The 260181-nt window shown below is 43.4% G+C and overlaps 2 protein-coding genes, 1 long non-coding RNA gene and 1 pseudogene across 21 annotated transcripts; 1 reads left to right on the forward strand and 3 right to left on the reverse strand.

Moving 5' to 3' along the window:
* Positions 1-8726: 8726 nt before the first annotated feature.
* Positions 8727-10150, reverse strand: LOC105485769 (high mobility group protein B3 pseudogene; annotated as a pseudogene).
* Positions 10151-41500: 31350 nt separating this feature from the next.
* LOC105485770 (ring finger protein 38) lies at positions 41501-183539 on the reverse strand. Of its 19 annotated transcripts, none has more exons than XM_011748259.3 (13): positions 183410-183531; positions 124903-124973; positions 91630-91677; positions 75760-75953; positions 71589-71802; positions 61193-61360; positions 59740-59910; positions 56032-56193; positions 55606-55712; positions 53662-53746; positions 46722-46843; positions 44227-44326; positions 41501-41737 (listed from the first exon to the last, which is right to left on the reverse strand). In XM_011748259.3, the coding sequence occupies exons 4-13, from the start codon at positions 75864-75866 to the stop codon at positions 41675-41677; spliced, it is 1299 nt and encodes a 432-aa protein (XP_011746561.1). In that variant the 5' UTR covers positions 75867-75953; positions 91630-91677; positions 124903-124973; positions 183410-183531; the 3' UTR covers positions 41501-41674. The 19 variants fall into 19 exon arrangements, with proteins under 19 accessions (XP_011746561.1, XP_011746560.1, XP_011746559.1 ...); XM_011748258.3 differs by having other exon boundaries at positions 91615-91677; XM_011748257.3 differs by having other exon boundaries at positions 91528-91677.
* LOC139358164 (uncharacterized) lies at positions 75850-85898 on the forward strand. Its single transcript, XR_011612704.1, has 2 exons — positions 75850-75982; positions 85302-85898. It is a non-coding gene; the product is annotated as an uncharacterized lncRNA (long non-coding RNA).
* A 39091-nt stretch (positions 183540-222630) lies between the features above and the next one.
* On the reverse strand, positions 222631-223150 carry LOC139358165 (large ribosomal subunit protein uL23). Its single transcript, XM_071078008.1, has one exon. It carries the CDS (start codon positions 223143-223145, stop codon positions 222675-222677), a length of 471 nt encoding a protein of 156 aa, XP_070934109.1. The 5' UTR covers positions 223146-223150; the 3' UTR covers positions 222631-222674.
* Positions 223151-260181: the final 37031 nt, after the last annotated feature.

Consider the following 260181-nt stretch of genomic DNA (forward strand, 5'->3'; position numbering starts at 1 on the left):
ACTAAAAATACAAAAAAAAAAAACTAGCCGGGCGTGGTGGCGGGCGCCTGTAGTCTCAGCTACTTGGGAGGCTGAGGCGGGAGAATGGCGTGAACCCGGGAGGCGGAGCTTGCAGTGAGCCGAGATCACGCCACTGCACTCCAGCCTGGGAGACACAGCGAGACTCCATCTCAAAAAAAATAAAAAAAATAAAAAAAATTAAAAATAAATAAAAATACAAAAAAATTAGCCAGGCGTGGTGGCAGGCGCCTGTGGTCCCAGCTACTCAGGAGGCTGAGGTAGGAGAATGGTGTGAACCCAGGAGGCGGAGCTTGCAGTGAGCTGAGATTGCACCACTGCACTCTAGCCTGGGCGACAGAGCGAGACTGCGTCTCAAACAAACAAACAAAAATTAGCTGGTGCCCCAAGTCTCAGCTACTTGGTGGGCTGAGGCAAGAGGATCCCTTGAGTCCATGAGGCCAAGGCTGCAGTAAGCTGAGATTGTGCCCCTGCACTCTAGCCTGGGGGACAAAGTGAGACCCTGTTTTTTAAAAAAAAAAAAAAAAAAAAAAAAGGCAGCCCGCACCTTGCTACTTTCCCATCTCTCTTCTGTTGTCGGGTGGGGGTTCAAAATCAAGACAAATAATTTAAATAGTTTTTTCCTCCAGATTTTCTTTCTTTTTCTTGACAGTAAACTTATTTTTCATAAAATATATCAAGTATAGAGGCAAAAATAGAGAAAAATATAACGACCAAGCTTTTAAATATTAGCATTATGCTGGCCGAGCATGGCGGCTCACAGCTTTAATCTCAGCACTTTAGGAGGCCAAGGCAGGAGGATCACTTGAGGCCAAGAGTTTAAGACCAGCCTGAGCAACATAGTGAGACCCCCATCTCTACAAAAAATAAAAAATTAGGTGTGGTGGCACATACCTGTGGTCCCAGCTAATCAGGAGGCTGAGGTGGGAGAATTGCTTTAGTCCAGGAGGTTGAGGCTTCAGTGAGCTGTGATCACACTACCACACTCCAGCCTGAACAACAGAGCCAGATCCGTCTCAAAAAATAAAAAAGTTAGCATTATTCCGTTTTGCATCAGATATTATTTATTTATTATTATTTTTTAAGATGGAGTGGCCGGGCGCGGTGGCTCAAGCCTGTAATCCCAGCACTTTGGGAGGCCGAGATGGGTGGATCACGAGGTCAGGAGATCCAGACCATCCTGGCTAACCCGGTGAAACCCCGTCTCTACTAAAAAAAATACAAAAAACTAGATCCGGCCACTGCACTCCAGCCTGGGGGACAGAGCGAGACTCCGTCTCAAAAAAAAAAAAAAGAAAAGACGGAGTATCACTCTCTTGCCCAGGGTGGAGTACAGTGGCGCAATCTCAGCTCACTGCAACCTCTACCTCCCAGGTTCAAGTGATGCTCCTGTCTCAGCCTCCCGAGTAGCTGGGATTACAGGTGCATGTCACCATGCCTGGCTAATTTGTATATTTTTAATAGACACAGGGCTTCACCATGTTGGCCAGGGTGGTCTTGAACTCCTGACCTCAAGTGATCTGCCTACCTTAGCCTCCCAAATGCTGGGATTACAGGGGTGAGCCACCAGGCCCAGCCAAATCTTGTGTTTTAGATAGTCAATATCACAGATACAGTGGAGGGACCTACTCTCTGTTTCTTTTTTCTTTTTTTTTTTTTTTTTGAGACAGAGTCTTGCTCTGTCGCCCAGGCTGGAGTGCAGTGGCCGGATCTCAGCTCACTGCAAGCTCCGCCTCCTGGGTTTATGCCATTATCCTGCCTCAGCCTCCCAAGTAGCTGGGACTACAGGCGCCCGCCACCTCGCCCGGCTAGGTTTTTGTATTTTTTAGTAGAGACAGGGTTTCACCGGGTTAGCCAGGATGGTCTTGATCTCCTGACCTCGTGATCCGCCTGTCTCGGCCTCCCAAAGTGCTGGGATTACAGGCTTGAGGCACCGCGCCCGGCCTACTCTCTGTTTCTAAGAGGCTACCTCAGTTCTGTCAGCCTCTGGTCATTCTTGTGCCTTCTGGCCATGGAGTACAAATCCTTTTGAGAATCACAGTACATAGGTATTTTTTCTTCTATACTTAAAGAGTTCATTTTGCCTGGTATGTACATAGGTCTTGATGTAGGAAGGCAGGTACTGAAGTGAACACTAAATTCCCTCTCTTGCTCACGAAGGGAGGCAGAGGCGGAAGGTGGGTGTGTGAGGGAAGATCTGTTGCTACCTGAGGTCTAAAGAAACAAAGACGCCTTCAAGCTGTCGCTATGTAATTAAGAGCACCCACCCAAGCACTGGCCCAGTTTTTCTTGTTTATGACTTTAATCTTGCTGGTTGTCCTTTCATTCACATGTTTACTGAATTGTCCACCCTTTTTATGGTATGCCCTTTTAACCACCAGGGTTCATGAACCATTATTGTAATTTTCCGCTTATGTGACTTGATCTGCAGATGGGTGTTACCATACTTACTCAAATATTTCCTGCTTATTCCTGCAAAATTAGGACAAAGATCTCAAAGATTTTTCTGACGAATAAGTGAGATAACGTCTGTGTATTTAGCACAGTAATTGGCAATATACAGTGCCTAGTAAATGCTTTTCCCCCTCTTTTCTAATTTCTCATAAAATGTCTGTTTAAAACTCCATTAGAATTATCAGAGTTGTCAACAAGCACTGCAGATAAAGTTTCTGGAAACTACTTTTGGTCCATTTGTGAAAATTGTGGCATTTACTTTCTTCTGATTAGCCTAGCAATTGGAAAACCTGGAGGAATTAACAGTGTTAAAGTGTAATATTTTAAGATGTAAAAACAAGGGCCAGTCGCAGTGGCTCACACCTTTAATCCCAGCACTTTGGGAGGCTGAGGTGGGCTGATCTCTTAAGACCAGGAGTTTGAGACCAGCCTGGGCAACATAGTGAAATCTCATCACTACAAAAACATACAAAGGCCGGGCGCGGTGGCTCAAGCCTGTAATCCCAGCACTTTGGGAGGCCGAGATGGGCGGATCACAAGGTCAGGAGATCGAGACCATCCTGGCTAACACGGCGAAACCTCGTCTCTACTAAAAACACAAAAAATTAGCCGGGCGAGGTGGCGGCGCCTGTGGTCCCAGCTACTCGGGAAGCTGAGGCAGGAGAATGGCGGGAACCCGGGAGGCGGAGCTTGCAGTGAGCTGAGATCTGGCCACTGCACTCCAGCCTGGGCGACAGAGCGAGACTCCGTCTCAAAAAAAAAAAAAAAAAAAAAAAAATACAAAAAAATTAGCCAGGTGTGGTGGCATGAGCCTATGGTCCCAGCTACCAGGGAGGCTGAGGTGGAATTGCTTAAGCCTGGGAATTGCTTGAGGCTGCAGTGAGCCATGATCGTGCTACTGCATTCCAGCCTGGGTGACAGAGTGAGACCCTGTCTCAAAAAAAAAAAAAAAAAAAGATTCAAAAACATGGTTTTGTGCAAATATAGAATGAACACAGGTCAAAGATTTTATTCAATTCAATTAATGAGGGCACTGGTAAGATGTTAAGATTATTTCAAAGGGAATTTGAGGAACAGAGAGGCAAAGAGAAAAGACAAAACTGGTTAATATCCTACAGTGCAATAAAATGTAATGTTTGGTGTTCTCTCTTCTGCAGAGGAGACATCAATATCTTTATCAGGCAAAATTTATTTGCATTGCTATGGATAAGAATTTGCCTTACCATCAGATCTTTTTTTTTACAATTTTACTTCAATTCCTACAAAATTATAAAATAACCTAGTCAATAAGAAATCAGTTAAATTGTACAACCCTATAAAATCCAAAAATTCCAGAAATTCCAATAGGCAGTAATAACAATTCCATTGAAAGGAAACCTAGTAATCTCCTTTGCCCATTTCCATATCTTGGATAATTTTCTCTGGCAATTCTTATGCATTAAGGATGTGGTCTAGGAGGAAGCCTTGGAATTTTCTCACTCTGGATTGTGGAACCACAAAGTCAGCCTGGAGCTGCCTATATCTGGACACCTAAGCTCCTGTCAGAGCCAGTTTGTTATTTCCAGTCACTCATTACTGGGATTCTCCTCTCCCTGGGGCGTTATGAAGGTAAAGAGAGGGTTCTTGGGCAGTCAGTTTCAGCATTAACCGTTTTATTCCCACATTTGGCAATAGGGCTTGCCGTCCATTATTTATGGCCTCTGTCTTAGTCTGTTTTGTGTTGCTATAACATGATACCACAGACTGGGAAATTTATGAAGAAAATCAGTTTATTTCTCACAGTTCTGGAGTCTGGGAAGTTCAATATCAAAGTGTCAGCATCTGACAAGGGCCTTCTTGCTGAGTCATCCCATGGCAGAAGCCAAAAGAGCAAGAGAGAGCGAGACAAGTGAGCAAAAGGAAGCCAAACTCACTTTTAAAACAGCCCACTCTCGAGATAACTAACCCACTCCCTCAAAAATGACATTAATCCTCTCACGAGAGCAGAGCACTTATGACCTAATCACCTTATTAGGCCCCACCTCCTAACACTGTTGCATTGGGGATTAAGTTTCCAACACACGAGTTTTGGGGGACACATTCAAACCATAGCAGCTTCCTTCCAAAACCTGTCTCAACTGCCCAAAGCCGTTTCCAGACTCTTCTTCTACTTGCAAACCCTCCATTCAAACCAAAGAAACAGTTAATATAACCTTAAATTTGCAAAAACCATGTGGTTTGTTAAACAACTAATCATGCACAAAGTTGAAACATCTCTTGTATCACATTTTTAAACTTGTCTATCATTTTTTTGAGTGTTCTTATGTCTTGTGTTTTCAATGAAGTTGCACTTCTAGAATAGATACCAGAAATTTTTCTCCTCTACCACCACCCCATATTAGGTGTTAGTTTTTTTCTTTTTTTTTTCTTTTTTTTTTTCTTAGACGGATTCTTACTCTGTCACCAGGCTGGAGTGCGGTGGTGCAATCTTGGCTCACTGCAACCTCTGCCTCCCAGGTTCAAGCAATTCTCCTGCCTTGGCCTCCTGAGTAGCTGGGACTACAGGTGCCCACCACCATGCCCAGCTAATTTTTGTATTTTTAGTAGAGACAGGGTATCACCATAGTGGGCAGGCTGGTCTCGAACTTCTGACCTTGTGATTCGCCCACCTTGGCCTCCCAAAGTGCTGGGATTACAGGCATGAGCACCATGCCCAGCCCTGATTTTTTTTTTTTTTTTTTTTTTTTTAATATACAGATGGGGGTCTCATTATGTTGGCAAGGGTGGTCTTGAACTCCTGGCTTCAAGCAATGCTCCTGCCTTGGCCTCTCAAAGTGCTGAGATTACAGGCTTGAGCCACCATGCCTGGCATAGGTGTTAGCTATTTTGTATTAAAGGGCTAGAAAAAAGGGCTCAGAAAAAATCTTTGACTTCTCAATACCTTCACAATAGTGTGCCAACACTTACCAGAGAGTCCAAGTTCCCCCTCAATATTTTCCACCTTCTTGTGCCAGGCCAAATGCTTACCCCCACATATTTCTTTTTGCATCTCTGTATCTACACTCCCAACTTGGAATGCTCTTTTACTTTACTTTCAGGGCTTAATTCAAATGCTGCCTCTTCCGTGAAGTCTTCCTTCATCCCTCTAATTAGAAGTTACCAGGCCGGGCGCGGTGGCTCAAGCCTGTAATCCCAGCACTTTGGGAGGCCGAGACGGGCGGATCACGAGGTCAGGAGATCGAGAGACGATCCCGGCTAACACGGTGAAACCCCGTCTCTACTAAAAAATACAAAAAAAATAGCCGGGCGAGGTGGCGGGCGCCTGTAGTCCCAGCTACTCGGGAGGCTGAGGCAGGAGAATGGCGTAAACCCGGGAGGCGGAGCTTGCAGTGAGCTGAGATCCGGCCACTGCACTCCAGCCTGGGTGACAGAGCAAGACTCCGTCTCAAAAAAAAAAAAAAAAAAAAAAAGAAGTTACCACATGACTTGCCTTGTCCTGTAAAAGATCTCCAGTGAGATGACGCAGGACACAGGCGTGGAGCCAGACTGCCTGAATTCACTTATTAGTTTTGTGATCTTTGGCGAGTCATTGTAGGAGACCAGCATATGCCAACATGAAATATGCCTCCTTAGCATAAGGACTATTTTGAGCTGATGATTTTGAGAAGTTACAGATACAGGAGAAGCTCTGAGAACAGTAGAAATTACCCTTTTGTAAGGGAAATTTAATCTATAAGGGAAGTCTTCATTTGTTTTTTTTGTTTTTGTTTTTGTTTTGTTTTGTTTTGAGACAGAGTCTCGCTCTGTCACATGGCTGGAGTGCAGTGGCATGATCTCAACTCACTGCAATCTCCGCCTCCCAGGTTCAAGCAATTCTGCTGCCTCGGCCTCCTGAGTAGCTGGGACTATAGGTGCATGACACCATACCCAGCTAATTTTTGTGTTTTTTGCAGAAACGGAATTTCACCATGTTGACCAGGCTGGTCTCAAACTAGTGACCTCAGGTGATCCACCCGCCTCGGCCTCCCAAATTGCTGGGATTACAGGCATGAGCCACCACGCCTGGCCGGAAGTCTCCATTTGTAAGGGTGCCTTCCTTTCTGTACCAGGAAAAGCAGGATGATTCTAAATCACTAGGAACTCATCAGTATAGATGGCTCTGGCTTAAATCTGTGCAGCAAACCTCACTCTTGTTTACTCTGCTTTTCCTGGCAGCTCCCTCATTATCAGCCTTCCCCACATCCTTCTTTCTCTGTCTGGCAAACGATGGTATTGAAACCTGAATTCAAAGCCACCTCTTTGAGGTTTACTCCTTTCTCTGTTTATCTCCTATGGATACATAAGAGGAATACCTGTTGTTAAACTTCTGGAGTTTTGTTTTGTTTCGATACAGGATCTTGCTTTGTTGCCCAGCCTGGAGTGTGGTGACACAATCTCAGCTCACTGCAGCCTCAACCTCCTGGGCTCGGGTGATCCTATTACCTCAGCCTCCCAAGTAGCTAAGACTACAGGCACCTGCCACTGCCCAATTAATTTTATTTTGTATTCTTGGTAGAGACAGTGTCTCAGCCATGTTGCCAAGGCTGGTCTCAAACTTCTGAGCTCAAGCAATCCTCCCACCTAGGCCTCCCAAAGTACTGGGATTACAAACGTGAGCCACTGTGCCCGGCCTGTTTTTCTCTTGTTATCTGTCCTGTGTTACAGAGGTTCATACTGTCTAAGAACCATGAAAGGCAGAAGAAAAAGTTATTTTTCCTCCCCTTCAATATTAAAACACTCTGCGCCTGAGTTTTCTAAAAAAGAGTGCTACCCACTCACATCATAGGATTTTTGTGCAGATTAAATAAATTAATACATATAAAGCATTTAGAAGATGCCTAGAACATAATGAGTGCCCAATAAGAGTTAGTTATTATTGTGGCCGGGCGTGGTGGCTCACGCCTGTAATCCCAGCACTTTGGGAGGCCAAGTCAGTTGGATTACCTAAGGTCGGGAGTTCAAGACCAGCCTGACCAACATGGAGAAACCCCGTCTCTACTAAAAATACAAAAGATTAGCCAGGAGTGGTGGCACATGCCTGTAATCCCAGCTACTCGGGAAGCTGAGGCAGGAGAATCACTTGAACTCGGGAGGCAGAGGTTGCGGTGAGCTGAGATCGCGCCATTGCAACTCCAGCCTGGGCAACAAGGGCGAAATTCTGTCTCAAAAAAAAAAAAAAAAAAAGAGTTATTATTATTCCTTTTGGATGCTCCCATAATTCTTTGCTAGTGCTTCTTTCAGAGTTTTTTGTTTGTTTGCTTGCTTGTTTTTGAGACAGTGTCTCATTCTATCAACTAGGCTGGAGTACAGTTGGCATGATCTTGGCTCACTACAGCCTCGATTTCCTGGGCTCAAGCAATCCTCCCACCTCAGCCTCCTGAGTAGCTGGGATTACAGGCACCCACCACCATGCCTGGCTAATTTTTTTTTAATGTAATACTGTTCATTTAACTTCAAAACCATTTCAGTGTTCTAAACATACGAAAAAAACCCAGAATGTTGCAAATCGTGTTTAAGTACAGGAGGTTCTTGAACTTTCACTGATGCAGTGGCTCTTCACTTTGCTGACAATGAAGAGTTCTACAGTTTGTTTAAAAACTACCGCGCTTAACTAAAAAAAAATATATATATATCATGCCAGCTGACCCCGCTTTGTCCACAGCTAAGATGGCAGCAGAATGCCATGTCACAGAAACAAGACAACCTGAAGCGAAATGGATGCCCACTGCATAGTCAACAGGTCCAGCCTCACAGAGCACACACCCTGAGCTACAGCCCCTCCAAAAAGCATCTTCTCCACAGCTCAACGCCAAGCAAGGAGCATCCAGACTTTATCTCAGTCGTTTTGTTCTTTTTACAAACTATAGAGATATACAGTTGTTAACTCAGGATTTCTAGCCAATAACCATATAGTTAACACCACCTTACAAATAAAAAGAAAATGCCAGAAACCTCTTTAAATGCCTTGTCACACCCACAGCAAAGTGCACAGAGTGGGGAGAACACAAGAGTGCCTTTTCATTTTAAAAATGTTTGGAAATATGTACACCTTTGATGCAGTTTCAGGGTGCTCCAGACACCCATGGCCGCTTCATGTAAACCACTGACAATTTCTAAAGCACTTTGAGGAACTACAATACGATCATGATCAAATTTTGTAATTAAACCTAATGAGGGCAACAGATACTTCTCAAATAAGAGATATGTTGAGTATGGCGCTCCCCTGCTCTAAGTATTCACAAGGAGACAGATAAACAGTTTGTTTGTTCATCCTCCTCCTCCTCCTTCTCTTCTTCCTCCTCGTCTTCATCTTCCTCTTCCACCTTTTTCCGCACAACTTTAGCTGAACCCTTTGTGCCATCAAACTTTCCTTTCAACTTACAGTCAGCAACATCCTTCTCATACTTCTCCTTCAGTTTTGCCGCCTTAGTGATGTAAGGCTGCTTTTCACTGTCATTTAAGTTCTTCCACATTTCACCCAGCTTTTTTGCCACGTCTCCAATAGAGATGCCGGGGTTTGTGGATTTGATCCTGGGGCAGAATTCTGAAGAGAACAGGAAGAATCCAGACGGTGGCCTTTTGGGGGCATTAGGGTCCTTCTTCCTCTTGCCTCCCTTGGCTGGTCCATGATCCTTCATTTCCCGATCATAGAGCACTTTATCTGCCTTTGCCATTTCATCAAATTTAAATTTCTCTTTCCTGGACATTGTCTTCCACCTCCCAGAGTACTTCTTGGAAAATTCTGCAAAATTGACAGGGACCTCTGGGTTTTTCTTCTTATATTCTTCTTTGTATTGGAACAGAAATTAAAAGAAATTAAAGAGGCTGGGCGTGGTGGCTCATGCCTGTAATCCCAGCACTTTGGGAAGCCGAGGTGGGTGGATCACCTGAGGTCCAGGGTTCGAGACCAGCCTGAACAACATGGAGAAACCCTGTCTCTACTAAAAATACAAAAAATTAGCTGGGCGTGGTGGCACATGCCTGTAATCCCAACTACTCCAGAGGCTGAGGCAGGAGAATGGCTTGAACCCGGGAGGCGGAGGTTGCTGTGAGCTGAGATCATGCCATTGCACTCCAGCCTAGGCAACAAGAGGGAAACTCCGTCTCAAAAAAAAAAAGGAAAGAAATTAAAGAATATGTGAGCAAAAACTCAGTTGTATGTAAGAAAACCCAATCCTCCCTGAGAAAGAAAAAAAGCTGAAGTCCTTTAAAAATTAACTGCCTGTTTTTCTGTGGCTAGTGAGCCTTATCTCTCCCTTTCCCAGGAATTGTGAAGACTCTGTTTCTCTAGCTATGCAGCTGCAAGGTCACTAGGCAGATAATCGCAAGTCGTAAAACATGTTGTTCCTTGAAAAGTAAGAAATGATGTAATGCATGTCTTAATTAAATAACTGTCTTTATTTCTTGCTTCTGTAATATGCTTTACCCTGCACAGATCTCCCCCGACCCCACAAAATGCGTAAAAGGTAGCTTGACTCTTTGTTCGGGCTCAGTCCTGTGGATGTTAATCCAACTGGGCTGGTGCACCTAAATAATAAATACTTCCTCCTCCACCCCTCGGTCTCTCTGAGTCCTTCATTATCCCGCTGCAGCATGTCTGCACAGAGAAAGCATAAGCAGACACCTTGCCCTTTGGTTTCTTGGGGTCACCTTTAGCCATCCTGACTGTATTGTTCACTAGTCTGGGTAGCGCAGGGCATGAGGCGTGGCTCAGCGCTCCCTAGCCTCACACTAGCTGCCTCCACGAGAGCCACCTCCATGCCTGGCTAATTTTTTTTTTTTTTTTTTTTGAGACGGAGTCTCACTGTGTCACCCAGGCTAGAATGCAGTAGCACGATCTGGGCTCACTGCAACCTCTACCTCCCAGGTTCAAGCGATTCTCCTCCTCAGCCTGCTCAGTAGCTGGGATTACAGGTGCCTGCCACCATGCCCGGCTAATTTTTGTATTTTTAGTAGAGATGGGGTTTTACCATGTTGATCAGGCTGGTCTTGAACTCCTGACCTCGTGATCCACCCGCCTCAGCTTCCCAAAGTGCTGGGATTACAGGCGTGAGCCACTGTGCCTGGTCTGGCTAATTTTTATATTTTCAGTAGAGACGAGATTTCACCATGTTGGCCAGGCTGATCTCAAACTCCTGACCTCAAATGATCCGGCCGCCTTGGCCTCCCAAAGAGCTGGGATTACAGGCATAAGTCACTGTGCCTTGTCACGTTTTACTTTTTCTTTTGTTGTAGAGACAAGGTTTTCCAGGCTGGTCTCGAACTCCTGAACTTAAGTGATCCTCCTGCCTCAGCCTCCCAAAGTGCTGGGTGCTGGGATTACAGACAGGAGCTACTGTGCCCAGCCCTGTTATATTTATAATTAATCAGTTTACATATATTTGTACTCTTATACTAAGTTTATCAGTCTCATATATATTTTATCCACTTTTTTTTTTTTTTTTTTTTTTGAGATGGTGTTTTGCTTTTTTTGCCCAGACTGGAGTGCAATGGCACGATCTTGGCTCACGACAACCTCTGCCTCCCAGGTTCAAGCGATTCTCCTGCCTCAGCCTCCCAAGTAGCTTGGATTACAGGCATGTGCCACCATGCCCAGCTAATTTTGTATTTTTAGTAGAGATGCGTTTTCTCCATGTTGGTCAGGCTGGTCTTGAACTCCTGACCTCAGGTAATCCACCTGCCTCAGCCTCCCAAAGTGTTGGGATTACAGGCGTGAGCCACCACGCCTGGCTTTATTTTATTCACTTTTTACATTTCTGTCTCCTTCACTGAAGAAAGCCCCTTAAGGGATGTTTGGGGAATATTTGCTGAATGAATGAACAAATTTAAGAATGAGTGAATGGGTAATTGGAGCCCTGGTTCTCAGTAAGCAAATCTTAATAAAAAATCAGACTAGCCAGGTGTGGTGGCTCATGCCTGTAATCCCAGCACTTTGGGAGGCTGAGGCGGGCAGATCATGAAGGTCAGGAGTTCGAGACCAGCCTGGCCAACATAGTGAAACCCTGTCTCTACTAAAAATACAAAAAAATTTAGCCAGGCATGGTGGCATGAACCTGTAGTCCCAGCTACTCAGGAAGCTGAGGCAGAAGAATCACTTGAACCAGGGAGGCGGAGGTTGTGGTGAGCCAAGATCACTCCACTCCAGCCTGGGCAACAGAACAAGGCTCCATCTCAAAAAAAAAAAAAAAGAAAAAAATTCAGGCTGGGCTTGGTGGTTCATGCCTGTTATCCCAGCTCTTTGGGAGGCCAAAGTGGGTGGATCACCTGAGGTCAGGAGTTTGAGACCAGCCTGACCAACATGGAGAAACCCCATCTCTACTAAAAATACAAAATTAGCTGGGTGTGGTGACACATGCCTGTGATCCCAGCTACCAGGGAGGCTGAGGCAGGAGAATCGCTTGAATCTGGGAGGCAGAGGTTGCGGTGAGCCGAGATTGCGCCATTGCACTTCAGCCTGGGCAACAAGAGCGAAACTCCGCTCAGACTTTTTGCTCATGATATGTGGAATTTTTTGTGTGTGCGCGAAAATATCCTATTGAAGGATTTTTTGACAAACCACCAAACCTATGAAATGAGCTTTTGTTTTGCAGTATCAGGCATTTGTTTGAAGTGTAATGTTTGGACAGGCCTGAAATCTACAGCACCAGGATTTTTCCTACACAAACCATCTTTGGTATCTTTGTTTTCTGGGTGTTAAATCAGAATAGTAACTTGATAGTCCGTTTATTATGCCTCCTAAAATTCACACAGATGGTTTTTGTACCTGCCTCCCCCCAACCCGCCAACGAAAGCCCTCAGCTGAACAGTACGTACATTATCACTAGCAAGTGATGTGACCTTGAGCAAATTACTTCTACGATCTCGGGTTCAATGTCCTCATTTTAAACAGAAGGTGAGTTCACTTCCTGCTCTGTGTGGCTGCTCAGTGCCGCTCCCACTTCCTCCTGTGTTCTCCCCGGTATCACAGGAGCTGGCATCTGGGACATGACGGTTCCTGTACCTGCTCATCTTCAGGGCTCCAGTGCAGGTTCTGCCAATAAATGGTGTATCTGCAAGATTGAGAGAGTGAGAGGAGTAGAGAGGATTGTTGCTTCTGGCAGCGGCAGGCAGGTGAGCAGACCTCAGGCTTCGGAAAGGTTTCAGCCACATGTTCCTGGTGTCTTCTTGCAAGGTGTTCACCTCAGTGCTGCAGGGAGCTGAATTCATTGGTAGTTCCTAAACAGCTTGATTTTCTTAACACTAGCAGCAGTCTTCTGCCCTTCCAACAGTTTGTTTGTTTGTTTGTTTATGTAAAAGTTAGGCCTGGTGCGGTGGCTCATGCCTGTAATCCCAGCACTTTGGGAGGCCGAGGCGAGAGGATCACCTGAGGTCAGGAGTTCAAGACCAGCCTGGCCAACATGGTGAAACCCCGTCTCTACAAAAGTACAAAAAAATTAGCCAGGCATGATGATGGGTGCCTGTAATCCCAGCTAATCTGGAGGCTGAGGCAGAAGAATCACTCCAGCCTGGGCAAGACAGCGAGACTCCATCTCAAGAAAAAAAAAAGAAGGCTGGGTGCAGTGGCTCATGCCTGTAATCCCAGCACTTTGGGAGGCTGAGGCGGGCAGATCACTTGAGGCCAGGAGTTTGAGACCAGCTCCCCTGTCTCTACTAAAAATACAAAAATTAGCCAGGCATGGTGGTGCATGTCTGTAATCCCAGCTACTCAGGAGGCTGAGGCAGGAGACTCACTTGAACCCGGGAGGTGGAAGTTGCAATGAGCCGAGATCGCGCCACTGCACTCCAGCCTGGTGACAGCAAGACTCCATCTAAAAAAAAAAAAAAGTTGGTTTTAGTTTTTATTTTAAAAATAACTACAGATTCCTCATTTACACAGAAAGACTACCAACTTTTTTTTAAGTAACAGCTTTATTGAAATATAATATTGAAAAGCCACTTAAAGTTTACAGTTCAATGGGTTTTTGTTGTTGTTTTTTTTTTTTTTTTTTTTGAGACGGAGTCTCGCTCTGTCCCCCAGGCTGGAGTGCAGTGGCCGGATCTCAGCTCACTGCAAGCTCCACCTCCCGGGTTCACGCCATTCTCCTGCCTCAGCCTCCCGAGTAGCTGGGACTACAGGCGCCCGCCACCGCTCCCAGCTAATTTTTGTATTTTTTTAGTAGAGACGGGGTTTCACGTGTTAGCCAGGATGGTCTCGATCTCCTGACCTCGTGATCCACCCACCTCGGCCTCCCAAAGTGCTGGGATTACAGGCTTGAGCCACTGCGCCCGGCCCAATGGGTTTTTAAAAATATATTCAAGGTGTTGTGCAGTCATCACAATGAATTTTAGAACATTTTTATCACCCTTAAAAGAAACTGCAAACCCATAAGTAGCAGTCTCTCCCCATTCCACCCCAACTCTGCCTATCCTCCGCTCTCCCTACCTAGCCCTAGGCAACCACAATCCACTTTCTGTCTCTATGGATTTGTCTGTTCCCAACGTTTCACATAAATGGAAACATGATATGTGGCCTTTTGTGTGAGGGTTCTTTCACTTAGCATAAGGTGTTTAAGATTCCTCCACATTGTAGCTCGTTAGAAGTACTTTGTTTCTCTGTATTACCCAATAAAGTCTCACTGTATCACATTTTATGTATCTACTCACCATTGGAGGGATATCTGGAGGGTGTCCACATTTGGGCTATTGGAATAATGCTGCAGTGAATATTTGTTGCTTTGTTTTGTTTGTTTTTGTTTTGAGATGGAGTCTCGCTCTGTGGCCCAGGCTGGAGTGCAGTGGCACGATCTCGGCTCACTGCAACCTCTGTCTCCTGGGTTTAAGTGGTTTTCATGCCTCAACCTCCCAAGTAGCTGGGACTACAGGCGCCCCTCACCAATCTCAGCTAATTTTTGTATTTTTAGTAGAGATGGGGTTTCACTGTGTTGCCCAGGCTGGTCTCAAACTCCTGACCTCAGATGATCCACCCGACTTGGCCTCCCAAAATGCTGGGATTAAAGGTGTGAGCCACCGCACCCAGCAAATGCTGCTATGAATATTCACATACAAGTTTTTGTATAGATGTATGTTTTTATTTCTCTTGGATATTCACCTAGAAGTGGAATTGCTGTGTCATATGGTAACTCTGTTTAACCTTTTGAGGTGCCTCCGGGCTGTTTTCTAAAGTCGCTGCACCATTTTACAGTTCTACTAGCAGTGTATGAAGATTCTATTTCTCTGTGTTCTCACCAATACTTGTTATTGTCTGTCTTCTAAATTATCCTAGTGGGTGTGAAGTGGTATCTCTCTGAGGTTTTGATTTGCATTTTCCTGATGGTTAAACATGTCAAGCACTTTTCATGTGCTTATTGGTCATTTGTGTGTGTCTGTGTATCTATCTATATATATTTGTTGTTGTTGTTGTTGTTGTTGTTGTTAAGACAGGGTCTGTTGCCCAGGCTGGAGTGCAGTGGCATGATCTTGGCTCACTGCAGACTCGACCTCCTGGGCTCAAGCAATCCTCCCACCTCAGCCTCCCAAGTAGCTGGGACTACAGATACATGCCACCATGCACAGTTAATTTTGTTCATTTTTTGTAGAGATGAGATCTCACTATGTTGCCCAGAGTTGGTCTCAAACTCCTGGGTTCAAGCACTCCTCCCACCTCGGCCTCCCAAAGTGCTGGGATTACAGGCATGAGCCACCGTGCCTGGGCAGCCATTTGTAGATCTTATTTGGAGAGTTATCCATTCAAATCCTCTGCATTTAGCTGGGCTAACTTTTTTTTATTGAGTTGTAGATTTTTTTTTTTTTTTTTTTTTTTTTTTTTTTTGAGACGGAGTCTCGCTCTGCCGCCCAGGCTGGAGTGCAGTGGCCAGATCTCGGCTCACTGCAAGCTCCACATCCCGGGTTCACGCCATTCTCCTGCCTCAGCCTCCCGAGTAGCTGGGACTACAGGCACCCGCCACCTCGCCCGGCTAGTTTTTTGTACTTTTTAGTAGAGACGGGGTTTCACCGTGTCAGCCAGGATGGTCTCGATCTCCTGACCTCATGATCCGCCCGTCTCGGCCTCCCAAAGTGCTGGGATTACAGGCTTGAGCCACCGCGCCCGGCCGAGTTGTAGATTTTTTTTTAAATCACATATATGACTTGCAAACATGTTTTTCCATTTTGTGGGTTGTCTTTTCACTTTCTTGATGGTTTCATTTGAAAAATGAAAGTTTTGCCGGGCGCGGTGGCTCACGCCTGTAATCCCAGCACTTTGGGAGGCCGAGGCGGGCGGATCACAAGGTCAGGAGATCGAGACCACGGTGAAACCCCGTCTCTACTAAAAATACAAAAAATTAGCCGGGCGCGGTGGCGGGCGCCTGTAGTCCCAGCTACTCAGGAGGCTGAGGCAGGAGAATGGCGTAAACCCAGGAGGCGGAGCTTGCAGTGAGCCGAGATCGCGCCACTGCACTCCAGCCTGGGTGACAGAGCGAGACTCCGTCTCAAAAAAAAAAAAAGAAAAATGAAAGTTTTAACTTTTAGGTGGGCACGGTGGCTCATGCCACCGTGCCAATCCTAGCACTTTGGGAGGCTGAGGCAGGTGGATTGCCTGAACTCAGGAGTTCAAGACCACTCTGGGCAATATGGTGAAACACCAACTCTACTAAAATACAAAAAATTAGCTGGGCGTGGTGATGTGCGCCTGTAGTCCCAGCTACTCAGGAGGTTGAGGTATGAGAATCACTTGAACCTGAGAGGCGGAGGTTGCAGTGAGCCGAGATTGCCATACTGCACTCCAGCCTGGGTGACAGAGCAACACTCTGTCTCAAAAAATATGTATTTAAATATAAAAATTTAAAATAAAAATAAAAGTTTTAACTTTTGATAATGTGTAATTTGTCTATTTTGTTGTTGCATGTACTTTTGATGTCATAACTAAGAAAACATTGCCTAATCCAAAGTCACAAAGATTTATGCCTGTTTTTTTTCCTAAGAGTTTTATAGTTTTAGCTCTTACACTTATGTATATGATCCGTTTTAAGTTAATTTTTACATATATGTATGGTATGGTATTTTGCACCCAAATACATAAAGCAAAAATTAACAGAATGGAGGGGAGAAACAGAATTGAATAATGATACTTGGAGATTGTCATGCACATTTCCACAGATGTATGTTTCCCAAATTTCTTTGTTATTGATTTCTCATTTCATTCCATTGTGGTCAGAAAACATGCTTTAAATTGTTTTTTATACTTTTAAATGTATTAACATTTGTTCAATGGCCTACCATATGGTCTATCTTAAAGAATCATCTATGTGTATTTGAGAAGAATATGTATTCTGCTATTGCTGAGTATTCTAGAAATGTCTATTAGGTCTAGTTGCTTTATAGTATTTTTTTGTTTTTTTTTTTTGTTTTTTTTTTTTTGAGATGAAGTCTCGCTGTTGTCACCCAGGCTGGAGTGTGATAGCGTGATCCTGGCTCACTGCAACCTCTGCCTCCCAGATTCGAGCGATTCTCCTGCCTCAGCAACCCTGAGTAGCTGGGATTACAGGTGCACGCCACCACGCCCGTTAATTTTTGTATTTTTAGTAGAGACAGGGTTTCGCCGTGTGTCTGGTCAAAGAGGCTTTCTGGTTAATGTTTGTAGGACACAGAGACAACAAATATAAACAAGTGCCTGGCCTGGGCAAGGAGAAGTTTTGGTTTGGGTCTTTTTTTCCAGTTTTAGCAGGGTCTGTGATGGGGCCGGGCATTATTCAATCTTTACCAAATGATGTTCTGAAACCCCTTCCCGTTGGAGGGCACAAGGGCAGAGCCCTGTGAAGAAAAGACAGGCATGGCCAAGGCACCTGTGTACCCGACAGCGTTGGGAAGTCCCCTTCCCTAGGCCGAAGGCTGTCCTTTTTTTAGGTGAGCCCTCTCTAGAGCCAGACTGAGCAAAGGACAGTCATTGGCTTTTTGGAGGCAAGGACAGTGCCTGGCGTTCTGGGAGAAATACACATTGACGAGTGGGAAAGTTCCAGACCTGCTGGGAAGACAGGATTCTGGAAAAAGACAGACAGAGGTTTGAAGTCTGACTGAGGAAAGAGAGAGACCCTCTCATATTGTTTTGTATTGTTTTATACTCGGTACCTGTTTTAAGAAAAAAACAAGGAAGTAAAACCAAAGACAGGCAGCCAGGCGCCAGGCCCGAAACCAGGCCTGGGTCTGCCTGGCCTAAACCCAGTGGTTAAAAATCAACTCATAACTTAGAAACCGATGTTATTCATAGATTCCAGACATCGTATAGAAGAACACTGTGAAACTCCCTGCCCTGTTCTGTTTCTCTCTGACCACCGGTGCGTGCAGCCCCTGTCACGTACCCCCTGCTTGCTCAAATCAATCAGGACGCTTTCATGTGAAATATTTAGTGTTGTGAGCCCTTAAAAAGGACAGAAATTGTGCACTCAAAGAGCTCAGATTTTAAGGCAACAACTTGCCGATGCTCCCAGCTGAATAAAGCCCTTCCTTCTACAACTTGGTGTCTGAGAGGTTTTGTCTGCGGCTCATCCTGCTACATGACCACCTACCTGTCTACTGGCTGAGAGAGTCATATCTAATTCCTGCTTCTTCCCAACTTACTCTAAATCTGAAAATGTTTAAATCTCAGCCCTGAGTGAGGAGACCCCAGGAGAAGCCAAAGGAGGGGTGGGAGGGAGGGACAGAGGGAAGAGAGATGGAGGAGAAAGGGGGAGAAGAGGGGAAAGGGAGAGGCAGAGGAGGAGGGAGAGGGAGAGAGGGAGAAAGGTAGACAGGTGAGGGAATAAAAGTGGGAGCCTGGCTGCAGGGCCCAGACCAGCCCTACCAGCTAGTAAATGATGTCCTCCAGGCAAAGAGAACATTGTACTGCTGGCAGGAGCCGAGCTGACCTGGACACTCAAAGTCAGGGGCCCACAGACAGAACTGAGAGGGCTGTACATTCAGTAAAGAAAAAATTACACACTTATTTTCATTAACCCCTAACTAAACTTTAGCTATTCCTTCAGTTAATGTATGCAACAAAGTAGGGTGTATCAGAGGCACCTGTGACTCTGGCGCAATTTGAATCTGAAATATTTTCACTTTCCACTGCATTTGTTGCAGATACCTTGAAATTTCTTACATTCGTCACTTCTTCAAAATCGTCATTGTTATTAGAACGACTGCCAGATCTTATCATGCAATGCATTAATAAAGTAGTGTTTATCTTGCCTGAGTTTGTTTACATTTTAATAACTGTATTTCAATACAGCAGGTTCTGTCTGGAGTCCTTTGTGCTTGTTTTAGGCATGAAGAACATGACTCCAAGAACCCATCCATCTGCCTCCCCGGGCTGCTGAGCCCGGCACATGAGGGTGAGAACTGAGGAGGGCAGCTGGCAGGGGGAGGCTCTGAAAGCACAGCTGTGTGAAGGTCCGGTTCAATATCCGCTTCAGAAGACACACAGCCCTTTGTTGCTCACGTCTGTTGCGGTCTAAAGTTGATCAAGGGCCAACTTAGAGAACAGGATGGAGCTGTGGAGAGGAATGGGTAGAACGCCATGGAGATATTGAGGAAAAAAGGCCATGGCTAATACTCCCACCCCAGCCCCAGCATCCAGGCACAGGGAATCTGAGCCCCTCCACCTGCATCTGTGAGCCCCTGACAGACTCGGCAGATGTCAGCTTTTTTGAAAAGACAGTGTCTCGCTCTGTTGCCCAGGCTGGAGTGCAGTGGTGCGATCACAGCTCACTGCAGCCTGGATCTCGGCTTTCAAGTGCTCCTCCCACCTCAGCCTCCTGAGTAGCTGGGACTACAGGCATGTACCACCATGCAGAGCTCATTTTTTTTTTTTTTTTTTTGAGATGGAGTTCCCTCTTGTTGCCCAGGCTGGAGTGCAATGGTGCCATCTCAGTTCACTGCAACCTCTGCTTCCTGGGTCCAAGCAATTCTCCTGCCTCAGCCTCCCGAGTAGCTGGGATTACAGGTATGTGCCACCATGGCCAGCTTATTTTGTATTTTTAGTAAAGACAGGGTTTCTCCATGTTGGTCAGGCTGGTCTCGAACTCCCGACCTCAGGTGATCCGTCGGGATCACTCAGGCCTCCCAAAGTGCTGGAATTACAGGTGTGAGCCACCATGCCCAGCCACGCAAAGCTACTTTTTTACAGAGGTGGGAATCTCACTGTGTTGCCTAGGCTGGTCTCAAACTCCTGGCCTCAAGCGATCCTCCGGCCTGTAATCCCAAAGTGCTAGGATGACGGGCATGAGCCACCATATCCGGCCACTGTCTGCCTTCTAACTCCTAGCCTGCTTCTATCATGTGCCGGGGAGCTACCCTGTCTGCTGAAGAAAGCTGAGACCCTAAACGTCTTTTCCTCAGGAAGGTGAAGGTGAACTTGGTGGCCTTTACCCAATGACTCTGCTGATATTTGATCCGTGAGGGAATGAGCCAAGGCTTAGCACCCAACACCCACTTCAACTCTGCAGTTTCCCGGTTTCATTAAGAAGCCTATTGTTGAGTCTGGCCATGCGTTAAGGACACGTGGACTCTTGGAGCAACCCCATTTCTCTAGCATCCTCCCAGGCGATGGGTTGGTGTGGCCAGGAGCCAACAGGAAGGGTGTGGGCCAGAGGGGACAGGCTTCTTGGCAGCTGGCTGCCCTGGAGCTCTGGGAGGTTTGACCATCAGGTTTATTTCATTCAGTTTCCCCCAGCCAATCTGTAGATTAAGGAGAAATGGAGATTCTAGGAAGATAATCGCAGTGTGGACACAGCCTCAGGTTTCTTTTTTGGTAAAGTTGATGTTTATTACACAGGGGCCCAGTAAGTAAAGCATGCACTTCATTTTTCAATTTTCCTAGAATCCAGTGCTGTTTAAAACAACAACAACAACAACAACAACTGTTTACTCACTTAAGAGCAAATATATACGTTGTTGGATGAGGAAGAAAAAGTTCCGTTGGGACTGGGTGTGGTGGTTCACACCTGTAATCCCAGCACTTTGGGAGGCTGAGACAGGAGGATTGCTTAAGCCCAAAAGTTCAAGACCAGCCTGGGCAAGATGGCGAAACCCCGTCTCTACAAAAAATACAAATATTAGCTGGGCGTGGTGGTGTGCGCCTAGTCCCAGCTACATGGGAGGCTGAGGTGGGAGGATCATTTGAGCCTGGGAGGTGGAGGCTACAGGGAGCGGGAGGTGACAGGGAGCGGGAGGTGACAGGGAGATGAGATTGCATCACTGCACTCCAGCCTGGGCGACAGCAAGACCCTGTCTCAGAAAAAAGAAAGAGTTCCATTGCTCCCCACCACCCAGATGAATGCCACCCAAAATAGGTCTTGAGAGGCTGGGGCCCGAGTGGCCGGTTTTGGGAGAAACAAACCACAGCTGCCAGCTATGGGGCACCAGCCTCACCACATCGTTCCATTAGATCCCCGCAATGCCGCGAGGCAGGAACTAATCAACTCACTTTCCACAGGAGGAAAATAAGGTTTAGGGAAGTTAAGAAGCTTGTTTCTGCCACACACATCTTACCTTCTGGTTTGATTTTGTGAGAAAAGCCTGGTTTGTTTGTTTGTTTGTTTGTTTGTTTTTTTGTTTGTTTTTGCCGGAGCATGGTGCACATTTCAACCTGGAATGAGGGAGTGTAGTGAGGGGAGGCGCGGGCGCCTCAGCTGTTCAGGTGTGTGGTGTTATTTAAAGCGCACCGCAGCGGCTCGGGGAAGCCTGGGTCCCAGCCCTGTCGCTGAGCTGCTGCTCGACCTGAAGTAGCTCCCTTTTCCCAGCGTGCCTCAGTTTCCTCTTGGGAAAGCTCACTACCGGCTGAAGGTGAGTGGACTGGGGAGGCAGAAGGGGACAGAGCTGGGGTGCAGGCCGGCAGACGGTGGAGTGGGAGAGGCTGAGGCGGGGGGAGTCCGGGAGCAATGGGGTTCCAAAGAGGGGGGTGAGTCCTGGCCTGGGAAGTCAGGTTCAAGGCGCTGGTGTCCCAGCTGATCCCTGGACCGGAACAGGGACGTGTTCCCTGTCCTGCTTGGAAGTCCCGTCCTGAGCGTGGGCAGCCGGAAAGGAAGCGTTCTCCCAGGGCTGCAGGCCCACCCTGCTGGGCTGAGTTCTGTGTTTAACGGAGAGAGGAGGAGGAGAGGGGTGAAAAGCTGGGTCTCTGGTAGCTTTTTATAATTATTTCTAAAATGCTATATTTGGATATTTTCTGCTTCTACAAATAAAACATGCTTATTGTAAAAAATTCAAACAACAAAAATCTGAAATTGCTGGAAATGTTTTCCCAGGGATGCTCCTAGAACAAACTATTACTTATTAGGTGCTTACTGTACATGCTTTTTTACTCCTTTATTTTCCTTTTTTTTTTTTTGGTAACATATAAACATGTTTATGTTAGACAATATAGAAGTATTTGAATCCAAATATCACAGTTCCTCTTCCACTCCTTTCAATCCCGTGGTGTGGCAGGCGAGGCCTCAGGCTTGCGGGCCTCCGTAACAACTGTTTCAGCACCCTGCGGTGAAGTTAAATGTTAAAAGCTGATAGAGCCAGTGTCCTTATACGAAGGCGGGAAGGTAACAAAACCCCACCCAGAGTTTCGCCTAGGCCTTTCCTGGGCCTTAAAGCATGACAAAATAACGAAGGCATTCTTAACAGGATCTGTTTAGGATTAAACAAGTTTTACAAGTTTAGGATTAAACAAATTTTTCTGAAGAAGCTCCCCAGCCCTCCACAAACAAATTTATTGGAGGTGGAAAGGAACTCCCCAAACCTCCGTGATTTAGCAGGAGACAAGATAAGGGTAATCACCGCAGCACCTGGACCCATTTAGATGAAGTAAATTCACTGAGGCTCCAGAGGAAGGTCTTCAGGGCTGAGACCTTAGTTATAGATTAGAAGTGAATCACTTACGTCTTTAGATAAATGCACACTTACTCGTACACATAGAGCTTAGAAGGTATATAAGCTCTGGAAAACTTCGAAATTTTGAGTTGGTCTGGCGATAATTTCCAGGCCTTTTCCCCGTACCTGGTTACAGAAATAAAAACTCTTTTCTTTCCCAGTTTATCTGCATCTCAGTATTGGGCCATGAAAATAAGCAGCTCGCCCCTCGGTGTGATCTGGGAGCACCGGCACTAAGCACTGGGCAGTGGGAGGGTAGCTTCTGGGCAGTGCCCCCCAGCCTGCTCCCTCCTGCCTCTCCACCTCCCAGGCAGGTCCTCCCACCTCCCCAGGGCTGTGGTAGGGAGGGCTGGGGAGGCCTCAGCACTCCACTGACTCATCAACCCTTCTGTCCTTTGGTGGGTAGGATGGGGTAGGATGCCAGCAGACCTGATTTCATAATATCTTAGTGTGTTCTGCATGTGTGATCCAGCCCCTCCCTTGGGATGCAGGGGAACTATGCATCTTTTATGTATTCTCAGACTTTGAGGTCTTAGCTGAATTGGAGACAATAATCCCATCGTAATGTCCAGTCACATAACTATACCATCATTTATTTAACTGGCTTTCACTGATGGACATTGGGTTGTTTATGTGTGTGTGTGCAATACAGGTCACATCTGTGTGTGAGCTCCTGTGCTAGTATTAATATTATAAACAATGCCTCTCATCATGCCACCTGACTTCAAACTATACTATGGAGCAGCAGTAACCAAAATGGCATGGTACTAGTACAAAAACAGACACGTAGACCAATGGCATAGGATAGAGAGCCTAGAAATAAGGCTATACACCTACAACCATCTGATCTTTGACAAACCTGACAAAAACAAGAAATGGAGAAAGGATTCCCTATTCAAAATGGTGCTGGGATAACTGGCTAGGCATATGCAGAAGATTGAAACCAGACCCCTTCCTTATGCCATATACAAAAATTAAGATGGATTAAAAACCTAAACATAAAACCCAAAACTATAAAACCCCTAGAACACAATCTAGGCAATACCATTCCGGACATAGAAACTGGCAAATATTTCATGACGAAGAAGCCAAAAGCAATTGCAACAAAAGCAAAAATTGACAAATGGAATCTAAAGAGCTTCCGCCCAGCAAAAGAAACTATCAACAGAGTAAACAGGCAGCCTACAGAATGGGAGAAAAATTTTACAAACTATGCATCTGACAAAGGTCTAATATCCAGCATCTATAAGGAACTTAAATTTACAAGAAAAAGACAACCCCATTAAAAAGTGGGCAAAGGATATGAACAGACACTTTTCAAAAGAAGACATACATGTGGCCAAAAACCACATGAAGAAAAAATCAACATCACTGATCATTAAAGAAATTGAAGTCAAAACCATGATGAGACACCATCCAACACCAGTCAGAATGGCTATTAAAAAGCCAAAAAAGAACAGATGCTGGCCAGGTTGCAGAGAAAAGTGAATGCCTTTACACTGTTGGTGGGAGTGTAAATTAGTTCAACCATTGTGGAAGACAGTATGGTGAGTCCTCAAAGACCTAAAAACAGAAATACAATTTGACCCAGCAATCGCATTACTGGGTATATACTCAAAGGAATACAAATTATTCTATTATGAAGACACATGCACACATTTTCATTGCAGCACTATTCACAATAGGAAAGACATGGAATCAACCTAAATGCTCATCAGTGGTAGACTGGATAGAGAAAATGTGGTACATATACACCATGGAATACTATGCAGCCATCAAAAAGAATGAGCTCATGTCCTTTGTGGGAACATGGATGGAACTGAAGGCCATTATCTTTAGCAAACTAATGCAGGAACAGAAAATCAAATACCTCATGTTCTCACTTATAAGTGGGAGCTAAATGATGAGAACACACAGACACATAGAGGGGAACAACACACACTGGGGCCTGTCAGGAGGTGGAGGGTGAGAGGAGGGAGAGGGTCAAGAAAAATAATTAGTGGATACAAGGCTTAATGACTGGGTGACAAAATAATCTGTGCAACAAACCACCATGATACAAGTTTACCTATATAACACACCTACACATGTACCCCTGAACTTAAAATAAGTTAAAAAAACAATGCCTCGGGCATTGTAGCTGCCAATTCTTGTAAGCGACTGTCACTTGGCCTCCCTAGACCTCTAACCAGTCTCCAAACAGGTTCCCCTGCCCTGCTCTGTCAACTGGGAGGAGTTTAGCACTGGGCCTACCCAGTGTATGTCACAGGGCTCTGAAAGCATCACATTTGCTTAAACATTCTGGTATAAAAGGGGATGTAATGTAATTACTATGTACTTAAGAGAGATAAATTGGCTGTCTGGACATTTCTCCATTATAGTGAGCTATTTGCTGTTGGTGCCAAACCTCCAGGCCTGGCAGAGTCCATTCACAGTCATTCTCTTCTGCCCTCAGGGATATTTTGATAGGAAATCTTGAAATGTACTCTCTGTAGTAACCAGCATCCAAGATGGCCCCAGGGATCCCAGCCTCCTGATATCCACACCCTTAGGCAGTCCCTTCCCACAGGGCACCAGGGTTGGCCTGTGCGACCAAAGAATATGGCAAAGGGATGGCAAGTCAATTCTACAATTTAGGTTATAAGGTTACTATAGGTTATAAAAGGCTTGAAAGCTGAGTGCCATGGCATGTGCCTGTAATCCCAGCTACTTGGGAGGATGAGCTGGGAGGATCCGTTAGCCCAGGAGTTTGAGACCAGCCTGGACAACATAGTGAGACCCTCATCTTAAAAAAAAAAAAAAATCCGCTGGGTATGGTGGCTCACGCCTGTAATCCCAGCACATCGGGAGGCCAAGGCAGGCAGATCACCTGAGGTCAGGAGTTCGAGACCAGCCTGGCCCACATGGTGAAACCCCGTCTCTACTAAAAATACAAAAATTAGCTGGGCATGATGGTGCACACTTGTAATCCCAGCTACTCGGGAGGCTGAGGCAGGAGAATTGCTTGAACCCAGGAGGCAGAGGTTGCAGTGAGCTGAGATTGCGCCACTGCACTGCTGCCTGGGTGACAAGAGTGAAACTTGGTCTCAAAAAAAAAAAAAAAAAAGACTAGAGCTCTCTATCTTTCTTGCATAATTTGCCTCGAGGAATGGTGATGGATACTGGTAGGCAATGAAAAATGTTCATTAGACAAAATGTCTAGATCTGTAAACCCAAGAACTTAGTCAAGAAGACAAGATTACATCTCTTGATTTAGAAGAAACTGAATGCTCTCGAGGGCAAAATAATCGATTTTTCATTCAGTGCTAAGTTTCAGCCACATATCATTAATATGTGAATGATTTCAGGACCTTCTCTCCAGACCGTTGGAAAGTCATCGGTTAATGAGCCTGCATGTGGATATGCCATAGCTGGCACTTTCATTCTCACTTAGTTATTTGCATCCCTTTGATCCTGTGAAGTATCTTCTTATCCCCACTTGCTAGACGAGGAAATGATGCCTGAAGAGGTTATACGAATGACCCACGGACATGTTGCTAGTTAGTGGCACATCCCTGGTGTTAATTAGGATTCTCAACGAATTGGAGTTATGTTAGCCAAGTCAAAACATGGGGAACTGGCTGGGCACGGTGGCTCACCCCTGTAATCCTAGCGCTTTGGAAGGATGAGGCAGGCAGATTGCTAGAGCTCAGGCGTTTGAGGCCAACCTGAGCAATGTAATGAGACCTCTTGTCTCTACAAAAAATTTTAAAAATTAGCTGGGAGTAGTGGCACAAACCTGTGGTCCCAACTACTTTTGGAGGCTGAGATGGGAGCCTAGGAGCGAGACCCTGTCTCAAAAATAAAAACCAAAACATGAGGAATTTGTCCTAAGGATCCATGGGTGTCTCATGGAGCTTGAGAGCTGAGGTCCAGGTAGGACACGATCAGGGACTGAAGCACCATCGGGATGCTCTGTTTCCCCTTCTGCTCCTCTCTGTCTCTGCTCTGTTCTTCTCTCTTCCTGCAGTCAGGTTCTCTCTGCTCCTCTAGGCCTTGCAGCAGGAAAAGGTGGCCACTACGGTCACTGTTTTTTTTTTTTTGTTTTTGTTTTTGAGATAGAGTCTCGCTCTGTTACCAGGCTGGAATACAGTAGCGCAATCTCGGCTCACTGCAACCTCTGCCTCCCGGGTTCAAGCGATTCTCCTGCCTCAGTGTCCTGAGTAGCTAGGACTACAGGTGCCTGCCACCACGCCCAGCTAATTTTTGTATTTTTAGTAGAGGCAGGGTTTTGCCATGTTGGCCAGGCTGGACTCGATCTCCTGGCCTCAGCCTCCCAAAGTGCTGTGATTACAGACCTGAGCCACCACTCCTGGCCATCACTGTTTTCATCCTCCCTCAGTTCCAAAATGCTAGAGAAGGCACACCCCATGGCACAGAGGGCAGGTCATATCATACAAAATGGACGCTGACCTGGCCCCGCTCCCAGGGGCCTCAGCAGATACTGTCATTATGAGCTGCGCTGATAGCCCAGAAGCAGAACTTGCAACTTGCGTTGCAGATCAGCAGCAGGGAGCGAGCCCCTGTGAGCTCGGCCAGGGGCTTCCCACAGGTGGATTGCTGTGAAAGGAGCTTTGTGCCTATGACTTCTGCCAGCTTCCTGCTTTTTCTCTCCTCATGGGCATTTTGTCCAAGCAGCCCCTGTGGCTACTTATTGTGCAATTCACAGAGCGCACTGAGGAGCCTTAAAGAAATAGCTGCCTGGGGCCGGGCACAGTGGCTCACGCCTGTAATCCCAGCACTTTGGGAGGCCGAGGCAGGTGGATCACGAGGTCAGGAGATTGAGACCATCCTGATTAACACAGTGAAACCCCGTTTCTACTAAAACTACAAAAAAATTAGCCGGGCGTGGTGGTGGGCGCCTGTAGTCCCAGCTATTCAGGAGGCTGAGGCAGGAGAATGGCCTGAACCCGGGAGGTGGAGGGTGCAGTGAGCCAAGATCGTGCCACTGCACTCCAGCCTGGGCAACAGAGCAAGACTCCATCTCAAAAAAAAAAAAAAAAAAAAAGAAATAGCCGCCTGGGCCTGAGTTTCTGTCCACATCTTTGTGAGCTGAAACTCTGGGGCATTTCCCTCCAGCATGGCCTTTGGTTCCAAGTCAGGTTTGCGTGGTGAATTCCTAGGAAGAGTCACGATGAGCCAGTCCCTGTGGGACAGGCGATGCCCTCTCTGGACAATGGGCCCCGCGGATGCGGGACAGTCGAGGAGCTGATAGCATCTGAGTTCTGTGCACGGGCCAGGGCTTGTTGCTGGTTGCAGTTTGTGTGTGCGTGTGGTATGTGGGGGCGGCTCTCACTCTGCCTGGCTTAGTAATGACTGACTTGAACCTAATTCATTAGATACACAAGTCCAGGAAGGCGGTTCACCCAGAATTGGGCGAGTCACGGGAGCCATGGCAGCCTTCCTCTGGCCTGTCTCTGCCAGGTCTCCACAGTGCATCCCTCAGCTGAGAGGAGCCCTGCCCAGCTCAGCAGGCCCAGGGTCCTGAAGAAGGTGGAGTTGGCCCAAGGCCCCCAGGCAGCCCTGGGATGGCAGAGGTGGCGTGGCTCCCACCTGTCTGGAGGCTCTCTACAGCCCCTGAGGCCTTTCGCAAGAAGGTCTTCACCCTGGATCTAACCTGGAAGGGAGGAATCTTCCTCTAGTAGTGAAAGGGGTAGTCCTCTCCTAAAAAGGAGGTTTCCTTCTGAGGCCTCCTGAAGTCAGCCTTGTCTTAGCTGCCACAATTACACGCTAACACCCAATGGCCCAGGTTTCTCTCGAGAGCCCTGGGTGTGATCATCCAGCTTGTCTACTGGACATCTGCCCTTGGCACCTCCCAGCATGGGAGGCCCGGTCCTCGTCACTCATGGGTACTCTGCTCTCCTTCCTTACTCTTCCCAAAACCTGCTCCTCCTCTAACATTCACTCCTTACTGGGCCGTTCCCACCAACCCCCTAACCAGTTTGAGCCCAAGTGTTACTCTCCACTCCTTCATTCAAGAAACATTTATTTGGCCTGCAGTGGCTCAAGCCCGTAATCCCAGCACTTTGGAAGGCTGAGGTAGGCAGATCGCTTGAGGTCAGGAGTTTGAGACCAGCCTGGCCAACATGGTGAAAACCCATCTCTACTAAAAATACAAAAATTAGCCAGGTGGTGGTGGTGTGCGCCTGTAATCCCAGCTACTTGGGAGGCTGAAGCAGGAGAATTGCTTGAGCCTGGGAGGCAGAGGTTACAGTGAGCCGAGATTGTGTCACTGAACTTCAGCCTGGGTGACACAGCGAGACTCCGTCACACACACACACACATATTTATTCAACCCCTGCTATGTGCCAGGCCCTGTGCTGGACCCTAGAGGTAAAGACATGAGTCAGTGCCAGCACAAGATGCTCACAGGCCAGCGGAAAGCACACCATTCCACCTGGGAAAAGATGAGAACTCGGCAAGCTCACAACAGGAGGAGGGGGTGCAGCGTCTTGCTCCCTCGCTTATAAAATTCAGGAAAGGTTTCCTGGAGGAGGGGATACCAGAATTGAGTCAGGGGAGAAGATAGAGGAGGGAGGAAAAGGACTTCCAGGCAGAGGGGAATCTGGGGCCCAGTGTGTCTGGGGGAACTGGAAGCAGGTTGATGCTGCCGGAGTATAATATGCCGGGCAAGGGAGTTCTGGGAGCCAAGGCTGGAGCCATTATCAGGAGCAGGTTAAGAAGGCTCTTGTTGGGAAGGGGAGCATCTAATAAGACTGGACTTTGTCCTGTGGCAGGGGAGAGCCACCTAAGGGTTTGGAGCTGTGGGTGAGAGTCGGCGGTAAAGGGGCCATGATCAGTTTGTATTTGAGTGATCCCCTCTGGAGGCTGTGCAGAGGTCTGAATATGAAAGTGGGGGGTACAAAGCAGGAAGCGAGATCATGATGGAAAGGCAGGAGATGATGGGGTCTGAACTAGGGCTGTGGAGGAAAGGGAAAGAAAAGGACCATTCACTAGGTGTGGGGGAGGCAGAAGATGAAAGAGTCAAGGATGACCCTCCCGTTTCTGGCTAGGGTATCGGGGGAATGGTAGGCCAGCAGTGGAGCCAAACAGTACAGGAGAAGAAATATGTTTGTGGGGAAGTTTGAAGAGTCCATATTTGGATATGCTGAGTTTGAGTGCCTACCGCTGGGGTGTCCAATCTTTTGACTTCTCTGGGCCACATTGGAAGAAGAATTGTCTTGAGCTACACATAAAACTCTATAACTAATGATAGCTGATGAGCTGAAAAAAAATTGCCAAAAAATCTCATGTTTTAGGAAAGTTTACGAATTTGTGTTGGGCCACATTCAAAGCTGTCCTGGGCTGCATGTGGGCCCGCAGGCCATGGGTTAGACAACTTGGCCTACAGGATCTTCAGGAGGATAACTTCAGGAGGAGATGTTTAGCAGGAAACACAAGGAGAAGTGGGACTGCAGATAGGAATTCCTGTGCTAGGGGAACTATAAAATGTTGCTGATGCAAGCAGAAGAGGATGCAGTAGCTCCAGGAAGAGTACACAGAATGGGATAATGGTGAGGGTCATATCCTAGCGAGCCCTGATGGGAATGGGCGGGCCAGAGAAAAAGAAACTCAGGAGAGAGAACTCAGCCACACGGAGGACTTAGTGAGAGGAGTGTCATGACAGCCAAAGGGCGAGTCATGGGAGCTGCGGCAGCCTTCCTCTGGCCTGTCCTTGCCAGGCCTCCGCACCCAGAAATGCAGAGTCACACAGCATAGAGCGGTCCAGCAGCACAAAGACGGGAATGTGTTCATTAGACCTGACATTTAAGAAGCCACTGGCAACCTGTGGTTGGGAGAGGCAGGCTTCAGCCAGCATGGTAGCTCCAGTCTCAACGGTACCTATGTCTATGTGGAAGGAGCCTGGGAGTGGAATTCATATGCAGGAATCAGTCTTGTTCAGCACAGAGGAGGCTTGACTTTAAAGCTAAACAAATTTGCATTTTAGAATACAACCAAGGCTGGGCACGGTGCCTCACACCTGTAATCCCAGCACTTTTGGAGGCTGAGGTGGGCGGATCACTTGAGGTCAGGAGTTCGAGACCAGCCTGTCCAACATGGTGCAATTGTAGCGGGTGCCTGTAGTCCCAGCTACTCGGGAGGCTGAGGCAGGAGAATCACTTGAACCCAGGAGGCGGAGGTTGCAGTGAGCCGATATCACGCCACTGCACTCCAGCCTGGGCGACAGAATGAGACTCTGTCTCAAAAGAAAAAAAGAATACAACCAGAAAAAAAAAAATCCATTATTAAATATTCAAAAACCATTTAAACTTTTAGAAGCCCCCTGCTGTAGGGAATAAATACAACATTGCTCAAGAAGGAACGAGGCTGTAAGCTGTAGTGATTCTGGACTCTTCTGGCAGGCAGATTTCTAATGTATGCTTTCCACGAATAAAAGCAATATGAAAGCACATTGGCTGCTTATAACCGCGTCAATCCTGACCTGCGCATTAAGAAGCTTGTACTGTATTTAGAACTTGGTTTTGAACAACAGTGCCTCCTGGTGTAAATGTCATATATAAATACTTTACTAGCATAGTGGCAATATTCTAATAGAAATATTGCTGCTCTGATTTTTTTTTTTTTTAACTTAAAATCAAGTTAAAAACATGTTTTGGGATGAGGAAAGTGATTTGGGGGACTTGTTTAGGTTTTATGTAATACAGCATTAGGGATATTGATAAAGCTATCTGGATGATAAAAATTCACCTGCCCTTGCATTGTACAGCTGTGCCTCTATAAAGTGTCACAGAGTGGGGTCTACCACTTATTTTTTTTTAAATAAAAGGTATGGCCAGGTGTGGTGGCTCACGCTTGTAATCCCAGCACTTTGGGAGGCTGAGGCGGGCAGATCACCTGAGGTCAGGAGTTCAAGACCAGCCTGACCAACCAACATGGAGAAACCTTGTCTCTACTAAAAAGAAAAAAAAAGCCAGGCATAGTGGCGCAGGCCTGTAGTCCCAGCTACTTGGGAGGCTGAGGCAGGAGAATGGCTTGAACCTGGAAGGCAGACATTGCTGTGAGCCAAGATCGCGCCACTGCACTTCAGCCTGGGCAACAAGAGCAAAACTCAAAAAAAAAAAAAAGTTTATAAAATTATACGGAAGATTGAACAATGAATTTCTCAAATTGAACCTTTTGTGCAACCAAACATGCAGATCAACAAATAAAAAATGATTGACAGCCCAGATGCCTCCTCATGCCCTGAGCTCCTGTAGGTCACAACCGCCTGGCTAGGGTAATTATGATCACATCTTCTCACATCACAGATCAATTCTGCTTGTTGATCTTCCTACAGTTGGAACAGTTTGTAAGAACATTCTCACAAGTATATTGAATGAGGCACGGGAGTGTGCTCTTCTGGGTCTTTTCAGTGCATTAGCAAGATTCACCCATGTTGCTTGGTGTAGTTGGTTTTCTCTTTGCTGTATAAAGACCATTGTAAAGCTCAACCATAATTTATTATCAGCCCTGTGGTTGATAAACATTTGGATTGTTTCCAGTTTTGGGCTTTTATAGTCTGCTGTGAACATTATTGTACATGGCTTTTGGTGCCCATACGCATGCATCTTATTAGGAATATACCTAGAAGAAGAGTGACTGGGTTATAGCACATGAACTTTAGTAGACAATGCCAACCAGTTTTCTAAATTGGTTGTTCCAGTTTATGTTACCATCAACAGCGGATGGGAATTTGTTTGCTTCACATCCTCACCAACATATGGTATTGTTAATCTTTCTAATTACAGATATTTTCTGGTGGGTATATGTCATTGTGCTTTTTAAAACCAGCTTTATTAATATATAGTTCAATTAGAGATAATTGTACCATACAATTGATCCACTTTGTACAATTCAATGGCTTTCAATATACTTGGAGTTGTCATCCATCACCATAATCAATTTTAGAACATTTTCATTACCTCCCAAAGAAACCTTATAGCCTTTCATTATCACCCTCAACCCCACTATCCCCTTAGCTCTAGTCTACCACTCATCTATTAATACTTTCTCTGTAGAGTTGTCAATTCTTAACATTTCATATAAACAGGATCATACTATAAGTGGCCTTTTGTGTCTGGCTGCTTTCACTTCGCAGGATGTCTTCAAGGTTCATTAGATTTTGATTCTCCACGTGGGACACAGGTTGTAGGCTTCCTATCTATTCCCTTTAAGCTCATCTATCTGATGATGCATTTCATAGTGAATTTATTTTCATGGACCTACCAGAAAGTAGTGCTACTTTAAATCAGTCTGTGAGAGCATGACTGAGGTTTATCTTTGACTGCAGGAATGAGTGAGCTTTGTTAACATTTTCTAGGCCAAATTATTTTGGCCATCCTTTATGATGAGACATTCTGAAGTCTCAAGTTCCTTTGTTAGAACAGATCCAAAATGATTTATTGAGTTGAAACAAATCTGGCTTTTTTGTTTGTTTGTTCGTTTGGTTTTTTAGACAGGGTTTTGCTCTTGTTGCCCAGGCTGGAGTGCAATGGTACGACCTCCGCCTCCTGGGCTCAAGTGATTCTCCTGCCTCAGGATCCCGAGTAGCTGGGATTACAGGCATGTGCCACCACGCCCGGCTAATTTTGTATTTTTAGTAGATGGGATTTCTCCATGTTGGTCAGGCTGGTCTCGAACTCCCAACCTCAGGTGATCTGCCTGCCTCGGCCTCCCAAAATGCTGGGATTACAGGGATGAGCCACCACACCCAGCCTGGATTGGGCTTTTCTTACAAGTATCCCTACAGCCGATCTCATTGCTGACATCTGTGCAGAGGCATGGGCCCTTCCACCCAGCTGAAGAAGATAGACACGTGGGAGGTGGCCATGTAAAGACAGAGGCAGAGATTGGAGTTATGTCTACAAGCCAAGATATGCCGAGGGTTGCTAGCAGCCATCAGAAGCTAGGAGAGAGGCATGGAACAAATTCTCCCCCAGAGCCGCCAGAGAAAACCGACTCTGCCAACATCTTGACTTCTAACTTGTAGCCTCAACCATGAGAGAGTAACTTTGCTTTAAGCCATCACATTTGTGGTAACTTGTTATGGCAGCACTAAGAAATCAATACACTAAAGACCTGATTTCAAAGCTGCCTGGCATAAGCTGGTGCTCAATAAAAGCTCATGGAGCCGAGTTAGGTTGTGAATATTCCTTAGCAAGGACCTGGACCTCTGTGTGTGTGTGTTGAACAATAACTCAACATGAGTTCTTTTTCCTGATTTGTTTCCCTAACTAAAATTTGTAGCTTCGATCAGAGAGATGGTCTCAGTTTCCTGTAGATCTTCTGGAATTAGAGTAAATGTGACCTATTTTCCTCTTTAATGGCATCAAGGATGGGGCATTCTAAGCATGAATCACCATGGACAGTGACACATTTTTTATTGGCAAGGGGACCGGCCTTATTTTGGTAGATGAGTCGTTATTTTCCTCTGATTCAGCTGAAGTTTAGTACTAACGTCCAAAAGCAGAAAAGGAGAAAAAGAGCCAATTAGGATGTCTGGATACAATACTGCTTACACTGACTACAGAAATGTCTATCATACTAGGATTAAGTTTGAACTATCAGAAATCCACGTCAGCACACATTTGGAGGGTCTTTTTTTTTTTTTTTTTTTTTTTTAAAAGACAGGGCCTCACTCTGTCATCCAGGCTGGAGTGCAGTGGCATGATCAGAGTTCACTGCAGCCTCTACCTCCTGGGCTCAGGCAATCCTCCTGCTTCAGTCTCCCTAGTAGCTGGGACTACAGGTGTGCACCACCACGTGCGGCCTTGTTTTTTGTTGTTGTATTTTTTTGTAGAGATGAGGTTTCACCATGTTGACCAGCCTGGTCTCAACTCCTGAGCTCAAGCCATCAGCCAGATGCAGCCTCTCAAAGTGAGATTACAGGTGTGAGCGACCATACCCAACTGGAGAAATCTTCACCAGAAGATATGCAATAACCACCTGACTTAGCCAGACTACTGGGTCCTGGCAGACTGCTAGGTGTGGCTCACTGGTTATTAACCAGTCACCATGCATTGTTCCCATGTGTAGACCAAGAACTAGACGTTTGAAGGGGAGGTGAATTTCTTCTTCCTGAACAATTCACTTCTTTTCTATGGTGGGGAAATATCCAAACTAATTCTACCACATATTTTCAGATGATAAGGTAACATAATATTCCTGGCTGTCACTATGTTGATGTTTTGTCCTTGTTTTTTTTTTTTTTTTTTTTTTTGAAACGGAGTCTCGCTCTGCCGCCCAGGCTGGAGTGCAGTGGTGGGATCTCAGCTCACTGCAAGCTCCGCCTCCCAGGTTCATGCCATTCTCCTGCCTCAGCCTCCAGAGTAGCTGGGACTACTACAGGCACCCGCCACCTCGCCTGGCTAGTTTTTTGCATTTTTTAGTAGAGACGGGGTTTCACCGTGTTAGCCAGGATGGTCTCGATCTCCTGACCTCGTGATCTGCCCGTCTTGGCCTCCCAAAGTGCTGGGATTACAGGCTTGAGCCACCACGCCTGGCCTTTTCCTTGTTTCTTTTCCTGTATTTCCTGCCAAATTAGGAGACAGAGATACATGAAAAGGTCAAGAGTATGTGTGCTGTAGAGAATCTCAAGAGGAATCCACTCCATCTCAAAGTGAGGCTCAAGTTTCCTACCCCCAATTCTTCGGAATGCTGAATTTTATGAGGATCAAATTATTTAAAAAAAAATTTTTTGAGACAAGAGTCTCACTCTGTTGCCCAGACTGGAGTGCAGTGACATGATCTTGGCTCACTGCAACCTCTGCCTCCCAGGTTCAAGTGATTCTCCTGCCTCAGCCTCCCAAGTAGCTGGGATTACAGTAGGCATCTGCTACCTCGCCCAGCTTTTCTTTTTTTGAGACGGAGTCTCGGTGGGTTGCCGGGCTGAAGTCCAGGGGTGCAATCTCAGCTCACTGCAACCTCTGCCTCCTGGGTTCAAGCGATTCTCTTGCCTCAGCCTCCATAGTAGCTGGGACTACAGACATGTGCCACCATACCCAGCAAATTTTTGTATTTTTAGTAGAGACGGGGTTTCACCATGTTGGCTAGGATGGTCTCCATCTCTTGACCTCATGATCTGCCTGCCTCAGCCTCGCAAAGTGTTGGGATTACAGGTGTGAGCCACCATGCCCGACCCTTTTTTTTTTTTTTTTTGTATTTTTAGTAGAGATGCGGTTTCACCATGTTGGCTAGGCTGGTCTTGAACTCCTGACCTCAAGTGATCCACCCACCTTGGCCTCCAAAGTGCTGGGATTATAGGTGGGAGCCACTGTGCCTGGCCCAATTTAAATAGCTGTGAATTCAAGCAAATATATCTGAAAATTTACTGACAAACAAGGAGCTTTGTTCTTGAATATTATCTATGGCAGCTTCAGAGAAATTCAGACTGCTTTAAAAATGAGTATTTTCTAATGTATTATAGCAACGAAAGTTACATTCAACTATATACAGAATGTTTTAAAATCATACTATAGTTTGTTAAGGCATGCAATAATAGCAAATTATCTTGGGATTATCACGAGTAACGTTCAGTTCTTTAGAAACCAGGTAGCTTTGCATAGTTCTGGTCTAGACCTATGCCATCTAACTTGGTGGCCACTATGCAGATGTGGCTACTGAGTATTTGAAATGTGGCTCGTCCAAATTGAGATACGCTGTCAATGTAACATACACACTGGATTTCAAAGACTTGGTAGGAGAAAATGTAAAGGATCTTAATATTACAGTAGAAATATTTTGGTATATTTGACTGAATATTAAAAATAATTTCAAGTTTTCTTTCTAATGTGGCTACTAACAAAATTTAAAATCATGTGGCTAATTACACTTTATTGAACGGCCTTGTTCATCCAGTTCATTGAAGTGTACAAGAGAGCTGAAACATTTAGCTGTGATGTGATCCTCCCATTCATAAGAATCTCATCCTCTCGGCTGGGCATGGTGGCTCATGCCTGTAATCCCAGCACTTTGGGAGCCTGAGGCGGGTGATGAGGTCAGTAGTTGAGACCAGCCTGGCCAACATGGCATAAACCCTGTCTCTACTAAAAATGCAAAAATTAGCTGAGTGTCATGGCACACATCTTTAATCCCAGCTACTTGGAAGGCGGAAGCAGGAGAATCACTTGAACCCGGGAGACGGAGGTTGCTGTGAGCCGAGATCACATCGCTGCACTCCAGCCTGGAGGAAAGAGCAGGGGAAAAAAAACAACACAAAAACCACAACTCTTTTCTAGGGAGTGACACAGGATGCGACTACCCAAGCAGAGGAAGAAAGCTGGCTTTTATGTATGCTTCTGCATGGAAAGGCCACATAGCCTATGCTTACAGGCCCTTGGCCAGAACCATGCCCCTCCATGACTTATTTAAGTAGGGTGACTTGGGTAGTCATGGGTACTTAGCAGTAAATGCCTCTGTCATAAGACATGGCATAAGTTTTGGGTTTCTTGAAACATTCAAAGTTAAACACAAGTACTCTTCTACGTATGTTGGAAAAAGGAGGGAAAAAAAATCAGGATGTGGTCACTTCTGTCAGATGAGTACTGGAGCCAGTCAAGAGGGTAAAATCTTAACATAGCATATGCATAAGTATATTGTTTTTATTTTCTTCCTTTTTTAGTCAAAGGAAAACTATACAAACATATATGGAAAATGACAAGCAGAGGCTCCTCTTTCCATATTACGTTGACAGGAAGTTGTACATAAACTGTAGCTAATGTGGACGAATCTGACTAGTTGTCTATTGCTGTCTTCTTTCCCGCCTCTTATGGTTAACATATATAGAAAGAACTAGTTGAATTCTAGTTACCTACATCTCCCCCCGCCCCCCAAGATGGAGTCTTGCTGTCACCCAGGCTGGAGTGCAGTGGCACGATCTCGGCTCATTGCAACCTACGCCTTCTGGGTTCAAGCGATTTTCCTGCCTCAGCCTCCCGAATAGCTGGTATTACAGACATGTGCCACCATGCCTGGCTAATTTTTGTATTTTTAGTAGAGACGGGGTTTCACCAGGTTGGCCAGGCTGGTCTTGAACTCCTGACCTCGTGATCTGCCCAACTTGGCCTCCCAAAGTGCCAGGATTACAGGTGTGAGCCACCGTACCCAGCTTTTTTTTTTCCTTCCCTTTAGAGACAGGGTCTTCTTGCTATTGCCCAGGCTGGAGTGCAGTGGCACAAATATAGCTCACCGTAACCTCAAATTCCTGGGCTTAAGTGATCCTCCAACCTCAGACTTCTAAGTAGCTAGGACTATAGGTGTGTGCCACGAGGCCCAGCTAATTTTTTTTTTTTTTTTTTTTTTTTTTTTTTTTTTTGAGACGGAGTCTCGCTCTGTAGCCTAGGCTGGGGTGCAGTGGCCGAATCTCAGCTCACTGCAAGCTCCGCCTCCCGGGTTTACGCCATTCTCCGGCCTCAGCCTCCCGAGTAGCTGGGACTACAGGCGCCCGCCACCTCGCCCGGCTAGTTTTTTTTTTTATTTCTTAGTAGAGACGGGGTCTCACCGTGTTATCCAGGATGGTCTCGATCTCCTGACCTCGTGATCCACCCGTCTCGGCCTCCCAAAGTGCTGGGATTACAGGCTTGAGCCACCGCGCCCGGCCCAGCTAATTTTTAAAACAAACATTTTTGTAGAGATAGGGGTCTCACTATGTTGCTTATATATCTCTACTGTTCAAATGCATACACCACATATTTGGCTGTACTCTTTCTGCTATCTTCTTGGCCTTTATAAATATGTACCATATGTTACAATGCTAGTTACTTTTGCATTTCTAAGTTGTTTACACAAACGCAGAAATACAGAATCTGGCAGCCAGTAATTCAACCTGGCTCTATCTTCCTGCTGCTATCTCTCCATCCCCATGCATATACAACCCTTCCCCATCCCTAACACAGTGACATGAAACAACAAATGTTTTAAGTGTACATCATACATTTATTACCAACAACCCTCTCAACTCCAAAATTGGGCACAGGGATTAAAAATAAAAATTCATTGCACTACTTAGTAAAGCATTACTAGTAACTTTCATAAAAAATGTACAAACTTTGTTAAAAATTTATCAAGCCTTCAAATGATTTGGTTACAGATATTTATAATACATACATTTAAAACTATATGTTAACTGATACAATGGAATATGATTTGAGAAAATGACTCAGCAAATGATTCCGAAAAACACCCCTGTGAGCTTTCACAATCGGAAACAAACGGCAAAATGAGGTAACCAAATGTACCAACAGGGGGATAAACAGCTTTCTAATGAAAAGGCCCAAAGATTTCTGCGAAAAATATTCTCACAAGTGAGTCGGTAGATCTCATTCAAAATTATTCTAAGAGGCCCAAATTTAAGAATCTTAACAAATCACATTTCAGATAGTATATAAAATCTAAATATGCTTTCACATTTTCCAGATTTTGCTCAAAAAGTTAAGGACAGAAAATCCTAATATGAGATCTTGATACCTGGAGGCCTTTTTTGAGGGGTGGGAGTTAAAAAAAAAAAACACCAAAGATGACAATTCATGCCAAAAAACAAGCAAGAACCCACAAAAAACCCACAGCTGAGTTAAGATGGTAAAGCCAATATTATTTTAGGAGGAAAGAGGACGAAGGCCATGAACCAACATCTGCCTGCTATCTGGTGCATCACCCAAGGTGACAATGGCTGGGCACAAATAAACTGTTCTCTTTTGCTAGCCACAAAGCTGCTCACTGTGGCAAGCCTGAGCTGGTCAGAATACGTGTGTGTGTGTGTGTGTGTGTGTGTATTCCTGATACACACTAACCACAATAAGCAAGTCTGCACACATCTCTATGAGCCCCATGCAAAGACAAGACATTCCCACAGAGAGATCAGTCACAAGAGTGCAACAATGAAATTCAAGACTTTACCAAAACAGACCCTGCTGCCTCCGAAATTGCCAACTGCCTCTCAAAAATTTACAGAAAAAGGGACATTATAAGAATTCATAGAGGGAGGGAAGAAAAAGCTGCTACTCCTAGTCATTAGTACAATGTGCCGTGTTAATTAGGTATCTCTATATAAATTAGAAAAAGTGCTTTACTTGCATGCTTCAATAAAATGAATACTGAGTGTAGTAGTGTTATGTTAGATCTGTACAGATATAAATTTTTTGCAGCTATATAAAAGTGTATAAGATGGGCTTTTGCCATTTTAAACATGATTTTTTTTTCTTTAAAAAAAGATTAAACTATACGTGATTTGTATGTAGCTGATTATTATGCCAAGAATTTTGGTCTTTAACACACTTTTTATTCATCAGGAACAGGTGAGGGATATCCTAATGATTTAAAAGTAACATGTGCATTTTTACCACTGTTTAGATGTATTTCTGATGCACTGACAACCTAAGGGCAAACAGAGTGTGCAAAACCCTACGTGTACGACTAGATAGAGGCAACAGTGTCTCAAAAAGGGCAAAATTGTGCTTCTGTGAATTGACTTTACTTAACTCTAGGCTGTGATGAGCTTATAGACACTTCAAGGGAGGGCAAGCAGCATGGCAGTAACAAGTAGTTAACACTGAGTGGAAAACTGACACAGAACCAACTGAAAGTTGAGTGGGGCTGGCAGCAAGTTATCACAGTCCTGACTGGAATAATGCAGCTTGTGCTATTGCAAACAAAGCAATTACATCAACTGCAGGAAGAGGCAGACAATGTTGAAGACACTAAAAGAATGAGAAAGTAATTTAAACACTGCTGGAAAAATGACTTTAAACAATCTGAATTATGCTCAAAGAACCTACTAAAAAAAACCCCACACAGCTATGTGTTAGATCAACTAAATGAAGGTCAATTCCTGTTTAACAGCATTATTTTTTATACAAAAATCAAATCTTCATTTATACTGCAAGTATTCTGGACACCTGTTGTATTAAACTTTTCTCATTCAAACAAAAATTAAAAGGAAAAGCGATAAAACATCAAAACAAATCAGGTCTAAGGAACATGAGCTGTAACAGCACTTGATCCATCCTGAAACAGGGGTTTCGATGAGAAGCACATGTGATGAAGGAAGAACTAGACAACTTTCAGAACTGGAGTCTGGCAAGTGAATTAATATGGACAGAAATATAGCTTTCTTAAAACAATTTAGTTGCCCACAGGAGCTTGAACACAGAATACATATCAGAAGTCAAGCTGAATTAACAGATTTTGTTCTGGTGGAAGTCAACGAGGTGAGACTTCATGGAACTAGTGGTCTTCTTAGAAATATATTAATCAAATATCTTCAGAATAGACTACAAATCTAAACATTAAAAAAAAAAATCACAGGTACTTTCTGTAAGAAACTGGAAATGTAAAGGAAAAAAAGTATCAACATTCAAATCATTGATTGAAATGCTAATATTGCTAACTGATAATGTATGATATTGCACCTTCTTTTTGGAAACAGCAAGTTGGAGATTTTAAAATTTCCACAACAGAATCAAAAAAATCAGGTTCATGGAGTGAGAATTTTGTTACACTTTTTTTTTTCCTTAAGTGACCTACTTAGGACCACCAATAAAGAGAAGGTGACAGCTGCCTGAAGCAAAGGAAGAAGGCTTTTCTCATTCCATTCGTTGGGAGGGAAGGGCATGGAGTATTCAATGCTTGTAATTGATGCACCCTCAGCAATCAGTGTGCAACAGCAAACACAAGGGGGAAAAAACCAGTGTACAGTACTAGTGCTGTTTAAATAACACACCAGATTATACATTGCAGCATAATTAAAACTACACACACATTCTTGGTACATGCTGGTATATAGGATCTCATACACACGTTAGCTACCATGCCCTCTCACAAGTAGTTGTGCACACTCTCACACAGATACACTTATCACCAACAGTCATACGCTGCATTCATTTCCACTCACAGTTTCTGAAGGCTCTATATAAGGTAGATTGCTATATCATCTGTAGCTACCACTTTTTATAAAAGCACATGCTAAAAGATCACGTCCACTGTAATCTTGCAGCAACACTCGGAATGATCACACAAAAACCAGGGAATGTTAGTGCACACACAAAATTAAGCTAAAGAAAAAGTCTTTGGAGTTCCAATCACACGGTTAGTATAACAATCCCATAACTGTGAAGACTAATTGTAAGCTTTTATAGTTGATTAAGTCACACAGTGCAAAGAAAGGTCCATTGACCCTTTTGGTAAAGGGAGGGCTGGAAGCCACACAGATTAAGTTCAATGGATAGTCCGTATATACATGTGATGAGGAACACCCAAACTAAATTTGTGCTTCTTAGGTTGGTCATTCTGAATCCCGATGCACTTCTGAAGCATCAGCTCGGCAAATTGGGCAAGTACGATTTGCCTACAAAACAAAAGGGAAAACTTGTTTAAATTGTGACATATACAATGAAACACATTAAAAGCAATGGAACTACTTTTACTTCCCACAGTTTTTACATTCTTTGTTCCTCTGAAGAGGTACAAAGCAATTTGTGTCTTTTTTTAACCCACAAACCTCCGAATTAGCCCATGAATATTTTTTTTTTGAGATGGAGTTTCGCTCTTGCTGCCCAGGCTGGAGTGCAATGGCATGATCTTGGCTGACTGCAACCATCGCCTCCTGGGTTCAAGCGATTCTCCTGCCTCAGTCTCCCGAGGAGCTGAGATTACAGTGCCCACCACTATGCCGGGCTAATTTTTGTATTTTAGTAGAGACAGGGTTTCACCATGTTGGTCAGGCTGGTCTCAAACTCCTGACCCTCGGGTGATCCACCCACCTCGGCCTCCCAAAGTGCTGGGATTACAGGTGTGAGCCACCACACCTGGCCGCCATGAATGATTTTTAGTAGGTCTGTTAAAATATACAAACAAGATTACATTCACCAGTTTGGACCAAGTTAACAACTGACATTAAAACACCTTGGTTAGTCTTTTTTTTCTTTTTTTTTTTTTTTTCTTTTTTGAGACAGGGTTAAACCCTGTTGTCCACAGGAGCACAGTGGCATGATTACAGCTCATTACAGACTTGAACTCCTGGGCCTAAGTGATCCTCCTGCCTCAGCTTCCTGAGAACCTAGGATTAACAGGTGTGTGCCACCACACCCAGCCAATTTAAAAGACAAGGGTTTCACTAAGTTGCCCAGGCTGGTCTCCAACTCCAGGCCTCAAACGATCCTCCTGCTTTTGCCTCCCAAAATGCTGGGATTACATGCCTGAGCCACCATTCCTGGCCCCTTGGCTATTCTTAATGGAATGAAGTCACAGAAAACATTTAGCGGTACTGAGGAAAGCCTGACTGTAAAATAGGTGACTGGATCTATACCATAGCTCTACTTACTCACCTGGTTCCCTGGCTCCTAAATTTGCTTTCTCCATTTCAACAAATGGGACCATAATTTGTGGAGTTGCTAATGCCAGAAACATAAGCATCACCTGTTCTCCTACTTCCTACAACCCATTCAGCACATAATCTTATTTCTGCATTATGGTAATGCTCAAATCAGTCCCTCTTTTCATCCAGTTGCCACTATCCATTCTCTGGCCCACCATGTCTTTATTCTATCTCCCTGTCTCTCAGAAATTACCTCTTCTACTCTATCCTCCAACAGTGGCCAGAAATCCTTCTAAAATAGTCTGTTATATCCTTCCCAAATGCTTTCAGGATTACATCTAAACTTCACGCTTCAGAGTGGCTTCACAACAAGCTGGTCATTGATTTTCTCTCTGAACACCTTTTCTTTTCCCACTCTTCCTCACATTCCAACTATCAGCCACATGGAACTTGTGGTTTTGATTGTTCTCTGTTTGCACATGTCAGGGATTTGCACATATAATGCTTTCCTTTTAAAATACTTTAAGACTCTTTGTTTTCAGGATTGAGTTTGGGCTAAGTTAGATACTATGGAACTGTGCTCCCTCAGAACTGACTTTTAACTCTATCTTCCTCTCCAAATTGTGAGGTTACCTAGTTTTATCCAAATCAGAACACTTCATTTAAAAAATACCAAATTTGACTATATAAATTTTTTTTATAGTCATGGAGCCACTGCAACCCAGCCTATTAAAGTTCTTTTACTGTATCACGTTTTCATTCTACTGTTACAATTTGAGACTATGAAACTATTAAGAGTAAAAAAGCAGATTTTGTAAACCTTTTTTTTTTAAACATTAAATAGTCAGGTGCAGTGTATAATCCCAATACTTTGGGAGGCTGAGGTGGGAGGACTGCTTGTGCCCAAGAGTTCAAGACCAGTCTGGGCAACATAGTGACACCCCGTCTCGCTTGAGCCTGGGACGTCGAGGCTACATTGAGCCATGACTGTACCACTGCACTCCAGACTGGGCGACACATCGAGACCCTGTTTCAAAAAATATATATATAAAAAAGAAGCCCCTGCAATAATTTCACCCTGGCATAGCCACTCTTATGGATTTGTGTCCTTTGTGCTTTTGTTCATATATACAAAGGAGAAAATGGTCAGAATTAAATAAAAACACTAGATGTACTATTCTCCATGCAAACCTCTGACAACAGAGCTATAATTAGGTAGCCTTCTAAATTCTCAAAGCAAACTGTGGCCTAGCAAGTTCGGGCTTTGTCCCTGTATGCCATGAGAAAGGACATACTGATTGTCGAGAGGTCATCCATTTGAGTTTTGTATAATCACTCCTATGTTGTTGACTGCAGTTAATTTTTACTGGCCTTTTCTCCTCATTTAAAGAGATCATACTCAAAGCTGTGTTTCCATTTTGTCTTCCTGTCCACTGAGTTACGAACTTACTCTAATTAACCTATGGTCAATAAAATAGAAAAATTCAATGTCATTTCCTTTAAAGATGTTATCACTTTACCTTAAGCCATTTGTCAACACACTTGGCATGGAACTCGTGGTTACAGGGTAAGACTCTAAGTAGCTGCCTTGACTCAAAATCACACATGCATACTACACACCTAAAAAAAGCAAAAAGATCATTTAACCATAAAACCAGATGGTTTTCTATTGTTATGACTATTGAAACCTACAAGATAATTTATTCTGTTATCAAAATATCACTTAAATTTTTAAACAAAATTAACCAATACCCTGAAAAAATTGTGATGTTTTGCAGTAAGAGGGTTTTGCTTTACTAACAGATTATCACAAAAATTTCTAGTTAACATGAAGTCAAATCTTAATACCAAAGATTCTATACTATTTTTTTAAAAAAAGGTGTTGGAACAACTATGTCCACATACAAAAGAATAAAGGTGGACCCCTACCTCATACCATATAAAAACTGACTCAAACTGATCAAAAGCTTAAGTGTTAAGAGCTAAACTATTAACCTCTCAGAAGAAAACACAGTAAATCTTCATGACCTTGGATTATACAATGGTTTCTTGGAGATGACATTAAAAGCATAAGAATTAACAAAAAAAGAAATGCAGTTGTTCTTCAGTATCTGAGGGGGGACTGATTTCTAGGACCCACAATGGACACCAAAATCTGCAGATGTTCAAATCCTTTATATACAACGGTATAGTGTTTGTGACCTATGCACACCCTCCCATATACTTTAAAATCATTAATATACTGTAATACCTAATACAATGTAAGTGCTATGTAAATAGTTGTTATACTGTATTGTTCTTTATTTGTACTACATATTGCTCTATTTTCTATTTTTATTTTTTCCTGAATATTTTCTATCTTTGGTTGGCTGAATACAGAGGGCTGAGTGTAGGCTGAAATAAATCAAAATCAAAATTTAAACATTTTGTGCTGCAAAGGACATCACTGAAAAACTCAACAATCCACAGAATGGCAACACATTTTTTTACACTTTTTATTATTCTATTCCTCAGAGATCCCTGTTCTGAGGGAAGACATTTTAAGATAATTTATCTGATGAGATCTATATATGTATAGAACTTCTACAACTCAATAATACAAAGACAAACCAACTTATGGAAAATGAAGCAAGGATCCAAATAGACATTTCTGAAAAAAAGGTATACAAATGGCTAGTAGCACATGAAACATTCAAGATCATCAGCTATCAGGGAAATGCAAATCAAATCTGCAGGAAATACCACTTCACAACCACTAGGCTGGCTATAATAATAATAAAAAAAAACAGACAATATAGCATGATTCAAAGCCATTATTTACCTTTGGCATTATTCAATGCCAAAAGTGGAAACCCAAATGTCCATCCACTGGTAAAAATAATATGATCTATACAGTAGAATATTATTTGGCCATAAAAAGAAATGACTTACTAGTAAAAGCTACAATATAGAAAAAGTTATGCTAAGTGAAAGATGCTAAACACAAAAAGATCATATATGACCTCATTTATGTATAATCTATATAGACACAGCGTAGACTGAGGATGGGGAGGAGGCACCAAGGTGAGGTAGAAATACGAAGAGTGTTGCTAGTGGGTGAAGTGGGTGAGGGGTTTCGTTTTAGGGTGATGCAACGGGTCTAAATTTGATTGTCATGATAGTTACACAGCTCTGAATATATGAAAAACCACTGAGTTGTACTTTTTAAATTATTATTATTATTTTTTTGAGACAGTCTCGCTCTGTCGCCCAGGCTGGAATGCAGTGGTGTCATCTCGGCTCACTGCAACCTCCGCCTCCCGGGCTCAAGCAATTCGCCCTGCCTCAGCCTTGCGAGTAGCTGGGATTATAGGCGCCTGCCACCATGCCCAGCTAATTTTTGTATTTTTAGTAGGGACAGGGTTTCGCCATGTTGGCCAGGCTGGTCTGAAGCTCCTGACCAGAGGCGATCCACCTGCCTCAGCCTCCCAAAGTGCTGGGATTACAGGTGTGAGCTACCGTGCCCGGCCTCAACTGTACATTTTAAATGGAATTTTACGGTATGTAAATTATATATCAATAAAGCTATAAAAGATCCCATACTAAGCAGAAATTTTTGGTAAGAACCTCAAACTTTATGTGCATGAAGTTTCTATCTTGTGTGAAAACATTCTAGAATGTCAATTAGAAACAGAATTGCTAAGCAACATTAAAATCCAAAACAGCCCTAACAGACCTTTCTAAGATGACAGAAATGTTCTAGATCCACACCACCCAACACAGCAGCCATTAGCTAGAATGACTAAGACATTTAATTTTTCATTTAATTAGCTCTATATTGACTTATTGGACAAGTGTTGGCTTAGACTATGAAATAGAGAGAACTCATCTTTATCAAAGTTATCTCTGACTCTTAAGCATTTTCTTTTAACTTTTTGTTTCCTCTCCCAACTTCTACCTTAATGACTCTTATGTTTTTATTTCATAAAGGTAGAAAAGGAAATTTAGCAGAGTGATGTCAAAAAAATGTACTTACAAAGTCTGTTCTGACTGGTGGTTGTTAGGATTGAACCGATAAGAAGGAAGTTGTTCAATATCTGCTTTAGTCAGTCCACGAGGCTTTGCCTCTCCCAGTCGCTCTGCCAGGTTTAACAGGGCCTGTAGCGGTAAAAGATGACATATTTTCATCTGTCTTTATGTTTTGCATTCCATTTTTTTTTTTTTTTTTTTTTTAAAAGAGATGGAGTCCTGCTATGTTGCCCAGGCTGGAGTATATATAGTGGCTGTTCACAGGCATGATCATTGTGCACTGTGGCCTCAAACTCCTGTGAACTCAAACAATACTCTTGCCGCAGCCTTCTGAGTATCTGGAACTACAATTGCGTACCACCGTAGCCCTATTAAAATAATTTTTAAAATGTTTCTTATCAAAAAATCTAAACACATACCAAAGTAGAAAAGCAACGTTAATGAACCTTGATCTATCCATTACGGAGGTCAGTAGTCCATGGCTAATCTTTTATCTATTACCATCTATCCTAAAGCTCACATTATTTTAAAACAAAACTGAAAGATGGTATCATTTCATTAGTATCAAGTGCATCTGTAAAACAAAGTAACTTTGACCCTGTGAGCTAGATAATTCTTTGTTATGGGAGCTGGCCTGGGTACTATAGGATGTTTTGCAGCATCCCTGGCCTCCCTCTGCTCTCTTAGTGCCAGTTAACAACCCCCCAGCTGTAACAATCAAAAATGTCTCCACACATTCCCAAATATCTTCGGGAGACAAACTGTCCCCAGGTTGAGAATCGCTGCTCTAAAAAGATAGACTTTTTAGAATATAACCACAATGACATCATCACACCTAACATATTAACACTAATTCTTTAACATCAAATGGACCAATTAACGTTCAAATGTCTTTGTTTCAATTCAAAGCTTTAAAAAGTAGTTTGTTCAAGTAAGGATCCAAACAAATCCATAACTTACCATGGCTTAATATGTCTCAAGTCTCTTTTTCACTCTTAAATTTGAAGAAACCAGGTTAATGAGCTGTAGAAATTCCCAGTTTGAAATGTGCTAAATGAACCTCCCATCCCTGACCCACTGGGTTTAACAAATTTCTTGTCCCCTTGTCCTATAAATAGGTAGATGTGAAAACTTTTACCATAAGGCCCATCATGTCTAGTGGTTATGTTAGCAGCCAATGATGGAATACTGTCTAGATCCATTAATTCATTAAGAATGGGTAAAATGGTAATATTCTAATTTTATCATTCTTCATTTATTAGAATGCCTAATATTAAACAATACTCAGAATTTAGGTAGAATAGGATGAGACCACCTAATTTCTTTTTTTTTTTTTTGAAGTATCCACTATCAACTCATGAACTTTAATATATTTGATGTGTTTCAATATTGTAATTATTATGCCTCTTTTTTTTTTTTTTTTGAGTCAGAGTCTTGCTTTATCCTCAGGCTGGAGTGCAATGGTATGATCTCGGTTCACTGCAACCTCCGCCTCCTAGGTTCAGGAGATTCTCTTGCCTCCTCCTCCCGAGTAGCCGCCACCCAGCTAATTTTTTGTATTTTTTATTTTTTAGTAGAGAAAGGGTTTTGCCATGTTGGCCAGGCTGGGCTTAAACTCCTGACCTCAAGTGATCCACCTGCCTTGGCCTCCCAAAGTGCTGGAACTACAGGAGTGAGCTACTATGCCCAGTCAATTATTATGCTTATTGATTTTACATCAGTACCTCCTTTCCTTAATGACTCTAATAACTCATTTGGTTTATCCCACAATTAGTCTGCCTTTTGTGGACTGCTTTTCTCCATTTTTCAGGTTGCCCCAGTGTTAACAGAATGGGTAACAAATAATGATAGATGAGAGAAACAGAATTAACTTCCCCAAATGTCAATAATTAATGTGGTAATAACTGTGTGTGTTTTATTATGATACCAGAACTCTGCTTCTGTGTCAACATTATTTAGATAATTGCATCATCTAAATAATTTGTTCCCCTTTCACTAGCTCCCTAGCCCTTCTAAATGCTGGAATAGAAAGTAAATTGCCAGGCTGCACATGGTGGCTCAAGCCTGTAATCCAAGCACTTTGGGAGGCTGAGGCAGGCAGATCACTTGAGGTCAGGAGTTTGAGACCCACCTGGTCAACACAGTGAAACCCCATCTCTACTAAAATTACAAAAAAATTAGCTGGGCATGGTGGCGTGCACCTGTAAGCTCAGCTACATGGGAAGCTGAGGGAGGAGAATCACTTGAACCCAGGAGGCAGAGGTTGCAGTGAGCCGAGACTGCGCCATTGCACTCCCAGCCTGGGTGACAAAGCGAGACTCCATCTTAAAAAAAAAAAAAAAAAAGTAAATTGCCAAATCGATGGTGATTACAATATATAAAATTTAGATAAAACTTATTGTATCGGCCGGGCGCGGTGGCTCAAGCCTGTAATCCCAGCACTTTGGGAGGCTGAGACGGGCGGATCACGAGGTCAGGAGATCGAGACCATCCTGGCTAACACGGTGAAACCCCGTCTCTACTAAAAATACAAAAAACTAGCCGGGCGAGGTGGCGGGCACCTGTAGTCCCAGCTACTCAGGAGGCTGAGGCAGGAGAATGGCGTGAACCCGGGAGGCGGAGCTTGCAGTGAGCTGAGATCCGGCCACTGCACTCCAGCCTGGGTGACAGAGCGAGACTCCGTCTCAAAAAAAAACAAAAACAAAAACAAAACAAACTTATTGTATCATTGATAATGATCTTTTATATCTCATATATACCATGGTACACAAAGGTCAACAAATACAATTTATGACAATAAAGTATGTTAAGTTCTTACAGTATAAAGACTACACAGGCATATTTCATTTTACTGCACTTTGCTTTACTGCATGCCACAGATACTACCTTTTTAAAACAAAAACAAAAAATTAAAGGTGTGTGGCCACCCCATGTTGAGCAAATCTATTAATTCAACTTTTCCAACAGTCATGTCATTTCATATCTTGGTGCTACATTTTGGTAATTCTCACAGCATTTCAAACTTTTTCATTATTTTATATCTGCTAAAATGTTCTCTGATCTTTGACGTTACTATTGTACTTGCTTTGTGGTACCACAAACTGCACTTGTATAAGACAGAAAGAACACTTAATTGATAAATGTTGGGTATTCTGACTACTCCACTGACCAACTGGCTATTCACCCATCTCTCCCTCTCCTGGGGTATTCCTAGTCTTTGAGACACAACAATATTGAAGTTATGCCAATTAATAACCCCACAATGGCCTCTAATTGTTCAAGTGAAAGAGTCACATGTATCCCACTTTAAAAACTAGGAATGATTGGCTGGGCATCCTGGCTCACTCCTGTAATCCCAGCACTTTGGGGAGGCCGAGCGGCCAGGTCACGAGGTCAGGAGATCGAGAACATCCTGGCTAATACGGTGAAACTCTGTCTCTACTGAAAATACAAAAAATTAGCCGGGCGAGGTGGTGGGCACCTGTAGTCCCACCTACTCGGGAGGCTGAGGCAGGAGAATGGCGTGAACCCAGGAGGCGGAGCTTGCAGTGAGCCGAGATCGTGCCACTGCACTCCAGCCTGGGCGACAGAGCAAGACTCTGTCTCAAAAAGCAAAACAAAAACTAGAAATGATTAAGCTTGGTAAGAAAGGCATGTCAAAGCCAAGACAGGCCAAAATGTAGGCCTCTTGTGCCAAACCAGTAACCAAGTTCTAAACGCAAAGGCAAAGTTGGAACAGAAAAAGTGCCATTCTCACTGGGCACAGTGGCCCATGCCTGTAATCCCAACACTCGGACTAGCCTTGGGCAAAATGGCAAAACCTTTCTCTGCAAAAGAGAAAAAAAAAACACAAAAATTAGCCAAGTGTGGTGGCGTGCGTCTACTGTCCCAGCTACTTAGCAGGCTGAGGTGGGAGAATCGCTTGAGCCTGGGAGGTCAAGGCTGTAGTGAGCTGAGATGGTGGCACTGCACTCCAGCCCGGGTGACAGAGTGAGACCCTGTCTCCAAAAAAAAAAAAAAAAAGAAAAAGAAAAAGAAAAAACAGAAAAGCCACTCCAGTGAATGCACGAGTAAGAAAGCAAAGCAGCTATACTGCTGATATGGAAAGTCTGAGTGATAGGGATAGAAAATCCAACCAGCCACAACATTCTCTTTAGCCAAAGCCTAATCCAGAACAAGGCCCTGTCTTTAATTCTATCAAGGTTGAGAGAGAGGTGAGGAAGCTGCAGAGGAAAAGTTGGAAGCTAGCAGAGGCTGGTTCATCAAGTTTAAGGAAAGAAGCCATCTTTATAACAACAAAGTGCAAGGTGAAGCAGGAAATGCTGATATAGAAGCTGTAGTAAGTTATCCAGAAGCTCTATCTAAGATCACTGATGAAAGTGAATACACTAAACAATAGATTTTCAATGTAGATAGAACAGCCCCATATTGGAAGAGAATGCCATCTAAGATTTTCATAGCTAGAAAGGCAATGCCTGGCTTCAAAAAACAGGCTGACTCTTTTGTTGGGGCTAATACAGCTGGTGACTGCAGGTTGAAGCCAAAGCTCATTTGCCATTCTCTGGGCCCTTAAGAAATTATGCTAAATCTACTCTGCCCAGTAATAAAGCCTGGATGACAGAACGTCTGTTTACAGTATGATTTACAGAATATTTTAAGACCACTTTTGAGACCCGTTCAAGAAAAAAAGATTCCTTTCAAAATACTACCGCTCAAGTGCTCTGATTAAGATGTACAAAGAGATGCATGCTGTTTTCCTGCCAACAAAACACTCACTCTGCAGCCCATGGAAAAAGGGTTCTTTTCTCTACATTCTTGCCAATACTTACTTTTTGATAACAGCCATCCTAACAGGTGTGTGAAGTGGTATTTTATTGTGGTTTTGATTTACATTTCCCTGATTGCAATGTTGAGCACCTTTTCATATCCCTGGTTGGACATTTTGTGTCTTCTTTGAAAAATGTCGGCCAGGCGCGGTGGCTCACGCCTGTAATCCCTGCACTTTGGGAGGCCGAAGCGGGTGGATCACGAGGTCAGTAGATCGAGACCATCCTGGCTAACACGGTGAAACCCCGTCTCTACTAAAATACAAAAAATTAGCCGGGCGCGGTGGCGGGCGCCTGTAGTCCCAGCTACTCTGGAGGCTGAGGCAGGAGAATGGCGCGAACCCGGGAGGCGGAGCTTGCAGTGAGCCGAGATGGTGCCACTGCACTCCAGCCTGGGCGACAGAGTGAAGACTCCGCCTCAAAAAAAAAAAAAAAAAAATGTCGATTCAGGTCCTCCACCCATTTTTTTTAAATTGGGTTATTCATTTTTTTTTGCTACTGAGTTGTGTAAGTTCCTTGTATATTTTAAATATTAACCCCTTTATCGGATGTTTACTTTTCATATTTTCTCCTAACCTGTAGATTGCCTTTCATTTTGTTTCTTTCTTTTGCGGTACAGAAGCCTTTTAGTTCAATGTAGTCCTAGTTATTTATTTTAGCTTTTGTTGCCTGTGCTTGTGGTGTGATGGCCAAAAAACCAATGCCATGGCCGATATCAAGGAGCTTTTCCCCTGTTTTCTGTAAGCACTTTTATCATTTCAGATATTAAGTTTAGGTCTTTAATCCATTTTGAGTTAACTTTCATGTATGGTGTAAAGGTCCAGTTTCATTCTTTTGCAGGTGGATATCCAGTTTTCCCAACACCATTTCTTTTTGTTTTTTTTTTTTCTCTTTTTCAGACAGAGTCTTGCTCTGTCACTCAGCCTGGCGTGCAATGGTGTGATCTTGGCTCACTGTAGCCTCCGCTTCCCAAGTTCAAGTGATTCTCCTGTCTCAACCTCTCGAGTAGCTGGGATTACAGGCGCCCACCACCACGTCTGGCTAATTTTTGTATTTTTATAGAAACGGGGTTTCACCATGTTGGCCAGGCTCGCCTCGAACTCCTGACCTCAGGTGATTTGCCCGCCTTGGACTCCCAAAATGCTGGGATTACAGGGTGAGCCACTGCGCTCAGCCTCCCAACACCATTTCTTAAAGAGGCTATCCTTTCCCCATTGTGTCTTCTTGGTGGCCTTGTCAAAAATTGGCCGACTGTTGTACTCCTTTCTATTCACAGTTCCTAAAGTTCAGAACATGCATGGTTTTATAATTTATCGCCTGACCTATTACAACACCTAAATAGGTTTCCTTGTCACCATTTTTTAACTTCACAGTACTGGCAGAGTTTGGACTCTTAACGAGTACTGATGACATAAAGCACCAAAAACACTTAGTGGCTCCTTCCTCCCCCATAATATTCAAAATTATGTCCCCTCTGTAGCAAGCACTGAAGGACAACCAATTAAGTTTCCAATCAAATGCCGATTTTCTCCCTTTTACTTTAACCACAGACCATCTGTTGATTCTCAAGAATGTCCAGCACTTCTCTGCCTCAATCTTAAAGATGAAAAAGCTTCTACATTATTTAAGATCTAGCTCAAACGTTTTGGCTTCCACAAAATCTTTTCAGCACATCTCATCAAAATTCAGTTTTCTCATTTGCATTCTCATTGGAATTGTACGTAATTCTAATAGAGCACCAATCTACCTGTTATCATAGCTATGTGGTAGTACATATTCAAATATCCTTAAAGATGTTAAATCATTTTTATGACATGTTTGTATCTTGAAATGCACAAAGAGTTTACCTAATAAATGTTTAGATCAAGCTTGTCGAACACATGGCCTGCATGCAGCCCAGGATGGCTTTGAATGTGGCCCAACACAAATTGATAAACTTTCACAAAATATTATGAGATTTATTTTTTGCAATGTTTTAAAAGGTTACTGGCTACTATTAGTGTATCTTACGTGTGGCCCAGGAAGTGAAAAGATTGGCCGCCTGTGGTTTAAAGAGTTAAGTAGAATAATACTTTCATGCACACAATACTCCCCAAATTAATTCACAATTCGTCTACTAACCTCGTAATTTTCTACTTCTCCATCTTCTACATCTAATTCAAAGCTGAAAGTTGGGCCCACTGCAGGTGGCACTGGAAGCATTGATCTGCAGTGAAAACAATCACACTAGCATTGAATATGTTAGTACATTAATTCAATGAACAGGACAGGGAGGACAAAGGCCAGTGCTATAAGGATGAAGAATGGTCAGTGTTAATCTGAAAAATTTAACAAAACATATGCAAGAACTGTAAAATAAAAACTGCAAACATATTGCTACGATAACTTAAAGGTGAATAAACAGACATACACCACATAAGACGACGACTCAGTATCATTAATATGTCACTTTCTCCTTAAAATAACCTATAAATTCCATGCAATACCTACCAAGATTGCAGCAAGCACTTAAGTAAAAACTCACATGCTGATTTAAAAATTTATAAGGAACTGCAAAAGACCTTAAACTAAAACATTTTGAGAACAAAATCGGGAGACAAACTAGATCTGACATTAAGATAGAAAGAGAGAGAAAATGGGGAGAGAGAGGAAGGAAGGAAGGAAAAACTATGACAACAGTGTGGTAACATAGGCACGTGGCCTTCTGGTATAAAAACCGTATTTCCTAGCTTTCCTTAGAAAGTAATTATAGACATGTGACTAAGTTACGGCCAATGTGATACAGAGGCAGGGGTTATACGTGCAACTTCTGGGACATATCCTTGAGAGGAGCAGGTAGGCAGAGGAATCTATTTTTATTTTTGCTAGGTGGAATGTCATATGACTAGAGCCTGAGAGGCCACCTTAGATCTTGTACAGGAAGCCATTAACATTGTTCATAGTCACAGGGCTAACAAATCATCGTTGAGCTGCCTACTTCTAGACTTTATTACATGAGAGAGAAATAAAGAATTACTCGCAGGGCGCGGTGGCTCACACCTGTAATCCCAGCACTTTGGGAGGGCAAGACAGGCAGATTACCTGAGATCAGGAGTTCGTGACCAGCCTGGCCAACATGGTGAAACCCCATCTCTACTGAAAGTACATAAATTAGCTGGGCATGGTGGTGCCCGCCTGTAATCCCAGCTACTTGGGAGGCTGAGACAGGAAAATCACTGGAACCTGGGGGCCAGAGGTTGCAATGAGCCAAAACTGCACCACTGCACTCCAGCCTGGGCAACAGAGTGAGACTCTGTCTAAAGAAACAAACAAAGAAAACCCTACCATGTGTACCACCCATGGGAATTTCTTTTGTTTTTTTTTTTTTTTTGAGACGGAGTCTCGCGCTGTCGCCCAGGCTGGAGTGCAGTGGCCGGATCTCAGCTCACTGTAAGCTCCACCTCCCGGGTTTACGCCATTCTCCTGCCTCAGCCTCCCGAGTAGCTGGGACTACAGGCGCCCACCACCTCGCCCGGCTAGTTTTTTCTATTTTTTTTTTAGTAGAGACGAGGTTTCACTGGGTTAGCCAGGATGGTCTCGATCTCCTGACCTCGTGATCCGCCCGTCTCGGCCTCCCAAAGTGCTGGGATTACAAGCTTGAGCCACCGCGCCTGGCCCACCCATGGGAATTTCTGTTACAGACCAACTTAACCCAAACAGAGTAGTTCTAAGACATAGAAATAATTTTTCTCCTTTCCCCCTAAGAAAAACAGCACTAAAAGCTGAATAATCAAGGCTGGTGGTAAGTGTTATCAGTTGTAAAAGAGGCAAAAATCTTAACCTTTTCTGCTTCTTGATTTGTTAAACCTATTTTCTGGCTCACAGATTTCTTCCTTCCCCACTTCTCCTATGTTACCGTTCTTCTCTTTCTTTCAGCCTTAACTGGCTCCTCCCACTCCACCTTTTAACGTTAAGTAAAAACAAATAACTACCACACTGAAAGCTATAGACCACAGAGAAGACATTCATAAAGGAAACAGAATCTTAAGAGTTTCAAAATTCAGAAATCATTAAGAAAGAACTTACAACACATATGGCAGTAAGCTGGGATGATAAGGGGGAGGTGGTATTGGCTGCTGGGATCGGTATCTACTACGTCCTGTGAGCCTCCGAGGCATAAATGGAGGATAAGGCTGCAGGGGGAAAAAATGTTAAAAAGATTTAGGATCACTCTACATTTACAAATAATCTGTCAAAATAATTAAAAAAAGACTTAAACAGTAAAGTTTTTTTATTGTTCAAGGTTTTTAATATTCCTTAAATACTAACTTATTAATGGATGCAGCAACCATTTTAAACCATACACTCAGGTGTATTTCTAAATATAACTTTCCAACTGAATGCTGTCAAGAATACATATAATTCTAAATATGGTGAATTATACTAAAACATAACTCAGAACCAATCAGTTGCCAAAGCAAGTAATTAACATAGTACTGTATGAAAACTTACTACTCCAAAGGACACCTCCTGATGCAAAGGATCATGTGTTAAGAACTGCAAAGGAGCTGATGGAGGTAATGTTGGGGGGTGGGCTGATGGAGGGTAAGTAAAACCTCCTACTGGAAGATGTTCTCCTAAGAGTTCCACTTCATTTTCTATCCTTTGCAGAGGCTGAGGAGAGAGAGAGAAAAAAAAACAACTTCCTGTGTTTAGATTATGCTTTATAATAACCACAGATTTAAAATCTCAATGTCTCTAAGGCCATGCATCTCTTGATGTTCACATTAATCTAAAATTCATACAAGTAAACATACAGACTACAGTAAAATACTCCTAATTTTAATTTCAACAAGGTTTAAAACATGTTATTAAACATTTCCATTATCCTCTATTAATTTTACTATGTGAACCTTCTCTTAAAATGAGAAGGCAAAAAGTCATCAAGTAACCCAATTATTGGAAAATTAAAATTATTTTTTCAGTCATAGCACCTTGACCTAAAGGATTTTCAGACACTTAACCTTTCACAGATGAAACAAAATAGAATGTGCATTTATAAATCAGAAACAGGGCTAAATGAGATATTGTACAGAGGCATTATGCTGTGCAGAAAGATTATGGGCTTCTGGACATTAGAATCTTGGTACTGTCACCAATCAGCCATGTAACTTTTAGATAAATTACTTAATCCGAACCTCAGTACTGTCAACTATAAAACGGGCATGTTCACAGACTACTTCAAGTGTGTGGCGAACACTGAAGCAATGCAGTGCTATGCAAAGCACACAGAAGATATGTATTCTTTTTTTTTTTTGAAATAACAGCTCGGCTGGGGGCGGTGGCTCATGCCTGTAATCCCAGCACTTTGGGAGGCCGAGGCCAGTGGATCACCTGAAGTCAGGAGTTTGAGACCAGCCTGGTCAACAATGTAAAACCCTGTCTATACTAAAACTACAAAAATTAGCTGGCTGTGGTGGTGGACGCCTGTAATCCCAGCTACTGGGGAGGCTGAGGCAGGAGAATCGCTTGAACCCGGCAGACAGAGGTTGCAGTGAGCTGAGATCACACCATTGCACTTCAGCCTGGGCAACGAGAGGGAGACTCCGTCTCAAACAAAAACAAAAAAGCCCCAACACGAAAACAAAAAACAGTTCATTGAGATATAACTGACATATGATAAAAGGAATTCAACTGAATGGATTTTTGGTATATTCACAGTTACGTAACCATCACCACTATCTAATTCCAGAACATTTTCATCACCCCTAAAAGAAACTGTATACCCATTATCATTCAATCCCCATTTCCCCAAGTCTTCAGCTTTCCTTTATTTATTTTTGAGACAGAGTCTTGCTCTTCTTGCCCAGGCTGGAGTGCAGTGGCGCCATCTTGGCTCACTGCAACCTCTGCCTCCTGGGTTCAAGCAATTCTCCTGCCTCAGCCTCCTAAGTAGCTGGGACTAGGGGCGCTCGCCACTACACCTGGCTAATTTTTTGTATTTTTAGTGGAGACAGGGTTTCACCGTGTTAGCCGGGATGGTCTCAATCTCCTGACTTCGTAATCCACCGCGCATGGCCCAGCTTTCCATTTTTATGTATTTGCTTATTCTACACATTTCATGTAAATGGAACCAGTTCATTTAAATAAGCAAGAAGCTGTGTCTACCTTCTCTGCTTAGCATAATGCTTTCAAGGCTCACCTGTTTTGTGGATTTTATCAATGCTTCACTCCTTTTTATAGTATTACATTGCATGGATGTACCACTCTTTCCTCATCTGTTTATCAGTTGATGGACATTTGGGTTGTCCACTCTTTGACTATTAGGAATACCGCTATTACCACATTGTGTACACATTTTCGTGCTGATGTTTTCAATTGAATTCTCTTAGGCACATTTTTTTTTTTTTTTTTTTTTGAGACGGAGTCTCGCGCTGTCGCCCAGGCTGGAGTGCAGTGGCCGGATCTCAGCTCACTGCAAGCTCCGCCTCCCGGGTTCACGCCATTCTCCTGCCTCAGCCTCCCGAGCAGCTGGGACTACAGGCGCCCGCCACCTCGCCCGGCTAGTTTTTTTTTGTATTTTTTAGTAGAGACGGGGTTTCACCGTGTTAGCTAGGATGGTCTCAATCTCCTGACCTCGTGATCCGCCCGCCTCGGCCTCCCAAAGTGCTGGGATTACAGGCTTGAGCCACTGCGCCCGGCCAGGCACATTTATTTTTAAACACTAGTCTGACTTCTTCCCTTAGTTACAGAATAGCAACATGTTATTCAAATGTAAGTAAATACTAAGCTTTAATCTGGAAGCCTATGCAGGCTTGAGAGAAATCACAATTGCTTACACTATGACATCACTAGTGAAAACTAAGTCTTGATATGGCTATGTGACTGGACCTTTAAAACAACTGCAAATTTAAATACAAGTGATAGCTAAATTTTGCTTTAGCGTTGAATTCCCAGATACAGGAAGCTGAGAAGGAGACTATCCTGGCACAAATCCTATCCTAATTCCAAGAAAAGATTATCTTGCGGAAGCAATTCTACCTTTTCTGATGAGCCAAACTTGTGTCATAATTGCTTCTAGAGTTTTCAGGACAACAGCCTCTTTGGTACCCAGCATAGTATAGAAATCCTTAGTAAACAAACTCTGCTATAATAAACTGTCAAGTTCTTTCCACAGAACTGACACTTGAGTCTTCCACTTGAGTCATTTCTATAGGTTATCTCTCCTGTTTCTCCTTAATGTCTGATGGTTCTGATGCTGAACCTGGCCTATCAAAACAACTGGACCTTTTTTCCTGTGCCCTTCTTTGTACTTATGTAGTACTTACATCTATCTCCCAGTGTCCCAAAATGATATGCCTCTCAACTATATCCCAGTCCCAAGACAGAATTAACTATGTTAATAGACTACCTCATCTGCTTTTCATCACAACATAGTGAAAAAAAAGTAACTGAAGTTCAGAAAGGTTAATTTCCTTGCCTAAATGAATACAAATATTATTCTAACAAGTATTAACAATTTAATATTTTCATTTTCCAATTTAGAACCACATAAAAAGAAAAAAAAAAAACAACTAAAAACTTTTCTTCAGATTTACTTCCTGAAGGACTGCAGATGCAATAGAACACAAATTTAGACAAGTGACATTAAAATAACTAGAAAAATTTAAGAAACCAGAAATTTAAGGTAAATGTTTATACTAATTTGTATATGTTTGGATTCCTTTAATTTTTTTAAGAACCAGAAGAATGCCTAAGTTATTATGTTTGTTTGTTTGTTTATTTTGGAGACAGAGTCTCACTCTGTTGCCCAGGCTGGAGTGCAGTGGCATGATCTTGGCTCACTGCAACCCTGCCTCCTGGGTTCAAGCGATTCTCATGCCTCATCCTCCTGAGTAGCTGGAATTATAGGCATGTGCCACAATGCCCGGCCAATTTTTGTATTTTTAGTAGAAACAGGGTTTCACCATGTTGGCCAGGCTGGTCTTGAACTATAGATCCTAGGTGATCTGCCTGCCTCAACCTCCCTGTTGGGATCACAGGCGTGAGTCTCTGCACCTGGCCAAGTTACTATGTTTAAGTGTGCCATTTAAACATAGTAACTTAGGCATTCTTCTGGTTCTTAAATCCACTAAGGTTATATGCCTGGCCTAAACACTTTGAAAAAATTAAAAATTAGTTAAAAACTAAACATTCTGACGTAATAGTAGAGATACCTACCGATCGTGATTGCTGTGTTTGGAAAGGGACAAACTGGCCTGGTGGTGGCAAATGAGGAGGATGATGGGGAGAAAGGTGAGGAGGATGTATAAGAAATGGATCACTAGAAATAAGGGGTGGGAATGCAGCATATGGTACTGGTAAGTGCTGAACTGAACATGCCTGAAGCATCTGTAAGAGAAACCGTTACAGTTTGGTTAAAAATATCAGAATATATAATTAATTTAAAAGGATTGTGAGATTAAAATCTGTCATTGTCACACCTCTCCCAAAATCATGAAAATGTTTTTAATAGCTAATATTAACAATGAAATACTAGTGTATTTTTATCTACTAGTAAAGTAATGCTACTAATAATTATTCTGTATTTTATATAATTTTCACAAATTGGTTGAAATACTTTAGCCTTTTAAACATCTATGAAACAGGGTGCGGGGGGAGAGGGGGAAGTGCTGCATAGAAGAGGAAACTCTAGTTGGTTTAAGATGTAGCAAACACTACTGATATTTCAAGAAACTCCCCTTTTCAATCCTGTAGAAATCTTTTTCTTCCTACGATTTTCATAAGAGCACAACTCTCAACTAATTGTCCTATAATCTCTCAGTATTTTAGTTAGCAAATTTGGTACAATGTTTCTATTACTGAGAAACCAAGCTTGAGTAAATTAATCTGTTAAGTTAGTATTGGTGTAAGTGTGCGTTTTAATCTCACATTCAGAGCAAGGTATTAAGAGTTATATTTAAATTTTGCTAAGTGATCTCCTTTGAAGACATTATTGACCTTGGATACATCATTTAAATACAGCGCCCCCATTTCTGAAAGGAGGCTGAACTGAGATTAAAGATTAAAGGACAAAGCATAAGCTTCAGAGGCAAGAAAAAAAAAAGTCAGTGTGAATCTCTACTCTCTTATACTAGCTGTCTCTATGACACTAAGCAAGTCATTTAACTTTCCAGATTCAGCGACTAGAAAATGGGGGATGATGCTACTTTCATCATAGGTTTCATATAGTAAGGAATAAGACAAAGCACTCAAACTGCCCATTAAAACTCAGTAAGTGCTGAGACTCTTAAGTGTTGAACAATAAGATCTCTGAGACTTAGGCTGACCTTCATTGGCTTTAATTATAAACGGTGCTGACATATGAGAAAACATGGTTTGACCCTCAGGATATTAAAATATGTATAAGTTAATTAATGTAAAAATACATCAGGTTATAAAGTTAATTTTATTAAATGGTTACTATAAGGATACTATAGAGATTTTTATTGCAATAAAATTGACCTTTTTACTTGAAAGTAAAACTACAAAGATAGTCTCTTAAATTTTGTTTGCTTATATAATGCAGTTAGCCCCTCTAAAGAGGGTTTCCAGAGTCAGTTAAGTTACAAAACCAAATTCAGGGTGGTGTGCTTAATAGTAGTATCTAATGAGAACAAAGATACAGACTTACTGGAGGAGGCACACTACAGACAGGGAGGTGCTGTCCGCTGAAAACCACAGAGCATCCTGGGACCTGCTGTGTACTACAAGCAGGGATGTGCTGGCCTGTGCAGAGTGGAATCCCATGTGGTGCCACTGTTGTTACTGTGTAAGAAACAGGGACTGTTCCTTGATGGAGCTTTAAAGGAAAAAACAAATGAACAAACTTTAGCTGTTTAGATAAAATATTAACTATTCAAAATCAACATTTGGTCATTTATTGGCTCCTCTCTCAGCTACACAGATTTTCACAACGTACTCTCCAATAGTTTCGACCAGAATATTCATTGTCTTTGTATGAGAGAGTTGACTATTTCAAGAGTATATACTATTCTCACAAAACTGGGGCTAAACTCCTCCCTCAAATGACTTGAAAAGCCCAGGGAAATAATGGATTACTATATTAACTCTTCTAGCCTGCCGTATAAGGCAGAATAAAAAGAACTGGAATCATGAAAGCTTGTATATTCCATTATTTGGTCACACTCAAAAACGAATTTTAATTACAACTAGTGAAACAATGCAAAGTATATTTAAAAACAAGAAATCTCGTTTCCTGCCTAGCCAATCTTACTCCCAATCCTACCTGCCACCCAGAGGCAAACAATGCTGATATCCTTCTTCTCTTTCTCCATGAACATACGAAAGCACAATTACACATAAATTGTCATGTTTGTTTTCATTTTCTTAACAGAAATGAGATCATACTACCCTGCAACTTTGTTTTTCCATTTAATACTACATTGCAGGTATGTATGCAAGGGAGTTAAAGGTAACTTGTTCTTTTTGGTACTAGCCAGATATTTTAAGAAACACTCGCTTAACGGTCCTATCATATGGTGTATCAATACATGTTCAAGTTGTTTTCAACTCTTTTGCCAATATAAACAAAACTGAAAAAAATATATTAGTTTGGCCGGGAACAGTGGCTCATGCCTGTAATTCCAGCATTTTGGGAGGCCGAGGTGGGCAGATCACCGGAGGTCAGGAGAATGAGACCAGCCTGGCCAACATGGTGAAACCCCATCTCTACTAAAAATACAAAAAATTAGCTGGGAGTGGTGGCGGGTGCCTATAATTCCAGCTACTTGGGAGGCTGAGGCAGGAGAATCACTTGAACCTGGGAGGTGGAGGTTGCAGTGAGCTGAGATCACGCCACTGCACTCCAGCCTGGGCAACAGAGTGAGACGAAGTTTAAAATATAAATAAATAAATAAATTTATATGAATGTATTAATTTTTATCTCAGAAGGATTACTAGGTAAAGGGGTGAACATTTTTTAAACTTTTAAAGATACTGCCAAATCATCTGCAAAAGGCTGGATGGAAAAAGCCACACCCCCGACAGTAACATATGAGGGCCCATTTCCCAGGCTCTTTACTCAAAAGTAGATGTATTTGCATTACAAGTATGCTTACCTAAGTGAAAAAATGGTATCACAGCAGGTTTGTGTTAAGTTTGCATTTCTCTGACTAAAAAGGTTGACCATCCTTTAACATTTTATTAAGCATTTAGATTTTCTTTTCTGTCAATAATCTCTATCCTTTGATCACTGCCCCTTAAAGAGGGTTTTGCTCTGTCACCCAGGCTAGAGTGCAGTGAGTGCAGTGGCACCATCATGGCTCAATGCAACCTCCATCTCCTAGGCTCAAGCAATCCTTCCACCTCAGCCTCCGTGGTAGCTGGGACTACAGGCGCATACCACCACATCTGGGTTGTTTTTTGTTTTTTGTTTTTTTTTTTGAGAGGGAGCCTCGCTCTCTCTCGCCCAGGCTGGAGTGCAGTGGCATGATCTCAGCTCACTGCAACCTCCGCCTCCCAGGTTCAAGCGATTCTCCTGCCTCAGCCTCTCAAGTAGCTGGGATTACAGGTGCCTGCAACCACGTGCAGCTGCAGCTAATTTTTGTATTTGTAGTAGAGACGAGGTTTCACCATGTTGGCCAGGCTGGTCTTGAACTCCTGACCTCAGGTGATCCCATCTGGGTAATTTTTAAACTTTTTTGAAGAGACTCACTTTGAATGTAGAGTCTCACTTTGTTTTCCTGGCCGGTCTCAAATTCCTTGGCTCAAGCGATCCTTCTGCCTTGGCCTCCCATAAGTGCTGGGATTACAGGTGTGAGCCGCTGAACCTGGCCCCATCCATCTTCTACTAGGTTGTCATAATCATTTGTAATTTTCTTATTTAAGAGGTATGTGTAATGAAATGTGCTTGTAATGTGCTTGTTGTGTGTAATGAAAATATTTTCCTAGTCTATGTTTTATCTTTTGATGAGATCCTTTATTTAATGGCATATTTTTGTCTTTTGTGATCCTTTTTTTTCTTTTTAATGTAGCCAGAGTGTAACTTTAGGGTTTCCTTTATTGATGAGGTTTAAACATATATTCCTATATTTCCTAATTCTTTAGTTTTTTATATTCCATTAGACTTATTTTTGTTTATAAAGTAGGGCTCTAATTTTGCTTGCACATGGACAATTGTATTTGCTCCATTTATTAAACCATCTTCTTGCCTCTACAGTGAAATATCATCTTTTTAAAAATTCATTAAGTACTCACATATTCCTGGATTTCATGCCAATTTCATGCTGCTTTAATTACAGTATCTTACTAGAAGAGTTAGCATCTGGTAAGAAATTCTTCTCACCATACATCTTTTCATTTTTTGGCATTTTCACAGTTATTCTTACGTATAAACTCAATTTTATTCGCTTCCAAAACGCATTAGTGTTATGATTGTACTAAATGTTATGTTATTTTACAAAGGACTGAATTTTATATTAAGATTTTTTCTTTTTTTTTTTTTTTGAGATGGAGTTTCGCTTTTGTCGCCCAGGCTGGAGTACAATGGCACAATCTTGACTCACTGCAACCACTGCCTCCTGGATTCAAGCAATTCTCCTATCTCAGCCCCCTGAGTAGCTGGGACTACAGGCATGTGCCACTACACCTGTTTTTTTTTTTTTTTTTTTTTTTCCGGTTTTGTTTTGTTTTGTTTTTTTAATTAGAGACAGGGTTTCACCATTTTGGCCAGTTTGGTCTTGAACTCCTGAACTCAGGTGATCTGCCTGCCTCAGCCTCCCAAAGTGTTAGGATTACAGGCGTGAGCCACTGTGCCTGACCTATATTAAGACTTTTTATATCCAGAAACATTATGCCATTACATTGAATATCACGGTTCTTTCAAGAAGAAATTAAGTTTTCCTTCAGCACCATAAGACAGGACTGAAAAAACAAAATTAGTTTTCTTCTTCAAAGATTATTATTAAATTGATTTCTCAGTTTATTATTAGATTTGTTCCTCAAACTGTGAAGGTTTTGTTATATTTACAAGAGGTTACTTTTCTTGATTTGCATGTCAAAGCGGTTCGTGTTAGTATGAAGATAATTTTTATTTATATTATCTTGAATATATCAACCTTACCAACTTTTAAATTCTAGTATTTTTTAAAAATTTAGAATCTCCTTTCCTTGGTATACAACTACAGGATGAGCATCCCTTATCTGAAATGCATGGGACCAGAAGCTTTTTGGATTTTTTTGAATTTTAGAAAATCTGCATTATATTTACCAATTCAGCATCTCTAATCCCAAAATCTGAAATCCAAAATGCTTAAACATTTCCTTTGAGTGTTGAGCCAGTGCTCAAAAAGTTAAAGATTTTTAGAGCATTTCAGATATTCAAATTAGGGGTATCCAACTTGAATAAGGTTCAACCCAACTATTATCTTTTTGTGTCAGCAAACTAGAACCTTCAAAAATGTGTGTATGTACCTATATCCTATATCTGATTTTGATGGAAATGTATGATGAATTTTACAAATAAAACTTGATTTCTGATAAACAGCCTTTATCATAAATACCACCCCCCGACCCCGACCAATTGCACACACATTTTCTTGAGAGAGAGTCTTGATATACTGCCAACAGTGGAGTGCAGTGGTGCCATCACAGCTCACTGTAGCCTCAATCTCCTGGGCTCAGGTGATCCTCCCACCACAGCCTCCCGAGTAGCTGGGACTACAGGTGCATGAGACCACACCCGGTTAATTTTTGTATTATTTTTTGTAGAGACAGGGTTTCACTGTGTTGCCCAGGCTGTTCTCCAACTCTTGAGCTCATGTGATCCGCCCACTTCAGCCTCCCAAAGTGCAGGGATTACAGGCGTGAACCACCACGCTTGGCCAAGTATCATATTTTGCTGATTCCAAGACATCAGATTGTATAGTCATTTTTCCCCATACTGAGAAAAATACTTCTATTTAAACTAACATAACAAACACTTGGTCACTTAAGAGGTTTTTTTTTTTTGAGACAGTGTCTCGCTCTGTTGCCCAGGCTGGAGTGCAGTGGTGCGATCTCAGCTCACTGCAACCTCCACCTCCCGGGTTCACACCATTCTCCTGCCTCAGCCTCCCGAGTAGCTGGGACTACAGGCACCCCACCACGTCTAGCTAAATTTTTTTATTTTTTAGTAGAGACGGGGTTTCACCGTGTTAGCCAGGATGGTCTCGATCTCCTGACCTTGTGAGATGCCCCTCCTCTGCCTCCCAAAGTACTGGGATTATAGGCGTGAGCCACCACGCCCAGTCAGATTGTATAGTCATTTTTTCCCCCTACTAAGAAAAATACTTCTATTTAACTAACAGAACACTTGGTCACTTGTGAATTTTATATATTTATTAGAAGCACTTTAAATGAGATCATACAACACTTGAGCATTCATAAAAAGGAAAATATAAGTGAAATAAAGTAGTTAGTTCTAATAGTTCTTCACTTTCAGAGTCTGACTCTGGTGAATCACTTTTAATTTCAGTGTCATTGTCTGGTTTTCCCACAAAAGGTTCAGTGCCATCAAGGGAGTTGGTGATGCAGCATTTCTTAAAACTATCCATAAAAGAAACAAAGGCTACTTGATGCTAGATTCCTAAGTCAGGGATGTAATTATACAGAGCTTGTCTACTTTTGACTCCTGCTTGGAGGTTTATGTTAAACTCACCTCCAGCCTCACCCCCTAAACACTACCACTTAATCCCATATATGAGTTAACTGCAAGCCATCTGATGCATAGCACAAGCAGTGAAGACTGTGTTACAACTGCTGCTTGGATGACACCAAGATTAGTGTGCCATCAATTTTGAGAAGCATCCATCCCAAATTCGGAGATGTTAAAATATGGAAATAGCACATTTTAAAATCAATGAAATAGGGCCGGGCGCAGTGGCTCATGCTTGTAATCCCATTACTTTGGGAGGCCGAGGTGGGTGGATCACCTGAGGTCAGGAGTTTGAGACCAGCCTGGCCAACATAGTGAAACCCTGTCTCTACTAAAAATACAAACAATTAGCTGGGCATGGTGGCGAGCACCTGTGATCCCAGCTACTCGGGAGGCTGAGGCAGGAGAATGGCTTGAATCCAGGAGGTGGAGGTTTCAGTGAGCCAAGATCGCACCACTGCACTCCAGCCTAGGCAACAAGAGCAAAACTCTGTCTCGGGGGTGGGGGAAGTAGTTTCATATTTCTTTTTAAAAACTTCATTGTAAAATACAAGCAAAGTACCAAAGTACATAAACCATGACCATCAAGACTACCAAAAAAAAAAAAAAAAATCATCAGATGAACACTCATGTAACCATCACCTAGGTCAATGGTCAATAAACAGAACAGGTGTGGTGGCTCACACCTGTAATCCCAGCACTTTGGGAGGCCGAGGTGGGCAGAACACCTGAGGTCAGGAGTTTGAGACTAGCCTGGCCAATATGGTGAAACCCCATCTCTACGAAAAATACAAAAAATTAGCCAGGCATGGTGGTGGATGCCTGTAATCTCAGCTACTTGGGCAGCTGAGGCAGGAGAATCGCCTGAACTGGAGAGGTGGAAGTTGCAGTGAGCCAAGATCTCGCCATTGCACTCCAGCCTGGCCAAGAGCAAAACTCTGTCTCAAAAAATAAATTTTCTTTAAACTCTCTCAACAATGCTTTGGTATTCCACACAGTGGTTTTAAACTACTTTTGTTAAGACTGATACTGTTCTTTTTTTTTTTTGAGATGGAGCCTTGGTCTGTGGCCTAGACTGGAGGGCGGTGGCGCAATCTTGGCTCACTGCAACCTCCACCTCCTGGGTTCAAGCAATTCTCCTGCTTTAGCCTCTTGAACAGCTGGGACTACAGGTGCACACAACATGCCCAGCTAATTTTTGTATTTTTAGTAGAGACGGGGTTTCACCATATTGACCAGGCTGGTCTCAAACTCCTGACCTTGTGATCCACCCGCCTTCAGCCTCCCAAAGTGCTGGCATTACAGGCATGACCCACTGCACCTGGTCAACACTTTAATTCTTTAGTATTACTATGATTTTTTCAGTTGTACTTTTTCTTTGAATTTTTATTATGGAGAATTTCAAACATGTTCAAAAACAGTAGAATAAACCCCGTATCCACCACCCAGCCCTCAAACCATTAAGCCATAGCCAATCCACCTGAATATACTGCTCTGTTTCATGTATTTTGTTGAGGCAAATTCCAGGACCCTATCATTTAAAAAAAATTTCAGTATGCATTTCTAAAAAATAAGAACACTTAACCACAATAGCATTATATTTTTAAAAGAAAGTTATTTAAAATTAAGCATGCAATCACGTTCAAAATTCCAATTATGTCATCAAATAATAAATGATTTTATTAGAACTTTTTCCCTTTCCTCTCAAACAGAATCAAAAAAAAGCTTTACATACTGCAAATGATTAGTATATCTGGGTTGTTCAGTGTTAATGTATCTTTTAAAAAATTGTTCATGTTCTGTTTGATTCTGGTACTAACAAAACATACTGATTATTGTATATTCATTTTTGTAACATTTTAATCTATTCAATTCTTAATTCTAACAATTATCTAAGATGCTTTGAGATTTTCTATCAATATAATCAGTTTGACTGCAAACTGATTGATGGGGTTACTGGTTCTTTTCCTATTCTTACACATTTTTCTTCTTGTCTTTTCTGCTGGCTTAGCCTATAGAACAATACTGAATAGATATAGTAATAGTCATCATCCTGGTTTATTCCAGGTAGCAGGAAAGTGTTCAAAGTTTTACCTTTAAGCATGTTTGAAGTAGGTGAATTCACTGTAGGTCTGTTTCTATTGGTTTTCAATTATAGCCCTTTTTTAAGTCATGTACTGAGTTAATTCTCTTTATTGCTCGCTGTTCTGGAAAAATTATTGGGGGAATTATTTGAGAATCGGAATGAAGGTTCCTTCTTTCAGGGAGAAATTGCCTCTGTTTTCTAGGCCCCTGAGGTACCCATTACTTTAAATGAATTTTCACTAATTTCAGAGTGATGTGAATTTGGGCTGCAAATTTACTTCTGTTCAGTCTTGTCCTAGTGACCAGATATCCCTTTATTCCAGGTATATAGTGATTTGAGGTACCTGGCATTTTATGTAGGAAGGGTCTCCTATACAGGAAGTGACTCCTTAAACTTAAATAGTCTTTGATTTTTGTCCCCTTTGCCTCCTGACAGACTCAAAATTAAAATTCAGGTTTGCTCAAATGAACAAATGCCTTAAGGACAGAACTAGCACCCCATTTTCCCTTAGTTTGGGGTCTGGCAATTTCTTCTAATCTATTAGCCCTTTTGATGCTTTCAGGATACTTATAGTATTTTATCTAGCACACTCAGTTGTTCTCAAGCAAAAGGAATGCTATCAATAAGCCTTCCTACCACGTATGGAAAATTAAAGTCCTTTTTACACTTTAAGACCTTCTAATAAGAAATGATGGTTAGTTTTTATATTTCTTGCACCTATTAATATTTTTCCTTTATATTGTTGATATAATAAATTATCTTGAAAGAGTTCCTAATACTGAACCCATGCAGGATGGGTTCACTATTACGTTATTCTTTTAATACATCACAAGGTATATTAAAATAGGTTATTCCAACAGGTTATTCTTTTTTGACTTTTATTTTTTGTAAAAAATTGCTCTCATACCTTCCTGCTGAAAACAGCCTATTCTTTTCTTTTTTTTTTTTTTTTTTTTGAGATGGAGTCTCGCTCTGTCACCCAGGCTGGAGTGCAGTGGCCGGATTTCAGCTCACTGCAAGCTCCGCCTCCCGGGTTCACGCCATTCTCCTGCCTCAGCCTCCGGAGTAGCTGGGACTACAGGCGCCCGCCACCTCGACCGGCTAGTTTTTGTATTTTTTAGTAGAGACGGGGTTTCACCGGGTTAGCCAGGATGGTCTCGATCTCCTGACCTTGTGATCCGCCCGTCTCGGCCTCCCAAAGTGCTGGGATTACAGGCTTGAGCCACCGCGCCCGGCCCCGCCTATTCTTTTCATATACCACTAGCTATGGTTTATTATTTAAAACTTTTTCATCTGTATTCATGAGGGAAACTAGTCAACAGCTTTCTTTTGTTGTAATGTCTATGAAGTTTCATTGTTAAGGTTGTGCTAGTTTCATAAAATATATTTGGAAGCTATCTTTTTCTATGATCTAGAAAAGTTTAAATTGGAATTAGCAGTCCTTTAAAGGTTAGACAAGAATTCAGATCTTTTTATTTTTTTGAGACGAAGTCTCGCTCTGTCGCCCAGGCTGGAGTGCAGTGGCACGATCTTGGCTCACTGAACCTCCAACTCACAGGTTCAAGCGATTCTCCTGCCTCAGCCTCCCTAGTAGCTGGGATTACACGTGCCTGCCATCACGTCCGGCTAATTTTTTTGTATTTTTAGTAGAGACAGGGTTTCACCATGTTGGCCATGCTGGTCTCAAACTCCTGGGCCTCAGGTGATCCACCTGCTTCAGACTCCCAAAGTGCTGGGATTACAGGTGTGGGCCACTGCGTCCAGCCCAAGATGTAATTTTAATTTTAAAGACAGATTTTGTTATGCTTTTATAATTTCTGCCATGGCTACTAGTCTGCTCAGGATTTCTAATTCTTGTGTTGTTCTGGTTTTTACATATGTAATGTTTTCATATTCCAATATACACATTCAACACGTAACACTACTACATAAATGAGACCTTGCCTTTTCTGAAATGCAGTCTTTTGTTTCTTTGGCTCCATCACTAACCACCACCCCTCCTTCACTTTAGCCCTTACCTCATAAGCCTAGTATATATTTCTCTATATTTTTCTCTGTGTTCACAGAGTCCTATATACAGTCATATACATACGATGTTTTACAAAATGGGACTCTGTAAACACTTTCCTCCATTTTTTTCAACTGTTTTTTTTTTTCCCCAGTATTTTATATCCACACTTTTATCAGGTTACAGCCACAAATAATGTAAGTTTCCTATGTGATCAATTTTTAAGTGTTTCATGAACATAATAAAAATGCCTGGCATAAGAAGAGTATCTAGATATTTTCTCAATTTGCCACTATGTGTTTTGGTTTATTATTATCTAGTGCAGATGAAAAATGAGATCCTATTCTCATTAGCTTTCTCTGGTAATTTTTTTGGTTTATAAACTCACAAGATTTCCCCCTTATCCTTAAAATCCAGCAATTTTCATAAGGACATGCTTAGACACATGTCTTTTTTTTTTTTTTGACCTCAGAAACTCCACAGAAAAGACCACCATGCAATTGTGGTCTTCATCCTCAGGCTCTGAAGATAGGCAACCCCTCCCCTCAGCTAGTCCCTCAGTTCTTGGCAGGAAGAAAAGGGAAAAATGAATTGTAGCCTTGTACCTGTCATCTCCTTAGAGACCTATGGAAACCTATAAGCAAAGATGTACCCAACTGTCTTGCTTATTGAATTATTCCAGAAGAAACTAGAAGAGGAGGAAACAGGGATATATACTCAACCCACCAGCTGTCTGCTATTGCCTATTAATCTTAAATCAGTAATTTCAAATCAACCATACATGAATTCATTCTAAGCTTTCATAACCTTGTTTTTTTTTTTTAATTTTTTGAGACGAAGTCTCGTTCTGTCACTCAGTGCAATGGTGCGATCTCAACTCACTGCAACCTCCACCTCCTGAGTTCAAGTGATTCTTCTGCATCAGCTGGGATCACAAACATGTGCCACCACGTCCAGCTAATTTTCGTATTTTTGGTAGAGACGGGGTTTCACTGTGTTAGGCTGGTCTCGAATGCCTAAGCTCAAGTGATGCGCCTGCCTCAGCCTCCCAAAGTGCTGGGATTACAGGCATGAGCCAGCTTGCTGGGCTGATACTAATTCAACTTTCTTCTATGGAAGCTGTGTAGAATTTAAATCTCAATTCTTAAAAGGAACAAGGAACTTAAATAACTTAATTTTAGGTAAAACTAAAAGAAATTTGCAACAAAAAGTCAAAAAAAAAATCTGAAACTGCCACAAAATTTCAGCTTCTGTATTTGCAAGACATTCTGTTACTGTACCTGATCATGTATGTCAACCATGACTGCATTCTGCTGGGGTGGATGAGCAGCAGGATGTAACAGACGGGGAGATACATTCGGAGGGTGGAAGGCTCGAGGCTCCTCTATTGCTTGCTGCTGTGCATAAGGGAGATGGTGATAGTTTTCATCTTGACTAATGGAATTATGTCGAGACAGACGATCCCTTCTTCCTCTCTGGCGCCTGACAGGAGGACTGTAATAAACGTCAAAAAGAAAGTCATTATGTTTACTGTTGTGATCCATCAAGATTCTATACTGTCTTTCTTTGATATCAATAGTATATGCTAAGGTAAGCTTTAGTATTAAATAACTGCTAAAATTCCCCATCAGCTCTAAAAACTTACAAATTTAAACATAAGGTATATGTTTTATAAAATAATGAAAGCAAACAATATTGGTATTCATCTCTGAAAGTATTTAGAAATCACCAGCTACAATTTTTTCTTGAATCCTATGAAATTGCCCTTTTTATAAGTAAAAAATAATCTAATATCAACAATTTCATATAATTTAACCTACCATTTTCTCCCTTTTTAAACACTATAATAAAACGAACTTTAATCTATAGATATCTTGTCGGTGTTCCTCATATACCTAATAGGCACTTTTTTGTCTATTTAGCTAAAACATACATAAGACATAATTCCTACATGGCCAAAATGACACTTTTAAAAAATGAGAAGAGAAAACATGAAATAACCAAAGAACATATAATTTGCTGACAACTGCAAATAGAAACTGGGTAAACACGCAATGAATATGATTGAGAATATGATTGATCGTATCAACATAAATATTCCAAGAATATATAAAACTTTTAATTGTTAGGGGTACACACAAGGTATATACATTTATATAGAATTTTAAATTAGAATTTGTTTGTTGATCCCATTGCAGTGGCTCATGCCTGTAATCCTAGCACTTTGGGAAGCCGAGGCAGGTGGATCCCTTGAGCCCAGGAGTTCGAGACCAGACTGCGAAACACAGTGAAACCCTGTTTCTACCCCAAAACACAAAAAATTAGCCGGGCATGGTGGTGCGCACCTGTAGTCCCAGCTACCTGGGTGGCTGAAGTGGGAAAATCACCTAAAGCCTGGAAAGCTGAGGCTGTAGTGAGCTGAGATCACACCACTACACTCCAGCCTGGGCGACAGAGTGAGACCATGTCTTAAAAAAAAAAAGACAGAGGGAGGGAGAGAATTTGCTTACTGAAGTAAGCCACATTTACTCTCCATGTACGAGTCATCTACATAGTTTAATAAAAATTTTATTATGACTAAACTTTCATTTTGTACTTCTCTAAACACAGTTCACCTCCACTGCTTTTTACAATGGCTCAGCACAAAAACAACTTGAAAAAGTACCCTACCTCATTAAAATTGTACTCTACATTGGGCAAAGGAGGTCAAACATCTCCCCTTCTAGGAAGAGCTCCAAGTGTCATTTCAGCAACTTTCTTTACTGAGATTGGTCACTTTTTCCTTAATCTTCCCACTCTGTTCCTCTAAATCTGTTTCTTCTTACTCCTAATTCTCCAATCTTAAGAGAACAAGGGACACTCCTTTATGAGATTAACTCACAAAGGTGCTCTTGATATTGCCCCTCCAGCTTCTTGCTCCATTAATTGTTTCTTCTAACTTTATTTTAAATATAATGCTTTTTGCATTTTTGCTTCAAACTCTACTTACTGTATTATATTGAATTCAAGATGCCCTCCACCTTAGGACTAAAAACTTTTTTTTTTTTTGAGACGTTGTTTCACTCTTGTCACCCAGGCTGGAGTGCAATGGCACGATCTCTTCGCTCACTACGACCTCCGCCTCCCAGGTTCAAGCAATTCTCCTGCCTCAAACTCCCAAGTAGCTGGGATTACAGATGTCTGCCACCAAGTTCAGCTAATTTTTTTTTGTATTTTTAGTAAAGACAGTTTCACCATGTTGGCCAAGCTGGTCTCGAACTCCTGACCTCAGGTGATCCACCTGCCTTGGCCTCCCCAAACGCTGGGATTACACGCATCAGCCACCACACCTGGCCTTGTTAGCCTTTTGTTGTTTCTGTTTTGTTTGAGATGGAGTTTTGCTCTTGTTGCCTAGGCTGGAGTGCAATGCACATCCGGCTAATTTTGTATTTAGGGTACAGACAGGTCTCAAACTCCTGATCTCAGGTGATCCGCCCACCTCGGCCTCCCAAAGTGCTGGGATTACAGGTGTGAGCCACCACGCCCGGCTTGCCTTTTAACTGTACGTTTGTTTTATTCACCATAAAATAGGTAAAGACTAACAGCAGGTACTCAGGCCTTAACTTCGAAACAACTATACTTCCTCATGCTTATTATATTTAATAGCTATGAAATAATTTACCTGATAGCCATATACTATCTTAAAAAATATTCCCATGTAATTGGTTAATAAGGTACTGGGTAATGTAAAAGTCTTAATGTCTCACCAGAATATGGCTCAGAGACAGGTTTATGTTGTCTCAGCTGGAACACAGAATGGTGGTTTTAAGATCCCTTCCGTATTAGCCCGCTCAGGCTGCCATAATGAAACATTGCAGACTGGGTGGCTTAAACAGATACTTAATTTCTCAAAGTTTTAAAGCCTAGAAGTTTGAAATCAAGGTACCAACATAGTCGGTTTTTGGAGAGGGATCTTTTCCCTGGCTCTTGCAGACAACTACATCTCACTGTCTCCTCACATGATGGAGGACGAGTTTCCTGACATCTCTTTTTGAGACGGAGTCTTGCTCTGTCACCAGGCTAGAGTGCAGTGGCACGATCTTGGCTCACTGCAAGCTCCGCTTCCTGGGTTCAAGCGATTCCCCTGCCTCAGCCACCCCCTCCCGAGTAGCTGGGACTACAGGTGTGTGCCACCACACCTGGCTAATTTTTTGTATTTTAGTAGAGACGAGGCTTCACCATGTTGGCCAGGATGGTCTCCTGACCTCGTGATTCGCCCACCTTGACCTCCCAAAGTACTGGGATAACAGGCGTGAGCCGCCACCCCGCCTTCGGCCCCATGCATCCCTTCTTAAAGGACATTAATCCTGCTGGGTAAGGGTCCTAACCTTATGACCTCATTTAACGTTAATTACACTTCCTTAGAGGTCATATCTCCAAATACAAACACACTGAGAGTTACAGCTTCAACACGTTAATTGGGGAGGGGGGGTTACAAACATTTGGTCCATAACACCTTCCTAACTCAAGATCCTGGACATGCAAACAGGTATCTCACAATGCACTATTTCCTTGGGATAAGAAATACATGACCTCCGGCAACAACTAATGAGGAAGAAACTCAGGACGAAATGCACTCCTCTAGAATGAAAAGACAAGGGCCAAATCCCATTGCCTAAAAGTTGAACTAAACTTCAGTCATCTTTTCATACCACAGGCTCCACAGTTGTTTTTTGTTTTTTTAAATAAAAACAGTGTCTCATTCTGTCACCAAGGCTAGAATGCAATGAACAATCATAGCTAAGGCTCACTGCAGCCTCACACTCCTGGGCTCAAGAAATCCTCCTGTCTCAGTCTCAGCTTGGACTACAGACGTGCGCCAACATCCTCAGCTAAATTTTTTTTTTTTTGGTAGAGACAATGTCTTGCTACGTTGCCCAGGCTGGTCTTGAACTCCTGGCCTCAAGGGATCCTCCCACCTTGGCTTCCCAAACTGTTGGGATTATAGGCATGAGCTAATACTGTGCCGAGTCTCCATGGTTATATAAGAAACATAATTAAGCTCCTAATTGCCTTACAGGATACAGAAGGAAAAGGAATGGAGTAGGAAAGGGGTAGCTCATTTCTAAGATTTCCATGTATCCTTACAGTTATGAACAACAAAATATGTCTTCTAGTAGTCAAGATTGCAGGCTAGTCCACAAAAATCTGTACCATAAGGTAGCTGATTTCACATATAACAGCATGGATGATTTTAGCCTCTTTCCATTTCTTCATCTGTCAATGATAAGCTAAATAAACTCTTCCATCCTACTGGAAATCTAAGCAACTTTATTTTTCATAAGTGAATATACGTGTATGTGTGGTGATGTGTTTATGAAATGCCTACAGAAAAAATGTTTTCTGATGTTAAATATACTCACAAATCTACCAATGGAAGAAAACTTAAGAAATAAATTGTAATCAACTAACCTTCTTCTGTTGCGTGCAGGTGTGTTGCATCGTTCCCCTGAGAAGTGATGTTGGCTTGGTCGAACTGAAGGGGGCTGCCTATTTGATGTCATCTCCCATGGTCGCATTGGTGGTGAGGGAGCTGGTGATGCTGATGTATAATCAAAGACTGAATGAGAGAGGCGCTGTCTCTTGGGACTTGGACTATCTTCACTCTGCCAATGCAACAAAATGGATCAACTGAGTAAGACCTTTTCAGGATTTCACATTACTGCATATGTACAGGTTAAGATGTACTTAACCTGAAATCTAAAAATGTAAAGCAGGGCAAAAATATATGCTATCAATTAAAATTTAAAACCTTTTTAAAATGCTGGGATGGGGTGGAACAGGGGAGGGAGATGCACAGTAAATGGTATCAAGTGAAAAATGAACTTTGTTTTTGAAAACTCATTCTAAGGCAAATGAGGTAACCACATATAGGGTATATAACAGGATAATAAAACTTTTGTGAAGTACTTAACCTTCTCTTTAAATTCTCAAATCACCTGAAAAATTACACTACACTACACTACAATCTCCCATCAATAAGGCATCAATTTTCAGCTGTGAGTTCAGCTTAGTAGGAGATATAATTTGAGTAGGTCCTCGATTTGATTCTAAATCACACTCCTCTCCCTCCTTATACCTGTTTAGGCCACTATACTTATTTTCTTTAAAGAGAGCTACATGGGGCCGGACACGGTGGCTTGCACCTGTAATCCCAGCACTTTGGGAGGCTGAGGCGGGTAATCACTGGAGGTCAGGAATTTGAGACCAGCCTGGCCAACATGGTGAAACCCCATCTCTACTAAAAATACAAAAATTAGCTGGGTGTGGTTGTGCATGCCTGTAATCCCAGCTACTTGGGAAATTGAAGCAGGAGAATTGCTTGAACCCAGGAGGCGGAGGTTGTTGTGAGCTGAGATCAGGCCATTGCACTCCAGCCTGGGCAACAAGAGACTATCTCAAAAAAAACAAAAAAAGGGGGGGGGGAGTTACACGGATAAAGTAAGATTTATATTAGACAGATAAAGTAATAGCAGATTTACATCATCGGTTCTTAACTAGAATATCACAGCAGTTCAGAAGTACTTCAAAGTTTTCAAGGGTCCCAGCATGGGCTTACTAGCTACAAAACTGATATGGATCACTTAATTGCATTAATAGTCCAGGGTTCTCCAGAACCTGACTCAATTTCCCAAATGAGTCTACCCAAAACTATCAAAGTTACAAATTAACTGAAAATTTGATAAGGCTGTGTTTTCTAATAGAACGTCTACCTCCAATCTATTACTGCAAGTTCTAATTAGTTGGGCATTACAGTACTTTTGGTTACAAAATAATTAGTACCTGCAGCTACCATAAAAATCATCTTAAAACATTGTAAAAGTATATGGGATTACAAATTAGTGTTAAATTTTAGATAAGCATATAAATCAGAACTGATTATTTAAGCTGAAAGGAATGAAGCTTAAATTGGTAAATGGCTACATTTGATCATTCCAAATTACTTAGCAGAGGTATTCCAAAAACCATGTCATTTCCCTTCTACATTTAGGAGACATTATAATCAATTTTATTATCATTATAATTAAAATACAAAATACAAAAGCGTGCTGTTCTAACTTTCCTACCACCATACTAACCTTATTTTCTCCCTAAATTTAATTGTACAGTCGTCCCTCAGTATCCTAGGGAGGTGGTTCCAGAGAACCACTCCCCCATACCAAAATCTTAAGACGCTCAAGTCCCTGATATAAAATGGTGTTGTATTTGCATATAACGTACACACATTCTCCCATATACTTTAAATCTCTATATCACTTAACAATATCAACACAATACAATGTAAATGTTTTATAAATAGCTGTTATACTGTATTTTAAAATTTGTATTATTCTGTATTGTTGTATTGTTACTTTTATTTCACTTTTTCTGAATACTTCCCACCCGTGGTTGGTTCAATCTTTGGGTAAGGAACCACCAACTAATCTAGTAAAAGTACACTTATTTTCATCCTTTGATTTTAGTGAGAAAGTTAGTTCTTATGTTCTGATAATCCTAAAACTTAAAAAAATGGTAAATTAACCACTGAAATTTAAATATTCCGATTTTTTTAAAAAAGGTAGAACAATCAAGACCTGACAAACCTGCACATGAACTACATGAGCCCCAGAAACAGGCTGGCTCCACAACTGGTGAAAACAGATTTGATTAACACTGACTTTTTTTTTTTTTTTAGACAGAGTCTCGCTCTGTTGCCCAGGTTGGAGTTCAGTGATCTCAGCTCACTGCAAGCTCCGCCTCCTGGGGTTCAAGTGGTTCTCCTGCCTCAGCCTCCCAAGTAGCTGGGACCACAGGCGCATGCCACCATGCCCAGCTAATTTTTTGTATTTTTAGTAGAGACAGGGTTTCAACTTGTTAGCCAGGATGGTCTTGATCTCCTGACCTCATGATCCACCCACCTCGGCTTCCTAAAGTCCTGGGATTACAGGCGTGAGCCACCATGCCCAGCTTAACACTGACTTTTTAAAAACAAAATGCTAGTAACCAATCATGATCATTAGCTTTTCATACATATCCCACATTGCATATCCTACCCTGAAAAGCCTAATGTAAGCTAAGACACAGAACTTTGAATTCTAAAAATTCACTACCTAAAATGGAGGAGAATGCTACAGATCCTCATGATAAATGTCAAATGACCAGAGAAAGCCCTTAGGTTATAAACCTTTATGTATTTTCAGTGATGTTCAAATTGTGGGCTAAAAATGTTATTTTACAAGACATGCAAAGCTTTTAAAAGTAGAGGTAAGGAAAAGTGACTGTGAAAAGTTACCATCACTTCTCTTTGTGCTGGATGGTGAAAGACAAAGAATGGGAAGTGAAGGGAGCTATTCATTAGAGTACTACTTTTCTTTTTCTTTTTCCTTTCCTTTTTTTTTTTTTTCTTTTTGAGAGGGAGTTTCGCTCTTGTTGTCCAGGCTAGAGTGCAGTGGCCTGATCTCGGCTCACCGCAACCTCTGCTTCCCGGTTCAAGTGATTCTCCTGCCTCAGCCTCCCGAGTAGCTGGGATTACAAGCATGCACCACCATGCCTGGCAAATTTTCTATTTTTAGTAGAGACAGGGTTTCTCCGTGTTGGTCAGGATGGTCTTGACTCTCGACTTCAGGTGATCTGACTGCCTTGGCCTCCCAAAGTGTTGGGATTACAAGCGTGAGCCATTGCGCCGGGCCAGTAAGTTTACTTTCTAACTCAAAGTCATAGGAAACCACAATGACTAAAGACAGGAAAACATTAAAAAGTAGTTTGCTATATGCAATATGATTTCATCACTTCCCTTATCAATTTTAGCACTCTAAGGAACTTCAAAGAAATTCTCACAGTTTCCAGAAAAGGGAAGGGGTAGTAACCTACAAATAACTAAGAATTAGATTAACATCAGACTTCCCATAGCAAAAACAGATGCTAAAAGTTCTCTGAGGGAAACGAACATTGAACCTAGAATTTCATACTCCAATCACACTATTAATCTAGCGTGGAAGCATAAAACACAACTTTTGTCAGATATATCAAGACCCAAAGGTGCTCCTCGCATAGCAGAAAATCACTTGATGTGTGCTCACAACATTCCCTCTCTCTCTTATTTGAAGCTATTACACAACATCCAATAAATGACAGAAGCCAAAGAGTACACTGAAATGAAATTCCAGGAATGGTAGCAAGTTTGGAAATTCATCATTCCACATTAGAACAAGAAGTCAGAGGGCTCTGAGAAAAATGCCCTAAATAGAATCAAAATGTATGACTGAGAACTTGGAAGTTATTAATAAAATTTAAGCAGATGGCTCTTTGTAATAAAAAAATATACAAAAGACAATCAGTCCAGGAAAGTCAATGAGGAATGCAAATTCATCTGACCTTGTCATCTAAAGCATTCTTTGAATGAAATGGGTAGTCAGAAGATTACATTCACTTCTCCATGGGCCAAACATGCTCTTGGTTCTGCAATGAGTAAATACATGGATGTTCCTAACATGATGCGAAGTGTTTACTGGTTTTTGATAGTTAAAATCAATCGAGGATAAGGCATGAAAGATCACTACTGTAGTCACAGAATAGAATGTAAATATAAACTTTGTTAACGTAAACTCTAAAAGTTTCTTGGTGATAAAATCATGGACATTTAGTGAAAATCAAAATACAAAAATCTAAAAATAATGGCTTAAACATAACAAACATACTTTTTTGTTTTTTGAGACGGAGTTTTGCTTTTGTTGCCCAGGCTGGAGTGCAATGGCAGGATCTCGGCTCACTGCAACCTCCCCCTCCCGGGTTCAAGCGATTCTCTTGCCTCAGCCTCCTGAGTAGCTGAGATTACAGGTATGCACCACCACACCCTGCTAATTTTGCATTTTTAGTAGAGATGGGGTTTCTCCACCTTGGTCAGGCTGGTCTCGAACTCCCGACCTCAGGTGATCCACCCGCCTTGGCCTCCCAAAGTGCTGGAATTACAGGCGTGAGCCACTGCACTCGGCTTTTTTTTTTTTTTTTTTTTTTTTTTTTTTAAGACAGTCTCGCTCTGTCACTGAGGCTGGAGTGCAGTAGCACAATCTTAGCTCACTGCAACCTCCACATCCCAGGCTAGAGAGATCCTCTCACCTAAGCCTCCCAAGAAGCTGGGACTACAGGTGCACACCACCATGACCAGCTAATTAAAAAAATTTTTTGGAGATACGAGGTCTCACTATATTGCCCAGTTTGGTCTCAAACTGCTGGGCTCAAGAAATCCTTCCACCTTGGCCTCCCACAATGCTGGGATTACAGGTGTGAGTCACTACGCCTGGCTAACAAACATACTTTTATTTTTTTATTTTTTATTTTTTATTATTTTTTTTTTGAGACGGAGTCTGGCTCTGTCGCCCAGGCTGGAGTGCAGTGGCTGGATCTCAGCTCACTGCAAGCTCCGCCTCCCGGGTTCACGCCATTCTCCTGCCTCAGCCTCCCGAGTAGCTGGGACTACAGGCGCCCGCCACCGCGCCCGGCTAGTTTTTTGTATGTTTTAGTAGAGACGGGGTTTCACCATGTTAGCCAGGATGGTCTCGATCTCCTGACCTTGTGATCCGCCCGTCTCGGCCTCCCAAAGTGCTGGGATTACAGGCTTGAGCCACTGCGCCCGGCCAAACATACTTTTAAATGCATTGCTAAATGCAGGGGGAAAAAGGGAAATCATCCATGACTCACAAACTGAGGAAAACTGAAAACCAAATTTGTATTTTTGATGCTCTCAGGAGGAACAGAAGATAAGGCCTTATGACTGAGACCCCTACATGAAGTAGTCAAAACTTCCTAAGTAGTACACTTAAAATAAAAAGGAAGACAAGAAAGAGTCATCCCAGTGGAAAAGAGAAGGAAACGTTAACAAGGAAATGTCTGCTCTGTGTTGACTTTGAGTGGAAGTGGGTTTCTCTCGTGAGAACTCAAACTCTGGTTCACTCCTCACACCATATTTGGGGTTCAGATTTTCACAATCTATGCTGTCTGTGAACCTCTAAACGTAAAAATATAAAAACTCATCCAGAACTATGCTACCACAAGGACTCTTTACATGAGTAAATACAAAGCTGATTCTGGAAGGATATTCCCACTGCTTTTGTAAACTAAAAATAAAATCCCCCCAAATGACTGAACTGATTCTCTCTTGATTACAGAGACCCCAGAGAAACTAGAAAAATTGAGTTCTTGGCCTTGACAGAAAGGCAGGCTAGATACACCTCATTGTCTCTCTCCATCCCCTGCTTTTGGAGTTCGGGCAAAACTGACCAGCATTAATGTTAAAATAGAAATTATAGGACCTAACAGAATGGACTCTTTGTGACAATAAAATACCAAATTAAAAACAGGACCTAAGACCAAGCCAGACAAGGCTTAACTCACACACCCCTACAGGTCACTCTAACCCAGTGTACTGGTTAACAGACTTTCTTATAAGATTCCCTTCTGCTGAATCCAAATTTTTAGACAAAGCTTTACTCTTTCAACCAACTGCAAATTAAAGAATCTCATCTCTGAATCCACCTAAAATCTTTAAGACCCCACTTCAAGATATTCCGTGTCTTTTCAGTCTGAAACAATGTATACCTTCTATGTATTGATTTATGACTTTGTAACTCCTGCCTCCCTAAAACTGTAATTCAACTTTAGTGGGCACATTTCCTTGGGACCTCTTGAGACTGTTTCCCAGGCCATGGCCACTCATATTGTTTCAGAATAAACCTCTTTAAAACATTTTTACAGAGTTGGGTTTTTCCATTAATACCTACGCCAGTAGTTCTCAAACCTTTACATGCTTCAGAAACACCAGATTGCTGGCCCCACTCCCCAGTCTCTAAGTCAGAAAGTCTGGACCAGGGGTCCATCAACTGTCATTTCTACTATTATCCCAAGTGATGATGCTTGGATAATTTAGATTTTGAATTATCAGGCAGAGAAGTTCTTTCCCTCCTCTCCTTGCTGCTTCTGGGCCAGCACACCAACTTTTCAAAGTACCAAGTATTGACAACTTAAAATTCATAAGATGTTGATTCAAATCTGGTACAAGTACTGTCTCTATTATTTAATAATATAGAACGTTGTACAGATATTACAATATAGAACACTGCTACAGATTTAGGGATCAAGGGAGGTAAAAGAGGTCACAATGGGAGGAAGGAAGGAAAGGCAGGTTTTATGCTTAGCATTAAATCTGATAAAAATGAGTCTTGGAGTACACCTCTATTAACACCAAACCATTTTTATTACCAAAACATCAACAGAAGTGAAATGAACCTGAGGCAGGCATAAGAATGCATTCCATAATTCCAGATGAACAAGTCAGAAGTCATAAAAGGCTAAAGAAAAACAATTTTATATGTAACATATATCTTGGGTTTATATATATCAGCAAGTCTTAAGAGACAATAGGAGATGCTGAGCCAGACAAACTTTTCCCAAACAGAAACAGGTTCCAAGTTCTACTCAGTGACTACAATGTGCCTCTAACGGCAACCACTAGGGAGCCCTAAGGACTTCCTTCCCAAAGCAGCAAAGAGGAAACCTGTGTAGGGGAATGGAATTTCTCAAGAACCTGGTCCTCTTTCTAATCAGTCAGAAGGACTACTCTTCACCTTAAATTTACAAATAAGCACAGCATTAGTTAAGAATCTTCAATTCTCCTTTAAACTCCCAGACTTTCTCTACTTGCCTTAATTATCTTTAACAAAAATGAAGTTTCTTATTCCACAACTAAGGAAAAACAGTTAAATGCAAAGGGCCCAGGAAGAGCAAACTCTCACTAAATTTTATTCATTTTAAATAAATGTGAAAACACTTAGAAATCAACACTCTATATAAGCAACTTGTTACTAAAAAATTAAGACAAGATCCTTTTTTGTTTTGCAGAAGATGGATATAAGCTGGGGAAAGCAGAAAATTAATAATTTTATATTTGGATCACATAATAGTTTACAAAATGACTTCTAACATTACCTCATTTTATTCTCCACAAGCTGAGGATTTTATTTTTAAACTATGTCCAGATAATATGTACAACGTGTTGTTTTGTTGTTGAGACAGTCTCACTCTGTTGCCAGGCTGGAGTGCAGTGGCGCGATCTTGGCTCACTGCAACCTCCGCCTCCTGGGTTCAGGCAATTCTCCTGCCTCAGCCTCCCGAGTAGCTGGGACTACAGGCGTGTGCCAGCCAATTTTTGTATTTTTAGTAGAGACAGGGTTTCATCATGTCAGACAAGATGGTCTCTTATCTCTTCACCTCATGATCTGCCTACCTCAGCCTCCCAAAGTGCTGAGATTATAGGCATGAGCCACCGCGTCCGGCCTAAAATGTGTTTCTATTAGTGAAACTGAAACTTTTTTTTTTTTTTTTTTTTTTTTTTTTTTTTTTGAGACGGAGTCTGGCTCTGTCACCCAGGCTGGAGTGCAGTGGCGCGATCTCGGCTCACTGCAAGCTCCGCCTCCCGGGTTTACGCCATTCTCCTGTCTCAGCCTCCCGAGTAGCTGGGACTACAGGCGCCCGCCACCTCGCCCGGCTAGTTTTTTGTATTTTTTAGTAGAGACGGGGTTTCACCGTGTTAGCCAGGATGGTCTCGATCTCCTGACCTCGTGATCCGCCCGTCTCGGCCTCCCAAAGTGCTGGGATTACAGGCTTGAGCCACCGCGCCCGGCGAAACTGAAACTTTTTAAGGCAGTTCAGTAAACATACTGCCTTGAACTACATAATGTACCGTCTTATCTCACATAGGACTTTCATTTGATGTATAACTCTTATACTCCTCAGATCACAATTTTGCAATGAAATCCAATCTCTCAACCAGACAACTAATATATTCTCCTGAAATGTTATTTTACTTGCAGACATAGAAGAAAAAAAGAGGGTTTGAATGTTGTTTTCAAAAGTTACCATAAACATGCAGAAACAAACAAATTTTGCTCTTTGATATGATCCAAGTTTGTGTTTTTTTTTTTTTAATGGAAGCCCAAAGAAAATAACAGTCTGATATGCAGTGACTGCTCAGAAAAGCACTCAAGTAGTATAACATATTGCAATCATATCATAATGAATAGCAATGCGGTATTTTCCTATCATTGGCTATAACTGCTAGTACACCAAAACACAGGAACTGTAAATAAAGCGGTTTCCTAAGTCGAAGGAGGCCTACATGGCTAGTATTTGAGTAACAAGACTGGTGATGTTATATACTGTATTTTTCACAATTCCTAATTACACAAAACATCATTGGTTCACAAAAACTAATTTAGCTTGATGCTACAATTGTAGTTATCACTATATTTCTACCAGAGTACTAGATTCTACTCATGTGTCTGTAACTATAATAATTTTAAGCTATAATTGTAGATAAGAGGCTAAAATAAAAAATCTAAAGTATAAACATTAAACCATTGAAAACAGGAAAGATACTATCACAACCTGAAATCAACAGATCCTTTGAGAGATACCCCACCTGGAGGTGTTCTGTAAACAGCTGAAGCTCAGAGGATAGGAATATAAATTTAGGAGTGTTGGTATATAGACAGATCATAGTTCATGAAACTGCAGACAGAGACAAAATTGCCCCTCAAAAGTTTATGTAATGAAAACAAGGCCCAATACTGAACCCTAAGAATCACCAACATTTAATGCTGGGTACTTGATTAGGAAAGGAGGGTGGAGTGTGATGGAAGCCAGTGGAAGGGGGTTTCAAGGTGCAGGATAAGGGGCTGAAAAATATCCACCAGATGTATTAGGTGAGTGCAAAAATAATTGCAGTTTATGCATTGTTGGAATGTGCCATTTGGTATCGGAATACATTCTAAAATAAATGTGGCTATGTTACATATCATTTTAATGGGAATGTCTCACTTTATGTTCTTTATTAATGACTTATTACTTGCTGTTTATGTTTATTTTAGACTAGGGAAATGATGTTAGACAAAAAGCAAACTCAAGCAATTTTCTTATTTTAGTTCAAGGTGGGTCATAAACCAGCAGAGACAACTGGCAACATCGACAATGCATTTGGCCCAGGAACTGCTAACGAATATATGGTGCAGTGGTGGTTCCATAAGTTTTGCAAAGGAGGCGAGAGCCTTGAAGATGAGGAGTGTGGCCCGCCATCAGAAGTTGACAATGACCAATTGAGAGCAATCATCGAACTAGCTGATCCTCTTACAACTACATGCGAAGTTGCCGAAGAACTCAATGTGAACTGTTCTATGGTATGGCCGGTTGGCATTTGAATCAAATTGGAAAAGTGAAAAAGCTCGGTAAGTGGGCGCCACGTGAGCTAACTGAAAATTTAAATTAAAAAAAAAAAAATCGTTTTGAAGTGTCATCTTCCCTTATTCTACACAAGACCAAGGTACCATTTCTTGATCAGGTTTTGATAGGAGACAAAAAGTGGATTTTATACGACAACCAGTGATAACCACCTCAGTGGTTGGACCAAGAAGCAGCTCCAAATCACTTCCCAAAGCCAAACTTGCACCAAAAAGAGGTCACGGTCACTGTTTGGTGGTCTGCTGCTGGTCTGATCAACTACATTTTTTTTTTTTTTTTTTTTTTTGAGACAAGAATTTCGCTCTTGTCATTCAGGCTGGAGTGCAATGGCGTGATCTCAGCTCACTGTGACCTCTGCCTCCCGAGTTCAAGCGATTCTCCTGCCTCAGCCTCCTGAGCCACTGTACTGTGCCCAGTCACTACAGCTTTCCGAATCTCTGTAAAATCATTACATCTGAGAAGTATGCTCAGCAAATCGATGACGTGCACCAAAAACTACAATGCCTGCAGCCAGCATTGGTCAACAGAAAGGGCCCAATTCTTCTTGCCCAATTCATGCACATTGCACAATCAACGCTTCAAAAATTGAACAAATTGGGTTACAAAGTTTTGCCTCATCTGCCACATTTAGCTGACCTCTCGCCAACCAACTACCACTTCTTCAAGCATCTCAACAACCAACTTTTTGCTGAGAAAAGGCTTCTACAACCAGCAGGATGCAGAAAATACTTTCCAAGAATTCGTCCAATCCTGAAGCAGTGATTTTTATGCTATCAGAATAAACAAACTTATTTATCGTTGGTAAAAATGTGTTGATTGTAATGGTTCCCATAATAAAGATGTGTTTGAGCCTAACTATGATGATTTAAAATTCACGGTCTGAAACCAGAATTACTTTTGCACCAATCTAATACCAACACAGAGGTCTGTGACAGAGCTAATTCTTTCTAATATGATTTGCTATCTCTTATGGCATATTCTCCCCTTATGACAATTTTCACAAAAAATTTTCCCCCTTTTCTTCAATAATCTTCCATATGAATTTAAAAGTAATTCTGAAAGTTCTAGAAACAAAATTCTGCTGATATTTTGGGTGGAAATTTCATTAAGTCTACAAATTTGCCAGAATATAGATATTTTCATTATAATTTGTTTTCTCTTTCAGAAACCTGGCATATTTCTCTATGTGTACAGCTTTTCAAATTTTAATTCACCTAATTTAACTTTAGCAAATTTGTTGAGGTGTTTGAACCAGAGTGCCTCCATATTGAACAGGGGCGAGGTAAAATAAGACTGAGATCTGCTGGGCTGCAGTCCCAGAAAGTTAGGCATTCTGAGTCACAGGATGAGATAGGAGGTCAGCACAAGATACAAGACCTTGCTGACATTAACAGGCTGCAGTAAAGAAGCCGGCTAAAACCCACCAAAACCAAGATGGCGATGAGAGTGACCTCTGGTCTTCCTCACTGCTACACTCCCAGCAGCACCATGACAGTTTACAAATGTCATGACAATGTCGGGAAGTTACCCGATATGGTCTATTTTTATTTTTTGAGAGGTAGTCTTGCTCTGTTGCACAGGCTGGAGTGCAGTGGCACAATCTCAGCTCACTGCAACCTCTGCCTCCCGGATTCAAGCAATTCTTGTGCCTCAGCCTCTTGAGTAACTGGGACCACGGGTAAGAACCACCATGCCTGGTTAATTTTTGTATTTTTAGTAGAGACGGGTTTTCACCATGTTGGCCAGGCTGGTCTCAAATTGCTGACCTCAAGTGATCCACCCACCTTGGCCTCCCAAATTGCTGGGATTACAGGTGTGAGCCATGGCATGGGAACCCCTATGTGGTCTAAAAACGAGGCATGAATAATCCACCCCATGTTTAACACATAATCAAGAAATAACCGTAAAAATGGGAAACCAGCAGGCCTCAAGGCTGCTCTGCCTAGGGCGTAGCTATTCTTTATTCCTTTACTTTCTTAATAAACTTGCTTTCACTTTATTCTATGGAATTCACCTCAAATTCTTTCTAGCACGAGATCTAATAACCCTCTCCTGGGGTCTGGATCGGGACCCCTTTCTTTTTCTTTTTCTTTTTTTTTTTTTTTGAGACAGAGTCTCGCTCTGTCACCCAGGCTGGAGTGCAGTGGCGCGATCTCGGCTCACTGCAAGCTCCGCCTCCCGAGTTTACGCCATTCTCCTGCCTCAGCCTCCCGAGTAGCTGGGATTACAGGCGCCAGGCACCTCGCCCGGCTAGTTTTTCGTATTTTTTTAGTAGAGACGGGGTTTCACCGTGTTAGCCAGGATGGTCTCAATCTCCTGACCTCGTGATCCGCCCGTCTCGGCCTCCCAAAGTGCTGGGATTACAGGCTTGAGCCACCATGCCCGGCCGGGACCCCTTTCTATTAACAAATTTACAAAATAAAAGCAGTCATTAAGACACCACAAAATAGCAGTCATTAAGATACCACAAACACCCCTGAAATTAATGGTTGTGCCAGATATAAAATTATCTCACCATGTACTTAATTACCTTTTGAAAACTTACTATCTTCAATCACAACCATTGAATCCATTGATAGTAAAGACATGGCTAATTTTAAAACTTTAAGATAGGGGTTGACAGCAGAGACATGATTGAATTTTGGGGGGTGATGAAACTATTTTATTATTCATTGTGGTGGTGACTCCGTATCTGTATGCATTTGTCAAAATTCACAAACCTATATGCTAAAAAGGTAAATTTTGTGTTAAGTATACATTAATTTTAAAATGTTTAAAATATTGTATGAAGCACTTTAAGATTCTAATTTTAAATATGGGTTTTTATAGAGATGCAAATGAGCCTACACTTATACCTCTTCTGTGGGCAATGAGTACACAAAGCCATCACTTTCACAGAAACCTTAAAACACCAACCAAATGTGCACCGGGAAGCACATACAAAATACTCCTGGAAGCACTACTTGAAATAACAGTAAAAACAAACAAACAAACAAACCAGGAAACTACCCAAATGTCAAGCAAAAAGAAAGGAGATGAGCTGCAGTATATTCATATAATAGACAACTAAAAACAATAAAATAAATCAAGTATACAGGCAGATGCACTAGTAGGGACGAATTTTTTTCAAAGTATACAAAGTGTGACATCATTTATACTAAGTTCAGAAACAAGCAAAATTAAACAGTATAATATCAAGGGATATTTTATATGGTAAAACCATACAGAAAAGCAAAAGGATACTGAAGAGAGATGTACCTGAGGCACAAGTATGGGATGTAACACGGAGGGTCATATGGGGGCTTCAAAAGTATTGGTAATGACTGGTTTCTTACACTAGATAGTCTTATTATTATATAGGTGTCTGCTTTATATTTTCTAAAATGCATATATGAAATATTTCACAAATATTTACTTATTTCACAAATAAAGCATGTAAAATTTAAAAGAAAACCCAGAATTTTTGGCAATTAAAAAGAAGTCTTGACTAGAAGGAATAGAAAGCAAGCAAATATGAGAAGCAAAATGTAAAAATTTGTAATACACAAGGACAATGACAACTGATAAATAATAGATATGACTGACCAAAAAAGGCTCAAAAACAGGGTAACTTTTTTTGTTCAAAAAGACTGGAGGTTAAAACAACAGTAAGAATCCAGGAAGAGTAGCAACACATTTCTTCTCCCATATGGCCACTTTACTAGCCACACACCCAACTCCTCATGCGGCAGGGGGAGGGGATCAATTCACTTCTTTACTCCTAGAGAAGGCTGATGTCCTCAGAAAAGACAGGAGTTTGAAGGAAGCAGAGATGATGCCTTAAGAAAAAAATGAAAACACAGGTAAATCTGTTTAAAACAGATGATTCTAAAAAGAAGGAAAAGTAAAAGGATTGGGAGAGAAGGTACTTGAGGAGAAAGCCAAGAAGAAGAAAGCATAACACATTAAGGCAATAATTTTGTGACATTAGATGGCTGGGTAGGTTTTCCTTTGCATGTGGTTAACTAAGTTTTTAAGGATAAGAAGCATAACTGGAACTAACAAATTACACCCTATTTAAAAGGTATCAACTAGCTGAAGGTATCAGTATCTCAAAGGGGTCGTGAGAAAGATCTAATTTGCTTCATGTTGAACAGTGGTAGGGCAGTTTCTGGGCAAAAAAAAAAAAAAGTCTAGTTCCCCCCACACCCCCACCCCAAAGTTCATTGAGGGCTTTTTTCTAAGGTTCAAGGAAAATAAGGCTTAAGTTAAATTAAGACTATTTAAATTAAAATTTAACAACAATACATTTCATCTTTCTGCAACACTCAAATGCAACTGGCTCTAACTTTATTGTTTTGTTTTCACAACATGAGTTTAAATCTACATTTGGCAGTAGATTTCTCTGAAATTAAAGTTTATATTGGGCCGGGCGCAGTGGCTCAAGCCTGTAATCCCAGCACTTTGGGAGGCCGAGACGGGTGGATCACGAGGTCAGGAGATCGAGACCATCCTGGCTAACACGGTGAAACCCCGTCTCTACTAAAAAATACAAAAAAACTAGCCGGGCGAGGTGGCAGGCGCCTGTAGTCCCAGCTACTCGGGAGGCTGAGGCAGGAGAATGGCGTGAACCCGGGAGGCAGAGCTTGCAGTGAGCTGAGATCCGGCCACTACACTCCAGCCTGGGCGACAGAGCGAGACTCCGTCTCAAAAATAAAATAAAATAAAATAAAGTTTATACTGAATTATTGTTTGAAGACACAAAGGGAATATGGAGAAAAGCACCCCAAAAAACAAAACAAAACAAAAAACCCTTTTTATTGGCGGCAGTAGTAAGGGTATTAAGTCAATTTCTTTCACAAATACATAGTAGACAAGATACAGCTAAAGTTAGATTTGAGCCCCTTCTCTGGCAAATAACTACGTATGTGATTAGGCACCTCACTTAGCTTTTCTTAGCCTGTTTCCACATCTTAAAAACCATCAATGACTAGTTTATTCTGAGGGCTAAAAACAAAAAGAGTTAATACACGCAAAGCAGAGAACCTGGAACAAATTCCAAGAAGCAATACCAGACTGAAGAGCCCTAGATCACCTATCCCTCCAAATTTTATATCTCCAGCTTTATATGTCACAAGCATTTCACTTTCACACCAACAGAAAACGAGCTGGCTCTTATCCAAAAGTCCCAGCCTTGATGATCAATTATTTCACTACCTCAGGTTTATACACACTGGCCCGCAATGCTACCACTCAGAGGCAATTGTGTAACCTGACTTTTGTGGTAATAGCGATACTGACTTCCATTACTAGAACATGCTTCTCTAGGAATATGGATTGAAAGTTTGGTAGCCAATGATTTCTATGGGCAGATTCCAGTAACCTTGTTAATAACCTAATGAGTTTCAATCCATTTACACACCTTACTTTCGAGTTTTCATTTTATATTAAAAAAAATTTTTTTTTAATTTTTTTAACTCACAAGTTTACCCACAGGTAAAAGAAGACAAATAACCATGTTTTCTCTCAGAAATATATGTTACTATCAAACTCTGGGTGCCAAGCAAGTAACTAGTGAACATCTTACATGCTTTCATTTTTCCTTTCATACACAACTTCATATATTTTATACTATCTTCTACTTTCCTACAGAACTTGACCTATTAGGACAAGTGATTTAAGACCAAAAGATCAAAACATAAGAATATTAAGTAGTCAAATAATTAACAGTAGCTGAGTAGCTCAAGACGACAAACATTCATCAGAAAGGCTGGCTGAAAAAATATTAAAGTCCTCTAAGAAGAATACTTATTTCCACATACAACAGAAAACAAGGAGACGATATTGCGCATTTTGTTTCAAGCCTTCCTAGAAACACCGTACGTAGAATGTGACTTTCAGCCCTATTTAGGGAAAGGGTAAATATATAAGAACCTGGAAGAAAGCTTTGAAGTGAGCATCCTCTTGAACGGTAGTGTTCTGATCACTTGGGAGGAGAGGGAACAGGCTCTGAAGTCTCACCCTTTCACAAATCACCTTGTTAGGATGGCCAGGTAGAGATGCTGAATTGGCCCCGGGAGATATCTGGGAAAAAGAGGAAGAAAAGGATAGTTCATGGCTAGCTGCACCAATGTGGAGAATCATGCCTATGAAGGATAGTCTGGATTTTCTAGGTATTTGATGATTCTGCTAGCAAAGACAGGAAAGAAATTAAAAATTAATTTTAAACATCAAAACACAAAGATGGCAAAGGTTGCCTCTGGCAATGGATCTCTCTTGCGAAAACTATTGGAGGCAGAACAGCACAGCCCAAGAACACCACATCCTTCCTGTTTCCCAAATACCTACTGGTAACTTTTTCTGTTGGTGTTAATTCTGAAATCCTAAAGGACAGACTTCATGCTAAGAAAACCCAAGGTAAAATTACATATCTTAAGTACAGAAAGGTTAAGTGTTTGCCTGGACCAAGATTAATACTTTTTCTCATTCTGTTCTTTAGTTAACCTTCCAAAATAATCATGTAAAGGAAGATGACAGATTTAACAGTATTTGTGGCAAATTTTCTATAGCAATCATATGTTTGACCGCGGAAATCTCAGCTCTATTTAACACAAACCTAATGACCTTCCTAAGGAATAAAGGACATAATCATAAGCACAAAAGTAAATGACTGCCACGTTTCAAAAGCTTGATTTGGCCAATGTGGTGGTCACACCTGTAATCAGCACTTTGGTATGCCAAGGTGGGAGGATCGCCCCAGTGTCTACAAAAATTAAAAAACAAAAATAAATGTTTGACTTGATCATGGGTAAATCCCCTTAAATTCATATGTAAATACACTTACTCTGTAACATTAAAAAAATCATGAACATAATGTGTTTCACTGTGCTGTAACAGTGAATTCTTCTTGGGGGGTTAAGGCTAGTGGTCCCTCTTGTCCCTACACTAAAAGTTATATACTTTAACATAGTCTTCTTTTTAGTGTTTCGTTGCCTCATTCGTTCACTCAACCCTACATTTAAGCGTCTATTTGGTGACAGGCACTAAACCAAAAACAATGGCATCGTTTCCTACTTTCAAAAAGTATATGCTATAAAAAAGAAACAGAAGTAAATCACTGCATGATTTAAGTATTATGGTAACAGTAGGCACTAGGTGCTATGAAATAGCAGCTGCCAAGAGACAGCATTGTAGCCAGGGAACTGCAAAACATTCAGCATGGCTAGACAGTAAGGAAGCAGCCAGAAACTGATCATAAAATGAAATGCTAATTATACTAATATCCCTGCTGTTAATATATTAATATCCCTACCTTCCTTAGCTTTTTTATAGTATTTTGTTTCTGGTTTGCTATGGACTTGGTAAACAGATAACTGTGCCCACTGGTAAGAGTAAAAATACTTCCAAAGACTCACCTAGAAGTAAAAAACAAAGCACTTGAAAACAGGAACTTTAGAATTCATCAGTTTTCTGTATAGAATGTTCTGATCTCTATACTGCAAACATGAATGTGCTATCCTTTACCATTATGCAGAAGCATGCATTGCTGAATCAAGGCGTATTTACTGATTGATTCCTACAAGCCAAGAATTACATTAGGAAGAATATAGAGACAGGCCAAATGCAGTGGCTCATACTTGTAATCTCAACCCTTTGGGAGGCCCCAATGGGAGAAGCGCTCGAGTACAAGAGCTCAAAACTAGCCTGGGCAATGTAGAGAGAATCCCATCTCTACCAAAATAAATAAATAAATAAAAATTTTAAAAAGTTAAGTTAGCGTGGCATGGTGGCACACTCCTGTAGTCTTAGCTACTCAGGAGGCTAAGGCAGGAGGTTCACTTGAGCCCAGTAGTTTGAGGTTACAGTGAGCTATGACTGCAATACTATACTCCAGCCTGGTCAACACAGTGAGACAGTTTCTAAAAATAAGTATTTGTTCATCTAATAAGATATAAAGATAAAACATGGGCCCTACCCTGAAGCAGCTTATTCTAACAATTTTTGAAACCCAGATGCAAGCAGCCAACCATAATATATTTAAAAGCCATAAAATAGGGGAAAATTATGAGTAAGAGTTCTGAGTTAATATGAAGGTAAGAGTTAAGATTTCATAGAAAAAGGAATATTTCATATTCCTGACTCAATCTAAGGAGGGCTTTTGCCACTCTCTCAAAATGGTTGGTTTCTTTATGCATCCTCTTGAGCTTTTCATTTGCTCATTATGCATCCTTTGTAGGATGTTATCCTAAGGCCATCCTGCCTTCAACTATCATGCCCAAAGCAGTCTTACAAAATTGCTAGTACAAGTAGCTGGCCAGGAAAAGCCAAATTAAGGTCATGTTTCTTCTCCTTCAGTCCTTGTTCCTTTGTAATCTTAAGATCTTGGTCAGAGACAAATGAAAAACTGGCCAATCTGGTCCCTGTGGCCATAATTTTCAAGCACATCCCCTCCTACTCACAATAGTTTCTTTTGATCAGAAGCTCCATTTGTCTTAAAAAGGATGGACCAATATAATGGAGAAAAGCTATATTCAAATATAATGGAGAAAAGCTATATTCAAATATAATGAGAAAAAACTATATTCAAATACAATGGAGAAAAGCTATATTCAAAATAAGTCTGGGACAAAACCATAGATGGGCTTGATTAAAACGAGGTACAATTTTATTTTACTACTAGGTAAAATAAAATCACACACACACATTTTGTGTGTGTGTGTGTGCGTGTATGTATGGGACAGGCAGTCCCATACATAGGCCGCCCAAGATTACCTCTGGTGTACATCTATACAACCCCCTTCCCCATGTGCACAGGCAGGGCTGTGAATGTGATGTATTTCATTCCCATGATTAGGTAAAATCATATGACAAAGGTGGAGAGGTGTTCAGATGTAATGAAGATTCCAAGTCGGGTGAATTCAAGTTAAAGAGAGACATTATCCTGGGTGAGCCTGGGCCTGACTTAATCAGAGAAAGCAGAACTGAGTCCTTCCCAAGAGATTCTCTTGTCAATTCTTTAGACTAAGCTGCTGTAAGAAGGCATGCAAAGGGTACCACGTGGCAGGCGCTGGAGGGCAGCTTCTAGGAGCTGAAAGCAGTCACCAGTTGACAGCCAGCAAGAAAATGGGGGACCTCAGTCCTATAATCACAAGAACCACATTCTACCAGTGAACTTGGAAGGAGACACGGATGAAATCACAGCTCTGGGCCGGGTACAGTGGCTCACGCCTGTAATCCCAGCACTTTGGGAGGCCGAGGCAGGCAGATCATGAGGTCAAGAGATAGAGACCATCCTGGCCAGCATGATGAAACCCCGTCTCTACTAAAAATACAAAAATTAGCTGGGCGTGGTCGCGCACACCTGTAGTCCCAGCTACCTGGGAGACTGAGGCAGAAGAACTGCTTGAATCCAGGAGGTGGAGGTTGCAGTGAGCCGAGATCGCGCCACTGCACTCCAGCCTGGTGACAGAGCAAGACAGGACGGACGGACGGACGGACGGACGGACGGAAGGAAGGAAGGAAGGAAGGAAGGAAGGAAGGAAGGAAGGAATCACAGCTCCTGCAAGGTAAGGCCCTGGACAGGGAGCCCAGCAGCTAATCCATACCAGGACTCCTGATTCATGGAAATTGTGAGGAAATATCTGTGTTTTAAACAAATAAATGTGTGGTAATTTGTTACACAAAACAGAAAACAAAATGTGTATGTATATAACTCGAATAAAAATTATTGTACCACAGTGGAAAAAAGTTGTTCTCCAGAATTTTGGCTACACTGATTTGATTACAAAGGATATAAAAATTAACACATTTTTATTTAAGCAGTATAACAGGTTTTAAAGCCTCAATCTGGTAACAGCTGGCTTCATGCCAGAAACTGAACTAGGCTCTTCCATCTTTATACACTGAACATTAGGTTTAACAGACTTGCTTAAAGTCACACACCTCAGAAATATCAAAACCATAATCTGAACTCAAGTCTATCAAATTCTAAGGTTCATACTCAACCCACTAAATCACCTTCTACTTTAAAGTAACATTCTTTATAATCTAGTTTGATTAGTAAATATCAACTATTCCACCAGGCCTATTTAAAACCATTTTTAGTACTTAAAAATAAACTTGTTTCCTGAAAACTGATATAATTTTATTTTTCCTTAGGTTGGCATTACACATTTGTTAACTTCGGCTTTCTCTCAGATTGCAACCTGTATTTAAAAAGTCCTGCCAAGGAAACATCCTGAGACCAGATTAAGTCTGCAACTCCCAAAACTCATCATGTTTAATGTCTATTTCCATATAATCATATGACTAATTCATTAAGCATAACTGAGAAAACCCTATTTCACAAGACTAAAGTTTACAGAAAATAGTTTAACCTTTTAAGCATCAACACTACTATTTTAGGACATCCTTTGTTTAATCTGGCCATTCTGTGTTTTCGTAACATAACCAACAATTTAACTTTTCTTGGAGACTGTAAGAATTATTAGTAATTATCACACTAACATTAGCACTTAGGACAAGACACTGTCCCAAAACATTTAAAATTGCTTCTGACAACAGCATCCTTCTTCGTTCATTTCCTTTTTTTTTCCTCCAATAAAAGTGAGAGAGAGGATACAGATACATGATTTCTAAGCCAGTGTGACATAATGTACTTCTACAAAATAAGGTGTTCACAAAGGCCCACACAGCATTCTTCAGCATACCAACTGGTCGGTCAAAAGCACTAAAATCACGGTCTAATATAAAAGATGAAAACAAAACATTAGATGAGGAGTCAGGTGCTTAGTGTCATCTCTAGCTACAAGTCTGGGTATCTGTAAAATGAAGTCAAATCCAGAACTCCAAATATTCTCACCACTTCCATGATGGCAACTGTTAATCTCTTGGAAGTAATTAGGTAGATTAATAGTTTAAAAAAACATGTTTGAATCTGTAATATTTAAACTGATAAATTATCAGGTTATATTCCAAAATATGAGAAAAGCCACATGCATCAATATGGTCACCACACCACAATAGTGGCGACAATTTAAAAGGTAACTAGAAGCAACCTAAATGTTTAACAAATATTTGCTAAGTAAAATTACAGTACACTTGCTTCATCTATGCAGCCATTAAAAAGTAGCAACCAGAAACACTACTACTTGGGGGAGGGGAAAATTATTTAAATGCTATGATCGTAAGGAGGGTTAAATATAAACAGGACTTCATAAATTCAAGGAAAAAATTATCTTGGAATATTAGGAAGGGAAACAGAGAACTCCCTATAAAGATTAAAGAGTAGCCAAATCAATGAGGTGACTTGAGCATACCCTCAGGAGAACATGTATAAGCTCCATGTCCTGTTCAGCACAATGTCACTAACACCTAGAAGAGTACATGGCACATAGCAGGCATTCAACTATTTATTAAAAGAATAATCTTTCAAACTGTAAGCAAATGATATACAGCCTGCCTTTCTCATTTGTGTAACAAGTTTCTTAGAAATCTGGTTGGTGGCCGGGCGCGGTGGCTCAAGCCTGTAATCCCAGCACTTTGGGAGGCCGAGACGGGTGGATCACGAGGTCAGGAGATCGAGACCATCCTGGCTAACATGGTGAAACCCTGTCTCTACTAAAAAATAACAAAAAACTAGCCGGGAGATGTGGCGGACGCCTGTAGTCCCAGCTACTGGGGAGGCTGAGGCAGGAGAATGGCGTGAACCCGGGAGGCGGAGCTTGCAGTGAGCTGAGATCCAGCCACTGCACTCCAGCCTGGGCGACAGAGCAAGACTCCATCTCAAAAAAAAAAAAAAAAAAAAGAAATCTGGTTGGCAATGAGACAAGCTAAAAGCTTTGATCAAGGAAGAGATGTGATGCACTCACCTGCAGATCACCATTAAATGAAGACAGTGGTTGCCCAGTAAGTCCACCCCATCCTGCTGAGGCAGAATAAATCATTGAGCTACTGATGTACGCTGTGCTCCTTGCTGGGATTTTCTGTTTCCCTGTTCTGAGAATAAACTAGACCGAAATGTCACCTCGCCTTTGAGAAGAGTTCTATCACTGGGCCTAAAACAAAACTATTTCCTTGGCTTTTGTTTTCTGGAAGCAGAGTTCTCTGAAAGGATTCTGACAGTGTGGAGCAGGGGTACTCAAAGGCCTGGGTGGCATTCTTCAAAGCTGGTCCAGGAGAGGACACTGGAAGCAGGAATGGGGCTGTGCACCCTTGGAGTTATGCAAAAGGCAGGCCTGGATGGTCACAGGGATCTTTGGGGGATGACAGAAATGTTCAAAATGTAACAAAAATAATCTAATTGAATTGAGTGAATTTTATGGTATGTAAAACATAACTCAATAAAGCTCCTTAAAAAAAAAATCAAGGGCCTGGCTCTGGAAAACTGAGGTCCAAACACTGGATAGAAACTGACCCTCTGAGACGTTATTACTCTTTGAGATCCAAGACAAAATTTCTAAGTCATTCATCTCTAAGCTTCAACAATTCTCATACACAAATGACATATGAAAAAGAATGAAAGGAATAAAAAAATCATTCTATCACCACGCAAGTCACAATTTGTTTTTCATATGTGTCTATATATGTGTGTGTGTATATATATAGACACACTTATGAAAAAAAAAAAAATATATATATATTTATATATAATATATATATATATATATATATTTTTTTTTTTTTCGGGAGACGGAGCTTCGCTCTTGTTGCCCAGGGTGGAGTGAAATGGCGCAATCCTGACTCGTATAATCCTGACTCACTGCAACCTCTGCCTCCCAGATTCAATCAATTCTCCTGCTTCGGCCTCCAGAGTAGTGGATTACAGGTGCTGGCCACCACACCCAACTAATTTTTTGTATTTTTAGTAAAGACAGGATTTCATCAAGTTATCCAGGCTGGTTTCGAACTCCTGACCTCAGGTGATCCACTAACTTCAGCCTCCCAAAGTGCTGGGATTACAGCCGTGAGCCACCATGCCTGACCTAAAAAATAATTTTCAAAAGCTAATAGGCAGTATTAGGAGAAAACCAAGGACTGGTACTATGTGGGTGAGGATGTTCATTACTGCCCAGCACTGCGATAATCATTTCTAAAAAGAAATTATTGTTCCCATTCTTGAGTTTAGGCAAACAAACTGGACCCATCTTTTTCTGAGAGCACAGCAAAAATAGGGTCTGTGAAAACAGCCTAAGGCTCCCCTACTTCCTTTCCCCAGTCCAGAATCCCATAAGGTGATAAAAAAGAAGGAAAAGGGAAAAGAAAACAGATACAACTAAAGAAATCCTCTTTCCATTACACACACAATGCAGAAATAAAGGGTAGGAAAAATAAGAGATATTTTAAATAAACTTTTATTTCCTTCCCTTCCAAAATCTAGATTTGCCTACACAAAGATTTTTCTCCCCTCAAAAAAGTCTCAAATTGTTTTACTTAGGTTGGTTACCACAAAGAATTACACAGCAGTGAAAAATATCTACACCACAAAAGTCCAAACCAATGAAAAATTTTATACACACACTCTCCCCTCTCCCTCTCTCCAAACACGCACACACATATAATTACTTACATAGTAACTGTGGGTTTTACAACAGTTGGAAAAAAGAGGTATGACTGAGTTATTATTTTATTAAATAACAATCATAATTCAAATATTTATTGCTTGCCTGCCATATGCTGGATGCTGTGACTACAAAATGGGAAAATGAAACAATCCTTACCCTTAAAGCCACTCAGTCTAGTGAGGGACAATTAATAACAGAACTCCAAGAGGATAATAGGTAAGAGGTAAAAAGTTCAGATCCTTAAAAAAGGGAAAGATCTAAGGCAGGCAGGCTCCATGGCAAACACCTGTAGTCTTAGTTACTCAGGAGGCCAAGAAAGAAGGATCACCTGGGCCCAGAAGTGCGCGTCCACAATGGACAACACAGCAAAACCTGTTTCTGGAAAAACTAAAATTAAAAAATAAATAAATAAATAAATAAAAAGATGTTAGAATTGGGAAAAGAGACTGTGTACATGACCCCTCTTCTTCATCTGTGTATTCTAAATTTGTCTCATTAATTTACTATATAGAGTTCAAGTATTAATGCTTTATCTCCTGTAGATAACGTCGTATTAGATAACGTTTGCTGATGAACTAGACAAGAACTATACTGTTCAAATCCATGTTTACAATCTGTTCGCTCTTTATAGAGAAAAGGCTGTGAGTTAAATAGAGCAAAATGGAAGTGAAAACTGTCTGACATGTTCTCTTAGCAGGAAAACAAACACGAAACAAATAAGTAGACCCCGACGCAATGCAACAATCAAGACTAATTAACAACTACCTTTCCAGCAAGATGAATTACAAAATGGTGGTGGCCTAAACCAAACTAGAGGTGGTACAGAGAAATAGGTGGAATAAACTAGACGACATAATCTTGACCAATAATCTTTCCATATTGATCAAGTACCTAATCACTTCAGAAACTTTTATAAGAACTTCTCACCCATACTTTCCACTCACAGCCTCAAAAAAAGAAAGTGAGCACAAACAGAAAGAGCCTAGGAATGTAACATGAATTAACTAAAAGCCTCATCCAATGCTGTTGGCAGACAACATATCTACACTCTACATTATGAGCTAACAGATTCAGTTATGTCTGACTATGCCATCTTGTTTACTCTTTATCAAAAATTAGGTTATTTTAGTAAAGAAAATTCTCAATACTGACCCAGGGTAATACCTGACAATTTAACTATAAAAACAGGATGGGCATATAAAGCCCAACAAGTATGGAAATACGAACTACCTTCTAAAATCACAGACGAAGTCAGAGGTGGAAAACCCACAGATTATATATGTCCAACTTTTTTTATATTTTACAGATGAGAGCCTGAGGTGCACATGACCAGTCTGTCGCAGAACTTATTCCTATAGGATCTAAGGCCTTCAAATCTCTTAGAAATAAGTCTCACAGATACATTATAAAAACCAACTTAAAATTGAACGAACAATGTATGATTAGTACGTTTGCAAAAGGTGAAATATACCAGTACATGTCTAAACTCCAGAGAAAGGGGACACAATTCCCAGGTAAACTTCCAGTCAGAAATTTCTTTTTTTTATTCCAAGTGTGTCCCAGCTTCCCACACCTGATGACATCTATAGGCATTTGGTTTCGTATTGTCACCTCTACAAAAGTTCTATTTCTTCCATTACACGGTGTTCCCTGAAGATAGGAACAATTTTACTTTTATTCCAACTGTCCCTATAAAAGGGAATTTTTTTGAAAGCCTACATACAAGGGTTGCTTGCTATTGAAAGAAATTTATGGTAAATGTTCAAGTATAACAGCACTCGCAATCAAGGCTAAATAGGATACAACAGATTTGCAACTCTAAGGTAACAACTGTATTATGAGCTTTGAATATATTTGAGTTTTCATATATTAAGTCCACCTCTTAAGAAAAAAGAAATGGCAAGTCATACGATGGTGGCGATAATTACATGTGTGTGTTTCTACTTTCGGTAGAAAAATTAGCATACTCAACTTTTACTGAATAATAGCATACATCATTTTTGCAACACAAAGAAAAATACTGTACCTTACAACCCATACAAACGTAAACGAAAACTTTATTTTTTTTTTTGGACCTCAATAACGTGAAATACTCCCGTTTCAAAAACCAACCTCTCTCACGCTTCAGCCCTGAAAGAACTTTCATCCCCTGAGAACAAAACGCAGCCTGTCCAGAAACCCACGGAAGTAGATGGACGCCAGAGACGACCCTTTCGACCGGGTTCCGCGTTCTCCTGGGTGACATCATTTCACCTGCGTCTCGACAAAAAGGGAGGGAGCGAGGGAGCGAGGAAGCGAGACAGCGAGACCATCTGCCGGGCAGCGGGCCGGCGGCTCCCCGAGCTGAGACCGCGCCTCCTCGCCGCCGCGGGAACAAAGAGCGCCAGGCGGCCGGGCCAAACCTTAGCCCAAGACTCGGGTGCGGCCCCTCAGGCGCCCAACGGCCCGCGGCCCGTCCCGCCCTCGCGCTGCAGCCAACGGCCGCGGAGGCCAATACCTGCGAGGGGAGGCTCCGCCCTGCAGGGCAGCTCCCGCGGCTCCTCGCTGGGCCGCCGCCTCCTATTGTGACTGCTCGCCCAGCCCGCGGCCAGCTCGCCAGATCCGCCGTCCGCGGGCCTCCTCACCCCCGGAACCCCGGCTCCAACTGAGGCGCTGTCACTGCGCTTCCTTCTTCCCGGCACCATCACACGGGCCGCGCCAAGAAACGACGGCTGCACGCCCAGAGATGACAGAGTCGCCTAACGCCTCGGAGGCTCCATTCTCTCCGCCCCCGCGCCCCAACCTCGGCCCAGTCCCGCAACACCGCACTAGGGGCCCGGCCCCGCCCCGCCGCACCCCGCTTCGGCGATCACAGACCCGGGCTCGCTCCGCGCCGGCGCACTGGCCTCCGCTGCGCGCGCAGGCGACGCCCCTCGCCGCTAGGCCGCGAGACGCGCGGCCCTCCCACTTCTTGGGTACGGGTCGCCAGTCCCACCCCGTGCCCTCGCCAGCACAAACCTAGCGAGCCCAGCGCGCCGGACCGCCGGAACTCTCCTCCCCTTTCCCCTAGGCTCCGCACCGCGCGCCGAGCCCCCTTTGTTTCCACCCCACGGGGGAAAGGGGCGGGGCGGGGCGGGGCTGCGCGCGGCCCGGCGCACGACTCGGAGTAGTTCCGGCAACAGAGCTGGGCGCGCAGCACCACTGCGCAGCCCCGCCCCAGCCCGCCCCCCGCCACCTTGCGGACGGCAGGGCCCTGTTCCAATTCGTATAAATCTTCTCTTCGTAAATTGTTGCTACTGTTCTGTGCCTCCTACCTACAAAACTCCGCAATCAAACAGTAACTAACCTCACGTAGTTCTTACAGCATAAATGCATTCACGTGGCCCAAAAAGTAAGAATTTTTATTGCAGTACACAAAGGTGTCTCTCAGTGGAGCAAGCAAACAGGTTCGAACCGAACTTGTCTGAGGCTTCAAGTGTGACTGAGAGTTGTTCAGACGTCGCTTGGGGAGGGGAAATAAGGACAAAGATTGAAGCCGGCTTGGCTCCTGTCCTGATAATCACGATACAAGAGAGGAAATAAAAATTTCCACAAAAGCACAATCCATACCAGGAAAAAATAGTAAAGTGGTATCAGAGTTAAGGAGAGAGGGCAGTCAACAGAACAACATGGAAGGGGTGGGCTTTTTAAAGCAGATACAAATTAGATGTTTTCCACAAGGATGGTGATCATATTTTAGGGTGGTAGAGTAAAATTATTAAGGACCAGTCAACAAAACTCGGGTTCTGAGGTTCTAGTTCTTTTGGCATTATTTAAACCAGTCTCTTTCCCTCTCTGGGCCTCAGCTGCATCCAGTAGAAAATGGGGGAAATCAGACTAAATGTTGTTTCAGGACCTTCTGAACCTTGGACATTCTGTTTATGAACAACACTATATGATAATTATTTGTGTACACTTGTCTCCTATTATCAGACTGAGCACCCAGACTCTTGGAACTGTGTAAACCCAAGGCCCAATCCTAGTGCCAGAAACACAAGAGTAGGTGTTTAGCAACTGCTGAATCAAAGTTCCAGCAATAACATCACAGGTTTTGGAATTCCAGGACAAAGAGAAGCTGGAAAGAGGTATTAAGCCCCTATGAACATATCCACCCCAAACCCATACTCGAATTATGTAACCCAGTTAACCAGCTGGCTCTCTCCCGAAGCAGCCAGTTTGGAGATGATCACATCTAAACTTGTTGTTTTTTTTTTCTTTTTTTCTTTTTTTTCATTTCAAGGTAAAGTGCCAACCATATCTTTAAGTATATCCAATTTATCCTATTTCTATCCTCTGTATCCCTCACAAATTGCAATCTACTGTGAATTCGCCTTGCATTACAGATCTTCCACCAGAATCTAAGCTTAAAAAAAAGAAAAAAGAAAAAAAAAATTCCCTACATAACGCAGACCACCCTGAAGTAGCTTCCTCCAAGCTTGGATAGGGCTATGTGAAGAGAGGGGAAAGGGGAGAAGAACATCAGGAAAGGAAAGGGAAATTACATTCGGGAGCTATCTAATTATAAGAGGCAGATTCCTCAAGTGCTGAACTCAGCAGCAAAAATCTATTACAGTCCTCCAACATTCCTCACCTATAAGCTTCAGCAAATCAAGCTTTCTGAAACCTCTCAAATGATTACCATCTTCAACAATGCTGTCACAACCCTAGATTGGATAGTTTTAAATGTGTACCACAATTTGTTCTTTTTTTTTTTTTTTGAGACAGGGTGCTCTGTCGACCAGGCTGGAGTGCAATGGCTGGATCACATCTCACTGTGGTCTCAAACTCCTGGGCTCAGGCAATCCAGGCTAAATTTTTTATTTTTGGTAGAGACAGGTCTCACTGTGTTGCCCAGGCTGGTCTCTTAACTCCTGAGTTCAAGCAATCCTCCCATATTGGCCTCCCAAAATGCTGGGATTATAGGTGTGAACTACGATGCACAGCCTCTAATTTATTTATTAACCAGAAAATCATAAGCCATGCAAGTAAACACCCAAAGAGTAGGCAGGCTTTTAAGGTGGTGGGCCACCTTTGACAACCTAATGTGGCAGGGGTTAAAGTTATACCAGAGCAGTCACTTAACTACAGGCCAGCTAAAATTTTATTTGGTGTCTGTCCGCAAAGGTGGAAAGTCCCATTGTAGAACTAAGAAAACTTTCTGCAATGACAAAAATATTCTACATCTGCCCCATTGAAAAGGCTGCCACTAACTAGTGACATGTGGCTACTGGGCACTTGAAATGTGGCTAGTCCAATTAATGAATTGTCCAGGATCAGTTTTAAAAGCCACACAGGGGTAAGGGACAGTACAGCATTTGTAAGAAAAGGTGCTTTTGGCAAGAGCTTTTTGAGAATTCTGACTCTGAGGCTGCCCTTTAAAAAACTGGTTTTCTTGACAAAAGTGAAAATTGTGAATGACTACTGTTATTCCAGAGGTATCCAAGTCATTTGAGTCCCTTCAATTTTAAAATAAAAATATATCAACACACTGCTTACTGAACAGGAAAATGCTGAAGTTCCTTCAGATGGTTCTGGTAGCTATTCAATGAGATCGTTTACTCTGGTGTTCTCCCATTCTAATACATGGGAATAACAGCAGCCACTATTCAAAAACTGCATAGAATTTTAGAACCGATCACCAGTGAACAAATTCAGCCTATTCTTCAATGCCAAATCTCACCCACTTTTCACCTTGTAAAGAATGTGACTCTGCAAATTCTCTTTTATACCATCATGTTTCTCTCTTTGTTGGATTATTTCTAACAGAACACACAAACACACCATTAATTTTTCCCATCTTTAAATCTTTATAGTTAATGGTTTCAGGTTTGTGCTTCTAGTTGCTGCTATTATCCGGTTTAAGAAATATTTCCCTACACTTGGGTCATAAAGACATTTGCCTATATTATTTCCTTAGAATTTTTATTATTTTCTCTTTTCCATTTAGATCTACACATCACCTGGAATTGATTTTTGGTGTTGGTGAGGTGGGAATCAAGTGCTCCCTTCCCCATACGGACATCTACTTGACACAGCATCATATACTGAAAAAGACTTGCTAACTGCTCCTTTGTTTAAAAAACTGGCCACATATGCATGAGTTTGTTTCTGGGTTCAGTAGTCTGTTGCACTGTTCTCTTTATCCCTGTGCTGATCCACACCATCGTCATTACTGCAGCTCTATAAGACTTCCTTTCATCTGTTACAGCAGGTTGTCCTTCAGAGTGTCTACGTTATCTCTCGCCTTTTGAATTTCCATAGGAATTTAGAATCAAATTATTTCAAAAGAAGGAAAGAAAAAAAGACAAGGAAAAAGATGAAATTGCTGGGATTTTCTTGGGGCTGCATTAGATCTAGAAATGAGTTAAGGAATACTGGAAGATTCAATATTGTAAAGATAGCAATCTATAAGCTATTTACTTGAGTCTTTAATTCTTTCAATAATGCTTCATAGTTTTCTGTCAAGGTCTTGCACATTTTAGTTCTTAGGTTTATTCTAGGTTTTTAATATAGTTCAATTATTAATTCTAATAGTTTATCTCAGTTCTTTTGAGTTTTCTATACGCACAATTCTGTTTACATCCTTGTCTACTTAGCAGAAAATCCTGGCTGTTGTATTTCTTTCTTTCCAACATATACTCATTTTCTTGTCTTAGTGCACTGGCAAGGACCTCTAGTACAGTGCTAACCAGACAGCTTTAGTTTATCCCAAACCTCAAATGAAAAACTGTTGATATTTAATACTTAAGTATGGTGTTTGTATTTTTTTTTTAAAGACCCCTTTAGAAAATTAAAGGAATTCTCTATTTCTAATTTGTTAAAAATTTATACATGGGCCGGGTACAGTGGCTCACATGTGCAATCCCAGCACTCTAGGAGGTCGAGGTAGGCAGATCGCCTGATGTCAGGAGGCCAGCCTGGCCAACATGGTGAAGCCCTATCTCTACTAAAACTACAAAAAATTAGCCAGGCATGGTGGCACGTGCCTGTACTCCTAGCTACTCGGAAGGCTGAGGCAGGAGAATTGCTTGAACCCAGGAGGCAGAGGTTGCAGTGAGCTGAAATCGTGCCTTTGCACTCCAGCCTAAGCAACAGAGAGAGACACTGTCTCTTCAAAAAAAATAAAAGAAAAAAAAATTCATCAATGGATGTTTGATTTTTGGAAAAACTTCTGTATCTACAAGTTAATCATGTGATTTTTCTGTTAATATGTGAATTTGATTGGCTTGGGGGTGTTCAACCAAATTCACATTCCTAATCAGCCCATTTTAGGCTTACTGTATTGCTCTAAATGGTTGATTTGGTTTGTTTAGAATTTTTGCTTCTGTGTTTTGAGTGACATTACCTGTAATTTTCCATTTTTGTAATGTCCCTGTCAAGTTTTGTTACAAAGACTTATGCTAGCTTCAGAAAATGAATCAGGGAGTACTGGCTTGCTTTCTATTCTCTAGAAGTGTTTCTTTAAGACTGGTGTTATGCCTTTAAATGTTTAGGAAAATTTGCTGGTTGGCTAACTGGACTTGGAGTTAAATTTCCTTAGATATCCTGTTTTTTCTTTGTTTCTAACTAAGGCAAAACAACTGTAATCTTAGGAGATACATATATATATATATATATATATACACACACACACACACACACACATACATCTATACGAATGAAAGATCTCATTCTGAAATTCACTATCTGCTTCTAGAAAACCATTTCCCAATCTTGTTAATTTGAAGGGTACTGCTGCTACAAATACATTTTAAAACACATTACATAAACAATAATCATAAACGAATTTAAATACGTGCTAGTTAATAGTCTGTCAAATGGTAAGTATACAGTTCATTTTTGTGACCAGTTTTGCATTTCTAGACATTAAGGAATATCTAAATAATGGTTATCTGAAGGATCTTTTTACAAAAAAGGTGACTGTGGGTTACAGGCTATCCTCCTTATCCCTCTACATACTTGTATCGTAACACCTTATAGCATTTATCAAATATCCGTTTCCTCCTATTAAACTGTAAGCTCCTCAAGTCTCAGTTCTGCTTTGTTTGTATATCCCTGACACCAATGTTGGGGGGCAGAATGGATGATGGAAAATGCACAAAAATGGAAAGAGGACCATCTCCTATTTTAAGGCATTGAAAGGGATGATTCAACAGCTACAGATAAAGAACCACTTGTCCAAATGCTGAAGAACCATTCACACAGAAGGAAATGTCAAAGGAGGTGCTGGGTAAAGAATGGCTTACCTGCTGGAAGTTCTGGACCTCTGCTAATGAGAAGGCAGTTTCCCATTGGTTAACACCGTCAGTACCGTTCTGCCATCACATCCACATCCAAGTATTCCGACTATAATCTCACTCCAACCTCAATCTCTATTGCCGAGTTAGTGGCCTCTCCTGTGTGTTCTAAAATAGCATTAACTATTCTGCCTTCCAACTTTGTATTTACTTGACACTTCTGCCCAATAAATAGTAAACTTCTTGAAGCCAAGGACTAAGTCTCACTAAATCTGGCAAGGGGTTAGCACATGCCAAGTGCTTAATAAATAGTTCAATTAATGATATGTAAATACTTCACAGCAGTGGTTGATTCTACGTTTCTCGCTAGGTAAATTCCCAAGAAGAAATGAAGCACAGGAACAACAGAAAGTGGGCAGTGAAAAGAGAGGAAAAGGGATGCAAAAAAAATAAATTTCAAAATTTTCCCTGAAACTAGCTTTGCTGTCATCCCTAAGTTTCCTTTCTTCCTCCAAAACCAGCTAAAAGGACTGAATAACATAAAGCTGCACTGGGCCAGGCGTGGTGGCTCACACCTGTAATCCCAGCACTTTGGGAGGCTGAGGTGGGCAGATCACTTGAGCTCAGGAGTTTGAGATTAGCCTGGGCAACATGATGAAACCCCGTCTCTACCAAAAATACCAAAAAAAAAAAAAAAAAAAAAAGATAAAGATAAACTGAGGGAAAAGGCATATTGGCTGAACAGCATTTAGGCTACGCAGTATCTACACACATGCTACAACTTGATCTACTACTGCAAAACAATCAGCATAAGCAGTTTCACCCAGAAATGTTAACGCCTATCAAAGCAGAAAAAGTTAATTATCAGCAGCTGCCGGCTATAGCAGCTAGAGACCAGAAGAGGGCAGCAAAGGCTCACCCAAATCCAAGTCCACTGAAAGCCTCCCATATTATATAGCCACTTACCCAGCTTTGGGGTGAAGAGTTAGTCAGATGGCTGTTCCCACAGTGCAGGTGAGAGATGACTTGGAATGAGCCATGGTAGCTGGGATGACAGAGGGAAAGCTAATGGTAGTGAAGGTGTGAAGGGGCTAAAGCAGGTGGACAGTGAAAAGGCATCAGCCAAGGAGTTCAGGCCGGGCGCGGTGGCTCAAGCCTGTAATCCCAGCACTTTGGGAGGCCGAGATGGGCGGATCACGAGGTCAGGAGATGGAGAGACGATCCCGGCTAACACAGTGAAACCCCGTCTCTACTAAAAAATACAAAAAAATAGCCGGGCGAGGTGGCGGGCGCCTGTAGTCCCAGCTACTCGGGAGGCTGAGGCAGGAGAATGGCGTAAACCCGGGAGGCGGAGCTTGCAGTGAGCTGAGATCCGGCCACTGCACTCCAGCCTGGGTGACAGAGCAAGACTCCGTCTCAAAAAAAAAAAAAAAAAAAAAAAAAAGAAGGAGTTCAAATGAAGAAACCTAAGTGCCTAGGACAGCCAAGTCAGAAACAGAAAAAGAGAGACCCATACCAATCAGAAGCAGAGAGCCAAGGGCACAAATAAAGCATGCACTGCACATTCAACCTCTAGAACAGGGGAAACAGGCAGGAGCTGACCCTGAGGCAAGAGGCCTCTATTATATTGCCTGCTGTAACCTAGAGTCTTTGAAGCCATGTTCTTGCTCATTCCGTTCCGGAGAAGACAGCACCTTGGGTTCGACTGTAGTTGCTCCAGCAGCTTCATCTCAGGGAAATCATATTCTGGTACTACAGTTTTTACCAAATCCAATGGAGACCCAGAGCACAAAAAAAAGTTAGCCATGTACAGATCTAGGTTATTCTTTTCAACAAAACCAATTCTTTCTTTGTAAGGGAGGAACCATCTCTGTATTTTTTTTAATCCTGTATTACATTTAGGTTGTTCTCAGTGTTTCGCTATTACAAAGGTATTATTAATATTCATACATATAGTTTGGCATGCATTTGAAAATATATCCATAAAAGTACATTTCTAGAAGTAAAATTGCTGGTTCAAACAGTATGTGATTTTTCTTAAAATTTCAAGATATATTGCTACACTGCCTCCTAAAAAGCAGCATCAATTTTTTGAAACCTGTCACCCAGGTTGGGGTGCAGTATCATGATCACAGCTCACTGCAGCTTTGAACTCCTAGGGCTCAAGTGATCCTCCCGCCTCAGTGCTGAGTAGCTGGGACTACAGGCATACGCCACCACAACAGACTAATACTTTTTTTTTTTGTAGAGACAGGGTTTTGCCACATTGCTAAGGCTGGCAATTTTTATTCAAAGCAAAGCTAACTGATCACAGTTTGGAGTTGACCCTGGAGGGGAATCAGTAGTTTTCAGGGTACTTCCTGAGGAAAGATAGGCTGGTCCTATGGACAGCAGTAAGCCAAGCCTCAGAGAATAGAGAAGCCCTGAGGCAGAACTTGGACCAGTATACTTTGAGTGAAGCCATATTTCATATGCAGTTTTAAGTTCTCTTTGTTCTAATGCCCTTCTGTTAAATCCTTTATTAAATATTAATAGCCTAGGAACCAGGCCCAAACTATAATCTTATTAAATACTATAGCCTAGGAGCTGGGCCTAAACTTAAGCCAAAGTGACACCAGTGAGAACACCTTAGGGAAGCCGGTGACCAATGGGCCATGGGTCAAAGGACTGGCTGGAAGGACAAGTAGCTTACCTAGGAAGTCCCAGAAATACCTGGAGAGGAAAGCCAGACAAACTGTTCAACTGAAGTTAAGAAGAGCAAGGGCTCAAATCATTAAGAATTGGGCATTAATGGAAAATGTGATCCCAAAAGTCAGTGAAATGAGGACTTAAATGGGTTATACTTACAAAAGTGCTTCAAGAAAATTAATGATGTTATGCACATGGCTGGGTGTGGTGGTTCACCCCTGTAATCCCAGCACTTTGGGTAGCGGAGGGGAGCGGATCACTTGAGGTCGGTAGTTCGAGGCCAGCCTGGCCAGCATGGCAAAACCTTGTCTCTAGTGAAAATACAAAAAGTAGCCGGGTATGGTGGTGAATGCTGGTAATCCCAGCTGCTTCGGAGGCTGTTGAGAAAGAGAAAGAGAGAGAGAGAGAGAGAGAGAGAGAGAGAGAGAAGAGAGAGAAGGAAGGAAGGAAGGCCGGCCGGCAGGCAATAGAAGCACAGACAACTAGCTACTTTACTTTTGGGAAGGACAATGAGGAGAAATCGCTGAAAAATAGGAATCAGAGTCTTAAGAAGTCTGAGATGCAAGAAACAATAGAACGTGGCAGACCAGACTGCCTGAACGTCTTACTATTTCCATTATGTTCAATGAGGAACACTTTCCTCCAGGGAATTCTGGTGGAGCTCAATTACCTGTACAGTCAATAACTTGCTCTAGATGACACACACCCTGCTATAGACATCTAACATTTAGCATTCATGAAATGTGACCAGCTCACTAAAACTGCCAGTGTTTCCACTGATGATAGTTTTAGGATCCTGCCTAACACGACTGGTTTTGCACAGACGTATGTGATACCCGGCACATCTCCACAAACCCTGTATCCTCCTGCTCATGCCACATTCTGTAGGCCTTCCAGACTTTAAGGAAAAGAAGGAAATATATGGGCAGATTTCTAATTTGTACTACAAAACAAATCATAACATTAAATAAATCCCTTAAGGCAGTACAACTCTTTGTAGAGTAAATATAAAATTTAAGCTTCCATAGGAAGCTTATTTCTTCCCCTGGCTTGCTTGTTCCTGTTGCAATAGTGTCTTGTAAATAAAACAAAATAGACTTAAGAGATGATGACATTTTAAAGACCAACAAAATAATCTCCAATAACAACAACCTCAAAATACCTATCATTACATGGTATCTCTAATCAGATATTTCACAACAACGCAAAGTGAGAATCTACTGAAAACACAGTGGGCCACATAATCATATACTAAATAAATTCCAGGTAGATAAGAAAGGATAATGTAAAATTAATAAAACTTTTAGAAAATACGGGTAAGTATCTGAATGGAGACAGATTTCCTAAACCTAAAGGCAATGAAACCCTACAAAAGAACATACCAATAGATTTGTTCCTCAAATTATTTTATTTATTTACTTTTTTTGAGACGGAGTCTCGCTCTGTCGCCCAGGCTGGAGTGCAATGGCATGATCTCGGTTCACTGCAACCTCTGCCTCCTGGGTTCAAGCAATTCTCCTGCCTCAGCCTCCTGTGCAGCTGGGATTACAGGTGCCCACCACCACACCTGGCTATGTACTATGAGAAGCCATGCCACTAGGAACAAAGGGAAAGCTATGAAACCTGCTGGCAGATCTACAACATGGAAATGGCTGGCAAGATCAACTTCTTGATGCAAAAGAATAAGGCAGAACTGAGGCAAGAATGCTGAGGCCTGTGGATAAGACATCCAGTATGAAAATACCCAACCAGTTTTTGTCTCTATCTCTTTTCTTTCAACAACCCTATTTTCTATTACTATTCTCTACAATAAATCAATCACGTTACCAAGAAGGCCTCCACATATAGAAACAATCCTATTAGTTGGCAGTGGACCCTCTCTTTTATTAAGTGAAGGAAGAAACGGAGTCTGAAATTAGTCTAGGAGTAGAATGGTGTTTCCCAGGGGATGGAGGAGGCGGCAATGAGGAGTTACTGTTTAATGGGTAGAGTTTCAGTTTAGGAAGATGAAAAAGTTCTGGAGATGGAGAGTGGTGGTGGCTGCCCAAAAGGTAAATGTACTGTATGTACTTAATGCTACTGCACTGGACACTTAAATGGTTAAGATGGTACATTTTATGTTATGTGTACTTTATTACAGTAAAAAAAAAAGTAACTTATGTAATAGGTAAAAATACATGTAAAATCATGTCTAATAAGGGGTTAATATCCAGAATCTATAACTCCCAGAACTGAAGAGCAAAAAAAAAAAAAAAAAAACCTGATTAAAAAATGGCAAAGGGAAGTATAAATCAATACCACCATCTCACACTCACTAGAATAGTTACTATAAAATAAAAAATAAATAAAAACCAGAAAATAACAAGTGTTGACGAGGATTTGGAGAAACTGGAATCTCTCTGCACTGTTGCTGGGAATATAAAATGGTACAGCTGCTATGAAAAACAGTATGGCAGTTCCTTACAAAATAAAAAACTGAATTACCATATGATCTAGCAATTCCACTTCTGGGTATATACCAAAAAGAACTGAAAGCAGGGTCTTTGAAGAGATACTTGTCCGCCCATGTTCATAGCAACATTATTCACAATAGCCAAAAGGTGGAAGCAACTCCAAGTATATATCAATGGATGAATAAACAAAAGGTGATGTATATTACAATGAAATTTTTTTTTTCTTGAGACGGTATCTTGCACTATCACCCAGGCTGGAGTGCAGTGGCGCGAACTTGGATCACTACAACCTCTGCCTCCCAGGTTCAAGTGATCCTCCTGCCTCAGCCTCTTAAGTAGCTGGGACTACAGGCACCTGCCACCACACCAGACTAACTTTTCTATTTTTTTTTAGTAGAGACAGGGTTTCACCATGTTGGCCAGGCCGGTCTCAAACTCCTGACTTCAAGTGAACTACCTCGGCCTCCCAAAGTGCTGGGATTATAGGCATGAACCACCACGTTCAGCCTTACAAAAGAGTATTATTCAGCCTTATAAAGAAAGGAAATTGTGGCATATGCTACAACATGGATAAACCTTGAGGACCTGCTAACTGAAATAAGCCAGTTACAAAAAGACAAATAATGTATGATTCTACTTGTATGAGGTACATACAGCAGCCAAATTCAGAGACACAGAAAGTAGAAAGGTGGTCTTTTAAAAACATATTATGCCACTCCTTTGCATAAAACCCTCCAGTGGCTTCTCGAAAAAGCAGAATAAAATCTAGACCACTTTCCCTGGCTTACAAAGAACTACATGGGCTGGCCCATGCTCACCTCCCCAACCTCATCTCATATCATTCCCACTCCGCATCCACCGTGCTTGCAAATATCAGCCTTTTGTTTCCCTCATCTTTCCGGCTTTAGGGATTTTGCACTAGCTGTATTATTTCCCTGAAACGTTCTTTCCATGACCCTGATTTTCACCTGAATTGTTAGTTGAAGGTCATCTTCAGCACCTAATAGAGAGCAGCTAACTACCCAATTACTTGCACAACATAAATCTTGAAATGATCATGTGATATGGTTTGGATATTTGTCCCCTACAAATCTCATGTTGTATTGTAATCCCCAATGTTGGAGATGGGACTTCGTGGGAGGTATCTGAATCTTGCGGGTGGATCCCTAATGAATGGCTTAGCACCATCCGCTTGGTGAAGAGCGAGTTCTTGCTTTGGTACTCCATGAAAGACCTGGTTGTTTAGAAGAGCATGGCACTGGCTGGGTTCAATGGCTCATGCCTGTAATCCCAGCACTTTGGGAGGCCAAAGTGGGTGAATCACCTGAGGTAAGGAGTTTGAGACCAGCCTGACCAACATGGTGAAACGCCATCTCTACTAAAAATACCAAATTAGCCGGGCGTGGTGGCACATGCCTATAGTCCCAGCTATTAGGGAGGCTGAGGCAGGAGAATCGCTGAACCCAGGAGGCAGAGGTTGCAGTGAGCCAAGATCAAGCCATTGCACTCCAGCCTGGACAACAAGAGTGAAAGTCCATCGCAAAAAAAAAAAAAAAAAAAAAAAAAAAAAAAAAACCTGGGCATTGTGGCAGGTGCCTGTAATCCCAGCTATTAGGCAGGCTGAGGCAGGGGACTCACTTGAACCTGGGGGACGAAGGTTGCAGTGAGCCGAGAACGCGCCATTGCACTCCAGCCTGGGCAACAGAGCAAGGCTCCATCTCAATTAAAAAAAAAAAAAAAAGCATGGCATCTTCCCACAACTCTCTTTCCCTCTTCCTGAGGCCTCACCAGAAACCGATGCAGCACCATGCTTTGTGTAAAGTCTGCAGAACTGCAAGCCAATTAAACTTTTCTTTATAAATTTCCCCACCTCAGGTATTTCTTTATAGCAACACAAGAACAGACTAACATAATCATGCTCAGTGAGAGAAGCCAGACACAAAAGGCTACATTTTGAGATCCTATTTTATGAAATGTACAGAATAGGCAAATTCACATACAGAAATATCAGTGGTTGCTGGGAGCAGGAGGCAAGAAATGTGAAGCATGGGATATGTTTCTGTTTGTTTGTGTCACCTATGATTTCTTTCAGCAGTGTTTTCTAGTTTTCCTTGTAGAGGTCTTTCAAGCTCTTAGGTCTATTGCTAATTTTTTTTTTTTTTTTTTTTTTTTTGCAGCTATTGTAAAAGCAGTTGAGTTCTTGATTTGATTCTCACTTGGTCACTGTTGGTGTATAGTTCAGGTTCCTTGTTTCTTTGTTGACTTTCTGTCTTGATGACCTGTCTAGTGCTATCAGTGGAGTACTAAAGTCCCCCACTATTATTGTGCTGCTCTTTATCTCATTTCACAGGTCTAGTAGCAATTGTTTTGTAAATTTGGGAGCTCCAGTGTTAAATGCAAATATATTTAGGATTATGATATTTTCCTGTTGGACTAATCCTTTTATCATTATATAATGTCCCTCCTTGTCTTTGTTAACTGTTGTTGCTTTAAAGTCTGTTTTGTCTGATATAAGGATAGCTACTCCTGTTCAGTTTTCATGTCCATTTGCATGGAATATCTTTTTTCACTCTTTTACCTTAAGTTTATATGAGTCCTTATGTATTAGGTGAGTCTCTTGAAGACAGCAGACACTTGGTGAATTCTTTTTTTTTTTTTTTTTTTTTGAGACGGAGTCTTGCTCTGTCGCCCAGGCTGGAGTGCAGTGGCCAGATCTCAGCTCACTGCAAGCTCTGCCTCCCGGGTTCATGCCATTCTCCTGCCTCAGCCTCCCGAGTAGCTGGGACTACAGGCGCCCGCCACCTCGCCCGGCTAGTTTTTTGTATATTTTTTAGTAGAGATGGGGTTTCACCGTGTTAGCCAGGATGGTCTTGATCTCCTGACCTCGTGATCCGCCCATCTCGGCCTCCCAAAGTGCTGGGATTACAGGCTTGAGCCACCGAGCCCGGCCACTTGGTGAATTCTTACCCATTCTGCGACTCTGTATTCTTTGCAGAGCATTTAGGCCATTTACGTTCAATGTTAGTATTGAGATGTGAGCTACTAATCTATTCATCATTTTCGCTGTTGCCTGAATATCTTGTTATTTTTTTCCCCTTGTGTTATTGTTTTATAGGCCCCGTGAGATTTATGCTTTAAGGAGGTTCTATTTTGGTGTACTTTGAAGTTTTGTTTCAAGATTTAGAACTCCTGCCGGGCATGGTGGCTCGCCCCTGTAATCCCAGCACTTTGGGAGGCTGAGGTGGGTGGATCACCTGAGACTGGGAGTTCAAGACCAGCCTGACCAACACGGAGAAACCCTGTCTCTACTAAAAATACAAAAAATTTGCTGGGCGTGGTGGCGCATGCCTGTAATCCCAGATACTTGGGAGGCTGAGGCAGGAGAATCACTAGAACCTAGTAGGTGGAGGTTGCGGTGAGCCAGGATTGCACCATTGCACTCCAGCCTGGGCAACAAGAGTGAAACTCTGTCTCAAAAAAAAAAAAAAAAAAAAAGATTTAGAACTCCTTTTAGCAGTTCTTGTAGTGCTGGCTTGGTGGTGTCAAATTCTCTCAGCATTTGTTTGTCTGAATAAGACTTTACCTTTCCTTCATTTATGAAGCTTAGTTTCACTGGATACAAAATTCGTGGCTGATAATTGTTTTGTTTAAGGAGGCTAAACATAGGACCCCAATCCCTTCTATCTTGCAGGGTTTCTGCTGAAAAATGTGCTGTTAATCTGACAGATTTTCCTTTATAGGTTATCTGATGCTTTTCCCTAATAGTTCTTAAGGTTCTTTTCTTCATCTTTATTTTAGTTAGCCTGATGACTGTGTGCCTAGGTGATAATCTTTTTGCAATGAATTTCTCAGGAGTTATTTGAACTTCTCGTATTTGGATGTATAGATCTCTAGCAAGGCCAGGGAAGTTTTCCTCAATCGTTCCCTCAAATAAGTTTTCCAAACTTTTAGATTTCCCTTCTTCCTCAGCAACACCAATTATTCTTAGGCTTCATCGTTTAACATAACCTCAGACTTCTTGGAGGCTTTATTCAGTTTATTCATTTTTGTCACACTGGGTTAATTAAAAAGGCCTATCTTTGACCCCTCAAGTTCTTTCTTCTACTTGTTCAATTCTATTGAAATTTTCCAGTGTATTTTGCATTTCTCTAAGTGTGTCTTTCATTTCCTGAAGTTGTGATTGTATTTTATTGATTCTATTTCTCTAGAGATTTTTTGGTCCATACCTTTTTTTTAAATGTCAGAGGAAATGTCTGGGGGTAAATGGCTGTTGTTCAGATTCTTTTGTCCCATGGGGTGATCCCTTGACATGGTGCTCTCCTCCTTCCCCTAGGGATGAGGTTCCTGAGAGCCAGACTACAGTGATTGTTACTGCTCTTCTGCATCTAGCCATCTAGTGGAGCTACCTGGGTCCACACTGGTAATGGGGAGTGTCTCCAAAGAGTCCTGTAATGTGATCAGTATCCAGGTCTCTCAGCTTTACCATCAGTATCTGCTCTGGTGAAGGTAGCAGGGGAATGAAGTGGACTCTGTGAGGGTCCTTGGTAGTTTTGTTTAGTGCAGGGACTGGTTTTCTCAAATGCTGGTTGCACTGGCAGTGAAGCTGTAACGTGGACAGACTCAGAACCTCTGGTTAGCTAGGATGTTACAGGCAGTAGAATTTGCTATTATTTTCTCCTTTCTTGGTGCAGAGTTGTTCTTTTATGAGTTGCTGTAATGGCTTCAGTTGGTTGGTCTCCAGCCAGAAGGTAGCACTTTCAATACAACATCGACTGCCTGCGTAGTATGGGGGGATACAAGTTTGCCCTAAGGTCACCTGGGTAAGTATTCTGATTTCTCAGGTGATGGGCGGTGCCACAGAGCTCCCAAGATACTATGTGTTTTGTTTTAGGCTATCAGGGCGGATAAAGACCATCAGGTAAGCTACAGGTTAGGCATATCTGAGACTCTCCTTGGGCAGGGCTTGCTGTGGCCACGTGGGTCGGTGGGGGGGGGGGGGTGTCATTCTTAGGCCAATAAAATTGTGTTCCCTGGGGGATTATGGTTGACTCTGCTGCTTCAAACAGATCACCAGGGAGTTGGGGGGAAGCTGGCGGTGACAGGTCTCACTGAACTCCTGCACAACCAGCAAGGCCGGTCTCACTCCCATCATGGCCCAACAGCACCCTTATATCCAGGCAGCCTTAGAGCAAGGCTGAGATCTTGCCCCAGGCTACAAAAGCCTCTGCTGAGAAAGCAGGAAAGGATTTCAGGTCTCGCCCCTACCTGCCTGCCCCAACTTCTGTGCCAGTATCTGCACTTTCGGTTTGCCCACTCCCAAATATTGCCCAGGAAAATTTGCATTCAGTCAAAATTATTACAAAGCTAGGCTGTAAATTTTCTCTCCATGGTCCTTCCCCAATTCTAATGGCAGCCTTCCCCAAGGACCCCTGGTAAGATAAAAGTCAGATATGGCTTCCCTGGGGACTAGAAGTATCTACAGAGCTCTTTCTTGCCGCTGCCTCGATTTTTTTTTTTTTTTTTAGACAGAGTCACACTCTGTGGCCCAGGCTGGAGTGCAGTGGCATGATCTCAGCTCACTGCAGCCTCCACCTCCTGGGTTAAAGCGATTCTCCTGCCTCGGTTCCCTAAGTAACTGGGATTACAGGCATGTGCCACATGCCCAGCTAATTTCTGTATTTTTAGTAGAGACAGGATTTCGCCACATTAGCCAGGCTGGTCTCGAACTCCTGACCACAGGTGATCCACCCACCTTGGCCTCCCAAGATGCTGGGATTACAGGTACGAGCCACTGCGCCTGGCCTTGCATCAACTTTTATATTTCATTTGGCTCTCTAAATTCGTATCAGCTCTAGGTAAGGTTAAATCCTTCTCCCATGATCTGGATTTTCAGGTTCCCCAGTGAGGATGTGTGTTCAGAGGCAGACTTTCCTTCCCCCTCTTGCACTTTGGGCACTCACAGCTTTTTGGCTGTCTCATGGAATTTGCAGCGACAACCTGCTTATTTCGAAGGGTCTGTGAATAATTTCGTCTTTACTGTTATGTTCTTGCAGTAGTTCTTGAAGCAAAAGTTCACGATGTGAGTCTCCACACACTGTTTTGTCCATCCGAGTAGAAGCTGCAAGTTAATCCTGCCCTCTTTTGATTTAAAATTACACATCTTACTTGAATTCTAACAGTAGGTTAACGTTTATTTTTTATATTTGAACTATTTATCTAAAAATACCAATAATTCTATAGATTAACAATACTTTCATCACTTTTTTTGGTTTTGGAGACAGAGTCTCACTCTGTCACCCAGGCAGGAGTGCAGTGTCTCGGTTCAATACAACCTCCGCCTCTGGGTTCAAGAGATTCTCCTGCCTCAACCTTCCAAGTAGTTGGGATTACAGCCGTGTACCACACCACACTCAGCTAATTTTCGCTAGAGACAGGGTTTTACCATATTGGCCAGGCTGGTCTTGAACTCCTGGCCTCCAGTGATCCGCCTGCCTTGGCCTCCCAAACTGCTGGGATTCCAAGCATGAACCACCACACCCGGCCACTTCCAGCACTTTTTAAATGAAACACTGCTAAACTTTTACAAATCTAGTTCCTATCTTAAGCTAGAGAATCTTTATCAAGGTACAATCAAGAAACTTGATTTTACAAGGATGAAAAACATTTCATACAAATATGGTGAGAAAAAAATCTGTTAATACTGAAATTCCAATTGTTATTTCTCAGGAGAGAAACTGCATAGAGTGCTGTGTTTGTTTTTACAATCAATATGTAAATCATTTTTTTTTTTTGGAGACAGGGTCTCACTCCATCACCCAGGCTGGAGTGCATGCAGTGGCTTGATCTCCATGCAACCTCAAGTAATCCTCCCACCTCAGCCTCCTGAGTAGCTAGGTATGTACCACTAGGCCCAGCTAATTTTGTATTTTTTGTACACACAGGGTTTTGCTATGTTGTCCAGACTGGTCAGCTGGTCTCAAACTCTTGAGGTTGAGTGATCCACTCACTTCGGCCTCCCAGAGTGCTGGGGTTACAGGCATGAGCCACTGCGCCTGGCCAACAATCAATATGTAATTTTTAAAAAATAAAGAGGTCAGGCATGATGACTCAAGCCTGTAATCCCAGCACTTTAGAAGACCAAAGCAGGTGGATCATCTGAGGCCAGGAGTTGAAGACCAGCCTGGCCAGCATGGTGAAACCCCGTCTCTACTAAAAAAAAATACAGGCAGGGTACAGTGGCTCATGCCTGTAATCCCAGCACTTTGGGAGGCCGAGGCAGAGGCCGATCACTGGAGGTCAGGAGTTCATGACCAGCCTGGTCAACCTGGTGAAACCATATCTATTCTAAAAATACAAAAACTTGCCAGATGTGGTGGTGTGCACCTGTAATCCCAGCTACTCGGGAGGCTAAGGCTGGAGAATTGCTTGAACCCAGGAGGTGGAGGTTGCAGTGAGCCAAGATCACACCACTGCATTCCAGCCTGGGCAATGGAGCAAGACTCCATTTCAAAAATAAATAAATAAATACTAAAAAATAAAAAGATAAGAAAAAGGAAGTACACAGTCACGGAAGAAAAACTGGTACGTCTTGAGCAAAAATCTGAAAATCTGAAATCTGAAATGCTAGAAAATCCAAAACTTCTGAGTACAGATTTCACACTCAAAGGAAGTACTCAATGGAACATTTTGAAGTTTCAGATTTGGGATGCTCAACCAGTATATAAAGCAAATATATAAAACCTGAAAAAAATCAAAAATCCCAAACACTTCTGGTCCCAAGCATTTTAGATAAGCGATACTGAACCTGTTAGTACATTTTCCATCTTCCCTGAAGATGGTATGCATGGGATTACCTATACACAAGCTAGATGGGTGCTTTTTTCCAAGACAAATGAACGAAGCCTACTATAAGGAATTCTTGTCAAGAAAGACTCCTGCTTAGAATCACACATAAGCAGTTTAGGAAGGACTCTCCTATTTTCGTTTCTCAAATGGCCATCCTCCTGGCAATGTATCAAGAACTCTGAAAACGTATATAATTGAGGCTACAAGTTAATTTACCTCAACTGAGGGAATAGTCTTATCAAATTCTTCAATATTTTATCTCATTCTTGGGTCAGATCTAATCCCCCAGCTCAAGCTCGTTCTCACTGTGAAAATGTGACTATTTTCAAACTGACAGTAGCTGAGTTAATTTCAGTATCTAAGTGAAACATGACTACAGGCGGTGCGCGCCTGTATTCCCAGCTACTTAGGGAGGTTGAGGTGGGAGAATCCCTTGAACGTGGGGGCAGAAGTCGCAGTGAGCAGAAATTGCGCCACTGTATCCCAGCCTGGGCGACAAAGTGAGACCCTGTCACAAACAAACAAACAAAAAACTCACATAGAATTCTGAGCCTGACACAGGGTAGGGATGACTTGGAAGAGGATCCTGGAGTAACAAATAGTCATGAATCAGAATAAAGGCCTGGGGGCAAGAGAGAAACTACAGGCAAAGACTGTTGCCAATGGTTCAGTTCCACTGTGACTCTCTGAGGCCTTCTCCACTTGCAGATCTATTTCTCCAAGCATGTCACAGTTGAATGGGTAAAGTTAAAATAGGAATAGGTTTCTTCAAACAGCAGAGTACAGACTCAAGCAAGGCAGCTTGGGATGGAATCCCAGTGTACTGCTATGTGATCTTGGGTAAATATTTAATCCTCACTGATAAAACTGGAATAAAGCAGTCCCTACTTCAAAGGGTGTTATGACTACCTGGTTAAGAGCAACCTTCTTCCAGTACTTCTATGCCCCCTTTCCTGCTTTCTTATTCTTCACAACACAAGTAATCGGTTAACAATATCTTTATTACCTTGCCTATTGCTCTATATGTAGTAGCTACTCAAATATAAATGTTTGCTACCTAGAAATTATGGAATATGGCCCTGTGAACGAATGTAAAAATAATGCTGGAGGGCTTGTGTAAATTGCTATGCCCAATATAAATTAATGAGAATTTGTAACTCACAGGATTTAATAATTCACATCAGAGCTGCAGTTTCTTCCAGCACTATAAACTATAAACAGATACATATCAAGAGAGAAACTTTAAGCTGGAGGACAACAGATCAAGCGAAAAAACTGGGGATTGGCCACCACCTCCAAGGCTGTAGAGAGGATGTCCAACAAATACATTGGCCCTCACACTCCTTGCATGAACTGTGGTTCCATCCCCAGTCATACACAGATTACTTAAAAATGAGAAAACTTTTAAGAAAAATCAACTTTTCTTCCCCAATCTGAGAAACACACCATGCCTGAAAGGTAAGCAAAGACAAGCAAAGAATCAACACGTTTTGACAATGTGCTCAGAATACCTAAGCAAATATTTTATATGACTTGCATTTGATATAGAAGATCTAGTCTAGCCCTAGCACTGTGGGTTCACTGAACAAGTAATTTCTCCCATGGTGGTCACAGCTCCCAAGTTTATTTTTTTAAAAGCAGGTTGGGGCTAGGCGTGGTGGCTCACGCCTGTAATACTAGCACTTTGGGAGGCCAAGGAGGCAGATCACCTGAGGTTGGGAATTTGAGACCAGCCTGACCAACATGGAGAAACCTCGTCTCTACTAAAAATACAAAATTAGCTGGGCGTGGTGGCAGATGCCTGTAATCCCAGTTACTTGGGAGGCTGAGGCTGGAGAATCGCTTGAACCCGGGAGGCGGAGGTTGCAGCGAGCCAAGATCGACCATTGCACTCCAGCCTGGGCAACAAGAGTGAAACTCTGTCTGAAAAATAAAAAAATAAAATAAAATAAAAATAAAAAGCAGGTTGGTATAAACATACTCTATGATCCCTTTAATTCTGAGTGAGACTATGTAAGGAAGTGGGGAAGGGAGAGAGAGTGAGTGTGCAGAGGGCAACAGTTTCATCTTAGTTTTTGCAAAACCAATACCCACATGTCATAGAAAGACATCAGGGGGATGTTGTAAATGTAGGGATCTGATTTTTAAATATGCTATCCACCCAGTCCCCTCCCCAGAATAACACCTGATGATCCTGTTGAAAGCTATAATCTGGCTGGGCACGGTAGCTCACGCCTGTAATCCAAACACTCTGGGAGGCCGAGTTGGATGGATCACTTGGGGCCAGGAGTTCGAGACCAGCCTGGCCAACGTGGTGAAACCCCATTTCCACAAAAATACAAAAATTAGCCGGGCGTGGTGATGAACACCTGTAGTCCCAGCTACAGGTGGCAGAGGCTCAACAATCACTTGAACCAGGAGGCAGACACTGCAGTGAGCTGAGATCTTTCCACTGCACTCCAGCCTGGCAACAGAGAGAGACTCTGTCTCAAAATAATAAATAAACAAACAAACAAACATAAAAATACAAAAAATTAGCTGGGCGCTGTGGCACACACCTGCAATCTCAGCTACTCAGGAGGCTGAGAATCGTTTGAACCTGGGAGGCAGAGGTTGCCGTAAGCCAAGATTGTGCACTGCACTCCAGCCTGAGCAACGAAGGGAGATTCAGTCTCCCCATCCCCCCCACAAAAAAAGAAAAAAAAAGGCTGTAATCTGTAACTTTTCTTTTATCCACTTCACTTATAAAATGCTAATACTAGAATCTTTACCTGTTTTGTTTCTGACTGTATTCCCTAAATGCCTAGACACAGAGGTACCAATCAATAAGTATTACTTGCTGACTGAATGAGTTGAATAAATGCTAAATACATAGTCAAGAGACCCTAATCCATTTTCTCCATTTCCATTTAGGAAACAATCAATATATACATGGTAGATAGGAAGAAAGGAGAGATAGTTCTTTAATCTGCTGATCTCCTATTCCTTAATAATATTCCTTAAATTCTTTTCCCTTTTTTCCCCCATATTTCCAGAAAAATCTCCTGTCTTAAAAGCACAAAATCAGCTATAGAAAGATTAATAAATTAGAAAACAAAAACAGTTTAAGGGGCGACAGGAAGTAGCTGGCAAAGACAGACAAAAAGCTTATCTTTAGAATCTAAGGTCTGGAGACAACCCGGAGGGCAGTCTGGCTCCTATACTATAAACGAACAAATGGACAGTAGCATAACACACTTAGCAGAAGAAAAAAAATTTAACCCAAAAGCACCTTCATAATTATGATGCACAATCACTTGTAACATTAGTAACCTAAAATGATTTTGCTTTCTCCCTCTATCATCACTCTTAACTTCAAATGCTCATTTCTAAAATCTGCAGTATACAAAATTTTCTGTAGCCACCTATATATTCTAGAAGTCTCTTTCAGTGGCTTGCCTTTGAAATAAGTTAAAAACGAAACTCATGCCTCTTGATTGGTACAATAATAAAGGAGACTGGAATGCTATGGCTACCACTCCCTGTAAAGAGAGTGAAATCAGTCTGAGCAAAGCTCACAAAGACAAAGAGACCAACAAACAGAACAAAGAAACCATTTGGAAAATCCCAATGATCAACCAACTTCTTGATCCAGCTCCAACACAATAGGAGAGGAGGATCTTGATCAAAACAGCAGAGAAAAAGACTGCTTAGATTGGTCTGCACTGGAAACTACCAAAGGAGTGACAGATTCCTGCATATAACACACAGGAAATGGGAGGGAAGCCACTGGAAACTGGTGATGAAAAAGACTAAATTTAAGTCCATCCAGATCGGCAGCCAGATGTTCCCAAGGCCCAGCCCACAGAAATATTTACTGCAAGGGCTGGGCCATCAAGGGTACTGATCAGGTTTCTTTAGAGATAAAAAGAACAAAAGCAAAAAGCACAATGAAACCACCACCAATAGTTTGGACATAATTTAAAATATACATGTATCAGGCCCAAAGTAGACTTCTTGTGTATGAACCAGATCGATTCAATTGACAATCCCCAATATTTAAATTGGCCTTTGTAAACAGAGCCAAAAAAAAATTTTGAAAGTAAAGTATAAGAAGAAAACATAATTCAATGCAATTAACGCCAAAAGTGGACCAAAAGGTAATGTCCAAGATATCTCCAACATGAGTTGCTGAGATAGCTATCAACCTTTGAAACACATGTTCATATATTAAGATAATCTATTCAGGCTGTGCAGAAGAGGAAGCACCATGATGGGGACAGAGGCATAGGTAGGAAAGTGGAGTGTTGATCAAAAGCCCAACCCACCTCAGGTTGAGGAATTAGCCCTAGGTTTTCTGGAGGAGTCAATAATTTGACACACAAACCACCAAGGCCCTCAGCATCTCAACAATGTGTCCCCACAAATCACACTCTTCTTGCCCTAGGCCCAGAGTTATGCAAGAGAATCCAGCAATGTAAGGTTGGCATGCATTTTCACCATGGCAGACATCAACACGAACCTCACCTTGTCACTGTCATCATGACAAATGTGGTCGTGATGGATGGACTGGCACTGAAAAGAAGCACCAACACTACCTACAAGAAAAAGGGAGGAAAGGTTAAGATGCAGTAATTCCTTACATTTAAACTGCTTTACCAATTAAAAATGCTTTTACATCCATGATCCCATCTAATAAAATACTCATAAGTAGACACTGTGGGGATTATTGTTCATGCATTTTAACAGAGGAAAACAAACCAGAGAGGCTGACCCACACAAAGCGGCAGTCAGAGAGTGGCAGATCTAAAACGACAACTCCATTATTCAAACCGCTAACTCCCCCTCTTTCCACTAGACCGAGTGGTCTGCTTTCAACGTAAGATTAACTACATAAACACAAGCTTTCAATAAGGCAAACTCTCATTTATGAGGAAAAATATTATATTCCTTTTCAGACTACACACTTCGAGAAAAAATTGGTCCTATAAATTCTAAACATATAAGAAACAATCTAATCTGCAATCACGTAACACTTTAAATGTTTTTATTACTTTAAATGTATACATTTTTAATATATCCATTTGTAAACTTAAAACTTTAAATGTTTTTATTACTTTAAATGTACACATTTTTAATATATCCATTTGTAAACTTAAAAAACTACCTTCCAGTAACAACTGCTCTTTAATAATAGTTAACTTTCTAACCAATAAAAACACAAACTATTCAATAAGTGATTGAACAACAGATTACCCATTTTTAAAAGTTTTGGTTTGTACTTCGTACCATAAACAAAATGGTGAGTCGAAGATCTATGTAATGTAAAAAATGAGGGCAGTTTTAGACAAAAATGTTAAGTTTTTAAAATAATCTTGGAGGCCAGGCACAGTGGCTCAGGCCTGTAATCCCAGCACTTTGGGAGGCCAGGGCGGGTGGATCACCTGAGGTTAGGAATTGAAGACCAAGCTGACCAACATGGTGAAACCCTGTCTCTACTAAAAATACAAAAATTAGCCACACATGGTGGCGCACCCCTGTAATCCCAGCTACTAGGGAGGCTGAGGCAGGAGAATCACTTAAACCCAGGAGACAAGAGGTTGCAGTGAGCCAAGATCGTGCCACTGCACTCCAGCCTGCATGAGTGAGACCCTGTTTCAAAAAAAGAAAATGAAAATAATCTTGGAGTAAGAAAAACCTTCCGAAAGAAGATACTAAACATGAAGTCATAAATAAAGCACGCACATGACTGTGGACCAAAGGTTAACAAAACCCCTCCTGAGTAGCTGGGATTACAGGCACACGCCACCATGCCCAACTAATTTTTGTATTTTTAGTAGAGACGGGGTTTCGCCATGTTGGTCGGGCTGGTCTTGAACTCCTGACCTCGTAATCTGCCCACCTCGGCCTCCCAAAATGCTGGGATTACCGGCATCAGCCACCATGCCCAGCCTCAGACAGTACATTTTAAGATATTATTAATGTTGGGAAGAAGTAACATGAGGCTAAAGACTGCAAGTGAGGATCACATGCTTATTTACTATTACAGTAAGAGCTTACTGATACTTCTAGATATGTGGAGCAGAAAATTCTATTTCAGAATCGGATTTGTTTTGTCTTGTTTTAAATAACCTTAGTGAGACACAATTCACATACTATACAATTATCTATTATTTAAAGTATACAATTAAATTTTTTTTAGAATATTCACAAATTTGTACAACCATCATCACAATTTTAGGACATTTTCACCACCCCAAAAAGAAACCTCAAGACCGTTTATCTCTTCCCTGAGCCACTGACAACCACTACTCCAACTTCTGCATATTTGCCTATTCTGGACATTTCACATAAACAGAATCATAAAACTAATGTGGTCTTTGTAATCAGGTTCATTCACCTACCATAATGTTTGCAAGGTTCATCCACATTGAACCACATACCAATTCATTCCTTTCTATGGCTAAATAATATTCCAGTATATGGATATACCACATTTTGTTTCACTTTGGGAATATTATGACTAATGCTGTTTTGACATCCATTTATAAGTTTTTATGTGACCGTTTATTTTCATTTCTCTTCTTGGGTCATTTGATTTTCCATTCAACCTTTTGAGGAACTGCCAAACTGTTTTCCAAACTGACTGCATCATTTACAATTCCACTAGCAATGTATTACAGTTCCTCTAGCATTTTTTGAGTAGAATGAACTTTGGAGTCAGACTTCAATACAATTCAGGAATTTACAGACTATGTGAACTTAGGGCAAGTCACTTAACAAATCATATGCCTTCCTCATCTGTAAATGAGAATGATATTATCTACTTATATATAGGTAATTCATAGAGCTGTTCTGAGAGATATTAAAGTTAGATGTATGAAAAAGCTCACAGCACAGTGCCTGGCACACAGCAATTCGAGAAAGGGTACTACAATTAACACTTCTATTCACATCAAGGCTCTGATTTGCCTGTGAGACCTTTTTTATATATATAAATTCAATTTCCCCTGCTGAGACTGAGCCTTGGTCATCTTTATGATCTCCATAGAGGCTATAACGTAACACAATGGTATCTGTGTATCAAAATACATCTAAACATAGAAAAGGTACAGTAAAAATACAGTATTATAATCTCAGGGGATCAGTCATATATGTAGTCCCTCTTAGACAAAAACATCATTATGCGGCACATGACCACACTTTTGTTTACTGGTTTACTATAAAGGTTAAAGACGAACAGCCAAATGAAAGAGGTACATGGGGTAAGATATGGAGGAAAGGGGAATGGGCAGAGCTTCCATGTCCTTTTTAGGCATACCATCCTCCCAGCACCTCAACATCTTCACCAACCCAGAAGCTCTCCAAACTCTATTATTTAAGATTCTTATGGAGATTCCCTTAGGTAGGCATGACTGATAAAAATCACTGGCCATTGGTAACCGAACTCAATCTCCAGCCCCTCTCCTCTCTCTGGAGGGACGCAGGGTTGAAAGTTCCAACACTCAAATCGCATGAAGGGTTCCTTTGACAACCACCAGCCCTCATCCAGAAACTATCAAGGGGCCCACCAAGAATCACTTCATTAGCAGAAACTCAGGTATAGCTGAAAGAAGTTTATTATGAATAAGACGCTTCTCTAACCCTAATCACTCAGGAAATTCCTAGGGTTTTAGGACCTCTGAGCCAGGAATTGGGGATGAAGAACAAATATATATGTTTTATTATATCACATTATCACAGTGGTCCACTCCCTCGGTTGTGAGAGAAATAATCTAATTTACTGGGTATTCTCCCATGGCTTAATATTAATCTGGGTATTAACTTTCTTTTTTTTTTTTTTTTTTTGAGATGGAGTCTCACTCTATTGCACAGGCTGGAGTGCAATGGCATGATCTCGGCTCACTGAAACCTCTGCCTCCCAGGTTCAAGTGATTCTCCTGCCTCAGCCTCCCAAGCAGCTGGGATTACAGGGGTGTGCCACTACGCCTGGCTAATTTTTGTATTTTTGTATTTTTAGTTTCACCATGTTGGCCAAGCTGGTCTCGAACACCAGACCTCGAGATCCACCTGCCTCGGCCTCGCAAAGTGCTGGGATTACAGGCGTAAGTCACCGCGCCCAGGTGAGTATTAACTTTCTTATCCACTCATAACTTCCCATTTTACAAGGGACAAGGGTAAAATTCAAAGAAATACTACTGGCCAGGTGCGGTGGCTCATGCCTGTAATCCCAGCACTTTGGGAGGCAGAGGTGGGCAAGCGGGCGGATCTCGAGGTCAAGAGATAGAGACCATCCTGGCCAACATGGTGAAACCCCGTCTCTACTAAAAATACAAAAATTAGCTGGGCGTGGTGGCATGCGCCTGCAGTACACCTACTCGGGAGGGTGAGGCAGGAGAATCACTTGAACCCGGGAGGCAGAGACTGCAGTGAGCCAAGATCTAGCCTGGTGACATAGCGAGACTCTCAAAAAACAAACAAACAAAACAAAACAAAAAAACAAATAAATACTATTTCAGCCATTCAGGAGAAAATGCCAGCTACATACATGGTAAGCATGAGTCATCACTATTAATTACTATTTATTATAACTATTATTATTTTCACTATTACCATTTATGATAACTAAACATAATACACTTATTTTACAACTTAGTACCTATAGGAGTTCAAATCTTTAGGCTAAAACACTTGAAATCTCTAATATCTTCCTAAATATTAAATAAGATGAGAAGGTAAATTGCTGCTGTGATTTCTACTATAGAGAAAAGACGGCCGGGCGCGGTGGCTCAAGCCTGTAATCCCAGCACTTTGGGAGGCCGAGACGGGCGGATCACGAGGTCAGGAGGTCGAGACCATCCTGGCTAACACGGTGAAACCCCGTCTCTACTAAAAAATACAAAAAACTAGCCGGGCGAGGTGGCGGGCGCCTGTAGTCCCAGCTACTCGGGAGGCTGAGGCAGGAGAATGGTCTAAACCCGGGAGGCGGAGCTTGCAGTGAGCTGAGATCCGGCCACTGCACCCCAGCCTGGGCGACAGAGCAAGACTCTGTCTCAAAAAAAAAAAAAAAAAAAAAAAAAAAGAGAAAAGACTGATATTCACAGTGGAGATAAGAGAGAAGAATGATGGCTACCAGAGGCTGGGGAGGATAGAAGAGGGGTTGGGTGGGGGAAGTAAGGATGGTTAATGGGTACAAAAAAAATAGAATGAGTAAGATCTAGTATTTGATAGCACAACAGGGTGACTATAGTCAATATAAGTTTAATTATACATTCTAAAATAACTAAAAACAGTATAAATGGATTGTAACACAAAAAATAAATGCTTGAGGTAATGAATACCCCCCGCTTACCCTAATGTGATTATTAGACATTGTATGTCTGTATCAAAATATCTCATGTACCCCCATAAATATATATACCTACTAGGTACCCACAAAAATTAAAATCTAAAAATTTTTTAAAAAGAAAACATAGGGCCAGGCACAGTGCTCACGCCTGTAATCCCAGCACTTTGGGAGGCCAAGACGGGCAGATCACTTGAGGTCAGGAGTTCGCGACCAGGCATCGTGGCAGACACCTGTAATCCTAGCTACTCCAGAGGCTGAGGCAGGAGAACTGGTTGAACCTGGGAGGCAGAAGTTGTAGTAAGCCGAGATTGTGCCACTACACTCCAGCTTGGGCAACGGAGTGAGACTTCGCCTCAAAAAAAAAAACGAAAAAAAAGAAAAAGAAAATATAAATGACTTTCGATATATACAAATGTTAATTAAGCTTTTCTCAAAAGAAAAATTAAAGTAAAAATGACACCAAGATATACCTTGTCACCCACCAAGTCAATAAAAACAAGAAGTTTGATAACACGCTATATTGGAGAAGGTATGAAAAAAACAGGCTCTCAAACATTGCTAGTAGTAGATATATAAACTAGTACATCTTCTAAAAAGAATAATTTGGCAGTTAAATCACTCAGTGAAAATTACATATAACTTTTAGGACAGGCACGGTGACTCATGCCTGTAATCCCAGACTTAGGGAGGCGGAGGCAGGTGGATGGAGATGGTAAGGAGATGGAGACCATCCTGGCCAACATGGTGAAACCCCATCTCTACTAAAAATACAAAAATTAGCTGGGCGTGATGGCACACGCCCATAATCCCAGCTACTCGGAGGCTGAGGCAGGAGAATGGCTTGAACCTGGGACGTGGAGATCGCAGTGAGCCGAGATTGTGCCACTGTACTCCAGCCTGGCGACAAACAGAGCCTCAGGGAGGGTAGGGGAGGGGAGGGGCTTTTGTTTTTTCAGATGGAGTTTCGCTCTTGTTGCCCAGGCTGGAGTGCAATGGTGTGATCTTGGCTCACCACAACCTCTGCCTTCCGGGTTCAAGCGATTCTCCTGCCTTAGCCTCCCAAGTAGCTGGGATTACAGGCATGCACCACTATGCATGCCTGGCTAATTTTGTATTTTTAGTAAAGATGGGGTTTCTCCATGTTGATCAGGCTGGTTTTGAACTCCTGACCTCAGGTGATGCACCCGTCTCAGCCTCCCAAAGTGCTGGGATTACAGGCATGAGCCACCGTGCCCAGCCTACATATAACTTTTAAACCAGATATTCCAATCCTAAAAGTGCATCTCACAAATATATTTGGCCCTCAAACTGATGTGTGTACAAATTATGCATCACGGTTTATTGCATGCCTCTCAAGATTAGAACTGGCTCCATGAGGGCAGGAAATTTCCTTGCCTTATACATTATATCCCAAGTGGAAAGAACAGTGCCTGGCAAACAGCAGGTACTCAATCAATATTTGCTCAACAGAATCAGTAAAATCAATTATTTTAAAGGTTTAAATGCCCACCAATAAGAGAATACTCTGCAACTATAAGGGGAGGGTGGGTGGGAAGAGGAAGCTCTTTATGTACTGATAAAGAATGAGCTCCACTATATACTGTCACAGAAACAAAGCAATGTGTGGAACAGCATAGTGGCCCACTACTGTGTAAAAAAGTGGGGCTGGTGGAGCTACAGATGTATGGAAACTGATCACACTGTCTCTAAGTCTAGGGAGAACCACGAAGCAGGACAGGCATCAAAGAAAGTCTTTTTTTCACTGTATGCTTTTTCCTATTTTTAAAATTTTGAACCATGTGAATATATTACCTATTTTAAAAATAAACTGTAGAAAAGAGATTGGTCTTACTCTAAATTACAGTGGTTATAATATGAAGCAGATTCTTAAACATACTTGAGGTTAGCAAGCTGAAATGCAAGGCAAACACGAGAGTAGTAATTTTTAAATGAGATGTGACCTATACCTAAGAATTATTTGTATTCAAAAACAAAAAGTAAAAGTTAGGTAGAAATTTACTCTAATAATTTATATTATTCTGTGAAGTCAATATAGCTGTTTGAATAACAGGCATCATTTAGAGGGAGAAACTGACTTTGAAAAAACAATAGTTAATGATTACTACTGGTTCTTAAATGTTCAAAGACACTGAACATGCCTTGGCCTTACTGAATGAAGTTTTTATACACCACAAATCTAATCCAGTTCTTTGCAACTCTTTGTATCCATGAGAACCTACAGATTTTTATTTCCTAAAAAAGCATTTGTTTCAAAATGGCAAAACAATTCATTTAAATGTTAAGCTTACTATATGAGGCTGTAGGGACCTAATATTAAGGATAGACTCTGTGTGTATATTCATAGTTGTGTAATGAAGTTTATAGATAAACCTTTCATTTAAATTAGGCTTTTATCAAAATTAAGTTGCAGCAGGATGTTTTGGTAAGGGAGGTGCCAAAAATGTAAAGAGTGGGTAGAAAAGTAAAATATTGAGAAAGTGCATTACAAAAATATCTAGGGAAGTCAAATGATCTCAATGGGAAAGCTGACATTAAACAGTGATAATCCAAACAAGAAGAGACCTCAATTTGGTTTAGAAAGAGCTTAGCCATTCAGCTCTTTTTCTAAAAGATAACTGCCCATTATTAAAATAGTAATGACAGACTCACATAGCATAGTCTAGATTACCATATTAGATTCATTTATACCCATTTTCCTTCTATTATTTGTGCAAAATATATAATTTACAGAAGCAATAGTAAGAAACACTTAAAATCGTGGCTGGGCACGGTGGCTCACGCCTGTAATTCCAGCACTTTGGGAGGCCGAGGCAGATCACGAGGTCAGGAGATTGAGACCATCCTGGCTAACATGGTGAAACCCTGTCTCTACTAAAAATACAAAACATTAGCCAGGCATGGTGGCGGGTGCCTGTAGTCCCAGCCACTGAGGAGGCTGAGGCAGGAGAATGGTGTGGACCCGGGAGACGGAGCTTGCAGTGAACCAAGATCCCGTCACTACACTCCAGCCTGGGCGACAGAGTGAGACTCTGTCTCAAAAAAAAAAAAAAAAAAAAAAAAAAGAAAAGAAAAAGAAAAGAGAAACACTTACAATCAGATTAGCACTAAAAAATGGGAACATAGGCCAGGTGCAGTGGCTCACGCCTGTAAATCCAGCCCTTTGGGAGGCTGAGGCAGGTGGATCATGATGTCAAATCGAGACCATCCTGGCTAACATGGTGAAACCCTGTCTCTTCTACAAATACAAAAATTAGCCGGGCATGGTGGTGGGCACCTGTAGTCACAGCTACTGAGGAGGCTGAGGCAGGAGAATGGCATGAACCTGGGAGGCGAAGCTTGCAGCAGTGAGCTGAGATCGTGCCACTGCACTCCAGCCTAGGCAATAGAGCGAGACTCTTTCTCCAAAAAAAAAAAAAAAAAAGGAATAGGAACATAAGTATAAGTAATATAAAATGGATAATCATCCATCCTTTAGTTTTGCCATGGCACCAGGGTCAGTAATCTTTGAAAGCTGTTTTCTGACTTCCTAGTTCTAAAACAGAGAAGGCAGTTTTCTACCACCAGAGAAGCCAAAGGTCAGACCCTTCCGTTTCCCTTCTTAGCTATTCCTATGCAGATAAACATTTGAAGAGGCAAATAGGATATGAGTGGCTGCTTAACAAGGCCACTCGGGCTGCAGTGGCAGGTGGCCAGCCCTTTCCTTCACTCTTGCTCTTGGCACTGCAGCTGAGTAGGGCAGGACCAGGGAGAGAATTCATGTGTCAACCTTACTATCAAAGATGCCACTCCCCAACCAACATCAGACCAGTCACACAATGTATTTGGTTTTGTCTCAACATATCTTACAACTAAAGTATCTTCTCATCAACTCTCGGTTCTTTATGAAGGTGAGTGACGCAAGTGAGCCTAAATATAAATACAAGTAAATCAACTCAAAGGAAAAATCTACCTAGCAGGAGAATTGCTTGAATCCAGGAGGCAGAGGTTGCAGTGAGCTGAGATCATGCCCTACACTACAGCCTGGGCAACACAGCAAGACTCTGTCTCAAAAAAAGAAAAAGTGGCAGGGCACAGTGGCTCACACCTGTAACCTGTAATCCCAGCACTTTGGGGGGCCAAGATGGGCAGATCACCTGAGGTCAGGAGCCTGTCTCTACTAAAAATACAAAATTAGCTGGGCGTGGTGGCAGGTGCCTGTATTCCCAGCTATTAGGGAGGCTGAGGCAGGAGAATCACTTGAACCTGGGAGGCAGAGGTTGCAGTGAGCCAAGATCATACCATTGCATTCCAGCCTGGGCAACAAGAGCGAAACTCCATCTCAAAAAAAAAGAAAAAGAAAAGAAAAGAAAAAATTACTGACATGGAAAAGTTACCAAAATATATTAAGTGGAAAAAAAAAACAAGTTGCAGAATAAATAAATATACTAAGGCCCTGTATCTATCTAAACACAGAGATTAGAAATATATACAAACTGCTCACAGTAATTATCCTTGAAAAGGACAATGGAACTGGGGACACATTGATCTATTTTGTATTGTTTGCATCTTCTACAATATTAAGCACTATTTGCCTAATTAAAAACCAATAACAAAAGGAAAAAAAGGACTAGTTGTGTAAGTAAAATGAAAATTATTCATACAAGGCACTTACATAATCTCAGATACTTTGGGAGGCCAACCTGTGTGGATCACGAGGTCAGTTTTAACCTTCTTATGCAACACTTTTTTTTCCCCACCTCAAGTGCCTCATGGTCTGACAGTCTTGAATACTCCATGGGCAGACACATTTTTACTCCACCTGCCTGCCAATCTAACACAGTCAAGGCTAAGTTGAGCATGGCTCCTTTAACCCCAATAGTGACTATGGAGTGGGAGAGTAGGGTCCTGGTAGGAAAAAGGGTGTTAGAAGAAAAGATGAGAAAGGAAAAGCTCAATGGAAAAAGAGCATACCCTTTTCTACTTTGTAATGTACTCCTAAGGTTACAAAAAGGCCTTTGTCCAACCTAGCAGAGCTTAGTTATTTATATGCAACACAAACTCTCCAAGAATGTCAGCTAAGTGAAAGATAAAATTTACATAATTTCATTTTGCAGGCTTTTCATCTGTTCCGGGTTACTAAATTAGCATTTTTTTTTTTTTGAGATGGAGTCTCACTCTGTCACCCAGGTTGGAGTGCAGTGGCATGATCTCAGCTCACTGCAACCTCCGCCTCCCGGGTTCACGCGATTCTCCTGCCTCAGCCTCCTAAGTAGCTGGGATTACAGGCACGTGCCACCATGCCGGCTAATTTTTGTATTTTTAGTAGAGACAGGGTTTCACCACGCTGGCTGGGCTGGTCTTGAACTCCTGACCTCGTGATCCACCCAGGTCGGCCTCCCAAAGTGCTGGGATTACAGGCGTGAGCCACCGTGCCTGGCCCCAAACCTTTTAAAATACTGATTATAATATAATATCACCTAGGATGGATTTCACCAAACACTACAAAGGTCTAAGATGCATTCATATACATGCTCCTCAATTAAAAACAACAACAACTTGTACACCTCTTTCAAAAAGGCTTGCTTTGGGAAGTTAACACTATTGCTCTATGACACCTTCAAGTCCATCTAAATTAGCCTGGGAATTGACCTTCTGTTCAAAGAAATCACAGCTATTTAAGGAATGACAACTTCTAAGAAAGATTATTTTCTAGTATATTAAGGCATTTGTACTTCCAAACTGATTTACAGTGAATCATTAGATTATAAACCTATTTATTATCACTGAATATTAGCCTATTCTTAGACACTAATGATAACTCTGAATACATCATTTTAACCTTGTCATTTCCCTACATAAGAGTCATCAATAGCTTTATCCTACTTATAAGGGTGGGGAAAAGTCAAATTTGTCCATCAGGCATTCCAATCTTCCTAATCTCATCACTACCAACTCTTGCCAAAGCCTTAGCTCAAACCGGCTGTCAACTTCCTGTTCTTTGAACTCACCATAATCTGACTGAATGTTCTCATACTATTAGACCCATCTTTAAAACTCTACCTCAATTCTGCCATCTCTCAATATCCAACTCAAACCTCAAAAAAGCTAGATGGTATCATCTCCCCTATGAACTTTTAGCAATGACTACTATTGGGGCTTGGGGGGTTCATTAAATAAAATCCCTTCCCTCCATCCACCTACCTACTCATTTTGGGAATAAGTGAGAAACATGACCAAAAAAGTCAAATAGATAGTGACCAAACTGTCAGCTTTATTATAAAGCTCATATTTTAAAAATACATTAAAAATTAAAGACACAGGCCGGGCGCAGTGGCTCACGCCTGTAATCCCAACACTTTGGGAGGCTGAGGCAGACGGATCATGAGATCAGGAGATCGAGACCATCCTGGCTAACATGGTGAAACTCCATCTCTACTAAAAATACAAAAATTAGCCAGGTGTGGTGGCATGCATCTGTAGTCCCCGCTACTTGGGAGGCTGAGGCAGGAGAATCGCTTGAACCTGGGAGGTGGAGGTTGCAGTGAGCCGAGATCGCGCTATTGCACTCCAACCTGGTGACACAGCAAGACCCCATCTCAAAAAAAATAATAAATAAATAAAAATAAAGACACAAAAACAATGAGTTTCCTAAAATTGCATTCTGGAATTGAGCAATTCGCTTACCCAATAACAGCAGCAGTTGGAAAACCATAGGCCTACCGACATAGAGATCTGTTTCTGGAAAATTTGCAGCTTCCAAGAATAGGCTACAAGTGGCTGGCTCCTAAGCCCTGCCTAGTTCCTTGCCCAAGTTCTTCAATGAGATTAGTAAATCCTCCTCTGGGCAAAGAGAGGCCAAGGGAATTACATGGTGATGTCCCTCCACACGGAAACATGAACCTAGGAGAAAAGAGGTGTCCATCCCCCAATTACGGCTTTGTTTCAAACACAGGCTTATGCTACTTCTATGGATGCCTTAAAACGTTATTTCTGGCTGAGCGCGGTGGCACCTCAAGCCTGTAATCCCAGCACTTTGGAAGGCCGAGATGGGCGGATCACGAGGTCAGGAGATCAAGACCATTCTGGCTAAAACGATGAAACCCCGTCTCTACTAAAAAATACAAAAAACTAGCCGGGCGAGGTGGCGGGCGCCTGTAGTCCCAGCTACTCGGGAGGCTGAGGCAGGAGAATGGCGTAAACCCAGGAGGCGGAGCTTGCAGTGAGCTGAGATCTGACCACTGCACTCCAGCCTGGGCAACAGAGTGAGACTCCATCTCAAAAAAAAAAAGTTATTTTTAAATATCATACTGTTTTTAGTATGTTTGTTATCTCCACATAGATTAAGCTCCTAGAAAGTGAAACATTAAATGGATTGTCCGCAGGCACAGTGATGGCAAGACTTGGGGTGGGGACAGCAACACTGTGAACCAGATAATAAAATCTCTGATGAACTGAGGGATGCAGGATGAGAGAAATGTCTGTGCCTGGAGCTTTAGTAGATGACAGCAAAAAGGGGTTATAGGGAAAAACAGCATACACCTCAAAGACCAATTTTCACATGAAGGTATTAAAGCAATGGCTGAAAGTTGCAAGAGTGAGAAAAATGTCAATGCTATATATTCACATTAAAAAGGAAAAACAAAGCAATTCTATCTGTATATTATTTTTATGCACAATACAACAACCACTCAGTTGTTGGGACACAGAAGACTCAAATGACAAAATGACAATTAGGAATCACTACAAATAGATAAAGACTTAACTAACATTCAATGTTGGAAAATTATTTCAAGCCATCAAACCATATAGACCAGAAAGCAACAAAAAGAATGTAATTAAAATGCAAAAAGAAATGAACTTAAACACTGAAAGGCAGGCATAACCATTGAACTGAAAAAAATACTTAGGATGGTAAACAGACTCATCCATCTGGTTTCCATGACTAATAGGAACAGAGGTGATCAGGGAGAGCGAGTGGAGAGAAAACAGGAGGTTATGGATAAGAACCTGGTGAATATACACAGAAGACAGGTGTTGCAAACTAAAATGTACAGAGGCAAAATTAACTACAGTTAACTTTTGGCTAATGAATGAGTGAACACACTAGATAGAACCAAGCAGGCTGGAGCCAGCACGTTCCCCTCCCAGAAGAGCAGCTCTAATAATCACTGCCACAGGAAAATGGCCACCTAAGTGCAACCTGGTCATCTTTTCCCCAAAAAGGCCATACATTCAGATTTTAAATATTTTTATTGTTAGCAACTACAATAATGTTTTCAAAACACTCTGAGGGCCAATAAAACATCTGCAAACAAGATTTGACAGTCAGCTAGCCATTCTTGATTTAGGATATGGACAAAGAAAAAGCCACAAAAGCACCTGAAAAGAAGTAATTTTTAAAAAGGACAGTGAATGATCAGGATAGAACAGTTCACTGAAACCAAAGGCAAAGGGTTTCAAGAAAAAAAATGAGGGTTGGAGGTTGGGGGGAAGGGAGAGCATTAGGAAGATTACAGCATTCATTATGCTGGGCTTAATACGAAGGTGATGGGTTCATCTGTGCTGGAAACCACCATGTCACATGTCACACGTTTACCTATGTAACAAACCTGCATTTCCTGCACATGTACCCTGGAACTTAAAAGCTGAAGGAAAAAAAGGGCGATAAACAGGAAGTTCAATTAAAAATCAAGACAAAGGCCAAGTGCGATGGCTCATTCCTGTAATCCCAGCACTTTGGGAGGTCGAAACAGGCAGATAATTTGAGGTCAGGAGTTTGAGACCAGCCTGACCAACATATTGAAACTCCATCTCTACCAAAAATACAAAAATTAGCCAGACGTGGTGGTGCACACCTGTAGTCCCAGCTACTTGGGAGGCTGAGGCAGGAAAATCACTTGAATTCAAGAGGCAGAGGTTGCAGTGAGCTGAGATCGCACCACTGCACTCCAACCTGGGTGATAGGAGTGAAAACCCTGTCTCAAACAAACAAACAAACAAAAGATTTGAATAAATAAGGGAATACCACACCCCTCAAATAAAATGCCGTTAGTGCTCTTTAGTAATCGGAAAATTTAAAATAGCTTCATACTGCAGCTTTAAGAGCCATTCTCCTTTTTTTTTGAGACCCATCAGTGATCGCCAGAGATTCTGGTTAATCCATTATCCCTCAGACTCAAGCAAATCCTGCATAGACTACAAAGGCTCAAATCTCCTGGATTATGCTAGGGGATCCAGAACACCTGGTGTCCCACTAGGGTTCAGCATCCACAAGGGTGACACTTCACCCTCTTTTGCGATGAGACAGTCTGTTGTGACATGATGCTTCCACTCTAGAATGACAGGGAAGGTACATACTTACAGACAACCTATCAGCAATAAATAGCAAGTACTAGAACCAAAGAACAGAAAAAAATCCAGGTAGAATGAAGTTGATCATGAAATGCTTTCTGGGAAAATTTGAACATGGCAGAGGACTTGAACATGGTAAGGATAAAGACAAGAGTCATACAAAGTAGATTTGGTGGCCATGTGCCCCAATTTTGAGGCAATATGATTTCATGTAATTTTTTTCTTTTCAATAATGGTTAATTGCATAATTACTTATTTGTTGCACTCTTTTTCATATTAATAATTCTACAACTAAATTCCTTCATCAGACCTTCTACACAATTTGAGTTTGGATAACTGGTCACCATATGTATGAAAGCAATGGAACCCACACTGGTATACAGATGCTTATGAATAAATTGGAGTTGGGATGAGAGAGAGTGAAAGCAAACAGTCCATGCTAAGACATGGGAATCAAACCACAAGCCAGAACACCTGAGGATGGTGAAGGGGAGAGAGAACTAGCTGGTAAAAGACTCCTCTAAAGTAAGGAGGCATGCGGCTCTCTGAAAAGCCAGCCAACAACTCCTTAATCCAGTTTTTCAGTCTACTTCAGACTGCCAACTGATCTCAAGGAGTGTCACAATACACCGTAAGGCTATTAGTTAACACTTCTCTTTACAAATCAACCCATAGCTTTAACATGTCACCTGAAATGACAGCCTAGGGAAAAATGTATTCAGGTTCTTCTCCCTTTCAACTATCAGACTCAAACAATTCACCCTGATGTGGAACTTCAGAGCTGTTCCCACACAGCATAGCACTTAGTCCCTGAGTTGTTTTGTTCTGCCATGTGCATTCTGCTTGAATCCAATCCTTGTCTTCCGTCTTTCCCGCCTCTCAAACAAAGTTTTGGCTCTTACACAGGGAAGTCCACCAAGCTTTGTGATGTGCTACAAACTCTCAGGCTGTTCTGTGTGGTCCACAAGCACACCTGAACCTCTGACCATGTCAGGCAGTTTCCCAGTGAGTTAGCCCTGCCCAAGTGTTAAGTATGCTAGCAGCCTCTAAGAATTCTGGCCCCTCAAGTACAAACTCTGGGAATGTTACACTGATTTGTATCACATGGAGGATTAGTTTCTGTTCCTGGAGTTTGAGCACTCACATAAACAGCAAGGATTCTCCCAACAATCTCTAAGAGTTGAGGACAACAGAAATTCAGCACAACAGTTTACATGAGACGCTTTTTTCTCCCCTGTGCTTCCTGCACACGAAAATTTGGAACAAGGGAATGGTTTGGAAACAACTGTTTCTTTATTAACCAAATTAAATCTAAAAACACTTTAATAAGTTTAAATACACATCGGCCCAGGCACGGTGGCTCACACCTGTAATCCCAACATTTTGGGAGGCTGAGGCAGAAGGATCACTTGAGGTCAGGAGTTTGAAACCAGCCTGGGCAACATGGTGAAACCCCATCTCTACTAAAAACACAGAAAGTTAGCCAGGCATGATGGCACCCGCCTGTAATCCCAGCTACACAGGATGCTGAGGCAGGAGAATCACTTGAACCCAGGAGGCAGAGGTTGCAGTGAGCTGAGATTGCGCCACTGCACTCCAGCCTGGGCGACAGAGCGAGACTCCGTCTCAAAACAAAACAAAACAAAAAAGGCCGGGCATGGTGGCTCATGCTTGTAATCCCAGCACTTTGGGAGGCCGTGGTGGATGGATCACTTGAGGTCAGGAGTTCGAGACCAACCTGGCCAATGTGGTGAAACCCGTCTCTACCAAAAATACAAAAAGAAATAGTTGGGTGTGGTGACAGGTGCCTGTATTCCCAGCTACTTGGGAGGCTGAGGCAGGAAAATCACTTGAACACGGGAGGTGGAGGCAGCAGCGAGTCAAGATGGCACCACTGCACTCCAGCCTGAGCAACAGGACAAGACTGTCTCCAAAAAAAAAAAAAGAAAAAAAAAAAGAAAAAAAAAAGTTTAAATCTGATTAAGTGCTTGTGATTAAGTGTAGCTAGAAATTTTGAGTAAGGAGTCTCATCTCTGTGACCTAATAGCCCAATTTTAGATGACTCCTCCTGTATTGCCACAGACCTCTGCATACACCTATTATAACACATCACACTGCTTTGCTTCTCTTTCTAGACCAAAAGTTGCTTGAGAGCAGAAGCCATGACTTACATGAATTGATTAAAAGCCTAGGGCAGTGCTGGGCACATAGTAGGTATAATACAAATTCATTTACCATAAATTTAGGAGACAAATTTCTAACTAAAATTCTGCTATCTCTGAAGGATTCCAAATCAGCAGTATATAGCTGCACACCTCAAGCCCTAAATGTGTGGGCATCTGATAATATATAATACTAGTAAGTGGACAGTAACAACCAACCTGCTAAAACAGGTACTAAGGAAAGGAATAAGCCACCAAAGAAGCCTAATGAAAATACGCATGTTTAACATAATCTGAACTCTTTAGCTGTCTTAGGATACTTGGCACAGCATTCAAAATAACAATTGAGTACCTAACAGAAATGTAAACATAGGAAGAATGGCCAACTACCATTTGTTTTCTCTCAAACTCAATGACCTTAGGGTTCACAAGAGGAAGCTTGAGATTTTAACACTGGGAAGAATTACCAACTGTATTAACAGCCTAAATGAAAACGCATTCAACTGAACTTCATAACTGGGTTTTGTTTTCACTATGTGCATTAACTACTCTCATAGGCAACCAAAAGCAGCAGCTTCTACCCCCTAAGTTCTTCTTAACTACAGGCATAACAGAGGGCAATTCATCTCTGTAATATTGAAGCCTACACGCAGCTCTGCAGTGCTGAAGAGAGCCTTTAAAGCTCATCACATCTACAATTTTACAACAAGCACAAAAGGGGAGGTGACTTACCCAAAGGTACACAGAAAGTTAACGACAGGGTGAGGGCAGAGTGAGGACAGAACTGGTCTTCCTAAGGCCTGGGCCAGCAATCTACCACCCCAAACCAACCATATCCCTATATTTGTGTTCATTGTGATAAGCTATATCCAAGTATTAGGCAAGCGCAAATGTAAATGTAAATTATTAAATATAGAAAAATCTTCTTAACCAGACTTCTCAGAGCTGCATGTTTTAGCTAACTTAATTTTCTGGTTACCAGAGATTGATATTAAAAAACAAACCTCACAATTATCATCAGGAAAAAGAAAACAAGGGAAAAAACAAACAACAAATACTAGTCCTGTCCTTGGACACACGCAGAGAGCTGTTTTCTTTTTGATAAATCTTTGCTATAAAGTAGTAGTGGTATAGTACAAATAGTCCAGCCCTATCAGTAACTGACTAGTTGTGTAACATTATTCAAGTCAATCTCTCTGCAACTCAGTATTTACACCTTTAAAATGAAAAGACTCAACTAGATAATGTAAAGTGCCTTCTAGCTCTGAAATTCAAAGTTCTCCAGAAAATGCCTGCCCCACCCCCAGATAAGTTCGAAGTATATTATTTCAGGTTGAAGTAGACCCAAAAGGGCCGGGCGCGGTGGCTCACGCCTGTAATCCCAGCACTTTGGGAGGCAGAGGCGGGAGGATTGCCTGAGGTCAGGAGTTTGAGACCAGTCTGGCCAACATGGTGAAACCCCATCTCTATTAAAAATACAAAAAAATTAGCTGGGCGCCTGTAATCCCAGCTACTCAGGAGGCTGAGGCAAGGGAATTGCTTGAACCAGGGAGGTGGAGGTTGCAGTGAGCCAAGATCCTACCACTGTACTCCAGCCTGGGCGACAGAGCGACACTCCATCTCAAAAAAAAAATTAAAAAATAAAAAAAAAAAAAGAAAGAAATAGACCCAAACGATAAACCAGTTAAAACACGCATCTGATACCGAGATCTCCTCTATAAATACCTGTAACTGCTATTAATAATGGCTTTTTGGTAGAATTACTTTTTCTGTATCACCATTTACACAAGAACTACTCAGAGATTTGCCATTTTAAAACATATGGGAGGCTTAGGCAGGAGGATCTCTTAAAGCCAAGTGTTTGAGACCAGCCTGAGTAACACAGCAGGACCCCATTTCTACAAAAAATAAAATAAAGGCCGGGCGTGGTGGCTCACGCCTGTAATCCCAGCACTTTGGGAGGCCGAGGTGGGCGGATCACAAGGTCAGGAGATCGAGACCATGGTGAAACCCCGTCTCTACTAAAAATAGAAAAAATTAGCCGGGCGCAGGGGCGGGCGCCTGTAGTCCCAGCTACTCGGGAGGCTGAGGCAGGAGAATGGCGTGAACCCGGGAGACGGAGCTTGCAGTGAGCCGAGATTGCGCCACTGCATTCCAGCCTGGGCGACAGAGCAAGACTCCGTCTCAAAAAAATAAAATAAAATAAAATAAAATAAAATAAAATAAAATAAAATAAAATAAAATAAAATAAAGAGCCAGGTATTGGGGCCGGGCGTGGTGGCTCAAGCCTGTAATCCCAGCACTTTGGGAGGCCGAGACGGGTGGATCATGAGGTCAGGAGATCGAGACCATACTGGCTAACACGGTGAAACCCCGTTTCTACTAAAAAATACCAAAAACTAGCCAGGCGAGGTGGCGGGCGCCTGTAGTCCCAGCTACTCGGGAGGCTGAGGCAGGAGAATGGCGTGAACCCGGGAGGCGGAGCTTGCAGTGAGCTGAGATCTGGCCACTGCTCTCCAGCCTGGGCGACAGAGCGAGACTCCGTCTCAAAAAAAAAAAAAAGGAGCCAGGTATGGTAGCACACACCTATAATCTTAGATATTTGGGAGGCTGAGGCAGGAGGATCACTTGAGCCCAAGAGTCTGAGGTTGAAATAAGCAGTGATTGCCACTGCACTCCAGCCTGGGTGACAGAATGAGACCCTCTCTCTTTTTTTTTCTTTTTTCTTTTTGAGACGGAGCATCACTCTGTTGCGCAGGTTGGAGAGCAGTGGCGTGATCTCAGCTCACTGCAACCTCCGCCTCCCAGGTTCAAGCAATTCTCCTGCCTCAGCCTCCCACATAGATGGGACTACAGGCACGTGCCAACACACCCGGCTAATTTTTTGTATTTTTAATAGAGACGGGGTTTCACTGTGTTAGCCAGGATGCTCTCGATCTCCTAACCTCGTGATCCGCCCACCTCAGCCTCCCACAGTGCTGGGATTACAGGCATAAGCCACCACACCCAGCCTAGACCCTATCTCTTAAACAACAAACAAACAAAAACATTTGCAGGTCCTACAATAAAGTAGAAGCAGGGTAAGTTGCTCAACTGGATAGAGGAAGCTTTGTGGACTACTCACTCAGGATATTGGAACTCCTCACTCACGAGTTCCAATATCATGTTTTATTTTTCATAGTTCTGCTATTTTATATAATTTTGGAAGCTCACTGATTAAAAGGCTGGTCTAGGTCTTTCTCCCCAGAAAATACATGGTATTGACAAACATATTCGTCCTGTTCACAAGAACTGCACTACTGAATCCCCTCATGTATTTATATGCGATCATATACTGTCATAAGGCTATCCCTTTCTTTTTTATTGTGGTAGAATATACACAAACTTCACCATTTTAACCATTTTAAACATAAATTCAGTGGCATTAATTAACCTCATTAACTCTTTGAAACAGTTATAAAGCTTAGTTGTGCAACCATCATCGCTCTCTATTTCCAAAACTTTTTCGTTTCCCCTGACAAAAATCCTGTACCCACTAAGCAATAACTTCCCACTCCCACTTGACTTTTATTTTTTTATAATTATATTCTCAAAAGGCTTAATAACTTTTTTCTGAGACGGAGTCTCGCTCTGCCGCCCAGGCTGGAGTGCAGTGGCCCGATCTCAGCTCACTGCAAGCTCCGCCTCCCGGGTTTACGCCATTCTCCCGCCTCAGCCTCCCGAGTAGCTGGAACTACAGGTGCCACCACCTCGCCTGGCTAGTTTTTTTTGTTTGTTTGTTTTTTGTTTTTAGTAGAGACGGCTTAATAACTTTTAAACTGTGATATGCTGCCACCAGGTGGCAAGAGAGTATCATGGCTGCCCTAAATTGGGAGGAAAGGCAGGGAAGGAACCAATAGTACTTTATCCAATAATTAGAAAAGTCAAAATTTCACTCACCAAAACCACCTAGATATATAAGTATAAATTTCTACACGTTTTAATTCCCCTCTAAAATCTATAATAACTAAACTCATGCAAACTGCAAACAAAGAATTTCAGGGAACAATTTTAAAACCAAATAAAGCTCAAAATATAAAAGTTGGTATTTCCTAACTTAACCATCATTATACTTATTCAACTTTTAAAATTAACCTAGGGCTGGGCACAGTGGCTCATGCCTGTAATCCCAGCACTTTGGGAGGCTGAGGTGGGAGTTTGAGACCAGCCTGGCCAATGTGTTAAAACCCCATCTCTACTAAAAATACAAAAATGGCCTGGCGTGGTGACTCATGCCTGTAATCCCAGCTACTTGGGAGGCTGAGGCAGGAGAAGCACTTGAACCCGGGAGGCGGAGGTTGCGGTGAGCCGAGATCGTGCCATTGCACTCCAGCCAAGCCCCACAGGTTGAGGTAAAAATCAATGGCTTCTATCATCACAAAAAAGTGAGATAACCAGACAATATGAGTCTCCTAATGAAAGAACACAACTCCCTTATGATGTAGTCTTGCATTCCCCAATTCCAAAATAAAGTATCCTTAAATATGACTGAACCTCTAATTCTAGCAACCAATGCAGTGCAAAGAGAGAACACAGAGGACTGTGTTAATAGACACCTTGGGAATGCAATCAGCAAAGTTCAAACTAAAAAATTATGGGACAAACAAGCGGCTTTCTTCAACAAATAAACTGCAGTATTTTGGCTGGGCGCGGTGGCTCATGCCTGTAATCCCAGCACTTTGGGAGGCCAAGGCAGGTGGATCACTTGAGGTCAGGAGTTTGCGACCAGCCTGGCCAACATGGTGAAACCCCATCTCTAATAAAAATACAATAAATTAGCCAGGCGTGGTGGCGCACACCTATAATCCCAGCTACTCAGGAGGCTGAGAGAGGAGAATCACTTGAACTCGGGAGGCTGGAGGTCGCAGTGGGCCGAGATGGCACCACTGCACTCCTGCCTGGGCAACAGGAGTGAAACTCCGTCTTAAAAAAGAAAAAAAATTGCAGTTTTTTTTTTAATGATAAAAGGGAAAGGCAATATATAGTAGACAAAGATTTGAGAAGCACTGTGAATCACTTGCAAAGTATTTGTTGATGTGGATCCTAATTCAAACAAAAACTTAAAAAAAAAAAAACTTTTTAGCCAGGCGCGGTGACTCACGCCTGTAATCCCAGCACTTTGGGAGGCCGAGGCGGGCAGATCACAAGGTCAGGAGATCGAGACCACGGTGAAACCCCGTCTCTACTAAAAATACAAAAAATTAGCCGGGCACGGTGGCGGGCGCCTGTAGTCCCAGCTACTCAGGAGGCTGAGGCAGGAGAATGGCATGAACCCGGGAGGCGGAGCTTGCAGTGAGCCGAGATCGCGCCAACTGCACTCCAGCCTGGGGGACAGAGCGAGACTCCGTCTCAAAAAAAACAGAAAAAAATTTTTTTGAGGCCGGGCGCGGTGGCTCACCGCTGTAATCCCAACACTTTGGGAAGCCGAGTAGGATGGATCACTTGAGCTCAGGAGTTCAAGGCCAGTCTGGGCCACATACTGAAACCCCATCTCTACTAAACTTTTTTTTTAAAAAAAAATATACATGCACAATGCCGTTTGCTTGCAGTTCCAGCTACTCAGAAGGCTGAAGTGGGAGAACCACTTGAGCGCCCAAGGAATTCAAGGGCGCATCCAGCCGTGATTGCACCACTGCACTCCAGCCTAGGTAACAGACTGAGCTTGTGTCTCAAAAAAAATACTTGAAAATGTTCTTAAAGTGGTTTTTAGTATATTCACTATTCTAGAACATTTTCATCATCCCAAAAAGAAACCCCATATCCATTAGCAGTCAGCTCTCCCCCATTTCTCCCTTCCAGTCCTAGATAACCATTAATTTACTTTCTGTCCCAATGAATTTGCCTATTCTAGACATTTTACATAAATAGAAGCATACTACATGTCGTCTTTTGTGTCTGGTTTCTTTCACTTAGCATGTTTTGAATGTTTATCCATGTTGTGGCATGTTAGCAAAATCTTGCTTTTTTTTTTTTTTTTTGCCTTTTTTTTTTTTCTTGAGATGGAGTCTCACTCTGTTGCCCAGACTGGAGTGCAGTGGCATGATCTCGGCTCGCTGCAACCTCCACCTCCTGGTTCAAGCGACTCTCCTGCCTCAGCCTCCCGAGTAGCTGGGACTATAGGTGTGTGCCACCACACCCAGCTAATTTTTGTATTTTTGGTAGAGATGGGGTTTTGCCATGTTGGCCAGGCTGGTCTCAAAGTCCTGGCCTCAAGCGATCCGCCTGCCCTGGCCTTCTGAAGTGCTGAGATTACAGGCATGAGCCACTGCACCCAGCCAAAACCTTGTTTATTTTTATGAATAATATGCCATTATATGGGCATACCAATTTTTGTTTCCCTATCCATCAGCTGATGGGCATTTGAATTGTTTGTTTTTCAGCTATAATGAATAATGACCAATCCTGTGAACATTTGTATACAGCTTCTGTGTAGACTACGTTTTCAATTATCTTGTGTATCTATCTAGAAGTAGAATTGCTGGGTCATACAGTAATTCTATATTTAACTTTTTGAGGAATAGCCAAACTGTTTTCTAAAGTGGCTATGTCATTTTACATTCCTACCACCAATCTGAATGTTCCAATTTCTCCACATCCTTGACAACATGTTATTGTCTGTTTTATTATTATTATAGCCATCTTAACAAGTGTGAAGTAGAAATATTAATTTTTTTTTTCTTTTTTGAGACAGTCTTGCTCTGTTGCCCTGGCTGGAGTGCACTGGCACAAACACAGCTCACTGCAGCCTCAAAGTCCCAGAACTCAAGCGATCTTGCTGCCTCAGCCTCTCAAGTAGCTGGGACCACAGGTGCATGCCACCATGTTCAGGTAAATTTTTATTTTTTTATTTTTTTTTTGACATGGAGTCTCACTCTTGTCACCCAGGCTGGAGTGCAGTGGTGCGATCTCAGCTCAATGCTACCTCCACCTCCTGGGTTCAAGCGATTCTCCTGCCTCAGCCTCCCAAGTAGCTAGGATTACAGGCGCACGCTACCACGACCGGCTAATTTTCTGTATTTTTAGTAGAAACGGGGTTTCACCATGTTGGCCAAGCTGGCCTTGAACTCCTGACCCCAGTGATCCACTGCCTTGGCCACCCAAAGTGCTGGGATTATATTAGTCTCTCTATAGTTATGTTTAAGACTTTTCCATAACAAATATTTAAATGTACCTACAATACCATAAAAACATGTAATTCTTTCATACTTTTTTTTTTTTTTTGAGACACAGTCTCGCTCTGTCGCCCATGCTGAAGTGCAGTGGTGCCATCTCCGCTCACTGCAACCTCCACCTACCGGGTTCAAGCGATTCTCCTGCCTCAGCCTTCGTTGTAAGCTGGGATTACAGGCACCCACCACCATGCCTGGCTAATTTTCTTTTGTATTTTTAGTAGAGATGGGATTTTGCCAATGTTGACCAGGCTGGTCTCCAGCTACTGACCTCAAGTAATCCACTCACCTCGGCCTCCCAAAGTGCTGGGGTTATAGGCATACCAACCACCACGCCCAGCCTCTATCATATATTTTTATACCCTAGAAAACAAAATATCATAGCTATTACATTATTTCACATCTCAACATTGCACAAATATTATGTTAGGTGTTTTTGAAAACCTGAGAAAAAATTATGTCTAATAAAAATATCAATTATACATTAATTTAATTAATTTATTTTGAGATGGAATCTCACTCTGTCACCCCGGCTTCAGTGCGGTGGCACAGCCTCAGCTCACTGCAACCTCTGCCTCCCAAGTTCAAGTAATTCTCCTGCTTCAGCCTCCTTAGTAGCTGGGATTATAGGCATCCACTCAGGATTGGCTAATTTTCTATATTTTTAGTAGAGACTGGGTTTCACCATGTTAACCAGGCTGGTCTTGAAATCCTGACCTCAAGTGATCCACCCGCCTTGGCCTCCCAAAGTGCTGGGGTTACAGGCATGAGCCACTGTGCCTGGCCTAATTTTAAATCCTGTAAACAGATTTTCAAGGTTATATATTCATGCTAGTTAACAAAAACTGTGTTGTATCCAACTAAACTTCATTAGCTACAAATGTGAAAAATCAAACTCATCAGTATTCAACTCCCATGTGTATAAATAAATAAATTCTTAAGAACATAAACTGCAAATGCAATTTTTTTTTTTTTTTCCTGAGACACAGTCTCACTCTGTTGCCACGTCTAGAGTGTGGTGGTACGATCTTGGCTCACTGCAACCCCCGCCTCCCAGGCTCAAGTGATTCTCATGCCTCAGCCTCCTGAGTAGCTGGGATCACAGGCACGGACCACCATGCCCAGCTAATTTTTCCTATTTTTAGTAGAGATGGGCATTTCACTGTGTTGGCTAGGCTGGTCTCAAACTCCAGGTCTCAAGTGATCCACCTGCCTTGGCCTCCCAAAGTGTTGGGATTACAGGCATTAGCCACTGCATCCAGCCTTGCAAATGAAATCTTGTACTTGATCTCAGTTGAGAAAGTTTTGTTTCTTTAATAGTAAGCACAACACTAAAAGGAGTCAACTCTCAATTATCTTCAGAAAGAAGCTAAGGAGCAAATAGTTTAAAAGTGCACTCATTTAACTTAATTCATTTTTTCTTTCACAAATTGCCATTTAACCAAATCACAGAAAAGGTAGCCTTCCCATTTTTTTCTAGCATCAGAGGGAGTAAGAAGTTCCATCTGAATCAATTTCCTTGGTAACAATCCAATAATAATTTTTTTTTTTTTTTTTTTTTGAGACAGTCTTGTCTGCCATCTAGGTAGTGGCGTGATCTGATCTCAGCTCGCTGCAACCTCCTCCACCTCCTGCCTCAGCGATTCTCCTTCCTCCGCCTTCCTAGTAGCTGGGATTACATGTGTACACTACCACATCCGGCTAATTTTGTATTTTTAGTAGAAATGGGGTTTCACCATATTGGCCAGGCTGGTCTCAAACTCCTGGCCTCAGGTGATCTGCCCACCTCGGCCTCCCAAAGTGCTGGGATTACAGGGATGAGCCACGATAGCTTGTCTCGAACAAATAATTTTTATTTCAACCATATTTAACCAAAATTACTCCAAAATATAATATGCATTTCTGTGCGTTATAAGTCACTAAAATGCAAAGTAATTTTAAACTTTCCATGATACATAAACATCACTAACATCAATTATCAAACTTTTTGATGCTACAGAATCAGGAAAACAAGACATCTGCTTTCATGTATCTCAGGCTCTTGGTTTTTCTCTTCAAGGATCTATCCTAGGCTCTGGCTTGCCAGTGAAGCCTGTCTCTCCTGCTGGGCTGAGGGTTTCTCTGGGCCTCTTCCTGTAATTCACCTCTCAGCCTACTGGACAGTGAATCTAATGAATACTCTCTGTTTTTCCATTCCAGGCTAGCTAGCACAAATACCTGTTATCTCCCTGAATCCAGAAATGTTATATTCTGCATTGTGCCAACCATGAAGACCAACAGATTAGGCCATGTTGACCACTGTGCTAACTTAATGATAGATATGTTTTAGAATTATAAGATATGAGAACCTTAATAATACAAGTGTAAGAGTTCAACCTCCCTGCTTTATAGATAAGTAAAAAGCCCGGAAGATTAAGTGACTCATCCAAGGTCACTGGGTTTTTTTGTAGCAGAAAAGATATTAACAGTCAGAACTGCTGGTTTCTAGTCCAAGTGCTTTTTGCACTACTTCATCAACACCCACATCCTACAAGATTATCATGCAATAAAGTATAAACTAATTAAGAAGCTAAATTTTGCCCTAATTCTGTAAATTCATGGATGCTGGTCCTTCCAGAAATAAAACCCTAAAATCCAATTTCTCCTAGACGAATTTATATTAAAGTAAAACTAGCTTTATCACAGGTACTTCACTTGCTTTCTTACCAAACAAGAAGGCATTGAATAAATAAGAATCAATCCCATTTAAACCAAACATAAGATACAACTATCTTCAGAAACACACATGCGGCATATAGGTAACACTCTGGAGTAGGGCATGCTTTAAACAGACTTCCTCTAAGTGAATTTAAACCATTTAATTGGCAATTAACCTATTAATTGTAACTCTTTCTACTGAGCTATAACAGAAAAACATGCATCTATCCCTCCAACTGAGTTCTGCTTACACCACTAGATTCTGAAAGTCTGCGATGGGCACAGACATTAATATTTACTTAAATAGTTAAAAAGCCTTTGTTGGAAATAACTTTAAAGCCCTTACGTATAAATTTTATGATTTTAATCTTTAAGGCACAGGTTCTCAAACTGAGGTCCACAGGCTTAAAAAGTTTATCAGGGGGCTGGGCGTGGTGGCTCACACCTGTAATCCCAGCACTTTGGGAGACCAAGGCAGGCGGATCTCAAAGTCAGAAGCTCAAGACCAGCCTGGCAAACATGGTGAAACCCCATCTCTACTAAATAAACAAAAATTAATCAAGTATGGTGGCGGGCCCCTGTAATCCCAGCTACTCAGGAGGCTGAGGCAGGAGAATCGCTTGAACCCAGGAGGTGGAGGTTGCAGTGGGCCAAGATTGCATCACTGCACTCCAGCCTGGACGACAGAGGGAGACTCCATCTCAAAACATAAAAAAAAAATAAAAAATAAAAAATAAAAATTTATCAGGGGACTTCAGGAGGTCTGCAAACTCCCTAAAACTGTACACTCAATTCAGAATGTATGTGCATCTGTGCATGTGTTAAGTGAGAAAAGCCATAGCTTTTATCAGATCCTCAAAAGAGAACCATGCAAAAAGGTTCAGAATCACTGCTTTAAGTAAAACAAAGCTTTCAAGCTGTGGAGGCAAGGCAGTCCATTGATGGCTGCAGAACACACAACAAAGGTTGCCTCTCCTCACATACACCAACACTTTTGGAATGCAGAGCCTCAATATAGTAGTAATGAGAGGTGAAGCCAGCAGGGCTTCTGGGTCAGGTGGTGACTTGGAGAACTTTTCTGTCTAGCTAAAGGATTGTAAACGCATCAATCAGCACTCTGTAAAAACGCACCAATCAGCACTCTGTGTCTAGCTAAAGGATTGTAAGCGCACCAATCAGCACTCTGTAAAAACGCACCAATCAGTGCTCTATGTCTGGCTAAAGGATTGTAAATGCACCAATCAGCACTCTGTAAAAATGCACCAATCAGCGCTCTGTATCTAGCTAAAGAATTGTAAACACACCAATCAGCACTCTGTAAAATGGACCAATCAGCGCTCTGTAAAACGGACCAATCAGCAGGATGTGGGCGGAGCCAAATAAAGGAATAAAAGCTGGACACCAGAGCCAGCAGCAGCAACAAGCCCAGGTCCCCTTCCACACTGTGGAAGCTTTGTTCTTTCGCTCTTCACAGTAAATCTTGCTGCTGCTCACTCTTTGGGTCTGCACTACCTTTATGAGCTATAATACTCACCACTGCTCCACAGCTTCATTCCTAAAGTCAGTGAGACTACGAACCCAACGGGAGAAATGAACAACTCCTGATAAGCCACCTTTTAGAGTTGTAACACTCACTGCGAAAGTCTGCGGCTTTACTCCTGAAGTCAGGGAGACCATGAACCCACTGGAAGGAAGAAACTCCGGACACATCTGAACATCTGAAGGAACAAACTCCGGACACACCATCTTTAAGAGTTGTAACACTCAACTGCGAGGGTCCGTGGCTTCATTCTTCAAGTCAGTGAGATCAAGAACCCACCAGAAGGAATAAATTCCAGACACAATAATACTGAGAAACCATAAGTTCACCGGTCACAAGACAGGGAAACAAGTCCACTATACATCCTGACCAACATATCACCACATTTGGTGTCTTAACCACAGAGCATCAAGACATTCTGTAAGAAAGATTGCCCTCCAGTTGGACGTGGTGGTTCACCTGTAATCCCAGCACTTTGGGTGGCCAGGGTGGGCAGATAACGAGGCCAAGAGATTAAGACCATCCTGGCCAACAAGGTGAAACCCTGTCTCTACTAACAATACAAAAATTAGGTGGGCGGGGTGATGCGGGCCTGTAGTCCAGGCTACTTGGGAGGCTGAGGCAGGAGAATTGTTTGAATCCAGGAGGCGGAGGCTGCAGTGAGCCATGATTGCGTCACTGCACTCTAGCCTGGTGACAGAGCGAGACTCCGTCTCAAAAAAATCAAAAAAAGAAAGCTAAAGATTGCCCTCCACAGCCACACACTGAAAAGACTGGGAAAGGGACGGAAATGTTCTGGAGGAATCTCTAGGGCAAAGGGCCTTCCAGCAAAAACACTCCCTGAAATTACTTTATCTCAACTAGTACTACCACTTCCTATGGATACTTAATTCAGTAACCTGTGTTAAGGTATTTACTCCTTTTATTTGTCCAAAACAAAAATCTCTCTGTCAAACATTAGGGATGGGGCATTGCCTTCATTTTGGTACACTGAGTATTTTGTATTTAGAGAATAAATCCATTATCATGGTTTTACAATCTGTGAACACAAATCCCCTTAGTGTTTTCTGACACTGAAGAATGCTTTTGTATTTAACACCCTGGATATGTGAGTGTGCAAGAGAAGAGTATGTATATGTGTGTACATACTCCATCACAGGCTACACAAAATATTAACTCTAATTATTGTATGGTGCTTACAAGGAAATCCTGCTTTCCTTCTACCACCACGAAATACTATTAATTTTTCACTTTAGAGACTTGTGGATTTTAGGAAAGTTTATTTTCATTTCCATCTTCTACTGTCACGTACAATACTAAAAATCAGTTTTAACTGATTTTAGTGTTTTCTCAAAAGAAAATGGAGAAAGGATTATTGAGTCAAGAAATCTGTGCGTACAAGATACTCTGTGGCGATTAGTAACATCAGCACAAATGTTGTATTTTACACCTATGTATTTTTAGGCTATTGCTATCCAGCACTGTAAGGGAAAATTTTTTAACTACACCTATGTATTTTTAGGCTATTGCTATCCAGCAGTATAAGGGAAAATTTTTTAACTTAATGCAAACCAATGCTTTTCTAACTTAAATGACAAAGAATTAAATCCATTCACCATAACCATGCTTCTTAATATCTAAAAACCCTAGGGCCAAAATCAGTGCTCCCAATTAGAGATCACAAGTGTAACTTTAAAAAATTTTTCTTGTGGTTTCTTAAGCTTATGATCAGAACTGCCTACAAGATACTAAGAATGTTGCCTACAAGATGTTGAGGATTAAAAACAGTGAAGAGCAATAAATATACTAGAAATTCCAATTATCTAATTTATTGGCACAACTGATGGTTTACTTCTCTAGCATAAGTGACCACAGGAAGGCAAAGACTAATTAATTTAAACCTTACACAACCAAACAGGAAATTCAAAAGCAGGACTAAAAAGCTTTTATCTATAGTGATTTAGTCAAACTATCATACATATACATACTGGAGTAAATGGAGGTGACAACATTAAGTGTGTTTGTGCAAGTGCCTGCCCCCACCCCATCACCAAGAACAGAGTTGATCCAGAAAGTAAGGTAAATCAATGCACAGTGGTGGGAAACAGGCTTTTCCTAGGCCCAGAACACTTAATAGACTGGGAGGAGCAACTAGCTTAATCAGCGACATTCACACACATAAAGAAAAAAGGCAGCCAGGCGCTGTAGTTCACACCTGTAATCCCAGCACTTTGGGAGGCCAAGGCAGGCCGATCAGCTAAGGTTGGGAGTTCAAGACCAGCCTGACCAACATGGAGAAACCCCATCCCTATTAAAAATACAAAATTAGACAGGCGTGGTGGCACATGCCTATAATCCCAGCTACTCAGAAGGCTGAGGCAGAAGAATCGCTTGAACCCAGGAGGTGGAGGTTGCGGTGAGCCGAGACTGCATCATTGCACTCCAGCCTGGGCAACAAGAGCGAAACTCCGTCTCAAAAAAAAGAAAGGAAGAAAGAAAAAAAGGAGGCCAGGCGCGGTGGCTCAACACTGTAATCCCAACACTTTGGGAGGCCTAAGCAGGTGGATCACCTGAGATAAGGAGTTCAAGACCAGCCTGGCCAACCTGGGAAACCCCATATCTACTAAAAATACCATAATTAGCTGGGTGTGGTGGTGCACGCCTGTAATCCCAGCTACTTGGGAGGCTGAGGCAGGAGAATTGCTTGAACCCGGGAGGCGGAGGTTGCAGTGAGCTGACGCTGCACTACTGCACTCCAGCTTGGGCAACAAGAGCAAACTCCATCTCAAAAAAAAAAAAAAAAAAGGTCTGCACCAGGATGTAAAGCCATGAATGAGTAGTGGTAAGCTGTATGCTATAAAGGAAAAAGAAAACCAGAATACAATGAGAGAGCAGAGAGGTAAAACCTTCTTTAGACTGAGTAGTCAAGGAAGGCCTCAGAAGAAAGCTGAGAGCTCATGGATGAGAAGGAGCTGAGTACTTAAAAGGTAGAACAAGAGTATTCTATGCAGAGAAAACAGCCTGAAAGAGACAGGAAAAACTGCGTAAATTCAAGTGCAATGGGACGCCACTGAATAGTTTAAGTAACCACGTGACCCATTCTTTCAAAAGCTCTCTCTGGCTGCTATGCAGAGAAAAAAATTGGAGAGACCAGAGAAGTGTGAAGACCAGCTGAAAGGCTACTGTGGCAGTTCAGGGGGAGAGATGGGACAGCTTCAGTGAAAAGAGGTGAAAGAATACAAAATACATTCTGAAGATGTGTTGGAAAGGACTTGGTGAAGAATGTGGTGGGGAGTGGTGTGTAAGAAAAATGAAGGTGCCAAAAATGACTCCTAGATTCCTGGTTTAAGCAGTTCAGTGACCATTTCCGATGGAAAAAACTAAGGGGAAAAATAGCTTTGCTAGATAATAATTTCAGTTTTGGACATGTGAAGTATGAGCTCCCTGTAAAATACAAATTTGGGGATTCTCAGCGCATAAATGATATTTAAATCCTTGGGAACAAATGCTATCATCCAGAAACACAGAAGAGAGATGAAGAAACAGGCCCAAGCCCTGAGGAACTCAAACATGCAGTGTCTGGGAAAAAGAGGTTGACAAAAAGTATATGCAAAGGTGAGAGGAAAACAAGGATTATGAGATTACAGAAGCCAACAGGCTGGGATCCAAGAAAAAGGATGAATTATGTGGATAACTCTGGTAAAAGATGCAGTGAGATGTGGCCTGAATATCCACTGATTTGGCAACCCACCATCATGGATGACCTTGGCAAGAGCAGTTTCAGGAAACTAGAAGAAAGGATTAAGTCAACGAGGGCTGAAGGGTGACTGACTATATACCAACCAGCCTGTTTGCAACTTAGCAAACTTCCCAGCTATCACCAAGATGCAGGTAAATCACCTAATCTCTCTCCTGCTCTACCATAACAGCCTCCAACTGCTTTTCCTGCTTCAATCCTTATCCTCCTGCAGCCCATTCTCAGCACAGCAGCCAGAAAGATCCTAAAAGGGAAGTCATACCATATATCACCACTCCTCTGCTCAGTGATCTCATCTCATCTCATTCAGAACAAAGGCCAAAAACAGTCTTCCTAATAACCTAGAAGATCACCATCTTACCTCTGAACACTTATGCTCACATGGAATACAGCAAGCACGCTTTTGCTTATTGCCTAACTTCCTTCAGGTTTCTGCTCAAATGTTACTGCACCAATGAGGCTTTCTCTGACCAACTGTTGTTTTTTTTTTTTTTTTTTTTTTTTTTTTTTTTTTGAGACAGAGACTTGCTCTGTTGCCCAGGCTGGAGTACAGTGGCATGATCTCAGCTCACTGCAACCTTCACCTCCCAGGTTTACGTGATTCTCGTGCCTCAGCCTCCCGGGTAGCTGGGACTACAGGCGGGCACCACCACACCTGGCTAATATTTGTATTTTTAGTAGAGATGGGGTTTCACCATGTTGGCCAGGCTGGTCTCCAACTCCTGACCTCAGGTGATCTGCCCACCTCAGTCTCCCCTGCTGGGATTACAGGTGTGAGCCATTGCACCCCACCCTGATTTACTTTTTTCTTTTTTTTTTTTTAAAGTGAAAACAAGTTTATTAAGCAAGTGAAGGAATAAAGAATGGCTACTCCGTAGGCAGAGTAGCCTGGTCAACTGATTTAAATAGCACCTGCTTTCATTCTTTGCTTATCTTTGCCTACCCGGATCTACTTTTCTTCTTAGCACTTACCATCCTTATGGCTATTTATGCTTACTGTCTGTCTCACATCATGAGGATATAAGCTTTATAAGAGTAGAGGTTTTACCTGCTTCAGTTCACTACTGTGTAGCAAGTATGTAGGCCTGGTACCCAGTAGACACTCATTTGTTTCTTGCATGTAAAGCCATGAGAAAGGCTCCTCACATTATGAAATAATAAACTGGCACTTTCAGTTTAATACAAGCCTTCTGTTATTTAGATAATATGAGTCTGGTCACCCGCAGGAATGCAGGGAAAGTCTCATTTCTGGATCCATGAAATAGAATACTAGTTTTTCAATGCTCTAAACGTAGGCCTTGAAAAACTCACAATTATACCATTCTGCTGGGAATCTCCTTGTAAACTCAAGAAGCATTTCCATTCAATTTTCAATATGAACTGTTTACCTTTTGCATAAAGCAAGGTACACTAGAGGAAAAAACAATCATTTGTAATAATGCAAAGATGTGGTCACTGAGGGGGCAATGGTACTGATGAATCACACAAATACAAAGATATGTACATATTATATTTGAACAAAGGCAAGTATGTATGGTGCACTGGGATTAGGTCATTCTTCCAAATAATTGAACCATGCTCTCCAGTCTGTCTATTTAATTTCCCTAATCATCCTCTCATCACCAAGAAACAGACTAAGCTATTTTTCTCTGCAAACTCCCTAGCTCACACTTACTCTTCTGTCCTCAGAAAAATAAGTGACCAAAAAATATTATCTTCTAATTTCTGACAAGATCAAAGCTCTGCATTATGTAAATGCAATGCAAGCGTTAATTATAGTTTGAAATCACATTTAGGCCAAGCGCAGTGGCTCACACCTGTAATCCCAGCACTTTGGGAGGCCAAGGCAGGTGGATCACAAGGTCAGGAGTTCGAGACCAGCCTGGCCAATATGGTGAAACCCCATCTCTACTAAAAATACAAAAAAAATTAGCCATGCGTAGTGGGCACATGCCTGTAATCCCAGCTACTCAGGAGGCTGAGGCAGGAGAATTGCTTGAACCTGGGAGGTGGAGGTTGTGGTGAGCCAAGATCATGCCACTGCACTCCAGCCTAGGCAACAGAGTGAGACACGTCTCAAAAAAAAAAAAAAAAAAAGAAATCATATTTGTATCAGATTATCAGTCATATATATCTACTCACGTAACCCTAAACAAACTGTGAAAACACAAATCCTGGAAACTGCAATATTCACCCAATAAATTAATACACATACACTGTACAGCTAAGAATGGAAGGAAATGGCAAAACAAGTTAAAATACAGATAAATCTAAATAACTATTATCAAATCTGGCTACATAATTGTGTAGAACATTTTTTAAAATCATTTCCAAAAACATGTAATATATAAATATAACAAATAAAATTCCAGATTTGCAAAGAAAAAAATTAAAGCAGATGTACTAAAATGCTTGGTTTACAATTATGAGGACTCAAAAAGATACTATTTAGCGCTCTGCCTCTGAAAATGAAAGCATTTTAAAAGCCTTCTTAAAATCTGCATGGACCAGTAACACAAAAAGATACTTAACATCATTAGCCATTGGGGAATGCAAATCAAAACTAGAAGGAGATACCACTTACCACCCACTAGGAGGGCTATAATCAAAAAGACAGATAACAGAGGACAAGTGTTGGCAACAATGTGGAGCAATTAGAACCCTGGTACACTGCTGGTGGGAATATAAAATGGTGTAACAACCTTAAGAAACAGCATGGCAGTTCCTCAAAAGGTTAAGCACAGAGTTCCATTTGACCAGTAATTCCACTCCTACATAGGGGTGGGTTCATGTTTATACAAGAGAAATGAAAATATATGTCCACATAAAAACTTATACACAAATGTTCATAGCAGCATTCTTTTCTTTTCTTTTGAGATGAAGTTTCGCTCTTGTTGCCCAGGCTGGAGTACAATGGCACAATCTCGGATCACTGCAACCTCCACTACCTGATTCAAACAATTCTCCTGCCTTAGCCTCCCAAGTAACTGGGATTACAGGCATGCGCCACCATGCCTGGCTGATTTTGTTGTTTTTTTTTTTTTTTTGAGACGGAGTCTCGCTGTGTCGCCCAGGCTAGAGTGCAGTGGCCGGATCTCAGCTCACTGCAAGCTCCGCCTCCCGGGTTTACGCCATTCTCCTGCCTCAGCCTCCCGAGTAGCTGGGACTACAGGCGCCCGCCACCTCGCCCGGCTAAGTTTTTGTATTTTTTAGTAGAGACGGGGTTTCACCGTGTCAGCCAGGATGGTCTCGATCTCCTGACCTCGTGATCCGCCCGTCTCGGCCTCCCAAAGTGCTGGGATTACAGGCTTGAGCCACCGCGCCCGGCCTGATTTTGTATTTTTATAGAGACAGAGTTTCTCCATGTTGGTCACACTGGTCTCTAACTCCTGAGCTCAGGTGATCCGCCTGCCTCGGCGTCCCAAAATGTTGGGATTACAGGCATGAGCCACAGTACCCAGCCCATAGCAGCATTATTCATAATCATCCAAAATAGGATGCAATCCATATGTACATTAACTGATGAATGGTTAAAGTATAATACATCTATACAACTAATATTTACCCATAAAACGGAACAAAGTTCTGATATGTTACAACATAGATGAACCTGAAAATACTATGCTAAGTGGAAGAAGCCAGTACTGTTGATAAAAGTGCATATTGTATAATTCCATTTATACAAAAGGTCCAGAACAGGCTAATCTACAGAGACAGAAAGTAGATAACTGTTGCCTAGGACTGAGATGGGAGGAAATGGAGAGTGACTGCCAATAAGTGGAGGATTTCTTTTCAGGGAGATGAAAATGCTCTGGTATTAGACAGTGGTATTGGTTATACAACTGTGAATATACTAAAACCCACTTATTTGTATACTTTATTTGGGAAAATTGTATATGTAAATTTATATTTTGATAAAGCTGTTAAGAATGAGGTAGCAGGCACGATGGGAGGCTTATAAAGGGTACTTTTAGTATTTTATTTCTTGACCTGCTTGGTAGTTACACACGTGGGTTCACACTATGATGATTCATTGAGCTGCAAACTTACAAGATATGAATGTTTCTATACGTATTTAATATGTCAAACAAATGTTTCAAAAAATAAATTCATAAATACTGACTTGGAAAGAGACCCAACATGTATTACAAAGTGGAAAAAAAGCAAGTTTCAGAACAATACATATAGTATGGTCCCACTTTTTATACATAGCAACACTACATGAGTATACACATATCCAATCCCCACTGACCTCTGCAGAATTCAAATAAAGGAACTTTTATTTTCTCTAATATACATTTCTAAAACTTTTTAAATTTAGCCATGTATATTTTTGTAATCAGAAGACAATAATGTCTACTTGTAAAAAAACTTAAAAAGGCATAAAAGATGGTCAGTTGCAGCGGCTCACGCCTGTAATCCCAGCACTTTGGGAGGCCGAGGCAGGTGGTTCACCTGAGGTCAGGAGCCTGGTCAACACGGCGAAACCCCGTCTCTACTAAAAATATAAAAATTAGCTGGGGGTGGTGGCACGCGCCTGTAATTCCTGCTACTCGGGAGGCTGAGGCAGGAGAATCGTTTGAACCTGGGAGGTGGAGGTTGCAGTGAGCCGAGATCACGGGAGGTGGAGGTTGCAGTGAGCCGAGATCACGCAATTGCACTGTAGCCTGGGCAACAAGAGTGAAACTCTGTCTCAAAAAAAAAAAAAAAGGCGGCCGGGCGCGGTGGCTCAAGCCTGTAATCCCAGCACTTTGGGAGGCCGAGACGGGCGGATCACGAGGTCAGGAGATCGAGACCATCCTGGCTAACACGGTGAAACCCTGTCTCTACTAAAATACAAAAAAAAATTAGCCGGGCGAGGTGGCGGGCGCCTGTACTCCCAGCTACTCCGGAGGCTGAGGCAGGAGAATGGCGTGAACCCGGGAGGCGGGGCTTGCAGTGAGCTGAGATCCGGCCACTGCACTCCAGCCTGGGCAACAGAGCCAGACTCCGTCTCAAAAAAAAAAAAAAAAAAAAAAAAAAGGCATAAAGACAAAATTTAATAAAGAGAAAAGAAATTCCTGAATTAGTATACAAAAATATAGAAATAATAAATCCAAGAATAGACTCTTTTTTTTTTTTTGAGACAAAGTCTCGTTCTTGTCCCCCAGGCTGGAGTGCGATGGCGTGATCTCTGCTCACTGCAACCTCCACCTCCCAGGTTCAACCGATTCTCCTGCCTCAGCCCCCGGAGTAGCTGAGATTACAGGTGCCTGCCACCACGCTGGACTAGTTTTGGCATTTTTAGTAGAGATGGGGTTTCACCATGTTGGCCAGGCTGGTCTCAAACTCCTCACCTCAGGTGATCCACCCTTCTCAGCCTCCCAAAGTGCTGGGATTACAGGCATGAGCCACTATGCCTGGCCGAATACATTCTTTAAAAGATGATCATTTAAAAAATAATAGCAACTAGGGCCAGGCGCGGTGGCTTATGCCTATAATCCCAGCACTTCGGGAGGCCGAGGAGGGTGGATCACGAGGTCAGAGTTCAAGACCAGCCTGGCCAAGATGGTGAAACCCCATCTCTACTAAAAATACAAAAATTAGCCGGGCGTGGTGGCGGGCGCCTGTAATCCCTGCTACTCGGGAGGCTGAGGCAGAGAATTGCTTGAACCCAGGAGGTGGAGGTTGCAGTGAGCCCAGATAGCCCCACTGCACTCCAGCCTGGGCAACAGAGGGAGACTACGTCTCAAAAAAAAAAAAAAAAAAATTGCAACTAATCTGATTGCTATTACATATATATACACACACACATACACACACACACACATATATATATACATATAACAGTAACAGGGAAATTATATTTTCTAACTATTTAAAATTGTGAAAAAAATTAGATGTCTACTTAAAATTTTTCACGATTTTCAGAGTATATATTCAAAATACTTCAAATATCACTGAATTAAGGAGGGTAATTATGCAGCAAGAGAAAACAGCCCAGTGCAAGGAGACCACAGCTCTGAGCTATGGGGCCTGAGAGAAGAGCCTAGCCCTCTGTGGGCGTGTTTCCTCAATATGAAATAAGGAGGTCAGATTATGATTCTGCTGCTCTCTGCTTCAAGAGTCACTAACTGGGTGGGTCAGGCCATTTGGGATATAACATCACTACCAAGAATAACACCATTAGCAGCAATAATAAAACCCACTACAGCTTTTTCAATGATTAATGTACATTTCCATGCATCGTCTCTATACACAAATGCCTGCCTCTCTCACACGGGTAATTTGTGGACATACACCAAAATGGTACCTGTTATATGGGATTATAGTGGGGAGAGGCATAAGAATGGAGGGTCCATCAGTCAGGGTCCCAAAAGTAAAGAGATGGCAAATACATATTAGAATAATCTGAGAAGGGTTTGTTTATAAAAGAAATAATTGCAAAGTTAGGGAGTAGAGCCTACAGAAACCATGGGGATGGAACAGAAGTCAGGACTAGTAAAGGGGCAGAACAAGGCTGAGCATCAGTGGCTCACACCTGTAATCTCAGCACTTTGGCATGCAGAGGTGGGAAGACTGAGTGAGCTCAGGAGTTCAAGACCAGTCTGGGAAACACAGCAAGATTCCATCTCTACAACAAATGTTTAGAAACTAGCCAGTTGTGGAGGCACACACCTGTCATCCCTACTCAAGAGGCTGAGGTGGGAAGATTGCTTGGGCCCAGAAGCTCAAGGCTGCAGTGGGCCATGATCGCACTACTGTACACCAGCCTGCTGGGCAAAGCAATACTCTGTCTTTAAAAAAACAAATAAATAAATAAACAAATAAAAAGCAGAACAAGTATTGCTTCTAGAAGTCCCAAAGATAGGAGACAGAGATTACCAGAACTCAGAACCCGGGTATATAATACATGCTACCCTGAGAGTGAGGGGAAGGGATCAATATTCTGACCTCCTTCTCCTCTGGCCCTTCAATCCAGAGGGCCTAAAAGCTCTTTATCTGGGGCAAAGAGACAGGTAGAAAAGAGTAGAGGATGGATCTGGAGAGGTAAAAGATATCCAGTCCAAATTTCTTTTAACTTTTTATAAAATTAAATACATGAGCCTGGCGTGGTGGCTTACACCTGTAATCCCAGCACTTTGGGAGGCCGAGGTGGCTTAGCAGTTTGAGACCAGCCTGGCCAACATGGCGAAACCCTGTCTCTACTAAAAATATAAAAATTAGCTGGGTGTGGTGGCGGTTGCCTGTAATCACAGCGAAACTCTGTCTCAAAAAAAAAAAAAAAAAAAAAATTAGGCTGGGCACAGTGGCTCACGCCTGTAATCCCAACACTTTGGGAGGCTGAGGTGGGTGGATCACGAGGTCAGGAGTTCAACACCAGCCTGACCAATACAGTGAAACCCTGTCTCTATTAAAAATACAAAAATTAGCTGGGCATGGTGGCAGGTGCCAGCTACTCAGGAGGCTGAGGCAGAAGAATTGCTTGAACCCGGGAGGCAGAGGTTGCAGTGAGCCGAGATCACACCACTGGACTCGGGCCTGGGTGACAGAGTGAGACTCAAAAAAGTAAAACCTTACACAGAAACCTGAAGTCCCACCCTCCATAATCCTGGATCCCTCTCTCCAGACGTAATCATCTTTCTTACAATTTGTTAGGTGGGGTTTACTGTTGGCCCTTTCTATATAGACAGAGAGACATATCACAGTAAAATACAGAGAAGTGTTTTATGGAGTGCTATTCGTTTAACATGAATGGTATTACTCTACTACTTTGTTCAATCTTCCCCCCTCCACTATTTTCAGTTCACTGAGAAAATAACGTTCAAGGGCCAGGCATGGTGGCTCACACCTGTAATCCCAGCACTTTGGGAGGCTGAGGTGGGCGAATCACGTGAGTTCAGGAGTTAGAGACCAGCCTGACCAACATGGAGAAACCCCATCTCTACTAAAAATATAAAAAATTAGCCAGGCGTGGTGGCGCATGCCTGTAATTCCAGCTACTCGGGAGGCTGATGCAGGGGAATCACTTGAACCCGGGAGGTGGAGGTTGCGGTGAGCCAAGATGGCGCCACACCACTCCAGCCTGGGCAACAAGAGCAAAACTCCGTCTCAATAAAAAATAAAAAAAATATGTGTAATGTTCAATGCCTGGTGCGGTGGCTCACACCTATAATCTCAGCACTTGGGGAGGCCGAGGCGGATGGCTCACTTAAGCCCAGGAGTTTGAGACCAGCTTGGCCAACACAGTGAAAACCCGTCTCTACTAAAAAATACAAAACATTAGTCGGGAGTAGTGGTGCCTGCCTGTAGTCCCAGCTACATGGGAGGCTGTGGAAGTAGGGTCACTGGAGCCTGGGGAGATCGAGACTGCAGTAAGCCAGGATAGTGCCACTGCACTCTAGCCACTGCACATGGCACAGTGAAACTCTGTCTCAAAACAAAAAGAAAGAAAAAGGAAATAATGCTCAAGAAGCCAAGATGAGATGGATGGGCTTGATTCTCCTCAGTTGTTTCTACTCCACCACAGTGGCTCTCAAAACACACCCTGCCCTTCATCTGCATTAGCATCACCTAGGAACCTGTTTAAAATGAAAACTGCAGGCCCCACCCAGTGAGGTGAATCAAAAGCACTGGTGGGGGTGTCCAGCTTTTAAAGTCTAGGAACCACTACTCTACCTCCTGGTACTCAAAACTTTCTTCACCACCACCTGATGCCTTGCCAGAGATCGACATTTCAACAAGATCCCCCTGGTCTACCTCAGGGCCACAAACCATAACCCCCAATCCGTAATGCTTCGCACCCATCCACACAGTGTCTCAGTGGTTTCTGGGAATGGGAGGTAGGGGAGGCCTGCTGAAAGAGCAGTGGTTTTTATCTCTTTGAATATGAATCTATCACTTAACAAGCCTGTGGGAAAAACAGCACTGCATGCCCTAGTTAGACAAGAGTATGTGTTGTGTGTGTGTGTGACAGAAAGCACACGACTACCATTAAACGACCATGGAAATTTATTCCGCTTAGATGTCACTAGTACATGTTATTTTTCTCTTAAATTAAGGGAATTTCAATTTTAACCCCAGGCATAATAAAATTACCAAGACTGTCTAACCTTTGTTTGTACTGCTAATATTGTAGTGGGAATCCATCACCTTAAAACAAACCAAGGGGATATACCTTACCTTCTCTGTTCGAACAAGGACACCTTTACCAACATCTACTCTCCACTTCCATGCAGCAGCCCCCACCTCCACACAGCATGGGGGAGGGAAAACTATTTCCAGTACTTCACCTTTAACTTCCTGCTGCCTCCCTCAAAGGCTCATAAATTTTATTTCAAAATCTGAACTCGAAGGCCCCTAACTCCATCTCTCCCTTTGCTTCTCTCTCATTTTCCTCCACTGAGACTTCTCTGGTCTGTTGTACTGCAAACATATCAGCTCTTCCAGCAAATCTACAGGTGAACTACATACATATTTATGCCTAAGAATTGTACTGTCTCACTGCTCAATCCAGCTTGACTCAGCCTAACCCAACGATGTGCTTTTTTAGGCACTTCCAGTTTCACTTCTAGCTCCTACCAGGCTTCCGCCCCGCCCCAATGCAACATAGCCCCCTCAGCTTCCCAGACCCAGGAAGTAGCAAGGTCAGTTCTGTGAGGCCTATATCCAATTTGACTTGCCTCTCCCTTCTTAAAGCAATCTTGGAATTAAAATTTCTAAAGCCCCGTTTCAATTTAATAACTTTTCTTCCATAGAAACAAGAGGTTTTAATCAAGCCTTAAAAATAAATTTGAGCCTTGTGTTTTTAATTATATGGCATCAGGAAAAATAATATAACTATTCTACCAAATTTCAAAAGGAAACATGTTTACATCTCAAATGTGCTATAAAAAGATCCTGGTATGGTAAAACTAGTTTGATTTCGACTCCCACCCCAACCTTTTTTAAACTTCTCCAACACAGTTCCAGAATAACTTCTCAAAATCACTTCTAAAGCGGTAGGTAATTCCAGCTACTCCAGAGACCAAAGTGATCGCCTGAGCCCAGGAGTTCCAGGTCAACCTGGGCAAAATAGTGACTCTTATCTCAAAATAACAAAACAAAACTCACCCTGTCAATTCAGACCATTTTTTTGTTGTTGTTGTTCTACAAAAAGTTAGACTCAAAAGATGTATAGTACTAACTAAATGTTCCAGAGTCAAATTGTAACTTCACTTTATCTCAACACAGAATTCATGAGTTGCACATAAATTTACTTTACTTCTTTTTAGAAATGGAGTCTTGGTATGTTGCCCAGGATGGTCTCAAACATCTGGCCTCAAGTCATCCTCCCACCTCAGCCTCCCAAGTAGCTGGGATTACAGGTGAGCCACCGCTTCCAATTTACAAATTCACTTTAAAAAGTCAAATCTTTTCACTTCTTGCTTTGCTTCTTGGATTTGTTTGGGAAGGAGGAGTGTTTCTTTTTTAGCAAGTAATGGTAGCTTTTACTTGAAGCTTTAAAATATCATGGAATAGTAACAATTTCAGTTTTCAACAATATATGCAGTTTTAATAGAAACACGAGATAATTCGATTACAAGAGTTCTTGACTTATATTCCTGCCATTAGCAAAGACAGTCAACAATGTCTTAAGAGCCACCAAACATACCAAACTCTAGATACGGTCCAAACCTAAGGTTATTTTAGAAACTAAAAACTGTGTGTAGAAAAACTCTTCAATTATCTGGATTAATCGGTTTTTATCCTGCCTGTATAGAAACAATGTCTTCCTCTTATGAATTAATTCCACAGTTTAGTAATTTTGAAAGGCAGAGAATTCATTTTTCCTTCCTAGGTATCCATAAGCCAAGCTTGTCTAACCCACAGCCCAGGACGGCTTTGAATGCAGCCCAACACAAATTCATAAACTTTCTTCAAGTGTTATTTTATGTGTGGCCCAAGACAATTCTTCTTCCAACATGGCCCAGAGAAGACAAAAGATTGGACATCCCTGGCCAGCAGTTAGCAGCACTCAAATAAAAAACAAGCCTTATTCCAAAAGTTTCTTTATCTGGCTTTGACCTTAGAAGCCCATTTTGCCATAGATCATTTTCTAAATGGTAGGTTCCCAGGATGGCTCACCAATACCTATTAAGCCCACAATATAGATGAGATAGTGAACTATCAAGCCCAGCCAAGAAGTTTTTCTTTATCTGCTTAAGTGCCCAAACAAGCACTCAGTTAAGATCTAACGTTGAGAATCACAGAGCATGGGACCTTTTATTTTTTTATTTTTATTTTTTTATTTTATTTTATTTTATGTTTTTTGAGACAGAGTCTCGCTCTGTCACCCAGGCTGGAGTGCAGTGGCACGGTCTCAGCTCACTGCAACCTCCACCTCCTGGGTTCACGCCATTCTTCTGCCTCAGCCTCCCGAGTAGCTGGGACTACAGGTGCCTGCCACCACGCCCGGATAATTTTTTATATTTTTAGTAGAGACGGGGTTTCACCTGTGTTAGCCAGAATGGTCTCCATCTCCTGACCTCGTGATCCACTCGCCTTGGCCTCCCAAAGTGCTGGGATTACAGGCGTGAGCCAACACGCCCGGCCGAGCATGGGACCTTTTCTAAGAAGTAACTCAAATATGCCTGATTTATAGTGAATCCAGGGCCGGGTACAGTGGCTCACACCTGTAACCCCAGAACTCTGAGAGGCCGAGGCGGGTGGATCACCTGAGGTCAGGAGTTCAAGACCAGCCTGGCCAACGTGGTAAAACTCTGTCTCTACTAATAATACAAAAATTAGCCGGGTGTGGTGGCACACGCCTTTAATCCCAGCTACTCGGGAGGCTGAGGCAGGAAAATCACTTGAACCCAGGAGGTGGAGGCTGCAGTGAGCCGAGATCACACCACTGCACTCTAGCCTGGGTGACAAGAATGAAACTCCATCTCCAAAAAATAAATATATACAATAAATAAAAAAATAAAGAGAATCCAGAGCTGGGCACAGTTGGGGGTGCCTATAGTCCCAGCTACTCAGGAGGCTGAGGCAGGACAACATAGTGAGACCCCATTTTTAAAAATAAATAAATAACCGGGTGCGGTCGCTCATGCCTGTAATCCCAACATTTTGGGAGACCGAGGCAGGCGGATCACCTGAGGTCAGGAGTTCGAGACCAGCCTGGCTAACATGGTGAAACCCCATTTCTACTAAAAATACAAAAAATCAGCCAGGCATGGTTGTGTGCTCCAGCTACTTAGGAGGCTGAGACAGGAGAATCGCTTGAACCCGAGAGGCAGAGGTTGCAGTGAGCCGAGATTGCACCATTGCACACCAGCTTGGGCAACAAGAGCGAAACTCCAACTCAAAAAAGAAATTAAATAAATAAATAAATAAATAAATAAATAAATAAATAAATAAGTGTACCACTCCTATGCAGGTACTCCTACTCCTGATGTGACCAAGTAATGAATGACTTAAAAACTCAGTTTTTAAAACCCTAGCATAGTAATTCAGAACTTAAAGTTATTTCTCAGGAGAGACAAAGGCAAAACAAAAGACTGCAAATTCTCTTCATTGGCTAAAATAGTGACCAACTTTGCTTATACTCAGTCTTTTATTATCAAAACTAATTGCTGTGTTTTCGAAGGCTATCTGTAAAGTAAGATGCAGTAAAGCACGATGGCTAAAAATACAGATTCTGGAACTAGACTACCTGGGTTCATATCCCAGGTAACACTCTTAATAGCTGTACCATCTCCAGCGAGTTGTTTAACCTCTGTGTGCTCCAGTTTCATCTGTACAATAAGTATGATGAGTCCCTTAAGGGACTGCAGTGAGGATTAAATGAATTAATCCACATAAAATACTTACAACAGAGCCTTAAATAATAAGCATACAAAGTGACCACTATTATCTAGATGTTTAAAAACAGGTAGAATTTAGAAAAGGAACTGAAGGGAAAAGAGGCATTATAGGCTGAAGTAACAATCAAAGGAACAGAAGTAGAAAAATCACACACAGGTGGGCAAAAAGGTGTTGCTCTATTTCCCTGGAGAACAATATTTATGATGAAGAACAGTAAAGACTGGAATAACAAGGACCCAAGAATGCTGGCCCTCAATGCCAGACCAAAAAATATGGCTTTTACTTAGAAAGCAGCCACTTAAAGATTTGATCTAATTAAATATGTGCTTTGGCAAGGTCAATTATCAAGGTTATAAAATCATATCATTAAGCCCGGTGGCTCACACCTGTAATCCCAACACTTTGAGAGGTCAAGGTGGGCAGGCGGATCACCCGAGGTCGGGAGTTTGAAACCAGCCTGGTCAACATGGTGAAACCCCATGTCTATTAAAAATACAAAAATTAGCTGGGCATGGTTGCGTGCACTTGTAGTCCGAGCTACCCACTCGGGAGGCTAAGGCAGGAGAATTGCTTGAACCCAGGAGGTGGAGGTTGCAGTGAGCAGAGAGAGCACCATTTCACTCCAGCCTGGGCAACAAAGTGAGACTCTGTTTCAAAAAAAAAAAAAAAAAAGGCCGGGCGCGGTGGCTCAAGCCTGTAATCCCAGCACTTTGGGAGGCCGAGGCGGGCGGATCACAAGGTCAGGAGATCGAGACCACAGTGAAACCCCGTCTCTACTAAAAATACAAAAAATTAGCCGGGCGCGGTGGCGGGCGCCTGTAGTCCCAGCTACTCAGGAGGCTGAGGCAGGAGAATGGCGGGAACCCGGGAGGCGGAGCTTGCAGTGAGCCGAGATCGCGCCACTGCACTCCAGCCTGGGCAACAGCGTGAGACTCCGTCTCAAAAAAAAAAAAAAAAAAAAAAGTCATATAATTACTATTAATGCAATTGTGATGTTTTTGCAATCCCAAAAATACATTTGTTCTGCTAACACTGTCATAATCTATCATTGAACTGCTGCATATCTAAATTATCTCTGAAATCCTCACTGTGCCTAGTACATAGTAAGCATTCAACAAATGTTTACCAAATTATTATTAATATTAGTAATTATTATTATCAATCATTATCTTTTTGTGTGTGTGTGAGACAGAGTCTCCTTCTGTCACCCAGGCTGGAGTGGAGTGGCGTCATCTTGGCTCACTGCAACCTCCATCTCCTGGGTTCAAGCAATTCTCCTGCCTCAGCCCCCCAAGGAGCTGGGATTACAGGCGCCCACCACCACACCTGGCTAAGTTTTTGTATTTTTAGTAGAGGCGGGTTTCCACCCTGTTGGCCAGGCTGATCTCAAACTCCTGACCTCAGATGATCTGCCCACCTTGGCCTCCCAAAGTGCTGGGATTACAGGCGTGAGCCACCAGGACCAGCCTCAAATCGTTATTTTTTAGTGGCCAACAGAGAGCAGTGAAATAGAGACAGGGGTTAATCCCCAAAAGAAATATAAATTAGCCAGGTGCGGTGGCTCACATCTGTAATCCAAGCACTTTGGGAGGCTGAGGTGGGCAGATCACAAGGTCAGGAGTTCGAGACCAACCTGGCCAATATGGTGAAAGCCCGTCTCTACTAAAAATACAAAAATTAGGCGGGCATGGTGGCAGGCACCTGTAGTCCCAGCTACTCTGGAGGCTGAGGCAGGAGAATTGCTTTAACCCAGGAGGTGGAGGTTGCAGTGAGTTGAGATCATGCCACTGTACTCCAGCCTGGGCGACAGAGCAAGACTCTGTCTCAAAAAATAAATAAATAAAAGAAAAGAAAAAGGAAAAAAAAAGAAATATAAATTATAAGTATTATAAATAAGGCAAATAAAGTAACCTAGATAATAGTTTACAATTAAGCTAAAATAAGTCATTGCTAATCAACATACTTAACTACAACACGTTTTTGTTTTGGAGACTGAGTCTCGCTCAGCCACCCAGGCTAGAGTGCAGTGGCATGATCTCGGCTCACTGCAACCACAGTCTCCTGGCTCCAAACGAGTCTCTCATCTCCCCAGAAACTGGGATTACAGGCATCCGCCATCATGCCTGGCTAATTTTTGTATTTTAGTAGCGACGGAGTTTCACCTTAGCCAGGCTGGTCTTGAACTCCTGACCTCAGGTGATCCGCCCACCTTAGCCTCCCAAAGTGCTAGTATTATAGGCATGAGCCACCCCGTCCAGCCAAATCTTGTGTATTTTGAAGTCTTATAAAATTGAGCTGTCAAACTGGTACAGCCTTTTCAAAGGATTATTTGGGCAATATCTGCTTATGGGCAGTCTTTTTTTTGTTTGTTTTTGAGATGGAGTTTAGCTCTTGTTGCGCAGGCTGGAGTGCAATGGCACCGTCTTGGCTCACTGCAACCTCCGCCTCCTGGGTTCAAGTGATTGTCCTGCCTCAGCCTCCCAAGTAGCTGGGATTACAGGCGCCCACCACAGTGCCCGGCTAATTATTTTTGTATCTTTAGTGGAGACCGGATTTCACCATGTTGGCCAGGCTGGTGTCGAACTCCTGACCTCAGGTGATCCACCCACCCTGGCCTCCCAAAGTCCTGGGATTATAGGCATTTCCTAATCCAGGACAAAATTATGCTGGGGGGTAAGAATAAAGGTCTAGGCCGGGCGCGGTGGCTCAAGCCTGTAATCCCAGCACTTTGGGAGGCCGAGGCGGGCGGATCACAAGGTCAGGAGATCGAGACCACAGTGAAACCCCGTCTCTACTTAAAAAAATACAAAAAGTTAGCCGGGCGCGGTGGCGGGCGCCTGTAGTCCTAGCTACTCAGGAGGCTGAGGCAGGAGAATGGCGTGAACCCAGGAGGCGGAGCTTGCAGTGAGCCGAGATCGCGCCACTGCACTCCAGCCTGGGCAACAGCGTGAGACTCCATCTCAAAAAAAATAAAAAATAAAAAATAAAAATAAATAAAGGTCTAACTCCTGACTTGACTCCAAGTAATTACAGGAAAGGACAGCTTACAGTAGCCATAGGTATCCATGGAGTACATACTATCTACCTGTACACCACAGACGTCAATGCTAATTACAGCAACAAAAAGGGCCACATCCTGAGAATGGACACCTGAAGTTTACAGTCCTAAAGTCTAAAGATCACCTTGCAATCAATTGTTTGGTGCCATTTCTTACAAAATACAACAACAAAACAGGCTGGGCATGGTCATTCACACCTATAATCTCAGCACTTTAAGAGGCCAAGGTGAGGCCGGGCGCGGGGGCTCACGCCTGTAATCCCAGCACTTTGGGAGGCCGAGGCGGGCGGATCACAAGGTCAGGAGATCGAGACCACGGTGAAACCCCGTCTCTACTAAAAATACAAAAAATTAGCCGGGCGCGGTGGCGGGCGCCTGTAGTCCCAGCTACTCAGGAGGCTGAGGCAGGAGAATGGCGTAAACCCAGGAGGCGGAGCTTGCAGTGAGCGGAGATCGCGCCACTGCACTCCAGCCTGGGCGACAGAGCGAGACTCCCTCTCAAAAAACAAAAAACAAACAAACAAAAAAAAAGAGGCCAAGGTGGGAGGATCACTTGAGCCCAGGAGTTTGAGACCAGCCTAAGCAACATAGTGAAACCCTATCTCACAAAAAAGTTTAAAAGGTTAGCATAGTTGTCACACCCATAGTCCTAGCTACTCAGGAGGCTGAGATGAAAGGATTGCTTAAGCCTGGGAGATAGAAGCTGCAGTGAGCTATGATTACCACTGCCACTGCACTGCTGAGTGGGCAATAAAGCAACACCTTGTCTCAAAAAACAAACAGAAAACGGCAGTTTGAGATACCAGTAACAAGTAATACAGTAATAATTAACATATTAAGAAAAAAGTTTTAGGCCAGGCGTGGTGGCTCAAGCCTGTAATCCCAGCACTTTGGGAGGCCGAGACGGGCGGATCACGAGGTCAGGAGATCGAGACCATCCTGGCTAACATGGTGAAATCCCGTTTCTACTAAAAATATACAAAAAAACTAGCTGGGCGAGGTGGCGGGCGCCTGTAGTCCCAGCTACTCGGGAGGCTGAGGCAGGAGAATGGTGTAAACCCGGGAGGCGGAGCTTGCAGTGAGCTGAGATCCGGCCACTGCACTCCAGCCTGGGCGACAGAGCGAGACTCCGTCTCAAAAAAAAAAAAAAAAGTTTTCAGTAAAAGATTGCCAACAAGACTTCTTAGAAGCACATCATGACATAGAATGGTTGACGTAAGTGTTTATTAACGGGCATGGTGGCTCACGCCTGTAATCCCAGCACTTTGGGAGGCCAAGGCGGGTGGATCACAAGGTCAGGAGTTCCAGACCAGCCTGGCCAATATGGTGAAACCCCGTCTCTACTTAAAAAAAAAGTACAAAAATTAGCCGGGCATGGTGGCGCAGGCCTGTAGTCCCAGCTACTGGGAAGGCTGAGGCAGGAGAATCGCTTGAACTCAGGAGGCGGAGGTTGCAGTGAGCCGAGATCGTGCCACTGCACTCCAGCCTGGGGGCAACAGAGTGAGACTTCGTCCCAAAAAAAAAAAGTTTATTGGCCAGGCCCAGTGAGAAGGAGGTTGCCGTGAGCTGAGATCACACCACTGCACTCCAGCCTGGGCAACAAGAGCAAAACTTCGTCTCAGAAAAAAGAAAAAAAAGAATTTATTAAGCACATCAGCCAGGTGCGGTGGCTCACGCCTATAATCCCAGCACTTTGGGAGGCAAAGGTGGGTGGATCACCCGGGTCAGGAGTTTGAGACCAGCCTGGCCAAAAGGATGAAACCCTGTCTCTACAAAAATAGAAAAATTAGCTGGGAGTGGTGGTGCGCACCTGTAATCCCAGCTACTCGGGAGGCTGATACAGGAGAATCGCTTGAACCCAGGAGGCGGAGATTGCAGTGAGCCAAGATTGCAGCACTGCACCCCAACCTGGGTGACAGAGCAAGACTCCATCTCAAAAAAAAAAAAAAAAAAAAAAAAAAAGAGAGAGAGAGAGTTTATTAAGCATACATCCCCAGATAAACTGATTTTTTTCTGGTGGCAACAGGGAGAAATCGCCTCCCAAAAATGTAAGTGCTTAATTAAAAAAAAAAAAAAAAAAAAAAGGCCGGGCGCGGTGGCTCAAGCCTGTAATCCCAGCACTTTGGGAGGCCGAGGCGGGTGGATCACGAGGTCAGGAGATCGAGACTATCCTGGCTAACATGGTGAAACCCCGTCTCTACTAAAAATACAAAAAATTAGCCGGGCGTGGTGGCGGGCGCCTGTAGTCTCAGCTACTTGGGAGGCTGAGGCGGGAGAATGGCGTGAACCCGGGAGGCAGAGCTTGCAGTGAGCCGAGATCACGCCACTGCACTCCAGCCTGGGAGACACAGCGAGACTCCGTCTCAAAAAAAAAAAAAAAAAGATTGGCCAGGCATGGTGGCTCACACCTGTAATCTCAGCACTTTGGGAGGCTGAGGAGGGCGGATCACCTGAGGTCGGGAGTTCAAGACCAGCCTGACCAACATGGAGAAACCCCCGTCTCTACTAAAAATACAAAATTAGCTGGGCGTGGTGACACATGCCTGTAATTCCAGCTACTCGGGAGGCTAAGGCAGAATGGCTTGAAAACCTGGAAGGCGGAGGAGATGGCGCCATTGCACTCCAACCTGGGCAACAAGAGCAAAATTCTGTCTCAAAAAAAAAAGAAAAGATTAGTGGGCGCATCCCTGGGAGAGTAAGCAAGTTATGTATTTGGTTTTTGTGGGCAATCAATCATTCTGCTAACACAAATATAAAGCAAAGTAGACCCAGATTTCTATATATCTTCCTCTAAAGTACTTTTAAGTTACAATTTCAGACTTAAAAAAAAAGTTCCAAGCTCAGTCTTGTCCTTTTTTAAAGCTGCAAGTATTATAATTTAAAACTCTGAAATGTATTCACTTAAACACATTCCTGTCACTAACAACAACACTCTATTATCCACTTTTGGTACTGTCTCCAGATGATTTTTAATCCCTGCCTGACTTCTCCCTACCAACAAGTACTTGGATACCATCTTTACCCTGCCTGCCCCCACTACTTGGTTGTGCCTAGGGAATTATAATTACAGTGATCCCGCCTTTAGAACATCCTCAGAGCACAAAGCTTCTTTGTATAATGGTGGAGGGAGGGTGCCCTCCAGGCTCCACAGAAAAGAGTGGGTGGTAGCAACAGAGGAAGAGGAACTGGAGCCACCATGGTGGCCCTCAGTTCTAGTTCAATATTGTTTGTGGGAATTTACTTATAGTGACCAGCCAGGGTTCTGTTGAGCCTCTGCATCTCCTCACATATGGGGGTGAAGAGAGAAGCAGGGCCTATCCTGGCAGATGGGCATAATCACCATGCCCAGACTAGGGAGCAGAAGGAAGCAAGAAATTTGGGAGAAAAGCAAGCAATAACTGTCTTGAATTGCACCCCTTTAGGCAGTTCGCAAGACGTTAAGTGAGGAAGTTTTGACAACAAAGGCTATCACCCTAATTAACCAGTGGCTAGTACTGGCATGACTGGCACTCGGTAGATGCTCAAATATGTATTGAGGTGGCAATAAAAATCTACATAGGAAGACAAATCTATAAAAGTTTTAACAAGATAGCATAAAAGCCAAATGAAAAATACTTTTTATTAATTACGAGTCCCAGCCAGGCACAGTGGCTCATTCCTGTAGTAGTCCTAGCACTTAGGGAGGTCGAGGCAGGAGGATTACTTGAGCTCAGGAGTTCAAGAACACCCTGGGCAACATAGCAAGACCCCATCTCTTTAAGTATGAGTCCCAACTCTTCTCTATCTGTAAATGTGATTTTTTTTTTTTTTTTTTGAGATGGAGTCTTGCTCTGTCGCCCAGGCTGGAGTGCAGTAGAGCGATATCAGCTCAATGCAACCTACACCTCCCAGGTTCAAGCGATTCTCCCGCCTCAGTCTCCTGAGTAGCTGGGACTACAGGTGCACACCACCACACCCAGGTATTTTTGTATTTTTAGTAGAGACAGGGTTTCACCATGTTGTTTCACCATGTTGCCCAGGCTGGTCTCAAATTTTTGAGATCAAGTGATCCACCTGCCTCGACCTCCCAAAGTGCTGGGATTACAGGCGTGAGCCACCGCGCCCAGCCCCATAAATGTGATTATTAAATAAACACCTGTTTTACTTTCAGCCTACTCTACTTCTGTTTAGTTTGAGGAACTACTCACTTTTTAGTTCTCTACAATAAAACAAATTTCAACAGAAGGTCAGCATGCAGCATCTGCAGCCACTAAAATCCAAGGTGCAGAAGCAGAATGGACAGGCAACATTTCAACTCCAAGAACATCCCAAAAGCACTACAAATTGTCCTACTACCTAACTGCTTGCTATTCTTCTTTCCATGTATACAGTTTTCTCTCTCTCTTTTTTTTTTTTTTTCTGAGATAGCCTCTCACTCTGTTCCCCAGACTGGAGAGGGCAGTGGCACCATCTCAGCTCACTGCAACCTCCGCCTCCCAGGCTCAAGCAATTCTCCTGCCTCAGCCTCCCAAGTAGCTGAAATTACAGGCACGCGCCACCACGTCCAGCTAATTTTTGTATTTTTAGTAGAGACAGGGTTTCACCATGTTGCCCAGGCTGGTCTCAAACTGGAGCTCAAGTTATCCACCCGCCTCGGCCTCCCAAAGTGCTGGGATTACAGGCGTGAGCCATGGCGCCCAGCCCCTTCCATGTATATAGTTGTTCCTCTTACTACTACTTCCCTACATTTCTCAACAAAGTCAAAGGATCAGTATATACACCAAAACTCACAATCTCTCACTCCTTTATTTCTATACATATTTTACCACAAAAGTAGAAAATGCACTGATAGCTTTTTTTTTTTTTTTGAGACGGAGTCTCACTCTGTCGCCCAGGCTGGAGTGCAGTGGCCGGATCTCAGCTCACTGCAAGCTCCGCCTCCGGGTTTACGCCATTCTCCTGCCTCAGCCTCCCGAGTAGCTGGGACCACAGGCGCCCGCCACCTTGCCCGGCTAGTTTTTTTTGTATTTTTTAGTGGAGACGGGGTTTCACCGTGTTAGCCAGGATGGTCTCGATCTCCTGACCTCGTGATCCGCCCGTCTCCGCCTCCCAAAGTGCTGGGATTACAGGCTTGAGCCACCGCGCCCAGCGGTCTTGCTCTCCAGGCTGGAGAGCAATGGCACAATCTCGGCTCATTGCAACCTCCACCCCCGGCTTCAGCCTCCCGAGTAGCTGGGATTACAGGTGTGTGCTGCCCAGCTAATTTTTGTATTTTTAGTAGAGGCGGGGTTTCACCATGTTGGCCAAGCTGGTCTCAAACTCCTGACCTCAGGTGATCCACCCTCCTCGACCTCCAAAAGCGCTGGGATTACAGGCGTGAGCCAACGCACCGGGCCAGTAATAGCTTTCAAAAGCATGACTTAACTATTGATAAACCCTAATATACGCTCATCATTCTACTCTTCCACCTGTCCAACATCACTGCAGTTAACTGTTCTAAGCAGTCCCAAGAACAGCGCTAATATCCATCTAAGTAGAACAGGAAAAAAACTGAAACCACTCTGGGTAAGGCCTGCAGGTAAGAATCATTTATTTTCTTTCTGTGGGCATAAGACCACTTTTGTTAAACATCTTTAGTTTTTTAACATATAATTTCTTTTAAAAAGTTCCTCCAAGACAGCAGCAAAAGCAAATCGAAACTTCCTATCCACCACCCTCAATCATGTTTAAAAATAATAAAAAAGACAACAGAAACCACTTCAAATGTACCTTTCCCTAGAGCCCCCAGAAGAGCATTCGTCCATGACAACTGTTCTGAAAAACACTCTGCCATTATTTCCAAAAGCAGTAGGAAGTCCAGTCTTGTCCTTGGTTTGCACTCCCCACTCCTCTCTCTCCAAGAAAAAAACGAAACAGCAGGAAGCGTAAACAACCACTTAATGGAAAATACAAATGGGTAAATATTTTCAAAATTCGCTAAAAAGCCTCAGGTCTTCAGGAATGCTAGTGCAGGGGGAAATAGGAAGAGAAAAATAACTGCATTTACCCCTCCAAGTGAGCACTGTAAGAAGACAAGAGCAAATGTGGCACATAGCTACTACACTTTCTCTCCTCCATTTACCAGATACTTTTGTCTTTTTTTTGAGACAGAGTCTCACTCTGTTGCCCAGGCTGGAGTGCAGTGGCATGATCTCAGCTCACTGCAACCTCCACCTTCCGGGTTCAAGCAATTCTCCTGCCTCAGCCTCCAAAGTAGCTGGGATTACAGGCATGCGCCATCATGCCCAATTAATTTTTCTATTGTTAGTAGAGACGGGGTTTCACTATGTTGGCCAGGCTGGTCTTGAACTCCTGACCTCAGGTGATCCACCCACCTTGGCCTCCCAAAGTGCTGGGATTATAGGCATGAGCCACTGCGCCCGGCCAACAGTGGTATTTTCTAAATAACTTATTCTGTATGTATTTCTCCAGCCTCATAACAAAGTTTACCATTTGAAGCTATGCTCTTTGGTTCAGCTGAGCATGGTGATAAAAAGCCCCTTCCCATGAAAAGTTCACATGGAGAACTCTTGGAGCCCCTAGGGCGAGCACCAACCCAGACCTCATGGTAAAGCCCACAATGCACATAGATGAAACTGTTAGTTACAGCTGGACTAAACAGTTCCAAAGCTGCAGAGCAGTGCTAGATCACAGATCACCTTTGTGTGGATTAGAAAAGGTGCCCCTTCTCTGAGGCTACTCATCGTGGTAAGTGGAGTACAGAATAGATTTCCATCCTCACTTGCCATCCGAAACAGGTATCTTTTTGCTGGGTGCAATCTCTATGGTCCTATACCGCAGCACTGTTAAGAAGCGTACCGGCCAGGCATGGTGGCTCATGCGTGTAATCCCAACGCTTTGGGAGGCCGAGGCAGGCTGATCACGGAGGTCAGGAGTTTGAGACCAGTCTGGCCAACATGGTGAAACCTCGCCTCTACTAAAAACACAAAAATTATCCGGGCATGGTGGCAGATGCCTGTAATCCCAGCTACTCGGGAGGCTGAGGCAGGAGAATCATTTGAACCTGGGAGGTGGAGGTTGCAGTGAGCCGAGATCACGCCATTGCTCTCCAGCCTGGGCAACAAGAGCAAAACTCTGTGTCAAAAAAAAAAAAAAAAAACGAAAAAGTAAAAGAAAAGCATACCTGGGCAATGCTGCACCTCCAAAGTGGGTTTCCAGAAAGAGGAACCTTAATAAAGACAAGCAGGCACTTCACAAATTTCACTATCAGAAAGCCTCAGATTTGTTAATACAAATTCATTCATAAACACATCAGGACTACAGGAAAAAAGGTCTAGCAGAGAAGGAAAACTAGCACATTTGGGAGAAAGGACACTCTTCCATCTTGAGGGATGATCGTTGTTTAGGAAACCTTAATCTTTGACCACAGGTTCAGACGGCTGAACCTCAAATGTTGGTCATAAGCTAAAATAATCACTAGCATCTGCAGAGGGATGATCATCTTTATCTTAAAAAAGACATGATCACATGTTTACCTCTGGGGGTTTTACTTTCTCCAAATTTTCCTTCTCTGCTAGACCCTTTTTGCCCTTATCCTAACTTTAAAACCACATACAGTTGACACATGTACTTAAAATCTGTAAAATCTGATAAATAACCCTGGTAGGTAGTGGGCCCCTTAGCTAACTCCAATGAAAATCAGAGGAATGGACAACCTAGATTAAGAGGGCTATGGCATCCAACCCTATCATTCTTTTACGCTCCATAAAAGAGATCAAGTATCACATGGGTCAAAATTCCATCCCAGTCATCCAGGAGTGGGAACAGAGGGGCAGCCTAAGGAAAAGATGAGGGCTAAGCTGGGGCAAAGCTAAGACAGTGGTTCTCAAACTTTAGTGGACATCAGAATCTATTGGGGAGTTTTCTCAGAATCAGATGTCTGGGTCCCTCCCTACACTTGATACATCAGAATGTCCTGGAGCACATCTATTTTTAACAAAGCTCAAACTGCTGACGCAGGTTCACTAGAAAGTTTAGAAATAATGAGAAATCTACCACAACTATCGGCAGTTCCAAAATAAAAGTCATCCATTGCAAAACTAGGTTTAGCAGGTCAGAAAGGGGCGAAAAAGGATCACCAGCCTGCATGTATAACAGGCTGCGCTGGGCTGGAGCCTGTAGGGAGAGGTCCATTATTATATAGAGACAAAAACAGTGTTCTATAAACATTTTTTGTGTGGAAATATTTCAAACATCTGAAAAATATTTAGAATATACTAAATATCTCTGTACCCTACACCCAACATTATCAAATCTTAATTTACAATTACCTGATTCAGATTTTTTTTTAAAGTAATAGAACATTAAAGGTATAAATAAAGCCCTTTTGTGTACCCTTGTGTAATCGCATTCCTCATCTTCTCTTCCCAAAGACAATCATTACTCTTAATATGCGTATTTTAATACTATCACCACATATGGGCATAGCCACAAACAATATTATTTTGCATGTTTTCAGATTTTACACAAGTGAAAAGATTCTGTAAGAATTCTTCTGACTTGCTTCCCCGCTCCATATTATGTTTTTGAGATTCACCTATTTTAATGCATGTGGCTAGTTTATTTTTCACAGTGCTGTAATATTCAATTGTATGGGTCTATCTAAAAATGTATTGGCCGGGCGCGGTGGCTCACGCCTGTAATCCCAACACTTCAGGAGGCCGAGGCGGGCAGATCACGAGGTCAGGAAATCGAGACCATCCTGGGTAAAACAGTGAAACCCCGTCTCTACTAAAATTACGAAAAAAAAATTAGCCGGGCATGGTGGCAGGCACCTGTAGTCCCAGCTACTTGGGAGGCTGAGGCAGGAGAATGGTGTGAGCCCAGGAGGTGGAGCTTGCAGTGAGCCGAGATCACGCCACAGCACTCCAGCCTGGGTGACAGAGGGAGACTCCGTTTCAATAAATAAATAAATAAATAAATAAATAAATAAATAAATATGTATGTATTATTCTGTTGGTGGATATTTAAGCTGGAATGAGCATTCTTGTATTTTTTTCATACTTATTTTCTTGGACAAGTGTGCAAGGATCTCTTAGGATATATACCCAGAAATGGACATTTTAGGTAACTGAATATGTCTGCCCACCTTCACACTAAACACTAAATACCACTACTCTCTAAGGTGGTTAGATCCATTTACATTTCCACTACAGTATATAAAAGTTTATTTGTCCACAACCTTAATAATACTCGGTTTATCACAGCATTACATTTTTGCCAACCTGATCGGTGTCAAATGGCATCTCACTGTTGTTTCAATTTGCATTTCCCTGATTATAAGTCTCTCGCAAGTACATTTTCTTGCTTTTAAGTATATATTTGTCAAATACATGTTTCTTAGAGTTTTTTAGGAAAATCTAACCCATCTTGTCTGAATTGGAGCAGTCCTTCCCAAAGCACCCTGCCAACAGCCACCACAGCAGGAAAGCTAAGGTGCAAGAGGGCAGCAAGAAAACAGCTGACTTAAACAAGGAATCATCTTGGACAAAGGGCCTTAATTAATGCATTTGCTAATTAGTCTTTCCCTTCCCTCTTTTGTCAAGCCTTACTTCCAAGACAATACTCCAGGCACTGGGGGTCTGCATCCTTAGAACAGGAGCGAGCATGAGGGGGAAGGAGGAGGGTGCTCAAGCTAGAACGTTTCTATAAAAGTATAGCTGTCCTTACTCAAAAAAAGAAGTGACTGCAGACCAATTCATACTCAACCTTGTAAGCTACCATTCACCTCCAACAGACTCCTTTCAAACTCATCACGTTTGGCACCTTCTTTGAAACATCCCAACCTTTTTCTCCAGCCTAGACACCGTCCCCCGCCCTTCAGCAACCCTTTCATCTCCCTTCCCCCACAATGACTGAATACCCTCTCCTTTTTCCCCATTCTATTTTCTAGCTCCATGGGACCCTCTTCTCTGCCTGTAACACGCTGCTCTCTCCCTTGCTTCTAGAACTGCAAGTCCTTTCCCCTTCCCTTTCCAACAGACATCCGCAGTCAAAACAACCCACCTCATCATCCACCCCAAATAAAAACGGAAATCCCATGTATTACATGCCAGGCAGGCGGGTGACTCGGTCCCAATCCTCCCAGCTACCTTCTCCCTTCACGCCTGGGATAGCTGTTCTTTCTCGGGGAGTTCTCCAAGTGTGGTAGGTCCAAACCACCTGGAAAAAACTCACATAGCCTTCTGTGCCGTAAATGTCTTTACCAGGGCCATGTATGCATTTCTGGTTTCGACATGAACGAAATTCGGGCCATTTACTGAAAAAAGACACCTTACGGGCGCCTCCACAAAAGCGGGCAGGCCTCCCTCCCAGTGATTCCAGCTGAATTGGTTTCGTCCGTGCAGTGGTGGGGAAGGTGGCCTGGCAGACATCAAACGGTCCCCACGATAAGAAGTTTCCGAAGCTCTGCCCCACTCACTCAAGAAAGCCCTCTCCCCGAGAGCATTCCCCGCACAGAAGTCTCTCCCGCTGCGGCTCCCCAGGGCACCACCAAGCTCCCAAGTCGGCCCCCTGCTCTTCTGTCCCACCCTGCAAGAGATCGTTACTCCCAAGCCAGCCCAAAAAGGGCTGGGTGGGTGTGCCAGGGTCCAGGGCCTGACCCCCTCCCCCCACATCAATCTCCCTCGGCTCCCAGGGGCCGGGAAATCGGCCTCCTCCCAGCCCCCTCTGCTCGGGGCCCGCGCCGGCCCAGGGTAGCCCTGGGTCCCAGCCAAGACACGGCTCTCACCGGCTATGTGACCTTGGGCAAGTCACTTCCCCCTCTAAGCCTCGGTTTCCTCCTCCGCCGAGCAGAGACCTAGAGAGGTCTTGCCCTGCACACCCTGGGGGAGGAGGCTACCCACCGGGTGGGAAAACGCTTTGTGAGACGTTCGGCACGGCTGAGGCGCAGGGCTCGTAGGGGCTCCGGGGCCGGACAAAGCTGACCCGGACAACGCTCCTCCCCGTCGGCGGAGCCGGGCGGCTGGACCACACGCCTCCGGCCCCCACCCGCGGGACCGACCCACGCCCCTCCCCGCCTGGCCCGCTCCGGGACCCCGTACCTGCTCCCGGCGCTCGGCCGCAGGCGCCTCCACCCTGGGCGCCCGCCCGGAGAGGCCCGTGGCCCGGAGGGCTGAGGCGGTCCGTGGCGGCGGGCTCCGGCCGGGGCGGCGGCGGTGGGGGGCGCGGGCGGCGCGGGGGCCCGAGCTCGGCGGGGCCCGGCCTGGGAGACGACGACTGAGGTTGAAAGTGCGCGGCGGCGGCGGCTGCTGAGGCGGCGGCGGCAGCGACCGCGGCGGCGGCGCTTCCGCTCATGGCGGGGCCGCGAGCAGCGGCTCCGGCTGCGACTCGACTCCGGCGCGGCGGGCGCTGGCTGGGCCCCGGCCGGCAGCAGCGGTGGCGGCGACGGAGGCGGCTCCCGAAGGGGGAGGAGGCGGAGCCGGGAAGCGGCGGCGGCGGCGGAGGGGGCGGGGACGTGGAGGGGGCGGGGACGCCGAGCCGCCGCCGCCAATGGGCGCGGGGCTCCTCAGCCGCGGCTCCGGGGGCGGGCGGGCGCCGCCGAGGGGTATCCTCAATCTCCGCCGCTCCCTGAGGCTGGGAGGCAGAGCGCGGGCCACCAGCCTGGAGAGCCCGGCTCCAGGGGTTGCCCCGCCCCCGGCCCGCCCCTGGGGCGCGGCCGCGGGCCTCTGGGGCCAGGCCTCGCGCGACTCAAGCTGGGGCTGCGCTTGGGCTCCGCTGCGCAGGGGTTCGCGCCCGCGAGGGGGCCGGAACTCGGCCCAGATAGCTGCTGCTCGCAGCCCGCCCGCCAGACTCCCTCCTCCGCTTCCCCGCACTGTAGCCGCAGCCTCCTCTCCCCTCCTCTCCCTCTCTTGGCTGTTTCCTCAAAGTTTTTCCCTTTCAGACACTTAGGAAAGAAACTCTCCCTTCTGTTCTTAGGCTGTGTTTCAGTGATAAATTAGTCCCCGCGGACCCAGAGAGAACAGCAGAGGCAGAAACGAAAGAGATGGAGACAAGCTGCCGTCCCTGAGTCCCCGAGACCATCTTAATTGCTGAGCAGAAGCCAGCCAGGCTCAGCCCTGGCCCCTCGCCCCTTTCTCTGACTTTCTCTTTCTCACTTTACATGCCCTTGTTGTTAGAAGACTTAGATAAAAACATCCAACCCAGCTGGGCCTAGTCTCAAAAGAGGGGGAGGGTGTGAGGTAAGGAAAGGCTTTTGACCTGTCCCGACGGCTTTCCTATGAGGGGAAGAATTCTGCGAGTTAGTGACCCCCTTTGGGCCCTCCTCCACTTGGGTGTGATGTTGGTCACTGAAACCGTTTCCTCCTCATGTTTCTCTGGCTCTTTTATCAGAGCCGTAGAGGAGCAAAATAAAGTCAACCATGTGTTAGGGGTACCTCTAAAGTGCAGGCACGTGGGTGGGCCAGGGGTGCAGCTAAACTGCTGAGTAGATTATTTCAATAGAGCCTTATCCTCAGCCATTCTCCACTGAGCAGAGAGAGAAAGAGCTCTCTTTGAATCTCTGACAGCAGACATTTCAAATTCCATGCTGACACTTAATAGGTGCCTGATCTTTCATTCATGCTGGTCTTTCTGTCATCAGCAATGCTAGGCACTGGGAATACAAGAATAAAAAATACATAGTCGAGGCCTTCAAAGAGTTTACAGTCTCATTGGAGGACAGTGAGATATTTTTAGAAGTTAAAAACTTACAGGTGAGCAGGAGTTCACCAAGTGGGGCAGGTTGGGGGAAAGTGAACTGGGAAAACATTAAGATTGTATTTGGCCAGGGAACCTAAGATTTTCTGAATCCCATCCTTGACTTTTTGGTCACAGAGGAAACAGGTAATATATTACTAGCTGGAGCTTGGGTCCCAATGCCCACTGTAGAACACCTGTCAACTACTGTATGGAGGCACCTTCTTTCCTTTGATAGGTCTCAGCAGCCTTGAGCAACATTGAATCTATTTCTGTGCCAAAGCCCAAACCCCAGTTTCAGCTCTTACAACCCCAATTTGAGCAAATGCCTTGACGACCAGCCCTAGAAGAAAACGGACAGATGAGCAGTTTAATCCAGTAACCAAAGGAGCCCATCCAAGGATGCCTTGAAGCCAGGAAGAAACAGGAAGAAATATAGCGAGAGGGCCAGGCAAAGCTTGGGCCACCTCACCTTGCCACTTTAGGGAAACAAAATAAAGAATGGACCACATTCATGTTGGTTGCGATCTTTATCTCTTAACTTTCCGTCCCCCAATGATAGTCAGGAAGCGAGATGAGCATTGGGGTTTGGGAAACGACAGGTTTAATAGGACTGGAGCACAGCCCGGATGATGAGTGGTAAGAAAAGAGCAGACTGGAATTTAGTTAAGACAGGACCAGGTCATGAAGAGTCTTGAACGCCACATTGAGGCATTTGAATTTAACATGAATAGCAAAAGGGAGCCATTGAGGACCTAATGAGGAAATGATGTGATTAGATCGTATTTTGGAAAGACTCTGGCTGCTGTGTAGAAAATGGATTGGAGGGTGCTATGGTTTGAATATTTGTCCCTTGCAAAATTCATGTTGAAATCTAATCCCTAGGCCGGGCACAGTGGCTCACGCCTGTATCCCAGCACTTTGGGAGGCTGAGGCGGGCGGATTACCTGAGGTCAGGAGTTTGAGACCAGCCTGGCCAACGTGGTGAAACCCCGCCTCTACTAAAAATACAAAAATTAACTGGGCGTGGTGGCACACCCCTGTGATCCCAGCTACTTGGGAGGCTGAGGCTGGAGAATTGCTTGAGCCTGGGAGGCAGAGGTTGCAGTGAGCCGAGATCGTGCCACTGCACTCCAGCCTGGCCAACGGGGCGAGACTCTGTCTCAAAAAAAATAAATAAATAAAAATAAAAAATTAATCCCCAATGTGGTAGTATTGAGAGATGGAGCGTTTCAGAGGTGATTGGCGGAGCCCTCATGAATGTACTGATCCATACATGGATTAATGGGCTAGCATGGGAATGGGACTGGCCTTTATAAGAAGAGAGACCTGAGCAAGGATGTTAAGCTCTTTCACCATGTGATGCCATGTGCCACCTCAGGACTGTGCAGAGTCCCTGGCAGCAAGAAAACCCTCATCAGATGTAGCCTCTCAACCTCAGACTTCTCAGACTTTGCAACTGTAAGAAATACATTCCTTTTCTTTATATATTGCCTAGTTTCAGTTATTGTGTTATATATAAACAAGCATCAGAAAACAGCCTAAGATAGAGAAGAACAAAAAGAGAAGAAAACTGGCTAAAAAGCTTTAGGCATGAGATGAAAGTGACCTGAACTAAAGCAGAGATAGCAGTAATAGAGAGATGTTAAGGTGGTAGAATCAACAAGGCTTGAGGAAGATGAGATTGATTCAAGGATAACAAAGATTTTTGGCTTGAACAACTGGGTGACGGTGGTGCCATTCCTGAAAATATTAACAAGTAATACAGAGAACTATGAAGAGCAGAGAACCATGACCCTGGTTAAATCAGATTATTTCTGTGACTTTCCACATAAAGCAGAAGGGCTGAAGCAATTGGGCTAGAGTCACCACTGTACAATTACTAATGTCCTCTGAGATTGGGATCCAAAGATATGCAAAGGAGAGGCACAATAGACGGATTGCCCATTCCTTTTTTTCCATTAAAAAAGAAAAAATCGTGGGCCAAGCGCGGTGGCTCACGCCCGTAATCCCAACACTTTGGGAGGCCGAGGTGGGCAGATCACCTGAGATCGGGAGTTCAAGACCAGCCTGACCAACATGGAGAAACCCCGTCTCTACTAAAAATACAAAATTAGCAGGGTGTGGTGACGCCCGCCTGTAATCCCAGCTACTCAGGAGGCTGAGGTAGGAGAATTGCTTGAAACTGGGAGGCGGAGTTTGCGGTGAGCCAAGATCGTGCCATTGCACTCCAGCCTGGGCAACAAGAGCAAAACTCCGTCTCCAAAAAAAAAGAAAGATCACTTGGACACGGGAAAGGAACATCACACACTGGGGCCTATTGTGGGGAGGGAGGAGGGGGGAGGGATGGCACTGGGAGTTATACCTGATGTAAATGACGAGTTGATGGGTGCTGACGAGTTGATGGGTGCAGCACACCAACATGGCACATGTGTTCATATGTAACAAACCTGCACATTGTGCACATGTACCCTAGAAATTAAAGTATAATTTAAAAAAAAAAAGAAAGAAAGAAAAAGGGCCGGGCGCGGTGGCTCACGCCTGTAATCCCAGCACTTTGGGAGGCCGAGGCGGGCGGATCACAAGGTCAGGAGATCGAGACCATGGTGAAACCCCGTCTCTACTAAAAATAGAAAAAATTAGCCGGGCGCAGGGGCGGGCGCCTGTAGTCCCAGCTACTCGGGAGGCTGAGGCAGGAGAATGGTGTGAACCCGGGAGGCGGAGCTTGCAGTGAGCCGAGATTGTGCCACTGCACTCCAGCCTGGGCGACAGAGCGAGACTCCATCTCAAAAAGAAAAAAAAAAAAGAAAGAAAAAGAAAAAAAATTGTGGTAAAATATATTATGTAAAATTTATTATTTTAACCATCTTCAAGTGTACAATTGTAATTTCAAGTGGTGTTAACTATATTCACAATGAATTAGCTGGGTGTGGTGGTGGGCGCCTGTAATCCCAGCTCCTCAGGAGTCTGAGGCAGAGAATTGAATTGCTTGAACCCGGAAGGTGGAGGTTGCAGTGAGCTGAGATTGCACTACTGCACTCCAGCTTGGGCAACAGAGCGAGACTCTGTCTCAAAAAAAAACAAAAAAACAAAAAAACAAAAAAAAAAAACTATATTCACAATGTTCTAAAACCATCACCACTATCTGTTTCCAGAAGAACATCTTCATCACCATCCCAGACAGAAACATACCCATTAAGTAACTTTCAGTTTCCTCTTCCCCGCAGCCCCTGGTATATCTATTCTACTTTCTGTCTCTACGAATTTGATTATTCTAGATACCTAATGCAAGTGGAACCATACAATATTTGTCTTTTTGTGTCTTTCTGGCTTATTTCACTTGCATAATGTTTACAAGGTTTATTCATGTGGTAGTATGTATTCGAATTTCCTTCCTTCTTATTTTATCTTTTTTTTTTTTTTTTTTAGACAGAGTATTGCTCTTGTTGCCAAGGCTGGGGTGCAATGGCGCAATCTCGGCTCACCGCCACCTCTGCCTACTAGGTTCAAGTGAGTCTCCTACCTCAGCGTCCTGAGTAACTGGGATTACAGGCATGCGCCAATACGCGTGGTTAATTTTTTTGTACTTTTTGTAGAGACAGGGTTTCTCCATGTTAGTCAGGCTGGTCTCGAACTCCTGACCTCAGAGAGTGATCTGCCCGCCTCCGCCTCCCAGAGTGCTAGGATTACAGGTGTGAGCCACCAAGCTTGGCCTTACTGCTTTTGGTTCTTTGGAGTATATACCTAGGAGTAGAATTGCCGCATCATAATGGTAAACTCTGTGCTTAACTTTTTGAGGAAGCACCAGACTATTTTTCTATAGGGCTGCACCATTTTTGCATTCCACCAGCAATGCTTAAGGGTTCTAATTTATCCACATTCTTGCCAACACTTGTTATTCCACCCCCACCCCCACCTTTTTCTTCATAATAGCCTTCCTAATGGGTGTCAAGTGGTATCTCATTGTGGTTCTGATTTGCACTTCCCATTTCACTTTCAAGCTTAGCACAATGTCTGCTTACTTGTATTTGTCCCAGCCTGGCTTGTAAATCATTATTTTATTTGGGGAGTTAATGAGGGAGTGGAGGAGAGAAATTGTAAGAAAATACTGAAGGGGTGCCGGGCGCAGTGGCTCAAGCCTGCAATCCCAGCACTTTGGAGGCCAAGGCAGGCAGATCATGAGGTCAGGAGATCGAGACCATCCTGATTAACACGGTGAAACCCCATCTCTACTAAAACTACAAAAAGATTAGCTGGGCATGGTGGTGGGCGCCTATAGTCCTAGCTACTCTGGAGGCTGAGGCAGGAGAATGGCGTGAACCCGAGAGGTGGAGCTTGCAGTGAGCCGAGATCCCGCCACTGCACTCCAGCCTGGGCAACAGAGCAAGACTCCGTCTCAAAAAGAAAAGAAAAGAAAAGAAAAGAAAAGACTGAAGGGGCTATTTCATGAAAAAGGATAAGACAGTGATAGACCTAATAGCATATAAAACCAAAAGAGGAGCAAGATGGTATTTCAGAGTATTACAGAATAATACTCTGCAGCCTTGGCAACTGAAGGAATCTAGATAAGGTAGACCCAATGGAATTTGTAGCCATGCTCAGCAAAGGAAGTGAAAATAGCAATGCCAAATGGAAGGGGCTGGGGCGGGAGATGAAATTAACCACCAATACCACATGACTACTTTCCTTCACAAACACATCACAAGCACATGTGAGACAACTATATGGTTTCCCTGAAATGCTTGGGGATATAAATTGCAGGGTGTGAGACAGGGTGAAAGAAAACACACTGACCATTTTTCCTCACTGTTATCACATTAATAAACATTAGTTTCTATTTCCTTAGGCCACATTCCTCAAGGTGGCATTGCTAATTCACTGTTTTGAAAAGTTTTACTTTCCAGAGAGATCATAGCAATTTATTTGTTTAATCATTTATTTTTATTTAAATACGGTTAATCGGCCGGGCGCGGTGGCTCAAGCCTGTAATACCAGCACTTTGGGAGGCCGGGATGGGCGGATCACGAGGTCAGGAGATGGAGACCATCCTGGCTAACACGGTGAAACCCCATCTCTACTAAAAAAAAAATACAAAAAACTAGCCGGGCGAGGTGGCGGGCGCCTGTAGTCCCAGCTACTCGGGAGGCTGAGGCAGGAGAATGGTGTGAACCCAGGAGGCGGAGCTTGCAGTGAGCTGAGATCCGGCCACTGCACTCCAGCCTGGGTGACAGAGCAAGACTCCATCTCAGAAAAATAAATAAATAAATAAATAAATAAATAAATAAATAAATAAATGAGGTTAATCATTTATTTTTATTTAAATATAAGGGATTGAATTGGTCATATTTCTCACTTGTAAGGCCACTGTCATTTGTTTTCTTTATTTATTCTCTTTTATTCACATTCACTCATCTCATTCCCCTTTCTCACCACAGGTAATTATTCCAATGTGTTTCATGTATATCCTTTTGTTTGTGTTTATTTAAAATATGTAGTATTGGGCTGGACATGGTGGCCGACGCCTGTAATCCCAGCACTTTGGGAGGCCAAGGCAGGCAGATCACTTGAGGTCAGGAGTTTGAGACCAGCCAGGCCAACATGGTGAAACCCTGTCTCTGCTACAAATACAAAAATTAGCTAGGTGTGGTGGTGCACGCCTGTAATTCCAGCTACCTGGGAGGCTGAGGCATCAAAATCCCTCGAACCCAGAGGGTGGAGGTTGCAGTGAGCCAAGATTGCACCATTGCACTCCAGCCTGGGTGGTGACACTCTTTCAAAACAAAACCAAAACCAAAACCTCCCGACAAAGAGATTTTTCAAAAAAATAATAGTAATAAGATGAAATATGTACTATTGTCTTAGATGTGTGTATTTTTGTCTTCTGTAAATAACTTTGTAAGATAGATTTTTTTTTTTTTTTTTTTGAGGCGGAGTCTCGCTCTTTCGCCCAGGCTAGGGTGCAGTGGTGCAATCTCGGCTCACTGCAACCTCCACCTCCTGGATTCAAGTGATTCTCCTCCCTCAGCCTCCTGAGTAGCTGGGACTACAGGTGCCCGCCACCACACCCAGCTAATTTTGTTTTGTATTTTTAGTAGAGACGAGGTTTCATCATGTTAGCCAGGCTGGTTTTGAACTCTTGACCTCAGGTGATCCACCCGCCTCAGCTTCCCAAAGTGCTGGGATTACAGGTGTGAGCCACTGCGCTAGGCCTATAGATTTTTTTTTCTTATTTTTCTTTTTTGCTGCAACATGTTTTTAAGACCTGGCCCATTGCTTCTGTCTACTGCGTATTACTCCACCCATCACATTTTGCCTAAGGTCTTCTTCATTAGGGACATCCAAATTGTCTACAACCAAAAACATCACTGCCGTAACTATCTTTATACATACCCCTTATAGAACCTGTGTGAGAATTTTAGGAGGGTTATATATATAGTATCAGAATTGGAATTTTACATTTTTTTCTCTTTTATATAGTTTTAGTTTTCATATTTTTATTACTGGTAAGGATAAATGTCTGTGTTATGTGTATATGTGTGTGTGTTTCTTTAACCACTGTATTCTAGGAATTTTCTGATCACTTTATTCTAGGAATTTTCTGATCACATCCTTAGCCCTATCGTCTATTGCTTCTTTAAAGACTAATTGAGTCTGTAATTGATTGTAATACGTTGAATAAATGTAATACATGAGTTCATAATGATACTCAAAGAGTGAGAGAAAGAGAAAGGAGGAAAAAATTCATTTGCCACTATTGGAAATACTATGACACCAACTCCTTTGTCAGGAAATTGGTAATTAAAGAGAAAGAATGAAGCATTTAACCTGTCATTTTAGGAAGAAATGAGGTTCATCCCCAATTGATGAGAGGAAATTCTTCTTTACAGAAGAATGTCATCTAATAAATGTAGAAGGATTGATAGAATTAAAAACTCACCATTTTGCAATCTCCAATGAGATAATTGATTCAAGCAAGGATCATCAGTGAATGTTAAACTATTTAAAAAGAAAGAAAAAAGACCAATCTACCATTGTATCTATTTCCCACCATTCACTTGCTCTACAAACACTTCCAATTTGCCTTCTGCTCCTACCATTCTATTAACTACATGCTTGAAAGACAATGCTGACTTCTCAATTGCCAAATACAATGGTCTTTTCTCAGTTCTCATCCTCCATGCTCTCTTCCTGGTATTTGACAATAACAGCTACCTCCTCTTGTAACTCTCTCCTTTCATCTGCAAAAGACTGGCTATCCATTGCTGTATAACAAACCACTCTAATATATTTAGAGGCTTTAAGCAATTTATTGTTATTTCTCATGGTTCTGTGGGTAGACTAGGCTTAGTTGGGTGGTTCTCACTTGGGATCTCTGATGTTTCAGTAAATGGTGTCTAGGGCTGGACTCATCTGAAAGCTTGACTGGGCTAGACATCCAAGAAGCCTTCTTCACTTACTTGTCTGGCATCTCGAAAGGATGGCTGGAACAGCTGGAGGTTAGTAGGGCATCTCTCTGTCTCCATGTGACTGGCTTGGGCTCCCTAACAGCGTGGTAGACTCACTATAGTGAAGACTAAACTCTGATTTTTTATTTTGTCCAAATTCTAACCTAATGGCCCTGGGGAGTCATGCCCTACAAACCATAAAGTCTCATCAGAGGGGTTTTCATTTTAACTCTATATAGTGTGGTCTGCTTTCTAACCTGACTCTAGCATAACATCACATAACAAATAAGGGAAGAAATCAAAATATTTTAACCCTAAATATAATTCCTTGCCGTATCTTGACATTGCCCTGAAAAGTTGTCTCTTGTGGGAAAAATCCACATTCCATAGAGAAATCCCTTTCCCGTTTTTTTCCTTCCTACATTTCCAGATCCAGGAGATAATCAACTAAGAGCCAGGCACCCTTTTACATCGGATAAGAAACATTTTACAACTTATTCTCTGTGAAGTCTGCTATCTGAGGGCTTCCTCTGCACAATAAAACTTGGTCTCCACAATCCTAACCTAAACATTTCCTTTCTATTGATCCCAGGTCTTCAGATAAACTCAACCAATTATCAACTGGAAAATATTTAAATCTACCTATAGCCTGGAAGCCCCCCCACAAAAAAAACCAATGTACATCTTAAATGTATTTCGTTGATGTTTCCTGTCTCCCAAAAATGTATAAAACCAGGCTGTGCCCTAACCACCTCAGGCTTTTATACATTTTTGGGAGACAGGAAACATCATGTCTCAGGATCTCCTGAGGGCTGTGTCACAGGCCATGGTCACTCATATTTGGCCCAGAATGAATCTCAAAATATTTTACAGAGTTTGACTCTTTTCATCAACAATAGATAAGACTTCTTACATAGTGCCTGGCTTTCCCCAGAGCAAGTGTTCCCAGGTGGAAACTGCAAGGCTTCTTAAGAGACAATTCATGCTCTTTCTCACCCAATATGCATCATCTACTATTTTCGGCACTGGTTTCTTTAGAGGGGGAAAGAGAACTCAAAGACTTTTCCAAAGCTGAGTGTAAAATCCATCCATGTTTTTATTGTTTCATTTCTTTTTTTTTTTTTTTTTTTTGAGACAGAATCTCACTTTGTCGCCCAGGCTGGAGTGCGGCCGCGTGATCTCGAATCCCTGCAAGCTCCGTCTCCGGGGTTCACTGCCATTCTCCTGCCTCAGCCTCCCGAGTAGCTGGGACTACAGGCACCCGCCACCACGCCCGGCTAATTTTTTTTTTTTTTTTTTGAAAGGGAGTTTCACTCTTGTTGCCAAGGCTGGAGGGCAATGGCGTGATCTAAGCTCACCTCTACCTCTGCCTCCCAGGTTCAAGTGATTCTCTGCCTCAGCCTCCCTAGTAGCTGGGATTACAGGCAAGTGCCACCACACAAGGCTAATTTTGTATTTTTAGTAGAGATGGGGTTTCTCCTTGTTGGTCAGGGTGGTCTCGAACTCCCGACCTCAGGTGATCTGCCTGCCTCGGTCTCCCAAAGTGCTGGGATTACAGGCATGAGTCACCATGTCCGGCCTAATTTTAATATTTTTTTTTAGTAGAGACGGGGTTTCACTGTGTTAACCAGGATGGTCTCGATCTCCTGACCTCATGATCTGCCCGCCTCGGTCTCCCAAAGTGCTTGGGATTGCAGGCATGAGCCACCATGCCCGGCCTATTATTTCATTTCTAATGATGTGTTTATCCATATTTAACCCCAAAGCAATTTTTTTTTTTCTTGAGACGGAGTCTCGCTCTTTCGTCCAGGCTGGAGTGCAGTGGCGCAATCTTGGCTCACAGAAAGCTCCACCTCCCGGGTTCACGCCATTCTCCTGCCTCAGCCTCCCGAGTTGCCCGGACTATAGGCGTCCGCCACCACGTCCGGCTAATTTTTTGTATGTTAGTAGAGACAGGGTTTCACCGTGTTAACCAGGATGGTCTCGATCTCCTGACCTCATGATCCGCCCGTCTCGGCCTCCCAAAGTGCTGGGATTACAGACGTGAGCCACCGCGCCTGGCCTAACCCCAAAGCAATTTTTAAAGAAAGTTTTTTGTAGAGACGGGGTCTCACTATGCTACCCATGCTGTTCTCAAACTCCTGGCCTCAAGCGATTCTCCCCCGTCAGCCTCTCAAAGTGCTGGGATTACAGGCGTAAACCACCACACCTGGCCCCCAAAGCAGTTTTGAAATACCTTTATCGGCCGGGCACAGTGGCTCACGCCTGTAATCTTAGTACTTTGGGAGGCAGAGGCGGGCAGATCACCTGAGGTCAGGAGTTTGAGAACAGCCTGACCAACATGGAGAAACCCGTCTCTACTAAAAACACAAAATTAGCCGGGTGTGGTGGCGCATGCCTGTAATCCCAGCTACTTGGGAGGCTGAGGCAGGAGAATCACTTGAACCCAGTGAGCCGAGATCATGCCATTGCCCTCCAGCCTGGGCAACAAGAGTGAAACTCCATCTCAAAAAAAAAAAAAAAAAAGAAATACGTTTATCGTCTTTCAAAAACATTTAGCTTAATTTTCATAGAAGCAGCAACAATCTTTCCACTTGCACTTGTGTTTCCACAGTTTACTTCATATTTAATTATGTAACATAATTTCTGTAATAAATAAAACTAACACAAACAGATTTTGGGAGAAACTTCTCAACTGGTAGACTCAGTAAGTCCCAGAAAGTAGTTTACCAGCTATGAGCATTCGGTGCACATGGGCGTAAATTAGTATATTTTACAGACGGAATAGTGGGCATTGGTTAAATACAAGTAATCGGTTAAAAGGGTTTCTAACGTATCTTTTTTGAACCTTTTGAATTGGAAGTACATAAACCACTTTAAGAATCATAGACTCGGGTGGGTGCAGTGTCTCACACCTGTAGTCCCAGCAGTTTGGGAGGCTGAGGCAGGCGAATCACTTGAGGCCGGGAATTTGAGACCAGCCTGGCCAACATGGTGAAAACCTGTTTCTAGTAAAAACACAAAAATTATCAGGGTGTGATGGCATATGCCTGTAATCCCAGCTACTTGGGAGGGTGAGGCACGAGACTGACTTGAACCCAGGAGGCAGAGGTTGCAATGAGCCAAGATGGCACCACTGCACTACAGCCTGGGCAACAGAGCAAGACTCGGTGTCAAAAAGAAAAAAAAAAAGAAACATAGGCTGTATTGGCTTTTATAATCCAAAGCCTGGGGTGGATCTGGCGTGACTTGATTCAGGGACTTGAATGATGTGTCAGCTCCCAATCTTCTTCTGTCTCTCAGCTGTGCTTACCACCATGTTAGCTTCATGCTAGACTCCATGCGGTGATAAGACAGTGATGGCAGCTCCTGGCACAGAAGAGAGAACATGTAATCCTCTCAGCTATCCTAACAAAAAGTCTCACTACTTTTTATCAGCTAAGATTGGTTATATGCTTACCTTGTAATGATCTGTGACCAGGGAGATGTGATGACCTGATTGACTTAGGATTGAGTCCCATGCCTCTCTGAAGCCCTTTCTAATCCCTGGACTGAGAAGAATTGCCTTGGAGCATTCCAGCTTGATATTACATAAGTTGTTGGTTTTTTTTTTTTTTTTGAGATGGAGTCTTGCTCTGTCCCCCAGGCTAGAGTGCAATGGTGCGATCTCGGCTCACTGCAACCTCCGCCTCTGGGTTCAAGCAATTCTCCTGCCTCAGCTCCCAAGTAGCTGGGATTATAGGCACCTGCCACGATGCCCGGCTAATTTTGTTGTTGTTGTTGTTGTATTTTTAGCAGAGATGGGGTTTCACCATCTTGGCCAGGCTGGTCTCAAACTCCTGACCTCAAGCAATCCACCCACCTCGGCCTCCCAAAGTGCTGGGATTACAGGTGTGAGCCACTGCGCCTGGCCTTACAGGTTAATTTTTTTTTTTTTTTGAGACAGAGTCTTGCTCTGTTGCCCAGGCTGAAGTGTAGTGGTATGATCTTGGCTCAATGCACCTCCACCTCCTGGGTTCAAGCGATTCTCCTGCCCCAGCCTCCCGAGTAGCTGGGACTATAGGCACGCACCACCACGCCCGGTTAATTTTTTGTATTTTCAGTAGAGATGGAGTTTCACCATGTTGGCCAGGCCGGTCTTGAACCCCTGACCTCAGGTGATCTGCCCACCCCAGCCTCTCAAAGTGCTGGGATTACAGGCGTGAGCCACCACGCCCAGCAGAAGTCCATTCTTGAAGTAATGATTGGGTTAAGGAAGGACTATGGGCTTCTTGAGGGCAAGAATGGCATTGTGTTTCTCTCTGTATCCTTACTCTTCTTACATAGCACCCAGCATGTTTCCCTATACACAGCAGACATCACTTAATTGTGAACCAAAATACTGCAAGCATCTTTCTTCATTCACTGTGTATCTTATTGCAGTTTATAGAAGACTTGCCCTTACTGTGCAAAATGCCAGTCCCTAGTTGCCTGGGTTTTGTCATCTTTTAATCTCTTGTGCTGCCAGAAGGCCTCAAAGCATAGGTTTGAATGGGGCTTGGACTCTGAGACCCATAGAGCTAAGCTGCGTATAGAATTCCCTGAGGGAAGTCTTTTCCTCTCTATCTCAAGTCTGGCATATTGCTCTATAATGCTGGTTATGGTGATGCTGCAGTTTTAATTTTACCTTTTGTGTTTGTTCTAGAGCCACTTTAAAGGACTCTCTTTGGGTCTTTCCCCCAATCCTTCTTTCTGACCCCCAGCTTCCCTTGGTCCCTCTCTTCCCTGCAGCCACAGCTGCCTGGCTCCAGGGCACTCAGACGGCACTGTCGCCTAGGCAACCCAGAAGGGGGCTTCCATCTACTGTCTCCCCAGAGGGGTTGGGCTGGCCCTGAGCCAGGAAGAGGCAGGGGGCAGGGGACCTGTACCAGCCCTGCACAGGGCATGTCAGGAAGTAAACAGACTACTGGTGTGCTGTCTGCATTAAGAGATGGGGAATGTCATGGGTGTGTTGTCTGTGTGTTATGTAAGCAAACAACCAAGGATGCCACTGCCGGCTAAGAGCAAAGAAATGGAACAAGAGAAAGAAAGCTCTTCTGTACATCTTGGACTCAGATCTGCAGTGTTGGGGTTAACTGGCCAAGGCTCTGTTTTAATTTCCTAGGGCTGCTGTAACAAAGTACTACAGGCCGGGTGCGGTGGCTCAAGCCTGTAATCCCAGCACTTTGGGAGGCCAAGGCGGGTGGATCACGAGGTCAGGAGATCGAGACCATCCTGGCTAACCCGATGAAACCCCGTCTCTACTAAAAATACAAAAAACTAGCCGGGCGAGGTGGCGGGCGCCTGTAGTCCCAGCTACTCGGGAGGCTGAGGCAGGAGAATGGCGTGAACCCGGGAGGGGGAGCTTGCAGTGAGCCGAGATCGCGCCACTCTACTCCAGCCTGGGTGACAGAGCGAGACTCCGAATAAAAAAAAAAACAAAAAAACAAAAAACAAAGTACTACAAACTGGATGGCTCAAAACAACAGAAATGTATCATCTCACAATTCTGGAGGCTAGAGATCCAAAATCAAGGTGTCAGCAGGGCCGTGCTCCCTCTGCAGCCTGCTGGAGAACTTCCTTGCCTCTTCCTAGCTCCTGGTGGTTTGCTGGCAATCTTTGATGTTCCTTGACTTACAGCCACATAACTCCAATCTCTGCTTCCATAGTCACATAGCGTTCTCCCTGTTTGCCTCTGTTTTCATGTGGCCTTCTTCATATAAGGACACTAGTCATATTAGATTAAGAGCCCACCTTTGCTCCAGTATGACTTCATCTTAACTAATTACTTCTGCACTGACCCTATTTCCTAACAAGCTCACACTCTGGAATGGGGATTTGGACTTCAGCATATCTTTTTTAGGGGACACAATTCATCCCGTAACAGCCTCCCAGATGCGTATGAAATGATGGGGGAGATGGTTTTAGAAGTTCCCATAGTAAAAGAGAAAGCCCTTTCTAGGGCTAATTGACAAAACTAAGGAAGCTCTGGAACACCAGGCTGAGGATCTTGGCTTTATTTAGTAGAGGGGAGCCATGAAGGGTCTCAGAGAAGACAGCAGTGTGGCAATCTATAAGACTTAGGGTTTTTGTCATTGGTTGCTTTTTATGTTTTAGTGCCTGTGAAATGAACCACTCTTTTCTCCAACGCATACTCCCAGCTGCCTCTTTAAGTAACAGCCCTACACAGCTAGTTGTAGCATGACAAAAACCTTCGAAATGAATAGCACAGAGTTTGGTGTGGTTCCGAAGTAAGACTGCCACTTGCCAGCTGTGTCAGCCTTAGTTGCCTCCTCAGTCAAGTGAGGTTTATAAAAGTACCAATCTCAAGAGTTGTTACGAGGATTAAATAAGTATGATGAATATATATAATATATATGACATATTACATATATATTATATTATATATATATGTCTCAGAAGAAAGCCAGGCAAAGTAATAACTCAGAAAATGTTCACAATTATTATGCAAAGATGAATAGTCCATTTGGCTAAGGAGTAAAGTAGAAGTCATTATTATTAGTGCTGATTATTAAGACTTTAGATCTTACCGGCCGGGCGCGGTGGCTCAAGCCTGTAATCCCAGCACTTTGGGAGGCCGAGGCGGGTGGATCACGAGGTCAGGAGATCGAGACCATCCTGGCTAACATGGTGAAACCCTGTCTCTACTAAAAATACAAAAAACTAGCCGGGCGCGGTGGCGGGCGCCTGTAGTCCCAGCTACTCGGAGGCTGAGGCGGGAGAATGGTGTGAACCCGGGAGGCGGAGCTTGCAGTGAGCCGAGATCGCGCCACTGCACTCCAGCCTGGGCGACAGAGTGAGACTCCGTCTCAAAAAAAAAAAAAAAAAAAAAAAAAAAAAAGACTTTAGATCCTGGCTGGGCACAGTGGCTCAGGCCTGTAATCCCAGCACTTTGGGAGGCCAAGGGGGTGCATCACTTGAGGTGAGGAGTTCAAGACCAGCCTGGCCAACATGGTGAAACCCCATCTCCAATAAAAATACAAAAATTAGCTGGGTGTGGTGGTGTGCACCTGTAGTCCCAGCTACCCAGGAGGCTGAGGCAGGAGACATGCTTGACCCGGGTGGCAGAAGTTGCAGTGAGCCAAGACCACACCACTGCACTCCAGCCTGGGTGACAGAGTGAGACTCTGTCTCAAAAAAGAAAAAAAAAAAAAAAAAGAATAGGAAGAAAAAGCTTTCACTTTTACTTTATACAATTTTAAAATAAGCACATAGTATTTTAATAATGAAAACTTAATTCCATTTAGAAAATTATTAAAATAAAGCATTTGGTATGCAAGCAACATTATTATAGGCATATCTTGAATCTGCTCTGATTTTCTTCAAGGAAATCATTCATGAATATGCATAGACTATTTCTGGAAGTATCTTCAAGAAGCTGATGACAGCGGTTGCCTCTCAAGAGGGAGATTGGGGGACTGGTGTTTGGAGTCAGGGATGGGAAGAAAATGACCTTTATGTTATATTTTCTTTTAAAAGATTTAATTTGTTTTTAACCAAATGCATGTATTATGAATTCGAATAAATTAAAAGAAAATTTTAAAAAGCTACAGTAATTTATAATTATCAATGAATAATGTGTAACTTACCTCATGACTGATCACAACACATCAGTGCTGACAGTCAAACTCAGGACTCCAAGTCCAGGGTTTATTTTTTTTTTTGGGTGAGGGGGTCAGAGTCTCTCTCTGTCACCCAGGCTGGAGTGCAGTGGCACGATCTCACCTCACTGCAACCTTGCCTCCCGGGTTCAAGCAATTTTTGTGCCTCAGCCCCCTTAGTAGCTGGGACTATAGATGGGCACCACCACACCCGGCTAATTTTTGTATTTTTGAAGTACAGACCAGGTTTCGCCATGTTGGCCAGGTTGGTCTCAAACTCCCGACCTCATGTGATCCGCCCACTTGGGCCTCCCAAAGTGCTGGGATTACAGGTGTGAGTCACCATGCCCAGCTGTCCATGGCTTTTAATACTACATCATTGCCCCGTACGGTTGCTTCAAGGACTCTACCCTTGCAAGCCCAGTACTTCCAGGGCCACACCCCCAATCAACAAGCCATGACAGTAACATCACAATTGCCATAGCAGAAAAGTCATGACTGTGGACTTAACTCCTCAACAAACATTAAATATTCAGCTCAGTGAATTTTTATAAATGTTCACCTGTGTAACCATGATCTGGATCAAGATATAGACCATACTGGTCAGGCACGGTGGCTCACACCTGTAATCCCAGCACTTTGGAAGGCTGAGGCACGTGGATCACCTGAGGTCAGGAGTTCGAGACTAGACTGACCAACATGGAGAAACTCCATCTCTACTAAAAATACAAAAAAAATCAGCCAGGCATGGTGGCGCATGCCTGAAATCCCAGCTACTCAGGAGGTTGAGGCAGGAGGATCACTTGAACCCAGGAGGCAGAGGTTGCTTTGAGCAGATATTGCGCCATTGCACTCCAGCCTGGGCAACAAGAGTGAAACTACGTTTCAAAAAAAAAAAAAAAAAAAGATATAGAGCATACCATCTCTCCAGAAGGCTCCCTCAGGCCCCCTCCAGTCCATACCCCCTAAATGTAACTACTCTTCTGATTCCTATCATCATGAATTAATTTTGCCTGTTTTTTAATTTCGTATAAATGGAATCATATGGTGACTACTTGTTCATGTCTGGTTTCTTTTGCTTGACACTATTTTGTGAGATTTATCCATGTTGTTGTATGTAGTAGTTATTTGTTCATTCCAGGATTGAAAGTGCTGAGTCATAGGGCATAGATATGTATATTTAACTTTGTACTGCCAAGCAGTTGTCCAGTGTAGTTATACAATTTATACTCCCACTAGTAATGTAAAAAAAGTTTCAATTGTTGGGCCAGGTATAGTGGCTCATGCTTGTAGTTCCAGCACTTTGGAAGACTGAGGCAGGAGGATCACTTGAACTCAAGCGTTCGAGGCTGCAGTGAGCTATGATCGTGCCACTGCACTCCAGCCTGGGCAACAGAGTGAGACTTTGTCTCTACACACAAGAAAGTTCCAGTTGCTCCACATCCTCACAGACTCTTGCTATTGTCAGTCCTTTTAACTTCTGCCATTTTGGTAGGGGTCACTATTTTAAACCCCTCTGGGTTCCTTGGTTTCCCATCTGCTCAGTCTTCCGGTCTGACAGACCCTTATGGACTTTGAACTCCTGACCAACACTTCCTGCCCTTTCTTTCCTGGAATAGAGCCGTATACTGTTATTACCTGATTGAATCCTAGAGCTCACCACACACAATTCTGATCTCTGCCACAGGCTGAGACCTGACTCCAGCCCAGACTAAGCCCTAATGCTAATCACAGACTGGTCTCTACCCTAATCACAGACTATGCTCTTAGCCCTACACACTGAGCCCTAATCACAACTGCAGGGTGAACCCTGGTCCCAACCATACCCTGAGCCATTACCCCAGCAACAGATTGAGCTTTCATCCTAGATGAAGGTTTCAACTGATCTGATCCAAATTCAGACTGATAAACACAAGTGGGCCAAGCAGAGTGTCAGAAATTATTAGAAGATGTCAAATTGCAAGAATAAAATGCACTGTAAACTACTATCTCTGTAGTCTCTCCTTGGTTCACGTCAAATTTTAATTGTGACTGAATTTTGCTAAGTTAGGGAAAGAGACTACAATCAACCCCACCCTGACATGTTATAAAGAACAGGCTGGGGGCGGGGGAGTGTGGCTCAAAGAAGCCTAAAGCTGAGCCAGTCTGCAGATGGTGGCGGGAAGACGGGTAACCTTCTTCCTGTCCTCACAAGATGGCAGGTTTATTTTAAGGGTGTTTTTAACAGCTTAAAAAATGGATTCAAAGAACACTGGGGGAAGCCTCTGATTTTTGGGCTTCTGCCCATGGTGTCTTTTTTTTTTTTTTTTTTTTTTTAACAATGGTATTTGACTCCCAGTGAGATTTATTCCTTCATTACATTCTGATCATATTGCTTTTCACATCCCCCTCCCTGCAGAGGCTGTTGGGAAGGAAAAAGGAAACAGAGCCTTGAAGAATGAATGCTTAGAGGTTCTGGGTTTTTTTTGCTTTTTTTTTTTTTGAGACAGAGTTTCACTCTTGTTGCCCAGGCTGGAGTGCAATGGCGTGATCTCGGCTCACCGCAACCTCCGCCTCCCAGGTTCAAGCAATTCTCTTGGCTCAGCCTCTTGAGTAGCTGGGATTAGAGGCATGTGCCACCATGCCCGGCTAATTTTGTATTTTTAGTAGAGACGAGGTTTCTCCATGTTGGTCAGGCTGGTCTTGAACTCGCGACCTCAGGTGATCTGCCTGCCTCGGCCTCCCAAAGTGCTGGGATCACAGGCATTAGCTACCGCGCCTGGCCTGCTTAGAGGTTCTATTTGCCCTATGTCTGCTAATCAGCAGTAAACTGGGAACATAATTTTCACTTTTTCTTTCTTTTTTTTTTTTTTTAAGATAGAGTCTCGCTCTGTCACCCAGGCTGGAGTGCAGTGGCGCAATCTCGGCTCACTGCAACCTCTGCCTCCTGAGTTCAAGCAATTGTCCTGCCTCAGCCTCCCAAGTAGCTGGGACTACAGGCGCATGCCACTACATCCGGCTAATTTTTTTTTTTTGTATTTTAGTAGAGACGGGGTTTCACCGTGTTGCCCAGGCTGGTCTCGAACTTCTGAGCTCAGGCAATCCACCCGCCTCGGCCTCCCACAATGCTGGGATTGTAGGCCTGAGCTACCACGCCCGGCCATTTTTCACTGTTTCTTATGCCCATGAGAAAAATCTTGATTTTACCCTTAACACCAGGAACACCCTTAATACCAGGTCCACAATGCAAAGTAGACCTTCATACACATTTTCTTTCCTGGACAAAAATCCCAATTCGTTCGATATTTCTAAACATTAACTGGGCAAGACAACTTGGATGATGAGGCCACATGGCATTGTGGAAAAGGCTCTGGACTGAGAGTTAGGAGATCTGAACAGTCATGCCATCCTATGTCATGCCACTACAAGTCCCACCCTCTCTCTAGGCCTCCCTTCTCCATAAATAAGAGTAAGGTTTAAGTGCAGCTCTTTGTAGTGTCTTTACATACATTATTTCATTTAATCCTCATAAGAAGCACAATTATTCCCATTTTATAAAAGAAGTAGCAGGGATTTCTAGAAATTAAGACTTGCTGAAGGTAACAGAGTAATCAAATAGCTTTGATTGGTTTGATTTTGTTTTGGTTGAATGTAACCTGCTAATGTTGTTATTTGTCATTAATTCACTAATTGACAAACATTAATTCAGCATCTTCATGTGCCAAATGCTGTTTTTTGGTTCAAGGAACAGGGACGTTTTCAGGAATAATCTTGTTGGTTAATGGTCTATACAGGTCAATGTGTCAGTTAAAAAAAGTATAATTGCCAGGCACGGTGGCTCACGCCTGTAATCCCAGCACTTTGGGAGGTCGAAGTGGGCAGATCACCTGAGGTCAGGAGTTCAAGACCAGCCTGGCCAACATGGTGAAACCCCGTCTTTACTATAAATAAAAAAATTAGCCGGGCGTGGTGGCGAGCGCCTGTAATCCCAACTACTTGAGAGTCTGAGGCAGGAGAATCGCTTCAACCCAGGAGGCGGAGGTTGCAGTGAGCCAAGATAGTGCCACTGTACAACAATCTGGGCGACAAAACAAGACTCTGTCTCAAAAAAAGAAAAGAAAAGTATAATTAAGGGTCTTTCCTTTCTTCTTTTTCTTCTTCTTCTTCTTCTTTTTTTTTTTAACGGAGTCTAGCCTTGTCGCCCAGACTGGAGTGCAGTGATGTGATCTCGGCTCACTGCAACCTCCGCCTCCCGGGTTCAAGCGATTCTGGTGCCTCAGGCTTCTGAGTAGCTGGGACTACAGGCGCATGCCACCAGGCCCAGCTAACTTTTTTGTATTTTTAGTAGAGACAGGATTTCGCCATGTTGGCCAGGCTGTTCTTGAACTCCTAACCTCTGCCCTCCTTGGCCTCCCAAAATGCTGGGATTACAGGCATGAGCCACTGTGCCCGGCGGGACAGGGCATATCTAAACTAAGGTTGTCACCACACCTGTGAATATGCTCCTGTTTCTTTGCACCTGAGCTGTCACCTGGGGGGCCAAAGAAGACTAGTCACTGGATAGCTACAAGAACTCTGCTGAAGAGAAGTGCCAGAGGCTGTTCTGCTGGCACAGCGTGTCATGTCTTGAATCCTTCTGAGTAATCTGATGCCAAGTAAAGCCTATGGTATTGAGGGTAAATGTCTGGTTGAGCTCAAAGACCACCTAATAGTGGACATTTCAGGGGCAAATCCAGATCCAGTAGTTTTGAAGATAGAATTCCAACCCTGTTTTGTCTGACTCTAGCCATGGCTCTCAATCTTGGCTACATATTGGACTCACACTGAAATTATATTGACTCCCTTGCCACAGTGGACAGAGCAATAAAAAAGAAGAAAGCACTACTACACACAACATGGATGAATCTCTCGGGCGTGATGGTGAAAGAAAGCAGCCAGCCACAAAAGAGTACAAACTGGATAATTCCACTTCTCAGAAGTTCAGACGCAGTCAAAACTAACCAGAATAGTGGCTATTATTGAGGGGGTAGGTATTGACTGGAGGCAGAAGGGAGCCTTCTGGGGAGCTATAAATATCCTGTATCGTGATCTGTGTGGTGGTTACATGGGTGGGTGTATATATTCATAAAATATGTGAAGGCAGGGAATCTAGAAGCAGAAAGATAGGCTGAATCCAAAGGTGGGTGGGGGGCTTAACTAGAGATTTGAGGCCTGAGCTGGAGGCTGAATCTTCTGTAAAAACTCCCACTGACCCTGCAGGGTAGAAAGTGTGAGCCCAGTGGAAAGTTACTGAGTAGTAATTCTATCAGAGGGACCCAAGACTTTGAGAAAGGAGAAATAGAGGAATGGGACCTGGATGTTCAACTCCCAAGTGAAGCGGGAAAGCAGCCTGCAGCTGCAACCAAAAGGCAAAACTCCACTATGCAAAGAGCTATGAATGTAAAAACTCAGGGGAGGTAACATTTTGTGGATGTCAAGTGACAGTTTTGGGGATGGTATTTTACTTTTTATGTGTCTCTTTCTTCCCCCATCTATTTTGTAAGACTTTTAATTGCAGGAGAATTAAACAAAGTAATGCACAAGACTTTAGTTTAGTCAGAGTGGAGTCCAGACAGCACCTGAAATTAGGTCCTGCCTTTGTTAAAGTGGATTAATTTATCCCTAGCTTCGAGCTGGGATGAAACTTCTGGTGTAAGACCAAATTGAAAGAGAAAATCCAGGAGTCATGTTCATGACAACTGGCTGAAAGGATGGAGGCCACTGTCTTGGAGGAGGAAGGATCTGAGGGAAAGGGACAGGACATGGGAAGTGTTTCCATATATCTGAAGGTTTGCCACGTGAGAAAAAGGCAGATTTGTTTAAGATGAGTGCAGAGGGAAACAAGGAAATTCTATGTGGAAATTCTTGGAATTCTTGGAGGCACCAGGATTGCTTGAACCCAGGAGGTGGAGGTTGGAGTAAGTCTTGATCGCACCACTGCACTCCAGCCTGGGTGGCGGAGTGACTCTGTCTCCAAAAAAAAAGAAAAAACTTTTCTTCTGATGTTTTCAAATAATATCATCAGCATACAAAGATAGACAGCTAAAGTCATAAATTTGTGTTCTAAGTGATTCAAAGCTGTGCAAGTATTGATATGAACAACTATATTTGTGTAGACAGAGAAGGATAATATCACCCATACAGAGATGGCAGGATGAGTGATCTTCACTGGAATTACACCAGCATGCTCATGCTCTTCCTTTTTCATTTTTTTCAGGTTTTTAAAATAATCTACCATATTTTTATTGGTTGCAAGAAATATTTTCCCTCCTCCAGATTTGGAGAACGGGATATTCTTCCCTCCTCCCTGCAACCCATTCCAGTTGCTCACCCTATGTTTGGCTTGGCTAGCCAAGTGATTCCCTCCTGCATGAAATTCTTACATTGCTCTTGATTCAAATTCATACTAGGTGTTTAAAAATGCATAATCTCAGTTAATCCTCTCAGCAACTCACAATATCAGTATAATTATTCTCATTACAATTAAATTCATGTCTTGGATCTTTGAGGCTGTTTGTGAGTAGCTGAAACAATGAATAGTAATTCACAAATGTCAAGGGTCTATTCTAATTTACCTGTCTGTCTCCCAAAATAGACTATGAAGACTTGAACTTTTTTTTTGTTTGGTTTGTTTTTTGAGATGGAGTCTCACTCTGTCACCCAGGCTCGAGTGTGGTGGTGCGATCTCTGCTCACTGCAACCTCTGCCTACTGGGTTGAAGCGATTCTCCTGCCTCAGCCCCCCAGTAGCTAGGATTACAAGCGTGTGCAATGTCGCCCAGCTAATTTTTGTATTTTTGGTAGAGAAGGGGTTTCACCATGTTAGTCAGGCTGGTCTTAAACTCCTAACCTCAAGTGATCTGCCTACCTTGGCCTCTCAAAGTGCTGGGATTTATAGGTGTGAGCCACTGTGCCTGGCTAACTTTGAACTTATGAACCATATCTTGTTCATCATTATATTCTCAACAATACCTAGCATGGTTCCTGACATATAGTAGAGGCTCAGAAGTATTTTTCCAACAAATAAATGGATTAATGTAAAGTATAATAATTAATATTGCATTTGAATCATTTAAATAGGATGTATTTATGTATAATAGATCAAAGACACTTGAGGGAAATCTCAAAATAGTCTTTTTTTTTTTTTTTGAGACAGAGTCTCAGTCTATTGCTCAGGCTGGAGTACAGTGGCGCAATCTCAGCCCACTGCAACCTCTGGCTCCCAGGTTCAGGCAATTCTCCTGCCTCAGCCTCCTGAGTAGCTAGGACTATAGGCACCCACCACGAGCCAGGCTAATTTTTGTTTTTTATTAGAGATGGCGTTTCGCCATGATGGCCAGCTTGTCTCCAACTCCTGACCTCAAGTGATCCACCCTCCTCGGCCTCCCAAAGTGTTGGGATTACCGGCGTGAGCCACCGCACCCAGCCTCAAAATAGTTTTAACTGTGGTGAAAAGACTAGAAAAAGATCCTACATGCAGTTTCTTACCACGTGAAATAATGCATTCTTGAAAAATAAGACAGCAGAAATAGCGACAGAATCCCTTTTTAACTAGGTATCACTCTTGTAATAAACCAAAATAATTTAGTTTATTCTGAGGAATAAAAGGGTAAGCCCTTCAGCCCCACTCCTTCTCGTCTCTCCTTTCCCTCCCTTTTCTCTCTTCTCCCTTTTCTCCTTTCTCTTCTGTTTCCATTTTCAAACATTTACTAAGACACTATTGCATTAACACACTGTGAGGATTTCAACCGCTGCCTTCAAAGAGTTTACTTTATAGTCCAGAGGGAATAAAACTTAAGAAATGGCAATATCTATAACCACAGTGACAACATCTGATTTTCTACAATAACATCAAGCCCACAATTTTGCCCGAGCTGCCCTCTGGCGCACCATGAATCCCATCTTGGAAGACTTGCCTGATCTTTTTTCCTTGAGCATAGGCACAAAGAAAATTCTTCTCCTCATTCTGTAAATACTCACTGTATCTGACTGAACTGCAATAGCAACAGGGCTGTCCTCTGGGATTAAAAGCTAGGGAAAGCCTCAAAACAATATTAAAAATGACTGGAGCTACTCAGAATTATAACAACTGGAAGGGGACTTAGAGATCTTTCTTTTTTTTTTTTTTTTTGAGAGGGAGTCTCGCTCTGCCGCCCAGGCTGGAGTGCAGTGGCCGGATCTCAGCTCACTGCAAGCTCCGCCTCCCGGGTTCACGCCATTCTCCTGCCTCAGCCTCCCCAGTAGCTGGGACTACAGGCGCCCGTCACATCGCCCGGCTAGTTTTTTGTATTTTTTAGTAGAGACGGGGTTTCACCGTGTCAGCCAGGATGTTCTCGATCTCCTGACCTCGTGATCCGCCCGCCTCGGCCTCCCAAAGTGCTGGGATTACAGGCTTGAGCCACCGCGCCCGGCCGAGATCTTTCAATTCAACTACCTCGTTTTCCAGATTTGGAAGCTGAGAACCAGAGTTGGAAGGTGGTGACCTGCCTGTGGTCACATAGCAAATCAGTGGCACTGCAATAATCCTGAGATTATTTTAAGTAGTGAACAACAAACTTTTACATATACAAATAATTGTGCATTTCTATTTTTTTTTTTCTTTTTTGCAATGGAGTCTGGCTCTGTCACCAGGCTGGAGTGTAGTAGCGCGATCTCAGCTCACTGCAACCTCTGCCTCCCGGGTTCAAGTGATTCTTCTGCCTCAGCCTCCCTAGTAGCTGGGATTACAGGCACATGCCACCACGCCCAGCTAATTTTTGTATTTTTAGTAGGGACGGGATTTCACCTTGTTGGCCATGATGGTCTTAATCTCTTGACCTCGTGGTTCACCCGCCTCAGCCTCCCGAAGTGTTGGGATTACAGGCATGAGCCACTGCGCCCGGCCTGCATTTCTATTTTCAACTCGTATAAATTTATTGAGTATAAGTGCAATTTGCATTTATTTTAGTTTAGAAAATATATAAAAAGTACATCAAGCTCTGATTTTATAGATAAGGGTATTATATAGTGGTCAAAAGTTTTATTTAAATTTTAAGATAAAAAGACGAATGGGCTGGGCATGGTGGCTTACACCTGTAATCCCAGCACTTTGGGAGGCTGAGGCGGGAGGATCACTTGAGGTCAGGAGTTCGACACCAGTCTGGCCAACATGGTGAAACCCCATCTCTACTAAAAATACAAAAATTAGCCAGATATGCTCACTTGAACCCAGGAGGCGGAGGTTACAGTAAACCGAGAGTGTGCCACTGTACTCCAGCCTGGGCGACAGAGCAAGACTGTCTCAAAAAAAAAAAAAAAAGTGAATGAATTAAAATAAAAATTTTTTTAGGCCAGGTGTGGTGGCTCACGCCTATAATCCCAGCACTTTGGGAGGCCGAGGTGGGCGGATCACCTGAGGTTGGGAGTTTAAGACCAGCCTGACCAACATTGAGAAACTCTGTCTCTACTAAAAATACAAAATGAACCAGGCATGGTGGCACATGCCTGTAATCCGAGCTACTCGGGAGGCCAAGCCAGGAGAATTGCTTGAACGCAGGAGGCAAAGGTTGCAGTGAGCTGAGATTGCGCCATTGCCCTCCAGCCTGGGCAACAAGAGTGAAACTCCGTCCCCCCTACAAAAAAAATATATATATATATAGGCCGGGCGCCGTGGCTCAAGCCTGTAATCCCAGCACTTTGGGAGGCCAAGACGGGCGGATCACGAGGTCAGGAGATCGAGACCATCCTGGCTAACATGGTGCACGGTGAAACCCCATCTCTACTAAAAAATACAAAAAACTAGCCGGGCGAGGTGGCGGGCACCTCTAGTCCCAGCTACTCGGGAGGCTGAGGCAGGAGAATGGCATAAACCTGGGAGGCGGAGCTTGCAGTGAGCTGAGATCTGGCCACTGCACTCCAGCCTGGGCGACAGAGCAAGACTCCGTCTCAAAAAAAAAAAATATATATATATATACACACACACACACACACATCTATATACACATGTATATATTATATATAGACGTATATATACGTACTATTATACTATACGTACATATTATATATATATACACACACACACATTTTTAAAAAGTAGAGGCCAGGTGCAGTAGCTCATACCTATAATCCTAGCACTTTGGGAGCCCAAACCAGGTGGATTGCTTGAGCCCAGAAGTTCGAGACCAACCAGGGCAACATGGCAAACCCCATCTTTACAAAAAATACAAAAAATTAGCCAGGTGTGGTGGCACGTGACTGTAGTCCCAGCTACTCAGGAGGCTGAGGTGGGAGGATCACCTGAGCTCGGATGGTCGAGTTTGCAGTAAGCTGTGATCATGCCACTGCTCTCCAGCCTGGGTGACAATGTGAGACCCTGTCTGGAAAAAAAAAAGGGGGAGGGAATAGTCAGTACAATAATGGAGTAAAAAAATTATGAAAGTGGTATGCAAATTACTGAAGTTTAGAAAACATCATGTTTACTATATCACACTGCATCTGTCCAAGATAAGACAAAGGACTTTGAAGCTGGGCACAGTGGCACATGCCTGTAGTCCCAGTTACTCAAGAGGCTGAGGCGGAAGGATCACTTGAGTCCAGGAGTTTGAGGCTATAGTGTATTATGATTGCACCTGTGAATAACCACTGCAGTCCAGCCTAGGCAACAAACAAGACCCTATCTCTAAAAAAATATTTAAATTTAAAAAATTAGAAAATGTAAAGGACTTTGACAAATGTACCTGCTCAGAACATTTTGAGAAGACAACTTTTTAATGTAAAGGTGATGACTGAATAGTTGGATATGTGCACGTTTAGCAAAAATGGATTAGGCACAGTTAAGAGTAGGTATTTTATTCAGGAAGAATAGAAGGCAACTAGATGGGGGAGTTTGGCCTGAGTTTTGGCATTTGATAGAAATGATTGTCTTTTCGAGTATGCCTTCCTGGATAAACAAAGGGTCAGGTAGAAACCCTGCAACCTGTTTTCCTGTAACTGAATGTGAGTGAATATTTTATCAGAATTGGGTTCAAATCCTGTTTCTGCCACTTCCCAGCTTGTGCCCTCTGCCAAGTCACCTAACCACTCTGAGTTTGTGAAGAAGCTATGTTGTGAGGAGCAACTATGAGAATGTCAAAATGCCTCGAAAGGGAGCGTGAGAAAAAGACTGAAAGAAAGACGAAGAAAAAGAAAAAAAAATGACAAAGAGAGGAAGCCAGGTTGGAGGGACTATAAGAAGAATGGGAGCTGGTAAAATTATTTCAGACTTTATGTGCTGAAATAGTCATTCTTGTCACAAGCTGCTAGATTTTCTTCTTATGAAAACATTTCTAAGGTGGCAGATGAATATATTTTTAAATTTTTTCCTGAAACATAACACTCCAACAGGATGTGTTAGAGAAATGCCAAGAAAAGAAGGCAGAAGGAGGTAAAGTCATTGAATGAAAAGGAAGATAAAGGGATCCGTGCATGGACCTAGAGGGGCAGAAATCCCACCTCCTCTATGAAGCCCTCCTGAGCTCCTGAGTGGAGCTGACTGTCTCCTCTTTAGACCCCTGCTATATTTACACACCTTCTACTAGGGCCAGTGCAACGGCTTAGGAGCATCTCTGTTTGTCATTCCCATTAGATAATAACCCCTTAACTGCTGGGACTGTCTTATTTATCTTATGTATTCCCAGTCCTTTTCAAAGGACCTGGTCCATGTGATATGCTTGATAAACATGTTGAATGAATGAGACTGTTTCTAGGAACTTGCAGTGGTGATCTTTGAGGGATAAATAGAGGTCAGGAGGACATTTAGCCTGGAGAGTATCTGGGAAGATATACTTACTGTTTTCCAATAGTTGAAGAACTGTCTTGGGGAAGTGTATTTTTAAAATGTGCTCTGTGGTCCTTAATGGCACAGGTAGGACTAAGAAAATCAGCCTGGCCAACATGGCAAAACCCCACCTCTACCAAAAAACTACAAAAATTAGCTGGGAGTGATGGCACATGCCTAAAGTCCCAACTACTCAGGAGGCTGAGATGGGAGGATCATTTGAACCTGGGAGGTGGAGGTTGCAGTGAGTCGAGATCACATTCTGGGCAACAGAGCAAGACTGTAAAAAAAAAAAAAAAAAGAGCCATGGGCTTGGACTGGAATGTACTGCCCATGTTTACTATGTTCATAAACTCTGGTGCAGGGCTTCAAGTGCCCAGAAGTAGGGTCACCTGTTTTAAATTTACACACAAGTGCCCTATGGGATTAGGAGTCAGAAAGACCTGAGTTCTAATTACTCAACTTTTCTAGCAGTGTAACTTTGAACAAATTAATTAGCCCTCTGAGCCTCAGTTTCCTTATTTCAAATATGCCAATAACTATACCTCCCTCCCAGGGTGAGATAAGGCTTAAATAATAAAGCAGGCTGGGTGTGGTGGCTCATGCCTTGTAATCTCAGCACTTTGGGGGACCAAGGCAGTAGGATTGCTTGAGCCCAAGAATTCAAGACCAGCCTGGGCAACATAGAGAGACCCCAACTCAAAACAAACAACAAAAAAAATTCTTTTTGTAGAGATGGGGTCTCCCTCTATCACCCAGGCTGGACTGCACTGGCACAATCTTGGCTCACTGCAACCTCTGCCTTCCAGGCTCAAGTGATCCTCCCACCTCAGCCTCCCAAGTAGCTAGCACCACAGGCCCACACCACCAGAGCCGCCTAAGTTTTTGTATTTTAAGTTTCCCTATGTTGTCCAGTTGCCCAGACTGGTCTTGAACTCCCAGTCTCAAATGATCCACCTGCTTTGGCCTCCCGAAGGGATGGGATTACAGGTGTGAGAGCCACCACATCTGGCCAGAATTTTTTTTTTTTTTTTTTTTTTTTTTTGCGGAGGAGCTCGGGTCTTGCTCTGTCTCCCAGGCTGGAGTGCAGTGCTGCGGTCTCAGCTCACTGCAACCTCCACCTCCTGGATTCAAGCAATTTTCCTGCCTCAGTCTCCTGAGTAGCTGGGATTACAGGCGCCCATCACCACGCCTGGGTAATTTTTATATTTTTAGTAGAGACAGGGTTTCACCACGTTGGCCAGGCTGGTCTTGAACTCCTGATCTCAAGTGATCTGCCCGCCTCGGTCTCCTGAAGTGCTGGTATTACAAGCGTGAGCCAACGCGCCCGGCTGCCCTAGTGTTTTTATTTTCCTTTCAATCTCTTCCTGGCTATAAACATGGATAACTGAATAAAACTTCTCAACACTGCAACTTCTCTTTTTGCAGGAAACAACCCTGTTCAATCCCATTGTCTGCCTCCATGAAGACTTCCCTTACATTCATTAACTAGATGACATTGCATAGTCACTTCCTTCTGAGAGCTTGTTTTTCTATCTGCAATGAAGACAGGAGAGGGAGGAATGTCTATTTCTATTTTTAGCAGTCCATTTCCACAAGTGTATGTTAATTTTGTAATGTAAAGAAATATAAGATTTTTAAAAATTGAACTAAACTGCTGTCTAATGTCCCTTTTTGCTCTGACATTATTTGAGCCTGAGAATCTAAGCCTCCCTCTCTTTCCCCTGTTCCCATTCCCTTCCTCCATTCCTACCTTCTCTCTCTCTCTCTCTGGCCTTAAAATGCAAAATTCCAGTGAGAGTGCACCGTATAGGTGGAAGGACTGCAACAAATACATTTCTCCTCTGGTCCCATGCTAGGAACTGGTCCCAGAAATGACTATAGCTGGGAACATGTAGGGAAGCCCAGAGGAGATCTGATTGCCTTATTTAGCTGGAGCTCAGCCTATCTATTCTTTTTCTTTTTTTCTTTTCTTTTCTTTTCTTTTCTTTTCTTTTCTTTTCTTTTCTTTTCTTTTCTTTTCTTTTCTTTCTTTCTTTCTTTTTCTTTCTTTCTTTTTTTTTTTAAAAAAAAAAAAAAAAGGAGTCTTGGGCCGGCCGCGGTGGCTCAAGCCTGTAATCCCAGTACTTTGGGAGGCCGAGGCGGGCAGATCATGAGGTCAGGTGATTGAGACCATGCTGGCTAACACGGTGAAATCCCGTCTCTACTAAAAATACAAAAAATTAGTCGGGCGTGGTGGCGGGCATCTGTAGTCCCAGCCACTCGGGAGGCTGAGGCAGGCGAATAGCGTGAACCCGGGAAGCGGAGTTTGCAGTGAGCCGAGATTGTTCCACTACACTCCAGCCTGGGAGACAGAGCAAAACTCCGTCTTAGGAAAAAAAAAAAAAAAAAAAAAGGAGTCTTGCTCTGTCTGTCACCCAAGCTGGAGTGCAGTGGAATGATCTCGGCTCACTGCAGCCTCTGCCTCCTGGGTTCAAGTGGTTCTCCTGCCTCAGCCTGTTATGTAGCTGGGACTACAGGCGTACACCACCACACCCGGCTAATTTTCTTTCTTTCTTTTTTTTTTTTTGAGAAGGAGTCTTGCTCTGTCACCCGGGCTGGAGTGCAGTGGCGCGATCTTGGCTCACTGCAACCTCCACCACCCTGGTTCAAGCAATTCCCCTGCCTCAGTCTCCCAAGTAGCTGGGATTATAGGCACACACCACCACGGCCGGCTATTTTTTTTTTTTTTTCTATTTTTAGTAGAGACGGGGTTTCACTATGTTGGTCAGACTGGTCTGGAATTCCTGAACTCCTGACCTCAGGTGTTTTTTGTTTTGTTTTGTTTTGTTTTTTGATGGAGGCTTTCTCTGTTACCCAGGCTGCAGTGCAGTGACGTGATCTCGGCTCACTGCAACCTCTGCCTCCCGGGTTCAAGCAATTCTTCTGCCTCAGCCTCCAGAATAGCTGGGACTACAGGCACATGCCACCACACCCGGCTAATTTTTGTATTTTTAGTAGAGATGGGATTTCACCATATTGGCCAGGCTGGTCTTGAACTCCTGACCTCGTGATCTGCCCACCTCGGCCTCCCAAAGTGCTGGGATTGCAGGCATGAGCCACCGCACCCAGCTCACCAGGCTAATTTCCATATTTTTAGTAGAGATGGGGCTTCAGGCTGGTCTCGAACTCCTGACCTCAAGTGATCCACCCGCCTCAGCCTCCCAAAGTGTTGGGATTACAGGTGTGAGCCACCGCACTCGGCCTTCAGCCTATGTTTTCATTTGAGCATTTTTCATATAATTTGTCATCCTCAACTAGTACCCAGTTTCCTATAGGGAAATCCAGCAGTTGAGTACAGAATGATAGACTTAAAAGTGTGCAAACTGAGTAACAAATAAATCACGTTCTGGTCATGTGAAGTGGCTCACGCCTGTAATCCCAGCACTTTGGGAGGCCAAGGCATCTGGATCACGAGGTCAAGAGATCAAGACCATCCTGGCCAACATGGTGAAACCCTGTCTCTACTAAAAAAAAAAAACCAAAAATTAGCTGGGCATGGTGGCGCTGGTGGCATGCACCTGTAGTCCCAGCTACTCGAGAGGCTGAGGCAGGAGAATCGCTTGAACTGGGAGGGCGAAGGTTGCAGTGAGCTGAGATGGTACCATTGCACTCCAGCCTGGGCAACAGAGTGAGACTCTGTCTCAAAAAAAAAAAAAAGAAAGAAAGAAAGAAAAGAAAAGAAATCACATTCCACAAAAAGTGTGTAACCCGGCTTGGTGGCTCATGCCTGTAATCCCAGCACTTTGGGAGGCCGAGGCAGGTGGATGGCTTGAGGTCAAGAGTTCAAGACCAGCCTGGCCAATATGATGAAACCTCGTCTCTACTAAAAATGCAAAAAAATTAGCCGGGCGTGGTGGATGCCTGTAGTCCCAGTTACTCAGTAGTCTGAGGCAGGAGAATCACTTTAGCCTGGGAAGCAGAGGTTGCTGTGAGCTAAGATCACGCCATTGTACTCCAGCCTATGCGACAGGGCAAAACTCTGTCTCAAAACACACACATGCACACACACGTACAAACCTATGCAGTCCACCCCATCCTTATTTCTGTTATACTTTTTTTCCTCAAGGACAAAGTGGGTTAAGCTTTTCTGACCAAATAACATTAATTTTATCTTTTATCTTCTCCCTCTCCCCATCCCCCTCCCCCGCTCCTCCCCCCTCCCCTCTCTTCCTCTCCCTTTCCCTCTTCTTTCTTTTTCTTTTGAGACAGGTTCTTGCTCTGTCACCCAGTTTGGAGTGCAGTGGCAGGATCTTTGCTCACTGCAACCCCTGCCTCCTGGGCTCAAACGATTCTCATGCCTTAGCCTGCCGAGTGGCTAGGGCTACAGGTATGCACCACCATGCCTGGTTAATTTTTTGTGTTTTTAGTAGAGATGGTTTCTCCATGTTGGCCGGGCTGGTCTTCTGACCTCAAGTGATCTTCCAGCTTTGGGCATCCAAAGTGCTGCGATTACAGGCATGAGCTCTGCAGCCAGTCATCTTTTCTTCTTTAAATGTTTGTTTGTTTGTTTGTTTATTGTTTTGAGACAGAGTCTTGCTCTGTCGCCCAGGCTGGAGTGCAGTGGCATGATCTCAGCTCACTGCAATCTCTGCCTCCTGGGTTCAAGTTATTCTCCTGCCTCAGCCTCCCTATTAGCTGGGATTATAGGCTCATGCCACCATGCCTGGCTAATTTTTTTTTTTTTCTTTTTTGAGATGGAGTCTCACTCATTTGCCCAGGCTGGAGTGCAGTGGTGTGATCTCAGCTTGCTGCAACCTCCACCTCCCAGGTTCTAACAATTCTCCTGCCCCAGCCTCCCAAGTAGCTGGGATTACAGGCACCTGCCATCATGCCCAGCTAATTTTTGTATTTTTGGTAGAGACAGGGTTTCACCATGTTGGCCAGGCTGGTCTTGAACTTCTGACCTCAGGTGATCCACCTGTCTTGGCCTCCCAAAGTGCTGGGTTTATAGGCATGAGCCACCATGCTGGCCCAGTTAAAATGTTTTGAAGAGAATACAAAATGTAAAAATTAGGAATATATGAAAAGGCATTTCTGACTTTTCTGGGAAAACTTACAAGATTCAGTGACAATAAACTGAGTCAAAAATCAACTGGGATTCAGTAGCAGCTGCCCTAGTATCGCAGACACTGGCCAGTTGGTCTTCAGTCTCTATCCCTTCCTGTTATCACCTGACCCCCAGAAGGTCAATATCAATTCCAATACACTGTTAAACCCAGCCCACTTCACTAGAGCCCAACCCCTGTAGACAAATGAGTGTATGACTCCAAGATTAGAGTGAACCTATGGATCAACAAACACGCAGAATTATTTGCAGTCAATTAGTAAAATGTCAAATGCAATTAATGAGATTACTTTACAAAAGTGTATGGACCTGGCATATTACAGGCACTCAACAAAAAGTAATTGCTATGACTAGTATTAAAATTATTATTACTTAACTGAGATGCATCTTTTTACTTTGAGGGCAATCTTAGGTCAGTGACATATCCAAGAGAAAGGAGTCGGTGACTTCTCTGATGGAAAGCAGTCTCAACCTATCCTTTTCCAGTCCTCCAGGAATGTTGCTGAGTAATGTTTTCTTCATTTTGTTACAGAGGTGTTTATAACATGGGAGCCCAGCGGAGTAACTGACTCTACCAGAATGAGGGCACAGCATCACTGGAAGAAACCTCTTTATCCCAGGCTTCATGTATTCACATGGAAGAACCTCCTTTAGGGGAGTAGTGGCTTATATAATTGGTTAGTTTGGAAGAAGGGACAACAGCACATACAGGGCTTAGCATTTACCTTTGTTTTTCTTTGGCACAACCTTACATGAACCTGGTACATATTCTGATCTGTTCCTTTGTATGTATATAAAGTATATAGGAGATCAATGATTGCCTGGACCTGAGAGAGGGTCAGGAAATGTATTACAAAGGAGTATGAAATATTTTGGGGGGGGGCAATGGATGCGTTCATTATCCTGATTGTGTTGATGGTTTCACAGGTAGGGGGAAATGTTAAAACTAATCAAATCGTACACTACTGCTGGGCATGGTGGCTCAAACCTATAATCCCAGCACTTTGGGAGGCTGAGGTGGGAGGATCACTTAAGCCCAGAGGTTCGAGACCAGCCTGGGCAACGAGGTGAAACACTGTCTTTACAAAAGAAATATAAAAATTAGCCAGGTGCGGCCAGGCACGGTGGCTCATGCCTGTGATTCTAGCACTTTGGGAGGCCAAAGCAGGCGGATTGCCTGAGGTCAGGAGTTCAAGACCAGTCTAGGCAAGGTGGTAAAACCCCATCTCTACTAAAATACAAAAAACAGACCGGGCACAGTGGCTCACACCTGTAATCTCAGCACTTTGGGAGGCCAAGGTGGGCAGATCATGAGATCAAGAGATTGAGACCATCCTGGCCAACATGGTGAAACCCGGTGTCCACTAAAAATACAAAAATTAGGTGGACATGGTGGCGTGCACCTGTAGTCCCAGCTACTCGGGAGACTGAGGCAGGAGAATTGCTTGAACCCGGGAGGTGGAGGTTGTAGTGAGCTGAGATCATGCCACGGCACTCCAGCACGGGTGGAGCCTTAAAAAAAAAAAAAAAATTAGCCAGGTGTAATGTCACATGCCTGTGGTCCCAGCTACTCAGGAGGCTGAGGCAGGAGGATTGCTTGAGTCCAGGAGTCCAGGACTTCAGTGTGCCACGATCAGGCCACTGCACTCCAGCCTTTGTGATAGAGCAAGACCCTGTCTCAAAAAAAAAATAAAAAATTTACACTCTAAACACGTGCAACTAATTGTCAATTATATCTCAATAAAGCTGGGAAAAAGCCATGTAAGTAAATGGAGAGAGAAATGTAAAAAGGCATTTTATAATGTTGAAAAAGTTTTTTCTATAATTACATGATTTGATTGTAAAACCAGTGATAGTCACCTATACAATTTGTGTATACATACATGGAAAATGGAAAAAAAAAAGTTGACCATTTAACAATCTTCCAGATAAAGAGGTTCAGTGAGTTGTTTTTAACCCATTTCTTTCTTTTTTCTTTCTTTTTTTTTTTTGAGACGGAGTCTTGTTCTATTGCCCGGGCTGGAGTGCAGTGGCGTGATCTCGGCTCACTGCAATCTCCGACTCCTGGGCAAAGTGCTGGGATTACAGGTGTGAGCCACTACTCCTGGCCTTTTTTTTTTTTTTTTTTTTTGAGATGGAGTCTCACTCTGTCGCCCAGGCTGGAGTGTAGTGGTGTGGTCTTGGCTCACTGCAGCCTCTGCCTCCCAAGTTCAAGCCATTCTTCTGCCTCAGCCTCCCGAGTAGCTGAGACTGCAGGTGCATGCCATGACACCTGACTAATTTTTGTGTGTGTATATATATATATATATATATATATATATATTTTTTTTTTTTTTTTTTTTTTTTTTTTGAGATGGAGTTTCACTCTTGTTGCCCAGGCTGGAGTGCAATGGTGCGATCTTGGCTCATTGCAACCTCTGCCTCTCGGGTTCAAGTTATTCTCCTGCCTCAGCCTCCCGAGTAGCTGGCATCACAGGTGCCTGCCACCACGCCCAGCTAATTTTTTTTTTGTATTTTTAGTAGAGACAGGGTTTCACCATGCCAGCCAGGCTGGTCTTGAACTCCTGACCTCAGGTGACCCACCTGCCTTGACCTCCTACAGTGTTGGGATTACAGGAGGCACTGCGCCCGGCCTCAATTTTTGTATTTTTAGTAGAGACGGGGTTTCACCATGTTGGCCAGGCTGGTCTCGAACTCCTGGCCTCAAGTAATTTGTCCACCATGGCCTCCCAAAGTGCTGGGATTGCAGGCATGAGCCACCACGCCTGGTCCTAACCCATTTCTTAAAACTATTGGAGTGTCACATCTTCCAAATAGTTTGTAAGGAAAATTGATTAAAGGAAGATGAAAATTTACTAACTGGATTTCAACAAAATGCTGTGCATAGTAAGTATTTAAAATTGAAAGAGGATATCAAGTTTTAATATAGTCGTGGATCTACATGTCACTGTGAAACATCTTTTTTAGTATAACAGTCTCCAAACAAAGCATCCACAAAAGCTGAAATTAGAACAGACCTGGGTTGGGTGCAATGGCTAAGAAAAATACAAAAATTATCCGGGCATGGTGGTGGGCGCCTGTAGTCTTGGCTACTTGGGAGGCTGAGGCATGAGAATTGCTTGAGCCCAGAAGGTGGAGTTTGCAGTGAGCTGAAATTGCACCACTGCACTCCAACCTGGATGATAGAGCAAGACTCTGTCTCAAGAAAAAATAAAATAATAGACCTTTAAAGTTTTATATGACAAATTATTTTAAAATATTCTTAGAATAATGAAATACATTCAATCACATTGTACTCATTAAATATCACTGGTAACAAAAATATTTTTCTGGCCGGGCGCAGTGGCTCAAGCCTGTAATCCCAGCACTTTGGGAGGCCAAGACGGGCGGATCACGAGGTCAGGAGATCGAGACCATCCTTGCTAACCCGGTGAAACCCCGTCTCTACTAAAAAATACAAAAAAACTAGCCGGGCGAGGTGGCGGGCGCCTGTAGTCCCAGCTGCTCGGGAGGCTGAGGCAGGAGAATGGCGTAAACCCGGGAGGCGGAGCTTGCAGTGAGCTGAGATCCGGCCACTGCACTCCAGCCTGGGCGACAGAGCGAGACTCCGTCTCAAAAAAAAAAAAAAAATTTTTCTATAGCTAATGGATAAAATAAGATAAAAATAATTTGAAATGCTTTTAAAATAATACTTTATTAGCTATAATAAAATTTAATTTTTTTTTAGTCCCCTTAATTCTATGTCCAAATCTTTTTTTTTTTTTAATTAATTAATTTTTTTTTTTTTTTGAGATGGAGTTTTGCTCTTGTTGCCCAGGTTGGACTGCAATGGTGCAATCTTGGCTCACCTCAACTTCTGCCTCCTGGGTTCAAGTGATTCTCCTGCCTCAGCCTCCTGAGTAGCTGGGATTACAGGCATGCACCACCATGCCCAGCTAATTTTTGTGTGTGTGTATTTTTAGTAGAGACAAGGTTTCTCCACATTGGTCGGGCTGGTCTCCAACTCCCAACCTCAGGTCATCCGCCCACCTCGGCCTCCCAAAGTTCTGGATAATAGGTGAGAGTCACTGTGCCTGGCCTTATTTTATTTGTTTATTTTATTTTATTTTATTTTGAGACGGAGTCTGGCTCTGTTGCCCAGGCTGGAGTGCAGTGGCTGATCTCGGCTCACTGCAACCTCTGCCTCCCAGGTCCAAGCAATTCCCCTGCCTCAGCCTCCCAAGCATCTGGAACTACAGGCGCCCACCACCATGCCTGGCTAATTTTTTGTATTTTTAGTAGAGCAGAGTTTCACCGTGTTAGCCAGGATGGTCTCAATCTCCTGACCTTGTGATCTGCCCGCTCGGCCTCCCAAAGTGCTGGGATTATAGGCGTGAGCCACTGCACCTGGCCCCCCAGGCTGGTCTTAAAACTCCTGGGTTAAGTGATCCTCCCACTTCAGTCTCCTGAGTAGCTTTCCAAATACTGAGGCATATGCCACCAAGCCCAGGTAATTTTTTTTTTTTTTTTTTTTTGGTAGAGACAGTTTCCTATGTTGCCCAGGTTGGTCTTGAACTCCTGGGCTCCAGAGATCCTCCCAGATCAGCCTCCCAAAGTGCTGGGATTATAGGCGTGAGCCACTGTGCCCAGCATAGCATCAAATATTAATAAGGTCATTTGGTCTCAAACATAAGCCATGTTCTCCAACTTAGACTTTATTAATAATGAAAACGACATTTTAATCTTTTTTTTTTTTTTTTTTTTTTTTTTTTTTTTTTTTGAGACGGAGTCTCACGCTGTTGCCCAGGCTGGAGTGCAGTGGCGTGATCTCGGCTCACTGCAAGCTCCGCCTCCCGGGTTCCCGCCATTCTCCTGCCTCAGCCTCCTGAGTAGCTGGGACTACAGGCGCCCGCCACTGCGCCCGGCTAATTTTTTGTATTTTTAGTAGAGACGGGGTTTCACTGTGGTCTCGATCTCCTGACCTTGTGATCCGCCCGCCTCGGCCTCCCAAAGTGCTGGGATTACAGGCTTGAGCCACCGCGCCCGGCCGACATTTTAATCTTAATGAGCCAACATCTTTGACTACAACTAAAATAGTTTTCAATTGAAAAGGAAAAGGGGGACGGAGGTTGTTGATCTCGTAATAGTGGTGACGTTTTGTTTGATTTTTGAAGACTGAGTAGAAGGTCACCAAGCAAAGATGTGAGGGAGGACTTTGCAGGAAAGGATAATGAGTACAGAGAAAATTTCGTGATCAAAGTATGGAAACATTAGAGCCTGCTGCACCAGGGAGGTGCATGCCTGTTGTATTTAGTGTATGCATTGAAATGTGGTAGGAAAAGAGGCTGTTGGGCCATAGGCATGGATCCAGATCAGTGCTAGCTATATATGTCTTCAAAACAGGGGTTGTTTTTATCATGTTCTCCACTGGTTTCCTAGTGCTTGGAACAGTGTCTGCTAAGGGAAAGGAATGAAAGACATTTTACACTATGTTTAATAAATTTGCATGTTCCCCTGTAAGTGATAGGAGATTTGGTTCTTCAGTCATTCCCTTTCTTCTGTGAGCTAGCTCATATCATTTTTTCTTTTTTTTTTTTTATGTTGAAAAGATATATATATATATATTTAGAATTAGGCAGCTGGACTCAGTTTAGATGATCCCAATTTTGTTGGCAACATCCAAAGCGTCGTAATCAGGAGCCAGTCGAACATACGCCTTTTTCTCTCCATCAGGCCGAATCAGGGTGTTGACCTTGGCCACATCAATGTCATAGAGCTTCTTCACAGCCTGTTTAATCTGGTGCTTGTTGGCTTTAACATCCACAATGAACACAAGTGTGTTGTTGTCTTCTATCTTCTTCATGGCAGACTCAGTAGTCAGCGGAAACTTGATGATAGCATAGTGGTCAAGCTTGTTTCTCCTGGGGGCGCTCTTCCGAGGATATTTGGGCTGCCTCCGGAGTCGCAGTGTCTTGGGCCGCCGGAAGGTGGGTGACGTGCGGATCTTCTTTTTTTTGTGGCTGTGGACACCTTTCAACACTGCCTTCTTGGCCTTTAAAGCCTTCGCTTTGGCTTCAGCTTTAGGAGGGGCAGGAGCTTCCTTCTTCGCTTTCGGCGCCATCTTGTGAAAAGATCATTTTTTCTTAAGTTAAACATGGCTGCTTTCTGTTGCTTGCAACCAAAGAACCCTGCCTGATTCAGTTGGGATAGTTCATCCGCTTACAGGAGATACATCACCTGTAAGGGAGTATCTCTTTTTTTTTTTTTTTTTGAGACAGAGTTTCTCTCTTGTTGCCCAGGTTGGAGTGCAATAGCACGATCTCAGCTCACTGCAACCTCTGCCTCCTAGGTTCAAGCGATTCTCCTGCCTCGGCCTCCCTAGTAATCTGGGATTACAGGACCCCGCAACCACATCCAGCTAATTTTTTATTTTTTTTTTTAGTAGAGATGGGGTTTCACTGTGTTGGCCAGGCTGGTCTTGAACTCCTGACCTCAGGTGATCCACCCGCCTCGGCCTCCCAAAGTGCTAGGATTACAGGCATAAGCCACCGTGCCTGGCCGGGAGTATCTCTTACATGAAGAATATCAAGGACATTCAAAGTGCTTTTAGTAGTGGGCCACAAGTTCAGAAATCCCTGGGTGTGCAGCCACTGGCATTTAAACTAATGGCAAGTAAAGAGGGTTAGTATGTGTAGGAGATGGAAGTCAAGCGTATGTATTTAAGTCAAGTGTATGCAACATATGAATGAGCAGAAACATTAAACATAACCTTTAGGAAAAGACAACAGGCAACTGCAAACAAAAAGAAAGCAGACTATGCATTATTCATATCACAAAATAAATTCAAGGAAAGCAAAATCTATTTAGATATTTACTAAAAGGAGAGCACTACATAACAGAGCTTATGGGAACGGGCCAAATCTCCACTTACAAGAAGATTAACAACCTTAAATTTCTTTATTGTAGAACTAAGAATGAAAATACCTGAACTGAGCAGTCAGTTCAAGAAAAATGACAAAAAGAAGGGAGCAGACTGAATCAGAATTTGGCCACAGTCCAGTTCATAGATGTGGGGCAGGGAAAGGAAAAAGGGTCTCTCAAATGCACAAATAACATGATCAGAGAGATGCAAGTACAACCAAGGGAGCTCAGTTTCACTGAACCAAGGGGAACAGAGTTTTTTGGTTTGTTTTTGTTTCAGACAGGGTCTTGCTTTGTTGCCCATGCTGGTCTTGAACTCCTGGCCTCAAGCAATCCTCCTACCTCAGCCTCCCAAAGTGATGGTGCTGGGATTGCTGGTGTGAGCCACCACGCCAGGCCGAGAAATGGAGAGTTTTTGTTTTTGTTTTTGTTTTTTTTTTTTGAGACGGAGTTTCACTCTTGTTGTCCAGGCTGCAGTGCAGTGACACAATCTTGGCTCACCGCAACCCCCGCCTCCCGGGTTCAAGCGATTCTCCTGCCTCAGCCTCCCAAGTAGCTGGGATTACAGGCACCCACCACCATGCCCAGCTAGTTTTGTATTTTTAGCAGAGACAGGGTTTCTCCGTGTTGGCCAGGCTGGTCTCGAACTCCCAACCTCAGGTGATCTGCCCACCTCAACCTCCCAAAGTGCTGGGATTACAGGTGTGAGCCACCGAGCCCAGCCTGTTTTTGTTTTTGAGACAGGGTCTCACTCTTACCCGGGCTGGAGTGCAGTGGCATGATCTCAGCTCACTGCAACCTCTGCCTGCCGGCCTCAGGGATCCTCCCACCTCAACTTCCCAAGTAGCTGGGACTACAGGTGCAAGCCACCACAGCTGGCTAATGTTTGTATTTTTGGTAGAGACAGGGTTTTGCCCTGTTGCCCAGGCTGGTCTTGAACTTCTGAGCTCAAGCAATCTACCCACCTCATCCTCCCAAATTGCTAGGATTACAGGCGTGAGCCACCCATCCAGGCCAGGAAATGGAGTTTTAATGAATAAGTGAGGAGCTGCAGAAGGGGGGGAGTAATCAACAGTGTCAAATGCAAAAAAAGAGGTCCAATAAGAAAATGTCTTAAATTTCTACAGAGTCTGGCAATTACCAGTAAGAGGTCAGTAGGATTTATTCTGAGCTTTCCATAGAAAGAAAATACTTTGGCAGAATTAAAAGGAAAGACACTAGAGTCACGATCATTTCTCATGTTTGCCATCCAAAGTCTCCTTCCTCAGACCTCTTACGCTATGTGTACTCCAATTTTGTTGGGAAACAGACATCCTTTTTTTTTTTTTTTTTTTTTTTGAGACAGAGTCTTGCTCTGCCACCAAGGCTGGAGTGCAGTGGCATAATCTCGGCTCATTGCAACCTCTGCTTCCCAGGTTCAAGCGATTATCCTGCCTCAGCCTCCCAAACAGCTGGGACTACAGATACACACCATCATGCCCAGCTAATTTTTTTTTTTTTTTTGTATTTTTAATAGAGATAGGGTTTCACCACGTTCGCCAGGCTGATCTTGAACTCCAGACCTCTAGTGATCCTCCTGCCTCCCAAAGTACCAGCTGATGCATTTCTATGTCCAGGGTTTGATATGGCAGACTATGGGTTGAATAACCCCATTCCCATTCCCAACCCTCTTCTCCCTTGCCTGCCTCACCTGTACTCACTTTCCCAACGACCTTACAGCAAGCAGTAGCCAGGTGGTATGTATCCCAAAACAGACATGATATCCAGGTAGACTAGAACTGGGCCGGGCGCAGTGGCTCATACCTGTAATCCCAGCACTTTGGGAGGCCTAGGAGGGCGGATCACCTGAGGTCAGGAGTTTGAGACCAGCCTGGCCAACATAGTGAAACCCATCTCTACTAAAAATACAAAAATTAGCGGGGCTTGGCAGCATGTGCCTGTAATCCCAGCTACTTGGGAAGCTGAGGCAGGAGAATCACTTGAACCTGGGAGGCAGAGTTTGCAGTAAGCCGAGATTGTGCCATTGCAGTCCAGCCTGGTAAACAGAGCCAGACTCCGTCTAAAAAATAAATAAATAAATAAAAATAAAAATAATACAAAAATTAGATCGGTGTGGAAGCGGGTGCCTGTAATCTCAGCTATTTGGGAGGCTGATGCAGAATTGCTTGAACCCAGGAGGTGGAGGTTACAGTGAACCGAGATTGTGCCACTGCACTCCAGCCTGGGTGAAAGAAGGAGACTCCATCTAAAAAAAAAAAAAATACAAAAATTAGCCGAACTTTGTGGCATGCACCTGTAATCCCAGCTACTGGGGAGGCTGAGGCAGGAGAATCACTTGAACCCAGGAGCAGGAGGTTGCAGTGAGCTGAGAGGTGCCATTGCACTCCAGCCTGGGTGACAGGGTGAGAGACTCCATCTCAAAAAAAAAAATAGAAATAAAAATAAAAGATATGGCTGGGTGGGGTGGCTCACACCTGTAATCCCAGCACTTTGGGAGTCCAAGGTGGGTGGATCATGAGGTCAAGAGATTGAGACCATACTGGCCAACATGGTGAAACCCTGTCTCTACTAAAAATACAAAATTAGCTTGGTGTAGTAGCGCGCCCCAGTAATCCCAGCTACTCGGGAGGCTGAGGCAGGAGAATCGCCTCTGGGAGGTGGAGGATGAAGTGACCCGAGATTATGGCTCTGCACTCCAGCCTGGCGACAGAGCAGGACTCCGTCTCAACAAACAAACAAACACAAGATACGTAACTAGAACTGGGGCACCCATCTTGTGAGAAACAGTGAAAAATCAAGAGAATCCCAGCTCTACCAATCCCAAATCCTTGAGCCACTGGGTCAACACGTTACTATATGACTTCAGACTTTTTTTTGTTAGTTTGTTTTTGACACAGAGTCTCATTCTCTTGCCCAGACTGGGGTGCAGTGGTGAAATCAATCTCGGCTCACTGCAACCTCTGCCTTCCGGGTTCAAGTGATTCTCCTGCCTCAGCCCCCCGAGTAGCTGGGATTATAGGCGTGCGCCATCATGCCCAGCTAATTTTTGTAGTTTTAGTGGAGATGGGGTTTTCACCATGTTGGCCAGGCTGGTCTCAAATTCCTGACCTTAAATGATCCACTCGCCTTGGCCTCCCGAAGTGCTGGGAATACAGGTGTGAGCTACCGCGCCTGGCCTGACTTCAGACTTTTTATGATGTGAGAAAAATACACCCCTGATGTCAACTCCCGATGTAAAGTCTGTCCTTGTACTTGAATTAACATCTGTTACAGAAGACTTGTGACTTACAATGATGCAGATTTTGTCCCTAGGGCCATAGGTGGCTATGTTGACTTAAGTCTTAGCCAGTTCACATAGAACATTTCCTTGATGACAGTGAATTATTCAGGGACAGGCACAAGAGCCAAGTCAGGACAATTAGGGTCAAAGAAACTCACTTTCCAGGATATTTTTGTGAACTATCAGAGAAGCAGACTTCTCTTTTCCAGCAGTAATTGATTAAGAGAAGATATGTGGACTGAGCCGCAGCAGCATCTTGAGGGGGAGAATCTGTCTGAGGCTTGAGCCAGCACAGGAAAAACTGAACCCAGAGATGAAAAAGAGAAAGCGGGTTCTGGTGACATAGCTCCAGACTCAGTCAAGCCTTATTTGGAGTCAGCCCAACCCCTGGAGTTTTCACATATGTGAGCCAATAAATTCCCCCTTTTTAAAGCCAGTTAGGTTTGGGTTTTCTGTTACATGAAAGCAAAGTATCTTCAGCAGATTGTATTTTCCAAAGATGGTTCCATCAGTATATTTATCCCATTCCACATGCTCTTCTTGCAATAACTGGTACTGTTCCCACTATTGGGTGGGATTTGTTTTCCCACCCCTGGGTGGGGCTTGTGTCTGCCGTAACCAAGGAGTATGGCACCATGATGCTATTGACTTACAAGGTATAGATTCTTTCTTTCTCTCTCTCTCAATGCTTAGCTTTGTAATCTGGCCTCTATATTTTAAGGAAACCTAAAGCCACTTGGAGAGGTCACCTGTAGGTGTTCTAGCCAACAATCTTAGCTAAGGTCTCAGGACAGCCAGAATCTATCACCAGATGTGAGTGAATGAACCTTCAGGTGATTCTAGCCCCCAGCATTCAAATATTCCAACTGAGACCCCAGCCATCCTGGAACAGAGACATGCCATTCTGACTATGTTCAATCCAACCTCCACCTCCTGGGTTCAAGCAATTCTCCTGCCTCAGCCTCCCGAGTAGCTGGGATTACAGGTGTGCCCCACCATGCCTAGCTAATTTTTTTGTATTTTTAGTAGAGATGGGGTCTCGCTGTGTTAGCCAGGCTGGTCTGAGAGCATGTGCCCTGATTATCATTGTTTTAATGCAACTAAGCTTTGAGGTGATTTATAACATAGTAATACATACACTAACATGGAGTCCTAATTGATAGAATTGGTGTTCTGTGTGAGAGTGGTTTAAGAATAGTAGAGGCTGTGTGTCACGACTCATGCCTGTAATCCCAATACTGTGGGAGGCCGAGGCAGGCAGATCACTTGAGGTCAGGACTTCGAGACCAGCCTGGCCAATGTGGTGAAACCCATCTCTACTAAAAATACAAAAAATTAGCCTGGTGTTGTGGCATGCACCTGTAATCCCGCCACTCGGGAGGCTGAGGTATGACAATCACTTAAATCCAAGAAGTGAAGGTTGCAGTGAGCCATGGTCGTGCCACTGCACTCAAACCTGAATGACAGAACAAGACCCTGTTTCAAAAAATCAAAACAAAACAGAAAAAACTATCAACAAAAAAACCCCCCCAAAACCCCCTAAATATAGTGGAGACCACATATGGTAGCTCACACCTGTAATCCTAACACTTTGGAAGGCTAAGGTAAGCGGATCACTTGAGATCAGGAGTTCAAGACCAACCCGCCCAACATGACGAAATCCTGTCTCTACAAAAAATACAAAAATTAGCCAGGCATGTAGTGGCAGGCACCTGTAATGCCGGCTACTTGGGAGGCTGAGGCAGCAGAATGGCTTGAACCCAGGAGGCGGACGTTGCAGTGAGCCAAGATCGTGCCACTGCACTCTCTAACCTGGGCGACAGAGCGAGAGTCTATCTAAAAAAAATTTAAAAAAAATAAAAAAAGAAGAAGAGGAATAGTGGAACGGGAAATAAGATTGCAGAGTATAAAGAGTGAACAGGAGGTGAGGAAAATGGAATTAGAAAGGTAGATACTCTGGACGCTGGACAACTTCCATGAAGGCCTCTCCCTGGTCTTAGAAAAGGATACAATAAGTCTTAAACCAAAGCTGACAGTCACTATTCATGCTTCTACGGATCATCAGAGGACTAAAGTTTATGAGTTTGATAGAATTCTGGAGGAGGGGCTTCTACTAGTTGGCTTTGTGAATTCCTCAGAATTCTAAAAGGCATTAAGAAGGAATCAAAGGTGAATCAATAAAACCCTCAAGTAAGCGTTTCTTTCAGAAGCATTACCTGCTCAAAACCTCCAGCAGACTTCATTGCTTCTGATTCAGCATGGCATTCGGGGGTCTCCTTGCCATTTCTGTTTCCCAGTGCTCCCCTTTACACCCCCCAGAGTCCAGCAAAACTGCAATGCTTGCTGACTGCACTACGTGATATTCCCCGAACTCTCCTTCCCTGTGTCACCTCTAGGTGTTTGCCTTCGTGGAGTGCTCCTCAGTGCCTGTGCCCGTGCTCATCTCAGCCAAAGTACAGAGACCTTCTGTAGTGAAGGATCAATGATGATCAATGATGAGTTGTAGGCCCCACAGCCTTTTTCTTTTATGATTTTTAAATTCAAGGTTTTTTTTTGAGACAGAGTCTCACTCTGTCACCTAGGCTGGAGTGCAATGGGGGAATCTTGGCTCACTCCAACCTCCACTTCCCGGGTTCAAGTGATTCTTCTGCCTCAGTCCCCTGAGTTGCTGGGACTACAGGCTTGCGCCCCCAAGCCCGACTAATTTTTGTATTTTTAGTAGAGATGGGGTTTTACCACGTTGGTCCGGCTGGTCTTGAACTCCTGACCTCAAGTGATTTGCTTACCTCAGCCTCTCAAAGTACTGGGATTACAAATGTGAGCCGCTGAGCCCAGACGGTAAATTGAAGTATAATTTATATACAATAAAATGCATAGATCTCAAGTATAATGTCCTGTGACTTTTGACAGTTGTATTCACTTGGGATGATATGATTTGGCTGTGTGCCAACCCAAATCTCATCTTGAATTCCCACAGGTTGTGGGAGGGACCTAGTGGGAGGTAATTGAATCATGAGAACAAGTCTTTTTTTTTTTTTTCTTTTTTTTTCTTTTTTTTTTTTTTTGAGACGGAGTCTCGCTCTGCCGCCCAGGCTGGAGAGCAGTGGCCAGATCTCAGCTCACTGCAAGCTCCGCCTCCCGGGTTCACGCCATTCTCCTGCCTCAGCCTCCGGAGTAGCTGGGACTACAGGCGCCCGCCACCGTGCCCGGCTAGTTTTTTGTATTTTTTAGTAGAGACGGGGTTTCACCATGTTAGCCAGGATGGTCTCGATCTCCTGACCTCGTGATCTGCCCATCTCGGCCTCCCAAAGTGCTGGGATTACAGGCTTGAGCCACCGCGCCCGGCCTTTTTTTTTTTTTCAAGACCGAGTCTTGCTCTATCACCCAGGCTGGTGCCTGGGTGCAATCTCGGCTCATTGCAACCTCTGCTTCCCAGGTTCAAGGCATTCTCCTGCCTCAGCCTCCAAAGTAGCTGGGACTACAGGTGCACGCCACCATGCCCAGCTAATTTTAGTATTTTTAATAGAGATGGGATTTCACCATGTTGGTCAGGGTGGTCTCAATCTCTTGACCCTGTAATCTGCCCACCTTGGCCTCTCAAAGTTCTGGGATTACAGGCAGGAGCCCCCACACCTGGCCCCTGGGGGGCAAGTCTTTCCTGAGCTGTTCTCCTGATACTGAATAAATCTCACAAGATCTGATGTTTTTTTTTTTTTTTTTTTTTTGGAGACGGAGTCTCATTCTGTTGCCCAGGCTGGAGTGCAGTGACACAATCTTGGCTCACTGCAAGCTCTGCCTCCTGGGTTCACGCCATTCTCCTGCATCAGCCTCCCGAGTAGCTGGGACTACAGGTGCCTGCCACCATGCCCGGCTAATTTTTTTTTTGTAATTTTAGTAGAGACAGGGTTTCACTGTGTTAGTCAGGATGGTCTCCATCTCCTGACCTCATGATCTGCCTACCTCAGCCTCCCAAAATGCTGGGATTACAGGTGTGAACCACTGTGCCCAGTCAATCTGATGGTTTTAAAAGAGGAGTTCCCCTGTACAAGCTCTCTTTCTTTGCCTGCTGCCATCCATGTAAGATGTGACTTGCTCTTCCTTGCCTTCCACCATGATCATGACGTTTCCCCACCCATGCAGAACTGTAACTCCAATTAACCTTTCTTTTGTAAATTGCCCAGTCTCTGGTATGTCTTTATCAGCAGTGTGAAAATAGACTAGTACAATAAATTGGTACCAGTAGAGTTGGGTGTTTCTGAAAAGATGCTTGAAAATGTGGAAGTGACTTTGGAACTGGGTAACAGGCAGAGGCTGGAACACTTTGGAGGGCTGAGAAGAAAACAGAAAAATGTGGGAAAGTTTGGAACTCTCTAGAGACTTGTTGAATGGCTTTGACAAAAATGCTGAAAGTGACATGAACTATAAGGTCCAGGCTGAGGTGTTCTCAGATGGAGATGAGGAACCTATTGGGAACTGGAGCAACGGTGACTCTTGTTATGTTTTTGCAAAGAGACTGGCAGCATGTTGCCCCTGCCCTAGAGATTTGTGGATCTTTTAACTTGAGAGAGATGATTTAGAGTGTCTGGCAGAAGAAATTTCTAAGCAGTAAAGCATTCAAGAGGTGATTTGGGGGCTGTTAGTGCATTCAGTTTTTATTCTTTTCTTTTCTTTTTTTGAGACACAATCTCACTCTGTCACCCAGGCTGGAGTGCAGTGATGTGATTTCAGCTCACTGCAACTTCTGCCTCCTGGGTTCAAGCAATTCTCCTGTCTCAGCCTCCTGAGTAGCTGGGACTAGAGGGGTGCAACACCACACCCAGCAATTTTTGTATTTTTAATAGAGACAGGGTTTTACCATATTGGTCAGGCTGATCTCGAACTCCTAACCTCAGGTAACCCACCCACCTTGGCCTCCCAGAGTGCTGGGATTACAGGTGTGAGCCACCGCACCAAGCCCAAAAGCAGTCAGTGGTTTTTTTTGTTTTTTTTTCTTCTTGAGACAGAGTCTTGCTCTGTTGCCAGGCTGGAGTGCAATGGCATGATCTCCGCTCACTGCAACCTCCACCTCCCGGGTTGAAGCAATTCTCCTGCCTCAGTCTCCCAAGTAGCTGGGATTATAGGCACCCACCACCACATCCAGCTAATTTTTATTTTTAGTAGAGATGGGGTTTCACTATGGTGGCCAGGCTGGTCTCAAACTCCTGACCTCAGGCGATCCACCTCCCTCGCCTCCCAAAGTATTGGGATTACAGGCGTGAGCCACTGCACCCAGCCTGCATTGAGTTTTATAAGGGAAGTAGAGCATAAAAATTCAGAAAATTTGTAGCCTGACAATCTAATAGTAAAGAAAATCCCATTCTCTGAGGAGAAATTCAAGCCAGCTGCAACAATTTGCATAAGTAACAAGGAGCAGAATGTTAATCCCCAGGACAATGGGGAAAACGTCCCCAGGGCATGTCAGAGATCTTCAGGGCAGCCCCTCCCATCACAGGCCCAGAGGCCTAGGAGGAAAAAGTATGAGACCAAAGTCCCCATGCTGTGTGCAGCCTAGGAACTTGCTGCCCTGTGTCCCAGCCACTCCAGCTGTGGATAAAAGGGGCCAACATAGAGCTTGGGTCATGGCTTCAGAGGGTGGACCAAGGCTTGGCAGCTTCTACATGGTGTCAAGCCTGTGGATACACAGAAGTCAAGAACTGAGGTTTGGGAACCTCTGCCTAGATTTCAGAAGATGTATGGAAACACCTGGATGTCCAGGCAGAAATTCGCTGCAGGGGCGGGGCTGTCATGGAGAACCTCTGCTAGGGCAGTGAGGAAGGGAAATGTGGGGTGAGTCGCCACACAGAATCCCTACTGAAGCATTGCCTAGTAGAGCTGTGAGAAGAGGGCCACCATCCTCTAAACCCCAGAATGGTAGATCCACAAACAGCTTGCACTGTGCACCTGGAAAAGCTGCAGACACTCAATGCCAGCTGGTGGAAGCAGCCGGAAGGGAAGCTGTACCCTGCAAAGCCACAGGAGCAGAGCTGCCCAAGACCATGGGAACCCACCCCTTGCATCAACATGACGTGGATGTAAGACATGGAGTCAAAGGAGATCAGTTTGGAGCTTTAAGATTTGACTGCCCAAAGGCTGGGCGCCGTGGCTCACGCCTCTAATCCCAGCATTTCGGGAGGCCGAGGCAGGCTGATCACAAGGTCAGGAGTTCGAGACCAGCCTGACCAATATGGTGAAACCCTGTCTGTATTAAAAATACAACAATTAGCTGGGTGTGGTGGCGGGTGCCTGTAGTCTCAGCCACTCAGGAGGCTGAGGCAGGAGAATCGCTTGAACCCGTGAGGCAGAGGTTGCAGTGAGCCGAGATAGTGCCATTGCACTCTAGCCTGGGTGACTCAGGGAGACTTTGCCTCAAAAAAAAAAAAAGATTTGACTGCCCTGCTGGATTTCTGACTTGCATTCAGCCCGTAGCCCCTTTGTTTTGGCCAATTTCTCCCATTTGGAATGGCTGTATTTACCCAATGCTTGTACCCCCATTGTATATAGGAAGTAACTAACCTGCTTTTTGATTTTACAGGCTCATAGGTGGAAGGGACTTGCCTTGTCTCAGATGAAACTTTGGACTATGGACTTTTAAGTTAATGCTGAAATGGTTAAGACTTTGGGGGACTGTTGGGAAGGCATGATGGGTTTTGAAATGTGAGGACATGAGATTTTGGAGGGGCCAGGGATGGAATGATATGTTTGGCTGTGTCCTCACCCAAATCTCATCTTGAATTCCCATGTGTTGTGGGAGGGACCCAGTGGGAGGTAATTGAGTCATGGAGTCCAGTCTTTCCCATGCTGTTTTTTGTTTTTTGTTTTTTTTGAGATGGGGTCTCACTTTGTCACCCAGGCTGGAGTTCAGTGGCACAATCTCAGCTTACTGCAACCTCTGCTTCCCTGATTCAAGTAATTCTCCTGCTTCAGCCTCCTGAGTAGCTGGGACTACAGGTGCACACCACCACACCCAGCTAATTTTTGTATTTTTAGTAGAGACGGGGTTTTGCCATGTTGGCCAGGCTGGTCTCAAACTTCTGACCTCAGGTGATCCACCTGCCTCGGCCTCCCAAAGTGCTGGGAATACAGGTGTGAGCCACCATGAAAGACCCAAATCACTTCTTCTTCTTCTTTTTTTTTTTTTCTGAGAAGGAGTCTCTCTGTGTCACCCAGGCTGGAGTGCAATGGCACAATCTCAGCTCACAGCAACCTCTACCTCTGGGGTTCAAGTGATTCTCCCATCTCAGCCTCCTGAGTAGCTGGGATTTCAGGTGTGTGCCACCATGCCTGGCTAATTTTTGTATTTTCAGTAGAGACAGGGTTTCGCCATGTTGGCCAGGCTGGTCTCAAACTGCTGACCTCACGTGATCCAACTGCCTTGTCCTTCCAAAGTGCTGAGATTACCAGTATGAGCCACTGTGCCCAGCCCCAAATCACTTCCAATAGTAGAAATGGAAATAAATGTGAGCTCTACATACACTCAGAAAAGATTAATATAAACAAGAAAGATAATTATTTACCCAAATTTTGGTATATCTGAGTGATGGCAGTTGTAGTGGTGGTGGGTTAAGTCGTGGAATAAATGCTTAGAAAGTGAGAATGGTAAGGAGTGCTTCCTACAATCATGCAGTTCAAAGACAATCACAAATGAGGTCGGCTTGCTGAGTACTTTCTTCTTTTTTTTTTTTTTTTTGAGATGGTGTCTCACTCTGTCGCCTGGGCTGGAGTGCAGTGTCACAGTCTCAGCTCACTGCAACCTTTGCCTTCGCCTCCTGGGTTCAAGTGATTCTCCTGCCTAGTCACCTGAGTCACTGCGATTACAGGCACCTGCCACTATGCGCAGCTAATTTTCTGTATTTTTAGTAGAGATGGGGTTTCACCATATTGGCCAGGCTGGTCTGGAACTCCTGACCTCATGATTCGCCTGCCTCAGCCTCTGAAAGTGCTGGGATTATAGGCGAAAGCCACCGCACCCGGCCTCGCTGAATACTTTCATACTATATCATTTATTGTCACGCATCTTTATGATGATTGTATACTTTGTGAATTTTTTATTGTACAATAATTTGCATTCATTTATTCATTTTCTAACCCACTTATTCCAGTTCAAGGTTGTGGGTAGCCAGAGCCTATCTCAGCAGCTCACAGCACAGGGCTGGAACCTGCCCTGGACTGGACACCATTCTGTTATAGAGCACACTCTCACACACAGCTGCACACACACCCACACTCACTCAGACCAAGACAATTTAGACATGCGATTAACCCACGCTGATTAATCAACACCTTTTGCTTTGGGATGTGGGAGGAAATCACAGTACCCGAAGAAAACCCACATAGACATGGGAGAGTGTGTAAATTCCACACAGGCAGGGCCCCTGCCGGGAAGCTTTTTTTTTTTTTTTTTTTTTTTAAATCACCTAAGTTATAAGGAAACCAGGCCAGGCTCAGTGGCTCATGCCTCTATAATTCCAGCACTTTGGGAGGCTAGGGTGGGAGGATCGCTTGATCCCAGCAGTTCAAGATCAGCCTGGGCAACATAGAGAGATCCTGTCTCTACAAAAAATACAAAAATTACCTGGGTGTGGTGGCGTGTGCCTACAGTCCTAGCTACTCGGGAGGCTGAGGTGGGAGGATCACTTGAGCCCTGGATGTCGAGGCTGCAGTGAGCTGGGATCAGGCCACTGCACCCAGCCTGGGTGACCAAGAGAGACCCTGTCTCAAAAACAAAATGTTATAAGTGAACCACATTGTACAAAATGATGGTCTTCCAGGACCTGATGTATTTCTATCACTCCAAAAAGTTCCCTCATTCCCCTGCTCCTTTCTTTTCTTTTTTTCTTTTCCTTTCTTTTTTTTTTTTTTTTTTTTTTTTGAGATGGAGTCTCCCTCTGTTGCCTAGGCTGGAGTACGATGGCACAATCTCGACTCACTGCAACCTCCGCCTCCTGGGTTCAAGTGATTCTCCTGCCTCATCCTTCCCGAGTAGCTGGGATTACAGGCATGTGCCACCACACCCAGCTAATTTTTTTTGTATTTTTAGTAGAGATGAGGTTTCTCCACGTTGGCCAGGCTGGTCTCAAACTCTTGACCTCAGGTGATCCGCCTGCCTTGGCCTCCCAAAATGCTGGTATTACAGGCATGAGCCACTGTGCCCGGCCTCCCTTGCCCCTTTCTAGTCAATCCTTGCATACCTCCCCTCCCCACACCCCAAAAAACAACTGTTGATTTCTGTCACCATAGATTACCTGTCCCTGAACTTGATATACATGGAATCACATAGTGTGTATTCTGTGTGATTCTTCTTTCGTATTTTTGTATTTTTTGTATTTTTGTATTTTTACTAGAGACGGGGTTTCACCATGTTAGCCAGGATGATCTTGATCTCCTGACCTCATGATCTACCCGCCTCGGCCTCCCAAAGTGCTGGTATTACAGGCATGAGCCACCATGCCCGGCCACTGTGTGATTCTTCTTTCAGTCAGCGTAATGTCTTTGGGATTCATCTGTGTTTTTGTATGCATTAACTGTTCTTTTTTATTGCCGAGTAGTATTTTATTGTATGAATATAACACAATTTGTTTATCCCTTCCCATTGGTGTATATTAGAGTTGTTTTGAATTTTGAACTATTCTCAAAAAAGCTACAGTGAGCATTCTTGAACATTTCTGGTGGCCTTGTTTTTATTTATTCCTCGGAATGGAATTGTTGAGTTCTTGCGTAAGTGAATATCTAACTTTATAAGAAAGTACTAAAGAGTTTCTCTAAGTAGTTGTGTTATTTTGTGCCCTCACCCACAGTGTATGAGAGTTCCAGTTGCTCTATCCTTGCCAATATTTGGTATTGTTAGTCTTTTGGTACTGCCAGTGGGTGTGAAATTGTATCTTATTGTGGTTTTAATATTGCATTTCCTTGATGAATAAAAATGTTTAGAACGTTTCTGTGTGCTTATTTATTTTATTTTATTTTTTGAGATGGAGTCTCGCTCTGTTGCCCAGGCTGGAGTGCAGTGGCACCATCTCGGCTCACTGCAAGCTCGGCCTCCCGGGTTCATGCCATTCTCCTGCCTCAGCCTCCCTAGTTGCTGGGACTACAGGCACCCGCCACCACACCCGGCTAATTTTTTGTATTTTTAGTAGAGATGGGGTTTCACTGTGTTGCCCAGGATGGTCTCGATCTCCTGACCTCGTGATCCACCTGTCTTGGCCTCCCAAAGTGTTGGGATTACAGTCGTGAGCCACTGCGCCCAGCTTCTATGTGCTTATTTATATATCTCCTTCTGTGAAGTGTCTGTTCACGTCCTTTGCTGTCTTTTACACTGATTTGTACTTGAAGCCTACTTTGTTGCCAAGGTTACGGATACAGAACCCAGAAGCCCACCTTGAATTCACATGCCCTGGCATACAGGTTCAAGGCAAGAAGAAAGGCCAGGTGTCTATAATTCAAAGGATCTGCACCTGCTTAGGGGTTAGGCTACACAGGACTATGCAAGTGTTGCAAATCGGGTCTTTTGGTATTGGGCACGACACAGCGCACCTGAGCAAAAAGCAGACCTCCTGAATCTTACACTGCAATAGTGATTTATAACCCTGGATGCAAATCAAAATCACCTGGGGAATTCTTGTCCCCCAAATTCTGATTTAATTGGTGGAAGTTCAGTCTGGGCATTTGGAATTTTAAAAGCTTTCCAGGTGATTCTAACATGTAGTGAAAGTTGAAAATCTCTGTTCTGAAACGACATTCACTCATTATTAAGCATATGTTATGCTATTTTGTGAAACTATCAAGTTAATTTAAACCAAACATTGGGTATTTTTTTCCCACATAGATAAATTGGGGGAGCTGAAGATTTTTAGCTCTTTATCAACATCAAGTATCAAACTATAGAATGCGGCCGGGTGTGGGGGCTCACACCTGTAATCTCAACACTCTGGGAGGCCGAGGTGGGCAGATCACGAGTTCACGAGTTCAGGAGTTCGAGACCAACCTGGCCAACATGGCGAAACCCGGTCTCTACTAAAAATACAAAAATTAGCCAGGCATGGTGGCTGGTGCCTGTAATCCCAGCTACTCGGGAGTGGCTGAGACATCAGAATTGCTTGAACATGGGAGGAAGAGGTTTTAGTGAGCTGAGATCGTGCCATTGCACGCTAGCCTGGGTGACAAGAGCAAGACTCCCTCTCAAAAAACAAACAAAAAACAACAACAACAAAAACTTTAGAATGTAGACCCTGATGATCACTATCTAGTCTTTATAATTTGCTCAAGGCCCCATCTCATCTATAATAATCATGTTTGAAATAAGAATTCAGTCATCATAGGCCGGGCGCGGTGGCTCAAGCCTGTAATCCCAGCACTTTGGGAGGCCGAGACGGGTGGATCACAAGGTCATGGGATCGAGACCATCCTGGCTAACATGGTAAAACCCCATCTCTACTAAAAAATACAAAAAAACTAGCCGGGCGAGGTGGCGGGCGCCGGTAGTCCCAGCTACTCGGGAGGCTGAGGCAGGAGAACGGCGTAAACCCGGGAGGCGGTGCTTGCAGTGAGCGGAGACCCGGCCACCGCACTCCAGCCTGGGCAACAGAGCAAGACTCCGTCTCAAAAAAAAAAAAAAAGAAAAAGCCGGGCGCGGTGGCTCACGCCTGTAATCCCAGCACTTTGGGAGGCCGAGGCGGGCGGATCACAAGGTCAGGAGATCGAGACCATGGTGAAACCCCGTCTCTACTAAAAATACAAAAAACTAGCCAGGCAAGGTGGCGGCGCCTGTAGTCCCAGCTACTTGGGAGGCTGAGGCAGGAGAATGGCGTGAACCCGGGAGGCGGAGCTTGCAGTGAGCTGAGACTGTGCCACTGCACTCCAGCCAGGGGGACAGAGAGAGACTCCGTCTCAAAAAAAAAAAAAAAAAGAATTCAGTCATCATAGTTCTAGACACATTTACCCAGCAGTTAAAATCAGATGTAAGAGTTCTGTTTATTTATTGTCTTAAGTTGATCTGGAGACATCTCATGTATTTGTAATTTACTTCCAAGTTCTATCCCCTAAAAAGCCAGATTTCAAATTTGGAAAAGGTTGTACAGACATTATGATGTAGGGCCAGGAGTCGGCAAACTATGACTAGTGGGCCGGGTCCTTGCTGTGGGCCAGATCCAGTCTGTTGCCTGTTTTTTGTAAAGCCTGTGAGCTAAGAATTTTTTTTTTTTTTTTTTTTTTTGAGACGGAGTCTTGCTCTGTCGCCCAGGCTGGAGTGCAGTGGCCGGATCTCAGCTCACTGCAAGCCCCGCCTCCCGGGTTCACGCCATTCTCCTGCCTCAGCCTCCCGAGTAGCTGGGACTACAGGCGCCCGCCACCTCGCCCGGCTAGTTTTTTGTATTTTTTAGTAGAGACGGGGTTTCACCGTGTTAGCCAGGATGGTCTCGATCTTCTGACCTCGTGATCCACCCGTCTCGGCCTCCCAAAGTGCTGGGATTACAGGCTTGAGCCACCGCGCCCGGCCAAGAATGGTTTTAACATATTTAAATTAATGAAGAAAGTCAAAACGAGAGTAATAATAATTACATGAAAATCAAATTTCAGTGTCCACAAATACATTTTTTATTTGAAGACAGCCATGCTTGTTCATTTACTTATTATTTATCATTGCTTTTGCATACAAATGCAGAATTGAGTAACCATAACAGAAACTTCATGGCCCACAGAGCCTGAAATATCAACCATTTGGATTTTTTTGGGGTTTCACTATATTGCCCAGGCTGGTCTCAACTCCTGGGCTCAAGAGATCCTCCCACTTCGACCTCCCAAATGCTGAGATTACAGGCATGAGCCACCGCACCCAACCCTATTTGGATCTTTTTTTTTTTTTTTTTTTTTTTTGAGAAGGAGTCTAGCTCTGTCTCCCAGGCTGGAGTGCAGTGGCCGGATCTCAGCTCACTGCAAGCTCCGCCTCCCGGGTCCACGCCATTCTCCTGCCTCAGCCTCCCGAGTAGCTGGGACTACAGGTGCCCGCCACCTCACCCGGCTAGTTTTTTTTTGTGTTTTTTAGTAGAGACGGGGTTTCACCGTGTTAGCCAGGATGGTCTCGATCTCCTGACCTCATGATCCACCCGTCTTGGCCTCCCAAAGTGCTAGGATTACAGGCTTGAGCCACCGCGCCCGGCCTTGGATCTTTATGGAACAGATTTGCTGCCCTGTGATTTAGATAAAGATTCTCTGAATGGGGGAGGAGAAGAATTGGAGAATTGAGGAATGCATAGACAGTATGAGTCTTTCGCTAAGAATGAGCCCCATCTACCCACTTTCCCACTAAGCCAAGCCCTGGGAGATAAGGACTAAATAGTAGTAAATAACAGAACTTCTAAGTTGTTTGGGTAATCTGAATGTAGAGGGCTGACCCCCTTCCTGGTTCGAGCCCTAGGTTTTTTTTTTTTTTTGAGACAGAGTTTTGCTTTTGCTGCCCAGACTGGAGTACAATGGCTTGATCTCAGCTCACCGCAGCCTCTGCCTCCTGGGTTCAAGCAATTCTCAGCTTGAATAGCCTCAGCCTCCCGAATAGCTGTGATAACAGGCATACGAGCCACCATGCTCAGCTAATTTTGTATTTTTAGTAGAGATGGGGGGGTTTCTCCATGTTGGTCAGGCTGGTCTCGAACCCCCAACCTCAGGTGATCTGCCCGCCTCGGCCTCTCCAAGTGCCAGGATTACAGGCATGAGCCACCGCACCCAACCCTATTTGGATCTTTATGGAATAGATTTGCTGCCCTGTGGTTTAGATAAAGATTCTCTGAGTCAGGAAACAACAGGTGCTGGAGAGGATGTGGAGAAATAGGAACACTTTTACACTGTTGGTGGGACTGTAAACTAGTTCAACCGTTGTGGAAGACAGTGTGGCGATTCCTCAAGAATCTAGAACTAGAAATACCATTTGACCCAGCCATCCCATTACTGGGTATATACCCAAAGGATTATAAATCATGCTGCTATAAAGACACAGGCACATGTATGTTTATTGCAGCACTATTCACAATAGTAAAGACTTGGAACCAACCCAAATGCCCATCAATGATAGACTGGATTAAGAAAATGTGGCACATATACACCATGGAATACTATGCAGCCATAGAAAAGGATGAGTTCATGTCCTTTGTAGGGACATGGATGAAGCTAGAAACCATCATTCTGAGCAAACTATTGCAAGGACAGAAAACCAAACACCTCATGTTCTCACTCATAGGTGGGAATTGAACGATGAGAACACTCGGACACAGGGAGGGGAACATCACACACCGGGGCCTGTCGTGAAATGAGGGGGGTGGGGAGGGATAGCATTAGGAGATATACCAATGTAAATGATGAGTTAACGGGTGCAGCACAGTAATATGGCCCATGTATACCTATGTAACAAACCTGCACATTATGCACATGTACCCTAGAACTTAAAGTATAATAATAATAATAATAAAGATTCCCTGAATGGGGGAGGAGAAGAATTGGGGAATTGAGGAATGCATAGATAGTATGAGTCTTTCACTAAGAATGAGCCCCGTCTACCCACTTTCCCACTAAGCCAAGCCCTGGGAGATAAAGACTAAATAGTAGTAAATAACAGAACTTGTAATTTGTTTGGGTAATCTGAATGTAGAGGGCTGACCCCCTTCCTGGTTAGAATCCCAAGTAATAAATGGCTGTGTGATTAAATCTGGGCTCCTGGTTTCCAAAGTCTCATTCCCATACTTGTAGCATCACCACCACCTAGAAGCTTGTTTGAAGTGTAAATTCTCTAGCTTTGTTCCAGACTCACAGAATCAGGAACTTTGGGAGTGGAGCCCAACAGTCAGTATTGCAACGGGCCGTCCTAGTGGTGCTGATGCACAGAGGAGCTTGAGAAGCTAGGCAGGCAGAACCTTCAATAGTAGCCTGAATTTCCTGTGACTGTGCATAGCACTGGCCATGCTGAATGATCCCCAGGAGCCTCAGAGGGACACAGAAGTAGCTGAAAGAGAACTGGGCTTAAAGAAGTTACAAGGTTGGGATCAAAGAAAGTTGTGGTAGCAAAGCATGGAGCAGGGACTGAAGACCACCTGGGGAGAAATACATCTTGGTGATGCCAAAGTGGGGAGACCGCAACAACCGCGGGGAGAGAAGCTGCGCAGGGGAAAAGAGGATGGATCCCAAGCTGACCGAGGTTGGTTTTTGCCAAACTACAGAAATAAAACAACATAAGGTACAGGTGAAATAAAGTTTCATTTCTTGAAAGAGAAATTTGTAGGCCGGGCGCGGTGGCTCAAGCCTGTAATCCCAGCACTTTGGGAGGCCGAGACGGGCGGATCATGAGGTCAGGAGATCGAGACCATCCTGGCTAATACGGTGAAACCCCGTCTCTACTAAAAAATGCAAAAAACTAGCCGGGCGAAGTGGCGGGTGCCTGTAATCCCAGCTACTCGGGAGGCTGAGGCAGGAGAATGGCGTGAACCCGAGAGGAGGAGCTTGCAGTGAGCTGAGATCCGGCCACTGCACTCCAGCCTGGGTGACAGAGCGAGACTCCGTCTCAAAAAAAAAAAAAAAAAAAAAAAAAAAAAAAGAGAAATTTGTATGGCCAGGCACCGTGGCTCATCCTGTAATCCCAGCACTTTGGGAGGCTGAGGTGGGTGGATCACTTAAGGTCAGGAGTTCAAGAAAGAGAAATGTGTGGCTCAGCGCGGTGGCTCACGCCTGTAATGCCAGCATATTGGGAAGCTGAGGTGGGACGATCATCTGACGCCAGGAGTTAGAGACCAGCCTGGCCAACATAGTGAAACCCCATCTCTACAAAAATACAAAAATTAGCTGGCATGATGATGGCGGGTGCCTGTAATCCTAGCTACTCAGGAGACTGAGGCAGGAGAATTGCTTGAACCTTGGAGGCAGAGGTTGCAGTGAGCCAAAATCACGCCATTGCACTCCAGCCTGCGCAACAGGGCAAGACTCCGTCTCAAAAAAAGAAAACAAAACAAAAAAATAATGGGTGATGTGGTGGCGAGTGCCTGTAATCCCAGTTACTTGGGAGAGTGAGACACAAGAATCACTTGAACCCGGGAGACAGAGGTTGCAGTTAGCTAAGATCACGCCACTGCACTCCAGCCTGGGCATTGAATCGAGATGCTGTTTCAAAAGTAATAATAACAATAAAATAGACCAGGCACGGTGGCTTATGCCTATAATCCCAGCACTTTGGGAGGCTAAGGCAGCCAGCTATGCAGCACTGATTTATTCCAGAGGGGCTGCTTTCCTCACTGTATTCTTCCTCTACGGGTGGACAAATCAACCTATTCGTACTTATGCATTCATAGGGCATGAATATGCCTTGCTATGGATTATTGCCATTCATCATCACTATATGATGGAGAAGGTGAGTGGGGGCAAGGAAGACCTTGCTGGTGAGCAGCAGCAAGCCGCTGTTACAGGGAATCCTACAGTCAAGGTTTGCTCAGCATTTTCCCAATTCGGAGGGTTTGTCCTGGGGTTATTCATCCTCCATCACACAGTTCTCCAAGAATACTTTACTGTGGCATCTCTTAGTTATGAATGCTACTTCTTTTTCCAGGCTAATGTCACCACAGAGCAGTGAAAACTTAGGAGTTCCCTTTCTGGTACCTGTGACTTGCCAAGGATTCGCGAGTGCCTTGTTTTGGTGGTTTTGATGTGGCTGTGGCTTGTCTCCAAGCAGGCCTGCAATGAGATATGTGTATCCCTGTGGGTGGTCTGCACAAAGTACAGCCATGGGAGTGGTCAGAAGAATTTCATAAGGCTGAACAAATGGGCTTGGCAGGTCTTTCTCCAGAATTCCTTTTGTAGGCCAGTTTCCCAGCTGCAATGGATGTGTTGGCATGGAGTCCAGTCTTGGCCTCGAGGCCTGCTGAGGTCTGTGGTTCTTTTTTTTTTTTTTTTTTTGAGACTGAGTCTTGCTCTGTCGCCAGGCTGGCATGCAGTGGCACAAACGCATCCGGCGTATTTTTTAAATCAACATTTTATTTTATTATTTATTTATATTTTTGAGACGGAATCTCACTCTGTAGTCCAGGCTGGAGTGCAGCGGCATGATCTCAGCTCACTGCAGCCTCAGCCTCCCAGGCTCAAACGATTCTTCTGCCTCAGCCTCCTGAGTGGCTGGGATTACAGGCATGCGCCACCACGCCTGGCTAACTTTTGTATTTTTACTAGAGACGGGGTTTCACCATGTTGGTCAGGCTGGTCTGGAACTCCTGACCTCGTGATCCACCCACCTCGGCCTCCCAAAGTGCTGGGATTACAGGCACGAGCCACCGCGCCCGGGCTATTTTATTATCTTTAGAGACAGGATCTCGCTGTATTGCTCAGGCTGGGGTGCACCGGTGCAGTCATAGCTCACTGCAGCCTACAACTGTTGGGCTCAAGAGATCCTCTTGCCTCAGCCTCCCAAGTAGCTGGGACTACAGGCATCCAACTAAGGATTTAATTGAAGGAAGGGTAGCACACGTCAAGGCAAATTTTAGATGTCAAATTGAAAAAAATGAGAAAATATGATATTTCCATTTGTTTTCACAAAGATAAGGATAATATAACACCCAAATCTCCTAATTTAAAATTCTACTTTATACAGAGGCATATATTGAGTATCTATTAATTAAAAAGATTTAAGCCAGGCACGGTGGCTCACGTCTGTAATCCCAGCAATTTGGGAGGCTGAGGTGGGCGGATCACAAGGTCAAGAGATCGAGACCAGCCTGACCAACATGGTGAAACTCCATTTCTACTAAAAATACGAAAATTAGCCAGGCATGGTGGTGCATGCCTGTGGTCCCAGCTACTCAAGAGGCTGAGGCAGGAGAATCGCTTGAACCCGGGAGGCGGAGGTTGCAGTCAGCTGAGATAGCACCACTGCACTCCAACCTGGTGACAGAGTGAAACACCATCTCAAAAAAAAAAAAAACCAAAAAAAAAAACCAATTTAAGAGACTGTATCTCTTGATAGGTCAAAGGAGAAGATGGATAAATATATAAAGCTATGGAACTATGCCGTCTAGTATAGTAACCACTGGCCATATATGACTATTGAGCAAAGCTAGTCTAAATTGAGTTGTGTTATAAGCGTAAAGCACATATCCAACTTCAAACACTTAGTATAAAAAAGAATAGGTGGCTGGGTGCGGTGGCTCACGCCTGTAATCCCAGCACTTTGGGAGGCCAAGGCGGCTGGATCACGAGGTCAGGAGATTGAGAACATCCTGGCTAACATGGTGAAACCCTGTCTCTACTAAAAATACAAAAAATTAGCCGGGCGTGGTGGCGGGCGTCTGTAGTCCCAGCTACTCAGGAGGCTGAGGCAGGAGAATGGTGTGAATCCAGGGGGCGGAGCTTGCAGTGAGCTGAGATTGCGCCACTCCACTCCAGCCTGGGCGACAGAGCCAGACTGTGTCTCAAAGAAAAAAAAAAAGAAAGAAAAGTATAGGCCAGGCGTGGTGGCTCATGCCTGTAATGCCAGCACTTTGGGAGGCTGAGGAGGGCAGATCACTTCAGGTCGAGAGTTTGAGACAATCCTGACCAACATAGAGAAATCCCGTCTCTACTGAAAATACAAAATTAGCCGGGCGTGGTGGCACATGCTTGTAATCCCGGCTACTCAGGAGGCTGAGGCAGGAGAATCGCTTGAACCAGGGAGACCGAGGTTGTGGTGAGCTGAGATTGCGCCATTGCACTCCAGCCTGGGTAACAAGAGTGAAACTCTCTTTCCAAAAAAAAAATAAATAAAATAAAAATGAAAAAAAATAGAATACTTCATTAATAATTTTTTCTGCCAGACACGGTGGCTCACACCTGTAATTCCCGCACTTTGGGAACCTGAGGCAGGAAGATTGCTTGAGCTCAGAAGTTTGAGACCAACCTGGGCTCAACTCTACAAATATATTTTTTTAAATCAGCTGGGCATGGTGGCACATACCTGTGGTCCCGGCTGATCAGGATGCTGGTTGAGAGGATCACCTGAGCCCAGGAGTCTGAGACTGCAGTGAGCTGTATTTGTACCACTGTACTCCAACCTGGACAACAAAGTGAGATTCTATCTCAAAAACAACTTTTTTTTCTAAGTGATTACATGTTGAAATCATATTATGTATCTATTGGGTTAAATAAAATATTAAATTAATTCATCTTTTAAAGAAAACTTTTTAATATGGCTACTAGAAAATTTAAAATTTGAACCCAGGAGACAGAGGTTGCAGTGAGCCGAGATCGTGCCACTGCACCCCAGCTTGGGCGACAGAGCGAGACTCCGTCTCCAAAAAAAAAAAAAAGAAAGAAAATTTAAAGTTATAATGTGGCTTGCATTATGTTTCTGTGGGATAGCACTGCTAGAGAGAAATTGTGATGAAGACCCATGGGAAATGTATCAAAGTTGAAAAACATGGAAAACTTAACTAAAGGGTTTAATAAGTAAATTTCAATAACTTTTTTAGCATTGGGTCAAAATTATAAAGTGGCAAAAACATTAGCTTTTCGTAAAATAACCCTTACTAATGAAATTTAATGGGCCGGGCGCGGTGGCTCAAGCCTGTAATCCCAGCACTTTGGGAGGCCGAGACGGGCGGATCACGAGGTCAGGAGATCCAGACCATCCTGGCTAACACGGTGAAACCCCGTCTCTACTAAAAAATACAAAAAAAAAAACTAGCCGGGGCCAGGCGAGGTGGCGGGCGCCTGTAGTCCCAGCTACTCGGGAGGCTGAGGCAGGAGAATGGTCTAAACCCGGGAGGCGGAGCTTGCAGTGAGCTGAGATCCGGCCACTGCACCCCAGCCTGGGCGACAGAGCAAGACTCTGTCTCAAAAAAAAAAAAAAAAAGGCCGGGCGCGGTGGCTCAAGCCTGTAATCCCAGCACTTTGGGAGGCCGAGACGGGCGGATCACGAGGTCAGGAGATCGAGACCATCCTGGCTAACACGGTGAAACCCCGTCTCTACTAAAAAATACAAAAAACTAGCCGGGCGAGGTGGTGGGCGCCTGTAGTCCCAGCTACTCGGGAGGCTGAGGCAGGAGAATGGCGGGAACCCGGGAGGCGGAGCTTGCAGTGAGCTGAGATCCGGCCACAGCACTCCAGCCTGGGCGACAGAGCGAGACTCCGTCTCAAAAAAAAAAAAAAAAAAAAAAGAAATTTAATGGTATTTGCATTTCATTACTCTGCCAATTTAATAATTGGTATTTGGTTCTAAGTCTGTTAAAAGGAGTTTTGAATATTCTGTTACCTACTTGCATGTGCATTTGTTTTTTGTTGTTTGTTTGTTTGAGATGGAGTCTCACTCTGTTGCCCAGGCTGAAGTGCAGTGGCACGATCTCGGCTCACTGCAACCTCTGCCTCCCAGATTCAAGCAATTCTACTGCCTCAGCCTCCTGAGTACCTGGGATTATAGGCGTGTGCCACCATGTCTGGCTAATTTTTGTATTTTTACTAGAGACTGGGTTTCACCATGTTGGCCAGGCTGGTCTTGAATTCCTGACCTCAAGTGACCTGCCTGCCTCAGCCTCCCACAGTGCTGGGATGACAGGTGTGAGCCACCATGCTGGCCTGCATGTGCATTTGCAATTACAAATGTAGTGACCCAGGAATATTGTACTGACACTCACATTCTAGTAGATGCACGGCCAAAAACAATTTGATTTCCCAAAATGGTCAACATTACTTGGTAAGGTTCCCAACAAAACAAAGTACATTTTTCCTACATTTACACAGGAGTTTGGTTCCTGGAAAATTCAGTGAATGTTAAAACCATGCAAAAATACTTTTCTTCATGTGTATGTGGAGTGGGGGTGTGTAAAACAGAATAAGCTCAGATCACTATAAACAGATTTTTATCTTACAGGAATCTCTGGTGATAACAGTGGAAAATCCTCAAAGACACAAAACAATTATTTGCTATGAAGAGAGTTTGGCATCCCTGCCCTCCCCCATTACATGCCTATAGCGTCTCAATATTTTGTAAACTTTTTTTGGGGGGAATAATTATAGATTTGCAGGAACTTCCAAAGAAATGTCCAGGAAGGTCCAGTGCACCCTTCACTCCATTCTCCCTCAATGTTAATATCTTCCATGGCTACAGTGCAGTATTAAAACCAGGAAATCAACATTGGTACAATGCACAGAGCCTATTCAGATAGGAAACCAACATTGGTATAATCCTCATAGCTTATTCAGACTTCACCCATTATACTTGCAGTCATTAGTGTGTGTGTATATGTCTTGCTTTATATAACATTACCACATGCCTAGCTTTGTATAATTACCATTACAATCAAGATACACAACTGTTGAGTAGGGAGGGATCATGGCGGTAGGGAGGCAGGAGTAGACTGCAGCTCCCACTTGGACGGACAGAGCAGTGTGTAGACTCTCGCATTGTGAACTTTCGCTCCAGAAGTACTGCAGGAATAGATCAGGAAAAACCAAGAGAACTCACAGACCCTAGGAAGGAAGCAGATTGCTCCTGCAGGACCTGGGAGACACCCTAAATACTGTGCTGGTATCCATGGCTGAGAGACCTACAGATGGTCACATCACATGACTCTGTGCAGACAACCCCCAGTATTAGCTGGGAGCCTGGTAGACCTGCTGGGTGGCTTGATCCAGAAGAGAGATAACAATCACTACAGCTCTGCTCTCAGGAAACCACATCCCTAGGAAAACGGGGAGAGTACCACATCAAGGGAACACCCCATGGGACAAAAGAATCCAAACAACAGCCTTGATCCCTAGACCTTCCCTCTGACAAAGCCTACACCATGAGAAGGAACCAGAAAACCAACTCTGGTAATATGACAAAACAAGTTATTTAACACTCTGCAGAAATCACACCAGCTTAGAAGCAATGGATCCAACCAAGAAGAAATACTTGATTTACCTGAAAAAGAATTCAGAAGGTCAGTTATTAAGCTAATCAAGGAGACACCAGAAAAACACAAAGCTAAATTTAAGGAAATCAAAAAAATGATACAAGAAATGAAGGGAGAAATCTTCAGTGAAAAAGATAGCATAAATAAAAAAACAATCAAAACTTCAGGAAACAATGGAGGCACTTAGAGAAATGCAAATGCTCTGGAAACTCTCAGCAATAGAATCAACAAGCAGAAGAAAGAACTTCAGGGCTCGAAGACAAGGTTTTCGAATTAACCCATTTCAACAAAGACAAAGAAAAAAGAGTAAGAAAATACGAACAAAGCCTCCAAGATGTCTAGGATTATGTTAAACCACCAAACCTAAGAATTATTGGCGTTCCTGAGGAAGAAGAGAAATCTAAAAGTCTGGAAAACATATTTGGGTGAATAATCAAGGAGAACTTCCCCAGCCTTGCTAGAAACCCAGACATCCAAACACAAGAAGCTCAAAGAACACCTGGGAAATTCATCGCAAAAAGATCATCAACGGCTGCGCGCAGTGGCTCAAGCCTATAATTCCAGCACTTTGGGAGGCTGAGGCAGGTGGAACACTTGAGGTCAGGAGTTTGAGACCAGCCTGACCAACATGGTGAAACCCCATCTCTACTAAAAATACAAAAATTAGCCAGTGTCATGGTGCATGCCTGTAGTCCCAGCTACTCGGGAGGCTGAGGCAGGAAAATCTTGAACCCAGGAGGTGGAGGTTGCAGTGAGCAGAGATTGTGCCACTGCACTCTAGCCTGGGCAACAGAGTAAGACTCTGTCTCTAAATAAATAAATAAATAAATAAATATCATCTCCAAGGCACATTGTTGTCAGGTTATCTTTTTTTTTTTTTGATACGGAGTTTTGCTCTTGTTGTCCAGGCTGGAGTGTAATGGCGCCATCTCAGCTCATCACAAGCTCCGCCTCCCGGAGTTCAAGCGATTCTCCTGCCTCAGCCTCCTGAGTAGCTGGTATCACAGGCATGCACCACCATGCCTGGCTAATTTTGTATTTATGGAAGAGTTGGGGTTTCTCCACTTTGGTCAGGCTGGTCTTGAACCCCTGACCTCAGGCGATCTGCCTGCCTCGGCCTCCCAAAGTGCTAGGATTACAGGCATGAGCCACCGCGCCCGGCCCTGCCTAGACTGGCGTTTTTTTGTTGTTGTTGTTTGTTTGTTTGTTCGTTGAGATGGAGTTTCGCTCTCGTTGCCCAGGCTGGAGTGCAATGGTGCGATCTGGGCTCGCCGCAACCTCCAATTGCCTTTTTTTACTTAGTATAATTCACTTGAGGTTCATCCAAGTTGTATGTATCAATAGCTCATTCCCTTTTATTGCTTCGTAGTAGTCCATGGTTTGAATGTTCTGCAGTTCAGCCGTTTATCTATTGAAAGACATTTAGAGGCTGGGCGTGGTTGCTCATGCCTGTAATCCCAACACTTTGGGAGGCCAAGGCAGGCAGGATCACTTGAGCCCAGAAGTTCAAGACCAGCCTGGGCAACATGGCAAACCCCCGTCTCTACAGAAAAATGAAAAATTAGCCAGGCTTGGTGGTTCACACCTGTAGTCTCACCTACTTAGAAGGTTGAGGTGGGAGGATCACCTGAGCTTGGGGGACAGAGGTTGCAGTGAGCTGAAATTGTGCCAGTGCACTCCAGCTTGAGTGAAAGAGTGAGACTCTGTCTCCAAAAAAAAAAAAAAAAAACAAAAACAAAAAACCTTTAGATAGTTTACAGTGTTTGGCTATTATGAATAAAGCTGCTGTGAACATTATCACAAGCTTCTGTGTGAAAAAATATATATATATTTATCTGAGATAAATGACCAAGTGCGAAATTGCTGGGTCATATGTTAAGTTCATTTTGGGTTGTTAAAAAAACAGCTGTGGCCGGGCGGGGTGGCTCATGCCTGTAATTTCAGCGCTTTGGGAGGCTGAGGCTGGCAGATCACGAGGTCAGGAGTTCGAGACCAGCCTGATCAACATGGTGAAACTCCATCTCTACTAAAAATACAAAAATTAGCAGGCTGGGCGTGGTGGCTCACACCTGTAATCCCAGCACTTTGGGAGGCCAAGGCGGGCAGATCACGAGGTCAGGAGATCAAGACCATCCTTGCTAACACGGTGAAATCCTGTCTCTACTAAAAATACAAAAATTAGCCAGGCTTAGTGGCAGGCACCTGTGGTCCCATCTGCTTGGGAAGCTGAGGCAGGAGAATGGTGTGAACCTGGGAGGCAGAACTTGCAGTGAGCCGAGATTGCACCACTGCACTCCAGCCTGGGCAACAGAGAGAGACTCCGTCTCAAAAACAAATAAATAAATAAAATAAAATACAAAAATCAGCCAGGCATGGTACTGTGTGCCTGTAATCCCAGTTACTCAGGAGGCTGAGGCAGGAGACTTGCTTGAACCCAGGAGGCAGAGGTTGCGGTGAGTTGAGATCGCACACTGCACTCCAGCCTGGGCAACAGAGTGGCACTCCGTCTCAGAAAAAAAAAAAAAAGAAAGAAAAAAGAAAAGGAAAAAGAAATAGCCCAAGTGTTTTTCAGAGCAGCTGTACCATTTTATGTTCCACCCAGCAAAGTATGAGTGACTCAGAGTCTCTGCATCCTCACAAGCTCTTGGCATTATCACTATTTTTATTTTAGCCATTCTTAGTATTTTGACAATCAAAATTTGCTCACAAATTTCTAAAATATTATCTAGGTGGTAGCATTGCGTCTATTGAGAATCGTTAGATGACTGGCTCTCAAACGAGGCTGTGCATTCAGATTGCCTAGAGCACTTTATAAACATACCTGCGGCTGGGCCCCTGCTTCAGAGATTCTAGTTTAATTGGTCTGGGATGTGACCTGGCCATCAGGAATTGTAAAAGCTCCCCAGGTATTTCATTGTACAAACAAATTCATGAATCATTGATACTATTCCCATGTCTCACTCATTTTAGTCCTAAAGTTTCAAGATCCTATGGATGAGATAAATCAAGGGTTGAGGCCAGGCACAGGGGCTCATGCCTCTAATCCCAACACTTTGAGAGGCCGAGATGGGCAGATCATGAGGTCAGGAGTCTGAGACCAGCCTGGCAACATGGTGAAACCCTGTCTCTACTAAAAATACAAAAATTAGCTGGATGTGGTGGTGTGCACCTATAATCCCAGCTACTCAGGAGGCTGAGGGAGAAGAATTGCTTGAACCTGGGAGGCGGAGATAGCTGTGAGCCAAGATCATACCACTGCACTCCAGTCTGGGTAACAGAGCAAGACAATGTCTCAGGAGGGAAAAAATCAAGGGTCAAGATCATTTCTCCAGAATAAGTAAGATTTATAGTCAGCGTGGTATTTTCCCAGCAGAATGTCAGTAGAGCTCAAAGGGGAAGCAAAAGTAACTGTGGCCTAACATGCTGGGTTATAAGAAGAAACTTCTTAAAATAGATATATAAGACTAAAACTAAGACCAAATTACATGAAAACAAACCACAAATGCCTAGGACGTATTTCAATTCCTAGACGTATGATGTAGTGGTACCAAAAGATGGGCTTTCGAATAAAAAGTTCTGGCCAATCGCTGGGCGCGGTGGCTCATGCCTGAAATCCCAGCACTTTGAGAGGCTGAGGAGGGTGGATCACTTGAGGTCAGGAGTTTGAGACCAACCTAGCCAACATGCCAAAACTCTGTCTTTACTAAAAATATAAAAATTAGCTGGGCTTGGTGGTACATGCTTGTAATCCCAACTACTCGGGAAGCTGAGGCAGGAGAATTGCTTGAACCAAGGAGATGGAGTTTGCAGTGAGCCGAGATTATGCCATTGTCCTTCGGCCAAGGCGACAGAGCAAGACTCCGTCTCAAAAAAACAAAACAAAGACTTACAAGTCCTGGTTTTGGGTTCTGGTTTTTCCATGTAAGAACTGTGGGATCTTGGATGAGTCATCTGACCCCTCTAAACTTCAGTTTTCTATCCCTGAGATCGATAATGATGAACACCTCAGAGGTTTATTCCAAAGCTTAAAGTGCCCATATGTGCTGTATTTTTAACAAAAACATGCTGCAATTATGATACAATTATTACTAATAGGAAAATTAGAAATATTTGTTATCCACACCTCACCCAACTCACTCCAGTCAATATTTGATGACCACATTTTATGTAATATTTAATATATATTATCATGGCCAGGCACAGTGGTTCATACCTGTAATCCCAGCACTGTCGTAGGCGTGGCAGGTGGATCACTTGAGGTCAGGAGTTTGAGACCATCCCGGCCAACATGGTGAAACTCCGTCTCTACTAAAATTACAAAAATTGGACTGGGCGCGGTGGCTCAAGCCTGTAATCCCAGCATTTTGGGAGGCTGAGGTGGGCGGATCACCAAATCAGGAGATCCAGACCATCCTGGCCAAAAGGGTGAAACCCCGTGTCTACTAAAAGTACAAAAAATTAGCCGGGGATGGTGGCGGGCGCCTGTAGTCCCAGCTACTCTGGAGGCTGAGGCAGGAGAATGGCGTGAATCCGGGAGGCGGAGCTTGCAGTGAGTCAAGATTGCGCCACTGCGCTCCAGCCTGGGCAACAGAGCGAGACTGCGTCTCAAAAAAAAAAAAAAAAAAAAAATTACAAAAATTAGCCAGGTATGGTGGCGGGAGCCTGTAATCCCAGCTCCTTAGGAGGCTGAGGCAGGAGAATTGCTTGTTGAACCCAGGAGACAGAGGTTGCACTGAGCTGAGATCATGCCATTGCACTCCAGCCTGGGGGACAGAGCAAGATTCCGTCCCCCACCCCCGTCCAAAAAAAAGAAAGGCCTGGTGCGATGGCTCACACCTGTAATCCCAGCACTTTCAGAGGCCAAGGTGGGCAGATCACCTGAGGTCAGGAGTTTGAGACTAGCCATGGCCAACACGGTGAAACCCCGTCTCTACTAAAATATAAATATTAGCCGGGCGTGGTGGTGGGCACCTGAAATCCCCAGCTATTCAGGAGATTGGGGCAGGAGAATTGCTTGAACTTGGGAGGCAGAGGTTGCTGAGATTGTGCCATTGTATTTCAGCCTGGACGACAAGAGTATAACTCTCTCTTCAAAAAAAAAAAGAAACACACACACACATACACACACAAAGAAAACAAAACAAAACAAAACACAGACTAATACAATTTTATCTATTTATTTATTTACAGAGACAAAGTCTCATTATGTTGCCCAGGCTTGTCTTGAACTCCTGAGCTCAAGTGATCCTCCCACCTTGGCCTCCCAATATGCTGGGATTATAGGCATGAGTCACCATGCCTGGCCCAGAATAATATAATTTGGGGCTTCTTAAGTTTAGTGTGCCTGCAAATCACCAAGGGATCTCTTTAAATTTCACATCTGACTCAGCAGATCTTTGGCAGGACCTGAGGCTCTGCATTTCTTTTGTCGTTGTTATTTCTGAGACAGAATCTCGCTAAGTCACCCAGGGTGGAGTGCAGTGGTTCTACCACTGCTTACTGCAGTCTTGCCTTTCTGGGCTCAAGCAGTCCTCCCATCTCAGCCTCCCAAGTAGCTGGGCCTGCCTGCCACCACACCCTGGCTAATTTTTTGTTTGTTTGTTTCGGATGGAGTCTTGCTGTGGCCCAGGCTGGAGTGCAATGGCGTGGTCTCAGCTCACTGCAACCTCTGCCTCCCAGGTTCAAGCTATTCTCCTGCCTCAGCCTCCCAAGTAGCTGGGACTGCAGGTGCCTGCCACCATACCCGGCTAATTGTTTTTTGTTTTTGTTTTTGTTTTTTTTTTGAGACGGAGTCTCGCTCTGTCGCCCAGGCTGGAGTGCAGTGGCTGGATCTCAGTTCACTGCAAGCTCCGCCTCCCGGGTTCACACCATTCTCCTGCCTCAGCCTCCCGAGCAGCTGGGACTATAGGCCCCCGCCACCTCTCCCGGCTAGTTTTTTTGTATTTTTTAGTAGAGACGGGGTTTCACCAGGTTAGCCAGGCTTGTCTCGAACTGCTTACCTTGTGATCCGCCCACCTCAGCCTCCCAAAGTGCTGGGATTGCAGGTGTAAGCCACCACTCCTGGCCTAATTTTTGTATTTTTTGTAGAGACAGGTTTTTGCCGTGTTGCCCAGGCTGGTCTCGAACTCCTGGGCTCAAGCAACCCTCCTACCTCAGCCTCTGAAAGTGTTGGGATTACAGGCATGAGCCACTGTGCCCTGGCAGGCCCTGCATTTCTTTTTTTTTTTTTTTTTTTTTTTTGAGATGGAGTCTCGCTCTGCCACCCAGGCTGGAGCACAGTGGCCGGATCTCAGCTCAGCTCACTGCAAGCTCCACCTCCCGGGTTTACACCATTCTCCTGCCTCAGCCTCCTGAGTAGCTGGGACTGCAAGCGCCCGCCACCTCGCCGGGCTAGTTTTTTGTAGTTTTTAGTAGAGATGGGGTTTCACCGTGTTAGCCAGGGTGGTCTCGATCTCCTGACCTCGTGATCTGCCCGTCTCGGCCTCCCAAAGTGCTGGGATTACAGGCTTGAGCCACCGCGCCTGGCCCAGGCCCTGCATTTCTTTTTTTTTTTTTTTTTTTTTTTTTTGAGACAGAGTCTCGCTCTGTCGCCCAGGCTGGAGTGCAGTGGCCGGATCTCAGCTCACTGCAAGCTCCGCCTCCCAGGTTTACGCCATTCTCCTGCCTCAGCCTCCCGAGTAGCTGGGACTACAGGCGCCCGCCACCTCGCCCGGCTAGTTTTTTGTATTTTTTAGTAGAGACGGGGTTTCACTGGGTTAGCCAGGATGGTCTCGATCTCCTGACCTCGTGATCCGCCCGTCTCGGCCTCCCAAAGTGCTGGGATTACAGGCTTGAGCCACCGCGCCCGGCCCAGGCCCTGCATTTCTAACAAGCTCTTAGGTGACATTCGTGCTGCTTGTCTGCTGACATTTTGAGTAGCAAGGATAAAATTTTCAAATACCATAACTCAGTTTTAACAATTGTTAACTACTGGCCAGTTTCGTTTCCATCTTCTTATCCATTCTCTGCCCCAGATTATTTTGAAGTAAATCTTGGACGTTCTATCATTTACCTGCATTTAATTACATATCTCATTAAAAAGTTCAAAGTGCTTCCTTTGGAAAATATAATCACAATAGCACCAGGAGCTCCCCAAAAGTTTAACAATGATTTCTTAGTATCATCCAGTATCCAGTCAATTCACATTTCCCTGATTATCCCATGAATGCTTTTTTTTGGTGATTTGTTAATATGCCTATTCAGTCACTTTTTATTTTATTTATTTATTTTTGAGATGGAGTCTCGCACTGTTTTCCAGGCTACAGTGCAGTGGTGCAGTGGCGCCATCTTAGCTCACTGAAACCTTTGCCTCCCAGGTTCAAGTGATTCTCCTGCTTCAGCCTCCTGAGTAGCTGGGATTACAGGCACGCACCACCATGCCTGGCTATTTTTAGTAGAGACAGGGTTTCACCTTGTTGGTTAGGCTGGTCTCGAACTCCTGACCTTGTGATCTGCCTGCCTTAGCCTCCCAAAGTGCTGGGATTACAGGTGTGAGCCACCACGCCCGGCCTCTTAAGTAATTTTTAATCTGAAGATTCTCCTTCCAGTTTTTTCTTTTTCTTACTTTTATTTATTTATTTATTTATTTTTAAGAAACTAGGTATTTGTTCTGTAGAGTTTTCCAGTGTGGATTTTGCTGCCAACATCTTCCAGATATTGTTGAGCATGTTCCTTTCTCTCTTGTATTTCCTATAAATTGGTAGTTGGATCCAGAGCCTTAATTAGATTCAGGTTTGATTTTTTTTGACAAGGCTACCTAATAGACTGTGCTGTGCATTCCATCATGAGGTGCTTCATGTCTGGTTGTCTTTCTGTCCATGATCTTTGCAAAGGAGTCATCTCCCCTAACAGTGGAACCCGTGATTGGGGTCTGCTGCCACCGGGTGGTAGCAGCATGCCATAGCCACAGGTTCAAGGAGTAGTAAAAGGAGAGAAACACTGGTGTGAGATCCCAAACGGTAGGACTTGTCCTCTTCACTGAACCTACAATAAATCATCATGATTCTCAAACGTGATACTTCAAAGCTACTTTTATTTTTTATTATTATTATTATTTTTTGAGACGGAGTCTCACTCTGTAGCCCAAGCTGGAGTGCAGTGGCGTGATTTTGGCTCACTGCAACCTTCGCCTCTGGGGTTCAATCGATTCTCCTGCCTCGGCCTCTCGAGTAGCTGGGACTAGAGGCGCCTGCCACCACGCCTAGTTAATTTTTTTTTTTTTTTCTTTTTTTGTATTTTTAGTAGAGACGGGGTTTCACCATATTGCCCTGGGTGGTCTCAAACTCCTGAGCTCAGGAGATCTACCCACTTCAGCCTCCCAAAGTGCTGGGATTACAGGCATGAGTCACCGTGCCCGGCCTATTATTATTTTTTAGACAGTCACCCAGGCTGGAGTGCAGTGGCAAAATCATTGCTCACTGCAGCCTCAACCTGCCGGGCTCAAGCTAGTCTCCCATCTCAGCCTCTTGAGTAGCTGGGACCACAGCACACACCACCATGCCTGGCTAGTCTTTTTTTTTTTTTTTTTTGCTTTTTTCTTTTGGTAGAGATGTGGTCTAAGTTGCCCAGGCGCAAAGCTACTTTTAAAATAAGGCCAGGCACTGTCTCATGCCTGTAATCCTGAACTGAGGTGGGAGGATCGCTTGAGGTCAGGAATTCAAGGCCAGCTTGGCCTACGTGGGGAAATCTCGTCTCTACTAAAAATACAAAGTTAGCCAGGCGTCCAGGAACGGTGGCTCACTCCTGTAATCCCAGCACTTTGGGAGGTGGAGGTGGGCAGAACACCTGAGACTGGGGATTCAAGACCAGCCTGACCAAGAGGGAGAAACCCTGTCTCTACTAAAAATACAAAATTAGCCAGCGTGGTGGCGCGTGCCTGTAATCCCAGCTCAGGCCGAGGTGGGCGGAACACCTGAGGTCGGGAATTCGAGACCAACCTGACAAACAGGGAGAAACACTGTCTCTGAGACTGCAGCAGGAGAATCACTTGAACCTGGGAGGAGGAAGTTGCAGTGAGCTGAGACTGCGTCATTGCACCCCAGCCTGGGCAACAAGAGCGAAACTCCGTCTCGAGAAAAAAGAAAAAAAAAGAAAAAAAAAGAAAAAGAAAATTAGCCAGGCATGGTGGTGCATGCTTGTAGTCCCAGCTACTCTGGAGGCTGAGGCAGGAGAATCACCTGAACCTGGGAACTGGAGGTTGCAGTGAGCCGAGATCGGGCCACAGCACTCCAGCCTTGACAACAGAGCAAGACTGTCTCAAAATAAATACATACATAAATTAAATTAAATTAAATTAAACAATGCTGCTGGGTGCAGTGGGCTCACACCTGCAATCCCAGCACTTTGAGAGGTGGAGGCATGAGGTTGTCTGAGCCTAGGATTTCAAGGCTGCAGTGAACTATGATCAGCCACTATACTTCAGCCTGGGTAACATAGCAAAACCCTTTCTCTAAAAAAATAAAATAGTCTAATGCTGTGTCTTTATAGCGTGAAATAATAGTTATAATTTATTAAGCCCAAGAACCTTATATCCATATCTCATTTAATTCTCACAACACCCAGGAATATTAAACCATGGTGTTCATGTTTTGTAAAACAGTGGTGATGCTGGAGTTTGGTGTCAAGACTTGTTCTCAACCACTTCTATGCCAATCTTCTGTTTTAGTCTATATTGGAGTCACTTGTCCTTCCTGTCTCCACCCTACATCCCCTTACAGTGGTGCTGTTATTTTTTCTGTTTGTCCCACTGTCCTCCATTGCCATCCATTTTCCCTGGGAGACTGAACTTTCTCTTTAGCTTTCTTTCTTTCTTTCCTTTCTTTTCTTTCTTTCCTTTCTTTCCTTCTTTCCTTCTTTCTTTCTTTCTTTTCTTTCTTTCTTTCTTTTTTTTTTTAACACAGAGTCTCGCTCTGTCGCCCAGGCTGGAGTGCAGTGGTGCCATCTCAGCTCCCTGCAACCTCCACCTCCTGAGTTCAAGTGATTCTCCTGCCTCAGCCTCCCGAGCAGCTGGGATTACAGCTGCACCCCACCACGCCTGGCTAACTTTGTATTTTTAGTAGAGACGGGTTTCACCATGTTGGCCAGGCTGGTCTCAAACTCCTGATCTCAAGTGAGCCACCTGCCTCGGCCTCCCAAAGTGCTGGGATTACAGGCATGAGCCACCGCACCCGACCTTACTTTTCCTTCCTTCCCTCCCTCCCTCCCTTCCTTCCTTCCTTCCTTCCTTTTTTATCAAGTTTTTGCTCTGTTGCCCAGGCTGGAGTGCAATGGCACAATCTTGGCTTACTGCAACCGCCACTTCCTGGGTTCAAGCGATTCTCCTGCCTCAGCCTCTTTGTTTATTTATTTATTTTTTGAGTCTCCCTCTGTTGCCCAGGCTGGAGTGCAGTGGTGCAATCTCGGCTCACCGCCTCTGTCTCCCAGTTCAATCAATTCTCCTGTCTCAGCCTCCCTAGTAGCTGGGACTACAAGCACATGCCACCACCGCAAGCTAAATTTTTTTTTTTTTTTTTGAGATGGGAGTCTTGGCCGGGCGCGGTGGCTCAAGCCTGTAATCCCAGCACTTTGGGAGGCCGAGGCGGGTGGATCACGAGGTCAGGAGATCGAGACTATCCTGGCTAACACGGTGAAACCCCGTCTCTACTAAAAATACAAAAAAATTAGCCGGGCGTGGTAGCAGGCGCCTGTAGTCCCAGCTACTTGGGAGGCTGTCAGGAGAATGGCGGGAACCCAGGGGGCGGAGCTTGCAGTGAGCCGAGATCGCGCCACTGCACTCCAGCCTGGGAGACACAGCGAGACTCCGTCTCAAAAAAAAAAAAAAAAAAAAAAAAAAAAAAAAAAAAGAGATGGGAGTCTTGCTCTTGTTGCCCAGGCTGGAATGCAATGGCACGATCTTGGCTCGCTGCAACCTCTGCCTCCTGGATTCAATTGATTCTCCTGCCTCAGCCTCCTAAGTAGTTGGGATTACAGGCACCCACCACCATGCCCAGCTAATT

The sequence above is a fragment of the Macaca nemestrina genome, chromosome 14 (assembly GCF_043159975.1).
Source record: "Macaca nemestrina isolate mMacNem1 chromosome 14, mMacNem.hap1, whole genome shotgun sequence".
In the NCBI taxonomy this organism is placed as follows: Eukaryota; Metazoa; Chordata; class Mammalia; order Primates; family Cercopithecidae; genus Macaca; species Macaca nemestrina.

Coding starts and splice junctions, on each gene's coding strand:
- LOC139358165 (XM_071078008.1), bottom strand. CDS start 223,145: ATGGCGCCGAAAGCGAAGAAGGAAGCTCCTGCCCCTCCTAAAGCTGAA.
- LOC105485770 (XM_011748260.3), bottom strand. CDS start 75,866: ATGCGACCATGGGAGATGACATCAAATAGGCAGCCCCCTTCAGTTCGA. Junction 71,803..75,759: donor CCTGCACGCAACAGAAGAAG/GTTAGTTGATTA, acceptor CGTTTATTACAG/TCCTCCTGTCAGGCGCCAGA. Junction 44,327..46,721: donor CACCAGTCAGAACAGACTTT/GTAAGTACATTT, acceptor TGCTTTTTTTAG/GTGTGTAGTATGCATGTGTG.